Here is a 288,358-nt window from a genome sequence, read left to right on the forward strand (position 1 = left end):
TCAGTGCTGGTCGTGATGGAAAATCCAGAGTCTGGCCAATCCGAGACCGAGACAAGACCAGGTAAAAATGCTCTTGAGTCCGAGGCAAGACCAAGACATTCAAAATGTGGTTTTAGACTGGTCTTAAGTGTTTGTACCTCCACCATCTCTGCAGGTAAATTAAGGCATACGATTTGGCTCGAAGCATCATATACAAGTTTTACTTAAATCTAAATGTAAATATCACTAAAATTATGGATTCATTTTAAATTGAACACATTTTAAGAATTTCTTTTTCACAAAAAATTGATGAAATATATCACTTTGAGTCATTGAAATTTCTCCACAATTTTTGTTGATTTATTTTTTGGAAAGCATCCCCACCCTCTTTGAGGACCTCTGCTGTTGGCAACCACCTATACTTGATGGTACAGTTGTACATTTAGCTGATATCTAAGGCCAATACACAGTTATGTGAATATGCTTTAGGCATATAGGGCACTAAGGAGTCAGTACAGAGCCAGATGTGCCACCACAAACTTGGGAAGGGCACGGTTAAGCTTGACACATGTCGTTTGGCAGCCAAGGCCAAGCTTGATAGCATACCTTTTGTCGTAGCCTTTTTTGAAACATGGTAGTTTTGGGTTTTGGGTCATCCACAGCACAACCAGGGGCTGATGGCAACCCTGCTATAGGAGCTTCAATAGGTTTCCACCACCAAGGCTGCATGCAGCCTCACATCACCATGTCCAATGCCAAGTGTCAGATGGAGTGATATAGAGCACACTGACACTGGACTGAAGAGCAGTGGAAACCTGCTCTGCTTACCTTACCTGCCTGACTGCACTGTGCCAACTGTGAAGTTTGATGGAGGAGGGGTAAGGGTTTAGGCTAGACCCCTTATCTCCAGTGAAGGCCAATCTTAATCAGCATACCAAGACATTTTGGACGATGCTATGCTTCCAACTTTGTGGAAACAGTTTGGAGAAGGCCCTTTTCTATTCCAACATGACTGTTACTCAGTGCACAAAGATAGGACTATGAAGACATGGTTTTATGGAAGAACTTCACCGGCCCGCACAGAGCTCTGACCTCAACCCAATCAAGCACCTTTTGGATGAAATGGAGTAGAGATTGCTGGCCAGTTCAAGTGTTCTGCCTTTTGCACGTCTTTCATCCCTCTTTTTAAATTTCAGAGGAACAATCTCTGCAGACGATGCCTTGTTCACAAAGGTCGGAGTCTAATTATTTACTCATTAACATTATTTTTGTGAGGGTTTTTTTTAGTCTGACTTCTGCCCTCAGGCTGCTGAATAAAGTTTTGGTAAGAAGCATTCCTCTAACACAAAAACAGTGCTCAAAAAAGAAGGAAACATGAAGCAAGCTGCTGATTGACTTTTGGCTGTTTTAAAAGTTTTACAAGCAGAGGGCCTGAATGCCACACATTTGTAACTCGCCTTTGTCAGTCATAACTGAAGTTAAGTCGACTGTCAGTGATATCAGCCCGACCGGGGGGTCCCAAACGCCGCTCCCATTAGCTGTATGTCAGTTCATAGTTTGCAGTAACAGCTGCTCCGTCTACAGCCACTCCCTCCTCATTGTTGCCTGCTAAGACAGAGATCTCATTGAAGTTAAATGTGCTTGAAAAGGCTTGTCTGGCAGAGAGCTGGTACCCACAGACACATGCTCTAACAGATCTAACCGCCAATGACCTTTTAGGCGCGTCACACACTTACACTTTTCCCCGTTAGCCAATCAATTTAGCGACAACAAGGAAAGACGATCGCAGCTTCATTACTGTCAGTGCTGAACATAATCCTCTAATGCTTCATGTCACTTCCATATGAGGAGAACAGGAAAACTCTAATTAGAGGACGCCATGGCAACAGTGAGTGTGTTTAGGTTAGGTACACCAAGGGGAAACAGACAGACTCCAATTTACGGAGACGTCTCACATTAACTGAGCAGTCAGAGCTTTGTTAAGACACTTAACATGTTTGTTAAGAGACAGCATGACAAACAGAGAGGATGTACGAGTATTAGCATGTCTGCCGGGCTTCTTTTCTAAAATTTATGTCTAAAAGAGAGTTTAAATCCAACAACTCACTTCAAAAAAGCTTAAATGATTATGGTGGAGTCGTTACAGCCTGTTTCATTGTGGAGCACCTACATGAAGTTTGAACTACAACCCAATTTCCAAAAAAGTTGGGGCACTGTGTAGAATATAAATAAAAACAGAATGCAATGCTTGTGAAGTAGCATAAACCTATATAAACCTATATATTCCAGTTGAACACAATTAACATATCATGAAAATTATTGTCTCATTTTGAATTTGATGGCAGCATCACATCACAAAAAAAGCTGGGACAGGTCCATGTTAACCACTGTGTACCATCGCCTCCTCTTTTAACAAAAGTCTATAAAAGTCTGGGAAATGAGGAGACCAGTCACTGGAGTTTTGGGAGAATGTTGTCCCATTGATGGTGATTTATTGATATGAGAGCATGCGTGTTGGATCAATAGCATCGGTGCTAGCATCCTGGCTGAGAGTCGCTTCAAAATGATATATTGCCATTTCATTTTGAAAAAGTTTTCCATAAAGACGGGATCGTTTCAGGAAATATCCACGTAAGCACAGAACCACTAAAAACACTGTGGTGTATATGCCAAGCCTGTGGGTGGCGCTGTAACGCTGCCACGGAAATGCACCAAAAGAGAGAAGAAGACCACAGAAAACTGGCACAAACTTTCTTCTAGTTGCCCTTCTGGTTGTTCTCTGCGTTGGATTTAAGAATATATGGTGTGTGCGTTTAGCGGTGGTGGTAAAGGAGCATCAGATTTTGCTGTAAAAGCCATAACAAGCTCAGTAGCTTCTGCAGCACGAACACAACCCTGTAATCCACCATTGTTGTTTTGGCCGGACTCACGCAGGCGTCTTAAGAGAGCTTTGCTATGTGTGACGTAATCGCTTCAGGAAAGATGCAGTTGGCCGTCCACCTGAAATGGTAGTCATTTATGAATTTGTGCACTCTGGGACACTCGGTTTCAAAAATTATCGTTTACAGTCACCCAAAACACCTTTTCCGTGTGGCTGAAATGTCGATACCACAAAAAACTTTTGCGTATACTCCTGAATTCGTCTCCGTGTGGAAGGGGCCTGAGATTGATGAGTAAACCAGGGATTCGTCCCAGTTGCTGACTCAATTGCATTTCACTGCGAACCATGAGGCCCAGGGTTTGATTGAAATTGGGCCACTGAGCGACTTCAGCTCACTTGTTTTTTGATCGGCACATTTGCTCATCATGTTCACAAACGTCCAAATGTCAAAGACTTAACATACCGTAGTAGAGAAACTTCTTCAACGCTCCAGGTGTGAAGCACCCCTCATGTTTGTCAGAGGAGGTGACGCCAGCTGAGAGGAGAAATCACAAACTGATGAATACTGGGTAGATGTTGATTGAAAAGCAGTCTAAACATTTGAACCACCCTCTCCATTCTTCTGTCCCTCACTCTGACAGACAGCGGAGTGGTGACGGCGTCAGACAGACAGTTTATGATAAAGGTAACATTAATCCAGATTAATTCAACAGTCATCAGTTAGACACTACGCAGGACTCAACTGTGTATCAAGGGCAAAAAGGATTAGCTGCAATTTGCATAATAAACAGGCCAAACAAACAAACAGAACGAGAAAAAGCAGAGGTAAATAAACCTTGAAGTGAGTCCTTGTCTGGCTCTGTCCATTCTTATGTACACAGTTTATTAATCAATATTTGTCGGCCATAATTACTGCTGTTTTGCTTGTTGGGAGGTAATGGAGATTAATTAGTGACGTGCAACAAATGCGGCACGTATGAGGGGATAATGAGCTTCGCTTTGTGCTTAATTTTTAAGTGATATGCCAAGTCATCCAAGAAAGTGGGAAATTAACTTTATGCCTTTTAATTGTGTTATTTTCTATTTGTTTGTTGTTTGCAGACCCCCCGATGGTTCCATCTTTACATTAAGAGTCTCTGGAGCAGCCGAGCAATAATGCGTCAGATCTGTCGTGTCCGAGCTCGTCTCAGTGGGACTTTCCCTCACTTAAGGTGACCTTCCCCAGATTAAAAACACCATTTAATGTCTCGCCATCACATGCTATATTTGGCTCCGACATTAAAGACGCTGTCACAAATTAGATTCCAGGAGATGGATGGAAACACTCTGTCTGAAATGCTTTTACGGCCTCATTTGATTTTATCTTTGTGCTTTATTCCTTTAAAATATGTGGTTTCTTTTTGTTGGATTTCCATCTGCTCATTGTGTTACACCAGTCGATCTTGAACATTTGGATATGTGCAAAAGGAAGAGTCTAAATGTTACATTTAATCCTTTAGCCTGCAGTGTCTCTGCATGGTTTCACAGTGTCCTTAAACCTGGTATTATTGTGTATTTTGAGGCATAACTGTGACAGGGGTAATGTGAAATATTTGTTATTTTTACTCATGATGAACACACATAATGAAGCTCAGCATTGGTTCATGAGTTAGTCATACGCCCAGCCGTAATCAGCAGATGGCCAGCTGATCCTACAGCCCTGCCTTCCTGCTCCCACAGCCAATCACAGCTCTTTCTCTCAACACAGCGGTGTATTTAAATATGACATACTTCTCAATAACCCCTGCTTGCGTTTATACAGATGCACCACACTGCTGCTGCAGGCAAAGCTTAACCTCCTTCACCCCAGCCGCCTCCTTCATAGCATACGGCTTGTTGCACCCTCATATTGAGATTCATGCTACCATGGATTAATTGCTTTTCAACTAGTTTTAGTACGCATTGTCATAAATGTATCTATCTATGTGGAGGTTCCAGCCATGTGACAGATTACTTGAATCAAAAAACATAATCTGATTTGATCAAGTCCTATCACATTATACTCACATCAATGTACTGCATCATTATGTATCACATCTTATCATACGACTCATATCATATAGTATTGTACCCTATTGTTTAGTATTGTATTATGTTGTATCATTTAGTATTGTACCCTATTGTATTGTAATGTTTCATGCCATGTCATGTGCATATTGTATTGTTCATCATGTTCCACCATATGATATTGGATCATTTCATTTTCATATCAAACTGTTGAAACCAGAAGTTTACATACAGTGTATAAAAATTAGGGCTCTTAACATAAACGCTTTAGCGCTTGTGAGTGAGGAGACAGACCCAGGTCTGCTTAATGGCAGTTTTCTTTTAAAAAGCTGGAGAATGTTAGTTAAGATAAAACCAAAACCGTGGGTAAATGCTGCAGTGATGAACTGTCTCTAGACCAAAGAACAAGTCTTAAGTACCACCTTCAGTTAAATGTATTTTTGACGTCTTTGCTAATGTTAGCAAAGATGCTAACAACAACACGGGATCATACCACTCTCTTCAGACGACCATATTCTTTATGTTATGATGTATTTAAAGTCACATAAAAATGGGAAAAGTATTTTTTGATGAGAAACTTGAATAAATACAGTGTGAATATGTGTTTATATTTGAGGGATATACAATAGACTGAATCATTGCTTTTTCACTCACTGCACTGATCAGCTAAGACCACTTATAGTTTAAATATTTGCCCTTATTTTGTCTCTCCACCAAACTATAGAAAGTACCAATAGTCATATTGATTAGGACTCAGGTCAGCACTTTCAATGTGCTGTACATAGAATTAAAAGAATAAAAAATTAAACACTTGACAATAACAACCTTTAAAAATCTAAAAACATAATTTAAACTTTATTTTTAAAAAATGCTGTGATCAATCATGACCAATCAATCATGATTAATCACAGTGTAGTAGTGTGATTAACTTGATTAATTTTTTTAATCGAGTAACAGCAATACTTTGTACTTAATGTTCTTTCTTCATGATGCCATCTATTTTCTGAAATGCACTAATCCGTCCTGCCCCCACAACATGTTGCTGCCACAGTTGGGATGGTGTTCTCATTCTTGCAAGCCTCCCCCCTTTTTCCTCCAAACGTAGCCGTGGTCATTATGGCCTTTAGCTTCATCAGACCACAGGACATGTCTCCAAAAATTACATTTTTTTTCCCTGTGTACATTTGAAAACTGTAATCTGGCTTTTTCTGTGTTGCTTTTGGAGTAATGGCTTCATCCTCTCTGAGTGGCCCTTCCAGCCCATGTGGGTCTGGGACTGGTGGACTGTGGATAATGACACTCTCTCACCAGCATCAGCCAGCATCTTCACAAGGTCTCTACTTTTGTTCTGGGGTTGATATCCATATTTCACACCAAAGCATGCTTATCTCTGGGACACAGAACTGTCTCCTTCCTGAGCAGGAACACAGGAAAAGTTAAGTCTTTAACTTCTGGTTTAAAATGTATATCATAATAATCATGTATCATATCTTATTGTATCTTTTTGTAATTGTATCTGAAATATTGTATCCTGTTGTCATACTGTGTTGGCACTCTTTGGTATGAGGTCATATTCTGTCTATTGTGTTAAGTCATGTAATTTAGTCCTGTCATGTCATTCTATCACCCTGTTTGGGTCTTATTGTCTTGTGGCAAACTGTATTATTTCCACTCAGACACCCATGAAAATGGAGCTCTTTGCAAAGTAAACATTTATAATCCAGGAACAATGACAACAGGAAGTTTGTCATGTGTCTGAACTAATAAAACAAGAAAATACAGACCCTCAACATCATTAATCCTGGCTTTAGACAGGTGGAAGTGTTTTGATTGTGACTCCTTCAGGACCCTGCAGTGTGACGGTCAGATTCTGGTGACTGATACCGTCCAGGAGAAACACTTTTAGAGTGTGTGGGGCCCATCAGGACTTCAAACATCATGACTCAAAAACTGTTTGTTCACGGCTCCCATTAACTTCATCAATAAGACCCTGACCTGCCCTCCACCTCTCTGTGACACAAACTTTAGTAAAGTGATGCAATGTTCTTCTGCATTTAATGCAAACATAATTTATGAATCAAATTACGACTAAATCCACCATATAGCCTATTACCCATGTCCTCATGTGAATTATGTCCAAACTTTGAGTTTGAAGTCAAATACTGTTTAATTTTTCTGTCTCATCTAAAAATCCTCCAATACCATTATTTATGTTCATATACTTGACTAATTTATTAAAATGATTGAAAGCAAGATAAATGGTTTTTTTATGTCTTTTTCTTACATTTTTTTCTCTAAATTACTCTACATTAAAATAAAATTCCCTCTATTCAGATAGAAATTCTTGTCAAAAACAACCAAACAAAAACTGATTCTGATCTTAATGCCAGATATTCTCTACATCTGGGAGCCCTCAATGTCAAATGCAAAATTTTTGATAAAATTAACAACACACAAAACGTTTTAAGAAGTGTGAAAAAACGTTTTCTGCAAAAAATAAAATAGTGATAAAAATATAAATAGTTTGGGAAATACATCTTTTGTTTTTTATCTTTCAGGTGTTTTCTTTTTTTTTTTGGTCTTGTAGAAAATATTTTTGCATTAAGTAAAATATCTGTGCTCTCTTAGCTGTTTTATTTCCCATCATGAACTGCAGGTTTTCATAGGAGCCTACATGAGTCTGTGTAAAAACTTAGGTAGACATTTGCAGCATTGGTATATGTCGGTATATTTCATGATCATATCAGCATATCCACTTTGGTACTTTAAAATTAGGTCTACAATAGTGGTTATTATATTTATTTCTCAATAGGTAGTCGTTTATGCGGGGAAGAATGAATATATAAGCATTCGTTTTTTTCAAGAATGATTCAGTAAAATATTTTGTTTGCTCCTTATTGTATATATTTTTTTTGCAAAAACTTTTTTATTTTATTTTCCACTTTTCATTCTTTTATATTTGTAATTTTGTAATTATTTATCTATTTTATTCAATTACTAATTCTAATTTATTTCTTGTTTTTTTGTAACTAATTATTTATTGTATTTCTCATTGTTCTCTATGTCATTATTGTAGTGGTGCATCAATATATTTTATTTACAATTATAATGTTGCTCTTTGTGCTTTTTATTGATTTTTGGAATAAGTTAATTTTCTTCAATTTGTTTACGAATCGCTTTCCACTTTATATTTTACTGGTGTTTGAATGTGTTGGCAAAACATTATGTTTTATGCATGTTCCTGTACACTTTGTCTGTCAGATAAGTTTGATTAAAAAAAAAAAAACAAAAAAAAAAAAAACACCCAGTCAGTAATTTTCTATTCTAATTTGTATGGTTGCCCTGAAGGATAATTGCAAAAACCATTTAACTGAACACACAAATATTCTAGCACAACTCAATTTCATGAAATAAAATAGAATAAAGATAAAAGATGAAAAATAAGAAATAAAAAAAAAAAAAAGTGGTTCTGAAAAGCAAAAAAGTGACATGTCAGAGTTCTGACTTTAATCTCAGAATCTTGACTTTAATCTCATAATTCTGACTTAAAAGTCAAGAGCAGAAACAGTAACAATAAAAACAATGCTAATTATGAAATAAGCAGTGAAGGCAACAATAATAACAATGATAATAGCAATAGTAGCAGTAATAGTAACAATAATAACAATGATAATAGCAATAGCAGCAGTAATAGTAACAATAATAACAATGATAATAGCAATAGCAGCAGTAATAGTAACAATAATAACAATGATAATAACAATAGCAGCAGTAATAGTAACAATAATAAAAATGATAATAGCAATAGCAGCAGTAACAGTGACAATAATAACAATGATAATAGCAATAGCAGCAGTAATAGTAACAATAATAACAATGATAATAGCAATAGTAGCAGTAATAGTAACAATAATAACAATGATAATAACAATAGTAGCAGTAATAGTAACAATAATAACAATGATAATAGCAATAGTAGCAGTAATAGTAACAATAATAACAATGATAATAGCAATAGCAGCAGTAATAGTAACAATAATAACAATGATAATAGCAATAGTAGCAGTAATAGTAACAATAATAACAATGATAATAACAATAGCAGCAGTAATAGTAACAATAATAACAATGATAATAACAATAGCAGCAGTAATAGTAACAATAATAACAATGATAATAACAATAGTAGCAGTAATAGTGACAGTAATAACAATGATAATAACAATACCAGCAGTAATAGTAACAATAATAACAATGATAATAACAATAGTAGCAGTAATAGTAACAATAATAACAATGATAATAACAATAGTAGCAGTAATAGTGACAATAATAACAATGATAATAACAAGATAATAGCAATAGCAGCAGTAATAGTAACAATAATAACAATGATAATAGCAATAGTAGCAGTAATAGTAACAATAATAACAATGATAATAGCAATAGTAGCAGTAATAGTAACAATAATAACAATGATAATAGCAATAGTAGCAGTAATAGTAACAATAATAACAATGATAATAGCAATAGCAGCAGTAATAGTAACAATAATAACAATGATAATAGCAATAGTAGCAGTAATAGTAACAATAATAACAATGATAAAAGAAATAGCAGCAGTAATAGTAACAATAATAACAATGATAATAACAATAGCAGCAGTAATAGTAACAATAATAACAATGATAATAACAATAGTAGCAGTAATAGTGACAATAATAACAATGATAATAACAATACCAGCAGTAATAGTAACAATAATAACAATGATAATAACAATAGTAGCAGTAATAGTAACAATAATAACAATGATAATAACAATAGTAGCAGTAATAGTAAGAATAATAACAATAATAACGATGATAATAACAATAGCAGCAGTAATAGTAACAATAATAACAATGATAATAACAATAGTAGCAGTAACAGTAACAATAATAACTATGATAATAACAATAGCAGCAGTAATAGTAACAATAATAACAATGATAATAGCAATAGCAGCAGTAATAGTAACAAAAATAACAATGATAATAACAATAGTAGCAGTAATAGTGACAATAATAACAATGATAATAACAATAACAGCAGTAATAGTAACAATAATAACAATGATAATAGCAATAGCAGCAGTAATAGTAAGAATAATAACAATGATAATAGCAATAGAAGCTGTAATAGTAAGAATAATAACAATAATAACGATGATAATAACAATAGCAGCAGTAATAGTAACAATAATAACAATGATAATAACAATAGCAGCAGTAATAGTAACAATAATAACAATGATAATAGCAATAGCAGCAGTAACGGTAACAATAATAACAATGATAATAGCAATAGTAGCAGTAATAGTAAGAATAATAACAATAATAACGATGATAATAACAATAGCAGCAGTAATAGTAACAATAATAACAATGATAATAACAATAGCAGCAGTAATAGTAACAATAATAACAATGATAATAGCAATAGCAGCAGTAATAGTAACAATAATAACAATGATAATAGCAAAAGTAGCAGTAATAGTAACAATAATAACAATAATAACGATGATAATAACAATAGCAGCAGTAATAGTAACAATAATAACAATGATAATAACAATAGTAGCAGTAATATTAACAATAATAACAATGATAATATGCAATAGTAACAATAATAACAATGATAATAGCAAAAGTAGCAGTAATAGTAAGAATAATAACAATAATAACGATGATAATAACAATAGCAGCAGTAATAGTAACAATAATAACAATGATAATAACAATAGTAGCAGTAATAGTGACAATAATAACAATGATAATAACAATAGCAGCAGTAATAGTAACAAAAATAACAATGATAATAACAATAGTAGCAGTAATAGTAACAATAATAACAATGATAATAGCAATAGTAGCAGTAATAGTAACAATAATAACAATGATAATAGCAGTAGTAGCAGTAATAGTGACAATAATAACAATGATAATAGCAATAGCAGCAGTAATAGTAACAATAATAACAATGATAATAGCAATAGCAGCAGTAATAGTAACAATAATAACAATGATAATAGCAATAGCAGCAGTAATAGTGACAATAATAACAATGATAATAGCAATAGCAGCAGTAATAGTAACAAAAATAACAATTATAATAACAATAGTAGCAGTAATAGTGACAATAATAACAATGATAATAACAATAGCAGCAGTAATAGTAAGATTAATAACAATGATAATAACAATAGCAGCAGTAATAGTAACAATAATAACAATGATAATAACAATAGCAGCAGTAATAGTAACAATAATAACAATGATAATAGCAATAGTAGCAGTAATAGTAAGAATAATAACAATAATAACGATGATAATAACAATAGCAGCAGTAATAGTAACAATAATAACAATGATAATAACAATAGTAGCAGTAATAGTGACAATAATAACAATGATAATAACAATAGCAGCAGTAATAGTAACAAAAATAACAATGATAATAACAATAGTAGCAGTAATAGTAACAATAATAACAATGATAATAACAATAGCAGCAGTAATAGTGACAATAATAACAATGATAATAACAATAGTAGCAGTAATAGTAACAATAATAACAATGATAATAGCAATAGCAGCAGTAATAGTAACAATAACAATGATAATAGCAATAGTAGCAGTAATAGTGACAATTATAACAATGATAATAGCAATAGCAGCAGTAATAGTAACAAAAATAACAATGATAATAACAATAGTAGCAGTAATAGTGACAATAATAACAATGATAATAACAATAGCAGCAGTAATAGTAACAATAATAACAATGATAATAACAATAGCAGCAGTAATAGTAACAATAATAACAATGATAATAACAATAGCAGCAGTAAAAGTAACAATAATAACAATGATAATAGCAATAGCAGCAGTAATAGTAACAATAATAACAATGATAATAACAATAGTAGCAGTAATAGTGACAATAATAACAATGATAATAGCAATAGCAGCAGTAATAGTAACAATAATAACAATGATAATAACAATAGCAGCAGTAATAGTAACAAAAATAACAATGATAATAACAATAGCAGCAGTAATAGTGACAATAATAACAATGATAATAGCAATAGTAGCAGTAATAGTGACAATAATAACAATGATAATAGCAATAGTAGCAGTAATAGTGACAATAATAACAATGATAATAGCAATAGTAGCAGTAATAGTGACAATAATAACAATGATAATAGCAATAGCAGCAGTAATAGTAACAAAAATAACAATGATAATAACAATAGTAGCAGTAATAGTAACAATAATAACAATGATAATAGCAATAGCAGCAATAATAGTAACAATAATAACAATGATAATAGCAATAGCAGCAGTAATAGTAACAAAAATAACAATGATAATAACAATAGTAGCAGTAATAGTAACAATAATAACAATGATAATAACAATAGCAGCAGTAATAGTAACAATAATAACAATGATAATAGCAATAGTAGCAGTAATAGTGACAATAATAACAATGATAATAACAATAGCAGCAGTAATAGTAACAAAAATAACAATGATAATAACAATAGTAGCAGTAATAGTAACAATAATAACAATGATAATAACAATAGCAGCAGTAATAGTGACAATAATAACAATGATAATAGCAATAACAGCAGTAATAGTAACAATAATAACAATGATAATAACAATAGCAGCAGTAATAGTAACAATAATAACAATGATAATAACAATAGCAGCAGTAATAGTAACAATAATAACAATGATAATAACAATAGCAGCAGTAAAAGTAACAATAATAACAATGATAATAGCAATAGCAGCAGTAATAGTAACAATAATAACAATGATAATAACAATAGTAGCAGTAATAGTAACAATAATAACAATGATAATAGCAATAGCAGCAGTAATAGTAACAATAATAACAATGATAATAGCAATAGTAGCAGTAATAGTGACAATAATAACAATGATAATAGCAATAGCAGCAGTAATAGTAACAAAAATAACAATGATAATAACAATAGTAGCAGTAATAGTAACAATAATAACAATGATAATAGCAATAGCAGCAGTAATAGTAACAATAATAACAATGATAATAGCAATAGTAGCAGTAATAGTAACAATAATAACAATGATAAAAGAAATAGCAGCAGTAATAGTAACAATAATAACAATGATAATAACAATAGCAGCAGTAATAGTAACAATAATAACAATGATAATAACAATAGTAGCAGTAATAGTGACAATAATAACAATGATAATAACAATACCAGCAGTAATAGTAACAATAATAACAATGATAATAACAATAGTAGCAGTAATAGTAACAATAATAACAATGATAATAACAATAGTAGCAGTAATAGTGACAATAATAACAATGATAATAACAATAACAGCAGTAATAGTAACAATAATAACAATGATAATAGCAATAGCAGCAGTAATAGTAAGAATAATAAAAATGATAATAGCAATAGAAGCAGTAATAGTAAGAATAATAACAATAATAACGATGATAATAACAATAGCAGCAGTAATAGTAACAATAATAACAATGATAATAACAATAGCAGCAGTAATAGTAACAATAATAACAATGATAATAGCAATAGCAGCAGTAATAGTAACAATAATAACAATGATAATAGCAATAGTAGCAGTAATAGTAAGAATAATAACAATAATAACGATGATAATAACAATAGTAGCAGTAATAGTGACAATAATAACAATGATAATAGCAATAGCAGCAGTAATAGTAAGATTAATAACAATGATAATAACAATAGCAGCAGTAATAGTAACAATAATAACAATGATAATAACAATAGCAGCAGTAATAGTAACAATAATAACAATGATAATAACAATAGTAGCAGTAATAGTGACAATAATAACAATGATAATAACAATAGCAGCAGTAATAGTAACAAAAATAACAATGATAATAACAATAGTAGCAGTAATAGTAACAATAATAACAATGATAATAACAATAGCAGCAGTAATAGTGACAATAATAACAATGATAATAGCAATAACAGCAGTAATAGTAACAATAATAACAATGATAATAACAATAGCAGCAGTAATAGTAACAATAATAACAATGATAATAACAATAGCAGCAGTAATAGTAACAATAATAACAATGATAATAACAATAGCAGCAGTAAAAGTAACAATAATAACAATGATAATAGCAATAGCAGCAGTAATAGTAACAATAATAACAATGATAATAACAATAGTAGCAGTAATAGTAACAATAATAACAATGATAATAGCAATAGCAGCAGTAATAGTAACAATAACAATGATAATAGCAATAGTAGCAGTAATAGTGACAATTATAACAATGATAATAGCAATAGCAGCAGTAATAGTAACAAAAATAACAATGATAATAACAATAGTAGCAGTAATAGTGACAATAATAACAATGATAATAGCAATAGCAGCAGTAATAGTAACAATAATAACAATGATAATAGCAATAGCAGCAGTAATAGTAACAATAATAACAATGATAATAGCAATAGCAGCAGTAATAGTAACAATAATAACAATGATAATAACAATAGCAGCAGTAATAGTAACAATAATAACAATGATAATAGCAATAGCAGCAGTAATAGTAACAATAATAACAATGATAACAACAATAGCAGCAGTAATAGTAACAATAATAACAATGATAATAACAATAGTAGCAGTAATAGTGACAATAATAACAATGATAATAACAATAGCAGCAGTAATAGTAAGATTAATAACAATGATAATAACAATAGCAGCAGTAATAGTAACAATAATAACAATGATAATAGCAATAGCAGCAGTAATAGTAACAATAATAACAATGATAATAACAATAGCAGCAGTAATAGTAACAATAATAACAATGATAATAGCAATAGCAGCAGTAATAGTAACAATAATAACAATGATAATAACAATAGCAGCAGTAATAGTAACAATAATAACAATGATAATAACAATAGTAGCAGTAATAGTGACAATAATAACAATGATAATAACAATAGCAGCAGTAATAGCAAGATTAATAACAATGATAATAACAATAGCAGCAGTAATAGTAACAATAATAACAATGATAATAACAATAGCAGCAGTAATAGTAACAATAATAACAATGATAATAACAATAGCAGCAGTAATAGTAACAATAATAACAATGATAATAACAATAGTAGCAGTAATAGTGACAATAATAACAATGATAATAACAATACCAGCAGTAATAGTAACAATAATAACAATGATAATAACAATAGTAGCAGTAATAGTAACAATAATAACAATGATAATAACAATAGTAGCAGTAATAGTAAGAATAATAACAATAATAACGATGATAATAACAATAGCAGCAGTAATAGTAACAATAATAACAATGATAATAACAATAGTAACAGTAACAGTAACAATAATAACTATGATAATAACAATACCAGCAGTAATAGTAACAATAATAACAATGATAACAGCAATAGCAGCAGTAATAGTAACAAAAATAACAATGATAATAACAATAGTAGCAGTAATAGTGACAATAATAACAATGATAATAGCAATAGCAGCAGTAATAGTAAGAATAATAACAATGATAATAGCAATAGAAGCAGTAATATTAAGAATAATAACAATAATAACGATGATAATAACAATAGCAGCAGTAATAGTAACAATAATAACAATGATAATAACAATAGCAGCAGTAATAGTAACAATAATAACAATGATAATAGCAATAGCAGCAGTAATAGTAACAATAATAACAATGATAATAGCAATAGTAGCAGTAATAGTAAGAATAATAACAATAATAACGATGATAATAACAATAGCAGCAGTAATAGTAACAATAATAACAATGATAATAACAATAGCAGCAGTAATAGTAACAATAATAACAATGATAATAGCAATAGCAGCAGTAATAGTAACAATAATAACAATGATAATAGCAATAGTAGCAGTAATAGTAAGAATAATAACAATAATAACGATGATAATAACAATAGCAGCAGTAATAGTAACAATAATAACAATGATAATAGCAATAGCAGCAGTAATAGTAACAATAATAACAATGATAATAGCAATAGTAGCAGTAATAGTAAGAATAATAACAATAATAACGATGATAATAACAATAGCAGCAGTAATAGTAACAATAATAACAATGATAATAACAATAGCAGCAGTAATAGTAACAATAATAACAATGATAATAGCAATAGCAGCAGTAATAGTAACAATAATAACAATGATAATAACAATAGCAGCAGTAATAGTAACAATAATAACAATGATAATAACAATAGTAGCAGTAATAGTGACAATAATAACAATGATAATAACAATAGCAGCAGTAATAGTAAGATTAATAACAATGATAATAACAATAGCAGCAGTAATAGTAACAATAATAACAATGATAATAACAATAGCAGCAGTAATAGTAACAATAATAACAATGATAATAACAATAGCAGCAGTAATAGTAAGATTAATAACAATGATAATAACAATAGCAGCAGTAATAGTAACAATAATAACAATGATAATAACAATAGTAGCAGTAATAGTGACAATAATAACAATGATAATAGCAATAGCAGCAGTAATAGTAACAATAATAACAATGATAATAGCAATAGCAGCAGTAATAGTAACAATAATAACAATGATAATAGCAATAGCAGCAGTAATAGTAACAATAATAACAATGATAATAACAATAGCAGCAGTAATAGTGACAATAACAACAATGATAATAGCAATAGCAGCAGTAATAGTAACAATAATAACAATGATAATAGCAATAGCAGCAGTAATAGTAACAATAATAACAATGATAATAGCAATAGCAGCAGTAATAGTAACAATAATAACAATGATAATAACAATAGCAGCAGTAATAGTAACAATAATAACAATGATAATAACAATACCAGCAGTAATAGTAACAATAATAACAATGATAATAACAATAGCAGCAGTAATAGTAAGAATAATAACAATAATAACGATGATAATAACAATAGCAGCAGTAATAGTAACAATAATAACAATGATAATAACAATAGTAGCAGTAATAGTGACAATAATAACAATAATAATAACAATAGCAGCAGTAATAGTAACAAAAATAACAATGATAATAGCAATAACAGCAGTAATAGTAACAATAATAACAATGATAATAACAATAGCAGCAGTAATAGTAACAATAATAACAATGATAATAACAATAGCAGCAGTAATAGTAACAATAATAACAATGATAATAACAATAGCAGCAGTAAAAGTAACAATAATAACAATGATAATAGCAATAGCAGCAGTAATAGTAACAATAATAACAATGATAATAACAATAGTAGCAGTAATAGTGACAATAATAACAATGATAATAGCAATAGCAGCAGTAATAGTAACAATAATAACAATGATAATAACAATAGCAGCAGTAATAGTAACAAAAATAACAATGATAATAACAATAGTAGCAGTAATAGTAACAATAATAACAATGATAATAACAATAGCAGCAGTAATAGTAACAATAATAACAATGATAATAGCAATAGCAGCAGTAATAGTAACAATAATAACAATGATAATAACAATAGCAGCAGTAATAGTAACAATAATAAAAATTATAATAGCAATAGCAGCAGTAATAGTAACAATAATAACAATGATAATAGCAATAGCAGCAGTAATAGTAACAATAATAACAATGATAATAGCAATAGCAGCAGTAATAGTAACAATAATAACAATGATAATAACAATAGCAGCAGTAATAGTAACAATAATAACAATGATAATAACAATAGCAGCAGTAATAGTAACAATAATAACAATGATAATAACAATAGCAGCAGTAATAGTAACAATAATAACAATGATAATAGCAATAGCAGCAGTAATAGTAACAATAATAACAATGATAATAACAATAGCAGCAGTAATAGTAACAATAATAACAATGATAATAACAATAGCAGCAGTAATAGTAACAATAATAACAATGATAATAACAATAGCAGCAGTAATAGTAACAATAATAACAATGATAATAACAATAGCAGCAGTAATAGTAACAATAATAAAAATTATAATAGCAATAGCAGCAGTAATAGTAACAATAATAACAATGATAATAGCAATAGCCGCAGTAATAGTAACAATAATAACAGTAATAGTAACAATAATAACAATAATAGTAACAATAATAACAGTAATAGTAACAATAATAACAGTAATAGTAACAATAATAACAATGATAATAGCAATAGCAGCAGTAATAGTAACAATAATAACAGTAATAGTAACAATAATAACAATAATAGCAACAATAATAACAGTAATAGTTGTAATTGTTTTCAGATTTTTTTTCGTAATTTATTGATCATATTGATTAGATAGTGGTATCATAAAAGTCTGTATCAAATATGATACAACAGGCTTTAAGGGGTTAAAAGGATAAGAAGGAATAAGAAGAACTAAAAGCCTGTCTATGGGAATCTATGGGGCTAATTTGCCTGATCTAGACATGTGGAGGCTTTGACCTTGCTGTTGGGGCCAGGGTTCCTCCCCAGGGCCTTTTTTTTTTTTTGATAATCAGAATCTATTTTGATGCTGTTTGGGTCACCCCTGGCCCCTTATTAAATTTAAAATCCAATCATTGAAATCAATTCCAGAGGTCTTCTCATATTTGATGCTCATCTATGATGACTCTATCTGGAGGCCCCTTGGAGCACGAGGCCCCAGGCAGCTGTCTACCCCAGCCTGGTTTTAAAACCTCCTGTGAGTGTGACACTGTAGTAGACAGAACTAAATTTAAAGATTGTTTGGCGGTCTTTTCATCACCCAGAATCCTCTCGGGCTCACACACACACATTTGTGGTGTGTTCGTGGAGCATCCCTTACCCTTTTCCTGAAAAAGACCAAAAATATCTAAAACCAAGTTGTGACAACATTTCCTCCGCCGAGCATTCCCCAAAAACCTTCATCCACCTCCGCGCTCCCATTGGCTCTATCTTTCCTGGATGCGTCCCCGTCTGCGTCAGGACTGGACGCTGCCCCCGCCCGTCAGCCTGACTGGCATGCGCGCAGCCAGAGTCTCCTCCCAGCGGCAGCAGACGCTATTTGAGTGTTGGAGCAGCGGATTGTTGAACATAGAGCCGGTTTAGTGTCGTCAATGGGAAGCACGCGAGACGGTGGCAAAGCGAGTTACGGTCTACAGTGAATCTACGGCTGCTACCATGCTCTTCACGTCTCTCCCGTGTCTGTGGATTACATTTTGCCTTCATTTATGCTGTTTTGTAGACAGCGGGGAAGCACAGAATGCGAAGGAAGGTAAGTTCTTAAAGTTTGGACTGCTCCATCCCGTCGCATTTGGAAGACATCCTCTAGAATAAACGGAAAGGTGTCCAAACCCAGCGCGAAGACCGCGTCCTTTTCTACATTTTTCAGATTGAATTCCTTTTACTGAAAAGGTGGATTTCTTTGTATCCAGAGCGCCGTCACATGAGGCTGGCGTGCCGGGATGACAGCGCTGCTCCCGGGGCTGTTTGCGAGCGACCTCTCGGTGTTTTTACGCACGGCAGTTAACGCGGATTAGACGCAGGAGCTGTTGTTTTTATTTAACTCAGACACCAGTGCGCCATCCGAACCAGCTCGTTAAAAGACTAACAATCTGTCACGACAAAACTATCAGCGGATCGATCGTCCCAGCAGGCAGGCTCTCCTCGCTGGAAGTGCGAGAGCTCCGAGACCGTGTGCGTGGACGCGGTTTCGGAGCTTATTTCCTCCTCTGAGTGGTCTCTAACAGTCCCGTCTGGTGCTGGTTCTTTTGATGGAAAATACGACAGATTGATGCGGATGCGTAATCTGCATCAGATGCTCAAGTTGGCACCATCTAGCCAATAAAACCCCAAATTAGAAGAGATTTAAAATCTCCACAAGGCTGAAAATGACACTTTAAATTGATGAGATTCTACATTAATGCGTAAAATAGACAATCAGGCTGATTTCCTCGCATTTAAACTACATTGTAATAGCCTAACGGAGCGTGGTGCGTGTGTCAGAGCTGGTATGAAGTGTACATCCATGGTTTTAATAAGCAGGCTTTCACAGACCCCCATACGTGAAGGATATAACCTGAGAATATTTGATATTTTACGTCCTGGCTGCCTCCCTGGATGGAGCTGTCTGCTGATATGAAATAGGCCCCCACATTTGAAACAACTTCATTTTTATGAAAGCAGCCGCGGTGCCGCTTTGCGCTCTTTCCTCCAGAACATAAAAAGGCAGCTTTGACAAATCCTCCTCCCCAGATTTAATCTGCAAACAAGCCGTTTGCTACACGGATTCGCTGTTTGGGCAGAAATATTCCCGAGTTCAGCGCGTGTTGGTGCTGTACGTGCGTCGGGATGGAAGCAGCCGCTGCGTTGACCTTAACGCATCAACTTCCACTTTAGAAATAATAAACAAAGGTGAAGAATAACCCCGCATCCATGGCACAGATGCGCTTAAATCTTATGCGTAATAAAAGCTATGCGTATTTCCTCTCTGTGCGCACTGTCAGTGCCTCCATTCGTCTCCCTCAAAGTTCCCGCAGGCAGGCAGGAGGACCTGTCTGCTGCAGTGTGTATTTTCTTATTGAATGTTTTCTGCTTTTGCTGCTGCTGCTGCCTAGAAATTAGGTCACGGGTGTACGCGCTATAGATATCAATGTGTGGCCTATCAGAACCCGGTGAGATTTAACCACCTGCCTCTCCTCTCGGTTTCCTGTCACTAGTGATTCTGCTGGACTCCAAGGCACAGCAGACAGAACTGGAGTGGATCTCCTATCCTCCCAATGGGGTAAGTCTGCACTATCTCTGCATCGCCCTGCACGCAGATGTACTCCACATTTATTTCAATATGTGCTGCAGCTTTCTCTGCTCAGTCACGGGAATAACAGGATTTAACCCTTGCATAAAGCTAGGACCATGTTTAACCCATTTAGACTGTTCACGATAGTGAAACCCCCCTAGATGCCCTTGTCTTAGCCTGATCGGACTTTTCCAAAAAGTCATGAAAGTCACACAAGTCCCACATACACAAAATATTTAAAAATGTCATACTTTGGTCTAGGTGCAGCACATTTTTGTAGCCTCTTTGTGCCAAATTTGACCAGTTTTGAAACCTAACAGCAGTAAAACCACCATAAATCTTTAAAATACAAACTAAATTTTGACAATTAATACTAAAATGACCCAAATTATACAACAATGACATTTTATTTGAAGTTACACTTTCATGCAGGTGCTACAAATTTGCAGATTCAAAATGCACAGCACTGACTCAAATCTAAGCATGTATAACAGTGTTAAATCTAATGAAAAACTACATATTTTCACTTACATGAAGCCCAAATCTTCCCAAAGGTCCAAATGGATATTTTGTTTTAAGATAAATGCAATGATAAGGCTGAAATTGCAAGTAAGGACTTACAGTTTCTAAAAAGCTGCCCATTTGGCCTGCTGAGTGTCATGCATTGCATCGAATATCTTTTGACAAGATTAAAAAAATCTGTTTTGACCTGCAAGTAATGCAGGAGAACACAGAAGTCATGCTTAGGTCAAATTTGACCAGTTATGATGCCTAACAGCAGTAAAAACACTCTAACTGTGGGTCATTAAGTGTTATTTCCTCTTTAAAAGTACATATTTCAGCTTACTTGAAGCCATTTCTACCTAAAAGCCCGAATGAATGTTCTGTTTGGAGATATGAAGCCATAATAAGGCTGAAATTGCAAGCAATGACTTATTTTTTTCAAAGCTTCCTATTTGGCAAGGAAATGCTCATGCTGAGTGTCATGCAATGCAATGACTCAAATCTGAGCTTGTTTTTTTGTGGTTTTGCTACTAAAAGAGCGTATTTGTGCATGCTTGTAGCCATATTTGCCTCAAAGGTCTAACTTAATATCTTCAAGCAGGATATTAAAAAGCCAAAAGGGCTTGAACTGCAAGTAAAAAGTTAGAATAAACAAAAATGTCAGTCTGGCAAGAAAACACATTTTTTTTCAGTTGCATACTTCTGTGCAGGTGCTGCACATTTTCAACAATGCTTTGATGAAATCTAACCTGTTTTGACATCTTACAGCAGTAAAAGAACTGTAAATGCAACCTTTTAACTCAATATTTGACTTTTTATAAAGTGACCCATATTACAGAGAAGTTAAAATTTTCTTACAACTTTGGACTTTAGTGCAGGTGCTACAACTATGTCTACATTAAATCAAATTAAATGCACTACAGTGGCTCAAAACTAGTGTGTATTTGGTTATTTCCTTTAAATAAATAAATAAATAAATATATATATATATATATATATATATATAATTTTTTTTTTCTAATGAGAAGAGACACTTACCTAAAAGATCCAAACAAACATCTTTTTACAATATATTAAAGCCAAAGATGCAGGTAATAAATCAAAATAAAATAATGTACCAATTTTGCAAGGAAATGCACTTGCTGAGTAATGCAAATTCCAAAATGCACAAAAATGTCTTTAAATGTCATACTTCTGTGCATGTGTTACACATTTTTGTACAATGAGGCTATTTTGGATCAAATTTGACCCTTTTTTTTTTTTTTTTTTTTTTTTAACATGTAGCAGCAATTAAAACACCCCAAATACCTATGCCTTAGCCCAGAATTTCATTACTTTTCTTAAATGGACCCACTTTACACAACAGCTAAATTCTCTTTAAGGTTGTACTTTGGTGCATGTGCTCAAATTTATGTGCGTTGAGGCTAATTAGAATCAGATCAGACCTGTATGAAATCCTGGGAAATGCATCTCAGTACATATTTGTCCTTCTGTGAAGCTTGATTCACACGGAAAGTCCAATAAAATTCTAGTTTCAAGATTAAAAAAAAGGCAGAAAAATATGCCTGGAATTGCAAGTAATGACTTTAAATTGCATATATCTGCCAATTTAGCAAGAAAACTACTTTCTAATTTGGCTTTAGGAAAGATTTACAAATTAATTTTGATGATACAACTCTCAGTGTGCTCTGAGAGTTAATGAATGCTTATTTAGTTGTAACAGATGGTAGTTGTGAGGATTTTCTTGATGACAGAGCAATAAGAACAGTGTTTAACCCTACTGTATAACTCTGATCCTAACCCCTACATAATAACAACCATCACTTACTGTCAGCAAAGTTTTAAATAAACTATATTCAGTGGTGTAGTTGTGCCTGTAGGAGTGGCTGTACTCATCATTTATCTCCAGGCATGCAAGCCCATCCTGCATATTTGATTTGTCTTAAAGTGGTCCTTTAGTATTTGCACAATGTCACCTAACTTCTGCTGCTTTTGGGGGTGAGGATCACAATGAAACTAGGAGCCAAAGTGGAGCAGCTTTTACCATCACTACTGGCCCACATGTAACTACAGGATCATGCATTTTGAGCTAGCTATCCCACATTCACTTGCAGAGACACACTAGTGTGCTCTGTCTAGGTTTTTGCTGCCTTTGCCGCCATAGGAGAAGAGATTTGGAAGTCGGCGCTCTCCATTTAGACAAAAAAGAAGCCAATATACTTGCATAAAACCTGCAATACTCCTAAGGACTACGTATAAATCCTTATGGCTGATATGTTTTCATGTCTTGAATAAAACAGGGCATGATATTGTGAAGTTTGTCTGCAAAAATGACTGATATGACGACTGAACACTCTCTGCAAGCATCAAATAAGCATTAATCATGCATTTATTCACTCCAGATAGGCTGTTTATGCATTCTAAATAGATTTGTAGTGTAGACTTTGGCGTTGATGCTTGTTATGACAGGATTTCTGGCCAAAATCGACCCAGACTATGCTGTGAAGGTGTAGAATATGAAGGCAACATAAGGGTTAAATACACATTGCAGCTCTCTGTGCTCTGTAACAAGAATAGCATGATTTAAAGGAGGTAAAAAACATACATAAGGACACCAGCCTGTATCCCCGCTCATGATGAGAATAAAAGATTGTTAGAGGTTGTTTTCCTGCTGCTAAACTCCCCGAGCTTTTGACATTCAGAGCACAAAGGCCTTAAGCAAACCTCCTCCAAGTCGGAGCTGCTCTGATTAAAAAGCAGGCAAAACTTTTTAAATAAATAATGTGAGCAGATAAAGCCAGCACGATCTGCCTTTAAAGATTAGTGATAAAAATGCAAACGCTAATCTCCCTTCATTCACAGACTGTATTTCATATCGTTTTTGTCAGTGTAATCACCTCCGCTTTTATTACCAATCATTACATTTCACTGAGGTGTAAATCCAAGATGGTGCCGCTCTCTGACGGATGCTTTCTTTACTTTCAGTGGGAAGAGATCAGCGGCTTGGACGAGAACTACACGCCCATTCGCACGTACCAGGTTTGCCAAGTCATGGAGCCCAATCAGAATAACTGGCTTCGGACTAACTGGATAGAGAAAGGCAATGCCCAGAGAATTTTTGTGGAACTGAAGTTCACCCTGAGGGATTGTAACAGCCTACCTGGAGTAGTGGGCACGTGCAAGGAGACGTTCAACTTGTATTACCAGGAAACTGATTCAGAGGTGGGCAGGAGCTTACGGGAGAACCAGTATGTTAAAATAGACACAATAGCGGCGGATGAAAGCTTCACTCAGGGTGACTTGGGCGAAAGGAAGATGAAGCTGAACACAGAAGTGAGAATAATCGGCCCCCTGTCCAGGCGGGGCTTCTACCTGGCCTTCCAGGACGTCGGGGCGTGCATTGCACTCGTCTCTGTCAAAGTGTATTACAAGAAGTGCTGGTCTATCATCGAAAACCTGGCCACGTTCCCAGACACCGTGACGGGATCGGAGTTCTCTTCGCTGGTGGAGGTCGAGGGCATATGCGTGAGCGACGCGGAGGAGGAGGCCGACAACTCCCCGAAGATGCACTGCAGTGCCGAAGGGGAGTGGCTGGTGCCTATTGGGAAATGTATATGCAGAGCTGGATTCCATCAGAAAGGGGACGCGTGTGAACGTGAGTACCTTTTTTTGTGCATTTTTAGAAGCAATTCCCAGAGTCTTGTTGAATCAGGCCTCTAATAAATGCGACAAAAGGTGTTCCAGGAACAAAAAGAAGGCAGTAAACTGGGGACTAATTATGATTTGATCATGCAAAGTGGGTAAAAAGCAATTTAGGCATTGCTGGCTGGGTAGTTGTGTTAGTAAATGAGCTTAAAGCGGCTGATCTGACGGGAGTAAAGATGGATAAAATATTGAGGCCAAACATCCCTAGAGTAATAATTGGATTCAGTGTTAATTGATTACAAGGCTCTTAATTTATAGCCATGATTGTGTTGACACTGGGATTAAATAATAACTCTAGTTTAGCTCCCCGGCTCGATTTCTCCTCTCTTTCTTCATGGCAGTGAGCCAACACAATCAGCAGCAGAGGTTTAGAAAGAGTCCGAACCCCGTCTTCCAGTATCTCTCTCCCCCGGCCGAGTGACCCTGACGGGGAGGGAAAACAAAACGCCGCCGCGCTGTGGCATTTAGGCCTGGGGATATTTATGAAGCAGCCCTAACAGGAAGGGCAAACACACCCTCTCGCTGTGGCTGCTTTCTCAGTGCCGGATCGTGCCGCTACACTTAACAATAACCTGCTCTCTGTCACTGCGACAATCAGAGGATTACGTTCAGTGGCTGCCTGACTTGAAAGATAAAAATCAGTATGGATTAAAAGGGTTTGACTCAGGTCACAGAACTTAAGTGGCCGGCCCCGTCAGCCAAACCTTTTTTTTTTTTTTTTAAGTGGGGAGGGGGGTAACCTCAAAGTAAGCAGCTTATGAGGAGCAGCAGCAGTAATAACTGAAAGGAATGACTCTAAGAACAAATGCAGGCAGACGAGCCTTTATGCCGTGCTGCCATCCATTAGGGACTCTACAGAGGGAGGTGTGTTAATGAAATATATCAGGCTGTGTAATTTCAATTGTGCTACATTTGTAATGTTAGCAGGCGATTGCTAATTCAGCCCCGCTGAGCTCCTTTTTATTGTTCTTCTTGTTTTAATATGCAGAGATGTTGGATCCAGTCATGCCCTTTGGTGGAAAGATTTATTTCCACTGGGAGAGCGAAGCAGCACAACAACCTGCAGCTTTCCTCTCCTTATTATGTCTCTCACTAGGGCTGGGCAACATGGGCCGAAATATATACTTAGATATTTTTTAGTCAAATGACCATATGTGATGCATGTCTTGATATTTACTTAAGGAATAGAATAAAAGACACTGGTTGCAATACCAGAATAACAAACTTGTATTTAGTCAGAGATGTCAGTGCATGGCAGGCAATCAAGTTTGTACTTCAGTTATGATTTTGGCCATAAAATAACAGCAAATATGTTTGTTGGCTTCTTATCTATTTCCATTTTTGCTGTTTTTTAGTGCGGGTATCCACTTTTTGATTTTGCCATAATCAAGCAGCTCAACTCAACACCTAATATTGGGCAATTTTTATCTTCAGTGGTTAGAAAGTGCTAAAACTAAGGGAGTTTTTTTTTTTTTGCAATGTGGAGCGGAAATGTTGCAAAGGCTTTTTGCCAGATGAAGGCCTCGTACGTAATTGTTGCTAATTCTTGCTTCTTGGACAGAGTGAGGGAGTTAACTTTTAATTTCTTGTTGGCTACATTGCCCTCTGATCATCTCTCTTGGGATATATGGAGCAGTTTTTTCTTAGCTAATACATTGGCAACATTTAGAAAGTAATAGGAACTGGCAAAGATTGAGGGAAACTCTGATGACAAATGCATTGACAACATCTGGAAAGGCCTAGATTCTTAGAGTATCAAAATGTAGGACAGAAAGTGAAGACACTTAATGATTTAACAAAAAAATAGACAATTTTTGAATTGTGCAGATAGGTTGGCAACATTTGAGAAAATTTTCCTGAACTAGTAAGTAGCCTCGATTTATAGGGTTGCAAAAAGTACAGAAATCTTACAGTCTTAGCTTGTTGATGATTTTTAACCAACAGGGAGAGAGTGCTGTCTCAGTTGCACAAATACATTGGCAACATTTGGAAAGTTGAAGGAACTGGCGAAAATCAGGGTAAATCCTGGTGACAAATACATCGACAACATTTGGAAAAGTGGATGGATCTGGCCAGAAGCAAAAATGTTGAGAAGTTGAAGAATACAAAAACTTAAAGATTTCTAGTCATATGCTTTAACCAAAAGAGACACGGCACTGTCTGAATTGCACAAATGTGTTGGCAATGTTTGGAAAAGTAGAAGGAACTGTTGAGGAGCCTAGATTTTTAGGGTTTCAAAATGTACAGAAACCTGAAGCTTGTCGCCGATACTTCAAACCAAAATGGAGAGCAGTGTCGGAATTGTACAAATATGTTGGCAACATTTAGAAATTAATAGGCTATGATTGAGTGAAACCCTTGCAAACCCTGACCATGAATACAGTGCAGGATTCAGAAAAGTAGGTGAATCTGGCAGAGAGCAAGAAAAGTATAAATTAAAGCACTGTCATAATTGTACAAATATGTTGACAACATTTCTAAAATTAAGATTAACTGGTGAGGAACCTGGATTTTTAGGGTCTCAAAAGTTACAGAAACTTAATGCTCAGTAAAATGTTTTTAACCAAAAGAGAATGCATGGTCTAAATTGCACACCTATGTTGGCAACATTTGGAAATGTGGTAAGATCGAGGGGAAATCCCAGAATGGTTTCTCTCTTGCAGGAATGCATTGGTGACATTTGGGAAAGTGGGTGGAACTGGTGAGTGAGGGTTTAAAGGATTTCAAAAAGCAGACTTTGAGTTTATTTCTATTTCATATGGTTAGAATAATCTCAGCAAAAGAAAAACAACATAAAACGTCCCCATGGGAACAAAAGCAATCAGCTGGAGTAGCTAATCATGATGACCTTTAGTTGTATTTTTAACCAAAGAGAAAGGAAATATTTTGGAAAAGTGGTAGAAATTGGCAAAGAGTGAGGGAAAATCTTGGAAGAGTTTCCCTGTTACAGAATAATGTTGACAACTAACAGGGAGCTGGAGGTATTTAGGGATGTCAAAAGGTTCAGGGACTTTTAAACTGTAGTTCTATTTTTAACCAAATGAGAGCGAACACTGTATAAATTGCACAAATACATTGGTCGGAGAATTGGGTGGAGCTAGGGGTTTTTTAAGGGTACCAAACAAGTAGAGAAACTTAATGATATTCAAACATTTTTTTTTACCAAAAGAAAGAGAGTACTGCAGAAACTGCAGAATTGCATGGACAATATTTGCTTAGTAATGGGAACTGGTAAAGATTAAGGGATTCCCTGGCAGGATTTCGCTCTGGCAAAGGTATGTTGCAACATTAGAAAACTGGTTGGAACCGGCCAGCATCGAGGGTTTTAAATACAGTTACTTAAATGTCTTTAATCATATTTTTTAATCTAAATGCATAGACTTTTGTCTGAATTGTTCAAACACATTGGCAACATGTGGAAAAAGTGATGGAACTGGCAAGGAATAAGGGAAAGCCTGGCAGGATTTCCTACCACTATTAGAAAAAAGCTCCTAAATGAAGTGAAATGAACAAACTGATAAGTCCCCATTTGTACTAAACATTTCAAATCAAGTTTCTTGTAATCAATAAGCAGATATATGTGTATTTTACTATCTCGTTTTAGAGTATGCTGATGTGTCTTAAAAGCTCGATATACTCCCTATCCCTGTGTCGGACTGTTGCATTTCTGTCTTCATTAATCTCTTCACTGGTCAGCTAAAAAGCAGACAGAAGCAGCAGCATGCCGAGACGACCCTCAGGTTGTTTAAAGCCCGAGGTAGAGGCCTCCTTAATGCGTATGTGGATCAAACTCCAGCCCTGACACGGCACCTTTATGAGCTTTATCTCCACCGAGGCATGAGAAGCCTTTGTATTAAGGGGTAGTTAATCTAAATAAAATGAGAATCACGGTGCACCATCAGCACTTCTTCCAGCAGCTCCACTGACATTAAATTGTCCATTCAGTAGTTTCCCCTCAGCACAATCTAAAAGCTATTCAAAGTATTTCTATCAGCTGAACAGCAGAGCGATGAGTCCAAGCGGCTGTGACCAGCGGTAAATGTGAAGCTCTGCCATTTGGACCTCAGTGTACCCCGTCTCTGAGTAAAAGTGCATCTTTATGATCGTGTCTGCTGTTGTTGCTCTTGTTAAAAGGGCTCTTTACTCTACAAACAAACTGCTCCAAGTTTTCTCATCGCAAATCATCAAATACAGACGTTTTCCCACAGGGCAGTGTGAGTTCAGTCTCTTTTAAGGTCTGTTTTCTAAGTCCTTTTAAAGTGGTTAATGTGGAACAGCATTTTTTTTGTTGGTTTAAGCAGAGGAACTGCTTAGTTATGGTCATGGTGTTTTATAGTCATAACTTTAGTGACTTTGTGTGTCACGGGACTTTTACACAAGTCTTGTGCTGCTTGACTCTTGCACACCAAGTAGCTCAAAGCTTCTAATACAGCAGTGCCATCAGTCTTATTTTTTGTGGCCTTATAGGAGGACATTTGGTAAAAAGATTTGGATGTTATACTAGGTAGGGATGGGCAATATAGACCAAAGGTATTCATAGTCAAAATTGGCCGGAAGGTCTGCAGTTTGTCAGGGAACAAGGGTGCATACAGGAGGTGGCCAAAGCCAACCTAGAGATCTGATTGGCCACCTCAAAAACTCTAAACTAAGATTGGCTATGTGCTTTCTCAGAGACAAGACTTTAACCAAATGTTCAGCCTGTGTTGTAGCCCCCTTGTCATGGCAAATTTGCTTTTGTAAGTGCTTAAAATTGTGAATTCTGACATCTTATTTGGTAGACCTTAAAAATAAAGCTAAGAGAACTTACAATATGTGTGTTTACTACTGTGTTGCTTTTCAAAGTAAAATAAAAAGTGTAAATATACATGGGAATTCAACATCTTTCTGGATAGTTAAGCATTAATTGTTGAATCAGGCACTAGTGATGAAGCATATCAGCATGATAATGACGACCAATGTTTAGGCTAAAAAATCTGCCTGTATCAGCGGTAAATATTGGCAGTATGATCAAATATGTTAGTTTAATTCTAGGCTGGACCAACATCAGCTGAGGCCTTTCTTAATTCATCATTCTTTACACCCTAAAGTTTGCTATAAGGACTAGAAGTCGTTCACTCATTCATCCTCAAACTTTAAATTGTGTGTTTTAAAGACTGAAGTTTTATGTCTGAACTTTATTTAAATATTGATATCAATATCGGCCAAAAGTAATTTGTAGATAAAATCCAATTTCATGCATCCCAATGAGGGGAATAAATAATCAACAGTCTTGTACTTGGCTGCACATACTTCAGACTGCCATTGCATTAGTTTCTGCAACAGCTGGGCCACTGCAGTCCTAAAATGTCTGGCTACTCCACTGTCATAAAGGAGTGTCTATCACAGCTACAAATGAAGTGGTCTGTTTGATGCTAGTGGACTTGTGCTATCCCATTGGTTGACACTGATATAATCTGAGAGCGTCAGACTAAATGGCAGAGACTTGAGGTCATGGGACATGATTATACTGATGCACAATATCCTCAGCAAGATATCAGTATCAGGAGTAAGCTTGTGCAGAGAATGTGTTTTATGTTTTATTTGAAGCCCTTTGCCATGATTGGCCCAGGAGACCACCATGCAAACCTGCTGTTTGATCAGTAATGCTAACATCAGCTCAGTTCTTGTACAAGAGAGCCTGTTGTTCTTTGCAATGACACAATCTGGCTAAATTTGTGTGGCCTAGTCCGGCCTTAAAACGCATAATGTCAACATTGTACAAATTGTACTGATAAAAAGTTAGTTTTGGTTGTTTCACTTAAGATTTTGCCATATTTATCTGGTTAACTAGGGGTTTTTCTGCCAAATCAGGCCCCCCATAACTGCCTATATGGCCCCCAGAGCATTAGCAAAATCAGAAAATGTGCATAGGAAAAATATGTTGTATTATTGTTGTATTTTGGGTATGTTTTTTTAATAAACTACCCACAAATATTAAAGCAACTTTAAAAACATTCGAGACTGAAACAGTTTCATCAGGAAATATGATGCATACAAACACGTATTATTAGTCCATTCATGTTAAAAAACTTCGGTTTTCTATGTCAGCTTTAGGCTTCAGACATCTTTTGGTAGAGTGTTAGGGTTTTTCACGTCACTACTTGTGTTAAACCCTGTGATTGATAACATGACAACCTTAGAAATATTCCGCTAAATATCCCAATCGCGGGCGGCACGGCGGCGCAGTGGTTAGTCAGCAAGAAGGTTGCTGGTTTGCTTCCCAGTCAGGGCCTTTCTGTGCGGAGTTTGCATGTTCTCCCCTTGCACGCGTGGGTTCTCTCCGGGTACTCCGGCATCCTCCCACCACCAAAAACATGCTCATTAGGTTAATTGATCACTCTAAATTGCCTATAGGTATGAATGTGAGCGTGCCTGGTTGTCTGTCTCTATGTGTTGTCTATCTATATGTCAGCCCTGCGATTGACTGGCGACCAGTCCAGGGTGTACCCCGCCTCTCGCCTAATGACAGCTGGGATAGGTTCCAGCCCCCCCCCCCGACCCGGAATGGAATAAGGGGTATAGAAAATGGATGGATGATGGATATCTCAATCGCCCCCTTGTGGCTGGCTGTGATAAAGGGGCTGATCTCACAGTTTGAGCCTAAGAAGTATGCAAATTTGAAAGAACCTAAAATTTGTTAACAAAAATATGATTTTTTAAGTATTTCAAAAGTTTCTTTAGTTTATTTGAAAGTTTGGCCCCCAAAGGTCATGTCTAGGAAAAAGCTGGCCCCTGTTCAAATGCAGTTGATGACCCCTGGTCTATGGGGACTGGCACTGTTATCCCAAGATAGTGTAATAAATAAGTCAAGAAATGTAGTTATTACAGGAAAATTAGGTAAAATAAAATGTTTGTACATGTGTCTTTTAAGGGCTTTGGTAGTCAGGAATAAACCTGGGTTAGGATTAGAGATCCAGCACTATGTAGCAAAGGAATCTTGTACTTTTTCATTTTAGTAGTTTGAAGTAAAAAGATGTTTTAAATGCAGTCAGATAAGTTGCATCTGCTTTCATTTTGACCTCAGTGCATACTTTTTTCAATTTCTCAGCACTTCTTTATGAGCTGTCTAGGAGGGATGAAAGTCTGCTTTAGTAAGTAGAAATGGCTGATTTTTCAAGTAAGACTTGGTTGTAAAGTTGTAGTTTCTTTGAGAAATGAACCATATAAAAAGATGTAATACTACGATACTCAACTATGGAGAAGATGTTTAACTTAAACTGCTGAAACGGATTTTTATGAAGCTTTAGTCACATGTTTCTGTAGATTTAATCTCCCTGTGTGTGTTTAAATAGAAAAAAATGTCTCTGGTGGGACTCGCCGTCCTACATTCTGACATCTGAAAGCTGTGGAGTCGGAGGTTTCAGACTGTTGAATGATCAGACGGCCGCTTCTGTTGACGCATGTTGCTCCTTAACACGCTTCTTTACTGGCCTATTTTAGTATCTGCGGCGTGCTACGATTACAACATGGCCGCCGAGTTAAAACACACAGCCGGAGGGCGGGTGCAGGTGGAGCGAGTGAGCCGAGCTGTCAGTCATGTCATCTGAGGAGCCCCCTTCTCCTCGTCCCAAATGTGTTGTGATCCACTCATTCATCACCGTCAGCAAAGAGGGACCCCTTGTCTCTCACCCCGTCCTCCCCCCCTCCCTCCCCGTGTCTCTCTTTAACTCTTTGTGTGGCAATCTGTGGCAGTAAATGTCACTCTTCTTCTCCGCCCGCTGCGTTCTCTGCTCTCAGTGTAATGGGTGTTGAAAAAGGCCAGTTGAAGTGTCGCCGCAGCCTGCGCGGGCCTTCATTTTAGGGAGCGGTGCGTGTTGTGAAAATAGCGCCCATTCATCCACTGGTCTTGTTCGGCGCTGGCTGCTGGTTGCAGCGGAGCCACGGAGTCGTTTGGACAGAGAGAGGGCTCTTGTGGGAGGACACTGCCGTCTTTGTTTAGCTCAATCCAGGGAATGTATGTTGTCCGATTTTGACACATCGCATCATTGTGGTACTAAGTAACCAAGGCTGAGAAATGATTAACTGTTGACCCTGGCCCAGAGATGGAGGCGAGGCCCTTCTCTGCTGGATAAAAACGCCCGTATCTAGCTGCTATCTGTGCATGCTAACAAGAGAATTAATGAGAGGATACAGCATCCTGTAGACGCCCGCTCCATCCATCTCCACTGTCAGGGAGTTGGACAGAAGTTAGCTGGAGACTGATTGATGATTGAGGCCCCTGAGGGAGAAGGGGGCTGAGCAGTCGGGGTCTGACCACGACAGCTAATGTGTGTTGAAGCCACCAGGCGGCCCGAGCAGCCCAGGCCTGGAGGAAAACCTTCACTTAGCATTTCAAATGAATCCAGGAAGCCAGGAGTCAGGAGGTCCTGGTTCATCTTGATGCTCCCTTGATTGATAAGGTGTGGATTTAATACACCAAATGGCCGTCTTTACCACCACTGCAGAGCTTAATTATGCAAATGACAGGTGTGCGCTGAATCCACAGGAGACCCAAATGGACCTAAATCACTCAAGATTGAAATAAATTGGTGATGGATGGGAGCTCGAGCTGTCACCACCTCTGTCGGCTTCCTGTGAATGAATTCATTCTTTCACAGCTCGGGGCTCTTCCTGTTTGTTGTGTCAGCCTGGCAGGTAGCAGCACAAGCACAGATGTAGCTCTCTCTGCTCACAGTGTTTCACCAACACAGTTGGCAGTGTCCTTAAATGGATCACCGAGGGCAGGATTAATAATTTATGGCATATATTGTGAAAAATGGCAAACTTTCTCCAGTTCAGGGTGCTGTTATGGGGAGATTAGTTGCTTTTCCCTCAATAAAGTGTACATTTTGTACAAAAGTGTAGCATTTTAAGATGCTTGCTTTAACCTTGGACATTCTTTTTTATAAATAAACCATAAGTTATTAATGTATTCTGGTGATTTATGATGCTTTGCTCTATAAAATGTTAGGAACCATGGAACATATCCTGTCAGATGTTCCCATAATGTCACTGAGGAAAAGTGCACACAAAACATGGCCTATTAAAGTGGACTAAAATGCATTTGCACCAAATTCAGAAGGATGCACGGATGCTTCAGTTAAACATCGGCATTGCCTGGTATTTGTCCCATTAAAAATATTGACCACTGACTAGATTATGTGGCATGAATGGATATATCTGTTGTGTCCAATCATATTAAGCTGACATTTGGTGTATATATAGCTGCTAAATCAAACAGGAGACTTTGACAGGGCAGAAGAAGTCGCCTGTAGGACAAACTCTGATCTGATTAAACAGTCAAATGTGACAAAAATGTTTTATGTTTTAATTATTTTAAAAAACATTGGTATCAGCTAAATTGTTCATTCAGATATTGGTATCTACAGCAACATAAGGATTAGAGGTTTCAAAACACATAGCTTCAACTGCTCTTATTGAAAAGAAAACCAAGGGATGCATGAGGTCCGTTTATCAGCAGATACACAAGGCTTTCCACAGGTGAACTGTCAGCCAAGCAGCAGACAGTTTACTTAACTACAGCCAGCTGCTTTGACTTTATAAAAAAAGTTAAAATTAGTGGGTCACTTTTCCTGTACAAGTTTTGATTCATTTTAATGATCTGTCAACTTGAAATTAAGTAAGCACCAACCTCCATTGACGGGGACGCTATTGTAAGTGTTGGCGTCATTTTTCTATCAGAAGATTTGTTAATTTGGGGGTTTTATCATGTCCAAAAACATGAGATAGGGGACGTTAATGAAAGTTGGTACACATATGTATTATGATAAGATGAAAAAAAAGTCTCTTGGGATCATCTTCTAAAATGTATGGGAAGCACACTACAAACAGCTAAATGTCAAATTGTGCCATTTTTTTGGCAATTCACTAGTTTCATATTTAAACCAACTTGACCAAGGGTTTTATTTTGATTGACCCCAGATTTTTTCTGCTCATACTAGACAACCTGAAGATCTTAAGTTGTGCTTACTGTGTGTTTTCGCCATATGGTGGGGCTGTGACAGGAGCCCAAACTTAAACTACTTTTTTGTATATTTTTTGCAGTGAAGATGCACCAGCTATACCTTATAACTTTTTAATTATAATATCAACCATCTCCAAACCTCACAGGGATGCTCACACATTGATCCTAACTTCGTTCATGTATCCATATCATTACTTTGTCACAGTGCCTCCTTCTGGCAATTAAACATGAACGCCCCTGATTTTTTAAAATTTTCCCTTTAAATAGTCAACACACGCACATTATTCCGCTTAAGCTTATGATTTCTGGTATGCATACTGGTCATCACAAGACCTACAAAAAAGCCTCTTGGAGCCATGCCCATATCCCAACAGGAAGTTCATTAGCTTCATCTCATTTTCAAAAAAAGGCATTTTTAATGGGTCCAAATTACTTTAACCTTTTATAACTTTAGTATACAATATTCTGTGATCTTCTGCTCTCTCTTGCAAAAAAACTGTATCACACTGACCTGCTGTAGCAGAAGATGACACTCACAGTACTTCACTCAGCCACAGACCAGAGTTCTAGCATTAAAACTTCTACAGATCACTTGTTACTGAAAACCAGTAAAAATGTATTGCTGATCAGCTGGGGCCTGCTCAGGTATAGGGTATGTTATTTCATAGAAAATGTGTGGGAATGACTCAAAGCTGCATCAGAGAATAAGGGTGATTTCCCAGAACCAATGAATGTACGTGACCCATAACTCTGACAGAAAGAATGATTTTAGAATAGACACAAACTCGTCTCTTTATTTGGTTTTTCTATTTAGCCCTTAAAATCATGTGTAAAAGCCAGGTTCATGATACACATGAACCTGGTGGAGCTATTCTGCAATGTTTTTGAATTTTTTGTAGTTGAAGATTGCAGAATAGTGACTCATTTGTATGATTTAAGCAGATTTTCCCTTTAAACATCTCTTAAAATAGCCCCTCTTCTCTTTATATGCAGTAGTAGGTGGATAAAACAAAGACATAGTGATTTCATAGTAGGTTTTTTTCAGACAAAGGAACAATGGTTGTTCAAATTATCCAAAAAAAGCCAACAGAGAGGGTGTTACATTTCAGTGGAAGCTGTCCTCATGAACAAAAGAGATCCCCGTTTACTTCTGCAGTGCTTTTGCTCTAATTCCCTCTCATTTGTAGAGACTAAACCGCTGTCACGTCCTCAGAGGATAAAAAGACAGCAGAACGTTGGAAATTTGGCACGCTGTAACAAAGACTATTTATTTTTCCTCTACTTCCAGTACCCTCTTGTTAAATATACAAGTGTAAATGAGACGTTAAAGTAAAAGAGAATATAAAGGCGAGTCGTAGTTTCCTGGGTTACACTCTCTGGAGCTGGTGCAGCAGCTCTTTCTATGGGATCCAGCTGCCCTGTCAACACGTCAAATTAGATACAAATGCCTCTTTTAAGAGACAAAAACCATCCACCGGGGGGCTCATTCACCAGGGTAAATATTTGTCTCAAAGTTACATTCATATAAACTGCACCAGAAACAAAAGAAGGGCTGCACAAAAGCTCTGTTGTGACTTATTTTCTGCCGAGGATTCATTGATAACGGCGAGGTAAAGACGGATGTAAAACAGACAATTTCAGCTCTGTGCACTGAGCTTAAAGAAGGACACGAGGCTGAGAGCGAACGGTCTCTGGTAATGGGTTTGTCTCTCACCTCTGCTGATAAGCTTCACGCATACATGAATATCAAACAGCTGGTGGGAAAAGTCCGTCCACTCCGCTGTTGTGGGCGCACAAACACAATTAGGAGCATCAAACACAGAAGTCAGTGGAGATATTTTACAATTACTCGTAACAGCAGATTATTTTCCTTTTAAATCATGAACCCTGCTCTGATTTGGCTCCATTTGTTCTCTCTGACCTGGAATCCCATTGTTTTATTTCCACAGCCATTTAGACAGCTCTATTTACTCACTAACAAAGGTTTAGTCAAGGTTTTCATCCAGGGAAATCATTGTTAACCTGTGATGCTTAAACTGCTGCTCGCTCAGGGCTCTTTTATGACTAGTTGCAGCTTTATTTTTTTAGAAAATAGATGAATATTTTAAAAGGAAACATTATCAGCAGAGATAATTCACTTCAAGTCCCTCCTTTATCTGTGGGGTGCAGATGGCCTATGGGTAAGGTTGGGGTTTCTGGGCAATTGACAAGTTTCGTATTTAAACAAACTTTACCAAGGGATTAAATCTGAGTGACCCCAGATTTTTTCTGCTCATACTAGACAACCTGAAGATCAAGACTTGTGCTTACTGGGAGTTTTCATCATAGGGCGGGGCTGTGACAGGAGCCCAAACTTAAACTACTTTTTTGTACAGTTTTTGCAGTGAAGATGCACCAATAATGACTTGTAACTTTTTAATGCTTAAGCCAGTCATCACCAAACTTTACAGGGATCCTGAATACATTCATTTATCTTTATTTGTATCTTTATATTTATCTGTGGGGGGGGCAGGTGGCCTATGGGTAAGGTTGCCACTCATGAAAGCAAGTCCTCTAATCAGGTTTGACCCCAACGTGTGCCCCCTCTGCACATGTCATCCCCACTCTCTCTCCCTTATTTCTTACACTATCCACTGTCCTGTCTTCTCAGGTCACATGCCCTGTTTGCTAATCCTAATCTTTTACAAACCTGAAAATCAATAATGTTATTCTTACTGATACTGATAAGGAGTCAGGATGTCAGTTTGAGTCATTGAAATCAAATCACTGGTGCCCAAATATGCATTGGTTCTTGTAAGGGGGGGGCACAACCTCAAAGCTTTGTGCATCAAATAAAACCAAAGTGCAGCAGGACCGTTTGAGTGTCCTCAGGCTAAAATAAAACCTTTGTAAATTCCAGCTGCTGCTTTAAGTAGCATGCAAACACACTATTGTTAACTTATGCTGCTGTGGGTCAGTCATCCTCCATCACTAAAAGCAAGCTTCACCCAAACTTCATTGCAAGACCCATTTATTAAAATAAAGTAAGCAAACCGAAGAGTCGGCACTCAGATATGTCGTGCTGAGTAATTTTGTTTCTGGGTCATGCAGTACGCAAGATACAACAGGCAACTAATGATCTTCTTTAGTGTTTTTTTTTTTTTTTTTAACTTAGAGAGAAATTGAAAAGGTTGCATAACTATCAGTTTTCGTCAGCATTTACAAACTACCAGTCAAAACATGCTTTATGTATTTGGTATACTGCATGACTCAGAAATAAAATAACCCCAAAGAACATATCTGAATGCTGACTCTGCAGTTTTTTAAGAAGCCATTTGCGGTTGTGCACCTTAAGAAGCTTGATTGTTCAAGCGAGCTCTTTTCTGTGCTCTGTTTTAAGAAATAATGTTGAAACTGGCAGGATTAAAGCGAGTTAGCTTGCTCAAAAAGGACATTGTGCTACATCATGATGTGATCAAGGTCAGCAAGGGCACACCTACACCAGGCCAGGCCCACCCTTGCGGATTATCTGGAAACCTTTTCATAATTTACTTTCAATAATTTTCTCATAATTTCATAGAGAGTAAGAATGACATGATTGAGAAGAAACTTGTTCACTCCACCCATTTTGATCATCTTCAACACCTAAACCTTGTTTGGGGTTTTACATAATCTTTTTTTCTCTTATGACCTTAACATTGTGTTTGAGACTTTTCAACCTCTATACTTCTTTTACCACTTATTTTGGTTATAAAATGAGCAACAGTGACATCTACAATTACATAACTATGCAGCAATGACGTGGAAACACTTTCAGTTTCAACTCTTTTGGCTCTTCACTCGATTATCTTGTTGCAGTTTGACCCATATGATAAACATATTTGGGGACTGTGCACTAGGCAATGCAAAGTCCAGTTGGTTTGACCAGTGTGAGTGAGCTGTACTTGGCCCCAGCATGGACAGAAGTGACAAGCTTCAGCTCTGAATGATTGCTAATGCACACACGCAATATGTAATGTGTATCTGGTGTGTAATCGATACATTTTCTCTTGACAATCATTTTACTGATGGATGACGGAGTGTTACAGAGCCGTATCTGATCAAAACAATTCACAATAAGCCACAAGATCAGTAAAGTTGCAGCCATGTTGTCTGTGTATTTCTTCATGTATTATGAGGCAGTTACATATCCATGGTCAGGTCTGATTGGATTTAGAGCTGACTAACTGCAATCATGATATCAGGCTGCACAATTACGTAACAGCATAAAAGGCGACAGTTATTTTTGCTTTAAGTAGTGCTTGAAAGATTTTTTAAAAATCCATGCCACAAGGCTTTTAAGTTTACAACAGTGCAGCTAATGCACTTTTTAGAAATACCTTTATATTCAAAAATGGAAAATGCTTTTATCTTTTGGAAAATATTAACTTGTTTTGACATAAAATCATATTTTCTTTGCATTTTCATAAATATCCAAGCAAGTAGATGCATGATGCCATTTATGTTTAACCACTATTGCAAATCACAGTATTGTCCAGAATCATTGCTGTCGCACATTATTACCAAATTGTGCAGGATGTCTTGGCGCAATGTGAGAGTAGGCCAGTGGGTCCTGTGGTGAGGGGCGAACTGTGCCTCAGCACGGTACAGTGCAAGTGACCCTTGTGTGAGTGCGCCAACAAGGCTCAAAACAAACTCTACTGCGCTGATAGGCTGCCAGCTCTGTTACAGATAAACTTCTGTCTTGTCTGTCCACATAATAGCGGGAAATTTTTGTTTATTTCAGTTATTTTTAACATACAAGCTCAATCACACTGCTTGAATGGCACATGAATTTTTGTCAGCTTTCTTCAAATTTATACGAAGCAGTAAAGAAAGTTAAAAAAAGCGTCAATAGTGGTATGTCAGTAGAGAGTTGGATCGTTAAGCAGTATCGATAAGGTTATCAATACCAATAGAAATTAACAATCCTCTTCTCTAATTGGGCTATTTATCATGCTTTTAAGTAAAGTGTTATATCTTTATTCAGAGTAAATTTGTTTTCATGAAAGAAAGAGACAATTTTGAGTTGTGGCTCTTGCAAAATAATTTTCTGAGTCTGCAGAGGTTGAGCACCACTTGTCTAAATTGTGCCGTCGCTTAACAAAAAGGCTTACAAATTAAAGCACACAAAGTTCATTTGACATGCTCTTACTCTGCCTCTTACCTTGTAGAATTATTTGCTGTGTGCCTTTTATTTCCTGCATGATTGTTCCAGCAGATTTACGACCAATGATAGCAGTATTTCTCAGGAGAGCACTCCTGTTGTGTTGCAGCATTACTGACTTGTTGGATTTTTGCTTTGGTTAAAGTCTGAGGAGAAAGGTTTCAATTTTAGATGCAAATTGAACAGAGCTTTTTTTTCAAGTCAGCAGGATAAAACCTCAAGGAGTGATGACTTATCAGTATCCAGGTCCTGGAATTTGACCTGACAGTCCAAATTTGAGACCCTACGTTGCATCACATGAATAGACGGAGTCAGAGTAAACATCATTCTCATGCAAACAAAGACATATGGTCCCTCATACCGGGGAGAGAGTCCTTTAAAGGGAGACCTCCATGACTCTGCGTCAGATAGTGTTACTTCCAAGGTGATACCAGGGTACGTATTTGGCTGTGCACGAGGTCAGTGAATATTAACTTCATTTACACATGGCTGCAGAGCGGCACAGCACCACAATGGAAGCCTGCCTGTTGTGTTTAGTAACATGAGCGACCCGGCTGACAGGACACTGTCAAGACAGAAGATGGATGATCGCAGCAGTTGACCCCTGATCGCCAGCAGAGTCACCTCTCCGGCCCCCTCTCACTGCATGACAAAAGAGCCCTCCCTGTGGTGCAGCGGCCCTCATCTCCACTTGCACTAACAGGTTCAGACATCTCCATCGATCCCCCACTTCCATACCGTTTGCAGCTCGAAGCTTTTGGCCTTTTTAGCAATCTAAACTGTGGCACAGATGTCTTTTTTTGTAATTGCTGGCCTGCTGACTGCGTGAGAGGGATGTGATCAGACAGGCGAACTCCATGTCAGAAGACAATGTCTTTGGTGTTCAGCGTTGTGTCCCTGTGGCAGCAGGGGTAAAAGTGATATGTGACTGAGCCTGGGGTCTCTGGCCCTGTTGACAGAGAAGCGATTCCTCCGGGAGGCTTCAGACCACTGACTCTGCTCCTCAATCTTTCCTTTAAGAGAAGAATCAATAACTTATTACATAACTTCACACTTTTTCTCAGCAGAGCAGAGGAAGAAGAGTCCAAATGTGCTTAGGATAGTTTTGTAAGAGGAAATTCTGCATTTGCTTTCTGGTTAGATGTGTTGAAATCAAGACAGCTTTGCAAAACAGAAAGCTTTATTATAGCCTTTATTTAGTGCTGGGATGGCGTTGAAGGACCTTAGATACAGTCAGCATTGCATCATAGTTGGGGAAGGGGTGTCTTGTTGGGGGAAAATCCTTTCTCACAGCCTGTGACGCTGTAAACTATCGGATTTTAGACTCCAGTGTGAGTGCTAACATGCTGCAATATCCCACATAGTAGTTACAGGAGAGTTGAGATGTATTTGCTGCTTGAACACTGTAAGAATCACCCAGTATTTGCTGTTGATATGATAAATTAACATTCATGGTACCCCTTAACTAATCCAACACTGCTTGAATGAGGTGAACAGAGTATTAACCTCTTGAGACCCTGCCTGTACTTACGAGAACATTACATTTTCGCTTTCCTACAGAATAGTAATAAATTCTGAAATTTGAATTTTTGAGATAATGTCCAGAATTTCAACAGAATCTGAAGTAAATGTTTTGGGAATTTACTTTGAAAATGTTTGGAACTTTCAAGGAAATTTTTGGGAATATATTTGCATATTTTGGAGTGTTAAATTTTGAAGTTTTGGAGGGAATTGCTGTGGATTGATTTGGTACTTTTGGTACAGCTCAGTGGTTAAAAAAGATGTTAACACTGTTTCTTCTCTTTGCTGCGTCTGTAACATAAAGTCACCACCACTTCAGATTCTCTACTGTTAGAGACACAATTCCAGACAACAAACTTGAACACCTGTTTTCTCTTTCTGCTCTCCTGCTGATTTACTGCGTAGACTTGGAGGGCTGAGATGACAGGCATTTTAAGATTAATTCCATTACATGAGTGAATTTACAGCCTCTGACTCTGCCTGAGCAGGAGCTGGATGTGGAGTGTGCACACGGCTGTCCGCAGAGCTCCCTGCTTCTTTAAGCTATCATGGGGAGTGGGCTTTTTGAAATGGATTCTCAGTGACATGGAAAATGTCCCTACCTAATCGCCTTTTGTTTAGTTCATTTAACTCACATGGAAACAGGAGAGAAGGCCCTTAAGGCCAGCCAGGCGGCTACCTTTAATGGTTGAAGTGGTCAGCTCTAAATGCGGGCTGTCGCTGAAAGAGGCAGCAGACGAGGGGAGGACTCTGAAAGCACGGGGTCCAAAGGTCTGAGCGACCCAAAGCCCCCTGCAGCCTGAGCAAAATCAGCACTGAAAATGTCCCCAGTCAGCAACACAGCATTATCTCTGAATTGTGCCAATGCCTGCCAACCTTCCTGACCTAGCCCAGCCCCCGCCCGGCTCAGTCCGACCCCCGCCAAACAGTCCCATGGCAGAACAGAGAGAAAAGGAACAATGTGAAACCAGCCGCTGTGCACCGGCCTCCCCGAGCACACAAACACACCGGCTTTACCCCAAATGGCCATGAGTGACTGTGCAGATTTAGACTGTGCTCTAAAACAGCCCATTCTTTCACACTTAAAATCCACACAGTGTTGTCAGTTAGACAGACAATGACTCATTTGTTTCATAGGAAATCTGCAGTTTTCTGTTCTTCACTTACTTTAATACTTGGCTTAGACATGCTTGTTTAATGTTTAAACCATCATGCATTTGTACAAAACTCAAACATATAAACACCTTGAAAATAGTGCATATTTTTCATTACTTTTAGCTGCTCCTGCCTACTACTTAAAGGTGGCTATAAGCCATTTAAATGCTGTTTGCTAGCCTCCATTAAATCACAAAAGAGGAGAAGAGATACTAAGATACTAATCGAGAATGTTCTCACTTCATTAACAATCTATTTTGCTTAACATTGTTAAGGAAATGGCCAGTTCAGTTTCCTATTTTCTTACCTATTGTTGAGGGAAATATACCTCCTCTTCAGTCCATGCTAAATCTGTTAAGGATTTACATTTCATTATGTTTATCTGCTCAATCACAGCATCATTTCAATTTTAGTTGACTGCAAATTCCAAATGCATGTAGTCTCAATGTCTAATGTCAAGAAAACACTCAAAATAAGAGTCAAATTAAGCACAATTTACGTAAAACAGGATTACGGTGGCAGTAGGTAAATGATTTGAAGATGTTTACTGGATGTGGCTAACATTAGCAGTGCTAGCTGCTAACTTCCAATCATTATCAGGTTAATGTCAGCATTCCTGTGCTTAATATTGTCCCTAAATGCTTCTGTTATATGTGAGTATAAGCTGGCAGCCTCTGGACAACATTATCACTTTTTTCTAGATCAGAATACTGCTAATGCTACCAATGCTATCAGTTCAGTGTTGTTTACATTTGGGTTAAAAGGCTTTTTGGCAGCATGACAGTAGCCATTCACTGGAGCTACAGTGGCCACTAGTGGCGTGTGGCTGCGTTGCAGTTCAGACAGAACAATTGACCTGAAATGATCAAAAATGTTCAGAATTGGGGTGCGCAGATGTTCCAGTGGTTTAAGGCGCTACCCATGTATGCGGGCGGCCCAGGTTCGAATCCAACCATTTACCGCATGTCTCTCCCCACTCTCCTCCCTGTTTCTGAGTCTATCCACTGTCCTTCTCCTATCCAAGAAAGGCCCAAAAAGACCCAAAAACAAATCTTTAAAAAAAGAAACATGTTTAGAATTAAGTTTACTTTCTAGTTATTCTGGTGCCAACCAAGCGACTGGGCTAGAACAGTTCATCCAAGCCTTGTTTTTACACCCTCAAGTAATAATGATTTGTTGCTGTCAAAGATTTATGTCAATATTAATTGTTTTAAGTGTTGAGATTAAAGCTGAATGATTTGCAAATATAATAATTGAAACCCCCTTAGGTTCCTCATCTGTATTATAATCAGCAACGTATTAGATAAATTAAAAAAAAGGGATGAAAAGTTTTGAAATGTATCTAATTGTGATTTTGGCTCATATGGCGAATTTGATATCAATTGATTTACTCAAGGGGGAATAATATTTCATGTTATTCTCATTTTTATTGAGAAAAACATATAAATGAGTAGGAAAAGTAGGACTTTTGAAAACTATTCAAAAAAAGACTCTTGAATTTTTGCATAATGTGTAGAGCATAACATCTTTGCTGCACAAAAGTTGTATCAGGCTGGTATTTTGACACATTTCAGGTAAAGAAAATATTGCAATCCCATGCAGTTTGAAAATTGCAGTGGGCCATATTGTGATTTAATCTAATTTGTGATTAATTGCCTAGCCCTAGTTGAAATCCCAATAAAACAGGCCTGCACACAAGTGTTGCTACCAAAAGACCTTTTACTTAACCATCCAATGAGTGTGTTACAGACTTCATTGGTGCGTCTGCTATGGGTCCTGGACCCCAGGGTGGGAATCTGCTTTAGAGCACTGTGCACTATTGTGTTGGTGTGCCCATATCACCCTGCAACTCTTTACCCAAATGCTACTCAGGTGTGCAATTGTTATCCCAGTTCCTGTTTCAGAGGCATATTTTCTTCCTTTTTTCAGTATTGATTTTTTGGTTTTTCTGCCTTTGTTGGAGAGACAGTACAGTGTATATAGAGTCAGAAACACCAATGAGAGAGTGGAGAAAGAGCCACAGGCTGGACTAAGCTCGGGCTGCATGCATATACGGGTCGCAACCAGACACTAGGCCGTCTGCGCCCCCGGTGGATCATTTTCCTGCTTGTTTATGTTCAGGAAACAATTGCTAGTGAAGCTGAGTATAATGCAGTTGGAGCTAATGAGGGAGGGAGAAGAAACATAGATGAGGAAATGATATTAATGGATGCTGGCAAGAAGAATTGACTTGTTGCATTGCCATTTGCAGCCATTTTTCCCACTCTGCAGAATGCACAATATACCTAAAGACTTAAGTTAGTGAGTGGCAGTCACCAGTGCTACCCAGCAGACCAATCACGGTGCTAACGGTCTGTGTCCAGTTTTTGTCGAGGTGCATGCCGGCCACATATGTAGGCCTCTGTGTAGCGTTCAGGGCTACAAAGAGGCCCACCGCTTTAGCTGCAGTGTAGCTTCAATGCAGAAGCTACACTGCAGCAGAAGTTTTCCCCCATCACCTCACGTAAGTGCATTTAACTTTCTCTCTGTGCTGCATCTATTATCTAATGTTTTTAATGGCTAATGAAGCTGAATCAGGCCCTGTGTTTATTTGCATTTGAAGCAAGAAGGGGAAGAGAGGGAGGTTTGTGGTAATTTGAACTGAATTTGTGGAATCTGTCATGATTTTAGATCAATAATTGCTTTGAATAACATTCATATCCCAACATATTAACCTGTCAAGGCAGTGGTAGACCAGAAGCACATTTATTTGCATGGTGGCAACTGTTTTTGTTGCTGGCTTTAAAAAGAGAGCAGTGTCATAGTGTTTCCTGGTTTGAAAAGCATATTTCTGCATCAATGTCTGACATGCAAAACTAAAAATCTGAGGCTTTCAGCGAGGAAAGAAAGAGTTTTATTGACTTTATTTGACTGTTCCTGTTTGCTGTTAAAGATAAGGAGATGCACATGGCTGTGGATAAAATCATGGTCTGCACCACCTTTAACTCATGCCTGATAAGTGTTTATTAGTTTGCAGTTAAATTCCAACCCGTCCCACTTTAAAGTTGAACTTTTTGGTTTGGCTGCATCCTCTGTTTCTGCACTGCAGTAAGAGCGTTAGCTTAAATTTTAGTATAACTTAATCAGCGTCTGGCTTTGATCTTTGCTGTGAACAACCGAGCAGGCACTTCCTTTGGGTTTCTCTCTGCTCAGAGGGCAAAGCAGCGTGCCCTCCAACACAGTGTAAGGGAATGCTAATCTTCTCTTTGTTTCTGCTGGAAAGCTACTTATCTCCCGCTAAGCACAGGTACCTCGGATGAATGGCTCGGTTGTCTGCATGTGTGGAGTTCAGCAGCAGCCAGACTGAGCCCTTCGGAGTATGTGTGGGGTGAAGGGAGGATCGGGCACAGTTTGACATCAGCTTCTTTAACTGTTTTAAACTTTGGGATCAGTAGCTTATTTTAAACTTGCAGCTATGTCCTACAGTCTCTGTCTTTTAAAGCCCCTGGGAAGTGTTGGACCTTCAAAATGAACTTGTTTGAAAGAGAATTTGACATTGAAACTCTATCTCTGTCCCACGAAGAGATTTTCAGCACTTCTTTTTCCTTTTCTTTGTGTGATCTGCCACCGTTTCCCGGAGCTGGTTAGGCGCCTCGCCTCTCATAGCTGGTAGATTAACATGTCTGCAGGCAAAAAACACAGCTGCTGAGCATCTCTTTCTTTATTGAAGGAAGAAAAAGATTCAGAGCGCTGCAACGGACTCCGAGGGGGGAAAAAATCGAAAAACACCTGCTGCTTTCTTTGTTGCTGCTGTGATCAGATAACAAAACATGTTTAGGTCCAAACAAAAGAAGAAACCATAAGAAATATTTTGCATTACATTAAGATAGAGGAGGGAAAGCAATGAGCCATATGTTAGGAAAGGCTGCAACAAGCCCTAAGGGTAACAATCCCTGGAAAGGTTTCACGATTGGCAAGTTCAGCTCGGTTATTGAGCCATGAACTGCAATTCAAGAAGAGACAATGACACTTTTCATACTGAAATATGGTCTGAGGTAAAGGACTCTTCTCCTCTACTGTCTCCTGTAGGCCACAGCCATGGCAGTTAGATCCACTGGCACAGGCAATGAGTGCTGAGATAGTCAATTCAGAGGACATAGAGCTCAACAGGATGGTTCTGAAAGTAAAAATCCTATTTATTTCTCCCTATTTTATTTGATTTTAAATCAGAGGCTTAGCCCCATTCCTAATTTTAACCCCTTCCTCCTATTTCCAAGTGCCCCCCTTGCTTCTTGTCCCAACAGTGTCCCAAGGGGTAGCGGTGAATCTTCCCCTACAAAATCTGACGGCCCCTTTAGTCGCCAAGCTTTGTTACTGATTCCCAAGACATTCTTGGAAATTTCCCATGACACTCGGTTTGGAGTGTGCCTCTGGAAAATCTCACTTTGAAGGGCCATGCAGCCCTAACTCTTCACCCTACCCCTCCACTCCTACGAGAATCAGGACATCCTATGCTTAGACATGGGGAAAGGGGCAAAATGGGAGGGGCAAATAGGATATTTGGGCTGAGCCTTAATGTCATAACCATCAAAGGTAGAACTGATCACAAGCTATCAAAATACCAACTTAGAATATGTCTTCAATCCATACACATAGAGTTAGGTGTCCAAACCATGGCCCAGCGGCCAAATCAGGCCAAAGGTCCAATTTTGATTGGCCTACAGCAGATCCTTGAAATAAAATGAAATATGGCTGACATTTGAACATTAAGCTTGTGCCTGCCTGTATTGCTAATTCTGTAAACAAACATTTTGACAAGAAGAATTTATTGATGTGATTTTTGTGACTCAATTGAGATAACACTGTTCATGGTAAACATATTGACAACCAAAAAAATAACAATATCTTGATCTCTAACCCCCTGATTGGCTATGGCAGCAAAAAGCAGTAGCAATAATATTCCAGTGCTGGTAGTAGCTTGGGCCAAACAGGGCCCCCTGAAATCTGATTGGTATCCCCAAAAACCTTGAAATGATTCTCTACTTGCCTTGTCAGCCATTCAATCAAGTATATGGCAGTGATTCAGGCAGTTCAGGAGCTGCCATATTTAAGATCAGCTGATCTCACGCAAGCCCTTATCAGCTGACGGGCAGCTGATTTGCTCTAAGCATGCTGTTGGCTAATTGCTCTCATTGCTACCTCACTTAATTTGCTCTTGGCTTGCCAAGTTCTGCTGCTCTCTCTGCAAGCTCCTCTTGCAACCCTCCTCCACCCCAGCTCCTCCATTATTCTGCTTCTGACTTAATCAATGTCATTTACCTCGCCTGTCATATACCTCTGGCCCCACATCTGGATGAGGGGACAAGATATTAAAGTGGGCCCATCATCCTTACATATTTCTGTATGTGGCCCTCAGTGGAAGAACTTTGGACACCCCTGCCCAACATAGAGCGGCCCTTCTATGGAATCCACTATCTTTGATTTCTGTATTTTGCATTTTGCTCCATTTTCCCATGCAGTCCTTTGTCTTTTTCTCTGTTTTCTGTTTTATACTCATGTTTATTCAGGCAAGGGTTAAATGTTTTGCAAAAATAATCTCTTTGCAACTCCTCGATTAAAGATATTATTATTTGGCACTGGTTTAGCTCAGTTGTTGGAGCAGATGCCTGTATACAGGGACTGGAATCCTAGATGCACTGGTCTTGGGCAGGGATGGGGATCAAAACCCCTTAAATACCCGGTTCTGTATTTTTACAAAACCTGAAAATCGATGACGTTTAAGCTTACTGATACTGCTATTGAGCCTTATAGGTTCTGTGACATAACGTCATATTATGTGACTGGTGTAAAGACACACATCAGCCCCTACGCAAACTGAAGTTTAGGAAAGGCAGGAAAAAGATATTTGTCAACGAAGGAAATTTCTTTTTTAAACCATAGCACCCAAAAAAGTGAGCAGTTTTGCTGAGCTCTGTTGTGATGAAGGTTGGTCCCATATGCTTGTGATCAGTCTACCTTTGATGGTTATGACATGAAGGCTCAGTCCAGATACCCTACTTGCCCCTCCCACTTGGCCTCTTTCCCCATGTTTTGTTACAACTGCCATCAGATGAGCCAATGAAAAAAATCAACAGCAGTAGCTGGATTTTGATGTGTATGATCTATAGATGGCAGTCACTGCTTATTTCTTATGCAATATGCATAAATTAAATCGTGTGTAGATTTGGACCTGAATCAATCAACAACAGTACTTAACACCTTTAAACATCAGTGAGTTTTCAGCTGAAAAATGTGGTGCGAGAGTTCTGTTACTGATTCAACACCTCGTCTTTCTTGGAGCTGCTCCTGATATCTATAAACCCTTTGTAGCTACTAAAGTCCACACATCACCTGTGAGATCAATTGAGCTGTCCTTTGGCTTCTCAAGTCTGAGAAATACACCGGGCCCTGATTTTTTCCCAGCCTGCGCTGCTCTGAAATAACTCACAAGATGTACAGCCTGGTATATTGCAGAGGAAAACACCACAGGCTCTAGTCCATAAAAGAGATGCAGCCACAGTTCAGTATGCATAAAATGCCGGTAAACAGAGCCTGATGAATGTCCACACCCAGGCCAACTATTTATTGAGGCAAAGAACATAAGTCACATCTAATCAGAGCAGCACACAGAGGCTCCAGGCTACATTAATGCATAAGAAATAAGCTCTACGGGAGCTATTGACATCCTTCTCTACAGTCGTAACGCACGGTCATGGTCCTAATCGTATGCCCTGGAAGTAAAACCCAAACACACAAAGCAGGAGTTGGGGTTTTAAACGGCGTTTCATGGTTGTCTGAGCATCCAGCTCGACACGAAGCATTTCTGAAACAGCTGACAGAGACTGTTAATGGCAGTTTCAACAACGGATTGCTGTGTAACAGAAACGCTGAGAGGGATCTAAGGAAGACATTGCATTTGATTTCAAAGGTAGAGCTGGTTTGGCATTATAAGTCATATATTCATAGTGCAAAGATAGTCTGAAAACTGGCTTCTTTTTTAAGGCTTTTTTAAATGTGATGCATAAGTGTAAAGGATGTCTGTGCAATGGTTGAAATCATATGTGTGATATATGTGAAAGCGCACAGACAAAGGTAAAAGGTCTTAATGTTGACATTGAGCCTGAGTGATAAACTCCATTTAGTTGTTTTTTGTCCATCCATCCATTTTTGATACCACTTATCATGGGGGGCTTGAGCCTATCCCAGCTGCCCAGCTCACTGGGCAGGAGGCGGGGTTCACCTTGGTGTGGTCGCCAGTCAATCGCAGGGATGACATATAGAGCCAGACAACCAGGCACGCTCACACTCACACCTATGGGCAATTTAGAGACACCAATTAACCTCAAAAGCATGTCTTTGGTGGTGTCTGGCCCATGTATTTGAAACACAAGAACATCAACCCCTCTTAACTTGCTAGCCAAGCAACAAGTGTTGCATCATTTTTTACAAATGTATTTTAATGCATTTTTGAAGCATAATTTTCCCATTTATTAACAATATTTTTACTATGGTTAAACTGAATTTACTTGCATTATTTGGCAGTGCTGGACTATACCATTTGGACATTTTTAAGGGAGTGGCGCAGGCCCCCAGTATTTGTTTTACTTTATTTGATACACATTTCAGTCTGTTGACCCATTCATTGTGTTTGTGTTGCTTTTGATTCAATAATGAATGAAAAATAGATAAAAACGTGCTTTTCATTGCAGGCTCCTCAAATGCCCCTCCCTACTGTGGGCCTGGGTAATCAGTACCCTTTTCCCCCCTGTGCTACGCCCCTGCACCCATGCATGGGGAGAACATGCAAACTCCACACAGAAAGGCCCTGACTGGGAAGTGAACCAGGGACCTTCTTGCTGTGAGGCAACAATGCTAACCCCTTTGCCACCGCCGTGCAGCCTCAGTAAAATATATCCAATTTAATTCAGCACAGGTGTGCTGGATGTGTCAAAGTGACTGAATACAACAGCTAAGCAAAGCATTGGCTACTGATATCAAATTATTTACCAATAGATCATGTTTTCCAACAGGGAATTGGTGTGTCCCTGATGCTGACTTCTGCCTAAAAACACCAAAAGCTGCCATTGATCTTCTGATCATGATATTCAGTCTTTATAATGAAATTCTGTGTTTATGAATCACTTAAGAGGCTGCACACAGATCCTCATTTGAAATCACATTTCTTATTTAGCTGCTTGCACTCTGACGCTATTGTAATTTTAAGCATGGTCAGACTTGCAGTGAAATAAATGAGCTAGCATGCATCTCAAAAAGCTGTGTTTTTGGTGTTGGTTCAGAGATCAGGTTTAATGTCTGTACTGAAAACCTTCTAATGATACCCTGTGCTGGAGAAAAGTGGAGCCTGTGCTTCCTTTCTTGTTTACAACCCACAAATTCAATCAAGGTTACAATCCTTATTACTACTGAGCACGGACCACTGTAGCTGGTCCAGGCAGGGCAGCTGGGATATTGAGTTTCTCCCCATCTGTCTCAATACTGCTGCAGACAGCGCTCAAAGTGAGCTGCAGTGTGGGAATGTGGGAGATTCCCTGTTTTTTTGCAGACTAGCAGAGGCAGAGTGAGAGTGACTAGTGTGGGCCTTTCTGTCTCCACGGCCTTAGCATGATGAGTCCTGTCAGGGCCGGTCCCCCCTCCCTCTCTGACCGCCCTCCCGTCCGGCCTGATTATGTGTTAAATCCGCCCGTGTGTCGGGATGGATGTGGAAAGAATGCATGCTGAGCGGAGCCGAGCGGGGCTGCCGAGACCCGGAGAGAGCAGCCTGGAGATAGCACCCCATTAGAGTGATAAAAGAGGCGGAGGGAGGAGAGCAGCCGACAGCACCAACATGCAGGCCTGGCCGCTGATGAATGCCAGGTGGAACGGGTCAAGCGAGATAAAGGAAACAGTTTATTTTCTTATTTCAAAAAAACACCATTGCTTTCTGTAAAACGCTGGCCGTGGTCCGGCCTCTCTGATAGGGAAATGTCTTTATAAATATCAGCTGTAAACACAGGCCTGGTACAATGGGAAGCCTGTCGCCTGTGGTTTATAAGAGCGCCCTTCCTCCAAGTGTCTTCCCCTTTGTCTGCATGCATCTCACTCCCAATCCTGACCTGATCTCCAGCCTCAGAAATCATCCTTCATCTATACTTTCATTTACACAGAGATTACAGAGTGCTCTGCTTTGCTACACAAACATGTTTTTGCCACGGCGCGATCTCCATTTCCTGAAGAGGCCCGTGTTAAGCGGTCAGAAGCTGCAGACAAAAGCCGGCTGCTGAACCTTGACTTCAGAATATTTTATCTCTGATGTTTTCCACAAATGTTTTTTGTCATTTCACAAAAAAGAGGGCAAACTCCTCCAATGTGGGGCTGGATTATCAACCATGCAGAGCGGGGCCCCTAGGAATGAGGGCCTCAAAAACTGCAGGCTTTAATGCTTGTTTGGTGATCTGCACTACAAAGACTTAAGATAGAACATTTTATTAGTTCGGAAGATTGTTGGACAAAAATAAGGATCATCTGACCACTGTCTTCCTGCTTATCCATCATCTAATTTAACTTCCGCTTGTTTTGGACTGCTGCTTATTCTTTGTGTGAAGCTTTTATGCTGCTGTCTTGGTCAAAACTCCCTTGTAAAGCAGATTTCCATAAAAATCTCAAAGTAGAAGACCAAAGTACATCTGCTTTTTCTTGCCATCATTTCTTTTTGTTCAGTCTGTCATGGTAGTCTCTTGACAACTCATCATATAGGCAGGGATGTTTTTCTCAGAGAATGACAGACATTTCCTTTATCTTTGAGCAAACCCACATTAGGGCCAGTTGCCCCATAACATGCAGAAACACTATTGTCCCTCTAGAGATCTGAAATGACCTAAAATTTATATCACAGTATATTTTTTCCCTTTACCCTGGCGGTATAGCACTACTTCTCTCCCTAAAACAAACCTGAGATGGCATACTGAACTCATGTCTGAGCATGAGATCACAGCAAAAGGATTTTAAAACTCTCTCTGGGTGTTCACCTTGCAATGGCAGCTGTTGTAAGTTTTATTTCTCTCCTGCTAAGTAAGATTAAGTATTGAAATCAGGTACCAACATGGTATGGGTACCAACACGTGTGATACCTGCTGCACCAGATTACAAGACAGATTTTGGTGCTTCATTTTGATACCCACTCTAATGGAAAGGCATGAAATACATTTTGTGTGTATGTTCAAACTTATTTTCTCTGAAAAAGAATTGATTCAGGCACTGAACAGCTATGGACTATTATGATGAGGAATGAGTGCATGGAGCAACCGTGTTTACAGCCGCTTCTCTGATTTTGAATCATCATGGACTTAACGCAAGCAAGTCATGAGTTAAACCACCTTTATAAAGTTTTTTAGACTGTTAAAAGATGATTCACTGCAGTGTTTGGCTCAAGACGAACCGAGTTAATCCAGTGCAGCACACAGCATGTTAAAGCCCCAGACAAGCAGATAGAGACGCTATGCAAAGTGAGCACACTCACTATATTGCTGTCTCTACAAACATACAACTTGCAGAGAATGCATGTTTTTCTTGTGCACTGTGGTGCATTTCAATACACTGACACGAGTGGAGGACAATTGGCTTGCTACCTGGCTGCTCTCAATGCTAGCATGAAACATGCTGATGACTGGAGCCCGACTAAGCTGTTGTCCGCCTGTCCAGATCACTCTGCTACTCTAATTGTAATATTAGTGAGCAGTGCATGTATTTAAACCTGTGATGACAGTGTTGCAAAAATGCATGCCAGTATCAGTATTGATACCGAATTACCGCTCACCACTGGTCCCCCTTCTCAATCCAAAACTGGCCTGTACTCATCTTGTTCTAAGCCTAATCTAAGCGCTGAAACGTCACTACTCTGCACTATGACCCTCACAGTTTAAAAGAGACATGGTCTCATTGAGTCAGCACAGTGACAGATTACACAGATAACATGCAGTAACTTTACTATTATTGTTATTTTGAGTAGTTTTGGTCAGATAAGCTCTCCAACAATGTAAAATTTGTTGTAGCAACAACAAACCTTCAGATCCAGATTATGATGCTGACTTCTTGTGGTAACTGTTGCAACCAGTGTAATTTAAAAACATTGTTTGTTATTTGCTCCCTTTTGTGGTATTATAGAAACATGCCAAAGGCAAAAATCCAAGATGGCGGTCTCTATAGATATAAAGCTTATGCTAGGTTAATGAAAATCAAGCAATTTTATAAATTCAGGTGTTTAAATGGTGACTCATTTAGATGTGTCTATTTCTGTATATGATGTTTCTTTTTGATCAATTCTGTTTGACTTAATGCTACCATGCTAAAGATTGCACACTGCACCTGTGAAATGATTGCTGAGAGGACGGTCATTGCAAGTATATATCATGTCCATATGCACACCTGTGCTTGTGCTTTTGAAAGAGGAAACATAATGTAGAGAAGCTGGTCTCTCTTATCTGTGCCTGTCCTCTCTCAAGGAAGTGTACTGTGCCTGAACACAGTCCAGCGCACTCACACTGGTTAGACAAAGCGGACTTTAGGGGCAAGTATGCTTGGGCACAATGCAGATTGCTGCACCCTTAGCACCAATTTCATTACTTTTCTTCCTTTTATGTTTGCTTCTTTTGCAAATCAAGCTTTTGGTGCTCTCATTGGTTAACATCACAGACTTGAAGGAAGATTTTGTCATCCATCGATTGAAAATCAAACTTGCTAAACTTTCTTTTTGGAGGTTGTGAGGTGTTCTGGATGTGGCCTTGACTGTTGATCTCTCGGAACCATAACACAGGTTAAAGTTATAGTTGCACAGTAAATTGACTTCTAATTGCCACAATCACCACAATCAGAAACATGATTTTTACATGACTATATGAGCCTATAGTATTATTTTAAGTGAAAGATAATATTCTCCTTTCTAACTAATGCAATGTTTTCTTTTGGATAGGAAAGTTGGCTATTGCAAATATTGTAAATTAATTTAGCTTTGAGTCATATTTTGTGAAATAATAGTGTAATTCCAACATGAATGAACCCTATCTTTATGTTCAGCTCTCTGTCAGTTATTCCTCTGCCTATTCGTGACCCAATATTTATATCCTAGAGCCATGATAGCTGATGTAGTTTGCTTTGCATTTCTTTAGAACCATTTAAGGGAATGCAAAGTGCAGTAGCTATATGTCAGCGATTAAAGGTTAAATCAGCAGTCTACATCTTGGGAATTGAATCCAACTCATAAATGATGAACATTTGGTGCATTACACTTGCATATGTGGCACATTTGTTGGTCTTTCTTCATCCATATTTTCTCGGTTCACTCTCTGTTATCGAGTCTGTCTTTTAGGACACGTTTTAATTCTTCAGGCCGTGGATGTTCTTTCCTAAGTAGCCCCAGAAACCGAACAGAGACCCAGAAAAGTACACAGAGAACTTAAAGGGCAAACTTGGAATCCGATCTGTCAGCAAAGGCGCAAGATTAACTGAGAAAAAAAAAAAAAAAAAAACATGAAGTGCCACGGCGTCACCCCCAGACAGGGGAAATAATTATTTTCTATTTTGGCCGGGAAGGGATATGTCAGGCTGTGGCGTAAGGAGTCATCATCGCTCTCCCAGCCCTCACCCCAAGTGTCATGACACTGCCAGAGCGTGTGAGAAACTGGATGTAATTCAAGAATGTTAAGAAGCTCAACTCGGAGGAAAAAGAAATAAACCAAGATCTTAGAAAAACACAGAAATCCGTTTCCCCCGTTTTTTTGTATATGTGTGTCTGCATAAGATAAGGACACTTTGTTTTATTCTGTGGGACAGTGTTAGAGTTTGATTATCTCTATCCCCACACTCTGCGGACTGCTCCTTTCTCAGGCTCCTCTTCTTCTTTCTGTATAAAACTGCTGACTGCAGCGTGCCCCCCTCCTCCATACGTCACCGAATGAAAGTGCTTGACCACTGAAGGGAAATTACAGATGCTGGCTCTGTACGCTGCATGCCGAGGAGCAGGCTGGAATGTAAGACTTGTATTTTTCTTCTCTTTCTGCTTAACCTCAGCCTGTTTCTCTGAGGACCGACTCATTTCTCAGTGTTGTAAATAAGCCCGCTGTTGTTGTGTGTCGCAGAGCTTTTTTAATGGGTCCGTATCAACAAAAACAAGCCATTAGTCCGTGGTTTTCTGTGCCAAAAGAAGACTCACAGAAATGGCCCCTTTACTCAAGGACACTTTTTATCCTTACAAATGTAATTACATGTTGAACTGTTAGCCCTCTGGTGAAAGAGGATATTAGAGAGTCTGGACATTTGTACCATGTTTGAACCATTCAGTGATGTTCTGTGAAGTTTTATCAAAGATAAAAGGCACAACAGCTGAATAGACCTCTGTTATTACCATCCTCTGGTGCTTTTTCCTACCAGTTCAAGGGCGTTTTCATTTTTATAGTTGTTTTCTCTGGTCTGAAACAAGGACCTGCTCATTACTGTGTTGCACAGTTTCCTCAAGTTTGGTCTGTGTTCACAACCTGAATTTCCCTTAAGACTATAGTATGAGTATCAATCTGATCATCCATCTATCCACCTGCCGGTGGTTAAGCAGGTTGACCCAGATATCGTTCAACAAGCAAGGGTTTCTAGCTCCTCTTTGGAGATCTCTAGGTGTTCCCTGGCCAAAATTTAATTCATTCAGTGAGTTCTGGGTCTACCCCGGGGTCTGTCCTCAATTGGACATGCCTGGAAGACCTTCAAAGGAAGGCCCACATGGTGACTTGGAGGGATCTTGATCAGATGCCTGAACCACCTACACAGGCTCCTTTTTGTCCATCCGTTTGTCCATCCATCCATCCATTCATCCATCCATCCATCCATCCATCCATACACCCACCCATCCATCCATTCATCCATCCATCCATCCATCCATCCATACACCCACCCATCCATCCATTCATCCATCCATCCATCCATCCATCCATACACCCACCCATCCAACCATTCATCCATCCATCCATCTATCCATCCATTCATCCATCCATCCATCCACCCATCCATCCATCCATCCACCCACCCATCCATCCATTCATCCATCCAACCATCCATCCATCCATCCATCCATCCTTGCACTTGTCAATTTGTCCATCTGTCTGCCTGTCTATCCCTCTTTTCATCCATCCTTCCATCCATCCATTTCCCAGTGGACCAATATGTATAATGCATGAGAAAAATGCCCTCTGATTGGCTAGAATTTCTTAAGGGAATATCCTTAAAATAAGCAAACATTTGTTGACTCCTGCTTGGCTTAGTTAGACTTATTACGAGTTACTTGAGTGTGAACTGATGGTAAAAGCTCATGCAGAAGACAAAATTTTGCAAGATATCAACCTCTTAAAGTAAAAACATGTTTTTTCACAATCTGCAAAAGATACTACAGGACCAACAATCATTAAAGATGTAAACACTTCAATGCAGATTCATTTAGAAAATAGGTTTATATATGATATGAGAGTTTGAAAACCCATCTTTAACAAGGCATAAGATGAATGCATAATTCTACTGTCCTCATTATGAAATATGTGGCCTTGCACCTTTGCCTTTTTCTCAGTTTTTGAATGCCATTTTCATGCAGAGTATTCAGGTATCTGGTTAGTTTAGTTTATGCATTTAAGGTATTGTAATAAGAATAAGAAATTGCAGATTGTCTATGGGGGATTTGAATGGCATATTTTAATTCCAGAACCAGATCTGCCAAAAAAGCTCTGTTGTAGGCAAATGATACAGTTTAAAGAAGAAGTGTAACAAAAATAGCATGCTAATGTACTGGAGCTGATGAAGCTGCTTATCAAGACAGTTTAGGAGAAATCCTACCATAGTCTTTCTGAACAAAGACCTGCTCATCCACCAGGCTGTTTCCAAAGAAATGTCAGGGATACATGTTGAACTGGATATGGGAGCTGGTTCAATCCAAAGATGGCACAATGCTTCCTGCAGTTGGCTCAGATTTAGGTTGGCTTGTGTTCTTAGTTTGAATTAAATCAGACCTAGAACCACCTCTTCCAGCAGTCTCAGTTTGGTTGTTTTAGTCCACACCAGGGTTTGATTAACAGCTTTCATGCCAGCTCAGATGAACCACACTAACTTGGCAAAGATTGATTAAACTGGCCCATTTAGGTAAAACACCCCTAATGGAATGTGAAACCACTGCCCTGGGACACCAGTATCACATCACTGTTAATGCAGTTTGCAGGTACAAAGTATGGACATATAATTAGCTGGATGAAGTCTGAGTGACATTTGTTACTAATGCAGTCTTTTTAGGCTGATTCATAGTGGCTGCCATATTGTAAACTCTGTCTGAAATCACTTTTACATCAATCTAGAAGCAGATAAGGTGGAGATTAGGCAGGCCAGAACCTCATGGGGAACAACTACACTGTGCTGGTTGGCAGTCATATCAGCCATGCCCTTAATTTTACTAAACTAGCATCCTGTGTCACAGTTCTGTTGTAGAATTGAAATCAGTAAATGATATTTGATGTCCTTTAAGACCTTGACGAATATAAAGATACCCCAAAACACTTGTGTTGTCACTGGCGGACTTATAGAGCGTTACATTGGAGTTAAAAGTGTTGACATGTTTGCGTATCAGTACTGTGTCAGTCACTGTGTCAGTCCAGAAAGCTCCTCAGTGAACAGACCCTTGTAATGACTTTGTAGATGTTTCCACTCAGAAGGACAGTGTAGCTGCAGGGACACTCGACAAAGAAGCTCTCACTCACTATCATCCCGTCTCTGTGTCTCTCCGACTAAGAGAGTGTCTCTTCAGCAGCCGGTGCCAGGAACGGAAACTCGCCAGCATCGAGTCAGCGTGAGCCGTGCTGCTTCTGCTGCTGCTGGGACAGGAATGCCGGGCTGGGACGCCTGTGTTTGTACTTGTCACTCAATGAGCTGCCAGTGGTGGGGCAGAGCTGCAGAAACACTTAGCTGCTTGTGTCATGCAGGCATTCGATTTTTGAGGCCTCGTTTGCCGCCTTGTTGCTTCTGTAAACATTTCCGGGTGCCAAACTCAGCGGATGCACTGACAAAAGCAGAGGCTGTTCCTGGAAAATACAAAGAAATACCATGAACGAGCTTTACCTTGAGTCAGCCCACAGCTACACTTCATAATTTATGCTTTGGTCTATAATTTAAGGCAGTATAATGGTACTGAACCAAGCAATTTATATGAACAATGATATTCCAAATGGATTACTGATTTATTTGTGATGCTTTTACTGTCGAAATAGAGAAACATTTGTGACATATTAAGTATTTCTTTTCAAGGCCATGAAGTTACTTTTACCTTTCTACCGTTTAAACTCTTTATGAGGTCAAAAGTTTACCATTTAATGCACAGAAGAGACTGCTGATAAACAGCAAAATGCCAGTACTGAAAGTGAAGTGATTAAAACTGTTTCAGAACAAGCAGTAAGAAGACTAAATACTTTATTTCAGTGCATTATCGCCACATCTGGGACCTCCAAACATTAGCCTGTGTGTTGCGTCCCTTAAGTTAGCAGTTGAATACTGTAGCAACCTTGCATTTAAAATGCACACTATACACAAGAACATGAGATCATTTGGACACTTTGCTTGTCTTTCCTGCAGTTTAACATCCCATGATAAGCGTGGCATTCATTGCATCCATTGTACATCCTTGTGTTTTTCTTTGTTCATTCGCAAGAATGACTTACTTTCAAAAAAAAAAAAAACTCACCAGACTAGATTTATTAAACACATTTCCTACAAGGACGCCATTGTTGAAGGGAAAGGCTTGGCCTGTAACGGTACAGACACTCAGTAAACAGATAAACTGATAGCAGACAGGGTGCAGCCTTGTAGACTTGGGGATGTGGGTACAATGAAGTCTAAAAGGGCAAACACAGCCAGTGTAGCGATCAGACGGGTTGTAAACGCAGAGGTTAGATTAGTATGAGTCTGTCCATTAACTGCAGAGCGACAAACTGACTGCTGATATGACTTTACTACTGCTTTCCTGAACTTTGCTAAAAAAAAAAAAAAAAAAAAACATTCATGGATATGATCAATTTGCAAAGGCAGGTTAACACTGCTGCTGGTGTTAGATTGGTGATAGCAAAGATTGCATACTGTTTTTGCAAATATAAGAAGTATGTAGGAATTTGCTTTGGTGGACTTCATCAAAGATCTCTGAGTTCAACTGCAATGTTGTAAAACACACAATGTTGTCACCCTTTACCTCAAATATAAGTGTGGACAGTCTGGCCCTGACACTGCGAGAAGCCAAAGAACCATATCACCTCTCAAGGTAGAGTAATTTGTGCAAACATGACTTAAAGCCCGTTGCTTTATAACTATATACTTGTATTTACGTAGACAATTTACCCGTTCACCAGCTCTGTATCAGACTTGCAGCTTAGTCTTTAGAGTAAGCCCTCACCAGCACACAAGTAAGCCTATCTAATAAGCCCTTTTCACATGCACCTGTTTCATCATGATATGATACAATATTGATTTTTGGACACCCAATCTGCCATGATATGATTTAGATCTGATTCAATATTGGAGCCTATAATTAATATCAGTGACAGAAAAAATAATTTTCTGCAGTTTACAGTAATTACTGGCAAATCTCTGTATTTAATGAAAAAATCCCTTTTAACAACAAAAAAAAAAAAAAAAAAAAAAAATACAAAAACCTGCATTTCACTACAGCCACATTTTTCAAAGTTGTTAACGTTGTCTGATAAATCAAAATTGAGGACCCTTTAAATTTAGAACATAATATGCACATTTGTGTTAAAGTGTTGATTTTATAACAGCAAACATTTACAACTTTTTTAGTTCATTTCATGGACTCTGATCACTCTAAAGCACCAAAATGTTCTTTCTCTAAAGCCTTTAATAATTACCATCTACATTTTTGGCCTGTTTTCCTGCTTTTTCCTTGAACTTAATTACACATGTGGACTTGAACAGATTTTTCTGCTCTATCTGAGCTCTTCATACTTAACATAGGAGCCTTTTAATGTGGCAGATAGTCACATCACAGTATATTTTAACCATTAATCTAAATAAAACATACCCTTAGAATTAGTTATTTCTAAAATTTAACTGTAGGGGGTTTTGGCCTAAAAAGTTTGGGACTCTCATTCAACTAGAATCTCACTGGGGCGTAATCAAGCTAAAGAGAGGGAAAGAAACAAAGCAGTGACGCAAATTTTTTTCTGATTGTTTCAAGAATTTAGAAATAATACATCCTTAACTGGACACAGAGGCCCTGCTATTGCACTGCTCCACTCTCTTTCATGGCATCATGGCTTAGCATCTACCCCCGATGTCTGTTTTATTCACCGTCAGCAAATATGTTGTATTAAGTCCCTTTATCATCTAAATTGAAATACATACAACAACTTTAATATCTGTTAGATACAGTGCTGAGGAGAGACAGTGATGGTCCCTAAAGTTTTTCTTTACATTCCAACCTGCACACTTACTTCCAGATCACCTTACTAAACATGGTTTCATGCTGTCTGGACTGAATTTATTTTTGGAAATTATGATGTGTAGGCTGATACAGTGGGATCCTGTTAATTATTTTTCTATAAAATAAGGCAAACTGTATCAGAAGTTATTTTGCATTTAGAATTACAGTTCTTAATGCCTTCCAATGTCGTAGAGACTGGTGATAATGCAGTAGTAGAAATAAAGCAGGATTAAATCTTTTCACCAGGTTGAAAGTTACTTTTCTGCTCAATCGACTTTCAAACTTCTGTTTCAAGTGGGGGGCAGTTATATAATGTTCCTCTAAAACCAGTATAAGTACAGCAAAAAGACAAAACCATGACCAACAAAATAACTGTGAAAGCTGTAAAAATAAAAGCGAAGCCACAATAAATTGCAGTTTTCCAGCAGACTTGTGCTTCTTCCCCCCGCAGGCTCTTTCTCTCATCCTAATCTGAGTCTTGGATCCTCTTGTCTGCTGGAGTGGTGGTCTCGATGGGAGATAGCCTCGGTCCCTGCCGAGCTCTCCCCCTCCGCACACTGGCCACCCAGCAGACGAGCTCTGAGAAAGCCAAAGGCAAACAGACGCGCTGGCTTATCAGAATGTTTAAACAGCACGGCGTGGTGGGAGAAAGCGGCGTCTTAGACGGGATCTAGCCAATCTTTAACCTGCGGGAGAAAGCCCTTCAGTGTCATTATCAACAACCACGGGGGAGTGTTTACACTCTGTATCAGATACCGCAACCAGAGATGGTTTCTTTCTGGAGTGTTATCGCTCATCAGAGCTCCATAGAAAGTGAAAAGCAGCTAAGTATGATGAGTAGGCACTTGTTCACTCTGGATATGTGTGTTTTGCCTGGTCAGCAGTCATGACCCAACGCTTTAGTCTCCTCTTGGCTCTGTTTTCAATTACCGTCCTGAAAAGGTAAAGAAAGATTAGAGATAAAATCATGTCTTTTTCCTCTTGGAAAAAAAAGCTCTTGTTTCATAAGGCTGTGGCAGAGCGATAAATGGAGACTGACAGGGCTTTCATGTAGCTGAAATGGGGATACCCCGCGCCCCGGCCCTCTCTTCAGGCTGCTCTAGAAGTGTTGAAACAAGAAAACTCAGATGCCTCTATCCTTTTTATCCTGGCCCTGTCACAGGAGGTGGTGGCCAATATTTCCACCCCTAAAACTGAAATAAAGAAGAAGCAGAAGAGAGATCTGAGACGGCAGGTGCCCAGTATGAGAATCATTGCTCATTTCCACCCAGTGGCTCATGAAATATGCATTTTGGGTGTAATTTCATAGTTTGTATGCAGAGATATTCTCAGAGGTATATATATTTTTCAGATTGTTAAAGAAAGATTGAAGTTTTTCTACAGGCTTAGCTTGTTTGGCACATGGCTGCTTGCGGAGAATTTGGCGTCTTTGAGGCTAAAATAGACACAGCCTGCTACCTTAATCCCAGTCTCATGAAACCTGGGGTTTGTTTTTATATATTTTGGGTTATAAATAAGTCAAAGGTACTAATATTTGCTGTATCACTCCATTAGTTTTATAGAGCCAGCTGCCATAAGATGGGTTGTAACAACATTAGCTTGAACCAATTATCTCAATTAAAGGAGATTTTTCTTTCAAACGACTCAAATTATTATCAAAACTACCAGCGGCAAGGATTTCCTCCAAAGTTAGACTTTTTGTTAAAGAGCAACATGCTGTTTGTCATTCACAAAGCTACACAACTGCACTGACAAATGAAGCCTCGTGTTAGTTGACGGTAGTCATATGCCCAGCTGGATCAGCTGCTGGTCAGCTGAGCGTAATGATTGCCTCCCAGCTCCCACAGCCAATCACAGCTCTTTCTCTCAACACAGCAGCCCATGTAAATGTGACATATTTCTCACTGATCTCTGTTTACATTAATGCTGGTGCGCCACGCTGATGCTGCTGGCAAAGCCTTACCTCCTCCACCCCAGCCTCCTCCTTTAAAACACCCTCATATTCAGATTCATGAACTAATTTTATTGTATTCAGTATGCATTTTCATAAATATAGCTATCCATATGGGGGGTTTACCTTTTGCAATGTTGACGATTCTGGTCTTTATCTGCAATGATCGATTAGATTATTGTGTAATCACATAGATGTTGAAGGTACACTTCCTGCAACTTTTATGCGTTAAAATCTACTAAAGTCGTATCAAACCATGTGTCACTGGGATGCATCTCATCAGTATATGATGTAAAAACTTACTGATATGTAAGTTTATGCAGTTTGCCGTGCAGCAGACGCTAACAAAATAGTATTTTATGCAAAGACTGTGGGTTCCTCCTTCGCAGCCTCTTAAACCATCAAGCTTCACTTCTCTCCTGTACAGAGGAATCCACCATGAATAAGAAGACATGCCATGAGTTTTTCCTCCTTTAGAGTTCATATTGCCTTCAGCTCTTGCCAAAGTCAGACAGGTTTTTTTGATGGACATGACATTTTCTACACACGGCACCAGGTAATTTGTCACCCCTTACAATCACAGCATTGTGATCAAAAGTATATATTTTTTCAGATGAGATGGCATCTCTGACAGCATGTTAAGGCTGTGGGAGTCAGTCATGTGATTCAGCTGTCAGGTTGTGTCTGTTAACAGACTTTAGACTGCTTCATAAACTTCAGAGATTGACCTGAGAGATATACAGAGCAACAACAGGCATAGCAATTAAAGGCTTACATATGCTTTGACCCCGCCTCTCCGTCTGTATGGAAATGCTTTTTCTGTCTCACATGTATGCGCAGGGAGAGTGATCACATGATCACATCCATCTGATAACTGGAAATAATCTGGTATGGATAATAAGAAGTAGAAAATAGCCAATTACATTTACTCAGATGACTGTAACTGAGAAGCTTTTTTTGCACTTGTACTTTTTCTAGTTTTTATTATCAGTAGCTTTACTTTTACTAAAGTATATTTTCTGGGAAGTATTGAACCTAAGTACATTTTTTAAAGCATCAAATAATGAGTAGAGGTCCGAGCTCCTTCCAGCAACATGAAACTGACTAGTTGTTTGGCACATTGTCTGAGAATCCCATATTTCATCCCTAAACAACAGTAACATTTTACTTCAGGATAACAACCAACCTTGTTGGAAAAACTTGTCTATTTTCAACATGGCATTTATGTTGGTCAGAGCTTTGTAACCAGCTGTGTGGATATATGTTGTAAAGCATGAAAAGCATGCTTATGATACTCTTCTTCTTTGCAGCGTCTGTATGACTAGAAGACATCCACAAACTTCTACTCAACAAGCATCTTCAGTAGGTAGAGCTGGTTGTCTTGCACCAGGGAAGTTGTGGGTTTGATCCCCAGCTCCTTCAGTCTCACGATGATATGTCCTTGGGCAAGACACTTCACCCAATTTGCTCTGAATGCTGCATCAGTGGCGTGTAAATAGGAATGAATACATATGAGTGAGGCTATCCAGTACTGATGGCAGCCTTCACCAACAGTGTGTTAATGGGAAGGTGTGATCTGCAGTGTAGAATTACGTTGGGTAAACAGACAACTGGAAAAGTTCAAGTCCGTTTAACATTTTGGTCATGGTTCCTCCTCTCCTGAATGTCATGCTCTTTGGACGCACATTTGGAGCAAGAGTTATGCTTTAAGATTTTTCTGATCCAGAATGAGAGTTTCAGAATTAGGTAAAGTGATGTTCTGTGCTTTTAAAAACCCAACTTCTGACATTTCTATAGACAGGTTCTGGAGTATTTTGTTCTTTTTTGTGTTCGATCAATATAGATTTTTCAGGGCAGTTACCAACACCGATGATTCATAGTTCATGTGACCAATATGTGGAACAGATATGCATTTGTTATAGAAAATTTGCATGATCAAAAAATGGAGTAAAATAAAATATTTAGCCCCAGCCTTCAGCACTAAAAATGACAGAGCAGCACAGTAGCGGCAGGTAACAGGAAGTGATGTCATACGCTCACAATGCCAGTGGCACCCAGGCTTCAGTGTTGACTGACTGGTACTCATGTGACAGCTAGCCAATCAGATTGTGTGTTATACAGGACTTTAAGCCAGAGGGTAAGACTCACTTTGCAGAGGAAGTGGAGACTTTGGACTTAATAATTTTATTGATTATCATTAGAATAAAATTAACACATGTAAGTTGGCAAAATGCAAAATATAGATGGCCACGCCCTTAATCGGTTAACCCCTTATTTCTATGTTTTATCCCATCTTGGAGCAGGAGGATATCCTTCTCATTTTAATGAGCATTAAAATTAGGGCTGAACGGTTTGGGAAAATAATCTAACTGTGATTTGTCTACCCAATATTGCAGTTGCGATTTGAATTGATTACTACTCAAGTTCCTCATCTTATGTATTTTCCAACAAACACAAGCAATCAGTCATTTTATATTACAGTGAACAAAATATTAGACTAAACAAGGGCTGACAATTTTTGAAAATATACCTAAATCTGAAGATTTTGACTCGTAAACTGGAGATAAATTGTTGTATTGTCATTCTCATATTTAATGAGAAAAAAATATAAAAACGAAGAAAGTAGGATTATTTGTAGGCCATTCTAAAGAGGCTCTTGAATGATTGCATAATTATGTAATACATAACATCTCTGCTGCAAGAAAAAAGTTTTAAACTAGTATTTTGACATAAATTTGAGGTTAAAGAAAAATTGCACCTTCTGCGATTTGAAAATTGCAGCAGGCCATATTGCGATTTAATCTAATTTTCGATTAATTGCCCAGCCCTACATGAAATCCATCTCAACTTCACTCAAAGAAGGCTGCTACCCAATTTTTCTGCACACTGTTGTTGCTTCTTTTTCTTCTTTTTCTGGTTGCAAACTTTATTTACATGCAGACATAATAGAAGAATGGAAGAAGATGGATTAAAGTGTGTTAACCTGCACTTTATGATCAGATTATTGGGTAAAAAGCTGCTGTCAGCCTGAGTACTCGAGTAATGAGGGGACCCAAGAAATCAGATAATAGTTAGTCCAGTAGTTTGCATGTAAAAGCACTGTTTAAATATCTTAAATCATTTTTTATTACCCATATATTAGGGTTACAATGCATTTTTTTTACTAGAACCATAACAAAGTCTGTCATTTGGAATTGTGACAATCTTTATTTCTTTCTTTATTTCTTTGTCAAAAAATGAAAAAAAAAATTTTTTTGCATTGCCATTTTAGCCTAAAAATATTGACTTTTAGTCCACATTGCCCAACCTTGCATCAAAAAATGCCTGGATTAATAATGAATACATGTTATTCTCTGCTTGGTTATGAGTCATCATATTTTCTTTTCCATCTACCTTTGTCATTATTAGGTCATGGCTCTCCTGGGACTTTACTGGGTGAATAATTTAGGTTTACGGTAAATTCTTTAATGACTTTCTCAGGCAGTGCTGACTCTGTCCTGATTACACACATATCATCGTGAGGTTTGTTTACTGTCTTGGTCAAAGGTACGATGTTGAAATGATCTGTGTGCTTGTGCTCTCTTATCTCTGCGCTCTACTGAAGAATGTTTCCTCTCAGAGATAGGACCGGCTATAAACAAGCCGGACCCCTTTACTGACCTGAGGATCCGTCCAAATAAAAATAGCCTTGTTATTTTCCTTTCAAAGTGAGAGGCTCCTGGTTCATCCCAGGGCTGATGTTTGGACACGAGGTTTCTACGGCGCTGATGGAGCCTGAGGGGCAGGTTCATTCAGACGCCGGCTGCAGCTGAATATGTGCACACAGTGATTTGTTCTGTCATGCCTCAGTCATGGTGGGAATTCAGGTGTGAAGTGAAGAGTCTTTTCAGACCATGTTTGTACAGGACTAATGTCACCTGGAGACATTTAGTGATTTGTAATGATGGCTGAGATCATCAGTGAGTGTCTGTCTGTGTGAACCAGGCTTAGCTGGGGTTTACTAAATAAGAGCGCCTGTGAGAATCTCAGCTGTCAGTTGACTGGCTTATCGAGGGTGGGTGTATTTTGAATATTTTGGATACCAGCATGGCTGCAGGTCCTCTTTAGTGTCAGGACTGAGCTCTGCCAGCAAGACTAGTATTAAAACTTTGAAAATTTTAGATATTAAAACTAAAATAGCAATGCAGTTTGAGTCCCAGTCCTGTCTCTGGTGAACAAATCTTCCCTTTCGCTTAGTAAAAACTAACATTAAAAGTGCTAGAACCAAACAGCTGTTGTCCTGTATTTTTAGCCTTCGAATGCAAAAGAAAGCTTTAATTTTGTGGGGATTTCTTTTACCACTTACACACAGTATTTTTTGTAGAGGTACTTGGAAATAGAGGTTATAATAGCTACACGAGAATTCAGTCTGCATTTCTCCTCTATGAAGAGCATGCTAAGGGTAGACGAGTACAGCAACAGCAATTTAAAAAAGTGAGTCAAAACAGGGTGAAAATCAGTGTTGGCTTATATATATGCTACACAGAAAATGTTTTTGCAATCAATCCATTCATCCATGCATCCATCCATCCATTTTCTATACCACTTATCCTGTGTGGGGTTGAGGGGGGTTGGTGCCTATCCCAGCTGTCACTGGGTGAGAGGCAGGGTACACCCTGGACTGATCACCAGTCAACTACATGGCATATTTTTGGAGTGTTTTATTTTATTCTCCACAAAGCCTCTGTTTTTGGCATCATTTTGCAGTGCAACATAAAGGCTATACGTTCTTCTGCCTCAGCACTGGTCAGCTATTTGGGTCTGCAGAATTTGAAAGACATGCCCGTTTGCTAACCTTTTAAAGCACATGGATTGGCCAGTTTGCACATCTTCCATCAGACAGTTCCATCTTGTAAAGCTTAACCCTTTGATCCTGAATGTCATATATGACAAGAAGAAACTCATTATTCAAAGTGAAATAACTTTTGAACCAAAAATTGTAGCCACTTATTTGGTTTTCCTCTGAAAGCCTTCTGTTGTGCCATTCTAATGACGCTATCCATGCCGTAATAGCTCTTATTTTGAAGACTTTTTGTCACAGAAGGATTATTTTTTCACTTTTTGATCCCCAATTGATGGAAGGATAAGTTTGTGAAAAAAATCTTAGTCTTTATAGTTTACTGTGTGTCACACATAAAAATCTTTGAGTTTAATTTTTTTTTCTTATAGTCCTGTACCTTTTTTGAAATTCAAATGACATTGCAGCACATACTAGTAGCCCAGGTTGTCCTGATAAAAGGATGTTTAATACTTGACTGTGCACCACAGCACTGGTGTTTTACAAGCTTACAAGCTTACAAGCTTACGCACAGGGGGGACAACATCGTTAAAAAATTGGTTAGGCCTGGGGCTCAGGTGGCCTAGAAGTTTACGTACGTGAACAGCCCAGGTTCGAATCCGGCCTGAGGCCCTTTGCATGTCTCTCCCCAGCTGTGGTCCCTGTTTCCGACTCCATCCACTGTCTTCCTCTATCAAATAAAGGCACAAAAATGCCCAAAATAAATCTTCGAAAAAAAAAAAAAACATAGGTTAGGCCTCTGGGAGTAAAAAAAGTAAAATTGCCAAGTTAAAAAAAAAAAAAAAAAAAAAAAAAAAAGCAAATAAACAACTTAGCAACAGAGTAGAAGCACGAAAACAGGAAGTTATGCCTACACTCACTGTGTCAGTCGCACCCAGGCTTAAGTGTTAAGATTAAGATTGGCTGGTGCTCGTAACTTCCAGCCAATCAGATTGTGTTGCATTTAGATAGTGTTGTATTTTTTGAGACTGTGGCGGTTAAAAATAAAGCCGGAGGGAAATGCATTTTGCAGCAGAGCTGAAGTACTTTAATTGGTTTTATTGAAAATTGGCAAGATAAAATTCTGATACTGAAAATCAGCCAAATTCCAAATATTGGCTTCAATAGTCGGTCAGGCCTTTAACTGGTTGATCCCTAAAATCAGTTTCAGTATCTGGCCAATGAATTTGCAAATTTTAGCATATATCAGCAAAATCTAATAATATGCAACCCTGCGGAAAAGTGCTTGTTTCACAAGAAAAGAAAAAAAATAACAAGATATTCTTTACTGCAATTCAGATCTGCCTCATTTGACCAGCATTGATACAAGATTGTAAGGTGATGCTAATGCTTGTTAGCTCTCGTTGTTGGAATAGAAACTTCAGCATTTCATTATGCTAATGTCACCAGCAGTTTAATATTTATAAAGCTGCTTTTAAGTACTGTTTGTGATTGTTGATGGGTTGAATTACTGGTCTGGTCATCTAGGGTTGAATCCAAAGAAAGTTTTTTTCATAATTGACCTTTATTCTGAGAGATGGAGTGTCTGGCTGTGATGTAGACATCTTAAGTCACAAAGACGACCAATCAGAGAGTCAACTAAAGATCAAAATAGTAGGCTAGAAATTACAGTCAGATGTGGCAGACTGTTTTTCTTGCAGTCTTTAGGGTTAAAACTGCTGTATTTCTCTTTTTTTGGTTCCCAGTCCAGAGGATCACAAGATAGATCAGAAAAGATAAAATCAATGTCATTTCTTCTCCAGCAGAGAGGATATTTTGGCTGGCATGTTTCTCCAAACTTCGTTCTAAGTTGAAAGTTTTTGTAATTCCAACTGTAGCAGAGATTGAAAGTTTTACAGTCTTTCACCCTGGTTTTGTGTCTTGACACCGCTCTCTTTTTCTTTTTTGCAGCATGCGGTCGTGGTTTCTACAAGTCATCCTCCCAGGACCTTCAGTGCTCCCGTTGTCCGGCGCACAGCTTCAACGACCGTGAGGGCTCGTGGCGCTGCGACTGTGAGGACGGCTACTACCGGGCACTCTCTGACCCACCATCTGTGGCCTGCACGAGTAAGTGTGCCCCTCAGTTGCTATGTAAACAAAGAGCAGATCACTTCCCAGGATCTGAATTTAAAGAGCCAAGGCAAAAAAAAAAAAAAAGCGCTTGTGACCTGTTCAGCCGTCTGCCGCGGTCTCAGGAAAGCCCCACATGTGTTCCCATTGCTGCTGCTAGTATGTCATTATAATTATGTTTGCAGGCTCGCATGTCTGTTTTCTGTCTTAGCTGCTTGCTAATGATGAGAGGAGCAATTTGCCATTTCCTGTCTGAAAGATTGCAATTACAGTCAGCGGCGGCGGCAGGCCAGGCAGCACTCCACGTCTTCGTCTGTCCTGGCCAGTGTAACAGCGATGTGACAGCCATTGATGGCTTATTTACACAGGCCGGGGGATTCAGAGTGAAAGGTGGTTCTAGTTTGCTTCCAAATCCCTATTCAAACATGTTTACTTCAAGGTGGAGCTCTGTGGTTTACCTGCAGCTACCGTTCACAGAGAGGGCTAACACCAGCAGGGCTAAATTAGCTTTATGTTTCATCCGTGGAGCTAAACACCACTCCTATATGTAATCTAGGCACAACTATGTGTGCCTCATTTCACTAAAAGTGTCTCAAAGGACTCTTTGACAGACTGCAAAGTAGAATTATCGCAGATATTTAGGTGCATTTCTTCACTGTTGCAAATATCCAAGCCCTTCAAACAGTGCTCTACTCAACTTTGCTGCCCCAGCAGAATCGTTGTAGTGAAGGATGAACCAACACGTCAACACTGGGAGAAAGAGAGGTCAAGAATGCTCTGACCATGTTTCAGTGCAAAAACTGCACCACAACCTCTACAGTAACTCTAAAGGAGAGTTAATGTTAGCTGTGTCGACACCAGTTTGTTCACATTGTTAGTGACTAGAGTGGAGAAGATTAGCAAGCTAACAATGAAAGAGGGACAGGATATGGGCATAGGATGGGGGGGGGGGGGTACTGATTACCCAGGCCCACAGTAGGGAGGGGCCCTTGAGAAGCCTGCAGTGAAAAGTGCATTTTCCATTGTATTACTTAGTAATCAGTATCATTATTGAATCAAAAGCGACCAAATAAATCAGTCAACAGACTGAAACTTGTGTCAAATAGAGTAAAATACAATACTTGGGGTCCGCTGTGCCTCCCTTGAAAATGTCAAAATGGTGTAGTCCAGTGCTGCAAAATAATGAAAGTAAATTTAATTTAACCATAGTAAAAATGCTGCTCATAAATGGGGAAATTATAGTTCTAAAATGCATTAAAATCATAAATATTTGTAAATATGACACAAAATTTGTCGCCTGGCTAGCCAGTTTTGGGGGGGGTGCAAAATCCTTAGCTGCACCCCTGGGACAGCCTATATGTTTCCTATAATGGATGGAAAGGCCAGCACATTGACATGAAACTCATTATTTTTAACAGTAATAAGTAACACATGCTCGAGTGCTGACAGTACAGTTTTGCAAGTATTTAAGTAGTGAGACAACTGTGAATCTGTGATAGTAACATTATATATTTAAATCAAATGATAAAGATCAGTTTCTGGGATCTCTAAAAACAACATAGTTTGAACCTGAGAGGGAGCTAATTTAGATCCACTGTCACTAGGGTTTTTCCGAAACCCAGTGTCTGAAATACGTCTGATTCTGCCTAAGATGCAGGCATTGGTATCCGTGAGTACACAAGTTTATGCACCGACCCGATTGGTTTAGCTTTATATTTTGCTTCGTTTGGCTATGCTAAACATTAATGCTATACACCGGAAATCAACTCTTCTTCGCTGCTGGAAAACACAACATGCACTAGCTACCATTTTTTAGAGCAGCGAAGAAGAACCAAAGGACCCACTGCAGCAGCAAAGAATGGTGGCTACGTGACAGTTTTTCTCTGAATGTGATCGTTAACATGCCTTCTAGACTGGTGCCGTTGTACACAACAAGAAGCAACACAGTTTCAAAAGTTAAATATCTTTCCAATCATAAACCGTTGCCTCTTACTTGTTTTTCCTCTTGAAGCTAACCGTTGTGTCTTCCCATTGATGCTGCTGATGCCTTTGAATCCTTTGCTGCAGCGAGCCTGGAACTCGTGTGACTTTTGGGGACTTTAAAGATTAAATCCACACCAGTAAACTGAACACTGAACTTCTTCTTGTGCATTTTAATCGAATTACACTCATTTTTTACCACTAGCTTGAATAGTAACCATCATATTGTTTACCCTTTTTTAGGGTCTGTCAGCCAATGGCAGGCTGTTCTGTAATCACATCATGCTGCCTGAATAGAGCATAAAGAAGAGAGAGAGCCCGTGATGCAGCCTCCTATCTTATTGTTATTTTGATATTTAGGAGTAAAACTCAATAATCAGCAGAAAAACAACTTTAGGGTCACAGAGATGCTGGACATTATGATTCTATTTGTTGTTCTGAGTCAAATGTAGGTCTAAAATAATTTGCTAGTCTGAACAGTTAGTCCAGAAAGTTCACACTGGTATCGGATCAGTATCAGCCAATACCCAACACCTTGGTATTGGGAAGGAAAAATGGTATCAGAACATTCCTATCTGTCACCTGACTCAGCAGAAAATTAAACCTGAACAATAGATTTAATGAGGATTGTTAGTCTCTCAACTACCATTTCACCTCTAACAACTTTTGTGTCTGATATGAAGTACAGTGGATTGACATCTCAGATGTTTCATAACTTTCTGATCACAAACAACTTAAACAGATGAATAAATGCATGAAAACCAGCTCAGCTGCTGCACAAACACCCAAAGTAGGCCAAGTCAGAATCTCTGAAGAGTGTATGTGTGTGTGACGCTAAAAGTCTGATCATATACAGAAGCTCTGCATTGACTTGTCTTTGCATTACATTAGTGCCTCAAAGAGAGGATAATTTAGATTGGAGGTTGTATTTCTTGTCATAGATATCATATAAAATGATTGCTTGTCATTTACAGGAGTTTAAACGCGGCTCATCGAGCAACATCTCCGTCTCTACCTGCCTGATAACTGGCTCCGTTTATTTCAGCCTGCTGGAATTGCACTGATGTGTTTATTTATGTTGCCAGCAGTGATTTCATCGCTCATTAATTATTAGTTACAGCTCTGAAAACTTTTTCACCTTATCTCAGATTCTTTAGCTCCACTTCTGTGCAGACATTTCTGCTGTTTCTAGGTCTCTTATATAAGAGAAAATATATTATCAGGCAGCATTTTTAATTAAAACAGCTGGTGAGATAGAGGGCTGAAAAAAAAAAAACATTTAAAGTTGTAAAAGAAAGTTAGTCCTCTCATTATTTATGAGCTGATTTCCCAGAAGCATTAACCGTCCGTAAATATCAACCTTTTGGTTTTAGCTGCTGGGGGATGTTTTCTGGGTTAGTTTGAGGATATCCTGACTGAAGAGTTGACTGATTTCATTAATACAGGTGAAGCAGCCTAAACTAACCTCCCACCAGACTATAACCTTGTTATTTGGGCTAATCCAGCCTATACCCTGGGTTATACTGGGGTATAGACTTTAGAAACTGGAGAACAGTGTGACTCTGATGAGCATGATTGCAGAAGACTTAAAAAATGTAAATTTCATAGATTTAAAAATAGGCTTTGGAATAAAATGTGGTTCTTGGGGTTAATATCAGGTTAGGATTAGTTATTTTAAGCCCTTTTAGAGCAGAAGTACTGTAATGCAGCTCCGCCCTCATTATGCCTTTGTACATTCATATTGATCCCACAGTAGCGGCAAACTGGATCACTCCTGGATCATTTGATATTGACGATTCCAGATTAGAAACATGCAGGACCCGATGAGATCAAGAGGACGAGGAACTTCAAGGACTGGATGTTATGTTCTTTTATTGCTATGGAGCATAGCAGTGGATTTAAACACATCTTATTTCATGATAAAGCTGTTTCAGAATAAAGGGATGTTAACAGTCTAATTACTGCAAATTTCAAATTGCAAATTTAACACCCTCAGAGTTAAAATGAACACTCAGCCAGGGTTTATATAGGAACCACTGATAGTCTAAATTAACACTTTGTAAAGTGTTAAAATTTCAGCTCTAGCAAAGTGTTAACTAACAACTCTTACAGTGTAAAATATTAGCACTATCATAGCAAATCATCAGTGTTGTATTAACCCCCATGTTGTTAAATTTAAACTTTCCCAGAGTTTACATAAGTTCCCTGGAAAGTGTTAAATTAATATCTCTCATAGTGTTAGTTTTTAACACTCACAGTGTTGTTTTTTAACAGAGTGCAAAGTAATTTATGTTAATTATAAATTGCCTGCTCACATCAAACTTCTCAGGTAATTTGAGGTATCACAATGCAGGTACAGAGCAATAAGGTTGTCACAGCATCTGTGTTTGCCCTGAGTTAAATATTTGCACTGCCACTTTCAGTCAGCCATCCATCACCACATTCAGGATGTGACCAACTGAATAGACAAGTGTCTAACATACAAAAACAACAACAGTTCACCAGAAACATGAGCAAAGGAATTCCAACAGTAATAGCTGTACAACAGGCAACATCCAAACACAACTAAATACATCTAAAACATCTAAAACTTCTGAAATACATCTGAAATACATCTAAACACTCTACAATGAGGCATGATGGGAAAACTCTGCCCCCTCAGATTTGAAATAACAATGGGCAGGGCTTAAATCAGTTAAGTATCTTCAGAGTTAAATTAACACTGCACAGATCAACACTGCCAAATAACTCCAACACTGAAGGCCATTTAACTCTGAATGGAGTTACAATTACACTTTGAGTGTTACAATCAACACTGAAATTTTTAACACTGAGAATTCAACACTCCAGTTTTTGCTGTGTAGTATTTATGATCAAATCTGATCTTGAATAAAATTAGTGCAAAATAAGATGGAAAAAAAGAGTATATTTTTTTAGTGTTGTCTATATATGCTGCGGTTTTTGGACATGAACACCATGAGTGTAAAAATTGATATTGCACCATTTTAGGGTTGAAAATGCACAAAAAGGGGAGATTCATAATGATTAACAACAGACATTTTGAGATTAATCACAGTTATGAAGATTCTAACTGCCTGACAGCCCTAGTTTAAACACACCTCAGCAGGTAGAATAATATTGGATGCATGTTCTTCTGGCACATGGCAGGTGGTTAGTTGCAACCCTGGTAGACATACTACCATTTGTGACTGCCTTTTAGCCTCCACTCTGATGCATACTCCATTCAAATGCATGCCAAACCCTGGCATCCATGAAGCAACCCCAACCTCTAACACTGTTTAACACCTTTAGTCATTTTGTCCTTTAAATGTCTAACAGACACAGTTTGGGTTTACAGAAATTCCCTCAAACTACAACGTGAGGCCAACAAGGATGTGATAAAAGGATCTGAGGTCAACTAATGACCCCGAGCCACCAGACTGTGTGTGCAGCAGAGAGGCAGCCATAGAGATCCTGCCCTTAAAGACAGCTCCATTACTCACTTCTCCAGCCGTCCTAATCTGAAGTTAACGCTTCACTCTGACATCTCGTCCTGATCAAGGGCAGGAGAAAGTTCTCACTTCTTTGTCCTCTGGCCGTTCCCTTCTGGGTAATCACCTTGGCCAAGTAGCACAGTAATTACTGAAGTTGCCTAATGCACACTTTCCATTATTCATTTTCATTAACTTGGGGTCTACACTTGATGACCCCATACCATTATATGTAAATATGTATTTTTAACTTGTATGAATAGCTTCGTCCTCCTCCTCATTCACCCGACACAATTTCTGCTCGGCGCTCTGTACGTGCATTTCCTCATTCATCGCCGGATTAAGCCGGTGTGACCAATAGCGACTGTGATTTCCTTTTTCAGGCCTTATCCGGACCAGGAGTGAATAGTAATTGAAAATGAATTTGCACTGCCTGAACAAATAGCTTGATTGACAGATTTTTTTAAATAAGGGTTTGTAAAGCTACCATATCGTAGGCCTTAGCAAAACAGTGAGATGGATCTCTGGCACATAGAGATTAAGAACGTGTCTATGAGGATTTGAGGGGAAATGAGATGAAGATGTAATGTGGGGACATAAAAAAGCTAAATCCACGCTGAATAAAGATGAGGGAAGAAGTTCCATGAAAAACAACACGTAGCTCTAAATACATTGTTCCCCATCGTAAGAGTTGAGAGGGGGTGGAAGAGGATGGGAGAAATGCTTTTGTTTGTCGAATGTTTGTCCATTCATATGCAAAGTTGTGAACAAAATGAGACATATATGGACGGCATTTTTCTCCAAAGACGAGGCTGCTCGGAGAAGAGCTGCTGACAAGTCAGGGAGTGGGCATCAATCAAGCAACAGCTGTGAGCGGTGCGGGTGCAAGCTAGGGGCTGAAAAGGGCAGTTGTGAGAAGTCGTCTGCTCCTCCTAGCCCCCGCCACCGCCGCCGCTCCCCCACCCACTTTAAAAATGTGCCACCTCAACAAGTTGACATCCATCAGAGGCTCTGCCCTGCCTCGAGTTGCTAGGGGACTGTGAGAGGCCTGCAGACTGCAGAGGCTGCTGAGATTTTCAATCAATATCTGAACATATTACTCTGTATCTTCTGTTTCTACTGTCAGGAGAAGCTCCAGCCTCAGCAGGACTTCAAGTTTAATCCAGCTTTGTCTTATTTTCCAACTGCATTTACTTTTAGTTTCAGATATGTGGGATTTACTCTTGCCATATTTACAACCTGTCTAAAAAATGCGACAAATCAAGCCATTTTGGATGTACGACTTACTCTAGCAACTTCGGATTTAGCCTAGAGCTTAGGCAAAGTTGTCGTTTTGGTTACATTTTGATTAAAATGAATCTTTTGAAGAATATACTCCAAACAGGGATGCTTCAGTAACTTCACATTTTAAACTATTCTGATCCATGAGTTTGGGTTTATACCAGGCGAGATCAAATCCAACAACATTTAGTTACAGCACTCATTTACATGCACACTACACCCAAATTGGTTTGGATACAAAGTGACTCCACTTATTGGACACATGCCCATACCATGCAGTAGCAGAATTCCCTTAAAAGCAAGGCCTCTGGCAATACAAATGAATGGAGTAATATGATCTAAGCTACTAACTAAGAGGCTAGCGGTGCCTCTTTAACAGCTTTTCACCCTCAAGATGTCCTTAATATGCTTTTGTGGATGGGCCATGCTCTAAGAGCTGCCTCCTATGTGAAAGATGGGAGCCTATGGGATGTGGTTTGCTCTATTTCTAGTTTTGCTAAAAAGGTCAAAATGGTACCCATAGGAAAGCCATTTGGGAACTGACAGATTAGCTCTTGTTGTCAAAAAAATCCAGATCTCTGCAAAGGTAATTCCCATAATCCCAAGCCATGCTGAAACAACATAAAAAAGCAATGAAACAAGTGAGGTTGTAGTCCCAAACCAAGGTTACACCACTATAACTCCATAGAGAGTTGCATAATGCGAAACATGGTGACTTTAGACATATTGGTTCACCATTTTTGTCATTTTTGAAAAGAAAACAACTCAATGCTGTTTGTTCTTTTTTTAACGAAAGTATGTTGTCAGGTTCTGACAAAACTGGCACTTAGCAGCATCCATGCTAATCTCTTCTGCCATAATTGCACCGGCCTCTTATCGCTGCTTGTTTACGTCACGACTCTGCCGTGCCTGAAAGTACTGCCCCTCATCGCTGATTGGTCCTGTCACTTTCTATCCGGGCCCAAACGGTTCAGAGAGGAGCTTTGCAAGATGGCTTCACCAGTGAGAAACATGGAAACAGGCGAATCCATCTGCTTTGAAAGGTTAGGGCTAAATGGTTCTGAAAAAAACACTTCAATAAGGATTATTTTGATTCAATTTGTAAATTGTATTTTAATTATTGTATGAAAAGGGAAATATCATTTTCATGCCATTCTTATTTGGGTTAAGACAAAAAAAAACAAGGATTTGTTTTGCAAACTATTCTAAAAATTTGAAACTTGAATGGTCACCTGAAGTCTTGAGCATACGTCTTTACTGAAAAAAGTGTTAAACTGGTATTTTGATAAACATTTCAGGTTTCTAAGTTCTGTTGGTGCAGCTCGCTCCCATAAGACTAGTTTGATAATCCAGGATCAGTACAGGGTACCTTCACCTCATTGCATGTCCACACAAACGGTGAAGTTCTAGCCATTATCACATGGTTACCTTGCAGCTGTGCAAAAAGACAAGCATGAGGGCATGTGTATTGTTTCCTTAGAGATCACACTGGCACTACAGTTTTTTTGGGTTGTTTTTGCAGATCCATTTGCAGGGTAGATGTTATCAGGACTCTAAATCCATAGAAACATTTTTTTTTTTCTGTTTTGGTTGTGGCCTAAGCCCATCAGTGGAAAAAATAGATATTTTAGTAATTTGATGTAGTTTGATTGTTCCTAATGAATGTTGAAGTGGCTGTCAATTAAATACACATATATTTCTTTATACTCTTACATCTAAGGCCTCTAGGGCAGTTGCTTACTCTGCATGCATGTTGTAAAAAAGACGATGCTATTCACATATGGATAACGACCAGCTCCCTCACTGTTAGATCTGGAGATAAAGACAGCCCATTCACAGTTTGACCACTCACAAAAATCTCTCCCCTGTACTCCTCCTCCTCCTCCTCCTCTTCTGCATGGCTCTCCTCATAGGTTGTTTTTTTTTTTTTTGCTGCAGCCACATCATTAGAAGCTGGGTCACGGGGTCACAACACACATTTGTAGAGTGAGGATTACCTCATGGGTGATTTGAATACCACTCACCCCTGCCGCCCCTCTCCCCACTGCTCCCCAATTAGAGCCCAGTCAGCTAATAGGCTGTGGAGGGTTAAGACAGCCCCCGAGCACCTCTCAAGGCCGATAAGCGCCGGATTCTTCTCTCCTAAGCTCGGATTTACTCAGGTCTCACAACCATGCACGAAGAGGAGACAAGCTTTAGAACATGACCTAAAAATGATCAGCTGCTCATGGGGCTGGGTGATATATCAGCTTTTAAAATGAATTTTGAGACATTTCTGGTGTTGTTTACACTGATGTTGAACTGAAAAGAAAAAAAGATTCTACATGCAATGCTCAAGAGAAAGATTGTTTAGAGTACTAGAGACCTCTAACAGTGATAAGCTTTTTAGAAAATCTACTTGAAATATTTAGTCTAGATGAGGAACAATCATTCACAGATAAATGTTTTATTTAAAACATTTAGTCTGTAAGTCTGGTGGGAATAAACTTCACCTGGTCAGTTCGAGGTCCAAATGTTCTGGAGCTCCTGATAAAGGAGTTACTCTGTATACATGGCTGTAATTCCTAAATGGCAAATGCCATATTCATTAGAAACTCCTTAAATTAAAGATGAAAGTCTGCACTTTGCCGCGCCCGAAAGTACTGCCCCTTGATGCTGATTGGTCCTGTCACTTTCTAACTGGGCCCAAACGGTTCAGACAGGAGCTTTGCAAGATGAATTCGCCAGTAGGAAACACGGAAATGGACAAATCCATCTGCTTTGCAAGGTTACTGTGGCAGTACGTAGACGCAAACTGACAAAACCTTTGTCCATTTCCAAATACTTGTGTTTTTTAATTCATTTAGGAAAATTTGTTGGTTAAAATCAGATGATACTGATACCTGTTTGATACCATGGCAACCTCTGTCCATTTGCCGTTCTCCATGTCTGTCATCCGGCAAATCCATCAAGCTTTAATCGGCATTGTTTATGCTGAACCTAAAACAGTTTGGACTAATCAGCATCATCTGAGGAGAACAAGCCCCATTCACACTTGCAGAAAACTCCTGACAATCCCCTGAATTTACCTGGATGAGCTGCATGTATCAATGCAAGCAACAGCGTTTTTCACCCTGACTTTGTAATGCTTGCCCCCTGATATTTTTCCCCTCCTCATCCCTTCCATTGACCAACAGGCAAACTGCAACCCTAGTCAGACATTTTCAGAGTAGGTTCCCAAGAAATTATCCAGAAAATTTCAGGGTTTCATGAGTGACATGGTCTGAAAATTACAGGCAAACACCTAAATGCCTTCTATATTGCCCCAAAAAGTTGGCGATTTCAAAAAATATGGTAGAAAAGGAAAGGTCACAATTTCAAAATTTGGGAGGTTGACAGAGTTGTACATTTATGCTTTTAAAATGACAATTTTATCATAAAAATGCCCAATATTTGATGTCAAAGACTTCTGTTTTTGTTGCCATCATATCAATCAGGATTCAGTTTGATTTCCTTCTTACCAGCATCCTGTCGAAGTTCATAAATCTGGTACTGGGACAAGAATTTGCTATTTATTCATAGACAAATATATAGAGATGTATGCTGTGGATTAGTATCAGCTTAAACAGTTAAGATTTGACTTTCAGTACATGTCGCAGAGCCTTAGCTCCTACATTCACTCACCCTCCCTCCCTTCCTTCCTAAACCTTGGGGGTCTTTTTTATTCCACCACGTTCATGGCCACAGTTAGCAGCGCTGATAACATCTCATTCTCCTCCTGCCGCTCTCATTTTGGTCTCAGGTGCTGCAGATCAAAGCCGTGATTTCTCAAACAAAAGGAAATGAGATTAGACTGACTCTGGATCAGTGTGACCTTTGTCTTTGGTCTTGTTTTCAGTTGCATGCTACCCTGCAATCTCTGGCCTTCTTCCTCCAGAGACCTCAGCATGCTTCACACGGAGTGCATGTCGGATCGTATAACGTCGACACTCCCTTTCCTGGTGAAGGACTGGGGCTGAGTTTGACGAGTTTTCTAACTTTTCCTCACAGACAGTCCAGTGAGTGAAAAGCTGTAAAAGTAGTCAGGGTGTGTAAGTTGTCTGTCAGGCTGTCTGTATCGTTTATAGAACTTCTGCCTTGTGTGCAATAATAGAAAATGAAATTTCTCTCTTTGAAATCTGCAATTATTGTAGTTTGATCATGACCCAAAGACCCAAGACATACTGTAGCACCTATGTACCTACCTTTTATCATCTACAGATGCAAGCACTGGCTGGAGGTAAGGGGCAAAAGATGAATCAAAAAAGCCCAGTCTTACACTTCTTAAAAAGTTTTCATCTGTCTGGGGGGGACCTGACAAAAACGTTTGGGCATCACTGGACTAACTGATGGTTAGACAAGCCCAAGTGACAGAACTTCATGTGAGCTTATTAATGCAGATTAATGCTACTAGATGCTGCACTGTTCCTTAAGGTTATAGCAGTATAGAAGAAAAGTCTTCTTCTAATCCTGACAAAAAATACTGTTAACTTTTGTTGTTACTTCACGTTACGTCACATTCCTGGGCTAGGGCTCCTTCATTTGCATCCGTGCCGTGCCTAGGCCCACCTCGTCCTTCCGTGTCGAGGCCATGAAGCGTGCCGCGCCCAAGCACGGAACGATTGGACTCACACTGTCTAAACCTACTGGACTTTAGGCTAACAGGGGCCCAGGCATGGTATGGATGGCCAAGTGCACAGGCGTCAAACTTAAGGCCTGGGGGCCAAATCCGGCCCTTTGAACAGTTAAATCCGGCCCTCAAGATGATCTCATATATCTGTAATAACAGGCCCATCAGTCTGAGGTCTGCAGATTTCCTCAAGTATAAAAATGTAAACTCATGTTTGATTTCAAATTTTCTTGTTGAGTCACAAAATCTGAAAAAAGTAAAAAAAATATTTAGATAAGAAGTCAGGAATGTGGGACAAGAAATTAATTTGTGTTTTAATTTCACATTTTCAATTTATCATCTCACAATTTGGATTCAAACTTAGGATTTTGACTTTTAATTTTATACTTTGGGCATTTCAACTCATAATTTTGACTCTAATATTTTGATCTTTAAAATTCCTAGTTCTAATTTTTAGTTGATATTTTGACCTTTTTAATCCAATTATTTTGTATTTTACCTGGTATTTTTAACTCCAAACTTTGCATAATCCCATAGTTTGACCTTTTAGACTCCAGTTAAAATTTTTAATCATATTTTGACTTTTAATTTTATGATTACACATTTTATTTCATATTTTGACTTTTTAAACTCATGATTTTGACTTTCTTTCTAATATATTTGCCATTTAAAAACATTATTTTTTTTAATTCCAATTTCATGTTTTGAGCTTTTTGAACTAATAAATTTACTTTTCTCAGATTGTGAGCCTTTAAACTGAACTTTTTAACTTTTTAAATGTCAAAAATGCTTATCATCAGTGCTAATTTTTATTCCCATATTTCATTACCAGTGAAACAAAGTTGGCAGTTTATGGTTAAAAAGGTGACCCTGTTAGGCTCTCAGGTTAGACCTGAATCCAGAATCCAGCCCCTGCTGTGATTGAGTTTGACACCCCTGGCCTAGTGTGAGTGTGCCCTAAGACTGCCTTTAACTAACTTTTGTAGAATTTCATCCTTGTGGTGCTGTACAAGAAGGATTCTGCACCACAGCAGATGTACAGGTATGAAGTTGTGGCTGGAACTTTTTCAGTTCTGGTGCTGTATAAGTCTTTTTTTCTGCATATGTGAGGTTATGTAGGAATGCATTGTTTTGAAAAGATGGAGAATACAATGCTGCAGCACTGCATCATGTGCAATGTTAGCTGCTGCTGTTCCAAGCTCTTCATGCCCTCCAGGCCTATGCACAGGTCTGAAAGCCATAAATATATAAACATACTTCTGCTGTCATTGCAATGAACTGTGTGCTGTTGCCAGAAGGGAAAGTTAAGACCTGCTTCATCACCCAACCCAATTGAGAGAGTGGAACTCCTAAATATGCTCATAAATTCTCATTTGAACCTGAAGCATGAACTCTTTTCAAAACAAACCCAGCAGTTTTATGTCCTGTACTGCTGCTGTTTTGCAGCATTACTAAGCACTGACTTTTAAAAAGTCACAAACTGAGAAATGTAACAGCAGACTTTATGGCAAAGGTCAAACCAGATCTTTCAGTCATAGCTACCTAGGCTAATTTATTATGGAGTTACAGCTCCTATCAGAAGCATCTATCACTACCCTGACCATGCCACCAGGTGTTTGTGCATTCCAACCTGTCGTGGAGTTGGAGAAGAGAGCGTTTTAGTGTGATTGCTTTTGAGGAGAGACTTTCTGAAAATGAACGATGTGTCACTCTAAGACTACAATGACACAAAAGAGCAAGATTATGAAAACTTGAGGGGGTACCACAGGTACACAGACGTTTCATTTTCACACAGTAAGGGCTCATAATGTGACCCAGTTTGTTCGAAGCGTTCTTCTCTTTCTTCTCCTCATGTCTCGGCGTCACTGCGTGTCTCTGAATACGTCTGGACTCAGGAAAATGAAACTCGTCTGCCCCACTTCACCTGCAGCACAGATTTGCACCACATGAGCCCTCCTCTGTCTGTCTGTCTGCTCATCCTTATAGCTCAAGGGCTTGTCGCTCTGCCTCTTCTTCCGTCTCTTTTTTCTGTCTCTCACTCCCCCACTCTGTCTTATCTCTTCCTGCTCTCTCCTCTCACCCCTCCTCCCAGTCAAGTTTCATTTCACGGATTAGCCTGCCAGAGCCCCCACAGCCTGAAATGTCTCAATCACTTGCTAGCTTCCTTCCGAACGCTGCTACTGTGAAAAAGCATGGCGGAGCATGTGAATGTATGTTGTCGCTGTGCGTTTATTAGGAATGTGTGCATGCACGCTTCATGTTTTCCTGCTGCATCATTTGCATCCTAACATGGCGGGAGCAGATTTTAGAGCAGAAGCTGTGATTTTATGGATAAACAGAGAACTTCAGTGTGTGGAAAGTGGAGAGAAATGGCCTTGAACTCACAGAAGTGTTCACTTCAGATGACAGCTGACCATGTTAGCAGAAGCTGGGGCTGATGTTTTACACACTTTTCCAAAAGATTGCCAATGCATTTGTGCAATTCAGACATAGTTCAGGAGTTTGCTAGCGATTTTTGATAGTTGAAAGCAATAAATGACTTACTATTGGGAGTCTAGGACTTGTACATTTTGATGCTGCAGTATCAAGCATGTATGAACATTGGGGCTGAAGGATAATGCAGAAAAACAAACATTGACATATATTTCCATCTGTGATATATCTTGCTACTTTTGCATTAGAAAAGTGAAATTTAACCAGATAAATCTGTTTAATTTTATGTTCAAATATTTCTTCAATCCAACATTTATACGTCTTTCTTATATGGATCTTGGCCATTTTATAACTTCAGATCTGAACCCCTGCACACTTTCATCACACACAGTCATGCCCTTTTTGGAAGAAAGTCTAAGCTTTACAAAGGATTGTGCTGTTTGTTACTGAAGCATCATCAGCTGTTTGTAAAGTTGTTAAAAGTTGCATTTAGTCTACATTGGGGTCCAAATTAGTTTTCACTGAGGGCTACAAACCAGAAGAATATAACATGGTTTTTCCATTTCATTGAGCAGCTTGGCTCTACTTGGTTTGACCCCAGCGTGACTGGGCTTTACTTTTCTGCTACAACTGAGCTACCTGTTTGAGGGTGCATCTTGAGCTGATAACGCAGTGATTTGAGCCCTCCCCAATCTCGCCCACAGCCCCTAATACTGCACCTGCTGATTTCAGTCCTGGATTAATGTTTCTGTTTGAGGTGACTAAACTGCAGTCAGTCCGAGCAGAGGCAAGGGATGAAAATTTATCACCAGAGGAGGGATACCCTCCACCCTGCAAGCTAGGCCTGAACAATGAATCGCAAATTAAATTAAACTGCAATATGGCATGCTGCAATTTTCAAATCACAGACTGTGCAATATTTATTTTACCTGAAAGTGTCAAAATACCAGTTTGATACAATCATTTTTTTGTGCTTTACACTTTATGCAAATATCCAAGTGTCTTTGTTATCTTCATTTTTTTATGAAAATCTTTTCTTGTTCATGTATTTATTTTTTATTCATCAAAATAAGAATAATATGAGAAATGATAATCCCCTCCAATAAAGGAATTGATATCTAATTTGCTGTTCAAGCCAAAACCACAATAAGATTTTTTTTTTTCTAAATTGTTTATCCCTAGTTAAACTTACAATATCTAATATTGTGCTTGTTCTAATATAGGATGATTTCTTGCTTATGTTTATTGAACAGCACATAAACTGGGGATCCTAAATAATCACATATTAAATCGCAACATTGCGGGAAAAAAATTGCAGTTCGATTATTCACAAATCATTCAGCCATTCTGCAAACCGCTTTGATGTCAGCGCAGTGCATTTTTAGATGAGGCTGCCTTGCTTTGGCCAGGAGGACTATTCTGGGCGTGGCCTGGTGCAGCCAAGATGAGGATAAAAATGCAAATGAGCATGGCTTGGTTTGGCACAGCCAAAAGTCAAAGTAGTCTCCAATCATTTTCTACACAGCTTTTCCTGTTTGGGGGTTGTGGGGCTTATCTCAGCTATCAATGAGTGAGAGGTGGGGGTGCACACTGGACTTGTCGCCAGTCAAATACAGGACTGACATAGAGACAGACAGTGAGGCAGTCACAGAGAGTTAGAATAAGGCTTATGATGGGAGGAAACTCAGAGAGAACCCTAACATGGACAGGGTCAACATGCAAACTCTGCTCAGAACGGCCCTGATCAAGAACCTTCTATGAGGGAGGCAACAGTGCTAATCCCTGTGCCTCCATGCAGCTTGGCCTAAAATCCCCAAATCTATTTTTACCAGTTGACATAGGCTGATATTTACAGCTGATATCGGTTGCTGATTGCAGAAATATTTATCTCTACCTATGCAGATTTAATGTCGATAATATTGAGCATCCCTAACCCTAATCAATACCATTTTATTTTTACTGATTATATATGCTTCTTGATTAAAAAAAATACATACTTTTGTTGTTGGTTCCTTTTGTACAGATCTTTTAATTGAGCAATTGGCCTGACTTTTTTTTTCTTTCTTAAACATCAACATAAACAATTTTGATATGGAATAAAGATCAGCATTGGTTCATGCAGGACAAGGTAGTCATACGCCCAGCTGTGATCAGCTGATGGCCAGCTGATTTAAATATGATGTAATTCTCACTTATCCCTGCTTACATTAATGCTGATGAGCCACGCTACTGCTGGCAAAACTTCACCTCCTCCACCCCAGCCTCCTCCTTTATAGCATAAAGCTTTCCGCACCCTCCCATTGAAATTCATGCTCCTATGTATCAATTGCTTTTCAACTAATTTTATAGTACTCACATTGTCATAAATGTATCCATCCAAATGGGGGTTTCTAGCCATGTGCTCCCTGGCAAATCAAAGCTAGCTGCATGACTAACCCAGGAAGCATCTTTTGAGCAGAGCCTTCTCCTTCAAGTGCGTTTTTTAAACCATTTTAAAATGTAAAATGTCTGACTGAAATATTCCTGACTGAACTGTGTTATCTTGCCTTTCCTCCCTGAAAATATGCCATTTTATAAAACTTAAAAACAGCCCCAGCCCCAGTGTGAGCGTAGGCGTCTTGGTGCACACCTTCTTCCTTGCCCATGAAGAAGATTGAGAGCCGGGTCGAGTGTCAGCTCCAAGGCTGCTGTGGAGTGTCGCTATCAGCACTCCCTCGTCTCCACTTCACCTGCCACAGGTGGCTCTTTCATCTTCCCCGTCCACAGTGTGTCTCTTATCTCCCCCGATAATCATGAATATGGATGCTTCAGCCTGACGAGCCCTCACTCGTAATGGGTGGAACGGGCAAAAACAACCAAGTGCTGTGTTAATGAGCCTGAATATTGTCATAGCTGTTTTGGCACTTTACATATGCATGACCTGTTTTGTTGTGACAAATTAAATGATCTGAAGGGTTCCTCCCTGAGATTACCTGCAGAAATATTCCCTTTAAATCTCCTGGAGAACAAAATGAAGATGTTCATAAACAAAGAATACAAGTCATATAATCTTTACAGCGATTCAGTGATGTTATTTATTTTAACATCTGGACCATAAAAAGCAACAGTCTGGAATTTGAAAGATGAAAGCAGCAATTTGTTATTCATTGTTTTACGAGATGAGATAATCTCTTTGCCATTATAAGAACATTTACAGGCACATTATTTGTGGTGGTGACGCTGTGGAGCTCATTGTTACTGTGTGTCATGTGAAATAGTATATGGCAGTTACACAGCGGTGATAATCCACCTTTGAATCGAGTCCATAAATTCTGAGTGAGTCCGTCTTTGAGTCTTTTTTGGAAGACATTAACTTTAAGTGTCCTGCTGTCTGTTTGATATACGTTTGTGAGGAAACCCAGTAAAGTCTGTGTCTCCAGCTGGGATGGTCGTATATCTTCAGAGAACAGGGAGGCTCGCAGCGCGTCTGTGTGTCCGTCTGAGGCTCCTGATTGCCTGCTAAGCATTTGTCAGAGCGTGTAACCATGTCTCAATCATTTCCATAACAGCTGCAGATTTTATGCTGTTAACAATCTCTATGTAAACAAAGCCCTTAGACCATCTGGATGAATCATCAGCTATTTTTGCATACGAGAGTACACTGTAGAAAAGCATCAGGTTGGTTCACATTTAAAATATGAGGCTGCATTAAAGGGAAACTCCACCATTTTTAAACCTTGGCTTTGCTTTCGAATATTTTGGCATCAATTGTAACAATTGTAACTTCAATCTCAGAGTTCTGGGGAGACGGCCAACTTTTTGAAGTTTTTTTTTTGTTTGTTTGTTTCAGAATTCTGAGATTAAAGTCAGATTATTGACTCTTTTTTTCTCATAATTTTGGCTTTAGTCTCAAAATCTAGAATTTTCATCAGAGGTCTGACTTTAATCTTGGTATTCTGAAATCTTTGAATCATTTTCCTGGTTTATTCTCAGAACTCTGACTCTTTTTCTGAGAAGTTTTCTGTCTGAATCCTGCCTTTAATCTCATTGTGATGTTTCTTTTTCTCAAAATTCTGAGATAAAATTCATAAAGTGGACTTTTTTTTTTTTCCTCAGGATTGTGGCTTAAATCCCAGAATTCTGTTTTTTTCCACATATATCTGACTTTAACCAAGAACTCATTTTGTTTTCCTCATTCTGAGTTTCTTTTCAAAATGTTGATTTTTTTTTCAAAATTATTAAATGTTTGATTTTTTTTTATTTATTTTTTTGTTCATATTATCGTTTAATCTCAAAATATTGATTTTATTTAATTTTTAAATGTTTGATTTTTATTATTTTGATTTTGATTTTTTCATATTTTCGGTTTAATCTCAAAATTCTGAGGTTTTTCCTCATATTGTCAGTTTTATCATAACTTTTTTTGAGGTTTACATCTGTAATTCTTAGGTTTTTATTCACAGAAAAACTCAGTTTTTTTTCCTTCACGTGTTCTGAATTTGATCTTGAAATTTGTACTTTTATCCTCTTAATCTCTAAATTCTGACTTTTTTTTCTCATATTCTGAGTTTAATCCCAGAGCTCTCAGTCTTATATTTTCAGAATTTTTACTTTAACCTCAGAAGTCTGACTTTTTTTCCTCTTTATTCTATCTTTTGAATTTTTAGGGTTAAGGTTCAGTTTAAATTTTTTTTTAAGTTTTCTTCTTGTATCATGTCCTTTCTTTACATATTTGTATTGTTTTCTCTCATTTATATTAATTTATTACTAGTTTTTTTTTAAATGTTAAGTGTTGATGTTTGATAAATGTATACAGTGCAGATGATGTTTAATCAATCATGAATTATGTTTATTAATTGTGATCTTAGAATCAATCATGATGATGGTTTTCTGCCACAGTAAAGTGGCCTCTTTACTGTCCTTAATAAATGGTAGCTGGTATGCCTGGACTTATCTGGAAATGACTACCTGGGAAGAGTGGGTCTTTTTTTGCATTGTGATTTATGTAACGTTATTTTTTTGTCAGTGTGCCTTCTGAGTATGCAGAGGCTGAAAAACTGTGACAACCTTTGAAGAAGTTTGGTGAAGTTGTCGTGCTGCTGCTGTAAAAACAAAGACATGAAAAGCAGCATTGCATGAACTCTGACTGTGAAATTATTTTCCCTTTGAAACTCTGGGCTGCTCTCTTTGATTTCACAGCCCTCTAACACTGACCTTGGTGCCTGCCAGAGCTCACTTCCTCCCCATGTACCTGTACTCCTTTTTTCTGGGTCTTAGCCTTATTATAATTGAGTGTGAGACTTTGGCTCCAGGGCTGGAGCTGGCATGTCCTATACTGTTTTTTTTTTTTTTTTTTTTTTTTCTGAGAACAGTGAAAGCACAGATCCAGTCAATGCACATTCTTGGCTGTCACTTTCCCCGGCACCCAGTTATTTAATTCAGGCTTCCTCTGTGTCCACCTCTGACAGGACCTCCCTCAGCGCCACAGAACCTGGTCTACAACATCAACCAGACCACCGTCAGCCTGGAGTGGAGCCCGCCTGCCGACACCGGTGGCCGTAACGACGTCACCTACAGGGTTATTTGCCGGCGTTGCAGCTGGGAACCCGAGGAGTGTGTTCCATGTGGGCCCAATGTGGGATTCTCACCCGCTCAGTCAGGATTAGTGGACACTTATGTGACCATCATGGACCTGCTCGCCCACGCTAACTACACTTTTGAGGTGGAGGCTGTCAACGGGGTGTCAGACCTGAGCCGCACGCAGAGACTGTTCGCTGCTGTTAGCATCGCCACTGGACAAGCAGGTAAGAAGATGGAGCTGTTTTTTTCATGATGTTGCTTTGCATTAAGTAGTTCTTCTGTGGGTTAAAAGTGCTTATTAATTGTTTTAGTGCGTAAATAAACTTGGCATTTTTATGGAAACTGATGACCGTTTTGTTAAGATCAACAGCAGTCTCAAGTGTTCACATACTGTAGGGAGCTGAGGCCTGGAGGTTAACGGCCAAGCTTAAGCATCAAGAATACAAGCATAGGGAAACTATTAGCATCCTTATGTTATGTAAAGGATGCTACACCCCAACTTTTGTGCAGATATGGTTCTACTTGTTGAAATGGCAAATCATAATTTAGAGGAACTAAGCTCCTGGGGGGCACTTTGACCTAACGAAAAATTTAAAATATAGTTGTGTTCAGGCTGTGAGTCTCTTCATATCTGTCAAGTTTGGCGATGTTTGAAATAAGCACGTTAGAGTAACAACAATTTCTGTTTTTGGCACATTGCCAAAAATCTCATCCATCTTTGACCCCCTGCCATGGCTGTGTCCTTTGACCAAAGCTCAAGCATTTGATACATTTAAATCTTCAACATGTCTACAATCAACTAAAAATGATATGGAGTGAATCAGATGAAGCCCCTTGGTTGAGTTTGTAAAAATGTAAACCAAGTGAAAAAGGTACAAATCCCCAAAATATGACAGTTATTTGTATATATCAGGCTTCCCATTGATTTTTCACCTAGGTGGTAAGAGACTTTTTTGTAGGTCTGGACATGATACATGTGCACCCAAAATTTCATGCATGCAGGTGAAACCCATAGGAGGGGCTTTATTTTTGAAGGGCTCTGTTGAGCCTGCACAAGCAGTTTGACTCATAAATTTTCACTACTTTTGAGTATTATGCAAATTTCTGTGAGCTATAGTGCATGTTAAAGCCCCCAAGTTAGCAATTTCTCTGACAGGATAATAATAAGTCTTTGCTTTCCAGTATCCTCTGTACTATTTCGGTGCTTGGGCCCTGAAAATAGACATAAATCACATTTATTACCAACTGCCAATCTGTTTTTTACAATTTTGGCATCCTGTGACCCGGTGTCCTAGTACAGGGAGGTTGCATTTTTCATTTGCAGAACTTTAAATTTCATTCTGCCAAACTTGTTGACCTGTTGTACTCAGTTGTCAACATTTTTCGGTGCCAGTGGTGGTAGCAAAAGCACTTTACATAGTCATGGTCAACTCTGTCTGCCAAGTTCTTTTTATAGTGAAAGAGGAAAAGGCACAGATTTTGGTCAAGTTTCAGGATTTAAGTTTCAAGAAACAAAGTTGTTCTCAGCAACTTTGTAATTTGATATGGCAGACAAGTAGGGTGACTTCTGCTGTTTTTGCTACAAGCTACAATGCTGCTACTTTGGGAGTACTGTGATGTGATTTGTTTCTAAAACACTGGCCTCTATTCTAGCCTAATGTCCTCACTTTAATCTTATTCTTTGCACGTAGTCATGAGTTTTGTATTGATCTTCATCTCTGACCCTCACACACGAATTGAACAACCAGAGTGTTAATCTTTTAAGCTTGGGTTGCAAAATGTTCAACTCGTACCACTCTGTGCACACTTCACACTTTGCTCCTGCTGAGAGTTTAATAACACGACGATTGACAGTTTAATTTTGAAACCCTCTCATATGCAAACTACAGTAATGATTCCCCATTAGCATTAATGACCATAGTTTGATATGATCCATAATAAATCCAGATTAATTTCATGTGTATATCACTGCTGTGGCAAACATTATTAGCTTAGCAATGATGCAGACTCCCAGCGGTACATTAAGAGCAAGTTCTGTATTCGCAGCTCAGTCTCCAGGGAATCTAATGTAATTAAAATGCTGTATTTTGCAGTGACAAAGCCGTTTTTATTCATTATTTCTATGGATCCACCCAACAAGATTCCTCTTTCATGCTTGAGCATCCATGAAACACAGTTGGCCCGATAGACTGTTCTGACTATGGTGATTAAAAGCAAGAAAGTGCAAAGAGAGCACTGTTGCTTTTGCTTGATAAATAACCTAATTTTAGCGTTAAATAAAGCTGGTCACCTGCCACTTCTCTCATCAAAAACATACATCTCTAGAGGCTGTGGCTTGCTACCAAAAACAGTTTATTTAGAGTCATTATCTCCGTTGTATCTGCGAGGGGGAAAGAGGCGTTGAGTTGAATGGATGTGTGTGGGATGCAGCGTTGGGGGATGATGTATTTCGTGCCGCTCGGATCGTGACAGAGACACGCGCTGGAATGTGCCGAGGGGTTGCCTGGCCAAGGACACGAGGATGCTGAGAAGAGGATGACCTGCAGGAAAAAGGCAGAAAAAAAACAATTAACACATGGTCTTTTTGAGTCACTCATAATTATACGTGGCGTGTTGACAACAGACAATTACTCAGTTAACCCGAGTGGAATATTTAGCCATTAGCCATCGTGAGAGAGTGGCGTGCTTGGCCAAGATGGTGTCATGTTTATTATTTTGAGTAAGTGGCCACCATTAAAGCACTATAACACTATAATCAGTGTAATTGGCCAGGGAAGGTCAGGTTTCTGATCATTTTGTTTGTTTAGTTTGATCTCCAATCGTTATGAAATTAGCTCATTTTCATTTTCAAAATGACAAAAGATGCCTTGATTTCCCAGAGTCCTTCATGGTGGTGCTTTGGACTTATCTCTAAAACGCAATTTAGACCATGATGCAATACCAAACCCGGCTTTGAAACCCAGACTAATCAAATTCCTTCAGGGTTAGCAGCTCCTCAGTGCAGGGTGACCCACTCCATCTGTTCATGTGCCGGGACTGGGACATAATAATACCTCTAAATGAAGGCTGAAATTACAGAAGATAGCACTGAAAAGAATAAATCAAATGAGCAGAAGAATGGGCGCAAAGGTTTATTATAGTTGTTTCATGCATGGCATATGTGAGTTATATAAGGCTCTTTATTAGAGCGAGGCGTTTGGCTAAAAGCAATCTGTCCCTTGATAATTTTTCTTTTTATAGTGCAGAATGATTCATGGCACATTTCTGTCAAAGGAAATAAAATTTATAATTGCTATGACACAAACAAGATTACATATTTCTATTTCAAGGTTCACTAGTGAGCTCCAGGAGGTTCTAGATTATCTACTGTAAAGTAGATTGGTAAAGGACGCACTGTAACAACATGAGTGCATAGGTATGCTAAAATTCCCTTGTTTTTACTTAACTTTTCCCCTGATCTTTATAAAGACATTTATCAAAAGTTTGGCAGTCTAATTTTTGATGTGAGGCCAGATTATTAAGATCAATCAGTATTTTATGTAGGGGGATTGGAGTGTAGAGAAAAGGAAGGGGAATAGCCACTGGTGTACTGGTGCTTGCAGAAGTTGGTATACTCTTCAACAAAGGATAAATGGCCTATGTTAAAGACTGCTCTTGTATATTTAGTAAAGGGTCTTTTAAATTTGCACATTGGCACTCAACTTTTGTTCTTTGACTCCAGGTAGTAAGGATAATTTTGAAATGATGACAAATGGAACAAGATGAAAGAAAGCTGGACTGCCAAGTGCATTCAGAAAGTATTCAGACCCCCTTCATATTTCTCAGTTTTGCCACATGCAGCCTGATGCTACAGTCAACAAAAATCTCTCTAATCTACAGTTAGTACCCCATCATGTTAAAGTAAAAACAGAATTTTAAAATTTACAAATTTCTAAAAAGAAAATGCCTGCAGAGCTCATAGTCAGGATTGTTGCAAGAAGCAAATCTGGGGAAGGTTACAGAAACACAACTGATGCACAGAATGTTACCAAGAGTACAGTGACCTTCATAATTCTCAAATGGAAGAAGTTTGGGGGCTATACAGCGGCACAGGGGTTAGCGCTGTTGCCTCACAGCAAGAAGGTCCCTGGCCCTTCGCTTCCCAGTCAGGGCCTTTCTGTGTGGAGTTTGCCTGTTGTCGTGTGTGTGTGGGTTCTCTCTGGAGACTCTGGCTTCCTCCCACCACCAAAAACTTCCTCGTTAGGTTAATTGGTGACTCTAAATTGCCCGCAGGTGGGAGTGTGAGCATGCCTCGTTGTCTGTCTCTATATATCAGCCCTGCGATTGACTGGCGACCAGTCCAGGGTGTGCCCTGCCTCTCACCCAAAGACAGCTGGGCTAGGCTCTAGCCTTGATCAAACTGAGATCAGGGAGAAAAGATCCATAGTTAGAGATGTTCCCAAGAACCTGATGGTCACTCTGACTGAGCTCCAGAGATCCTGTGTGGAGATGGGACAAAGTTCCAGAAGGACAACCACCACTGCAGCCCTCAACTGATCCGGGCTTATGGCAGCATGGCTAGATAGGAGAGTCCCCTCTGTCCAAAACATGAAATGTGGCTTGGAGTTTGCAAATAAGGAAGGACTCTGACAGTCCTGAAGGACTCTCAGACTGTGAAAAACCATCAACCTGTCTTTAAGACCCAGCCCACAGTACCACAGTCTTTCAGTTCTACAAACAAAGATTGATTGATTGTAGATGCTCTGGTCTGATGAAGTCAAGTTTGAACTGTTTAGCCTCCAATCTAAATGTTATATCTGGAGGAAACCTGGTATCAATACCATCCCAGAAGTGAAGCATGGTGGTGGCAGCATCATGCTATGGGGATGTTTTTCAGCAGCAGGCACTGGGAGGCTGGTCAGAGTTGAGGGAAAGCTGAATGGAGCAGAGATATCCTCAATGAAAACCTGTTCCACTGCGATCAGGACCTAAGACTGGGCCGAAGGTTCACTTTCCAACGTGGCAGTGGCCCTAAGCACACAGCCAGGACATCACAGGGGTGGCCTAGGGATCTGTGAATGTTCTAGTGTGGCAAAGCAAGGCCCCTGACTTTCTGACCTGGACATCTCTGGACAGACCTGACTGAGCTTGAGAGGATGTGCAAAGAAGAATGGCACTGAATCCCCCCAGTCCAGGTGTTCAAATCTTCTTGAGCCATATTCAAAAAGACTCAAGGCTGTAATTGCTGCCAGAGGTGCTTCAACTAAGTTTTGAGTAAAGGCTCTGAATACTTAGGGCAATGTGATATCTTAGGTTTTCTTTTTAATAAGTTTGCTACATTTCTAGAATTCTGTTATTAGAGGCAGAGTAAGGTGGGTCATACCTTTGGCATCCTCCAAAAAAAAAGGCAGTATACTACTGAATGATGTCCAACAGAGAGGATTTAGAATTAAACGTACTCTATGGAGACAAAAAATGAGTGGGTATAGACTGCTAAGAAGAGAGCTTTGGCCTGGATATACATTATCAGTTGTCCAGACGTCCACTGGCTACACCAGAAGCAACAACATCACCCACAGAGGCTTTTTTGCCAACAGACAGAAGCTCCTCAAGGGCTTCTTAATTGCCCTTTTTTTGGATATAGAGGAACTGTTTGGTTAGACAGGGGGAGTTTAAAGTAAAAGTTGGCTTTTTGTTCTAGAAAGACCTTGGATAATGTGAAAAAAAAAGAAAAATCTCAGCCTTGATGTTGACTCTAAAGACTTCAAAGGTTGGGGTCCTGTTGGAAAGCAGTGCTGCTGATCTGGACGACATCAAGCTTGTGAGTCAATATTCAGCATTAGGTTGATTGGACGGCCATGTGATGGGTCTCTCTTGTTTCCCATCTGGTGCAGACATTAGCTTCATGCTGCAGGGCTCATTGTCCTGCTCACTGGACCCTCGCTGTGTCCGGAGCTCTTCGGGCAGTTAGGGAATGCTTGAGCGCTTTGTAATTGGAACATCGGAGCTTCCTAAAACAATCGGTCCTTCCTGAGCAAGCATGCAGGACCACTCATTAGAGAATGACTGCATTATTAAAGCTTTTATGGCTCATCATTCAGAATTGATTAACCTTTGCATGGCGAGGTGCCGGAGCCTGTAGCACTGAAAGAAATGTGTAAAAAAAGAGGCTCTCCTCCTCCTCTCCTCCATCTCTGCTCATCCTCACCCCCTGCATGATAATCAGCGTGAACATGGGCTCGTAGCTGGGGACTGGGGGAATGAACACGTTTTGTGTGAATGCAGATGGTGATCCATCTGATGAGGAATTCACACCTCCCCTAATTACACCAAAGGAAGTGTCTGGAGTGAGGCTGGAGCTGCACAAGGTGCTGAGTGCTTATTGTTCCCAGAAACCTAATTACCTCTTAGCTCTGTCTTAAATGAGTTTAAGTAGAAGCTGCTAGATCTTACGCTTGATTTCGATGTCTGCGCCGCTGTTGCAGCGCCTGAATAGAAATCCGTCATGTTCAGGATTTTCGCCGTCGCCATACGCTGGAAGTTAAGAGTGTGTTTCAATCAGCGCTCTATTGTGAGTCAATAGTAGCACAGAGACGCCCTCGGAGGCCCTCGGAGGCCCTCTATGCCTTCGCTTTCCTCAAGCGCACTTGTAAACAAGGCCTTTTGTTCTTCCAGCACACTCGTGAGTGGGCACTGCTCATAGAATAACCATTAATATTTATTCAAGCCGCTGTTCACATCTCTAAGCCAGAAAATAACACTTTCGGAGAAGGGCACCGAAATAGGATTTAAAATTAGTTATGGGAAAGGCAAAAGGACCGTGTGTTTTTGTGACTTTGTGTGTGCTCATTTTGCCCGGGACCGTCGGAATGGGTTTAGGTGCGATCAGCATGAGGTTTAGGGCACATAATGAGTGAAAGGAAAAGCCTGTGGAAATTGATTTTAATGTTGACTGCTTGTGTTAGCCAGCAGCACAAAGCCTGCTACGCTCAGATAGCAACTTTTACAATAGTTGAGTGGGGCTCTGACTTATTCAACAGCTCTACGAGTGAGTCAGAGCAGAAAACAGGAGGGACTCGATATTTAGAGCTGTAGGTCTGACGAGAGCCTGAGAGTCACCGTCCTCACTCAACAACTGATAAGATATAAACATGTTGGAAGCTATTTACAGACATTATACATTAAATATATTTGCTGTTATAAAATATTTGCCTGTTCTCATGCTCAGCTTGTCAAATCTGGCAGCTTGGCCAGTTGCCCGGCATGTAGAAATATAACCATCTTAGTACCATCTTTGGGCCTTTCTCTGAGCTGTGCTCTTTTTCTTAGTTTGAATGTGTAAAGTCAGCACAACTCAGAGCACAAAGTCTGCCTGAAAATACTCAGGAGCCATGAATCAAACAAACAGAACTTTGTTATAAAAATCCAGATTGGATTCCAGTGTGGGAGCAAGTTTATTTAGACTTAATTGTTGGTGTTACAATGCATTTATAATAGTATTTTATATAGAACAGGAAGTGGATTTTTTTGATGAGGGTTTGGGCTGACATACAGGTAAACATGGGTCCTTTCAGGGTTTTTAAAAATGTATTTATGCTGTCTTGGAAGTATATTAAGCCTCTTTAATCTGCCATCACATTTTTTACATCAGTGGTTCTCAAGTGGTCTAGCCCCAGGACCCGCTACCAACCTCTTAATGAGCAAACTGGACCCAAATTTCTATTTTTCTTTCAACCAGACTTGTTTAATGAGACAAAGTGCTGTTTAGACCTCAAAGAGTACTAAACATGAAAAACAAAGACTGAAGAAAAAATCCCAAACTTTCCAGAAAAGTATCATGGCAGATTCCCAAAAGTTTCTGACACATTCCAGATAAAGTTCCAGAAAATTTGCAGGAAGGTTCCTAAAAAATTGCTTGATTTTTGCAGTGAAAATTCCTGAAACATTCCTGGAAACCTCGGGCAAAATATTGCTGAAATGTTCTGAGAAATTTCCAGTTAATTACTGCTGAAAATTTCAAGGAGTTCCTGCTTCCATGGGATTTTAGATTTACAGGAAAAGTCCCCAAGAATACTCCCAAAAGTTCCTGGGGAAATGACTAAAGAAAACTCAGAAAAACTGACTAAGCTGAAGCCTTTATTTGGCTAGGACGGTGGATAGTCAGAAACTGAAGAGAGAGGGAGGAGTGACATGCAGGAGAAAGGCCAAAGGCTGGATTTGGAAGGACAACTAGCCTCTGTTCATAGCGCGTGCTAACTGCTAGGCTACCAGTGCATGGGGGTACGTAGCTTTAACCACTCGGTCAATCATTGCCCTAAATGGCAACCTCGTAGCAATGTTTACCACTGGGAGGTTGGTATCTGGACTGGATGTCGGTCGCCTTTGGGGGCCTTCAGTTGCACAGTTATTTTGGCTCATATGCCAAACCTGCATATGCTCCCATACCAGACCTAGCCTGACCATTGTGGAGGAATGGAAGACAAAAAATAGCTTAGAACAGTAGCAGCTACCATTCACAGTTGTTAAATTCCATGTTTACGTCACATGAAAACAGCAGAAAAACAGAGATATTTATTAAAACTGTTAGAACTGTATACAGCACCCACGTTACCATCTAAACCACTAAAATCAGAATAATTTCCAATCAAAACTTCACCTCCATGATGAAAGTCTGCAAAATGATGGGCAGTTTTGTATATTTTTAAAGTTCTTGGGTCAGTAATGCTGCTATTCGAGGAGTGAATGGCAAGAAATTCCTCACTATTAAAGAAAAGGAGAGTGTTTCATAGGACAATAGCTAGTTCACATTAATAAGCGATTTTTTCAGGATCACTGCCAGCTGCCAGTCAGTGTTCTTGCGCTGTATTTTAATGTTAAAGACAGTTATATTTTGATCAAAATATCCCAATTTTTAATGGCAGGATGGCAGCACACCATCAACTTCTGTGAAGAGTAAAGTAGGAAACCTGCCATGAAGTCAGTGCTATGAAAAGAAGCGTTAAAGAGAAACTTTACTCCAATTCTGGCTGCATGTTGCAACCTCTATTAAGTCGACAAATGCATGATTAGCATGTGTGACTGTACCTGATGTCTTGTGTTAAGTGAGAATGCTATTGGCCAAGGAAGTTCCCTTACAAAACTGATTAAACAGAGTCATAATGTTGAATTTCTAAAGAGGCTCTGTGTTGCATTTAATTCTCTAATTTTTATATCAAAGGATTGTGAAAACAGCCAGAAGTCGTCTGTTGTGTGTATTTTTAGCCGTTCTTGGTTTCATTTGTTGTGTAACACTCTGTGCATGTTGGATGATGTTAACGTCCTCCTCGGCCTGCTTAAACATTCAAAGGGAACAACGAGCCATTCCCTTTAGTACAATCTCTCAATGTAAGAGAGAATAAAGGCATCAAGGCGCACAAGAATGTGAGTTAAGCATTTTACTTTGATCTGAGAGCCTCTGTGCCCTTGCGTTGCGTGTGAAGCAAATATTTCAGTCATGTTTGCCTGCTCTAGTCGTCGCCTGCTTCTCTGTCCTGCAGCAGAATGCTGTGTGAGGACGGTGGGGCTGGGTGTGATGATTGTTTACCTCCAGGATCGTTGGCTTTTTAGATGTTTATATGTGCAAATTGATACCCCATCTCCTGGGTTGTAATCTATACGACCACTTTATTGACACTTTATCATCTCTAAATGGATATTGTTGAGTGCATTTGTGAAAGTAACACTTGGGGAACAATGAGTCCATTGATTTATCCCTTTTTGTGTTCTAATCTGCCATGGTGGCCTTAAACAGAAGGATTGATTGATTCTGAGCGCTCCCCAATGACCAGTGCCAGCCAGTGTAATTTTCTAGTTAAGCGGATCCTCCTTTGTAGCATTTGTCCCCGGTTTTACGTTACCTGGGAGCCCTTTCTTTTCACCACCACACCCCCCTCCCTCCCTCCCTCTGCTCCACATGCTCTCAGTAATTTGATGAGAGCTGGGCGAAGCAGTAAGATTCAACAGCTGCAATAAAACTGTGGTGGTCTCAGTGCAGCAGCTCGGAGCACTTAACCTGTAGCTTTTCTGTAAATGCCTCCTGATTTGTCTGTCACCCAATCCGTCAGCAATGAATAATTTTCATGGAAGGTGCACTTTAATTACTTTCCCATTTAAATGGCATTATCGTGGCCTATCTAGGTAATTAATCTCACCAAGTATCCTGTTTCAGCCTTTTATTGCTGGCAGACGAGCTCCCTAAATCCCCCCGAATCTGCCATGCTTGAGCGAGCCCTCCCTCATAGACGCTGGCGTCGCCTCTTTCCCCTTCACTCGGTCCCTATCGCGGCCGTTGGACGCCCCTTTCTCTCGGTGCAGGAAGCCTGTCAGAGCGGCGAGCTGTTTCAGAGCGTTGGAAAGGACACAGAGGGACACGTCCACGCAGGGCTGCAGAACAGAATAGACTCGATCCAGCTGGGCTAAAGCGCTGATAGGTGCAGATAGTTTCAGTAGAAGTTCAGCGACTGGGATTTCCTCTTATCTACAGACTGTATGTGTAGACTTAAGTCAATGATACTGTTCATGTGTGAGTACTGCAGCCTGCATATCTTGATGTCAAATATTTCCACTCTTTGAACACTCACATAGAAATGAGAATTGCTGAGGGACACAACAACATCTTTAAATTTTCAATGAATCACTAATTCATGAAAAGTTGAAGATTTCTTGCACCTTAAAATATATATGTTTGCAGTACTACCACTAGAGGGTGTTTTAGTGCATGGAAAGCTGTTTGTTAACAACAGAAGAAGAAAGTATTCACACCAGGTGACACAGGAAGCATAACGGACTGTCAGTATACTTGGAAACTAATTTAATTTCTCTGCATTCAATAAAGTATCTCTTTTATTGAAAATTGCTGAGAAAACTGATTGATTGTTAAGTTCAAAATAGCCCAATTCAATAGTAAATTTGTTAATCTGTAACAGAATTTTCCATTATGTGTTAGCATTGAGGCTGTCAATTGATTAACATCTTTAATTGCACTTATACTTAGTCTAATTAAGATTAATTGCATCCTTTTCAACCCATTTCAATATTCTAATTTTGTTGCATTCTAAACTGTTTTGTGTCATTTTTGTATCTGTCATAAACTAAGGGTAAACGTGACTTCCTGTTTGCATACAGATCTGCTTTTATAGGTAAATGGAAGATTATGGCATCAACTAAATCAAGAAAAAGGAACTTGTTATGGAATAAAAATCAAATAAGCATATACAAAAAAGGTAAATGTTTGATGATACAATGTGCACATCACTTTTGACTCGTCCTCTGAGCTTTCTGTGAGTCTTCTAAATCTGAAATGAGACATTAAGGGACAGTGGAGATCTTTTTTATATCACTGTGGCTGCAGGGAGATGCTGCTCAGCCAAAGTGTTCTGAAAGGGACAATAAAGCATGCAGTTACTCACAATTGATTAAAAATACACTATTTATTGGCCCTAATAAATTGTAATTAATGCCTTAATGCTGACAGTCATAGTAGCATCAATGCAAATGTACTCCTATATCGTACCTTACATTTCTAGTAAATTTGGGAATTTCTTACATTCATTAAATGCATACCAGATTTGAAGCATGCTACAAACTAGAGCTGAACGATTAAAAAAAAAAAAAAAAAAATCTAATTGCAATTTTTTTTTTTACCCAATATTGTGATTTAATAAGTGACTATTTCTTAGGTTCCTCATCTCACGCATTTTACAAAAAAAAACAACAACCAATAATTCATTCTATACTGTAAACAACACAATATTAGATTAAACTAAGACAGAACAGTTTAAAAAGTATCACATTTAGATTATTTTTTACTCATTTTGCACATTTGACATGAACTGTTGTATCAATGTAAATGATCATTTTTATATAATTCTAATATTTAATAAGAAAAACAAACAAAAATGAAGAAAATAGGACCTTTTGGACACTATTCTAAAAATATGGCTCTAGAATGATTGCATGATACAGTATGTAATGCATAACATCTCTGCTGCTGCTGCTGCTGCAAAAAAAAAAAAAAATAAATAAAAAAAAAGTTCTAAACTGGTATTTTGACACAAATTTCAGGTCAAAGAAATATTGCACCCGCAGCGATTATATTGCCATATATTGGTGTGGACACAACTTTAGCGTTCAATCTGTAAAGGTGAGATCCTGAGTAACATAGCATCAATGGAAAGCCTGTTGAGCATTCAGTATATTTGATATCAATGATATCAACTGATGTATATTTCTGTATTTACATTTTAAGCACTAGTACTCAATTTTTGCCAACTAGTATGCAACCAGGCCTCACTAGTGAGTAAAAAGTATAACTGGTATACAAGTCCAGATGATGGAGTTAAAGCCAAATCTTGCATCCTCATTGGTTGGCATTTCAAATTTTGAACAGAAGAGCTAATAGCAGCCCTGCACCTCCTCATTAGCAGAGTGCTCACTAGTAGTACTAGGAGATTTATTCTTCTACTAGTAGTAATAATTTACATTTCAACACTTATCAGTACTACTAGTAAGGCTAAAAAGTCTACTAGTGGTACTAATGGATGATTTTTCTCCCTTGCAAGTAGACATTTTTAACTCTAGCACTACGAGTAGACTCAAAAACAGTCTGCTAGCCTTTATGTTTTGTTTCTGATGTTGCATTATAGCACATTTAGGCTTTGTAGCTGTAGCTTTCAGTTTGTGCTCTGCTTTTATTTCCACGATATTTCTGCATATTTATTTGATCTTAGATACAAGCCAAATGTTGCAATACCTTCAGCAATCATAGGGGCAGTATTGAGCACATTTGCATGCCTGCAGTTCAAGCCAGAGCAGCCAGACACAATGAAGGAGAATAATTTGTGAAAATCATCAAAGTGTGCTCACTGTTTTGTACTAAAACAAATATATGACGCTGGCTCACCTGGGCAGGAGGACCGCTACAACAGATGAACTGAGGACTGATGAAGCAGCAATACAGGAACTGTAGAAGTCTGTGTGACTTCTTGTGGATTAATTTTATTTGCAGTTTCAAAGGGACACATGCATGTTAGCATGTGGGCAGTGAAGGTTGTTTTGTTGCAATGCATGGATCTATTTTTGTAAAAGAAGCATAAATGAGCCTAAATATGGATGAGTCTTAATCACATGGATCATCATCACTTTAGTCTGTATCGTCAGCTAAAATGAGTGCACATTTGTGCATTCCTCCTTCTCTCTGTGCTCTGTGGTGGCCTTTATCATCATGTGTTTTTATGTTGGCTAACATTGATGACAGGGGCTCTATGTTCAGTCATTTGTAGATAAGTTGAGTGGTTAGTTGATCTGTATTCAAAGGATTGTCAGTGGCTTTTGAATTAAATTCCCTCTTGAAAATGTCTACCCCTAATGTTGTTTATTTTGCTGATTGCCATGCCATTGCTCCACGTCCATAGCATTGACACATCCCACTGTTTGAGAAGTAGATTAACTGTAACAAATTGTTAAAAAGCATGCAAAGGATTGCAAAATCCCAAATATTTCTGGTTGAACAAACATGATCAAATATTGACTAAAGCACATTGAGTGATCTGAACTTTTTCATGCATGCTTACTCTCTGTCTGCACATTTGAGGATGTCTGCTGTCAGTCCTGCTGTCTATCTGATCCATTTTTGAAGACAATCTCCCACTGAGGTTAACTCTAGGGAACAGATGATGTAGATCTGCAGGAGCTCTGTGCTGCAAACTGCAACATGCAATGACATATTTCAGAAAATAAAGGGAAAAGGGGAGTCAGCATCTGGAATAAAACAGATAACTGAGAGAAAAAACATCCTGAATGGCATTTGAGGGTCTTTTGTTTTCTTTTAATTGTCCGCATGGTTGACTATTGTAGGAGCTGTATTGAAAATCCTCCCTCCAAACTTAACATCAATTAGATAAATCCACAGTGCACCTAAGCAGACAGATTCTCCCTTTTTTGTGAGTCGGTTTTTAACTGCAGCTCCAGTTTTCTTAATTTCCTGTTTTTCTTCAGCTCTTCCTGCATGTTCTCCATTATTTATTTTTGTTTATTTTCACGTTACGGCTGTCTCCAGCCCGGTTTGTTTGTGTTTGGATGCAGAGTTATTAATTTGGAACATTTGCAGAGAGAGATATGATTTCATTCTGAAAGCTGTGTGAGAAGTTGCAACAGTCTGATGTTTGGGGCTCAGCTGGGAATGTGTGGAAGTTAAAAAGAGAGCGCTGATTCACATTCAGCTTCATCCTATAGGCTGTGTTCCCCCGCAGCAGACACAGACATGCCTTTAATTATTCAGACCTCTGCGCGCCAGCAGAAAGAGATTGAGGCAACATTTTTCTTTTTTTCTGGCAGTCAATCTGCTGCTTACCTTCCACATAGAGACTTGGACAGACCCTCACCTTTCTGGAATCACTTCTCAGCTGCTCTCATTTATCAGCCCAGACTTTTGACAACTTACTTTTTGCAGAGGTTGGCCACTGAACAACTTTCCTCAAGCTTTGTTGCCTTATCACTGTTTTGGGGATATTAAATGTGTGTTTATTCGTTGATATTCCTCAAACAAATAAGGATATCTCTGCAGGCATTAAGCAGGAAGTTGAGACGTTAAGATGTTTGCCCAGACGCTGCAGCGTGTTTACACGCTGGCGACAGAAAGCCTGAGTGGTAGGATTGACAGACGACTAGTTCACCTCAGAGAAGTCTGTTAAAGGGAAGACAAATAACTGGTAATCTGCTGCAAGGCTCCGTGGATGAAATGATCGGATAAGTGCCTTAAATGTGCAAACTTATCAAAGTATCATCGTGTCATGGATTATTCTGATCCCTCTATCATCAAATCTTTCCTTATAAGGAAGGAAACAAAGTCATACAGTTCAAGCAGGAGGCTACAGCTGAGCTTAGACCAGCTACACGTGGTAATACCTTAATGAAATAGTGATGAAAGTAGCAAGATGGTTTCATACACTGCTGCACTTCCTCTGTGTTACTTATAAAATCAGCAACATTTAAACTCCAAAAATAAGAAAGATCTTAGTCCATGCATGCAAAGTACAAAAAAATACAATGCATGGTCTCCTGATCCTAAATTGTCCCTATATCTGCATCATGTCTCATCCTCTAGCACGAGCAAAAGGTCATCAGTAGGTCACAGAGCTACTATTGCACCATTGATGAGGAACAGTTGAACTTTTGATGCAGAACAACCACAGAATTTTACATGAAACCACCTTCACCCATGACAGAAGCAATAAAACCATAGAATCATACCCAAATGAATGGTCGATAATAATAATTCACTACTCTTGTATAAAGCCATGGTTCTTCTTCTTTCAAGCTGCTCAGGCGCAGCATTCTAGAAAAGCTTCCAGTACGCAAGGTCGCTCGCTTTTGAGGCAAAACTGCGGCGCTGTATGTGGAAATTACAGGTGAGATTAATCTCTGAATTTCTGTGGCTAATCCAGAATAATCTCACCTTTTAGTCACACTGTAAAATTGCATTATTCTGCATTTAAAGCTGTTTTTGTTTCATTTTACATTTTTGTTCCATCATGAACAAAGGGTAATTGACTGCCTTGCATATCATTCTGCTTTTATTTTGGAAAATTCTAACTAAATTAACTACAGATAAAGGAACTTGCTATGGATTTTTAAGGAAATAAGAGGACAGTAAAAAGGTACATTTTTAAGATCACAAGGTTCATGTGACTGTTAAAGTGTGCACTGAGCTGTCTGTGAGTTTTTAAAGTGAGATGAGCAGTGGTGGATTTAAAATACATCACTGACAATGCGACTCCACTGAATACAGGAATCTGACAGAGCATCATGCTTCATCTTCCGTTGTTGCCTGCTGTCTTTTTTATATCGAGGCATCTTTTCAGTAAAAACTGACCTCCAAAAGTTGTAGGCACTGAACAGTAAAGCATCGTTTCATTTTCATGAATGGATTTCACATATTAAGACAGAAAAAGATACTTGAAAGCATCCAAAATGCATCCACTGCAGGTCCTAACCCAAAAGCATCGGCACTCTCTCCAAAACTTTACTCCATCAATATAAGAAATTTATTTATTGATTACTTACAAGTAAATACTCATAATCAAGTGCACTTTTTTATTGAAAAGACTCCTCTTTTTCTATCCAGACAAGTAAGCACCACGGGAGGACAGGGCATGATGCTATAGCGTTGGACGTATTCAGTGGGGCTGTACCATAGGGCTGCAGGGAGACGTTGCAATGGTTTAACCAAAATGTGCTGAAAGAGACACTAATGCATAAAATCAGTGGGATTAGAAAAGAATGAATGCTCCAATTATGGACTTTAATTGCATCATGATTAATGAATTAATGCTGACAGCCCTAATTTTAACACAATGAAAATTTAAATACATTCTCATAATAGTCATTTGACTGAGCTGACCTTGAACTCATCAAAATGTAAGAGTCTGTCAGCTAATTAGCATGTATTCTGTCTATTTAGATGCTGATTTTGTCTTTTTTTTTTTAAGTATTTGAGTTTTTTCTTAAGCTGACAGTCAAAGGTTCTACATTTAGGCTGAATTGGTTGCACAACGTTGACATGCAATGAGTTTATGTCCCCCTTGCAAAATGTATCGTATGTTTTTGAACCAGGTTCAATCTCCATCCATGCATGTGCAGGAAATGTTTGGTTTCTCCATGTTGGAATTCATGCATAGTTTGTGGGATGGCTGTGGCTCAGTGGTAAGACACTGAGCCCCAAATTTGCTTTGTATGCCAGGTTATCTAAACTGTAATGCAGCTTCTGGGTCTCTAGTGATTGGACAGCATCAGTAGCATGCCATAGGAGTGGTATTCAGGTGGTGTTTTGGCAGTATTTAACATATAAAATGTAAATAACCACTTGACTGAAGCCCACTGTTGTTAATGTTAACCAGCGTTGCTTGCACTGTTAGTGATCCATTTTATTTTATTCACCCACTGACGCTGTGATCCCTTTTTAACAAAATCTGCTCTCTTCTGACTGTTTTCTAGATGCTTTTTTAAACCTTAACCTTGTAAATAAATCACAGTTTAAAGTGTGTTTGATCAGATTTACAGTAGTTCCCTGGGAAACATCCTGAAAAACGTTTCTGTCAACATTTCTGCTCTGAAATCTTTATTCTGTGTATTTGTGCTTGTGACTTAAATATTTATGCATGCTCTGTCTCACTTCTGATCACATTATTCCATGAACATGTGAAAGAATCTGAGCATATTTAGGTACGAACGCCCCGCTCCTCTCCGTGCTGCCACCACAGGCTGACGGATCGCGAGCAGAGACCATTCACTCAGTGAAATTACAGACCTGAGGGGTAGTTGATGAGAAATGTCACTGTCGACCAAAATGGAACTCTAATATATTCCATCTCAGGTTTGTTGGACACTTATTAATGCCTCTTGGAGAGTGCTGCTAATTAAGGTAGTCAGTCTGCGGCGGCGGCGGTGGCAGATGAGGCGTGGGACAAATAACAGTGTGACCTGAGAACAAAAGAGCGGTCATGAGAAAATACACATTTAGTGGTGAAATGAAGCTCTCAGAGTGCGCAGTGTTCTCCAGGTGAACAACAATGACTTCACTGTAGCACAGAAAAACACCTGATACTTCATTATCCCTTTAGCTGACTGTTGGAAACTTTCACATCTCTAAACTTTCAGCTGAAACTGCATTGATGTATGTATTAACAGAGTTTTAAAGGTGGTTGATGAGCTCTGAGCATTGTTTTATTTAGGTATGAGGAATTAAAGAATACCTTGAGGAAAAACGTTTATATCAGAGGTAACAAAATGCTCCTTTGCTCAACAAATTTACTTTGGGATTGAAAATTTTCAAGTCTGAGCATGAAAGTTGAATTTCATAACTTTGTCTTTGAACAGAAGCCAGCCTTTGCAGCCTTGTTGTGGCATTTTCATACCGCCTGCATTCAAAATGTGCTCAGTTTTAATCACATAAAGATTTCTGATCAGAAATGTGCTCCTGCTGGAGGAAAATATTAGAAAGTATGATAAGAAAGAAAAAAAAATGTTAAGGATCTACACAGTGTTACAGCAGCGAAATGCAAACAAAGCCAGAAACAGGCACAAATAAGTGGTTGAAGAGCAGTGAGGAAGCTGCAGTTGTTGCACATGTTTTACAAGATCATGAATGCTCCCTCAGGGTTTAGTTAAGTGTTTCTATCAGTGGTGATAGTGATGGAAGTTGCAGCAAAGAATTCTGGCTCTTTTTAGTGGTTATTTCTGGCCCTACCTATCTAACATGGCCCATGTCCCTAAAATTCCGGTAACCAATCTTGGTGTAAAAATCAACTGATTTTTAACTGGACTCACAGGTATATTCTGCTGATGGATCCAGTTTTTATCATCTAAGGCTTTTATCCAAGATTACATCTTTTAATTAGTGACTCTGGGCGAGTGATCAGAGCTTTTGTTAAACATGTTTTGACTACTGCATGTCTGAGTTAACCAAGTCTCCATCGTAGTAGTAGTCCAAAATACCACTGATATTCCAAAAGGTGGACATATTTTATATTGCAAGAGCATCATGACAAAATTAGTGCAATAACAACTGCAGAATGTGAATAGCCCTGTGTGGATGGTTCTTATGTGTTCTAGCAGTGTACCAGGGCAATAATTATATTCTATTGAAACCCAGATTATTATTCATGAAGCTGACTAGTTGTAGAAAACTGTTCAAATTGAGCAGCATTTATTTATTTATCTATTTTCAACAGGACCACTGATAAGGTAAACAACATAACTAAAGATAGCAACGCAAGCATCACTGGCCCTCTATCCTCTTTGTTAAAGTGAAGTTGTCCATGCTTAATATCATCACCAAATGCGTCAATTTGTAGACTTACTTCATTCAAATATATCCTCATTTTTTGATTCCAATAGTGCAAAATCGCACTGTTCCTGTGAGGTGCTATCGATGCTATCAGTTCTTCCATTGTTTACAATGACTTAAACATGTTTTTGCAGAACCGCAGTAGGGATTACATGGAACTACAGCAGCTGCTAGTCGCAGGTTAGCTGCCTAGAAAATACTCAGGGGTTAGTAGGGAAATTTGGAAAATTTCACTCAGAAGATTTTCAGGAGTTCTCTAAAAGTGTAACTGGATCTTTAGTTATATTTGGTCTGCTGCTCTGTATACATATGTACTGGATGTTTATGATTATTGGTCGTTTTGCTTTGTGTGATGGGAGTTAAACCCGTAAAGTAATCAGCAGGTTGCTGTAAAAGATGTTTTAGCTGCAGTGCTGCAGAGAAAACCCTCTCACCATGTCTGTGCCTGAAAACTCAGCTGGTCCGTATTTAAAGCTGCCCTGTGTGTTGTGAAGCGTCGGCCGGTCGTTGAAGGCAGCTGGCTCTGGCTCTGGAATGCAGCAGCTCTACGTTTACTGCCCACGGGTTACTGTAAGGCCTCAGTAAACACCAAAATACTTTCTTTCCTTCTCTCGCTTTATCTGCTCTCCCTCTCTGCTCTCATATACATTCAATCTCCCTCACATACCACACACACACCCCGCCAGCATGCACCTGTGACTCGCAGAGCCTCTCTTTATATGGAACACATGCTCGGGAATGTCACGGCCCCGGCTGCAAATGGCTGCGGCACTTTGCAATAGAGCCATTGGAGTGTTTCATTTCCTGCTGAAGGAGTTAAAAGGACTTCCAAGGGTAATAAAAAGCCAAGCAGGGCTGGATGCCGTAGGTGCCCAATAGCTGAGAATTCCCCCTACTGGACAAAAGACACAGCCACAAACACTCACACAGAGCAGCAGCAGCAATCCCCGGTCAATAGCTAAACTCTGATGGTTGTTTCCTGAAGGCGATGGTGTTTTGTCTGCTGCTGCACAGGAATTGTTTGGAGCCCGCGGAGCGTTAGCATGTTAGCCGGAGAGGAATCGTTTCATCTATCACACACGGGAAAACGCTGACATCTGTCTGAACCGGCATCTATCAGGATGAAACATTAATAGAAAGCCAAAGCTGAGAGAGAGCTGGCCTGCTAAACACTTGTTGTTGAGTCAGAGAAAATAATCCATTTAATGCTCAGTTTACTGAGTTAGAATGGTTTTACAGACCACAAACTCTCCTGTTAACATTGTTTCATGTCTAAAATATGCATTTTCAGCACTAAATATCAAAAAGAAATCCATAAAACCACTTTACCCTGCATGTTCAGCTACAAAAAGCAATGTAAGGTGCAGGCTAAAAGGAAAATACGGAACAATAGCTGCAAAACTGAGCAGCTTTCCAAAAAAGATGGTGCAAATCACATCAAAAATATTGAATATTCTTCCTTAATTTACCATGTAACAAAAAACTTTTATTTGCTAACACCATAGCTGTGTTAACTTTAAATGGACTGGTAAATTGACTTGAGCTTTTATATTGCTTTTATGTCCTCTGACTATTGTAAGTGCTTCTTAATGTCTGTGCACACTGCTGCTGTTTTCGGAGTGCTTCTCTCCAAGGCTACACATAAGGGGGACACACATGAAATCTCTCTGAGGCCCAGCTTAGTAGAAGGGCCTGTGGAGGTTTGCAAAGTCTTGGTCAGACCTTGAAATTGTTCAATGAAAGCTTTTATTTCAAACCTGAATAGCTGCCCTTACTTAGAAGCAATGTAAATGCAGATTTTAACCAAAGTTGCCCATTTCAAAATGTTTCAAACTGAGTTTAACTCTTAGGATGGTAGTGTCTGTATGGTCATGCTAGAATCTGCAGCAAAAGTTTTTCTGTCTGCTTTAAAGCTGGTCAGAGCCAGGACTTGAAGGCAATTATCCATGCATACACAGTGGACCAGTAGGATTACAAAATGTGACTTCTGCCTTCCATAACATCTTTTTGCATCGCTCTAGGTGCTTAATAGTTTCTTGAGTTCAAGGGAATATCACCAAGAAGATGTGTAAACAATGTAAAGGAATTCTTTGCTGGCATTAGCAGCAGCTACAAAGCTACAGCCTATCCCAGCTGTCTTGGGCGAGAGGCGAAGTACACCCTGGACTGGTCGCCAGCCAATCACGGGCACGCTCACATTCACACCTGCAACCAATTTAGAGTCACCATTTAACCTAACGAGCATGTTTTTGGTGGTGGGAGGAAGCCAGAGTACCTGGAGACCCCATGCATGCATGAAGAGAACATGCAAACTCCATACAGAAAGGCCCTGACTGGAAAAACCAGGGGGCTTCTTGCTGTGAGGCAACAGCGCTAAGCCCTGCGCCACCGTCAAACTGCACCCTGTCCCATTTACTTGTATGTAAATGAGGAGCAGGAGGAGTATGTAAAATTCAGTGCAAAATTGCTCTGCTTAGATGCAAATGGGCCTCACTACAAGTAGCATCTAATCCACATAGGTCAGCTCTAACCGCCACCAAAGTGCATGCATGCATTTTGATGTTTAACTCTCCTTTCTCAAGATAAAGCTGAAATTTGGGCGATTTCTTATGATGTAACTTCCTTATCTTGTGAAAATTAGCTTTGTCATCTAAGTAAGGAAGAAAAGAAGGGGGATTCTTGAGAAAAAGACTGAAATGTATTTGTTATCACAGGAAAACTCAGCAAAGTTAAAGAGTATGGATTTGTGTCTGCCAAGTCACACGTCATAGGTTTTTTGCAATATGGATTTTTCTAGAAAAACATTTGAGACTAACTGGAAATAGCTCTGCAACCCCCTTTTGGGTCCTGACCCACCAGTTGAGAACCACTGCTTCAGATCACACTTACCCATTCACTCACTGATGGCAACGGCTGCTGCCCAGTGCCCATAGCTGTGTCCACATAGGCACACCTAAAACTTTCTAGAAAACTAAAGGTGGGGACCTCCCTAAGTTTGCCGTTTGCCTTTGCACCGTACAGCAGGAGACTTTCTCTGTCTGACAGGACAGGGGTCGGCGATGTGAGGAAGCAGCACAAAACAGGGGCGCAAGATGGATAAGAGGTTAGGACGCAACCTCTGTATGAAAGCTAGTCTTGCAAGTGGGCGGTGCAGGTTTGAGTCTGGCTTCTGGTTCCTTTCCTGCATGTCATTTCCCATTCTCTCTCCCATAACGCCTACATCATCCACCGTCTTGTACTCTCCAAACAAAGGTACAAAGGACATACTGGTAAGCAGGAAACATAATAAGATAACATAATAAAGCTGTGTGAAGAGATCATTCTGGTCCAGTGTTAAAGGCCTACATTCTTGTGCTGGTTGCATGAAATTAACATCGTCACTCCCGCCTCCTTGCCTTCAGGGAATTTCCCTGAATATTTCCTGCTGTGTTCACACATCAACCCTACTTCAAGTGGAAAATACACTAAGGGGTTTGCAGGAAAAGTCTTGGTGAAAATTCTGCTGAAAATGCAGCTCACCTTGGTAAAGTTCAGGAAAATGTCCAGTGTTTAGTGCACAGGTTTATCGGCTTTAACCAATTCCATTTATACACTTTGACAAGCCACTGATGCAGCAGCTGTTAGAATTTATGGCTAAGAGTCTAGACCAAGGACACTTCAACATGTGACTGCATGAGCTGGGGATTGAACCCCTGACCTTTAGGGGCAACAGACTCTCCCAATGATCCACAGCAGCCCTGCTTTAGTAGGTGATAACATGTCAAATGTTTTGTAGCTTGTCCCAGTGGCCTAAAATGTCTCTAAAACTATTTATCAGGCTTAGTATAGAGGTGTAATTATAGACAGCAGGGGTCATGGATGGCAGATCCAAAGGGGCAAAAGCTGTGAGCATCAAGGTGGTGCTGTTGAAGATGCATTGTCAGGTTAGGCTGGGGAAATGATACTTGGTGATAGCACTGTTTTAAATGATGCTATCTCTCTTATTTCAATTTTTTAAATCTTTTAAAAAAAGCAAACAGGAGCAGAAAAGAGAAAGCACCTCCAGCTCAGCTGTGCAACCGAGGCAGTGAGCCTGAGTTTTCTGGCAATTCTTGGCAATTCAGTAGAAGAAATTCCCTGATAGTGAGTGCCTGGGAATTCCCTTTTTGCTGCAGTAGTATTAAAATAGTAGTGTTAGACTAATGTTGAAATTCCTGATATTGCAACACCCCTTATACCTGCTTAAATCACATTATCATTTCAGTTTATCTTCCTTTAACTAAACAAATTTGCAGTTTAGATGTAAAGATGTTTGATTTATTTTCCTCCTTCTGTTTTTTATATCCATCCAAAGAACCATTTTATGGCACATCATTAGGACTTCAAACCTTTTAACATGAGGTGATTTGTAAGTTTCAGCTGTGCGTATGTTACCCACTTCTTAAGTGTTTCACATATTGTTAGATTAACTTCATGAGGAAACACAAATGCAACAAACAAGAGCTAAATCATGATCATTTAGAAGCTCTTCTTGAAGGTTTCTCCTCTAAGTGCTGTCTGAGAACCCGTTAATGTGTCTGATTCACTTTGCTTTGTAAAGTCAGTAAGTTTGCCTTCAAATCATCCTTTAAGAACTTAACATCACAGCCATTAAATAAATGGACTAATTGCTGCAGCATAATCTTTACGGGGAATTGCACCAATTAAACTTTGTCCACCAACATTACTGTCTGCTGCTAACAGGCTCAAATTGTTTTTCTAGGTACCTGACAACATAATAGCGAGTAATTTTCTAGACACAGAACTTTTAGTAAAGGTACAGAACTTTTTAACCAGCAAGCACCTGAAATCTTTTCAGATACGATGATGTACGCATGAGTTAGGACAGCTCAGATTTTAATGCTGAGACATCATGGTGACGTTTGTCACCTTACCACCTCTGAAGATCAGCCTCAGCTCTCAGATTTTATTGAAATAAGATTGTGATAAGTTAGCTTGAAACAGTTACGTAAACCAGGGATTCTCAACGTTGGGGTCAGCACCCCATTAGGGGTCGCCAGACACTGAGAGGGGGTCTCCAGATCCAATCCAATTTCACCACCTTTCCCACCATCTCCTGCCATTATTACCCAATTTAAGCTATTTTTAATTCATTTTAGTTCTGTTTTCAAATGAAAAATTTACAGTTTTTAAAAAGGGCTACTTACTAGACAAATGAATTAAAATTTGTTCCTTTTATTAAGAGTGATTAGTATTAAGGTTAAATATAAAATACCACACCTTAACTTTACAATGGACCATGGTTTTGCTGGCCCCCAGTTTGGCTGAGCCCCAGAAAGGGCTGCAGTACCCACTTCTGGGTAATAAAAGGGCTTAAATTTGCAATTTTACAAGAAAAAGAAGAAGAGATGCTTAGTCCCTAATACTGCTTGCTTCAAAGCCATCAGACTTGAATTGTAGTAATTAAACAGTATAGAAAATGGGAATTGGAAGTCTGCTGCTGCCTCAGTGGGTCAGTTTTTATTTTTACTTGGGTAAAAAAATGTTGAAATTGCCCTTTTTTCTCTATTTACTTCCACCTCTTTAGCTAAACCTGGCCTGGAGGATGATTTTCAGAGATCACTGTGTGTTAAGTGTTTGTTTCTCCTTCCTCGCTGTGGTCGCTGAAATGGCCGTTGGTCGTTGAGCTGGCAGAGGTCTGCGTTGCGTAACCGAGTCGTGCTCGGCGGTTTTCAGGGTGCGTGGGGATTTTTGGGGTCTGTGAGCATTACTCACTGGTGCTTTGTGAGATGAAAGAATCAGGGAGATTGACAGCTCGGCTTTCATTGTCTCATCAGCATACTGTCTCCTGCAGTGAGGAAAACTAATTATGTCTTCAACCCCCCGCTTCACCCCCCTCCCCTTTTATTCAGATCATCACACTTGGAAATCATAATGAGTTTGTGGCAGACCACTTTGCCTTTGGAGAAAGGAAGGGAAAAAAAAATTCAGAAAGTCCATTTGCCTACTCTCAAACAGGCCGCTGGCAATTACACACGACCTTTTGACCCCGGAAAGCTGTCGCCTCGGATTCTTTCAGGGCCGGACCACGACTCAGTTTAGTCCTGCACACCTGCTAGCCTCCTCAGCTGTAGTGCTGCCGCTTTAAACCTTTTTGTTATCAAAGCAAGAGGGAGTGTGTGACAGCCATCTGGTAGGCTGCGTTTAATTATTTGGTATAAAAAAAAAGCGGCACAAAGATTACAGCAGCCGAGGATCTGAAAGGACGTTGGTTTTGGCTGCAGAGCAGATGGGCTCCACATCTGGCCTGGATGAAGTTAGCGAGGGCGAGAGCGATGCTGTGACAAGGTAACACAGCCAAGAGCTTCTGCACAGTCTCACAGTCCCTTTCAATCAGCTGATTTCATTCAGTGAGACGGCCTCTGTTCTCACTCTGCTGCATCCTCAGACAGCTGGAACAAAGAGTTAGTGGAGAGTGTTGTGCCGCTCAGACGGAAAGAAAATGATTACTCGTTTAACCTTATTTAACTCTGCGATCTCAGAGGTTTTTGACAAAAACCAAGAGTACGGCACATTATACACTGAAAATAATGGGTTACCTTTGACAGGAGCACTTTTACACCAAGTAGCAGCAGAGAAAAAGCAGTTTATTGGAAAACAGATCAGTGTAATGAAATACTTAGTGGGCAAAAATGGACACTTTCAACATTATGTGTCTGTAGTTTGTAACGTTTTGATGCTTTTTGACAGCACATGCGTTAAACAGTATAACCTCACTGTTTTAATGATCTTATGTCAGGTTATTCAGTCAGTGGCTCCGTAGCCAAACCCGACTCAAAAGACAACCTGTAAGTGATCCCAACCCGACCAGCATACATGAAATAGTGTTGGGTGTTTAATGGGTATCGGTAATGTCACTGGTAACATTTCTGCCATGGTATGGACTTTCACAACACGTCATCACCTATTTGCATGAGGCATAAACAATGCCGCTGTGCAGGCATCAGCTCAGAGTCCAGTCATGAGCATGTTTAACTCCGATCAGCCAGATTAAAACAAACCTGTTTGTGTCCGTGCAGTTAATGTTATTAGGTAAAAGGTGTGTCCTCTCCTTCTGGAGTTTGTTGTCTGTAATAGCAGCAACATGAAGCAAGTGCTCCCTTTGCACATCTGATGACCTAGGGCTTTAATATGAGCTCAGAGCTGCAGCGACTCGTATTACAACAGCTTAAACTGTGTGTTTCACAGGCTGAGGTGATAAATGAGGTCAGAGAAGTAGCTGTAGCCTCTGTAGTAGCATAACCATGCCAGTACCGATGCTAAGCTAAGCTAAATCAATGCTAAACATATCATCTCAGACACGTCCTTCACAATTCATAGCATAGCATCGATACATATACATGCCATGTTTTTTTTTTTTAAAGAAAGGATAAAATACAGCTTTCACAGCACCATGTTGTTTCATTGGTAGCTGCTACCATTCAAAGCACCCCCCTCCCCATTGGCTGAAAGCTATGAATGGCTCATAAAAGAATCAGCTGTATTAAATAAAATGGGGCCATTATAATTATGCTTATTCTTAAGGACTATAAAGGCATATAATTTTCCATATTATTCGACAGGTTTGCAGGGTGGCTCACTGAGATAATCTATGTGCTTCAGATTACACAAGAACTCACTTTTCTCAAGAGCTAAATCTGAATTGGCTGTTCAGAGCTTAAACTTTACACTAGATGAGCATCAGAGACAAAATCAGCCTGATTACTTTGATTCCTATAATAGTATTGCAACAGCATGGAAGACATGCCGCGCCATGCGGCAAGCATGTTATGGTGCAATTCACAAACAGAACTGTTTTAATGGCTGTTTAAATCATAGTTGTTTAACACCATTACTCACGCTCAAGCTCAAATTAAATTAACACCCGAGGAATTTTCCAACGTTATGATGCATTGAGACATGCAATTTCCCCCCCCTTTGTCCCCCTTATCCTATTTTTTCTCTCAGTTGCTCAAGTTCACACGGCCAGGAACAAGGAAAAAGGGAGGCACCAGGAGTTTCTGTCTTTAGCTTCTTTCACTTTCCTCATTCAACAGACTGGAGATGAATGTGCATCAATAATATCCATATTCATGTTGGAGATGTTGACTTGCATCAGCATGGAGGAAAAACTGTTCAGCTTTTAGCAAAACCTTTCAAAGTAAAAGCACTATACAATTTGCATGGGCAGCCTTAAATTCACAGAGCGGAGAATTAGATATTTACTGGATCAGACTGGTTGGCAAATATGCAGTACTGTGCAATTGTGTATATTTTTACATTCTACCTATATGGGCAGTCAATATATATGCTGTAAATAGTACAAATGTTCATAGCTGATAAATTACATGTTAAGCTAATGTCTGCCACTACCAGTATATGGCTGAACAATTAGGTAAAATAATCTAATTGTGATTTTTGTCACCAGTATTGCAATTGTAATTTGATAAGTAGATGATGTTTTTTTTTTTTTTTTTTTTCTCCAACAAACACAAGCAATACATCATTCTATATAATAAACAACACAATATGAGATGGAACAATTGAAAAGAAATATCTAATTGTGATGATTTTGTCTTGTAGTGCAAATTGGTTATGAGTTGTTGTATTGAATGGTTATAATTGTTATGTAATTCTCTTATTTGATAAGAAAAGTTGGATCTTTGTAGACTATTCTGAAAAATGCACATGGATGATTACATGACACCTTTGTAACATCTCTGCAGAAAAAAAAAAAAAAAAAGTTTTACCCTTGTATTTTGACACCAATTTCAGCTTAAAGAAATATTGCTCCTCCTGCAATTTGTAAATTTGCAGCAGGCCATATTGGATTTAATGTAATTTTAGAATAATTTCCCAGCCTTATACCAATATCAGTTATCCAGTACTGGGTGCCTTGGTGTTTCTGTTGCTGCAGTGTCAGCAGTTACATCTATATATCATCTTATATGTCTTCATTCTTACTTGTCACCACTAGTATTGAAGTTTTCAGTTCCGTTATTGTGACACCCTCAGTTTGCTAAGTTGTTTGATTTCTATGATAACCACATTACTGTGTGTAGTTAATTTGCCACATGGAAATGGCTTTCCCAGTAAATTGCAGCAGCACTTGAGGCTCAAACTGCTGGCACGTCTCTGGAAACTCAAACTGTCAAACACGCTTAAACGTTTTGTCACAGCATCATCCAAATGTGTCTTTTAGAGACCACACAGCACCACAATGTGCATCAAATAAACAAGCTGCAGATGTCAGGAATTACTCACTGGGTTAGCTGCTCTTTTGGGGAGGAAAAATATCTCCAGAGATGCTTGAAACAGTGACTCCAAAATGTGAATTTATACACCATTACACCTGTAATTAATTCACATTTTTGTGTCTTTCCATCTTGGGTGTGTTGTTGTGCTCTTATGAACTGAGTAGTCAGAGTCTGCTGCGTTTTGAGAGTGATTCTTCTGTGAGCCGTGTGCTGTAATGTATTCTCTGAAGAAAGATTACATCTAAATGAAAGTTGGAAGAGCTTGCATCCTTAGAGACTCAGCTAATTAAATTTGTAAATTCCTCCCAAATCATCTCCTCATCACGCGGGTGAGTCGCCGTCGACTGCTGCCAAGAAGTATGTCACAACGCGTTAAGACCAGTATGCTTTGGCTGAAGATGTCTGCATGAGAGCTGAGAGGAGCGGCCTGCAGAGACCTCTGTGTGTTTTGTAAAAGTGCTCCTCCAGCGCTCAGGAAGAGAGATAATCACTTATTAATATGGTGACGTTATTTGATTTTGTCTACTATGCAAAATTAAATTTCATCTCTCTTGCAAGGCTTGGTGAGTAAATGCATTGACTGGGTGTATTTCAGTTGTTAATCTGACATATTGCTGATAACATCCTCAGCTTTTTCTGGCTGAAATTAAATCGCACTTGATAACAGAAGATGAATTCTTGGTGTGTGAGTGTGCAGCGTGTGACAGCTGCTGCAGAAGAGTGCATGAAGTCACTGAAAGCTTGTTGAGCTGCAGGAGGAGAGGACTTCTCCCCCGCACTGCTGGAGCCAGCATCATTTTTTACTGTGTCACCTGAAGGTAGCTCACTTTAAATTGTGTGTGCATGCATTTGCATTAGAATAAATCACCGCTCTCCAATTAACTGGTGACAAAGTGGATTGCAGATACGCTAAGTAAACATACCGGACGTCTGACACAAAGAGGCAAAAGCCACTGTCTGTCATTGTTCCCGGGGTAATTGGGACGGGGTTTGGGAGAAGCACAGCACCCTGAAAAGCAAACTCTCACCCAGCCCTCCCACTAAGTCTTAAGCCTCGTCTCCCTCGCCGCCTATCAGACAGAAATCACCAATTACAGTAATGGCAAATCCCGCAGCCAATACACAACGGCTGACAATGATGTGGCACCTCGCCTGCCTTAATCAGGATGTCGGGCTTCATCTCTCAATTTGTGGAGCCGCTGTCACTCGCTTTGGAACGCAACTTTAAGCTGCTTTGGCCCGATTTCACATGCTGCCGTTCCCCTGTTTGCACTTTGTTAGCAGGAAAAATGCTTGGGAGGAAGTTTGCCGCTTTCTGCTCGCACTTTCACATAAAAAATACAACTTTTCACACGTTTCTGCTTCGGTTTAGTGACAGCAGAACTACAGCAACTCTACCGAGGCTTAAAGTGAAACTTTTTCTTTTTTAAACCTGATTAAAGCACAGCTACCGAAAGTTTTTGTTTCAGAACTGACAGTGTCAAAGTCCATTTAAAGTGTCTGATAGGAAGAACAAACACAAACCTTTTGTGAGCAGTTTTCTTCCAAAAAATCATTTTCTAAAGAGCCACCAGACTCCACAGACAGAAACGTTCATTCAACCTTTCACAGCAGCAGTTCCTGGCCTTGGCCAGTACGTTTTTGTCTTTTGTGTGCTGCACAAATATTTCATGTGATCAAAACTAAGTGCTGCAAACACTGAAGTCAGCAAAGAAGCAGGCAAACATTGAAAAGAAGGAAGATTCAGATTCTGGGTCCTGTGAGGTAAAATTGTGGGTCTTCTAAATGGGGTCTGGTGTAGAGACAAAACAGCCAATTCTGGTTGAAAAAACACCAAATTACTCACAATGAAGAAGTCTGCCTTAGTAGGAGTTTATTCTGTAAAGATGGCCTTTAAAACCTGTCTATGGTTAAACAAAGTTTTTAAAAATATCAAACTTTTAACTGATGTAGGTGTAAGGAAGACCAGGGTTGGTCTAGGTGCCGGTTTCATCATGTTCATATGAAATATTTGATGGGACTCAGACAGAAGACACTTAGAGAGACAATATTTTGTGGCTACCATAAATCAGCTCTTCTTTTTTATTTAAATGTTGCCCGGGTCGTTTAAAATTTCAGTACAGAAGGAAAGTCCTGGAGGCTTGCCCTGCATATATCAGCAGGATTATTTTCAAATGTGCCTGTTGGGGATAGAGATGGAAACCTGGGTATTCAAAAACCCAGTTTTGCATTTTTCAAAACCCAGGAATCAATAATGTTTTTGCTTATCGATACTTGTACTACCATTGTCTCACTGGTTCTGTGATGTAGCATTATTCTATCTTTTCACTAGTGCAAATCAGTTCTTGCAGGTGGAGAATGAGCTCTAAGCACATCAGCATTTAGCATCAAATTAAACCAAAATGTGGTACTTTTAACTGTCAGCAAGAGAGAAATAAAGACGCCAGCTGCGCGGGGAGTTGCAGTCAGGTATAGCTCTAGATTCAGCTGGTTTAAGAATATTTTCATCCTCATCTGCTCAGATCAGCACTGAAGGGATCTCCCAAAGTTTGTAGCAATACCTTCAGTCAAAAATATTATTGTACTGTTGAAATCTGTTTGAAAATTAGTAGAAAAAAGTCAATTAGCAGACTTAATAAGTGGACGGACAGTTATATTATGATGTGTTTAAGGTCAGTTCTGTAAAAATGACTATTAGGCAGATGTCAATGAAATGTTATGATGTGTTCAAAGTCACATCAAGATAACAAACATTCTGTCTTTTATGAGACACTTGAATAAATCCAGCTGTGAAGTTGAGGAATGTGTCCTTCTTCACAACAAAAGAAAACTATTAATAATGGTACTGATAGGGACTTTATAAGGAATATCAATAAGGGTATCGATATCAGAAGAAAGATATTGATCCCCATCTTTTCAGCTGGTATAAACAATGTATGAATTTGTTTGGATCCCTAAGGTTTCTTTGGTACTAGAGTATTTGTAAGACATTAAATCTGGCTTTCACCTACTCAACCAGGTTGGTCTAATGTAGTGGTTTCCAACCTGGGGTCCAGGCACCCCTTGAGTATTGGTCTTATTTAGGAAGGATCTCTGTCAGTATAGTGATCATGAGTGAAAGTTAAAAGAGTGACAGTGTACCTTGGCCTGGTATGGTTTGGTGCATTTTCACCCAGAATTGCAGCTTTTAAACTAGTAAGTAATGCTGAAACAGCTTGTAGCTGTAAGTTATTTAGTCCCTGTAGTGCTTAACAGAGTTCATGTTTATTAAACTGTACTTGCTCTTCAATATGGTCTCAGTTCTGTCACCAGAGTCGTCATGCAGATTGAGACGTCTGCAGAGAAATCCTCACCCTCCTCCCATCCCATCAGCAGGGAATGCCACAGAAACATGACTTCTACCAGGAGGCTGGGCTCAGGCTGATAAACTAACAACACTGACACACTGTATGTGAGCGTCTGTGCTCTACTCTCTGCTGGTGGTCCTCTACTCGTAGGGGGATCTGCATCACAAACAGTCAGACTCCCCCCTCGTAGACCCCCTGCTGCTGCTTTCTGTAGCTGAATCCACACAGCTCCACTGGGCTGCAGCGAGGAGCGGCCATCTATATAGATATGAATGGTCCCAGCGACTCCTCTGCAGTTTAATAGTGAAGGATTAAGGCAATTCAGACTGATTTACAAAGGACAGACTGGGGCAGCTTTTTAATTGTCCCTCTGTGACTAATGGCAGTTGCATTTCAGGCGAAAACACAATGAGTGTGAGGCCCTGACAGCTGATTATTTCCATGTGGAGGCTGAGAATTATTCCAGCAGCAAGGAAAGATTAACAAATGGCTCCTTTTTATACTTAAGAACCACTCTGACAGCAGCTCAGTGCACCGTACCTGCTCCTGCTCCTCCAAGAGAAAACAGAAATATGATTCACAGCAAAGAAAAAGGGGTTTAAGGACATATTTTTCTTTCTGTCTGGCCGATCTCCAAACTTTAATCAGACTTTGAGGAGCTTTCCACAGACTTCTCTCTTTACCAGCATGGAGTGTGATTCATCTGCTCAGCCCGCAGTTTTATGTGACTGTTCCTCGCTCCTGTCGTTTTAAGCAGCTCTCCATAAGCTCGCCACAAAGGCGTGAAACAGCCAGAATGAGAAAACATTATACAGCTAATAGAGCTGTTACAAAAACTACCTCTCTGGATTGCTTAATGCCACAAGGTGCCACCTTGAGCGCGCCGGGTGTATTATGTTGCTCGGCTCGTGGTAGTCCTTCTCAATATCACCGTTATTTTCTCCCCAGCTCCGCTGATGATCTCTGACATCTCATTAGAGGGTCTCTTATTCGTATTACCCGCACCAAGGCAAAGTGATCATGCTGGATATTGTGGAGTAAATTTCTGTAAGCAGCCAAAAGAAGAAAAGAGTCATTATCAAGTCCAATATCGAGTTGGCAGCTAAACAGAGACACTTTGCTGGATGGAGAAAGTACAAGCTATGAGATTGTTTCCCGAGATACATTTTCAAGGCTAATTATCTCGCAATAATGACATCATTATAATGATAGTGATCCAGGACGCAGGCTGTTAGGAATGAAGCTTTATTCTCACACACTGTGCAGGAAATCACTAAAACATCCAACAACACTGCAGGTGTTTAATAATAAACTTTCTGGTCAAAGTTTCCATCAAAACATGAGATTTGAAAGAGAATGCATGGGCGGGTCGAGAGTAAGAACTTTATTAGTTTAGCTGTAGTCACAAAACTCTCACTGTTTGGTTTTATTTGCAGAATCACACTAAATTCTGTTTCAAAATCCATGGAATTTTTATTTGCGCTCCACATGGCGTAGCTTAAGATAAGCACCAGGTGCATTTTCAGCACTGCATCCATCAATCCATGTAGAGCACATCGAACAATGGGGGCAAGGAATGGGGTCAGCTTAAAAATACAAGACAATGCATGGACTCCTGATTGTAAATCAACATTATGTCACTTCCTGTGGAACAAGCTACAGGTTGTCTATCAGTCAGTGGGTCACAGAGCCACTAGTGCGCCATTGACAAAGATAACTTACGAGGTGTCAGACCACAGAATTTGCGTGAAACCACACATCCTTTCCAGCAAACAAAAACCTTTTAACTTCCTATTGTATTCACCCATGGCAGAGGCAAAAAATATTGAGTAATATAGAATCAAATGGCAAATCCACCCCAGAAAGGCAAAATAATCTGCTGCAGGTGGAGTATGTGGAATTCGAGGGGTTAGGGTTATCGGTGGCCTGGTGGCTTTGAGCATGTGCTGAGGCTGTAGTCCTCCAAACTGGTGGGACATTAGCACCTGCCACCAACCAAATATTTTTAAGCAGTGTCAGGTGAATTGGCTCAGCCAACCAGCCATTGGGGCAGGTGATTTAATGCAATGTAATTGAATGATTTTGTGTCAGGAAATGGCATATAGTATGTAGTACTTTTTTTCAGAACCAAGCAGACCTACATGCTCACTGACCAAAGAACCGTGCCACCTCCTCCTCCCTTAAGTCCAAGGTAGTTAAGCAGAGCCATACCCATTAATTTCATCCTGTGATTGCAGGAACTGTGCAAAAAATATGACATTTTCATCAATCTGACACTCATAATGCAGAAAAATGCAATTGAACCATTTCACTTTCTTGAATAGCCTATTATTTGAATGCTGCCTTGATTATAATATCATACCTCATCACATAATATCAGTTACTAAAATAAAGTGGTTTGCAGAAGTGGGGTTGGGAACCACTTGCGTATGCCATAGGTCTTCATAGCCATGATCTTTACACTTAGGCCTAAACACATGGCATACATCTAAATAATGTCTACAGGTGTATTGTGTGTGCTCTAGAGCTTTGATTCTCCACTGGTGGGTTGGAACCCAAAACCATTTCAGTGGGTTGCAGATCTATGCCTGTAAAAAAAAAACAAAAAAAAAAACGTCTTGATTTGTCATTAACGAGTGTGTGGTGGAACTTCAAGCTATACCAGCTGAGAACCATTGCACTAAAGTGAAATTAATGGCTGCACATGACAACACAGCTAGTTGAATCTACTTGCCAGCATGTGGAAATATCAGACGTGCATTCCCTCATCCATGCCTCTCAGAGTGGCTGAACATGTGCAAAAATTTTCCATCCTCTACCTCAGCTGACTTAGAGGTAGTACCGTCCATCCCATCCAATGTCTTCTCTCTTTTCTAATTTTCTAAATGAAATTGGCAGCAGATTAATTGCCCAGTACCACCCCCAACACCAACATAAAATGCTCAACATTGTTTCCTGTTTACACACAAAAAAAGGCAACTTGGTGTTGAGACCAGGAACTGATAAAATAATTCACTGCCTAGTGGCATTCAGGGGGAGTATTGCAGATTGGCACACCAAGGCATTTGTATGTAGAGCTCACAGTGGCGTAGGTCAATCCTGCAGAAGTATAAACCAGGCTTTAGCCTCCTTTGACTCTTTTATAAGTTGCACATGTGCATTTTACATAAAGACAAGTAAGAGCAGCAGACAGGACAAGCATAATCACTCAGCAGTCTTTTAAGTTAATTTCCACAGAGTCTAGGGATGATACATCTGAAAGTATGAGCACATATTTGATTGCTTGTCCAGTATGTTCAGTTATAATAGTTAATTTCTCAGTTATTATTACCATGCTAATTTGGTTGGCTTGTTTAGAATGTCAAGCTGACAAACTTAGATATTGCATCTGTGAGAAAATGCATCATCTGCCATTGATATGAGACATATTTTTAACATGAAACTTTTAAATCAATGTTTCACTTTTCCAAACACGGGGTTTGTTTGTTTGTTCCAGAGATGAGGCCTCTGTGCATCATTCAGATCCAGGCTTTGACCTCAGGAACAGTCAGAACTGCAGCATTATTTTGAGACTCTGCTGGTAAAGTTTGCAGCGTGTTGCTCCTGCATTGCTCTGTGTACTATGATGCTGCCAAAAAAACAAAAGTTCATAAGAGTCAACCCATAAAAAGCAAGTCAACATTTTATCACCTTCATGTTGGTGGCCCATGAAAACATCTCACCCTGATGCTCTCTTTCACTCCTGTATTGCCCTGCTGTTGTGTCCAGTATAAACTTCTTCTGTGACAAAATGTTGAAAGTCTTATTTTTTGACTTTTTACTTTTCTCCCAAGCCTGTGCTGTGAGTTTTTCCCAGACTTTTGACAGCCCTCTGAGAGCTTCTGTGAACTTGTTGCTGTCAGCTCTGAGTTTTCTGCTCAGGTGGAGAGAAAAACACTGAGGGAAAAGTAAAAGTCATGACCAGTGCTGAGATAGGTTTTAAGGCAGAGAAGGGGAGCTTGTCTTCTTCTAGGGCTGGTGGAGCTGGTACCGCTGTCTTATGTTTCTGCTACTTTAAATGCACAGTGGGCCTCTCAGTCCAAACATTTAGGTGTTTTCACAGTGCATTTCTGCAACAGAGCTGCAACAATTACACGACAAAGTGAAATCTGCTGTCCTTTTCTGTTAATCCATAACGCCTGTCTGTGCTGAAGGAGCGTGAGGTTGCACGGCACAGCAAGAGCACCATAAAAACACAGTCAGACATGCACATAAAGCACAGTGCTCCCACATCCTCTATGACATTCATAGAGAGGGTGAAACATCACAGGAGTGCATATATCATCCTTTGAAATGGCACCAGGAATGAGTCTAATAATAAGAGATGATGACGAAGATTGCAGGCAATCAAGGGAGTGATTCCCTGCGATTCCGGCCCTCTATCTCTGATGAAAACAACCTCTAAATGGGCCATAGTCAAGACAAACTGGGAGCTATGGCAGCAGAACATGCAACTGATGTCACACGTAAGCCAGACATGGGGTACAGCAACAGGGCGGCAGCATGCAGTGGCAGTTAATACATCTGCTATGGTGGACAAGACATGTTCAGGTATAATGTCCAAAATATCTGCAAGTAAAGGCACATTTCTGCTGATATTTTCAGCTCATATATCTGCCAGACATATTGGTAGTAAGGGCACATGCATTTAGGAGAATTACTCAAAAGTAACTTCGAACAAAATTCAAAGATTGGCAAGGATGTACATCTGATTTTAAAGTAGCTTGATGCGGTCAGATAGCTTGAACACATAATAGAAATTGTCGTAACGGATTTAGTATTGCTTTGTGCAAATTTAATCAAACCCTCAGACCATTTTTTCAGACGTAAGGCTCAGTATGTATGCAGATTTAGAATAAATGTTGATCAGTTTGGATCCAAATCTTAAAATTTGAATTCTACATTGTGTGTGCACAGCTACAGGTTGAAACTAGTTGCTGCAACAGATACTTAGAAAAATTTGTAGGCATGCATGTGATGAGCCAGCTAAATTTGGACTCCTTTGTCTTAGGCACTATGATTTCAAAATGGTTAAAGTTATAATCAACATTTTATCAGTTCAGGCCCACAAGCATGCGCAACTGCTTGATCTAGACCAGTGGTTCTCAAATAGTGTGGCAAGGCACGCTAGAGTGCCTTAAGGCAAGTCTAGGTTTGCCGGGAGTATTTATAAAACCATGCGTGATTATTTTAACTCTCCAACTATTGAAAATGGACAACCTCATACAACTCTAAACATTTCAGAAGTATTTCTGTTTTTTCTTACTGTGCCTTAGTTTCATGTGCACATTTTTGCAATAATATGGTGTAAAAATGACTGATAACAGGTGCAAAAAGTTTTGGATTTGCTACTGCAGATTGCATTAATCATCAACTCTGAATAAGGCTGATAGATCTGAAATGTACACTGCAAAAATATCAATTTTAGCAGCAACTATGCATTATTATTACAATTATACATAGATTAAATATACTTTAAAAAAAATTAAAGAGGAGATTTTGCATGGATATGAAGATGGTTTGCCTTGAGATATTGGCATGACCTTGGCTGTGCTGTGGGCAAAGAATGTTTGAAAATCACTGGTCTAAACTATAACACAGCTAGTCACTATGAGAAGCCACTATAGTTGTTCTTCATTGCCACACTGCAACAATGCTTTTCAATCAGTTATAAATGCTAATGGAAAGCATCGATTGCATATCATTGGAACAGCGCGTCTAAAACTAGAAAATTGGGACAACAGTCTGCACAGTAATGTTGACGTAAACCTGCAAAGAGGACTAAAGGTCTGTGGAGTTCGCACCGCTAAAATTAGCCACACTTGGGAAACCACCTTTGCATGATTGTGAGGTGGTTGTACAGAAATTGTTTACTTGACTTTAGGCTAGCTGGCTAAATGCAATCAGTTTGCATTTAATTGGAAGGGGAATTAGTCCCATAGGTACATCACTAAAGGTTTCTATTGGATCTTTTGGGAAGTAACTCATACAATCGTTTCCATGACCATTTACATCACTTGTAGCAGCTTAAAGGTAAAATTTGTGGCTCCACCAATCCATGACGTTGCTGTCACCCTTCAGGATTGTGGGTAATGCAGTGTTGTTGCCAGAAATTGCAAATAAACCTTGTTTTTCTTGAGACAAGGCAGATAATATTTAAACATGCGTCTTCTACATCATTGGTTCAACCTGGGGTCTGGGACCCCACGGGGGGGCGCCAAAGATCTTAGGGGGGGTGTGAGGCTTTGTCTGCTCACAGGCTGCCAAAATTAGATTTCTGACTGAAACCATGAGAGAGAGCAGTTATTAAGTAGTTTATACAAATGTCTTTTGATAAGAAAAGCAGGCATAGGCCTTATTTAGGGTTTTATCAGTCAAACAATTTAAACCTATGTTGATTTTTGGCTGCAGTGTGTCACTTTCTCTTCCCTCTTGGGTCCTTGGGTGGGGCTCCACTTTTCTTAGGTACATGTGGGGAGGGCTACAAGGAAAAATGGTTGGAAAACACCGTTCTACATGATCATTTATCTTCGTCAACCCTTTAAACTGTCATTAAAAAAGTACTGCAATTCACTAGTAGTGGAAAACACAGATGTTTTGTGGGCAAAGGTGAGATCAGCAAATCAGAGACAACGTTGTGACTCTCTAAATTTGATTTGAAATATTATATTCTGCTTTCAGCCTATCTATAAAATACTATGGTTTGAGTGTTTTGTGCTCTTCTGTGCTGTTCTTATGCTAGTTTTGAAAGAGCCCTAGTGAGTGCACTTGGCCGACCTTATATGCTTGAATGTGGCAATAGTGGGGGTCCCTATTCACTGATACTATTATTTGGGGGTTCCTAGGTTATAAAGTTTGGAGCCAATATTCTACATGATCATGTATCATCATGTTGAAGTCACCAGTAGTATTAAACATGGAGGTTTCATAGGCAAAGGCAGGGTCAACATATCAGAGACGAGGCTGTCATGACTGTTAGAATATTTGATAATCTCCTGCTCATTGTATAAGAGGAACATTAGGGTTTTTTGAGTATTAAGCAGATTGTTTTGATTTAAGTTTCAACAAAAAATCCAATATTGCACATCCAAGTACTCAACTAAACCAAAAAGAGCAACCAGAGCTTTAGCCATTGTTTTTTTTAGAATGAATAAGGCCATTTCAGTATTAGAATTAATTGCATTGTACCTTAAATCTACATTTTTCTTTCATGATAAGAAAGTTAAACCATATATTGATGTTTTAGTTCACTGTTTCAGCATCCCTCGTCTTTGTCCTGGTTTAAAAGTCGTTCCTAAATCCTGCCATCCCTGGATCGTCGTTCTCCAGAAAACAAAAGTGTGGAGGATTTGTGTCCTACTTTCTGTGGGAGCCCTCTTGTTTTCCCAGCAGCTGTGACAGCCTCGCCGGGCGTCTCTCCATGCTCTGAATATGACTCTGTGCCCGCTGATATGGGCCGGTCACTCTACCCCGCTGCCTGCCGGAGCGGGGGCACAGGTGAGACAAAGGACAGTGGACGCGCTTTTGTAGGGCGCAGTGAGCAGAGCCAATCTGTGCCGAGTTCAGCCGGGGAACCTGAGAGCTGGCTTTGTCTCCATAAGCCTCCGATCACTCAGCGCAGGTTGGGCTGAGAACGGCGCGGAGGCTTAGAGGGCGGGCAGAACCGTCTGAGTCTGGGAATAATCAGCTCCTGTTAGACTCTGCTGCTTTTTAGCACCGCAAACAGCCTCCACACGACACCCGCTCATAAATCATACTTATGAATTTGATCTGAGCAGATTGTTACAAGCACTGAGTTGTGGCAAACCGACTCAAAGCAAAGCGTGAGATATTTTCCTTTAATCACACATGTCCATAAGCACCACACTGTAAAAAGTCACCTCTCAGAAATGGAGGGGGGACATGATAAAGGGGGGAAACCATCTGATGCCAGGACTCAAGGTGGTTCAACGAAATGATATCAGAGCAAATAGCAAAGCATAAGAATATCTTTGTCTGGAGAATTACAAAGTAAAGTACTGAATAGCTCCAAGTGAGAAGGATATCTCAGATGTACAGAACTGTAAGTGCATGCATCCATCCATTCATTTTACCCCTTTTACCCCCATTAAAAAGAGAATTTCAGTTGTTTTATCTCGATTTTGAGTATTCAAAGGAACACTAGACTTGCTCTCTTAAGATACGGAGATAAACAAGTCAAGATCTCAAGAACAGAACCAACACCTACTAATTATTTTGTCCAATTGGGGCTTTAGTACAAAATACTACCACAAAGATTATCTGTGCATCACTCCTGTACATATTAGTGAATGAAATCTGCATTATTTAACTTGGGCTATGCACTGCAGGGTCAGGAGATATCTACCAGATTACTTGATATGGAAAAACACTAGGATAATGCTATAGATGAGGGGCAGTTTAACCAGGGATTCCTTGAGTCTCTTCAATATTGCTAGTCAGAAATTCAACTAGTCAAATTTATGCTGTGAATATGTACATTTCCAGGTTTCACAGATCAATATTGAATTATATTTATCTGTTATTGGGTTTAGAAAGACATCAGTCAGTCAGCAAGTCAACCCAGACGTCCACTCTAGCTCCAAGGTGTTCCCAAATTTTACAAAATCTTCAGGACAGTTTGACATGCTGAAATGGCCTCAAAGGGAGGCTACTAGGATCTTAATCAGATACCCGATCACCTCAACGTTTAGGGTGGTGTCCCAATAGGGACCAAGGCCTAAATCCAAGTTCAGTTGAACTCCAAATGTGGTTCATTTGATCAGTGTGAACCCCAGCTCAAAACCACCTAGACTTTTATTGTTTTGGCAGTGTAAGGAGAAAGATTCTCCACAACAGCAGATATGTCCGTATGTACACACCACCAAAGCAGAATCATAGCCCATCCATCCATCCATGCATCTTCTTCTGCTTATCCTGGGCAGTTGCAGTGGCAGCAGGCCAAGTAAGTTATCCGAGTCGTCCCTCTCCCCAGTTCTTCCTGAGGGTCCCCCAGGGTCTCCTTCCAGTTTTATTTGCCTGGAAGACTTCTTTGATTCTAAATTATTCATTTGAATAGTTTCCTTGGTTCTGTAAAAGGGTCCAAACTGACAAAAATGTAGTTTTGATGAATGTCTCAGCTTTTCTGTGGTTGACAGGTTATGTAAATGTGTTTGATTTTGAAGAAATATATTATCTTGTCTCCCTCATGTAGTTGGCATTTTATTCACCATTCAGTTTATTTGCCGAATAGGCATGATCAGAAGTTTGAACATCTTGCAACCACGCTATCAATGCTCATTGGCTTGCATGTTCTGGAAAAATACCTTGCAAGAGATTGTATGTATTTTAATCCGAATTTTGTATCCTTTTTTGTTGTATTTCTTGTTTTATGTAATAATTATTGTCTTTATATTAAGAGCAAAGTTAACTAGAGTCAAAGTCTTTTTTGCATCAGCAAACTTTGCAAAAAAGCTGATTCTGATTCTGAGAAAATGGAGATCAGAGTTAGGGGGTAGGCTGATGATCGGTCTGGTCGATTATTGGTGCTGAAATTTAGCCTTTGGCAGATTATCAGTGTTTTAATTCCCTGATTATTGATCAAATCAATTGATACAAAAGTATGCTACTATGGCTCCACTGCAAGGCATGCCGTCCTCTCTGGCTATTCGCTACAGTACAGTCTCAAGTTATAACCTGCCTACAAAACTATCTGACCGACTGATATCACACAACCACCAGCCAATCACAACTGAGGCCTGAGTGACATATTACAAGAGCTGATTGCAAATTGTTTAATTTCCTTATTTTAGCATGCAGTTTTACCTTTGTCACATTAAGCACATTTTGTTTGGTTTGCTTGTTATCAGTCCCATGCACTACTAATAATCAGTCTTGATATCTACCCTGAATAACTGATATTGGCTACCCTTAATTGATATTCACAGTGCTGCAGTGCCACGTATTCTTTAATGGTAGCTGCCACTGCTCTGAGCTTTTTTTGCCCTCCAATCCTCTGCACGGTCATGATACTGACAACCACAAACAACAGATTCCAACATGGCTGGTTTAGTTGGGCTACTTGTGCACAGCAGTTGACTGGAACCATAATAATAGCCGTGTGTCTCCATTATCAAATGGGCTGTGAGTGAATTTGACAGTGGAAATGGTGCTGTTGAGGAAAAGTCTGAACTTTGCAGGACATCTTAAACTCCCTGCAATTTCAGGCACTTTAAACACACAATCAAAAGGCAACAAAAGAATACTATTTCTGATAAGATTGTTGTAATTTTATCAGGGCCTTGGATTACTTTGAACAACAAAAGCTTGAAACAAGTTGATATTTTGTACTTGATTTTTCAATTACAGCAAAAGAAGAGTCTTTGTCAAATTTTGGATAAATAATGGGTGGAAACATCAAAAAGACAAAAATGAACAAACAACAAAAGGATACGTAGATGAAAAAAGGAGGCTTAGCAGAAATGCAACCTCTACAATTGATACCAAATTTGAGTTTTTACATTAAAACAGTAGAACAATAGAACATTAGACCCATAAAGATCCATTCCTACTCTTTGATACACATATGTTAGCACATTTACTCATAGACATTCATGTATGTATACTCTTAAATGTACAATTCCTACATATAGATAACTACAAACCTTTACTTTACTCTAAATCTGATGTGAAATCAGTCTGCAAAGTAGAAATGCCTCCCTAGACAAAGACATGCTCATCTTAAATTGCAGATATTTGTTCCTTGTGTTACTTTTTGCAGTGTTTGTGTCCGTGCTTAACGGCCATTAATCATAATCAGTCAGCTGCCTCCATAAATGAACAGAACACAAAGAAGAAAAGATGTTCAGGCTCAGGAGGTCAATCATTTAAAGGATCAACACTTTCCACACAGAAACACACACCAGCTCTAAACTATTCTTCTGGGAAAAATCGGCTCTATGTGTGTGTTTGTGCGTTCAGCGGCACACCAGAGTGTTGGTGCGCTGGCTGCCGTCTGGTTCCCATCACGTCCTGTCATTTGCTTTTTGTCCTGCACATAAAGAAGACATCAAGTGAGCTCATAGCAGACAGATGAGTGATAGAAGAGCTCAGCGTTGATGACAGACACAAAAAAGAGCCAATCCCCAAAACTACAGTCAGCCACTAAATGGGCTTTTGTGCAATCTGTCTTCTCTCGCTCTCCCTCTCTCTCGCTCTCTCATGCCGTCTGGCTGGAGGCCTGTCTGGAGTGTCTGGCCTGGGGGGTTGCTCATCACGAGCGCGGCTGCCAGCATCAGGTCGTCCCCTTGATTACAGGGCTGCTGCTGAGTCGGCCGGGCCTTCCAGTCTTATATGTCTTATCACCAGGTGCTTTTTCTCCGGCGATGCAGCGCTCCATTTCCTGCAGATGCTCCCTGTTGACTCAAACTGAGCGTGCACTCAGATTAGGTCTATGCTTTTTGTTTAAGGTCATTATGACCAGATAGCTCAGCTTTTCCCTCAGAATAAGCCTAGAAGGGGGGTGTTTATGGCTCTTCGTTGGCTGCAGAGAAAGCGTGAGCATGCACCTTTGTGTGAATGTGACCGGAGCATTAATACCTTTCTGCATGAGGTGTTTTTAATATCCAAATGTCAGAATCGCAAGGGCATCCAGAGTCGCTGCCTCATTAGAGACGTTCTTTCTCCTAATTCTTCATCATTTAAAATCCGCTTTATCGCCCCTTTTAGTGTCTCTAAGGCTGTAAAAATAATCTTATTCAACACACTGACAGTATCGTATATACATTTTGGAACAGCCTGTGCAGGGAGCCTCTGGGTGTCTGTTTTCATGGCTGGATAGAACAGCTAAAGGGCCCTGGGGTGAAGAAGAGCTCCTAAGGGCCTCCTATTGGCTCTTTTTGTCTCTTGAGCACTAAGAAAGTAGCAGTATACATAATGTTAAGTGTACAGAATTCATTAAATCTGTGCACATGGGGTAGATATGCTTATAGCAATTTCAGTGTTATATTTACAACATATGACATGAAGTATGTTGCTTTTAAAAACTAGACTGCTTCCTCACTAATTAAGATGGTTATGGCTTTAACTCGTCTGGCCAATCTGATATTTTTGAGGGCAGTACATCATCTGAATGGCAGCAAGTAGAGTTGACCAGTTGTACCATCATCTGTGGTCATTTACACTCACTGGCCACTTTATTAGGTACGCCTTGCGAGTATTGGGTTGGACCCACTTTTTGCTATCAGCATAGTTTTGACAAGTTGTTGGAGATTTTTTTTTTCCATATTGACATGATGGCACCACTCAGTTGCTGCAGATTTGTCGGCTACACATCCATGATGCAAATCTCCTGTTCCACCACATCCCAAAGGTGCTCCGCTTGGTGACTGTGGAGGCCATTGGAGTACAGTTGACTAATTTCCATGTTGAAGAAACCAGTCTGAGATGATGTGAGCTTTGTGACATGGTGCATTATCCTGCTGGAAGTAGGCATCAGAAGATGGGTACACTGAGGTCATAAAGGGATGGACATGGTCAGCAACAATACTTAGGTAGGCTGGGCCGTTGGTACTAAGGGGCCAGTGAGTGTGACAGTGAGTCTGTTTGACAGTCACTTGATGTTTTCCCTTTTTCAGACCATTCTCATGAAAATCCCAGTAGATTAGCAGTTTCTGAAATACTCAGACTAGCCCATCTGGCACCAACAACCATGTCACGTTCAGTCACTTTATTCCTGTTTCTTCCCTGTTCTGATGCTCAGTAGGGATGAGTATCGTAATCTGGTATTAACACAACTGATAGCTACAACACAGATATCAACACTTAATTTCAATACCCCGCAACCCCAATGGGACTCCCTGTCACCCCAATTGGAAGGCACACTCACCACTTTTCTTATCCCATGTTCCAATGGCATCTTTTAAAGATACTCCTGCAGATCATAGCCTTTATTTTTCCCACCAACTTTCAACACACTTTTATTCTCTCAAAAGTATCGAATGAGGCACTGATTAGGCACCGGCACCAGATATAAGGTATCCATTTAACACCGGTATCAGAAAAAAACCCAAACATACCCCAGCCTAATCCTCAGTTTGAGCTTCAACTAGTCGCCTTGACCATGTCTACATTCCTAAATGCATTGAGTTGCTGCCATGTGATTGGCTGATAGGCAATTCATGTTAACAAGCAATTAAACAGGTGTACCTAATAAACTGGTCAGTGAGTGTATTTCATACCAGATTACACAGAATATGCCAGTAGACATTTCTTCTTTTCTGCTGCTGACCAGGTGACAAATCACAGGGCTTGTGTTCTGTGTTGCTTTGCTGGCCAGTCTCATATTTAAGGAGACAACTTAGATCTGACACAGAAGCATAAGTCAGGGTTGTTAAGAGAGAAATAAAATGTTTTTTGCTACTGTTTTATTGCAGTGATTCTCTAAAGCTGTGGTTTTCAACCTTTTTTGCCCAAGGCAAGGTACAGACAACTATTTCTACATAAAATGATCTAATTGGTTGATTTTTTTTCTTTAATTTTTTTTATTTGGTTCCTGATTTTTATGAAGGAGATGGTGGTGTGTCTTTAGGCTTGAGCAGTTAAGAACCTTTCGATTTCATACCTTACCAAAAACTGATTGCATTTATTTTGACTCATGTTGCATTTAAGCAAAGTAGATATTTTGCAAGATAATGTTGCTGTCACATCATGCAAATATTTGCATGATTTATACAGCAGAACATTTCTGGTGCAAAAAATGTCGTAAACAGGCAATTTAGCACATTATAGGTTAAACAAATATTGCAATATGTCTTACTGCAATTTGAAAATTGCAGTAAGACATATTGCAATTCTATTCAAATTGCCATTAATTGCTCAGCATTAGTATGCATATTGTTTGAATGTAACCAATGTCAAAGAGGTATTGCAACAACTTTAGCACTATAGAAATGACAGTTATGGTAATTTAAAGATATCTTGTGATTTAAGGAGTACTTACTCCTGAGAGTCTTTTTTTTATTCCACCCAAACATGCAATTTGTTATGTTTCTAGCTTTCTTCCTTTTGATTTTCAGTCACAGAAAAGCTTTCAAAATGCTCAGTTTTATTATCATTTTTGCTCTAAATGGGAACATCCTGCCCAAAGAGAACCTGGGCTTTAGTAGCACACATGAAAATAAATCAGGCACTTAACAGACTATCACAAATATCACTGGGAGTTTTTGTTGCTTATTGAACAGTTGCCCATTTTGCCTGGTTGGTAATCTATCTTTTGTTGCCAGCTATCATGAATAGAAATCTTTCTCAGTGTTTGGTACAATCAGCCTGGATTATGAAGTTTCTGTGTAATGTTGGTGTCTGCACTAGTTTTAAAAATAGAGGTTTGAACAAAGTTTGACCACAGAGCTTGAGGTTGCTCTGAGGAAACATTTTTTCTTCACTCCTGAGAGTACCGTGATCCCTCCTGTATGAGGTGTGTTTGCACTATTTCAGATTTGTCCCACTTCCTGCGCCGTGGATGTTTTCTGTCTTCCTGAAAATGAGAGTATAAAAACCCCAGGCCTGTGCTGAAGTAACCAAACTTGAAATGTTGTGGCTGTCACTCGCTGCAGCAGAGGACTGCTGGGATTTGTAGACAGATGCTCCAAGTGCTCAGCAGTCAGAGGAGCGCGTTCGGCGCCTCACACAACAGTCCGCAGCAGCGGGAGCGGGGTCACTCTCGGTGCTTGTCGGACGTGTCTGGGGCTCTGATCTGATTTTACCGTGTGGTGTTTTGGAGAGCTGCAGCCTGGCCTAGATCTGCTGGCAATCAGCAGCGTGTTGGACTAGACCGCTTCTTGCAAAAATTACAGAGGCGGCTGGAGGATGGAGCCAATCCAAGAGTGTGATTAAAGAGCATATGAATACTGATTAATATGATCATTCTCCTCATGACAGAAGTATTTTAATAATAAATAGATGTTTATGATGCCAGCTCTTGGCCGTCATATGTCCACACATCCTGGTTTTGATTTAAATATTCCTCACGCCTGATGCCAAACATTAGATTTATTCACTGATAATAAGGGAATGAGAGCAGCTGCCGTGGTGTGAAGCTGCAGATAAGTGTGACTACGGGGTTGAAACCTCAAAATAATAGCAGTGCCTCAGGATTCTGACCCGGCGTGCACCATCAGTCTGCAGCACAGTGCATTTCATGAATTATCTCACTTATCAATCCCCGTGGAGCTCAGATGTCCAATCAGGGTTTCAGATTGAAGCCCAGGGCCCTCAGGCTGCGCTTTGACATTTAAAGGGAAGCAGAGAGGTGGAAGGCTGCCTGGCTGCTTAGCGGCTCCTGTAAATATCCACAGCCACCACGCCGTAATCTGCTCTGTGCCTCTTTCGCTCCGCACTCTTTGTTTTATTAAGATAAATGATAAAGCCACCGCCTATGCAAACGCGTATCACTGCTTAGACCCGGTCATGGATTTGAAAAGACGTGCCTCGCAGCTGCTTGCAGTAGAAAGGTCAGCGGAGGCAGCGGATAAGCAAAGCCAAGCGTGTACATTATAACAAGTACCAGCGCTTTCATTTCTCATCTGGCTCGTGCCTGTTTGTTTCACAGCTTGTTCTCTCTGACAGTGGAGTGAGATAGCATCATTAGAACACAGCTCAGCGGAAGAGGGGTACAGACAAGGATGGCATATTTTTATGACTTCTTCAGGATGTCTAGTAGGGCTGGACACATGGACCAAACACTTATCTCAATATCTTTTAGCTTAATGGTGAAACAAAAGATATATATCAGTATTTCTTCTACAGAGATTACTTTTATGATTTCAATTGCAACCCCAATTCCAAAAAGTTTTGGCACTATGTAAACCATGTATAGGGACAGGGCCATGTTTACTATATCCTTTTGACAACAGTCTGTAAACGTCTAAGAAGTCAGGAGATCAGTTGCTGGAATTTTTGGTGAGGAATGTTGTCGCATTCATGTCTGATGTAGGATTCTAGCAGCTCAACATTCCTGGGTCTTTTTTGCCAGATTTTCCATTTTGATGATGCACCAAAAGGAAAGTCTCTATCTTCTTTAGTCCACAGGACACGACATCTGTGTTTTCCAAAATCAATTTCAAATTTTGATTTATTTGACCACAGAACAGTTTTCCATTCATCTGACCACAGAATAGATTGCCATTAATACGACCACAGAACAGTTTTCTATTCCTCTGACCACAGAACAGTTTTCCATTCATCTGACCACAGAATAGATTGCCATTAATACGACCACAGAACAGTTTTCTATTCCTCTGACCACAGAACAGTTTGCCATTGCTCTGACCACAGAACAGTTTTCCATTTTCCTCTGACCACAGAACAGTTCTTCATTCCTCTGACCACAGAACAGTTTTCCATTTTCCTCTGACCACAGAACGGTTTTCCATTTTCCCCAGTCCATTTTAAATGAGCTTCAGCCAAGAGACGACGATGGCATTACAGGATTACGTGGATGTCATGGTTAACTCTGTTGACAGACAGTGACTTTTGGAAGTGTTTCTGAGCCCATGCAGTGATTTACAGTACAAAATTAAGCCTGTTTTAACATAGTGGTCCTTGAGGGCCCAAAGATAAAGGGCATCCAAGCCTCGTCCCATGCGCACAGATGTTTCTTGAAATTCTCTGACTGTTTTGATGATATTATGGTCTTTAACTGGTGGGATATTCAGTCTTCACAATTCAACATTGAAGAACATTTTCTGAAATTGTTCCACAATTTGTAGACAGTTTTGTTGGCTGCCTATTAAAATAGTTGCAATCAGAAGAAATAAGATAAAAGATTGTGGGTCCATGGGCAGACTATTGGACTTTATTAAGATTTTAACCTCAGTAATGTCCAAATGGAAAAAAGGTTCCCAGAGATAAATTTTGGATTTGCCTGAGCATTAGGCCTTGTATCTATCTTTCTGTTCTTATTAAAATCATAGTAACTTCATTGATTGACCAATACTGTCTTATGCTATACCTCATGTACAAATATATTGATATATCTTGAAAACTCCATTCGTATCCCAGCCTAAGTCTGGATCTAGATAGCATCATTATAACACAGCTCAACAGAAATGTTGTGTACCATATTTCTTTGCCATCATCTGGTTTTCTAGGCGATGAATTCTGCAGATCTCAGGATATTCAGCAGTTAGGAGAGAGGATATCAGGCTGTACATTACGCCGTTGAGCACTTCTGGAGGATTTTCTCTGATTAAGTGGCTTCAGATGGAACCTTTCTGTGAGAGAGACCAAAGTTTATTTACAAACGCTCTGAGTTTCCTCTGTCTTTGACCCTGTCATTTGTTTCCTGCGACCTCCCTGAAACCAGCTCACCTCATGTTACATCCAGCGCACACATGCTGGCCTGCTGTGTGTTGTCACTATAATCACGATTGCCAGGAGGAGTCAACAAACGTTCGTGTTTGGCAGCCTGGGACGTTTATCACAAACAACTGGGGTCCATGAGCGGTTAAGGATTTTAAATCAAGAGGCTGAGTTTAACGTCTGCGGTAAATATGAGGCTTTGGCACAATCAAGCTGCAGAACACATTTAGTTTATGTTCCATGTCATCGTCCTTTGAGTCATATTGCTGCTTCCCATCTGTCCTGCTATTCATTACGACCTTCTAAAACATGACCTGCTTTCTAAGACAGATGAGGAAATGCAGTTCACACCTGGTGTCACTGAAGTACATCTAGGCTGATTTTCTTCACTGTGCATGCATTTATTTTATCTGTGAACCCAAAAGAGGAAATAAGCTGTGTTAGTGTGAGGCACTGATAGAGAGCAGTGATGGCGTGAATTTATGAAGTGCTCACATGTGAAAACATATTCTGGAGCTGTTAAATATGATGATCCATGACTTGAAAATAAAGAAGTCACCTTGTAAAATAAGCCTTTAAATTCAGAAGTAGTTTCCCTCTTGAATTCCCTATCTATCTGTAATGAAAGGTCTGTCTGACCCATCGACTGTTCTTTTCATACAGACTCTTCAAGACATTCTGTCTCTCCAAGGAAAGGCAAAGCATCTTTAAGAACCTTAACCGAGTCCATTTGTCTTTAGGTTCAAGCCTAATGATTTGAACTGAGTGACTGAGAGCCTTGAAAGACTTTTTATACCAAGACATCAAACTTCAAAAATTTCAATATGGTATAGTTAATAGGCCACACATTAGTAATGAACTCCCCTTACCATTTAAATGACATGGCACACTGAACCAGGAAGTCCTCTCCATCATGATCAGTAGACCAGCTATTGTATGTTATAGTTGTGCCTTACAAACAGGATTTCTCTAACTGAGTCAGTAACTTCACTCATGGTGCAAAAGTTTCTAATGCCCAAAGGCATTCTGGGAACAATGACAAAACACTTAAAATGATTGACTACAGTTTACTTCAAACTAAAAATGTGTTCAATCGACTTTTTAACAACCTTAAACTGTCTGGTCTTACAGAGTAGCTCTAGTTAATTAGCAGTTGGCTACACACTCTTCATATTAACAACCAATTAGGAGGGGTTCACATAAGGCATCTGGGCCTAGTTTCAAGCACACTTCACCTTAGTATTTGTTTTTTTTGATCAGTGAACTCAAGTGTACCCCAAGTCTACTTAAAAAGATGGTCTCCAGTACAGTCCACAAGAGATGTGAATTCAGCCCTGCTCAAGCCAGGATCTGGGCTTTGATTAAACATTACACAGCGCCCGCATATATCTCCTGTCTCTTCAGACAACATATCTGCATTGAATAGGCACGTTTCAACGACTCTGAGCCATCCTGGGCCCACAGGCGAAAAAAGAGTGTTATTTTTGGTGTTTTCCATTGTAGCAGGTTGGAAACATCAATGGTGGCAAGATTAGACTCTAGTGTCAACATGGAACATTACCTTCCTCTCCAAGTCCTTGATGCAAGTGGTAGCCATAGTTGCATCATTGTCGGTCTTTGTCTTTGCAAACTAACTAGGTACATGCCTACTGCCATGTGCTTTATCAGACTGAGTACATATGGAAGTATGCTAGGGCACAGATCTGTGTTGAGAATGTGAAAACAACCCAACCAGGAAGTAGGGAGGAAGTGGCAATCAAGGTGGGGTATGGTATGAAAATGGACCATAGTTCCTCATTCTTTTTCTGGTTATTTATAAGATATAAGCTAAATTATGTGATGGACTTTAATGTCTCTTCAGAGAAATTTGTCTTGGACTGTATCCCACAGTTACAAAATCATTAAACTACAAAAATAACGGTCATGCAAGCATATACCCTGTAACAGCAGCTATTTAATCTAACAAGTCCCACATTTATATACACACTGGCAGAAGTGACATGCTGGCATATTGCAAAGACCCTTGGCACATATATATATATATATAATGTTGCTTAGAAATGTAGTGTGGACATTGGTGCAAATGAATGTCTGTTTTGCTTTTTGTAGGTAGAGGTTACCGCATACTCACACTAGAGTCAGTTGTCCTGTGCCATGATCAAGCCCCTTGTCCCTTCTCCCCCAGTCCTGCACTGGCCAGCACTCACATCGCTCCAAGCCTTTTCGAGCCTGAGCACAGATGGGTCATCATGTTGTAATATGGTGCACAGTTTACAAGACGCAGGGCCACAAAGTCCACACAGTAACTTTCCTGACTTTGTGGCTGGTTTTGAGTTGGTTTAGGTCAGATACATTCTCTAACAGTCCACCATTGCTTGAAAAGATTGTCAACAGGAATGGTAGCATAAATCAAATGTCATATAAATGTTGTATACCCATGATAATGCCATGCACAGAAGGATTTCCGTGCTTCACCACAGTTCAGAGCACAGTATGGATTCCACTATTGAGAAGTGTTACCCTAACTACAGCACAGCTACACAGTAAGCAGGGAGACACAACTGAGTATTACAGGGAGGGATACCAAGGTAGTGGCATTTTGAAAGTTGGGAGCTGTTGAATACTTTGCTGAGGATTTGTGTAAAAATATGTAAATGCCACAGCTTGACAACCCTAAATCCTGTCACTGTGCTCTGGATCCACTCCTGCCTAAATATAACCCTGTCCATTTGTGAGAGGTGCACCCCCAGAAGCATTTCAGTGCCCGGTGTGAACAGGGCCATCATTTCACCATTACTGCTATGTGATTATGTAAATTCTGGTTACCGTACCATTGAATTGAGATGACTCTATTCTTGCTCGACATGGGGGAGAATAAATATGGCGATTGCAGAGCCTGTTCTCGCTGACTTGAAGGATTCAGGGAGTGTGCTAAGAGCTGCTGATGATAGGCTGCCAGCCTTGCTCCCTAATTTGGACACTGACACAGGAAAGCTGAGTGCTCCTGCAGTAAGACGGGTCCCTGCTGGCTTAACAATTATGTAATAAAGCTGACCAATGATTTTTGCATCTTTTACACCACTGAATGACATTCTGATAATATACGAGAGCGTGCAGTGTGCAGCAGGTTAAAATGAACTCCCTGTCAGGAGGCATTTGAGGGGCAATCATGCACAGTGTGCCTCATGTGTGCATGTCAGTGTAGCATGAATGCAATTTCCCCTGCTGACCTTCCACTGTGATTCTGATTCAGGGCTTCACAGCGGCTCACAGGGCTGTACTTAAGTTGTTAGGTATGGGTGATGCACTCAGCGAATCACACTCCCAAAAAAAAAAAAAAACATTTACTTGCTTGAGTGCTGGGAGAACTCAAGGGGGGATTCTATTAACTGAAGACATTGACATCTAATGTGCTGCCTTTATGGCCAAACACATCCCAGCATCTCTGGATAAGCACGTCTCTGTCAGACCTCACTGCAGGGCCGGGGATAAAATGATCTCAAAACTGGATTGTGCTCAAACTTGTGTCATAAACAATAAAAAACTCAGACATTCAGGATAGATCAAACAACCATAACACAAGAGAGAAGTAGCAACAACAGTACTGCTTTTCTTTTACTTACATTTGAGGTACACATCTGATTCATGCCAACTTCCAACTGTGAAGCAATAGTTTATTTATTGTCTACTTTGTGGTTCCACACAAAAGAAAAGGCAGACATAGCAAAAAGACTAAAAAAAAAAAGATTCATTCTTGACATATCACAGGAATATCTGTCCAGATAATCTTTGGACCCACTGATAAACAGGCCTTTGCTAACCTGATGCACAAGATTCCTTTGGAAAAAACTCTGAGGCTGTTTGGATGAACGTTCTGTCCGTCATATATTTACAGGCCAATCAGAGCAACAAAACAAGTGACGTTGTAGCCACTACCAACAAGTAAACTCCATAGAGATCTGCATAACGCGAACCATGACGACCGTAGACATGTCAGTACACAACTTTTGTCGTTTTTGAAAATAAAACAACTCAATGCTGTTTTTTTTTTCTCTTTCAACGAGGAAATGTCATCAAGTTCTAATAAAACTGAAACTTTAGCAGCATCCACGTTAATCTCTTCCGCCATAATTGCGCCAGCCTCTTGTTGCTGCTTGCTTACGTCACAACTCTGTCATGCCCAAAAGTACTGCCCCTTGACGCTGATTGGTCCTGTCACTTTCTAACCAGGCCCAAACTGTTCAGATTGGAGTTTTGCAAGACTTATTCACCAGTGAGAAAACATGGAAATGAGCGAATCCATCTACTTTGCAAGGTTAGGCCTTTGCTGGCTTTGGCCAGAAGGGGGTAATCAGGTTGGAAATCGACTCTATTATCTACCGTAGTTTTGCGGGGCTTTGGCTAACTAAAAAAAAAACATGTTATGTTATCAAAGGCCTGTTAGGTAATATTTTGAGTTGTTCTAAATCCGAAACCAGTATTGGAAATACTTCTGATACTGCCTAAGATGCAAGTATTGGTATCGGCGAGTACACAAGTTTACGCACCCACCCGCTTACGTTTGGTTTACTTAATTTTGCTTTGTTTAGCCATGCTAACTATTAGTGCTAAACCAGCAAACAGTTCTTCTTCGCTGCTGGAAAGCACTGCATGCACAAGCTACTGTTTTTAGATCAACAAAGATGAAACGAAGGACCCACTGCAGCAGTAAAGAACGGTGACTGCGTGTCGGACGACTTTTGTGCTCCTTTTATCGGGTTATGCTGCCACCTATAGGAGGATCCAGTACACTTCAAAGCTACATGATCAGCCGGTATCACTCACGGATGATCCGTATCTCTATCAGTAGAAAAGAAAACGTGATCAGGACATCCCTCATATTGATCCCTTTCCCTCAATGCTGACTGTCTGAGATTATTGAAGAAGCTCTGAGACAAAGAGAATCAGGTTTGATGCCTCTCTGTTGATCCAGTGGCTGTATGATCTCAGGGTCCTTGAACTGGGAAATAATGAGGTGAGGTGTGATGGCTGTGTTGAGCTGTCAGTGGTGAAAGCATCAGATATGTATTAATAATCATCTCATCACCTCTGGAGCTGTCAGCCCTATAGAACATGAAAGACCCAGCCCAGGTCTCCTTCAAATCAGGCCCAGCTAATTGCTTTCAAACGGAGCCGCCTTTGACCTCCCTGCATGGTCACTAAAGGTGTCCCTGCCTCGAACCGGCATTGTTATTCAGCCAGCACTCCGTCCTCTGCCCGGCTCTTTAAAACTCTATTTTCAAACACTCCTGGTTCAAGGGTATTTCATGCACCTGCACCTGAAGTGTTCACAGTGAATAGGAATCATCGAGCTATCAGGATGTTCCAGGGATGATACCGTCACACTTTGAAGGGAGGACATGTTTTTTTGGCTGCTGGCTGAAGGATCTACTCCAGCTATTTTCAAACCTTTTGTACCTATTTGTTATTTACAACCCAAAATATTAAAAAAGAGAGGCCAGGTTTATAACACTGTTTTTATCCAGCTATGTCATTGTAAGTCAGCCAGGCTTTCAGCTTATAATTCCAGCCCCGAAGGCGCAGAACCCTATTGTTTTTGTTTTGTTTGTTTTTTTTTCCACCATAAAAGATAAAAATCCTCTGAGGTGGAATGTACTAGAAACATCAAACTTGGCAGTATAACTAGAAACATTGTGCTTTACCTTCCCAACTATTATGAACCCAATCAGTGGGCTGGCGTCTCTGTAATAAAGGAAAGAATAACCATCTTTTAAAAGGCCGTATTCTTAACACTGTAAGTCAGATTGATTTGGAATCCAGCCCTCAAGTACAGCTCAATGTCGGCAACAAAAACCCTCTTGGACCATTATACTCCAACATGATGGATTTGGACTATAATGAATTATTAGTAAACCATAGCTTTGGCGTTTACTCCAGAACTGTTGGCCTGATTTTAACCAAATTTGCTGGATACTCACCTGTTGAAGCTGAAGTTGTTTACTAATGCTGATTGTTAAATGTTCCATCTCGACATGACCTGACTGATCCCACACATACAGCCTCAGCCTAACTATAACTACCTGTTATTGATTGCTCTGAAGCTAAAAGTGGTTTATGATATTTGCCTGTGATTTTTGAACAGCCTTTGATTATTAGCATTGTGTTTGAGCTTAGACCAACCATCTGACAATGTATGCTGTAAATGAGAACAAGTATGTTCAAGTGATTGTTCTTATGGTATTACAGGGCTCTGTCCTCATAAATCTAGACACATTATGCAGAGGTTGTGTCTGGGAATAAATCTACCTAATCTTCTATATCCTGACCTATAGGACGTGCAAAAAGTACTTGTCATGTGCACCTCAATTTGAAGTGGACAGAGTTTCAGAAAATGCTTGGTGCATTGCTGATGCATTGGTTTAACATCAACATTTGTATGTTTATATTTGTCTCCAATCAATTTAGTGCTTGCACATGGGTCAGCGAACTGATGAATCAGTACAAGTTTTCATACTGAGGAGAAGAAGTCTGCTGAACAAACTCTGATCTGTTTCTGTGGTGTAATGGGAGTGGTTGCGTATTAACTGGTGTCTGTATTGGCCGTAATATCAGTGCATCTCTAATAGGCATGGTTCTGGAGCAAGAATTTATCAACACCTGTCATTATTTGTGACAGTGGATGTGACCTATCATGTATTTGCTCATTTCTCAAACTGCCTTTCAATCAACTCTGATAAAACTCACTGGAGACACCCTAAGATGTCTTTTAAACATGCTCACCACATTTGTTCGATTCTGATAAACTTACTTTGTTTAAAGTATAACATACTAAGTTGACTATAGGGCTCTGCATTAGATAACAGTAAATAGCAGGCACGTAGTCAATGGAAATTACATCCATATACCAACAAGTGACACTGCACACCATCGCTCAGTTTTAACCTGATTATGTTGTACTGAAATAACCTCTGTTTAGAACTGACCAGCATGCACCGGCCTATATTTATAGGATTTCTAGTCTAGTTTTCTAGTATTTAGCGATGTCAAAGCAGCATTTGATAAATGATGTGAAGTTGGTTTGCAGACTGTGGTGATCGTAACAGTGCCGGCCTTCAAGTCTCTCTGTAGGTTGACATCCTGTGCTGAGTGTCATCACTCAGTGCTTTGATTATAACCTGACTTAACTTACAGATAAAATAATTCCTATTTTCTTGATCAAAAAGTGCCAAACCTGGCCGTTCCTACAAGATGCTATCGCTGTTGTAAGTTCACCATTGTTTACACCAGGCTGTACAGCATTATGGCAGTGGCTACCAGTGGCAGGCAGCTGCGTTGTAGATTATACAGAGCATTTGACCAGGATTGTGCTCCTGAAATGATTAAATATATTGACAAAAACTTAAACCGCACAGTAACTCTGGTGCTGACCAACAAGGTATCTCACTGTAACTAATAAGCTCGGTAACTGGGTGCAGAAAGGGGCATTTTCTGCTTTGTGGATTCTGAAACCTGCTTGATGATGTTTGTGATGGAACCCACAAATGGCCACGTGTGCCTACATTCATTGAATGAGTCTTGAGTGAAACTGACTTTGAAATATGTAGGTTGGTTAACAAAAGCTTGTATATTTTCTTTATTTAGAGAGGAGTGACATTGAGATATTTTGGGCCTAATATAATAGGGTTAAAAATGCAATGATTGTGGAAATTAGGACTGATACCAGTATGGTGTTTGACCATGCCACATATGAAAGTTAGTCCAACTGTTAACTTCTTCTGCTATGTTAAAATCTCTTACTCAGCAGTTAGATCTGCCAGATTTAAATAACTGGACACCACTGCTGCTGATATCTGTTCATGCTTGATTATTTGCAAATAGTTGATGTCTGTCAATGGAACTGATATCAGCCGATACTGGCGTTTAAGGGATTAACCAGTGCATCCCTAATTGGGATATCTAGTAAGGCAGAAATACATGGAAAAGGGCTAATATGCACACTCAACATATGCTTGCTAATGCATCCCAAGCACTGTTGTCCATGCCTGTGTTAATAATCTGAAGAAAATTGTCAAGTTTGTCATGATAAGGCTCCTAAAGAGCCCCAGAAAACTAGTTAACCAACTTTTCTGTGTGACACTGGTGGATTACAATGCCCAGGCTTGACAGTCGTGTTAAGTTTTACCCGCTGTTAAATGAAAAACCACTTTGTCTGAGAATAAAATCGTCACTCAGGCTCTGAAACATTTCTTGCATGAGCTGAGAATGGTATATGGGTCGCTGAATTCAAAGGCAAACGTAGCGGAGCAGTCAGAACCCGTCTGACCTCCACACCCTCGCTTTCCACCGCTCTGTTTCACCGTCAAACTGCTGCCTGCTTCCATCAGCTCATCCCCATGTTAACCTCGGCTGCGGGGGCCGTTTGTCTCTTGCTATTTAAAGGATGCATTTGTATTTAAGACAGCTCGATCATTTCACCAAATTTCATGCAACCACAGCTGTCTTTTATAGCGTTGGGTTGTTTGCGCGTGGGTGTTAGGTTTCCTGTGTGAACCTGTCAGAGAGTGCGTGTGGGTGGGCGGATGTTTTCTCCCCCAGCTCCTATCCACCTGTCCACGAAGCAGGTTGGACTGAAATGAGCTCATAGCTAAACTCTGAAGGCCGTTTTTTCCAGCGGTGCCATGAGGAGTCTTGAATTAAAAGCACATTAAAGAGAGTGTGTGAACTTGGAGCGTGCTCAGTAAGTCAGGGAGTTAAAAAGGTGGAGGGTGTTGATAGACTCGGGCTCTGATGGATGTGAGGGGAACTGTCAGAGTTGGCCTGACATGTTTCTGGCTCCAGGGCTAAAGAGCCATCGCGTTGCCGTCGGCATTGAGACTCTGTGCGTTTCACAAGCTGCCTGTTGACATGTAACCTTTATTTAACCCCAGAAACCCAGAAACTGACGAAGTTGAGGTGTATTGAGACAATTTTCCTAGAATTTAACATGCATGTGAACAGCAGCTGACAAATGCATGCTTGTATGAATTTCAAAATCTCATCCAGAGAAAAAGTTGGAGCTTTCCCTTTCAGCATTTGTCAGTCAAATCAGATTTTGAATATGCTTTTGAATATTCTTTTCCCTGGTTTTATTTCATGGATGCCCCGATAACCTGAAGCCATATGAGTCTTGCGTTTGAATATAGTACTCAAGTTTCTGGTTTTCCATAACCACTCACTGTTTGAGGGATGTTTGAACATTCCCAGCACAGTATTCACTTGCATTCATACCATACCACAGCTGATTTTAGGTTAACTATTCCATCAAAAGAGTTTTAACTTAACCAACAGTCCAAAATCTTTGACTTAGAGTACAAAAAAACCATCACACTTCTTGTCAAGGAACTTCAGAGTCTCCCCGCAGCCATAGTGATGTAAAATAAGATGATCTATGATCTTAATGTTGTCAAAGCTTTGTTATAACCCCATTTTAACATTTGTCCAGGGCAAATTTGGGCTAGGACCTCCCATATTTTAGACTGAAATAGATTTTTGTCAATGGAATCTTGGAAAAAGTGATGCAGTGGCTTCTTTAGATGACGGGAAGTTCTTACTGTCACACAAAAAGTCAAAGGAAGTGATGGAGATCTACGTACACATGCAGAGAAAATCCCCATAAGTATCCACTATTTCCGAAATGCCAACATTTAACAGCAGCCCCCTCTGCTCTGCTCTGGTAGTCACAACATCAAGTAGCGGTTATCGAGATTATGTCATATCCTGTTAGTATCAACCAAACGTTGGTCCGAGCTGGTGCCAAGCTTTTGTCTCACACTCTGCAGGAGATGACGTGTAAAAAGCACGCTTCAGGCCAACAAGCAGACTCTCATGAACTGTAAATATTTAGCTCTGCAGTGAAAAAAGGGACCAGAAAATGTAAAATACATCCATGGCAGCCAGTGTGTGAAATATTTGATCTGAAGGAGATGAAAGCCAGCTGGCAGAGCAGAAGCTTAAATATGTTAACATGGATTATTGAAAGAAACGCTGCAGCCCAAAGAGTATGAATGGACTTTTATCAGTGCTAAGATTCAATGAAGTTAAACTCCATGAAGAGAAAAAGCAAAAATAGCAGACGGCTGCATTTGCATGGCTTTGGTTTTCTTCATCATCACGGTCTTCTTTCATTTATGTCAACATTATCTAAAGTTAGGTGTGTTTAGAACAGGCAGGTAGGCACAAACAGACTTGGTCAGGTTGGTTGAGATGCAGTGTTTCCTCCACAATGTATAGGTGTGGCCGTTTTTGTCTCTGACAGTTGAAGTTAAAGCTGAGCCTTTAACCCGAGGAAGTTATGTTTCCTGTTCTTATCACAGATCCTGTTGCATTCTTTTAAAGATAATTCTTAGAAACATGTATGATACCAAGACAGCTTTTCTTCACCTGCCAACTTTAACATCTGAATTGACACAGGCAAATAAAGCATGCGTTATACACTAAGAGCTCTTTGAGCTTGCCTTTGCTCAAAACTCTGACATATTAATCAAGGTTTAAAAGAATGCAATTATTCACTGATTTCTGGTAGTTAATCACAGTTAATCTCATTTTAATTGCATGTCCAAAACTAAGTTATTTTGCATAAGAAAGGGAATTTTAAGGTCTATGTTGAAAAATTTAAGCCAATTTCCTCCAAGTTTGTTGGAAAGTGAATCAAATGAAGTCAAAGACATATTTTATAATAATGACCTTCAGATTGATTTTTTAAACCAGCTAGTAGCAAATGGAATGCCTTCAGCTTTGGTGTGACCTCATTCTTGGCTCCGATGTCTGACATCCGATGTACATGAAACTCATCAGAAGTCCCCAGCGGATGACTCGGCGCAACTTTTTGGGTGTTTATTGAAAATCTGCACATGGCACCAGATTCAAACCAGCACACACAAGAGGTCTTTTGAGAGGTTCTAAGGAAATTTGGAGCAATGGTGTGGTGTGCAAATCAACACAGACACACAGACATGCCGCCAATTGTAGTAGTAAGATGACGGCTACAGAGTGCATGTACAAAATGACAAAATGATTCACTAATGATACCTAATGTGGCAGCATTTTTCAGGAATTCATGTTTAATTGCTCCCTTGAAGCAAGTTTTCTTGTTTAGGCTGAGAGATTTCTCCAACAAACTGTTCTTTGTTGTGCTTTTACTTTGTAATTTGTAGCTAAGGGTACTTTACTTCCTGTTTGGATGAATGCAGCTTTTATTTTGATAGAAAATAAGGCCCTTCTGGTGGATCAAAAGAACCAATACTTGTAAATAAAAATGTCTTAAAAGAACAGTAAATGTTTGATATCACAAGGCACAGATGGTATTTTGCCCTCCCTGAATGTTCCGGTTTAGTTTGGCAGATGGATAAACAGTTCTTTGTGAAATGAGGGACCGTTTCTTCTTTGGCCGTTTATTGAAACCTTTGTAAAACCATAAAAGCAACAGGGAACTTAGTCGCCATTATACAAAGTTAAAATAACATTTTCGCTGTAACCAAACTGTGTAATGTGTCCTTACATGATGCTCTGTATAGCTTGCACACCATCTGCATTCATCTTAAACAAAGTCAAAAAACATAGCTTGATGCTAACACATAATGGAAAATCCCATTGACGGGCTAACGGAAATTAGCGTTGCAAATGTGGTTATTTTTTTAACTATTAAATAAGAAATTTAAATGACACATTCTCAACACACAACATCATGGGTAGTCTAAAATAAACATACTTACTGGCGTGTTTCCAAAACCCTTAAAAAAGTGAACTTAAGACTGCTAGCATTAGCTGGCATTAGCTGACTCCAGTTTGCCAGTTTGCTGCTTCTTGCTGGACTGAACTGCAGGAGCCATGGAAGTCCAAGAAAGTCAAAACTCACACAGCTTTACCAAAAACAGAACTGATATGATATTTAATGCCTTAAAATGTCAGCACATTTGGCATTGGGCTCGTCCACTGAGCTGTCTGTGAGGTTACCTTATCTATAAATAGACACCAGCGGACATGCTGCACGGTTAATTTCTGACCTTAACTGCATCGCTGGCAGCCCTAATATTAGCTTGATTCTAACTTAGATTTCTTGCATAGTGATTTTTGAAAAGATTCTAAGAAATGATAGCTTAATTAGCCCATATATTACTGCAGGCAGTGGTGAGTTTTAGGGTGTCAGACGTGTTTCTATCCAGAATACGGTGTCAGAAAATCTCAGTCTCCAAAAGAGAAACACTCTGGTGCATTTATTCTTTGGCACTGTTTGATTTTATTTCATTTCCCCATGTTTGAAGTGTAAAGAAGAAGTGCTTTATGTTTGTTTATGAGCTCATATTGGGCCCAAAGGATCTTTCTTTTTGATTATATTCTCAAGGAGTTATTGTAATCTCCTGTTCAAATTAAAAAGCTCTTACAAGCCTTAAAACACTCTTAAATGGCAGCAATCTTCCACAAAGATGGGACCCTAGGCGTGAAGAAACACAAGCACATCTTGGAAAACAGCAGCAAATTAAAATATGAGCATTGGTACGGTCCATGAGGCGAGCATGGAGGCAGAGAAAGATGCTTATGTAATGAACTACCTCCGCTCTGCTTCTCCGCCTCGCAGTGGAAATGAGCCGGCTGAGTGAAAGAAGAGGATATTAAAACACAGCGTCTAATGTATTCATAAGATATTCAAATGCAGAGCACGGCAGTGACTTGCTTCTGGATCAGTTAGCTTTACAGGAGAAGGTGTCCGGGGTCACTAACACATTTTCTAATATTGCAAAATGAATGCACAAACGCCTGCCCAAACAGTCTCTTTAAAGAGCGGCATGGCTATTATACAATTTTCTGCCATGCTGAGCCCCACAGGTCTGTAAAAGTGTGAGAGAGGCCGAGTGCTTCTGGTCTGAGTGATATCAGGTCACTTATTAATGCCTGTCACAAAGAGAGAGGGTCATTTTTCTTATTTTAACCCTGATTTTCTCTCACAACCCAGAGAGAAATCAGGAATGACACTTTAAGAAAAAAAACACTTCCTGGATTATCACCTTGTAGCTGGATGAACAGCACGTCTCTTAATAGTACTGCTGGCTGATCTCCTGATCTATGTAGGTTCCCCCAGCTCTCTGACACCTTGTGGAAGGATAGCATGAGGGTGGGGCTCGGCCTGACCAGGCTGAGTCATTGCTGCTACAGCTGGGGGCCAAATGAGGGATATAAGGGGCAGATATGACTACTGAGCGTGCGTCACACTCTTGGGGGGAGTCGCTGTGAGGGAGAACAGCTCATGACGCTGGGGAAATAATCTGCTGCCACTTTAGAAGCATGTATGTCAAACAGCTGTCATCCCTTAGCACGCATCTATTTGTTTTGAAGATTTAGAAGGATTGCTCCCTCGTTTTTAGGTGATGAAACTCCTTCACATGGCATTTTAAGCTTTTTTATTGAATTTATTGATGTGTCAAGAGGGGAATCATCGAGAGAGAAAGTGAGCTAGACATGGAAGAGAGCTACAGGTCAGACACAATCCTGGGCCGCCCACTTGAGGAGGACAATTGAGGCTATATATGGCGACCAGACACCATATAAAGCTCCTGCAGTCACAAGTTAAGGGGTCCTTGGGCAAAACACTTACCCTCAAATTGCTGCTATTACTGCGTCATTGGCATTTAAAAGCGTATGGATCCATATGAATATGATTAGCTAATGCTGATTGACATAGAGCAGCCTTCACCATTAGCATGTGACAGGGTTAGTGTTGTTTGACTTGTCAAGCAAAAACCAATTCCTTCTTTAGTGCTTTCTGAAATTTTTCAGAACCCCTTCTTTTTTTTTCCAAGTTTATTTGCAGCCTGATGCTATGGGGGATATCTCTGTCCTTCGCACCAGTGTAGAGCTGCATTGATAGTTGTCCTTCTGGAACTGTGTCCCATCTCCAGACAGGATCTCTGGAGCTCAGTCAGAGTGACCATCGAGTTTTGGTCACCTCTCTTACTAAGGCCCTTCTACCCTGATCAGTTTGGCCAGGCTACCAGCGCTTAAAAGAGTCCTGCTTGTGCCAAACTTCCTCCATTTGAGAATTACAGAGGCCATTGTGCTGGCTTAGTTGCAATCCAAAACAACAGCACTTCATTACACAAAATCCTGGAGTGTCACAGCAACATCTCTGATTGGTTGATCCCACGAGCCAAACTTCCATGCTCAAGCTGGTACTACTGCTTGAAGTGAATTGAACCGTTGTTTTTCAGTTAAAGACAGTTTAAATCAGGAAATGAAGATATACAGTCATGTAGACTGAACAGTGGTTCCCAAAGTGGGGGTCAGGACCAATCTGGGGGGTAACAGCTCTTAGAGGGGGTCATAAGATACCTTCCAACAAGCAAAGAAGAGGCAGCTACTGATTTGTAGGAACCTTTTCTTTTATGGAGCCAGACCTGGAATATGCAAAGAAATAGCCTTCAACAGGACTGCTAATTGTCCCGGCACAAATAGTATCCCATAGGAACAGCCAGATTAAGAACTATTTTGAGTTAGGATATAGGGATAAAGTTGTACAAAGGCTCTGTCAGGATTTGCTCTCATAATAGCGAAAAATTGAGCGATGAAGCACAGCTTAGGGATGTCGACTTAACCCTGCAAAGAGGATAGAAGGCCAGCAGTGCCTGGCACTGCTAAAGTTAGCCTTATTCTAAAGACTAACTTTGCAATGTTACAGTGTGACGTGGTTTACTGTTGCAATATGAAATTGCTGTACCACTTTAGACTAAAAGCAAGTATATTTTGAGTTTATTTGGGTGAGAGATTATAAATTCATTAATTAATTAGAAACATCACTAATTAGGGCTTGTAATGCATGTATCTTGATATCATTAAGGCTGGGAATTAGTTCTTTTTTTTTTTTTTTTAATTGCAATAAACTTATGCTTTGCTGTCCCTCACTATGCTTTGGTAAAGCCACTGCAGTGTCTCCCTGCAGCTACATCAATGTAAAGTCTGCCACTCATTTCACTTTAAAAACGTATTTACAGCTCATTGGATGAGTGATAACCTTGCAAAGAAGATTGATTTGCCCGTTTCTGTGTTTCTAACTGGAGAATTCATCTTCGTCTGAACAGTTTGGGCCTGGTTAGAAAGTGACAGGACCAAGCAGCTACGAGGGGCAGTACTTTGGGGCGCGGCAGATTCGTGACGTAAGCAAGCAGCAACAAGAGGCCGGTGCAATAATGAAGGAAGACATTAGCGTAGATGCTGCTATAGCGTCATTTTTATCAGAACTTAACATTTCCTTGTTAAAAGAAGAACAAAGAATAGCAGTGAGTTGTTTTCTTTTCAAAGATGAAAAAGGTCGCCTACTGACGTGTCTACAGTCGCCATGGTTGGCATTATGCAGCTCTCTACGGGGTTTACTCCTCAGTAGCGGCGCACCTCGGCAAGGGCTACAACATCACGTTTTGTTGCTCTGATTGGCCCGTAAAGATGTGACACACAGAACATTCATCCAATCACACTCAGAGTTTTTCTTTCAAAGGCTCTGCCCTTTCCCAAACACTGGCTATGGAAGGTTTTCCAGATGGATGTGTGAAACAAATCCATCTGGCGTGTCAGGTTAGATGAGTGAACCTTGTGATATTGAACATTTCCTTTTTTTTTTTTTTCTTCTGTTATATCCTTTGCAATCCATTACAAGTTCCTTTTTCCATTGCTGAGTTCATATCCTCATCGTTGATCTACCTGAAAGTTTTTATTTTCTTTCAAAATAAAAGCAGGTCTGTGTGGAAACAGGAAGTCGAGATTGAAAATTGAACAGAACAGTTTCATAAGCAAATTGTGGACTTTCAAAATGCAACCAAAAGAAGGGAGGTTAGTAGGGAGAAGCTATAGAAATTCTTAGATTAATTGCAGTTGAATCAGTTTTTTGGAGGTTTTTCTATTTTGTTTATATGATTGCTACTATTGGCTTGAATTTGTAATATTAGCATGGATCTTAGAAATATCCAACATCTTGCATCACTAATACTTTTTTTATCCAAATACATATTTTTTTGAATACTTATTAAAAACATCCCGTCCATTCATTTCGCCAGTCAATCACAAGGCTGACATACAGAGATAGACAACCAGGCACATTTACATTCACACCTACGGCCAATTTTAGAGTCACCAATTAACCTAACTAGCATGTCTTTGGGGGTGGGAGGAAGCTGGAGTACCCGGAGAGAACCCACGCGTGCAAACATGCAAACCCTGCACAGAAAGGCCCTGGGAAGTGAAGCGGACCTTTTTGCTGTGAGGCAACAGCGCTAACCCCTACAGCCCTTTTGAAAACACCACTAAAGTTGTTGTTGTCAAAGGCATCAACTCTGTTTTTGCAGTATTTTTTGGCAGATCTTCTCATGAAGTGTTCAGTCACCTTGAGTTCAAGAGATGTCACCATTTTAAAGCTGAGGTTTTCGAGAGCAGTAGCCATGCTGTTAAGATTGTCCTTGGTCCTTACGATGAATATGCTTGAAAGCGCTCAATGAGGACTGTATCGTGAGACTATCAATGCTTATTTTTATATGACTTTCTTTCAAACAGCATGTGGTTTTGTTTTTGTATTGATTTTGATTTTCAAAAGAAAAGTGGAGAAAATCTCAAAAAGCCTGCCACGCAGAGAGCAAAACAGCCAGATTGGCGTTACCTGGAGGAAGACTCATCTTTGATGCTGTTTGTTATATAACCTTCAGCCACAGGCATCTCAGATTTCATTCAAACAGCTTTTTCAGTCCTTATGTCACATTTAAAACCTATTGACAGAGGTCAACGTAAAAACATGAGGTTCTCTTAGTTGAAGATACTGTTAAATAGGTCTAAGAGTTTTTAACAGTCTAAATGGATATCCTAAAGGAGGGTTTCTCTGCTGGTTAGAAAAGACAGCTGCAGGGGCTGCCAGCGAAAGTCAGATTAAAGCAGTAAACACAGACATAAGCATCATTTAGTACCCATAAACCCGCAGCAGATTTAGACTGGAGAAGAGAAAGGTCCATATTTCAAGGACGCTGTCTGGATGTGGGCCGAGAAAGCAGCCAAATTGGATGAAGTTAAGCTGCACTAACTGCTTGTTTTGACTCTGGAGAGAAAACTCAATCGTCCCTTTGACCGGCTGACTGCGCTGAGAATGGAAACATTGTTCCTGTGTTTTGGGTGGATTATGAAGGGACATGTCACAACAGCGGGTTTTTGACAAGGTCTTGGGTGTCCGCTGTCGTGAGCATTACTGTCAGGAATGCCGATGAGGCCTAATGAGGTTTTAATCCAGTCCGAGTCATTAGCGGCAGGTCATCTTAAAACAATCTGGGGTCAGGCTGCATTAAGAGCTACAGAGGTCCGCTCCCACCGGGTCACTGAGCATGACACAGACACTTCAGCACCTCAGCAGCTTCTGAAAGGCCGGGGAACAAGGGTTTGTCTCTGTTTGGATGGTTTTACACTGTGGAAAAAATGGAGCATAATTCTCAGCAGTACGCACAGGAGCAGTGCCAGTGCACATGTAGGACGCCTTTATCTTCTAGGCTCCCATGAGCACACATGTGATGACAGTGAGTGAGCGAGCTAGAGAGACAGAGGCAGGACGCTGACGCCACCAAAACATCCCTAAACCTGTAATATTACTACTATTAAAGCTACACTAGAGGAATGTGAGGTAAAGGTTGAGTTTGAGCTTGCATCTAGTGATAAAGGTTTAAAAATTGTTTTAAAAGACACCAGGCAGACTGGTTCAAATATCCATTGCAGAGGGTATGTTTCATAGTCGTCTTGAAAACCTCCCATACAAAGAGTTTGGGAAGGGCAGGGCTCTAAAAAAAAGATCTCTGAAAGTGATTGGATGAACATCCATGACTGGCCAATCAGAGAGAAACAAGACAAAACGAGGTAGTAGGCATGCACAGCTTCTGTAGTAACCTGAGTTCAGCAGGCAGGCGCTGCCATAGTCCATGAACACCGGAGCTTCTTGGTGGGTAAAACTCAAGCCGAGGTCAGTCAGGAGAAGTGCAAATACATTTTCTCCGGCAAGAAAAGCTTTCAGTTTGGCTAAAGCTACAGTACATCCAAGCTAATGGCTACACAACCAACCTTACTTGCTGTAGCTCTTTTTGGTTTTAGTTTTGGCTCTTTTTGGTCCTATTCATGGCTGAAGATGGAAGTCTTTGGGCTTCACCATGTCTGAAGATGTAATCAAACCAGAAATAACTCAATGCTTTCAGAAAACTTGGAACATCGAGTATAATCTGAAGGGGGCATTTATAAGGTCTCTTTTAAACACCACATACAGGATACTATTTGAAGGCACCATTGGCTATTACAGATATTAATGATGAAATGGGTGCTTTGCTGCTTGATTCTCATAATACAAAAATACACATCATATGTCATCAATGGAAGAACATCAACAACCTCTGTTCTAATGACCACTGTCACACTTGGTTAAAAAGCCACAAGTCAACACGTTCTCCCATAAAACCGTAACACCTGTAAGCTGTTTTTAAGCTCATTAGGCTTTATAAAGCCTAGCGAAGCTGTCGTAGCACGAGCTATGGTCATTTTCTGCTGTGTGGGGGAAATATCCACATCTTCTGAAAACAGTCACTGATGGGGATCTCTTCCATCTTAGATCGCTTCCAGACTTAATCATGGGCTAGCTGGCTACTTACTGCTTCCTGTTGTACCATGAATGCGTAGAAGACTGTTTGCTAGTATAACATGGCTCAAGCTTGACCATATGGTTGTGTTTATTTTGAAATACATCAAAAATCGTTTGCATTTTTGTGCTACTGACATTCTTACTGACAGATAACACGCTTGAATCAACATAGCTTACACCAGTGGTTTTCAACTTTTTTTGCCCAAGGCACTCTGAGGTTAAGCCACAATCTCAAGGCACACCATGTTCATTTAAATAAAAAATAGACTTTTTGAATAATGTAACAGTCAAGTTGGCCCATAAGGGGGGATAAAGGGGAGAGGTTTCTGGGGCCCAGACATCTGGGGGTGGCAAAAGTGGGCAAAAGGTGGCAAAAATTGGTGAAATATGATGAAAAAAAATGGCAAAATTGGGCAAAAAGTAGCAATACAAAGTCAAAAAATGTATAACAATTGGCATAAGGTGCAAACAATGGTGCCAAACATGTTGAAAGTATCAAAAAGGTGGCAAAAATGGGTTAGAAGTAGCCAAATTAAGTTTAATGTTGTAAAAAGATGGTAAATGTGTCAAAGGTGATTAAAAAATGGGTAAAATTGGCCAAAAAGTGGCCAAACAAAGGCAAAGTGAGTGAAAATAGGCAAGAAGGTGCCAAAACAGATTACAAGTGGCAGACAAGTGGCAAAAAGGGTTAAATTTGCTAAAAGGTGGTAAAAAAAAAAAGGTTAAAGGTGATCAAAAAAATTGGTAAAAAATATCCAAATAATAACAAAAGCAGGCAAAACCCGGTAAAAAGGTATCAAAAATTGTGAGCAAAAATGTAGCTAAAAGTTCCAAAAAAAGTTGCAAAAATGGGTAAACAGTATTTTTTTTTAAAAAGTTGCAAAATTGCACAAAAAAAAGCAGCAAAAATGGTTTAAGTTGTCCAAATAAGTGGCAAAACGGGTAGAAAAATTGGTTATATTGGTGAAAAGTAGCATGAATTAATAATTTTCTCACCAATTTCAACTTAATAATAGCTTGCCAAATGAAGTAACTGTTAGCCAGGATGCTAGCACCAATGCTACTGATCCAACACACATACACTGATATCATCGATAAATCACATCTATGGAGGACCCATTCTGTGGGATTTTTTCAGGGGCCCCGCCAGATCTCCAAGGCACACCTAGACTTGCATCAAGGCACACTTATGTGCCTTGCCACACCATTTGAGAACCACTGGCTCATAGTTCAACAGCAAAATGTTAAGATATCAGACCCCTTGACTATTGCCGTTACAGGTTAGGTGACACGACTCATTTGCACGCTGATTTGCAGTTTCCTGAACATACTGCACCTCCAAAAAAGCGTGGGAAACGATCTGTATAAAGTTCTGTTCCATCACTTGTAAATTGCTCACAAAGAGATGATGATGTTTATTTGTGTCATCACGCTGCCATTGAAAAAAAGTCACGTCCTCTTTGGTGTAAATTCCTCATTTAAAAGCTTTGCTGTCACTTGAAAAGCACTTCTCTGATCCGTGAAAGACCCAGGAAACCAAAATCAAAGCACGGCTTCTGACAAGTGGCTTTTTACTCTGAGAGAGAGTTCATGATGTCCCCAGGAAGCCTTTTCAAACTTGCTAAGACGTGTTAATTAATAAGTTTTGCCCCCAGAGCAACGCGATTCATCAAAATTTCACGGTATGTTTACAAAAAGGATTTTTAAGGCTGTTTGGAGTGCAGATTTGCAGTGAGCGTATATTCTGAAAGCATCATCACCTCAGGGAACCGCAGAGATTGGCCTTTTGTTGTCTCACCAGGGTTTAAAGAAAGTGCTGTAAATATGACGGTGATTATAATCAACATGATTATGAGAGGGATGTAAAGGTAATGGAAGCTGTTAAACACAGAGGGCACAGCTGCGGAGCTTGGAGTTATGGAAAACTGTCAAATTATTCTGTCTATAACTTTGTTTGAAAATCCCTGCGCTGAGGTCTGAGAGAGTACCTCAAAGTTTCCCAGTCCTTGGAGAGGTTTTTGCAAAGGAAACACCACTACAGTCCTTGTTTTTTACAGTAGCAGTAATAGTTATTACAGCAGTAGTATAAGTCACGGTTAAAGTAAAAGACCAAGCTTTATGCTGAGACATTACACAGCCCTGATGCAGGATAAAGCTCCTTCTGCGGGAGGTTTTTAAGTTCACTAACATCATTTACCTCCGGCTTTTGACAACTAGAAATATCACCGTGTATGTGCACTGTTTTGCAAATCTAGAGGCACTTAATCCAGGCAGCCAGACACTTCGGATGAGTCATGCAAAGAGCCGGAGATAATTTGTGTGCATAAGACTGATGTCAGGAGGTTACAGGTACAGCCTCTCTCTTTAAGAGGCTTTCTCAATACTTCTGTCATCAGGGAGACCAAGTGGCTGCTCGTTCCGCTGGAAATGTTGGAATTAATTGAACTGAATTGTCATTCATAATCTACATATGGCTGTTTTTTTTTTCCCTGGCTGAGGTAATGCCGTCTTCGGCTGTTTGCACTGTAATTGAAATTTGGATCATGAGCTGTAAACATTTAGAGGCACCCCTGTGGATATCCGTCAGCTCGACAGGGCCGCTGTGGGGGAGTGACTGCAGCTGATTAGTGGCTGGCTGTATGCATGGGCGTGCATCGAGGGTTTGCCCTCCACTTATCGATGTCTTCTTGTCTAAACAGCTCCGTCCCAGGTCAGCGAGGTCATCAAGGAGAAAGTGCAGCAGCGCAGCATCCAGCTCTCCTGGCAGGAGCCGCACCAGCCCAACGGGGTCATCACCGAATATGAGATCAAATACTATGAAAAGGTGAGTCTGGAAAACTGTTAACATCTCATAACTCTTTTATTTGTTGTCTCTTTTCCACTTCACTGCCCACTGGAAGGATTTTTTTCCCCTAAATGCAGTTTAGGCAGCTTACAGTGCCCACATCCTCAGTGTCAGAGCACTTCTCACCAGCACCTTTTGTTTCTCAGGTTATAAAAGCTTTTAGTTTTATAAGTTACTTATTCTGCCTTCTCCAATGACTGTTTGGTCTGTCACATAAAGCTCCATTGGCTTATTATTTCCCTGTATTAGAGGAAATTTCACCAAGAAAGCAAAAACAGTTTAAAGGTATTGTGCCAGACATTGGCAGCATTTTTAGATATGGAAACCGTTCACTTAAGGCGATGAGTCAGATCAGATTCCCTTCCACCATTGTTGTCAAAGCTGATGTGAGAAGCCCCCTTCCTTCTTCTTTTCTATTGGTGGCTGTACTCAAAAAGAGAAACTATTTTCAACTCAGGGCTGTGAATGCATAAACAATAAAGCTGCACTTACTGTAGGTGTGCTGAGTATGCTGAGCTGCAAAGGTTTTTTATCAAAAATATGATACAGTTCTGTATTATACAATAAATGTAATAAAATTTGATAAGAAATTATATGAAATGATATGATGCAATATGATACGATTCATTATGATGGGATACAAAACAATAAGATAAGCTTTAAGATACTATATGATAGGATACGATACAATATGATGCAATACGATATGATAGGATGCTATATGATATGATACAATGCAATATAATACAATTCAATGCGATTTAATACGATGCGATATGATAGGATACAATACGGTATGATATGATGTGATATGATATGATATGATATGATATGATATAATTTGATACGCTATATTACGATACGATACGATTCAGTACAATATGATATGACGCAACTTGATACACTATGATGTGATACAATGTGGCACGACATGATTTGATATGGTTTGATGAGATATGATGCAATACAGTGCAATACGGTATGATACAATATCATTCGATATGATATGATACACTTTATTGCCCCTTTTGGGAAATTTTCTTGGACTCCATGTGCTGCACACATTCAGCTTCCATAGAAATATTAATATTTATAATTTTGAAGTATAAAGCATGACAGTCCAGCTAGACACAAAATATGCAAATACTCATATTAAAACATGCCAGTAAAGATGCACATATTAATGAGGACCAACAGCCCGTCAAGTCACAATAAAGTTAAATCAATATAATAAAAAGATAAAATATGTGTTGTATTTGGCATGCACTGTCATGAATATGTCTATTAATATGGGGATTTCTAGCTATGAGCTTTCTGAGCAGTCAAAGCATCCTAACACAAGGAGCATCTTTTGAGCAGAGCCTACATGGCGAAGTAAAACTGTATTTTCATGCATGATATTGGATTTTTGCCAAAATACGATACGCCACTTTTAACCAATACAGATATCGATACCAAAATCTAAATGCAATTCAGACCTACAGCTTCAGTCCTTAAAACACACAGTTTAAGTTTGAAGATGATCAAATTCTCACATTTCAGTCCTTAAAGCAGTCTTTACAGTTTACAGAATGATAATGAATTGAACTTAAGTACTTATTTATTCATACAGCTGATATTTACAGCTGATTTAGGCAGGCTTTTATAGCCACACTGATGTAAATATCAACAAAATACTGATAATTCACTTTTCAATCTGACAAGTTAAACTTATATCATGGCATTCATACTGTGTAATGCATCCCAATTAGAAAAAAGTTTAACATCAAAGCAAGTTTTGAGACTTTCCAGCTTACTTTTAACAACACTAAAAGCTTGTTTCAGTTCTTACCAGAAAAAGAAACAATTCCATATCATATGCAAATGTTAAACCTTTTTTCTAAGTAACATTGCTAATATGTTTTTTTTAATTGAATATAAACTGTATGGGACCAATCAGTGACCCCTGTGGTTCTCCATAGATAACACACTGTCATTAAGCATTAGTATAATCAGTTGGTTTGCTCAGGTCTGAATTATGGTCCAGTTTTTTGCATTGTGCATGACTGCATCAAGTTTGGACCGTGTTCATGTGAAGATGTTAAAGGTAATAAAAGCCACCTGAAAAGTCTGCTACTAAGGAATGCCCTTTAAAGTATTTATTCCAGGCTGTGGCAGCTTATAAATCTTTGTGGAGATATTTCAACATACAGTTTTCCTCAGCATTGTAGACAGCATCACTCCTACCTGTTGTGCTGAATATGTAGCTGCTTCTAGTCCTCATTTACTAAGTATGGCACATGTAAAAAATATAATGCATTTCTAGTTTTGAAGGATTTCTCAATCGGTTGTAAAACTAACATTTAAATGATTAAAACACACGAACTTGTATTGTTTCCACATGTTGGTTATTGACCTCATTAAGCACTGCTGGACTCAGAGGTGCCAAAGTGCTCTTTTGGGTATCTTTTCAGTAAATAAAAATGATGAGGTGCCTTCTCTGTTGTCTTCTGAGTGGGCATAACTTGACAAAATGCCCAATTTGGTGCCTTGTAAGGGCCCTCTTTGGAACGTGTGTAATAGTGGAGAAATAAAATAATGTGCCATAAGTTCCTCTATATGAAGTTTGCATAATAACAACAACTGTATTCATAATCATAATGCCAGAGGCTCCTGTTGTACCTGGGTTGTTCTTGGACAATTGTTTTCACCTGTTTTTGTTTCATAAACACAGCAGAGAGAAAAATGGAGCTTGGATTTGAATCAAAAGATGTACTTATTTCTCATTTACCTGTCAGAGCTCCTGTATTTTGTCCTGTTTTGGTTAAACAACAGCTAAATATGTTCTAAAGTGAGTTTGAAGGAGACTTGTTTGTGTCCTTGTCTCTGTTTTAGAACCCCTCCCCCTCCATCTCTCACATCACTTTCACTTTTGCCGACTCTTCATTTTGTATTCTATCTGCACGCTGCTGTGAGTGGAATTCACAAGATTCTGCAAGTACCGTCTTTGTCTCATAATTGCAATAATGAATGAGATGCTCATAAGATTTTAATCAGGCTGTAGTCCTTCACAGCCGCCCCCATGCACATGTTAGCACACATACACACATTCGGAGGCTGCTGCACTGCCAGAATTAGCAATCTGTTACTGTTATCTCCTTTCCCCTTCCACATAAATTCCTCCCTGTGTTTCAAGTCGGAACACATCAGCTCTTTACAGCCAGGTTTAATGGAGGGAATTTAACCCAGCAAATCAAAGAGCTGTGATGCCCGTCCCGCTGGCCGCAGTCTCCCACAAACACTGACAAATCAGTCTCTGCTGTCACGTACTGTGGCTGTGCTCTGCCCAGCTGTAAAAGTGGAAAATTGGAAACAACAACTGCACCCCTAACAGACCCTGGCATTCCATTTGGGCTTCTGCCGAGGAAAACATTTACAGATCAACAACAAAGTACACAATAAAAGCAGTCTGTGCATTTCAATGGTTTCTATCATTGAGGAGATATTTTCATCTGTGATTATGTGGCCAACATGCCAGGCTGTCTCATGTAGGGATGTGCCTAGACGACTAAATTCCTAGTCAGTTAAACCATAGTTTAAATTTAGACTTAGAGACTCATCTAAAGGCAGAGAAACATTCAAGAAAGTAGTCACATTTCCACCCAGTTCTGTGGGTGAATGATGTTCTTTGGTTTGCTAACTTTAGCTGTGCTTGCTAGGGATGGAGATGAACAGGTTTTCCAGTTGATATTGGTAAAAATAGTCCATAAAACACAAAAAAGACAATGAGAGGATTTCTTCTGGAATCAAACCACCTGTGCTCATGAAAGAAAAAAATTTTAAAAAGAGGGCTTATCTTAAAATCTGTACAAATGATCCATTAGACATTGAACTGGACCATCATGGGAAACAGAGCTGAACCAGCAGACAAAGCTTTGTATTTACTGGTAGATCGTTGTTCATACCCTTGCCTATGTCTTTGTGCTTTTGTACTGACCAAAAGAATGAGATCACGGATAAAAGAGTCCCAAATTTGATTACTCTAGAGAGAGTGGCTGAAATCAGCTTAAGAGACGGTTTGAGGAATTTTGGGAAGCTTGGAGTAGGCACTGTTCCTTTGCATTGAAAAGACTCAGTTGTGGGGATTTTTGCATCTGATCTTCTGAGCATGTCCAACTGGAAGGAGACCTAAGAAAATAGATGGATGGATGGTCAAAATGATGGATGAATGCATGGATGGATGGTTGGATGGATGGTCTAAATAACAGACATATGGATGGATGAATTGATACATCAATAGATGGATGGACTGCATGGATGAATGGGTGGATGGATTGATGGAGTAATGGATCAATGGATGGATAAGCTACTGATGGATGGATGGATGGATGGATGGATGGATGGATGGATGATCATGGCCTGATGCATCAGTGCCTCTCTAGTTTATTTTATTTCTAAAAGCATCTTTTCAACTGTGAGCACCCACTGTGTGGCCACTTGCCTTCATTTAAGACATATTTCTGCACTCATCTCAGCCAGTGAACTTTTCTTTGTGGCTTTTTTTACACAGTTTTAAAGGTTTGCAGGTATCTCCTCTGAAATTTTCTTGTGAAATGAAACAAATGTCCACTCTGACTTAAAGGTAAACTGAACACAGTTTGGTACAAGGTCACTCTCCTGAGCACAGTATTCGATGTATTTGCATACTTTATGCATCCATTGCTCCTATACACTTAACTAACTCTGTAATTCAAAGTTAATCACAACCATGCTTGTAAACCATCAAACGGATAAGATTTCTATGATGCAATTGTTCTGTACAAATTTACTTTATCCATCAGGACAGTAGATAAATAGACAAACCAAAAAAACAGTAGTCAAGTCAGGGAAGATTTTAAATATTCAAAGCTTTTATTGATGTCTTGTCTGAGGTGAGACTTTGTTCTCGCCAAAGCTGAGAAAAATGAACATAACTTATAATTTTGAAGTGTTTCATCTTAAATGTCCACACTGTGTATGTGGTTGGATGAATCACTGTTATATCACATTCATTCCATTTACAAAGAGCAGGTAATTACATCTTCTGAAGCCCATCTGCACCGTTTTCAAAGACGTTCAGACAGAAATACTTCAAGGAGAGTCACAGAGGAACCAGACTGTCCTTTCTGCCAGTGTGATGAAGGTAGTTTTTGACTTAAAGATGATTTATTCCTGTACAGGATCAGAAGGACCGGATCTATTCCACGGTGAGGTCCAAGTCCACGTCGGCCACAGTGAACAACCTGAAGCCCAGCACAGCCTACGTGTTCCAGATCAGAGCCTTCACGGAGGCCGGGTATGGCACCTATGGGCCCAGACTGGAGATAACCACCAAGGAGGAGACCACAGGTACGATTAATATTCTGGCTAACAGCGTGCAATCACTCTTTTTCAATCAGAGCTGCTTTTGTTGTGTAAAATCTGTTTGTCACTACTCTTTGTTTGCACCTGGCTCATGATCTTTTGAATACAAAGCTTGCCGAGGGCATTAGTATGTCTCCACATGCTGCGCTGCCAGGCAGCTAACAGAGCAAGAGCTTGACCACAGCGGCATATCTGCACATCATTTTAAACACCAGCTTTCAGCTCCAGATTTATGCACAACCTGTTCATGTTTCCAACTCCTGTAGTAATAGCCCAGGGAAATTATTTGCTTTCAAGCAAAGCAAACAGAAATTGCTTTGACTTTTATGCTGACAACACGTCATGGGAAAAATGAATAAGCACAAGGACAAGCAAGTGTAGCGTCATGAGGATGAACTCATTTAAATCCAATCACTTACATTAGCTTTGCCTTGAGTGCTGCAGTGTGGTATTGTGAGTTAGAAGGAGTCTCTCTGTGGGCTGTTTGTGTGGATCATAATGCCAAGAAAGTAACAAAAGAAACCTGAATGCACCCAGGCTTTGGAAAACTTTAGACCTCCACAAATACATCAAAATTGCAAGGCTTCAACGTAGATGTCAAGTTTTGGTGTCAATAATCCTTTATAAGTGACTATTTCTTAAAAGTTATCTGCACCCAAAATGTGCAAATTGCACCATAACTCAGAATATGATGTGTAGCAGGATAATGCAGTAAAGAAATGATCCTTAATACTTTTATTGTAATCTTAACTTTTTCTATAAAGGGTTCAGGGAAAGGGATTTAACAGACAGAAATTACTTTAGATTCATAATCACTCTGACTACTCTCTGAAAGAGGAGATGCAGACTGAGATCCCTGAGTGGCATGCATGCAAAGAAAGGCTTGGCACCATTATCTGATAGTAGTCGATGTCTGGATCTTGAGGACATCCCCCCTTCATTTGTAAAATAAAACAAACAAATAAACGAAAAAAAAAAACCTTTTAAACCATTAATCATAGACACTTTTTTCCTCTGAAAGCCCACAATTGTGCCATTCTAGTGACGCTCTCCACACCTCTGTAGCTTTTACAAACACTTTTTTTTAGCAGGCGTAGAACTTGGATAACATCCTTGGGTCTATAAAGATCAGATCCACACCAGTAGTTCCAATATTGACCGTCTTTTTGTAAACTTGAATCAAATTTTCTGCTGCTAGCTTAGTGTTAGCCACCATACTCTTTCCTACAATGGTTGTCACATGGGCTGTCCCATCGCCGCATCCTGATTTGTCAAACTGCTCATGTCTACATTCAGATAATGCAGAAAACAGCTCATAATGGAGAGAGAGAGAGACAGAGAGTCCATGATGTGGCCCTCTGCGTCACTGCAGACAGGGACTGCTTCTGGAAACGGCACAAATAGAGCCAAAACAAAGATGGGCAAGGACTATTTTGCAAATCTGCTGAAATTCTGAAGACTTTTTGTCACAGAATGATTATTTTGTCACTTTCAATCCCTTAAAAAAAGGGACAACTAGTTTTTGCAACAAAAGTCTTAGCCATCATTGTTTACTGTGTATAAAAGACTTTGAGTTATATTTTCCATTTAGGTTTCTTTGTTTTGTCTTTATTGCCCCAAAATATTTTTTTAAAATTTAAGCAACATTACTGCAGCACACATGTCCTTAAAGCCCAGGTTGAAAAGGATGAAGAAAGGATTTTTAGAGCTTGACTGTACATTAACAGAGGTTAATTTTATACACTTTTATGGTTTAGAAAAACACAAAGCAGTTCAACATAACCAAGACAGAGTTATTTTTATGGACGAAATCTTAAGTTTGACTAATTTTCAGCCATAAATCTCTATCAGTTAGCAGTAGGAGAGGGTATGCACATTGATCAGCTATAGATAAAATGCCCACTAGTGCCTATATATATATATATATATATATATATATATATATATATATATATATATATATATATACAGTGCTTAACAAATTTATTAGACCGCCTGTCATATTTGTCTCAAAGACCATCCAGCATCATGAAGTGCTTTAATGCAGACTCTTTCATTTTCAGTGAGCTCTCCATGTTTTACCATTTTGAACAGGAATGAGGGATTTCAAACTGAATTCACCCAAATTTGAGCTGGCTCACTGGGCTTCTCTGAGAAGTCAGAAATTAATCAAGCATAACATTCAACCACTAAAACTCATTTTTCTGTTCAGGAATGCAAGTAAATAACTATAATTTGACATATCAATCAAGAAATATTAATGTGCTTTACTATTTTTTCATTTTTTCTGTAAATCAGTAAATTTGATAATTCATGGATAACAATAATAATTATATTTTAGCATTAAAAATATCATTTGGGTTAAAGAGCTTCTACATATTGGTGTATTAACCATTGCAGAAACATAAAAAATGATTTTGGTAATTACTAATGCTCTTAATTTAGGGCAGCTGTGGCATAAACTTTACTTTGGTTAGGGTTAGGGTGGTCTAATAAATTTGTTAAGCTCTGTATACATATATTTTATCTAAGACCGACTTATTGCACTCCAAAAGTTTTCTTTAGCAATACACATTTTGGCGACAAGAGGCTGTAGTGTTTTAATACGACTCAAAACATGTTTTCATGTTATCTTCCATAGGAATAGCAGACGGTGCAGGAATATTTTGTACACTTGAAACATTTTTCTCTATCTGTGTCAAAGAATAAGGGAACTTGCAGCTTTGCGAAACATGCATATGTAATCTTGCAAAACGTGTCTGTTTTTGCATTGTTTTACAGAAAAGAAAAAAATTATCTTTGCAAACTGCTGCAAGAAATTACTATATAAATGAGTTAGAAAATGGATAGGTCTTGTTCTTTTTAACATTTTTAGACCCCCCTGGGTTTCCATATTTTGTTGCATTGTCTAAACAATCAGCATTAAATGTGTAAATTATGAAATTTCTACCTGGCATTTGTTAAAAATGTGTATCTCCTAATTTTTATTTTTATTTCATTTTTTTTTCAAGGTCAAAGCAGATTCAGTTTGTGGAGAAAAGCCCACCAGCCAGTGTGGCATACATTTTTGGATTCAGACCCCACATTTACCCACCCACCCACAGTGACCCTCCTTACATGCAGCATTTCTGCATTAAAGGACACATTAATTACTCAAACCACATGCAGAGCGCGTCCTAAAAACAAGGTTACAAGTTTACAGTCCAGTCAAATTGTCCTTGACCAAAACGGTGAACCACGAACCTCGTCCGTGACGGCCTCAAGAGGGAAAATCATCGATGTATATTAAGTCAGTGGAGTCCTCTTATTCGTCGCACAATAAAAAGACAACTGTTGAGATATTTAGATATCTAATGTTGCACATTTTTCAGCCTCCTCTTCCTCCTCAGACAGACCACAAGAAAAAAAATCACTCTTCCATTTATGCAGAGTGGATCCACTTGATTTAAAATGCATGAATTTCCCCCTCATACACGGCTCACGTTGACTTTATAGGATGCTACCAGAAGTCATTCTTCGAAGCAATCGGCAGTTTGTCAACGCAAACAGTTTGAGCAGCGAGAGAGCTCCGAATTGGAAACAATCCAACCTGAATGTGTCTTTGTTTGAGATGAAGGGCATCGCCGTCGCCGTCTGGGACTATTAAGCCCACTTTCTGAAAGAGTAGAGCCGTGTGTATGAGGACGGCTCAAAAATAGAAGCGGCCCTCCTCAGCTCCCTCGGAGAGACAGAGAGGAGGGGGGTTATCAATCTCCACGCCTCTCATTGGGCTCAATTATGTCCTGCAGATTGTTCTCATTGATGTTCACTCTTCTGTCTCTCTATGTGTCCGTCTGTCTCTATGTTTGTTCGTCCCATCAGCTGCCATCGTGTCCAGCGAGCAGAACCCGGTCATCATCATCGCGGTGGTGGCCGTGGCGGGGACCATCATCCTGGTCTTCATGGTGTTCGGCTTCATCATCGGGAGAAGGTACGCTCTCGCGGGCCCCATTGACTCTCCGCTCCTGTGAGTCTGCGCTTGTCAATTAGCCTTTCTGTCACTCACAGGCCCTCCACTTCTGTCTGTGGACCCGTCACACGCGCACACACGTGCACCCATCATCTCGTGGCATGCTGTGCTAATGCGTTGTGATGCATCATTATTATTATTTTTTTTTTTCTCCAGCCCCAACAAAATTTTTAAGCTATTTTTGCGGAGCCATTATGAGACGAGCACCCCAGAGCGAGACAGCTCCGGCTCTGCATTCCTCTGTGTGTATGAGAGTGAGTGAGTGTGTGAAATCCTGAGGGCAGGATGAAGTATGGCACACAAAGCACCCCGCGCATCGTCATTATCACCGTTTCCTCACATACTTCATCTGTGTTTTCATCTGCACGAATGGCATTTCACCAGAGCTTGTTTTTTATTGTGGATTCATCAGCAGCCCCCCACCCCACCCCCCTCATACCTTCTTAAAAATGCCCTCCGTCTTCTCTGAGTCATATTTTAAAGAGGAATTTCTGGTATTTTAAACCCAGGGCCTCCTGGAAATAGTTTGGGGTCTTAAAAAAATAGCCCAAAAATGTTGGAAAAATGCTCAGACAGATCATTCAGCCTGCAGCTACTAAACTGACTGTAATGTCTGCAACTAAATCCCTGCAAGAAAAACACCCAATTAAAGTAAATCCATCAAAGAGTCTTATTTTCCCACTGAGAGTCTCAGATTGTTGCTTTAAGTGTCTGACAACATCACCGAAAGGATTCCTGCAGAGAGAGAGAGAGCATTTTATTTATGTTAAGATCCTTTATTGGCCTCCAAAGTCCACTTTTACAGCAGTCACTGATCTATGCCTGCTTCAGCTGTTCATTTTGATAGTGCTCTGGAGGATTCTTAAGACCAAAAAGGTTCGCATGGATCCAAAATCCTATTTGTGTACGACTTGATCGAACAAGGAAGCACCAAACCCAGTAACTCCACTCTGGCCACGGGCCCCTAAGAGCCGGGTCAGCAGGCCATCCCCAGATGCGATTTTTTTTAGCCACACTGGATCCAAAGTGTTGAAGCAACCCTCATGACTAACATTTACCTCTTTAGGTGTTGAAAAGTGTGTTATGAAGCAGGGCTGGGCAAATAATGTAAAATTAGTTTAAGTTGCAACATGGCAGACTGCGATTTTTCAAATCCCAGGAGGTGCAATATTTCTTTAACCTGACATCTGTATTAAAATACCCACTTTCAAAACTGTTTTTTGCAGCAGAGATGTTATGTATTACATATCATGCAATCATTAAAGTGCCTTTTTTAGAAGAGTTAAAAAAAAATACAACTTTCTTTTTTTTGGTATTTTTTTCTTATTAAATATGAAAAATGACATAAAAATGACCAATTCACCATACAAGGCAAAATTCTCACAATTAGATTTTTTTTTAATTGTTCAGCCCCAGTTTTGTCTAATATTTTGTTGATTCCATCCATTTTCTATACCGCTTACCCCGTTAGGGGTCGCGGGGGGGGGGGGACTGGAGCCTATCCGAGCTGTCATTGGGCGAGAGGCGGGGTACACCCTGGACTTGTCGCCAGTCAATCGCAGGGCTATTTTTCTGATTATATTATAGAATGATGAAATGCTTTTGTTAGTTGGAAAATACTTAAGAAATATTCGCAAATCAAATCGCAATTTCTGGTAAAAACTTGAAAAACTGTAGTTAGATTATTTTCCCAAATAGTTCAGTCCTATTTTTGTTCCCTAGAAAGTTTCCCCTTTTTTTCTGATGTCATGTCTTTAGTGCACGTCACAGCTAAGCCATGAAGTCTGACTTTAACCACCAGCACTACAGTAGCCCTAGCCCTAGCCCCTTAATATTCGAATAGGCTAAACATTTACTGAAGGAACAATGAACAAAAAATACATTATTGTTGCTTGATAAAGACTGATATTTTTTGGTTAAAAATAACATACTCTACGAGTCACCTCATGAGGCTGGACCCCTGTTAGCTCTTCCATTTTTCTCGTTATGGGCAGCCTTGACTCCCGTTTGCTTCAATGCCAAAGGAAAGCTTTTGTGATGGAGTCTAGTGGCTAAAATATCTTACATAATTGTTTTTCACCTCTTTAAAAGTATTTCAGAACTTAAAGACAGTGTCTGCTTTTTAAGGATCCTCTCCGGGATGCAGTCAGGCACTAAGACACCCCTACTCTTCAATTTTAAGTGCTCTTGTCCCTTGAAATAGAGCTGCAAAGGGTAGTGGTAGAATCTTTCCAATTGAAAATACACTTTTCTGTCCGACAGAATGAGAAATAAGTCTTGGGCTCTTCACCCAGGCTTTAGCCATAGACAACCTCCAACAACATCCATCCATCCATTTTCTATACTGCTTATCCTGTTCGGGGTCGCGGGACCTCCAACAACATATGCATTTCAAATGATGTAAGACAATGAGTATCAATTAATAATCCCGCTCCCCTCAAAGAGAAATCCCAGTCCATCACCAATCCGACCTTAGTTGGTACTATTAAACAGCTTTAAAGGAAACAGGAATAAATTGATTGATCTCTCATTTACATCATCTACTGCAGATGCAAAAACAATACTGGACATTTCTACTGTGACTGATTTTTTAAAAATGCCTGGACTGCAATGCATAGGATGAATCTCATATTATAGTAATATTATATTTTGTAGTTTTCAAACCCTGCAGATGATAAGCTAGGTATTCTGGGAGATTTACTCTGTCTGTAGCGTGCTTTGAAACATCTCTGTTTGAAGGCATATGCAGCCCTGACACTCCCAACAAGAATCCAGGCCTGGGATTGAGCCGAGCTCTTAAAGCTCAAAGGATGCTTAAGTGCCAGGAAGCGTTGGTGATGGTGTTTTGCTCCATCTGACAATGTGCACCCCTGATGCCTGTTGGGTGTTTTTGTGAAACAGAGCATCACACGGTCCAGAGTAGCTGGACTTAACAAGTTCATACAGATATAAAAAACAACACACAGACAACAGGTTACTCTGCCTGTCTAAGGTAAAATCTGCCGTCCATTCTCTTCCTTTGTGGGTGTAATGTTAATCTAGTGACAGACAGTCATAGTCTTTGATTGTGAAATTGGCTGGACATTCTGTGCATTTCACTTGTGACTTCCTGTTTGGGTCAGTAAACTTGACCCGGGCTGGAAGCAGCTCAGTCAAACATACTCTCAGTTTAAATCTTGAGCAGATAGGAGTGAAATGGCGCCTCTGGCACATGCAGAAGATGATATATGCTGTTTGAACGCATGCATGTTCATGGTGCAGACAGGACACAGCGCAGACAGATTATGTGAAAAATATGGGTACTGAATTAATCTACATCTACATGTAGTGAGAAAAAGTTGCTATATTGTTAGTGCCACTAAAACTGGACTTCACATATTTATTCATATGTTAATCAATTTTTACTTTCAGAAATAGCAGCTATCAATTTTGTGGTTTCTCAGTAGATTGATTTGTCGCCTGTGCTTACTAGTATAAAAACATTAGCTCAGTTAAGTCGCTTAAAAGTAGCTCAACTTAACTGTGCATGGGAAAGCAGCACTTTTTGTGGATTTTCTACACTTGACTGGAGTTTTGGCTGCAGACTGAAGGAATCCCCAAAACTATTTCAGAGCTTTTGGCTACTTGGACCCCGAAATATGTTCTAAAAAGATAAGACCCAGGTGCAAAAACATGGAATTCCTCTTAAATTCAGAGTCTTCTTACCAGCGTTTATTCACTCTCAAAAACACTCAAAACAGATGAAGGGACAAATCCACTAAGTTGCATGGAAATAAAAGACCAAACTGCTCCACATGCTTATTTTCACATACAGTAAGTGCATGTCCATCATTTGTGTTTTTTCACCTTTTAATGTTTGATTTTTCCAATTTGTGCTCAAAGACAAACTTTGTGCTACAAATGCTGAGTGTCTGGAACCTTCAACACGTTAATATTACAGACTAATATTACAGACATGTTGAACCGTCCTCTGAAGTGCATGTATGATCTGATCTGTTACTCTCTCAGCCTGAAGGCTGGTGGGTTCACAGCGCCTGCTGCTCAGCTGGGTTCAGAAGAGATTTGTCACGCGCTGCATTAGCTGCCGCATTAGAATTCTTGTAATTTAGGGAATTTATTTCCTGCATACAATCAGTTGATTCTGCCGTTCTCTTCCTCTCCCCCCGTGCAGACACTGTGGGTACAGCAAAGCCGATCAGGAAGGAGACGAGGAGCTCTACTTTCAGTGTAAGTGCCTGAATACACACATGGAGAGGGATTATTTATTTATTTATTATGGCTTTATTTAGACTTGGAAATCACTGAAGGTGAGCCCTCTTTTTCAGTGATGTCAGGGCAGGTGAGATAATAAAATGAAAGATAAAGAAATGATGAAACATTTGTTAAATGAGGAAAAGTGACCAATATGTTAACATCAAAATTAACCGAGCTTTTGCATGATCCCCCCTCCTTTGTTTCTGTTAGTAGGTTGTTGGGCTTTATACCATTTGAAAAAGATGGAAATACCCTGTGATTTGACTCACTTTTATTCATGTTAAATTTATTTAATCCTTTTACAAACTTAGCCTCAAGAAAACATTAAAGACAAAGGTCCAGAAGGGTGTGTTTATTTTCATGGCATGGTCATGTAGACCTTAAAAACACATGACCAGGTGCCAGTTTGGATCACTTGTTGGAGCAGGATCTCACTTGACTTGCAAGTTCCAGTGGCGGGACACAATCCAGGGGCTGTTTGGTGCATTCTTACCCCCTCCCTTTCCCATGTTTCTTGACTCTCTGCAGGTATCCTATCAAAGCAAAGTTCTTTTAATGTCATCTGCCATATAAGAATGCAATACCAAAGAAAACCACAGGCATAATCTTTGAAAGAGTCCATGAAGCACTCTTCTGCATATTTTAACCTAATTTTTATTACCAACAGGCTACTTGATGCTAGGGATGTTGGGTAATATCAGCTGTCCTCCCACGGTGCATCAGCAGAATTCTTGTTTTGCAAAAATGACATTCACATTAATATAAGTTTGCTGATGTTAAAGAATAGCAACATCAATGCTACATTTTGTTGACATCACTAGAATCAGCTTTCTTGACCAAGTATGCTAATGCACCAAGGAATTTGACATTGGTCATTTTTGCTCTCAATGTACAGGCAAATGTGCAAATGAGGTGAGGCATTTTACCACAGTGAGTTTTCTTACAGTATTTAAGTTACAGTAAAGCAGTAATGAGACCCTGCAGGATATACACAGGTGAGGTTTATATGAGATAAGAGTTATATTTTCTGACAGTCTTTGACTGTTCAGCATTTATTAGAGTGACAGCCTGCAACCCAGTGTTTCTGTTAAGTTATGTTATACCTACTAAACATAAGCCAGACATCACATATAGTCAGTATGAACCTGTCATGGGTAGAGGCGCAACATGCTGCAAAGGACAGAATACAACAGAGAAAGCTCATTAAAGCCATGTGTCCCATAGGGGATGAATAGGAGTGAGTACGTTTATTCAGACTCTGCCATCTTGCACTGCCAGACTTCTACAGTACCACAGAACGGACCTAATATCAGTTAGTAGTCTTTTAAAACTGCAGGTTACCACTAGAACTCGAGTGTTGCTATCCACAATCTGACCGGTGCGTCACATCAAATAACGCAACTCAGTTGCCGCACCTGGTGGACACTGGCAGCAGTGCGTCAACAGTCAAACCCCCCCATCAGCCACTGCTAGGCGAGGCGACTGATACTGGTGAAGGCCTGCTCATTGCTTGCCCTGCCACCCCACCAGTTAAGCTAACAGACAATAGACAGAGCAGTGGTATTTCACCGGGGGTGAGTTTTACCACTTAACCTACACCTTGAATGGAACATGGCGGGAGATGTACAAAACAACTGTTCTCTGAGGAAAACACTTCACCTACTGCACCTAGTGACACTGGGAATAGAGCAGTGCCACGCTGCATCAAGGTGTGTTTGGGCACTGCAGGTTTGGGCTTGTACAATGAAAACAATGGGGACAATCATTTCAACACATGTTGCATTGGAACCATGTGTTTTGGGCTCTAGATGTTGCTGATATTCCCAGTTTTATGCACTCTGTCTTTAAATTATTTCCTCTCACCCTTGAGAATAATGTAGGTATTCTCTGTGATAGTCCATGGGTGGAATCACCAGTGAAGTCATTCAGAGTTTTATCCTAAGAAGGCATTTTCACCATTAATGTTAGAAATGGGATGAAAATTTCCTCTTGGAATTGGATGGGGATATTGTTGGTTACTCTTGCAGATACTCTATGCACCTTTTGACCATGTTGAAGAATAAAGGTCAAATTTCATTGCAATGCACTGCAAAAACTTGGGGCAGGTGGAAATTTGCCTAAATGAGAATAGTCCAGCTATAGTCGCTAACCCACCAATGACAGAGAGGGGACACTGGACCAATCAGAGAGCCAGCAAAGTGTGAACTGGATGACACACAATTGAAATAAAGTTCCCAACTGACAACAGTCATCTTTCTGCTTGATCGTCATTGTTGGGTTGGTGACGGGTCAAGTGGTAAAGTCGGTAGTTGGGGTGCAATGATGCATTGATCTGGATCAATGTGTTAATTGCATTGGTAAAGATCCAAGCAAATCTATCCAAAAAGATTGCAATTTCACCACAATGCACTAAAAAGACATGGCTTAGGTAAAAGTTTGTGTAACTGGAAGTAGTCATGCTGTGTTTGCAGTGAGTCGGGGCTCTCTGGTTGGTGGGCCAGTGGGTCAGTCAGAGAGTTAACAAAGGGCCATTTTCAAGTAATACTGAAGGATTTTGCAAAAATATCTAATTGGGATTATTTTAACCAAATGCAAATTCAATCTGCATAGTTTTGTTTCGAGGAATGTAGGATTATTTTGCAAAGTTTCCAAGAAAGAATAACCCTTAAATGTTTGCATGATGCGTAGAGCCTAACTCTCCTGCAAAAATAAGTATTAAACGGGTATTTTGACACACATTTCAGGTTGAATAACTATTGCACCTGCTGAGATTTAATCCAAATTTTGATCAATTGCTCATTCTTGATTGCAAAAACTCTCGCTATCATTTCCTGCTGCTGGACTCTGCAGCCTACACTTGACAGCTTCATGTACCAGTTGCAAGCATTTGTATCAAATCTACTATTTTCTAGCTTAACTTGAAAGCATAGCATGATTAAGTGAGTCAAAAGCCTTGGAAAGGTCAAGAACAAGAGCTGCATAGTGTTTTCTGTCATCCAAGGTTGAAATTTACTCACTTGAAAAGATATAGCACACACAAACACAGACAGAAAACATCACATACCAAACAGGAAGTGTTGCACTGAAACGTCTTAGCACCCACAGGCACGACTGTTTGATCCCAGCTCATTTGATTTGAGTCAAAGCAGGGAACAATCAGGCTAACATCTGCCGGCGATTGGCTAACTCTGAGAGAGTGATGAAGTTAGGAAGCTGCAGATGCATGAATGTGACAGCTGTCGGGGAGAGGGAGCAGAGGTTGACCCCAGGGGAAGGAGTGTTTTCTAAAAACCTGTTTAAGAGAGTGTACACACAGTCTGCTCCGTCGTAGGAGCCACATCTTTCAGTCAGAGGCTTTTTTTTCTTTACACTACCCCCTAATGATGCCCCTGGAGATCCAGCTGCAGACAGCTTCCCCAAGTGGAGCCATAATGATCTGCGCTGTAGGCAAACTGCTGATTTGGAAACAAAGGGTCAGGGGTGTCGCAGAGTGCAGCGCAGCGAGCACAGGTCAGCTACTGCTAAGTATCTGACAAACCACCCTCAGCAGAAGAAGAAAACACAGCCAGAAAACACAAACAAGGCCACTGTCGGACGTAATGGAAGGATCTGCCGAGCAATATCAAATGACGAAAAGGCTGCCAGGGCGACAGAAGCCAGATAGCGCGAGAATTCAACATGTAGAGCCAATTTGTCTGCCATGTAGCAGCGAGGAAGTGGTGATAAGACATCTCCTATCAGATCTGCTGACATCTCGGATGGACGAAGCAATTATGGGAGCAAGTGGAGGGAAATCTGTGCTGCCGGCGTCCCCTCACTGGAGCACAATGCATTTGTTGTATTTACACTGTCGGATTGGCCACTGGGCTGTTTCCTCCATGTGGGGAATAAGTGTCTCTCCAGCTGGATGAGCTCGCACTTCTGCACTGTTGTTGTGTTTATCCAGCGTATTAGAGCTGAACTATCTCATTAAATTTTAAACTTGACAGGTTATATTGTTATCAGCCCAATTTAAAATGCATATAATGGCCCCCGTGAGTGGTGTGTTCCCTTAATAGAGCATCATATAGTAATTTGCGGTTAATTTGGAGCTCTGTGCGATACAGTTACCCCCTACCCCATCGCTGGCCTTCCTTTAACCTTGTTTGTTTTCTTTATTTTCTACAAACTGCTTCCCCCGCCTCTCGATTCATTGATATTCATGAACTTTTCTTTTATCGCTGGCTTATGAAAACACCGGGACTTTGTTTTAAGAAATGTCTAGCTTGAGGCATCAGTCAAAAAAAAGAAGAATTAATTTCGCACTTCATTTTCTTCATGGTGACTCAAAGGCAGAAAGTGTTTGCATGTACATGTGTATGGATCTTATCTTTAAAGGTACACCATGGGGGTTTGGCACTGAAATGTTGCTTTTTAAAGCGAGGGAAATCTGGAAATTTCAGTCCGAACAGGGCATGACATGTTTACCACGGCAGATGTGAGGTCAAAGAGCTATGACTGGAAGCTGCCACTGTGTTGCTGTACCTTATTCATGTTGTGCTGCTTATTTGTGATGGACTACCATTAGGGCTGCAAAAAGATTTACATTTTCAAGTACCCTCAAATTATTTTTTTTGTGTTTTTTTTCTACTGTCTTAAAGGATAACTGACTTCCTGTTTGGATACAGACCTGATTTTATAGGTAGATCAAATATATCATGAACGTAACCATGGAGAAAGAAAGTTGTTATGGAATTCATAAGCAAATAAGGGAACAAAAAAGATAAATGTTTAATAACAGAAAGTTCAGATGACTTTTGACCTGCCCACTGAGCTTAAGGTGAAATGAGACATTAAGGAGCAGTGGTGGACTTATTTTAAGTCATGGTGGCTGCAGGGAGACGCTGATGTGTCCCGTAAGACCCAACAGTGTAGAAGAGTTTAAAAAAATGAGTTGTGTCAACTCAAAAATCCAAAATAGCTATTTCAGCTCTATTTTTGACTCGATTTAACAGTGCTCAGTCCCTTTGAGTAATTGTTCTCAAATGTTGACAATCATCCTTTTAACCTGCAGAGTTTTCCCAGAATGCCTTTGGGCACCATGAGTGAAGTTACTCACTCAGTTAGACAAGGTCCCACCTGTGTGGAACAATCCAGTGATGGGAATCAGCAAAAAGAGTCGACTCTTTTGGCTCCCAAACGCCTCTTCATTTGGGTACCCGTTGCAGCGTTATAACATATGGTTGATATTTCGGTGGGTCTTTACCCCAACTATACTCAATTTTTAAAATTGATGAAAATATAATTTCATTATCTTTTAAAATGTACCATCTCCCCAAAACACCTCGTGGGTCAGATGAAATCTGACCACTAATTAAGATGTATGGCCCACCTGACGTAAAACATGAATGTTACACCATCAGACATGAGTCCTTAATGCAAGGTGTGCCTGTGGTAGGGAATCAGAGATCATTTCTACTAATCAATCAAATAAGACACACACAGTCTATTTACAATGATAATGATAGTAACAATAGTTATAAAATATAAAAACAGCTCTCTAACAAGATCCTGCTCTTATCGTTTGCGTAAAAGAGCCGGGTCTTTGAACCTGCTTGTTCACGAACTACCCATCATTAGAGCAATCACAATCCTAAATGGATGGTGTAGTTAACATGATGGAAGAGGACTTCCTGCTTCAGTGTGCACCTTTATGTAACTGTTACTTGTCACTTGCGTTGGCCTACCTGGAGAGGTTTAAATGTTTAAGATTAGAGTGTGTAAATAAAAAATAAGGGGGGACATTGCAGTGGATGAGGAATATTAAGCTTTAAGAAAAACATTTAAACATGTTGTTTCAAGTTGGATTTGGAGATATTTTTAAATGTAGGAAAGTTTCAACAGTGTAGTTTAACTTAAAATGTTTAGTTAACTAAATATAAATGCACAAGTAACACTGAGTTGATAAAAATGTAAAAGGCTAAGTACCTGCTACTAAACAAACACTGTTTTTTCAGTTGCTTAATTTTCATACATGAGCAGTTGCCTCTAATTTTTTGAGTTTTATTAACTCAACAGTGTTAACTGGAGTCTACTCAAGAATGATTATTCCCACTTCTTAAAACCTTTACGTTCAGTTTCAAATCAATTTCTGAGTATTTTCAACTTACATCTTACAGTGTGGCTTGACCAGTGTGTTGAAAGGAACAATAATGCATCGATTAATCATGATTTTAAAAAATAGTGCACTTATTAAGTCCTTGTTTAATCAGGATTAATGCGATCAATACCGACAGCCCTAACTATAAGTATCTTCTGTCTGTGATATTGAATACTCTAATTTTTCCAAACTAGTACTGCTTGCATTAATGCAGTAATCCTATTGCAATTAAGGCCAGATACTCCATATTGTCTTATTATTTCTCAATTTGTAGATAATAACGTAATAGATAACAACAAAGCGGCAGATTTTGATTTTTTAAATTATTTTGTGCTTTTTTTGCTTTTATTTTGAAAGGTCTGCTGAAGAAAGACAGAAGATATGGGGCACGAGAGCAGGGGAAATCATGCACTTAACAGAAAAATGTTTAAATCAAGTTGCAATGTCCACAAATAAGCCAAAAATGTTTGAAAAGAGCCAAAATTGCAATTTGGGCTCATGTACATTCTTTGCTCAGAATAATAAGGTACCTTGAGGATCACATCGGGTGAAGAAATTCACTTTCCCGTGTTAGATTCAGAGCAGCTAAAATTAAATAAAGCTTCTTATTAAAATTTCAACATTAGTGCATTTAGAAAAGATCAGTGAAATAATGAGAGAAAGAGGGGAAATGCATTAAATTCCTATTCAAAAAATTACTGAAGGTCAAAAAAATAATTTATACCACATCATTTTGAAGTGAACTCAAGGCTTTTAGTTTGAATAAGTGTTTCAATATTAAGTTTAAGAAATTAACTTTTCATGTGCATGCCTGCTAATGAAATAATGTTTGATAAAAGCTATTAGTGCTTGAACCTGGCCGTCTTAATGATTCTCCTGTGAGGCATGCAGAACTGCAGGCAGGTGAAAGGTAGCCGACAGCTCAATAAAAGCATTATGTGCACAGGTTACTCAGATCTTTGCTGCTCATTTGTGTTGAATTTTCTTCTCTGACACCAGGTGCTGACTGTTGAGCTATTTCCTCTGAATCACTGCTCTTTGTAATCGTCTTGCCTGTCAAGCGGCCGCCGCCGCTGCGCTGTGTGCATATTTAATCGTAACAGTAATCCTCTTACCTTTCTACAGTTAAATTTCCAGGCACCAAAACCTACATCGACCCCGAAACCTACGAGGACCCGAACAGAGCCGTCCATCAATTTGCCAAGGAGCTGGACGCCTCTTGCATTAAAATCGAGCGGGTTATCGGAGCAGGTGAGCCCATCTTGTGTCTCTTTAGCGACTCCAGGTATCATATATCACACTGACAGGCAAATGTTTACACCTTGTACAGGGACACAGCTCCACGCGCTGTTTATTGATGGTGCAATTGCAAAGAGGGGAAAAAGTTCATTGCAATTAATGTGTGGGCTTCGTCTGAAGAGGCAGCCGCTGAGATTCCTGCAGCTGAAAAATTGCTGCCACATGGGTTTTACACAGGCGGTCAATGACAGTATCTATGCATCTCCAGCATGTCTTATTATAGGGCTCGGTTACACTCCCCCGAGTATAACAAGATGTCGCACTCCAATTTGTATTCCACTCTGCACAGCTGCTTTGTCTCAAAATACACTAATAAATTTGTCATTGTGAAGTGGCTTGATTTTTTTTCTCCCATCACCACCGCCCCTCACTCATGATTGCTTTTACATCCCACCTCAGGAGAGTTCGGGGAGGTGTGCAGCGGTCGCCTCAAGCTGCCCGGGAAGAGGGATGTGTCGGTCGCCATTAAGACGTTAAAGGTGGGCTACACAGAGAAGCAGAGGCGGGACTTCCTGTGCGAGGCCAGCATCATGGGGCAGTTCGACCACCCCAATGTGGTTCATCTGGAGGGAGTGGTGACGAGAGGTAAGGACACTTCAGGAAAATATAAATATGAGGGAACACACCAGTCCAGTATTTTATCATTTAAGAATGATGAACATACTCTGCATTTTTTTCAGTTTTGAAAGACAAAACTCCATGCAGTTGCATTTATTCACATTGCTCTTCCACCACTAGCATGGTCACTCTGCAGAGTGGGACGGGGCACTGGATTGCTCTTATAATTTGGGGTTGAGGCTAGGATTATGAGTAGTGTAGTTCAGCCCAATATTAAAAAATACCTTTCTCTTCCCCCAAAAAAGACTGGCACCATACAAGCTTCTACAGCACTGGTTCCCAACTTGAGGTCTGGGACCCCCCAGGGTGGGGCGCCAAAGATCTTAGGGGGCGTGTGTGGCTTTATCTGTTCTGAGGCTGCCAAAATTAGATTTGCAAGTATTGACTAAAACCATGAAAAAGCAGTTATTAAGAAGTTTGTACAAAGTTATTTTGATAAGAAGAGCATGCATAGGCCTTTTTAGGGTTTTATCAGTGTTACAGTTAAAAACTATGTTGGTTTTTGGTGGCAGTGTGTCACTTTTTCTTCTCTCTTGGCTCCTGGGGGGGCTCCGCTTTTCTTAGGTCCATTTAGAAAAGGCTCCAAGGCAATGGTTGGGAAACACTGTTCTACAGCAGCAAACACCAGTGTTAATTTCGTCGACTACAACTATGACTTACAATGTTCTTTGACAGCCTTTTTTCCATGACTATGACTAGACTAAGATTAGCCTAAGATATATCTTTGATGACTAAAACTGACTAAAAGTAAGTTTAGTTTTCGCCAAGATGACTACTAAAATGTAATGTAGCTTTTGTCAGACACTCAAGATCCATGATATTTCTCTATTGTGGGTAAATCTTTTAAAAAACAAAGCATCTGTAGCTATTCTGCCTCTCAGCTGTAGAAAGCAGGGACCCCAGGTTTGGCAGGGTGCAGAGAACACACTACCATGATTTGGTACCAGATTCGGGCAAAAGAATAAATGCTTGGACTAAAAGTAAAGACTAAAATGTGAGGACTTTTTGTAGACTAATGCCGGCTCAGACTACACGAATTCAGCCAGATTCAAGCCCGACTGCAACGTCGCAGCTCATTGTCAAAACTCAGACCCGAATTCGGGAGTCGGGAATGAAAAATGGTCTTGTAGTGTGACATAATTAACAACGCTTCCAAGACCACAATTCAACAAGACCAGCATGTCAGAATTTTTCTTACAGTGTCGTCTGATTTGACAGCCTGACCTGAGGTTAACCACGTGATTATGGACGTCTACCGACAGGAGAGCTTTTGCTCCCTATTTTTGCATCATCATTTACCCCGTTGATTCCCTTTTATTCCCTAAAACTAATGAGTAAATTTAATTTTATTTATTCACGTTATTATATGCTTACCTTAAGTCCTATCTGAAGGAAAGCTAGTCCATATTGTCCTCCTCTTGACAAATCCAAACTGTGATCTATAATCCAATCCATAATTGTTTCTTATTTTTTTTTTTTTTTATGAGCAAAAGACCGCTACAATCACATACAGTGACTTAAACTCTTTGACCCGCCTCCCAAAGATCTGTGAACTCGCATTCAGTTGTGGAGACAGAGGCAATATCAGCATACGGTAAGCAGTCGGGATCACTCTTACAGTGTGGCAAGGCTGTCGACCAGGACAGGACAAGATTTTTGTTGCATCGTCTGACATGGTGCCATCATGAACGACCAATAAATCATGTAGTCTGAGCCGGCCTTAAAACTAGACTAAAATGTTTTGAGTTTTCGTTGACTAAAACTAGACTAAAACTGAAAAGGATAGAAATGACTAAAATTTGACTAAAACTAAAATTTATTTCATTTAAAGACTAATAGCTGCCAAAATTAACACTGGCAAACACCGTGCTTTCACACTCTTGTTGTGCTCTACCTCCATTGGTTATGGCTTTATGTCTAATTATCAGATCTTCTACGGGGATGTTTGCTTCCAGAGCTGCACTGTTGAGCTCCGTTGTCTACAAGAGGAGCTGTATCTTTGTAAACAGTGAAACATAAACCAGGTGTGTTTTTTTAGCTGTATGAAAACAGACCTCACAAGTGGAGCAGCAGCAGAGATTGTTTAGAGCATCCTCCTCTTTAAATAGACCTAAAACAAAGAGTCAACTGTAAGAGCGAGAGATTTTTTTTGTTTTTGATGTGGGGAAAGCAAAGCTTCTGTTTTTATGTCATCGGCTTGTGTGTTTGTTGATGACAATGTTTCATAAAGCTGTGTGTGGTCCAAAAGAACAGCAGGGGGCAGCCCCAAGGAGCGTTTTTTTGTTTATGCATTCTCATAAGAGCCAAAATAAAAGCATAATAGGAAGAGGATGATGACAACAAATGACAAAGCTTTAGAGATTATACTTATATAAAGCTTTTAATGATATAAAACACAGAAGACAGTCAAAGGTACAAATGTGCATGCTTAATGTCGTTAGCTCATATAAAACCACAAAACAACCATACACTGTGCAGGAAGGAGCATTTAAAAAGTGTACAGACTTCAAAAATGCATCAGATTTGAAGAGGAGGTTTGTACATTTTTACGTTTTTTTTTCCTTATTGCCAAGGTGTCTTCAAACAGGACACTGACCCGTGAACTGTTCAGGATGCCTGCCCCCCTGCAGACTCCTCTCTCTGGGTGTTTCCAGTGTGCATTTCCATGATAGCACTGTAGCAAAGCTCCACCATCAATACACCTTGATACATATGCACTGATAGTGTGACGGCATGATTTTATGAGTCCTTGTCTGTCAATCTCTGGTACATTTTGACATTGCAGGGTGGTGCAGCATGGCACAGCAGGAGCTCCATGTACGTACACAGTCAGACATGCATTTACACATGCACAGTGCCCCCCTGCTGGCTCTGTTGATCCCATCTTTGCCTCTTTTAAGCCTCTGTTACTAACTCCGAAGAAGGTGCATAGAGGAATCACCATGTTTTCCTTTACGCCTCTGCAACGTTCACAAAAGAGCCACCAAAAGTAGAACTTTTGCACTAACAGAGGTCTGACATTACTTCAAATATTACTAACAGTTTTTAGCAGCCAGAGAAATTCCTTATTAACATGATTGTAAAGGGATGTGTTCCTAGTTCATGTTGCAAGTGAACCCAGAATGAGCTGAAAGTAGCTAGCAGCTGCCAGGATGGACTCTTTTAACAGCTTTTCTTCCTCATTATGAGAAAAAGGTATTCATGAAATTAAAACGGGGGTTTACTCTTTAGTAATTACACAGTTTAAGGTTTTGTTTTGTTTTTTTTTTTTTAACAGAGACACAATATTAAACAAGAATTAGGTGGTAGACATGGGCAAAGCTGAGCAGAATGTAACCACTCATTTTTGTTAATGTTTTGACTGAGAGCCCCCCGGCAGTGGGATTCATCTACTGTGTGATGATGGCAATATGAGATGGTAATATCATGGCTTTCAAAGGCACTATCGACTGGGCTTTTGATGCAGTCTTGCGTTAAAAGTGGAAAAAAGAAGTGGCAAAAATAGGCTGCATGTGGCTAAAATGAGGTTAAAGGGCAATAAAAAAATGGGCAAAATGGCAAATATGCATTGGATTGGAAAAAATGAAATGCCAAAAGTGGGTGTGAAGTGGCAAAAATAGGCAACGAGTGGCTTAAACTTGGCAAAATGGAAGGCAAAAATGTGGTAGAAGTGGCAAAATAAATACATTGAAGGGAAAAATGGTTAAAAGTCTCAAAAAGAAGTGGCAAGAATAGGCAACAAGTGGCTAAAACAAGGTCCATAATGGCAAAAATGGGTTAACTTGGTAAAATGAAATGCCAAAAATGGGTGAGAAGTGGAAAAATAGGCAACAAGTGGTTTAAAAATAATAGGCAAAAAATAGGCAAAATGACAAAAATGGGTTCAAGTGGCAAAATGGAGTGCCCAAAATGTATAAGAAATGGCAACATAAGCAAATTGGAGGGAAAAATGGTTAAAAGTGGCAAAAGAAGTGGCAGAAATAGGCCACAAGTGGCTAGAAAACAAGGTTAAAGGGCAATAAAAAAACGGTCCAAAATGGTAAAGTTGGGTTAAATTGGGAAAGTGAAATGTCAAAAACGGGATAGAAGTGGCAAATATATGTGAAAAGTGGCTAAAACAAGGTTAAAGGGCAATAAAAAATGGTCCAAAATGGCAAAAATTGGTTACATTGACAAAATCGAGTTCCAAAAATGGCTTAGAAGTAACAAACAGATTGGAAGGAAAAATGGTTAAAAGTGGCAAAAACAAGTGATAAAATGGGTTCTATAAAAAGGATTACAAGTGGCAAGAATGGATAAAAGCAGCAGACATGGGCCACCAACTGCTAAAATGTGGATGACATTGCAGAAAGAGGTGGATTAAAGTGGCCTTTCCCAAATGCTTTCCAAGATGAATGTGAGATATATCAATGCAATGAATATGAAACATACTATCTGGTGTGTCGGGTTATTTTTGATGCCTACTAGTGCATATCTATAGGAATCTTTTTGTGTGTGTTTGTTGCCCATGTATTCAGCATGGGAATAAAAACCCTTAACTTGTCAGATTCTATGACTGCTACCATTACAGATACTCAAAGAATTTCCAAAATGTCCCACTGTGGAGATCTAGGGGCCACTACAACATATGATGAAGTTTGATGGTACAAAAGGAGACATAAGAAAAGGCTTAAAATAATCAGTGTTGCAATAAAGCATGGGTTAGGGTTATTTTAGTGCCATCATGAATATAACATGAATGGCCTTCCAATTGCAGGATAAGGAAGAAATGTGAGATCTGTAATAAGAACTTTTGTTCTGGGTTTCTAACAAACTGTAGAATAGTTCAACCAGCAGAGAGTCGATTAAAGCACCAATAAAATCCATTCAATATGCCTCTCAATTAGAAGGCTATGCAGTGAGATGGTTTAAATATCGTGCATGATGGGTTTCATCAGAGTACATTTGGCTTTGGGAGGTAAAAGTAGTTGGAGTGACATTATATCTGATTAAATTAGCCAAACTCCCTGTTTAACATTTCCTCATTTAGACGCTGTAATAAAAGCAGCAGATGGTAACTTTTAATTAAAAGCCAATGAAACACAGCTAAAAATAACCTGGAAGTATTGTTGTTCATTATGCAGGCAAACAAAATTAAGGTATCAATGAATCATGGTCTTTATTTCATGTTCATCTCTTTCTTTTGTGCAGGAAAGCCGGTGATGATCGTCATCGAGTACATGGAGAACGGCTCATTAGACGCTTTCCTCAGGGTGAGTATCACCTTTGAAAGCACAGGAGGCTCAAAGCGGCTTCATTTCAAACTTTTCTTGTGCATTTGCTGGCTAGAGTCCCAGACAGCAGGCAGTCTGCAGCAGGATCTGTGCATCGCATAAATATCATAAATCTTTGTGCTGGAGCTGCTGCAGTGCTCTGACCTACATTTCCCTCCTGGTCAGTGAAGATGGCTGACCTGCCTGTGTTTTCTCTGTGCCGTGCAGAAACACGACGGTCAGTTCACAGTCATTCAGCTGGTGGGCATGCTGCGGGGAATCGCAGCGGGGATGAGATATCTCTCCGATATGGGATACGTCCATCGAGATCTGGCTGCGCGGAACATCCTTGTCAACAGCAATCTCGTATGTAAAGTGTCTGACTTCGGCCTGTCAAGGGTGATAGACGACGATCCCGAGGCTGTCTACACAACAACTGTGAGTCAATTAAAGCACCTCCCTCCCTCTCTCTTCACCCAGAGCCCTGTCTGAATTCTCTAATCAAGTCTCAGCCGGTGCATGAAAATAGAGCAGGAGCAGCGGTGCACGCCCAAGTAGTCTGCAGCATTTTAACATGCAAAACAAGCTTTGTTTGAGTTCAACTCCCCAATAAGACACCCTTTAAAGAGGGCTCTTAAGTTGTAACTAAATCTAATTTACTAATCCTCCATGCTGCTGTTGTTAACCATTCAGAAGAACAGTTACTGAGGTGCTAACTTGAAAATGATCTTAAACTCTCTTATGAACCAAACACACCAGATACAAATAGCATGTCCTCAATGGAAACCTGATTTTTGACACCGACGAGACTTTTTGGGGAACGTTTTCTTAACTGTGCATGTCAGCATCATGACTATTTCCTAACTCAATGACAAAAAAGCTCTTTCTATGAATGTTGTTTGCTAATGCTTTATGAATCCTTTAAGCAAGGGGTGTCCAAACTTTTTTTAACTGAGGGCCACATACCCAAAAATATAAGAGTAACTGGGCCGCTATGGAGACTTTTGCATAAAACTCCTGTCCACAGATTTACCATGGTGATCTGTGTAGTGCACATTTTGTATATGGAAAGCTTAAAAAGTTTGAAATGTCGGTATTAGATGCCTGCAGATCATTTTCCGAAAATAGCATTTTCCATAGTGTCTTATTTGTAACAGAAACACTATATGGACCATGCTAGCAAAAGCCAGCGGTGTTACGGTTTCACATGCAACCCCTTTTCACTAATGTGTCATATCCAAATGAAGAATAGTACTGTTGAATTTCTAATGAGCATATTTTGACATTTTCCTAAAACTAAACAACTAGATATTGAAATGAACAGTTGTGTGGATATCAAAGTTTTTAATGCTTTATCTGAATCAGTGATTTTTAATCTTTTTTTTTTCTTTTTTTTGCCCATGCAAGGCACACCTAAGATCAAGCCAAAATTTCAAGGCACACCAAAACCAAATCTATACAAAATAGCCTCTTAAATGTTACAGTGAATCAAGTGTACAGCATTAGTTCAGGCAGGCCGCAGTCAAGCGCTGCCATACAACTGAGATCTGCTTATTTCCAGCCGTCCTCCACCCCAGCTCCTCCTTTATTCTGCCTCTGACTATATCAGTGTCATTACTGCAAATAAAAAAAAAAAAAATAGTTACTGTACCTGCATTACTGAGTGTCAAAAGTAAGCAGTGCAGTCACACACAAGATTAAAGCTCTAATACTGGTGATGCTTCCTTTTACTTTCTGAATTAGCTGGCCAATTTAAAATGGTTTGGACATCCCTGGTTTGAAGCATTAAAAGCATAATTGCACATACATGTTTAGTATTAAGATAGTTTAATAACTGCCTGTTTTATTGTATGTTGCATGCAGGATTCCTCTTTAGAAAGTGCTGCCAGTGTTTCTGCTCTACCTGTGATAAATGCATTGATTCATATGTGTGACCCTGTGTGTAACACTCTGTGTTTTAGGGGAAGATGCAGGATGTAATGAATTTGATCTTTACCCCAGCCACTGACCTGCATTTTACTGAACAGGGTGGAAAAATACCTGTCAGATGGACCGCACCAGAAGCCATACAGTATCGTAAATTCACCTCTGCAAGCGACGTGTGGAGTTATGGCATCGTCATGTGGGAGGTCATGTCGTACGGGGAGCGGCCTTACTGGGACATGTCCAATCAAGATGTAAGTTATTACCCAGCGTAAAGATATTATTGTCTGACTCTTTCACACCATGCTCATGAAAAAGGGAACATAAATCTTGTGAGGCATGCATGATTTTAAAGCTTGAGACGGCGTCTAAACTAGAGCGTTGGTTTTGAGGCTAAATATTTCCCCTAGATTCATCTCTAATTACCCGTGATGAAGTCATCTCACTAAAACAGAAATTGACATACAAAAATCTCAGTTTGTGCTTCTTCAAAGCTTTCTTGGAGGGCTCTCGTGAGGAAACTCGGTGGGGAAGGGTAACCTTGGGCTTAATTAGTTCAAGAAGTCTCGCTGTATTCATAGAGTTTGAATACATTTGAAGGAGAAACAGTCCTGAAATGGGGCACGCATAAAAATGAAGGCCTGAGAACGTGGATTTGACGCTAGCATGAATATGAATAACGGCAGTGGAAAACAGTCGTCATGGAGAATGCTTTCGCCTCAAATGTCTTTAAAAGTTTATAATGACTTATGCTAATGGAAACTATTGTGAGTAGCAGTGTTGAACCAATTACACAGAAGTAAATCATGCATATTTTACAGTTTGTATTTCACTTGCTATGTTATACAAGTCGAGGATTTAATGACACAGATATGCTTTAGTTTTAAAGGGGCACTTCAACTTTTTACACACTACAGTTGGTTCACTTTTTAACCTGAAAGGGAGGGTAGGGACTTAATGTGACCTTTGCTGACACATAAGCCTGATTTTTGGCATTTTGACAGGTTTAATGTACGAGAATCAGACAGCACGGCACATACCTTAGAAATTTGGAGACGAGAGCACATGAAATCTGTTCAAGCATGTTCATATAGGGGTGCAAGAAAGGTTTGAGCACGAGAGGGCAAATGAAAGTGCAAGCCAGGACTTTTTAGTGTGAGGAAAAGGGAAAAGGAGCTGGAGTGAATTAAATCTATGCTTCTGCAAATGTGCAGGTACACAAGTTCAGCCAAGGCGGAGACGGTCAACTGCAAAATTGGGAGGAAAAGTAAGGGATAAGCCACAAAGAATCAGTAACATTTGAGTGCAGGTGTACAATTTGAGTATCATTAGAGCAAATAGACCCTATTCCCATAGTGCCCAGAGAGAGATTGAGCCATATATCATGTCAGTGTTCATATTCATTAGCCCATTGGCCATCATCAGATCATCACAAACATTAGCATACAGCCAGCTCCTTGTTATAATTTATGTTAGAAATTGCAGAAATGTTTTAAAAGCTCGTATTGATAAAATATATCAACATTCATTTTTGTCATCTTTAAACTTGAGGTAGAACTTACTTGGGTGCATGTTTGCTGCGTAACGTCTGTGGTGCATGTTGGCTTCAGCTTGCACCATCACAGCTTCTATTTATAAGTGCTGCATGTTGGCTGTATCCCCATGATGTCACAGCTCTGTCTTTCTTTACAAGTTCTACCCCAATAAGCCTCCCTACAAATGATCTATTGTGCAGCTGAACCAGAAATATTAGAAGTATTCTGCATGGAAACGCTGTTTCCCCAGGCTTTTATAATGAAAAGCACAAACCAGAAATATAATTGTACTTCGTTTATTTTCCCTGTGACATATTCAGTGTGGTCTTTTCTTCAGTTGATGCTGTCAATTTTATTCTCCACCGTACTGATTTAGGATCATTATGCACTAACAATAACCCTCCTCAGCTGTTCTAGCCTTATAGCTGAATGCTGAACATAAATCAAAACATAGATTGTGTTATGCATGAAATGTACAGCTAAATAAATCTGATGTAGGATTAGGCTCAGGTAAAGCAAAGCTGTAGAAGGCAGAGCAGAAGCACTGTGTGTATTAAGAGAGTCGCGGTGCACACGTGCGTTCAGGTAGTACAGCTTAAATAATAAATAAATCAAGCGAAATAGCAAAATAAGAAATGAAAAGAAAGAAAAGTCTCTATTATCTTTTGTCAATCAGAAAAAGGAGCAGAGAAAGCTGCACAGACAGACAGACACAGACAAATTACAGACTTGGTTGGTTCAGATGGGGTTAAACGCACAGACATCCCACACAGTCATTACAAATTACCATTTAATTTATACCAAATTTAATTGTCAATCTCTATTTTTTGTCTCTATATTTTCATGCTTTTTTACAATTTTCTGCCCCTCTTTTTCCTTTTTTGTCACTTTTTGCTTATTTAAGGTGCCTCTTGCCATTACATTTCACTTTTCCCATTTTCCCTCACCTTTTTGCCAACTGTAGTCACTTTTCAGTCATTTTCCCCAACCTTTTTGCTGTTTTTTTTTTGCCAATTTTAGTTATTTTTCACTCATTTCCCCCCAACCTGTTGCTGCTTTTTGCCAACTTCAGTTATTTTTCACTAATTCCCCCCCACCTTTTTGCTGCTTTTTGCCAATTTTAGTTATTTTTCACTTATTTCCCCCCATCTTTTTGCTGCTTTTTGCAAATTTTAGTTATTTTTCACTTATTTCCCCCTACCTTTTTGCTGCTTTTTGCCAATTTTAGTTATTTTTCACTCATCTCCCCCCAGCTTTTTGCTGCTTTTTGCCAATTTTAGTTATTTTTCACTCATTTCTCTAACCTTATTGCTGCTTTTGCCCATTTTAGTCATTTTTCATTCATTTTCCTCCACCTTTTTGCTGCTATTTGCCAATTTTAGTTATTTTTCACTCATTTCCCCACTTTTTTGCTGCTTTTTAGCCAATTTTAGTCACTTTTCACTCATTTTTTGGCCACATATTTGCCACTTTTTTACTATTATTGCCACCCTTAAGCCATTTTTTTTGTCACGTCTCACCCATTTCTGCCACTTTTTCACTTTTCACTCAAGTCTCTGCCATTTTCTGCCTATTTTACCCCTGTTCACCCATTTTGGCCACTTTTTTTTGTGCAGCTTTTTCACATATTTTGTCAGCTTCAACTTATTTTTATTGCCACCCCACCCACTTTTCACCACTTACATTGTCATTGGCTCTTGCAAATGTATTTTTCAAGAATTTGGCTGCGAGGTTGAGTAACACTGGTCTACACTCTCATTGCTTGATCTTCGGTGTCAGGCCTGTGTGACGCATCACTCATGCAAGCAGCCTAAAAGCCCTGACTTGTTAACATGCATGCAATGATGCAGCAGTTATGCAGCTGCCAGCACCCAGTCTGAATCAGCTGTTACAATGCAACATTAATTAAGCAGCTCGGTCCTCAAGCTGTTATTTTCACATTAATAATGATGCCATTTAATGTCCATTTCCCATCCACAGATGGTCTGATGGATTTGCCAGGACTCCAAAAAGGATTAAGAATTAGAACAGCAAGTGCTTTCAGCCTTTTATCCACAATGGTCAAGTTAAGATCGTTGCTCTGTATCCCAGACTGTAAATATTTAACGCTTGAGGAGCTAATGTGAAGCTAAAATGTACAGTTGCCTCAAAAATAAGTTATTAAGTAAATCACAATGTTTAAACAGAATCATAATCAGACACAAAAGACAAGAACTGAGTTACATGAAGGCTTGTCAGGTTAGATTTTAAAAGCTTTTTGGAGCATTCCAACAGTTCTGCAGATGCAATGGATTGTTGGAGTTTATTCCTGAGGGTTCAGACTTAATGGGATGAATAAACATGTTCAAAATGAATGGTAATAAATTGAATAAAGACTTACATTCTCTGTTAAGTCAGTGTTTATCAAACATAGAGTAGAAAGTGGCTGAATGCTAACATTAGCTGTGATGTGACATGTGATCTGATAACTCTACATTTATCAGTATTTGAATATCTCTGCTGTTACTTTGCAGTCAAACTGAGAAAAAACAGTCGCAGGAATCTCAATAGATTCCGGCCTGCAGGCTACTTCAAGCTACACTAATTTTACACTTGAAATGCTTCATCATCCAATCACCTGACAAACATTTTCCAGTTTTGGCTGCAAGATCCCAAGCTTTGCCCCGCACCAGGACGTCATTTCTGCTTTTGATCCTCAAGCCCCCCAATAAGCAAGCTCAAAAATACACAATATGGACAAATGTATTTTGCCACACCTGTTAGTTATTGAATTTATGTGACCACAGATGTAAAAATCGAGGAAATTAGGATGCTAGTTTTATATTTTCTAGACTTAAAATTTAAAAAAAAAACAGGCATCCTACCATCTCCATCTGACTGCAGATGTTTCAAGCTGGAAGAAGACAGTTAAAAAATCTGCTGTAACTGAATCTTTGAGTTAATCCTCATTGTAGAGAAGGTTGAAGCTCATTTAGTCCTGATGCTCCGATGGATAATCTTGATTTATGATGAAGATTATAGGTTTGCACCATTCATACTTCTCCATCAAGTAAATTGTGAGAGCTGACTCCAGACATAGCCCCCACTTTTCATCTTCAAAGAACACATTTACCCGCACTTCTTCTCACAAATGTCACAAATTGCTATAATGATTGACTCTCCTGCAGTTCTCTGAGTGCTGCTGCCTGCTTTTCTGCCAACTCCCACTGAGAGAGTCCAACCGTGCCAGACCACTTCAAGCCGTTCCTTATTGTCGGACACTTGACACATTTTGATTGATGGTAGATTCGCCTGAGCTCTGGCCTCGAGATTCCTATATGGCGCCCGATGTTTAGCATCCGCAGCATCAGGCCTAAACGTGATTAAGATTCTCCAGCGGCTTGAGGCAGAGGCCTGCTGATTGAACAATCCGCTGTTGGAAATGCTAAACAAGCTACCAGAGTATTAAAGCTGTGTATGCGGTGTTTGCTACTTGACAGACATCAATGTCAGATATTTTGCGCTTTGTCAAGATGTCAGCAAACATCCTCTGGGGATGGAGGGAGAACATTATCTGCATTTTTCCCAGCGGTTCCATTGTTTTGACACCTTTTCCCTCCATGACTCAGTCTTGTCTGAGTGGTGCTGACAGGAATAGAGATGAACGTAGACGGGGATGTACACAGCTCCTTATCCACGTAATAAAAGACGAGGAACCAGGGGACTGAATCAAAGCGCCCTCTGCACCCACTGATGTCACAGCGCTGACTTTTAATGAACTTTTAATGCTGAACTGCATGCATGATGGAGTGACAAGAGAGCAAGTTTAAAAGCTCAGAGCAGGAATCTCCTGTATTATTTAAGGCAGAGCAGTATAAATATAGTTCTTTGTTCAGAAACATCAACAATGTGAAGCATGAATGTCAGGACAACAACTCAAGTTGACCTTAAAACCAAATAACTCCTTTTTTTTTGCATATTTTCTTTTGAAAGATTTATTTTGGGCCTTTATTAGATAGAGGAGGGCAGTGGATAGACTCAGAGGTGAGGGGAGAGACATGCGGCAAGGGGCCTTAGACCAGATTCAAACAATGCCTGCATACATGGTGCATGCCTTAACCACTCAACTACCAGTGCGCCCCAGTTTAGGCATATTTTCACTCCTACATATTTCAGATGATTAAACATCCACCCAGACCTACCTGGCCCTACGTGAAAAAGTAATTGCCCCCAAACCTAACAACTGGTTGTTCCACCCTCGGCAGCAACAACTGCAAGCATTTGCAATAATTGGCAATGAGTCTCTCACTCCCTGTGGAGGAATTTTGGCCCACTTTTCTTTGCAGAATTGTTTTAATTCAGCCACATTGGAGGTCATCCCACAGGATCTCAATCAGATTTAAGTCCAGACTTTGACCAGGCCACTCCAAAACCTTAATTTATTTTTTTACACCATTCAGACCTGGACTTGCTGCAGAATATTGCATGTAGCCCTGACTGCAGTGTGCAGATCGGGTTGGAGCTCAACGCTTAACGTTGGCATTCCATTGGCTGAGTTGAGTTCGAGGGGCGGAGCTCAACGCCATTCCGTTGGCTGAGTTGGAGCTCAACATCGTTAGCGGTATTTAGAAAGGTATTTACTGACTTGGAGTTTATGTCGATGAGTGGGAGAGAAATTTAAGCAATTTTTAGCTGATTAGGAGTTTTATACATATATTATTTTTTTGGGAAGAGTAGGGGAAAGACAGGGAGAGAGATAGAAACAAGCTTCCAGCTGTTTGGGGATGAGGGGAGGGAGGAGGAAGACAGCTGGATATGGTCTGGAGTAGATGATTGTAGACAAGACACTTTTTATAAAAGTCGGTCGAGATAGTAACAGTCAGCCTGCTTACTTTAAAGATTCACACAGCTCTAAACTCTCCTTATGAATATTAGAGGATGCTACGTTAAAAAACATGGGCTAAACCACAGGATGAATAAACTCTTCAACCAACCAGTGTAACTCATTACATATCGTAACACGTTTTTAAAAAAGAGCTGATGCTCTAATAAGCTCTTCAGCAGCAAGTGACACACGTTTCTGTGTAACCTGCAGAGAGGATCGCATGCAGTGTCTTTGGATCAAACCAACTACGGGGAGAGGGGTGGATGTTTTTGAGGTTTGGATATAAAGCACAAGTAGAGGACTTGCTTTGACTTGAAAAATATTAGAGATGACAGGGCCATACTGAAAAATAGGGGGACAATCGGCAGAAATTACAAGTTGGGAGTTGAGCGGGAGACAGGGTAAAAAAGCGGTTGCACAATGAAGTAAAGTTGTTTGTAACAAGACTGAATGCGATTGGTTTATGGAATGTTGAGATGGGTGGAGTCAAACGCCGAACTTTGAGCACCGCCCGAACTGCACACTGCAGTCAGGGGCTTCTCGATTATTGTCCAGCTGTGAAACCCAAATGTGCTTGAGCTTGTTATGGTGGATAGGCTATTGTCCTTCAGGATTTTCAACACAGGATGCAAGGGAAGCTAACATTCATACAGCAGTGAAATCAAAATTAAACACATGCATTGTAGACAGGGAGTGTCCAGTGCTGGTCTGTGTACTGCCAGCTAATATCTGCATTAGTCTGCATCCTGTCATACCACCAGGAAATCTACTCTCTAACCTTGGCTTGCATTTAAGCTACATCCTGCAGTCAAAGACTATCATGAAAATCATAAAAACCCACTCTAACAGCTTAAAGTCCTCCAGAAACAGAGACGAGGATGAATGAATAATGAGGCAGTCTTTCAAAGAGTTGGTTAAAAGCCTCTCTGCAGCGTTTTGCACTTACTGGCAGAAGGTGATGACACCGATCAAACCGAGGCTAAATAAAAACACTCAGAATCAGTTAATGTGAGATGATTCCAGTGAGATAATGTGCCTGATTTGAATGAGCTGAAAACCTTACAGCACTGACAGGGGGGTTAGGATGGTGCTAATTCTTGATACTAATGACTAAATGTGTTTGGAATTGTCCAGGTCATCAAGGCGATAGAGGAGGGCTACCGTCTTCCTGCCCCGATGGACTGTCCTCCAGGCCTGCATCAGCTCATGCTGGACTGCTGGCAGAAAGACAGAGCCGAGCGGCCCAAATTTGATCAGATAGTCGGCATCCTGGACAAGATGATCCGCAACCCTAACACTTTGAAAACCCCAGTGGGAACGTGTACAAGGTGAGGAAATAAAAACCCCACATGAGTGGTTTTGAATGTGGCTTCATACAATACAGAACTTCAACTTTTACTTGAGCCCATTAGTGGATGATTTAGCCTTTGTAGTTCACAGATGAGAGATAAATCCCAGGGGATCGATACCCCAAAGCAGCTTCCATGGCTTTATGGTCAATCGCAGGGCTTTTAAATCAATCTCTGTAATGAGTTCCTGGTACTTTAAAGTGCAGAGGGAACTCCAGCCCTCACTCCAGCGTTTGTCAGATGAATTCTATTTGCAGTCGGAACAGACTTTCCCGAGGTGAGATGGAGACTCAGAGGTTACAGCTGGTTAAAAAGCACTTTATTACACACAGCCTGCATGGGGCGGATGCATTCAGATTGTAAAGATATTGACAAAAATATTTTTCAGAAGCAGAAAGCTGACATGCTGCATCTGTTTGTGAAATTTCTTATTGATTGAAGCCTCCAATCAGACGCTCTTTCTCCTCTTCTCGCAATTTACCGCTCCACTGGAAGCCTTTGGTCGTCGCTTTGTCTCCTCTCCTGCTTGATTGTGTTTTGAGCTGAATGTTTCCTTTTCACATAAGACATAAACATCTTTCTGTGCTCATCCGCAGACCAATTAGTCCGCTGTTAGATCAGAGCACACCAGACTTCACCGCTTTCCGCTCAGTGGGAGAGTGGCTGGAAGCCATCAAGATGGAGCGATACAGAGACAACTTCACAGCAGCTGGCTACAGTTCCCTGGAATCTGTGGCCAGGATGTCAATCGAGTAAGTAGATATAAAGTGGCTCAGCATCAGTGGAGAACGTTAGCAGCAGCAACTTTCAGGCTCTGAGCTCCACTGCACTTCAAAATCTTCTGTTGGAACTTGAGTAAACATGCTAGAGGATTTACACCGATCAGCCACAGCATTATGATGAATAGTCGATAAAGAGTTTTTCACAACCAGCATTAACTCTTTCAGCAGCTTCGCCAGCCTTTACTCTCCTGGAGCATCAGTAAGCCTTTGTTACAAGAATACTAATTTTGCTTCTTTGGCCTACTTATGATATGTTCTGGCCACTGCAGACCTCAGTAAGATCTACTGCAGGGGTCATCAAGTACATTTGCATAAGGGCTGGATTTAGTTTTGACAAAGACTCTGGGGGCCGGACTTTCAAATAAACATTAAAAAAAAGAATTTAAAAAATTGGCCTAATCAACATATAATTATTTTAGCATTTTCTTTCAGAAGAAAGAGAATGGACCCCTGAAAAACCCAGGAAAAAGACCCTCCTGAGTTGTGATTTAGCACAAATATTTATAATTTTTTTTACTTTTAACCGCTTTTCACTGCTTCATTTGGCCATTTCTGCAACATTTTTTGCCACTTTTAACCCATTTTGGTATTTTTGCCACTTTTAAACTGTTTTTTGCCACCTTTCATCTATTTTGCCACTCTTTAACCCATCTTCACTGCTTCGCTAGGCTATTTTTACTATTTTTTTTTCCACCTTTAACTCATTTTTTATACTTTTGCCCCTTTTTGTCTCTCTATCCCAACTTTTGCCACTCTTTAATGACTTTTCACCACCTTTCCTTCATGTTTAACCCCCTTTGTGAGACTCTTTTTATCCACTTTGGCCACTTTTTATCTATTTTGCCACCTTGTATCCACTTTTGTTACTTTTTGTGCACAATTTTTCCCCTTTTAACCTTTTTTTTTCAACTTTTTAACAACTCTTCAATGCCATCCTGCCATTTTTTTGTCCCTTTGTGCCACTCCACAACCCATTTTCACACATCACCAATTTTTGCCACTCTCTAACCCTTTTTCACCACTTTATCTGGACATTTTTGCAATATTTCCACCAGTCTCAACCCATTTTTTAAAGATATATTTTAAAATATCGTCTAATAATGGCTGACAGGTGTTTTTTTTTGTTTTTTTTTTTTTTTTTTGTTAAAAAGACAGATCAAATAGTGAGAGGACCAAGGGCTGTACTGGGACTGAGCCTTTATCCCCTTTACCTTGGTTTAACCACTCGTTTCCCCTGAACAGTCTAGTCATAAGGTCCCAGCAGAAACTCAGAAGTAATTGCATTTTTGTGTGCAACCAGCTGCCCCACACCTGCTCTGCTGTCTTAAATGTGCTTTACAAATACATTTGACACGACTCGACTCATCCCCTTTACCTGTCAGGGGTCTTCATGTTTTGGCTGATTGGTGTAAAGGTTTGTCAGTTTCAATTTTTGTGTGAAACTGCACAGTTGAACCGTTCATTTCGTCCAACTCTATTACTTTGATTGGCAGAGCGTTAAACCAGAATGGAAATGTTGTTCCTAGTTTGTCTCTTAATCACAAATACTGTAAATGACCATAAGGTGCTTCTATAGCTATCAAAGTTGTGCTCTGCTAGCTAAAATCAGATACTTGTTTGTTCTATCAAATGTCTTTGACAGTTTTGGTAATCTTCTGTCTATGGACGAGGGGGTTGCTAGTTTAGCTTTGCCTCAAACTGTTACGGTTTTTGTAATAATGTCAAGCTGACCCACACACAGCTGACAACACATTTTAAAAAAACCTCAGACAATCGAAGCACACCAGTTGTCCTGAATAAATGAATGTTTGTCAACGGAGTGTGATGGCTTTGAAAAGTGCAATACAGCGGCTGTTCTGGTGAAAAAGAAGCATGCATGCTTTTAAACAATGAGTAGGGATGCCAAGGGTAAGCCCTGTAATAATGTTTAAGACACTGAGCTCAATTCTTTGCTGCAAACCCCTAAAGTACACAAACATTAGGCCAAGATTTAGCTGCAGCTTCTCTGCAAGTCTCAACATGATATAACAGATGTGATGATCTGTTTTCATTCATTCTGTCTACAAGAAACACAAGACATGAATGATTCTGTAATCCATCCATTCCATCCTAAACAGTTCCCCATTTCTATCGTGCTGAACCTGCATGAACTCTCCTCTCTTTATTGCATTCCTAGCAGTTTAGAGCGGCAGAACATGAACATCTGCCCAGACTGTGGTTTGCCCTGAAGTTGCAGCTAAGAACTTCCAATGGTCAAAAATGTCAACATCCTTCCCCACATTCCCATAAAAAAGATAGAGTTTCAAATAATACTTCCGAACCAACTTCTTAAAAACTGTCATTAAACTTAAGCCAGTTTAGATCAAGTTCATCGGAAATATTAGAGGGAATTTCCATCTTTTTTAAACCCATCAGTGCTTCAAAATTCAGGGTTCTAAGTGACTTAATTGTACAACAAAGTTTTGGGATTACTGCAGTGGACTGAGTTAGTCATCTACTAAAAATGTTAAGTGACAGATGAATGCAAACTGTTGTCAAATCTGGCAGGCCACCGTAAGTCTGCTCAGGATTCTTCTTTTTTCTATAAATTTATTTGAATTTCCTAATCAGAACTAAATGTTAATTTCTCTTTGAAACCACCACAGCCATCAATTAGAAAGCTTTTTGATTCTGTTAAGAACTCAGTGATGTTTTATTCTTTTTTTTCAGTCTGTATTGACAGCTTGAGTACTTGTTTTACGTCACTGTGAGAACAGGTGGTTGCTAGTATCCAGCTGTTGCACAACTGTAATGACAGAATAGCAAACAGTTAATGCAGTTAAGTAAATTTAATGCAACAAGACAGGCCTAGTTTTTATTTGACTTTGTTGTCTGAAATTGTTTTGATCGAGCGCATTATTTGTGTCACACAGGATTACAATAAAGCAGAAATATTCGGGGCAGTAGAGAATTACATTGTGGTGCTGCAGGGTTAAATTACTGTCTGTCAATGGAAGCTGGTGGCTTTGAAGAGAGTTATGCAACAGCTGTTTGTGGTTTCAAAAAACATCTTACCCTTTAACCAAAAAGTCTGTCTCTGTAGGGATTCCGATGATTCATGACAAGACTCATAAACAACTCTGCTGTGTTTATCTGCCTTCTTTTTGTAGCTCTTTTACTCCCAAAAACATGAGAAATCTGTAGCTGTAAATCTCTTGTTGTCTCTCACTGTGGTCCAGTGCATTGATTGATGTGTTGTCCTCTCCTGCAGGGATGTGATGAGTTTGGGGATCACGCTGGTGGGCCATCAGAAGAAGATCATGAGCAGCATACAGACTATGAGAGCGCAGATGCTGCACCTCCACGGCACGGGTGTCCAGGTGTGACGGACCGCCGCCATCCGCGCCGCATGGGGCGGAAAACAAAACGCAGAACTTAACCTGGAGCAGACGTAACCGGGATAATCGTTAACGGACATGTGTCATGTCTGACTCTTCCGGCCGTGTCTGGAGTGAAATCATTCCTTTGTTCCTCAGTGAAAGACTGTGGGCCTCCTCTGCAAAGGGCACTACAGAGAGGAGAAGGGCAAAAAACTGCTACAAAATGGAGAAACTACCTGGATGAGAAGACTTCCTTTTGGGTTTCTTTTCCCTCTGAAGCGCTTATGAACTCTACCACATATCAAAAGGCACAGGAGAGGGAGTTTGATGATCATTTCTTTAACTTAGCGCACACCATGGCTTTGGATTTCCTTTTACAGGAACAAAAACTCTTCTAGCTGTGGTTTCACCCCTTCTTTTTTCTAATTTGTACGTTTCCTGGATGTGCTGTGGCCCAAACAGCAGTTTTTATCTCTTCTCTTTTGACTTGACAACAGGGTAAACTCTTATCCAAACACGGAGGAACTTTAAAGGTACAAACACATGCTGGACCGTTTGCAGTGACTTGTGTTCTTGTGCTGTTGAAGTGGTGACCTCACATGCTCGTTTTACGCCTACAAGAGTGGGTTTTCAAAAAGTGGTTTCTCATTTTTTATCGACGAAATTTCCGAAGAGTGCAACACAGAGGAGACACAGGAGTGCGAACCGTTCTTCGAATCACCAGACTTTTCTATAAGAGTAGCAATATCCTTTGTCTTGTGTTCACTACAGGAGAAGCAGAGTGGAATGTTGCAGCACTGTCGAACGATTGTATTGAAAATCGATGCTACCGCAAATTGTTTTGCCATCATTTTTGCCTAAAATGTTGCACACAGTGTATGTTTTTTAGCTGCAAAAACAATTCCTAAGGGTGGATCTGAGAAAACTTTAGACGTTCTACTGCCTTAAATGTGTTAGATTAAGTATTGCCTCTATTTTAGGCACTTCTATGGCAATGCTTTCTGCGGTCCATTTAACGGGTGGACGAGCTCCCTATTTTTTCTTGTAGTGTGATGTCTTTTTATCTGGAACTTGAACTGGTGTGATCCAATGCACGGACACGGTTTAATGCCACGAGTGACACAGTCGGCGAGGAAGAGGTGGACTTATCAGAGCAATAATTACCAGGTAGGAGTGGCCCTCATGTGAGGTTTTTAAGGTGCTAGGTTCTATCGTATGCGTGTGCTGTACTGAGACAAAATCTTTGGAAAAGGAAAGCAAAAGGAAATGTACCTCTCTGACCTAAAAAGTGCTCAGAAAACTGCCGTGCAAAGTCATCAAATGAAATAATCATGTCGTGTTTTGCCGCTATGATATGCTAAGTCTGATGGAAATCTGACACGGCATGGAGGTGTTGAATTGAGTGGCTGCAGAGATGAAAGAGGCACCTACAAAGGTGCCAATTAGCCATGCTGACATCATCTTCTGACATTGCTGTGCCGCCCTGAAATCAAAGAACCCCTTCAGGGTCCGGGGTCCGGACCAAAACGACAGAGCCCAAGTCAGACGTGCCGTGCGCCCCGGCTTTGCTGCTTGCCTTGTTTATTCATGCAACTCCGCCGCTCATCCCTCACAGGCGTAGATGTGACTGAACATGCATTAAAGTGTCTCTTAAGATTGCTCCTCTTTTCTCCGTGCGGCTTTGTATGGAGAGCCGAGATGAGAGGGGCTTTGCAGAAGATGTGCTAAAAGCCAATCAACCTATTCAGTGCCATCTGTCTCCACCTCAAACGCAACAACAACAACAACAAAACAGAGAAAGTTTCCAGGTTGAATAGTGCAGAATGCATTGATAAGGAGATTCAGCTGTCATATATTGAGGAGTGCTCTGCACAAAGAACACCACTATAATCTCTGCTGCTAAAACCTGGGTAATAATCTATGTGTTTGAAGTCATTTCTTTCAACTTTTTCATCTTGGATGCACAAGAAAACATCTCCACTGATGAGCACTGAAACCATTAGTAGCTCTGTTTACTCTCTGCATTTACATTAAGCCTGCTTCATATAAAAACATGTTTTTCTCTCCATTTTGGCCTCCACTCTGCACCTGTGTAGAAACCATCTCCAGCAGGATCCTTCTTATAGAAAGGCAAATAAGGAAGATACAAGCCTGCCTCGACATTTTGAGTAAAATCCGTCCCCTCAGATGGGTTGCCTTAGCCTTGGATGGCAAACCTGCACGGCTGCAGAGACAGATATGTTTCTGTATGATTATAATACGTACAGAAATGACATCCTGTTACATTGTGGGGGCACTTAATGAGTCAAAATTATGTAAGGGCACTTTACAGATTTTTTTTTTTTTTTTTCTGCCCTTCCAGCTGAAGAGACACGCGAAGCATAGGAAGAGAGAGTGCAGGCAGGCATGCACCAAACAGCTCCAGGATCAGAACATCCTGGGACCACTGCATCTCTGTTTATGGGCGCCTGCTTCACCATATGAGCTTAAGCTGCGGGATTTGGGTGCTTAAGACATGTCAGAAACATTGCCACTGCAAAATCAACAACAATGCATTTTTGGAGTGGACTCACAAGTCATCTTTAAAGCAGAAAAAGTCCATTTATAGGGGAATTTAGAGGAAGAGGTTAACTTTTTAATATTCTCAATTCATTCATAAAATTCCTTACATCATGTATATAACAAAGCATAATGTCTACACATTTTTCACTGCCTTAAGTATTTACTTAAATGCTTGATTTATCGCATAATATCAAAAGTTAATCGTGATTATTTACTTTTTCAATTGCATGTTTAAAATCGACTTGTTTTGCATTTTAAAATGATATTTTAGCCTCATGTGCGATGGCTGAAATGCAAACTTTGTGGGCAAATCTGCAAGGTCAGGGTACGTCCTATTAAAGTGCTCTTGTTTTCAACAAACAGACAGTATTTAGTGTGAAAGGACATTAAGAAGAGTTAAGATGCTTTTAAAACCTTGCAGTTACATAATCATTTTCAAACCTAATAGAGTTCACTGGAAAAAAAAACACCTCATTGGAGGTTTTACTTTACTGTGAGTTTTTTAAAATAAAATCATCAGTAGTGCCTGAATTTTGTTTGAAGAATAATGGCTCATATTTTTAATTCAGTCATTTTAAATTTCATTTTTAAATCCATATTGACAGTACAAATCAATTCTTTACAGTTACACATTCTTTTGCTGGGCATATGCAGGAGTGCATGTACAAAATGACTCACTAATGCCTAGTGAACCCTGGTGAATGTGACAGCATTTACTATTTTCAGGAATTTACTTTTATTTATGTTCTCTCGGTAGGTAACCTGGTTAGGTTAACAATTAATCCGAGAGATTTTCTCGACAAACTGTTCTTTTTAATGCTTATACTTTGAAAATTGCCCTGTCTCATGCTTTACTTCAACTTTGGGGAAAAACCTGCTTTTGATTTGAAAGGAAATGAGGAACTTCTGGTTGATTAAAAGCAACACCAGCTTAATCAAAAAGCTAAAATGACTGGACAGTGATAGAAAAGTGAATAAAATAGCTAAAGAAAACAGTTAAAAACTGAAATGTTTGACAACTCATAGTATAGATGTCTTTTGACTTGTTCTCTGAGCTGTCTGAGGGTTTTTTTTTGAGTGAAATGAGACTTTAAAGAGCAGTGGTCTGTTTGTGTTACACCACTGTGGGAGCAGGAAGATGCTACAGTGAGAAGTTTATGTTTCCCGCTACAGTAGCTGAGCTACAGTAGGCCTTAAAGGAGAAATATACATTAAATAGCTATTAAAAAGATCAGTGACCTTACTATGGACCTTAAATGCATTGCAATTGATGCATGCTGACAGCCCTAGCTAGAGTACAAGGCTTAAGATTGAAATGAAGTATTTTCATCATCTATTACAAAAAGTTATTACACTAATTCAAGTGTAAAGTAATTTCATGTGTGTGGGAAGCTGGTAAAGATTAGGCATCCAAAGTGGTCCTAAATAACTGCACCCAATTTGTTTTATCATACTAATCATATGCTCTTTTGTTGAAGCATATCATTAGTTTCATAGCAGCATTCATCCATTAATTGCAATGCAATTAAGGTCCATAATAAGGACATTGTTTTTTAATAGGAATTTATTGCATATTCCATTTCAGATCAATGTGGACTTATTCTAAAGTGACTTAAATAAGTTCACCACTGCTCCTTAATGTCTCATTTCACATTCAGCTCAGTGGAAAAGTCATAATACATCTGAACCATGTCTTATCAAAATTTTGTGTTTTTACCGTTCTTTTAATTCCCTTTCAATCCATAACAAGTTCCTTTTTTTATGGTTAAATCCATGCCACATTTAATCTGCAGTTTCTAATTTTCTGTCAGGTCTATATACAAACAGGAAGTCCATTAGACTAAGTTTAACAAAAAAAAAAAAAAAAAAAAAAATGAAGCAAAAATGGTGGAATTTAAAAATGACACTAAAAGCAGATTAATCACGATTAACTACAGAAGTTCTGAGATTAATTGATGTTAAAAGTCATTATGGTTTGGCAGCCCCACTTTTAACCTAACCAAGTGGTTGGGTGCCAAATCCAAGCATTTTTCCATTAGGTAGATGCTGTAAAGTGTTATTTTACCGACAGTATTTTCATCCAAACAGCCTTCTTTTTCTGAATGTCACCTGTAGTTTTAGTGCCTAAACAACCACACAGGTCTATCGCATTCAATCTTCATCTGCTGTATTTATGTAACTTTACAGACTCTTTTAACACAAGTTTTCACACTTAGCCTATCAGTTTTTGTGCCTAAACATGACCAGGTAGTTTTTTTTCATTATGTACATATGTAACATAGTTAAAGTTCACATGGGTTTGTGAGTTCACCAGGCTGCAGCTTAAAGACGATGCTGACCTCGAGCTCCTTTTCTCCCTCCTGGATTTTGCAGTGGTCTTGTTTCTTTGGACTTTGGAGGTAGTTTTCACTCGTTATGTGCCACCCGGTGTAATGTGGTCTAACATTTCTGTGGGCTGTTGTTCTGCTGTCCAGGAGATTAGTAAAGACAAAGATCTTGATGAAGAATTACCTTGAGCAGATCATTAAGATGAATGTCTTACAGTGTGTCAGGTTTATCCAGCTTAGCGTGGCCGTGGATCCATTTTCGCTGTGGGACTCACCTTTGTGAGGAGACACCAGGAATCAGTCCTGGCCAGCTTTGAGCCCCCATGTCACCCCCCCACCCCCACCCCTCCCTTTATCCATACAGCAGAGCTCAGCAGTTGGGCCTTGGCCAGACCTTTGAATTGAATACCGGCATAAAGTCATTCAGTCAGCACAAAACTCCCCCTGTTCACAAGCAGCGCACTCCCTCCCTGCTCTGATTTTAAAACCGGGCCCCTGGAGGCCCCTCACAACCCGGGGCAGAGAGCCTCTGTCCTGCTTTCTTCCCTTTTTTTTTTTCCTGCGCTGGAGAAACAGCAGTTTGAGCCAAATTGAGATTAAGGCCAGGATACAATCGATTCCACGTCCGAATCACCTCTAACCTTCACCGAGAAAAAGTCACTTTACCGTCTGTCTCATCCACATTTTGAACTTCAGGTTGCTCAACTCTGGAAATAAAACTTTTGTTGTGACTATTTCAGCAAAAACACAAAAAAGAATAAAAAATACAAAAAGACAAAAAAAAAGAAACCAACAGGATGTATAGGGTCAGTTGGAATCAGGATTAGCAGATAGAGTCAGAAGTTATTTTTCAAATCTTGGTTCAGCGGTTGGAAATTGGCGTCACCGCTTTGGCGAGGTGGTGGATGATTCCAAAGAGCGCAGCACTGTTGATTGTGTCAGAACGAGCCGAGATTTGAGGGAATCTTTGTATATGTTTAATTGTAAAACTTGTACATTTTATTTATATTGTTTTTTACACATATTACTCAGTAGAGCTCTGAATACATTGAAAATGCACTATATTTTTCTATCTCGCAGATGAATTATTGTCACCCACCAGATTTCAGTTGTACATAATTTTTCATTTAGGACCAAAGACGGCTGATAGGATTTCCATCTTTACTCTGACCTTGTTTGGATTTTTGCCTTTTAGTTGGTTGTACAGTGAAACAAATTGTCGATTTATTATTTATTTTTCTGTGATGAAAGTATTGAGATTCACTGGTATTTTCCCCAACAGCAGAACTGTAAGATCATTTACTTAGACGATTTCTTGTTACATAGACAATTCTTTTTGCTTTGTAACCTTTGTAATAGACTGTACATATATTTTTGGAAATATAATACAATCTCTATAGAAGTTTGGCTTGTCCTTGGCATTGTTTTTTCTCATTTCATTCACAGGTCGCCTGCATTTCTCAGCCACTATGCTAATACATATGCCTCTCATAAATCCATTAGAGGTGCATTTTAGAGCAGAGTTCAATATAAAAACTACAATATTCTTGGTGCATTTCGGCGCTATTTAGGCAAAAAGAAAAAGACACAATAGAACTGGTCATCTTAAAATAAATGACAGTGCCTCTGGCAAATTAACCATTTAATGGGCAATCATTTAAGTACTTGGAAATTCATAGTTCATAGTTAATTCATAGTTAATTCACACCTAAGGTTAAGCCAAAATGTCAAGGCACACCACATTCATATCAATACAAAATAGACTCTTTAAATGATGTTACTGGCAAGGCTACCCATAAGGGGAAAACAGGGAGAGCTTTCTGCACCGATAAAAATATTCAGCCCAATTTACTTAGAAAAACCTAGGCGACTTTTTGCATCAATGCTTTTTGTAGATTAGCCAGATTAATCTTTGTAAAAACTTCTACTCTGTTTTAGTTCAAGAACAAAACAATCAATTTACTTACATTTTCAGGTACCTTGAATAAGACTTTGTTTTAACTTTACTTTGTCTTTGAAATACATGTAATTAGGGGTGTAACGGTATTTGTCCCGTCCCGTCACTGTACGGCCATCACTGTTCGGTGCACGCAGTAATACGTGTATATAGTATACGTCAGAGTGAGTATTAAAAAAAAGTCGAGTCCTCACTTCAGTCCAGGTGGCGGCAATGAGGCTAAAAGCTGCCAGCAACCGTCATTACAGAAGAAGGAGCAGTTACAAAAACAAACGAAGAATGATGGAGCGTGTGGAGTTAGAAGAGCTGCCGGCTTCGTTCAAATCACCCGTATAGCCATGGTGCTCTGGCTCTGTGAATCAAAGTAACTTTACCTCTGAGGAGTGAGAGAGGGACTCTGCAGCTATGTCATAGGTAAAGTTATCCTCAGATTTCACACGGCTTTAACCTCTTTATCCTCCAAGATGGGCTGGGAAAAGTTCTTCCAAACTTTGTAGTAGGTCCCAGTGGTTAAAGAAGTAATCCAGTGCTGAAGTCCCGAGTTGAAATCGGCAAAAAAGATGCTAATTTGCATACTTAGCAAGCTAACTTGCGGTTGTGTGAGGATGGGTTTAAGTTGGCTGATACAATTTAAGTAAAAAATTAAGATTAAATTTTATTTATCTACTTCAATCACCGTACCGAAAACATACTGAACCGTGACTTCAAAACCGGAGATACATACCAAACCGATATTTTTCTGTACCGTTACACCCCTCCATGCAATGTCAATTAAATTCAGCTTGTAAAAATGACTCATGGTTTCAATGCAGTCTAACTCAATAATTTAAATCATATAATTTATGAAACCTGTAAAAATGCTGCAAAGGAAGTGCATATTTTCCAACTGACTTGTAACTGTGGTTCAAAGTGGCTAAAATGTGAAAAAAAAAAATGGGTTCAAGGTGATGAAAAAGATAGCAAGATTGGGATGAAGGTGGTAAAAGTTGGTTAAAAGTGAAAAAAGACTGCAATCTTGCTTCTAACCAGAAATATACATACATATGACAGGAATGGTTGCTTTGATTTACGTAGAAGTCATCAGCTAGGATAAAAAAATATACCACCACTACAGATGCCTTCTCTTTTAACAATGGTAACTCTAACCTGAAACATCCATCCATCAGACCGTTTCCTATACTGCCACGTACAGAAATATATTAGGGTGGTGGGACCACTTTCATATTCCCCGCCATAAGGAATTTAAAGTTAGAAAGACTAATCCAATGTAAGTTAAAACATGCTTAGCAACTGAGTATGCCTAAATGGCCAATTAATGGATTTTGGGGAGCCAATCAGATTTCAGGGGGCCCTGTTTAGCCCTGGCTACCACTGGCTCTGCCTCTGAAGGTATTTGTGTTGCTGTTTTCTGTGATAATCCATCAGGATGTTTTTAATCAATTTTGTCAAAATGTTTGTTTACAGATTTAACATGGTAGCACCGCCTTGTGCTGGAAACAAGAAGTACAATACAGTTAATTACAAGCTTCATGTTTTATTGTGGGACATATTCTATTTTATCTCTGGAATTTACTGCCAGCCAATCAAAAATGGGCCGCAGGCCAGAGTTTGGACACCCCTGCCCTAGGACGATAATATCTACTTTATAAATCATATATAATTTCGAATGAATATTGTGTTTTTTTTAATCAACTTTTCTGAGTTAATCTTTAAATCAACTTCTGTCCTTATAAAAACTACCAAATTTTATACATTTTCAAGATTTTAACCCTTTAAATGCCAGTGTGCTTACATGACGTCACTGAAATACGCTAACTTTCACCTGTTTTCTCCAAGAGTCGATCATGACATTATAGATTATTCTTTTGTTGTGGTTGAAGAATTAAAATGTGGCTATCATGGAATAAAAGGAGCATTGTCTTTGGCATGTCGCAATGCTTGCTAGGCTAACATCATATATCTCTCTTTTTGTGTGTTTCCATATTATACAATCAAACTGGCATTTAAGGGGTTAAAACCCTAGAACTGACTTTTTGGTGTAGTTTTGATCATGACTGAAATGGATCAAACCATTTCACTAAAAATAGAAAAGGAAAACTATAGACTGTTGTTTTAATGGTACTTTTTGGAAGTGGCCTTTATTTTCCTCAACAGTTTCAACTTTGTAAATGTGATGTGCTACCAGTGGCATGGCAGAAAGCAGGTTCAGGTAAAACAGCCATTAAAATGCATGCTTGTAAAAATAGATTTACCAACAGAAGGACACCCAGAGTGTGTAAACTGTCTTTAAAACCATCGTCATTTATCAGAAGGACTTTTACTCTGAATCCCTGTCATCAATGATTCCTTTCGCCCTCGTTCACTGAGGTTTGTGAGAGTATGAGCTTGTAAGACTTTCCAGCTTGTTTGTACACGCAGACATGATAAGTCAGCCAGAACTGTCCAAACAGTCGTCCAAACTCCTCCAGTTTTGTACTTTAATCTTCCTGAAACTGGGATTCTCTGATGGAGCTCGAGCACATTTCTCCCGATCACATCTTTCAGCAGTTGCAATATTTATTTTGGTAAGTCCGGCGGTGGCTCAACATGCTGTCTCTGTGCCTGCTGCTGAGACCGTCTCTGTGAAACTCATATTTGGTTTTCCCATGGATCGGGCTTCCTTTCATTTGTTTCTCTGTGGCTTTTCCTCAATTCCCATTAACGTAAGCTGCACAGTCTGATCCTGATGAGATGGTAAGATCGTTGGAACAGAATTCCAGAGAGAGTTTGAACATGCAGGAGGAAAAAGTGGTTTGGAGCGTTGTTTAAGGCCTGGCTTTTAAAACTTTAGAGGTATATTCAGCTTTATAGTCAGTTAAATATGGTACTCTGAATCTGCCACTGAATGTGACTCACTGCAGAACCTCTCTGACTTCTTTTCAGACGCTGCTGTCACAGAAAACTCAGAATAGATGTTAGGTGGCTTAGCCATGCTGCAGCTTAGGGACTGGTCTAACCTCAGGACCCACCATACCTCCTCAATGAGACACAGCAGCCCAGTGTTTTCCAGGGATTTTCAGATCTGAGCGGTGAAATTATAGCAGTTTGAAGATCAAAATTAAAGAACTGAAATGGATGTATTGGCATGCATTTGACCGACCCAACGGATATGACACATCAGATCATCCGACTCTGTGTGACTTTTATTCCCCTTTTTATGCTTTTATAGTTGACCCAGTGGCAATCTAACTTTCACTATAATTTTTTTAAAATCAGAGTTATGCGTATTTAACTAATTATTTGAGTCATCGTTGGATTAAATCCTCAAAGATCGTTTTTACCTGACTCCACGGCGCTCATTCCCACTGAGTTGCTTGCCAGTGGGTTGCCAGTTGTGCCCGCTCCGTGGTCGACAGACGCGGATCTGCCAGCACATGTGCACCTTGGCGGCTGGAGCTCAACAGGCCCAGACATTCATCTGACAAGCCCATATCCAGGATAGCTTGGCCGGTGGGTATTGTTGTGCTATCAGAAACATGGCTTACAAAATCTGTACAGGACAATGATATTTTAATTCATGGTTATAATGTCTTTCGTGCTGACCATCAAAGAAAAGGTGGCAGGGTGGCAATCTATATTAAGAGCCACTTTAGGGTACAACAAGTTCTTACAAAATCTGTCAGTAAAGAGCTGGAGCTGCTGGCTCTTGATTTGGAGGTGTCTAACAATCACCATGTCATGCTTGTTGGATGTTACAGGCCCCCGTCTGCTCCTAGCTGTTCTTTGAACACTCTTGTGCTTTCTCTGTCTCAGTTGAAATTTAATGAACTTGTGCTGGTTGGGGACTTGAATTGGGACTGGCTTTCACCAGCCTCTGAGGCTTTTAAAGCTCAGTGTGATGCTTTTAACCTCACACAGCTAATAAACTCACCAACTAGGCCAAACCTAAAATGTCCTCAAAAATCAACACTAATTGACTTAGTCCTGACAAATACGCCGTGTAAAAATGTTTCCTCTGGAGTTTTTCCGAATGATGTGAGTGATCACTGTGTTATTGCTGTTGTTTGGGATACGAGGATACCAAGGAGTGTGCCTCGTTTTATTGAAAAAACGCGCCATGAAAAACTTTGTTGAGCAGGCATTTATGCATGATTTGTGTAACTTTTGCTGGGACAGAGTCTCTCTTTTTGATGATGTTGAACTCGCTTGGAACTATTTTTCTGAAGGTTTTAGTGAAATTGTGAATAAACATGCGCCCATGCGTAGGTATAGAATCAAAGGGCGGAGTAACCCGTGGTTTTCTAGAGAGCTTTCAGACCTGCTGCATGAGCGGAACTCGGCTTGGGCCAGGGCACGCAATCCTGGAGGTGAATCTGATTGGCTCTGTTTAAGGCAGCTGAGAAATAAATTCACATCTGTTGTTCGTAAATCCAAAGCTGAATTCTATTTGTCTTTAACAACAGATAAGCTTAAAAACCCAAAAACCTTCTGGAGCATAATTAAGTCTCTTTCAAATAAGTCCAAATCTGCTAACCTTCCAACTAGCATTATCATGAACAGCCACAAGGTATCAAATAAAATTGACATGTTGAATTCTTTTAATAAACATTTTATTTCCTCAGGATTTATATTTAAATCTGATACACACCCCCAGATTTCTTCAGTTACTGAAGAACCCAGATGTGACACTCCTGTTTTTAACTTTGCTCCTTTTAGTGTATATGATGTATTGCTCTGAAAAATCTTAACACCAATAAACCAGCTGGCCCAGACAATTTGGAGCTCTTCTTTTTAAAGTGTGCTTCTGAATTCATTGCTGAACCACTTTGTCCCATTTTTAATTTATCTCTTAGTGAAAATAAAATCCCTGCAATATGGAAATCGGCTTTTGTTGTCCCTCTTTTCAAAGGAGGAGATAAAACTGTTTTAAATAATTATCGGCCAATATCAAAACTTTCTGTGCTGTCAAAAGTGCTGGAAACTCTGGTCAGTGATCAAGTGAAAGAATACCTGGCTACAAATTCTGTTCTTTCTAGCTTTCGGTCAGGATTTAGAAAGAACCACAGCACTACCACTGCTGCTTTGAAAGTTTTTAATGATATTCTGGAGGCCTTGGATAAGAAGCAGTGTTGTGTGTCTCTTTTTATAGATTTTTCTAAAGCCTTTGACACTGTGGACACAGAATTTTACTGGAACGTCTTAAAGCTTCTGGGTTCTCACAGCATGCCGTTGGGTGGTTTGCAGACTATCTTAGTGACAGAACCCAGGCTGTTCAATCAGAGGGTGTCACATCTGAGTTTTTACAGATCCACAAGGGGGTTCCTCAGGGTTCAGTGTTGGGACCGCTCTTATTCACTCTGTATATTAATTGTCTTGGACAGAATGCTCCAAACACTTATTTTCACTTTTATGCTGATGATACTGTCATCTATTACTGTGCACCTACGCCTGCACAAGCTTTTGTAAATCTTCAGCATGCTTTTGATTTGGTACAAGATCAGATTAACCAACTGCAACTTGTTCTAAATGCAGATAAAACTAAACTCATGTTCTTTACATCTTCAGGAGCAGCTAAAAGTTCTCCTCATTTAAATACCTGGTGATGTTTTGTACTAGGGTTCTCACTAGATGAAAACTTGTCTTTTAAGGATAGTGTTTATCATGGAGCTCTGAGATTTATCACTAACTGTGGATTTCTGACTCATCATTGTACTTTATATTCTAAAGTCAACTGGACTTCTTTATGTACACGTCGCCTTGGTCACTGGTACGTCTTCATTTATAAAGCTGTTCTTGGCAGCGTTCTGGACTACCTTTCCTCTTTGTTGATGTTGAAGGATGGACTGCACAACTCGCGTTCATTGGACTTTGTGCAGTTTGTTGATCCCAAAGTCTGAACTGAATTGGGAAAGAAGCTTTTAGGTTCTCTGCTCCTTTTGCATGGAACAATCTGCAGACTGAATTTAAACTGCAGAACTCGGTGACTCTGAATGTTTTTAAATCTTTAGTGAAAACTCTTAAATTCAAACTCTCTGAATGCCACTGTTTCAACTGATGATTATTTTATTATTGTTGTTTATATTTATTGTGAATTGTTGTGAGTTTGAGCGCATGTGCTGTTGAAACTATGCATTGCTGCCATTCTTGGTCAGGTCTCCTTTGAAAAAGAGATCTTTGATCTCAGTGGGACTTACCTGGCTAAATAAAGGTTAAATGAAAAATAAAAAATATGGATGTGCATAAGTTTAAGGCATGAAGGGTGCTAGGGATTCACCATGGGGCCTGACATGCAACAACCCAGGGCTTCAAGGTCAGCCAAGGTCAAGCTTGACAGCAGCTCTTTTGCCAGGGCCTTTTCACGCCCATGGACCAATGGTGGTTTTCAGGCCCTTTGGACATCCACAGCACAACCAGGGGCTCATCGAAACTTTACTATTGCCCAGATGATACCCCAGGCCTAGGAGTTCAAACATTTTCAATGAGTGCCACAGGCCAAAGATTCACATTAGAGTCAATAAAGATAATCTAATGTAGGTCAAGATTTGCTTAGTTACTGAATATTTTCAAATGGCTTGTAATTATTGACAAAACAAATGCCCAACCTAAGGATTTGTGGTGGATTCTGCCCGAGTCAGAATGAGAATGATGCAGGGAGGGAAGGATTTTATCCCCACATTAAGACACAAAACAAGAGCAAACTGCATGAAGCTGCCAAACTTTATAGGAGTGATGGTGCTCAAAGAGGATTAGAACAACACACCTGTAAATCAGTCCTTGAGACAGAGCAGATAGCAGAGCAGATCATCATGATTCATGCTGCTGTTAGCTGATTTAATCCTTGTCTTTATTCATCATGGTGTTACAAGATATCACTCTTAACTGAGTTATAAATTATGAATCACGACAAAAAAATGCATCAAATTTGTCTTGTCACAATGTTATTGTACAGAATTACCACTATAGCTCCACCCTGTCTCAAATTTATGAAATACAACCCCAAGAAGCACAACCTTTATAGTCTAATTTGGGCCAAATTTTTACGAGCCAAATAAAAATGGGCCGTGGACACCCCTGCCCTAGGCCATGCTTACTCGCTACATCAACCCCCTTACTCCACCCTAATGGTGTGGACTTTGTAATTTTTCGACAACTTATTCTCCCATGCCTTTAGTAATATGCAAGGACATCCAGAGCACAGCCAGGGTTGTGTAAATCCTCCTTCCATCCCAATGATGAGGCAGCTGACTTGCCATATCTACACCTCACTTCAGCCTCGATGTTTGGCCCAAACATGCTTAAAATTCTGCACAGTCACGTTTGTCTGTTTATGGCTTCTGTGCATCATTGACTATTTGCCACACTTTTTTCTTGGGTACCAATCTGCAACCCACTTTGACCCACATAGTCATGTGCAGAAAGGCTACCCATAAGGGGGGATGAAGGGGGGAGCATTCTTGGGCCCATTCAAACCGGGGGCCCCTGGAGGCCAATTAAATCATGGTCACTTGTAGAGTTAAGCTGTAATACCCATATTTTATATTTAACCTGGATAATAACAACTCCTATCAAATAAACAGATGTACTATATTTTTTATTCTTTTGTAGTAAATAACCTTCTCAAAATTGTAAATCACTTAGAAATAGAATTAAAATGGGTTTTAAATGGCTAAAATGGGGGTAAAGGTGCTGAAATGGGATTTTAAAAGTTGCAGAAATGGGTTAGAAGTGGCAAAAATTAGATTAAATCGGAAAAAACAAGGGTTTAAGTGGCAAAAATTGGCATAAAAAAGGGAAAAAGCATTAAAAACTGGCTGAAATTGGATTATACTGGCAAAAATGGATTAACTAAGGCAGAAAAATAGGCAGAATTTGGCAGAAATGGGTTAAACTGGCAAAAGCAGCCATGACAAATAATGAAATGTGGCAAAATGGGCTAAAATGGACATAGAAAGGGTATAAAAGTAGCAGTAATGTGTCAAAATAGGCAACATTGGGAGGAGAATTGGTTTAAAAATGGCAAAAATAGGTAGAAATAAGTGGTGAAAAGGGTTGAAAATCAACAAAAATGGGTTTTAAGAGTCTAAAATGTGTTCGATTTAGCAAAATTGGTAGAAATGTGATGAAAATGGGTTAGAACTTGGTGTAACGTGGCAAATGTGTAATTTAGAAAATATTCTTCATTTTTTCAAGGCATCTGGAGACCCCCCTCTCAGTGTCTCACAACCTCTAAGGGGGTCCCGACCCCCAGGTTTAGAACCACTGCCCTAAAGGAACAGTGGAGCATCTTGCAGCATTAGTCCTCTCTCTACTCCTCTCTGGGTTTGATTTCTCACAGGGGTGTCTGTAGAAGAACCAGTGCGTGTCTTGTCATAATTCAGTTTATCCAGTTTAAGAATAACTTTTCATTGAAGAAGATGAAATTTGAACTAGCAGAAACACCTTCACAGCAACAAAAACCGTCTCAGAGGAATCCATCGAAGACAATAAAACTAAAAACTGTCAAAGAAATTTCATTTCAAACCACACTAACATGATGAAAATGGGACATGTAATTCTGGGGAAACAACAAAACAGCTCTGAAGAGTTCACAAAGGGAAGATTATTTCTAATGAACCCTTCATTTTCTTTCTTTTTTAATTTACTAAACTCAGACACTCAAGACGCTTTGGAAGTCTTTCAATTTAATGTCTTAATTTCCCGATGATGATCACATGATGTGGTCGATGGTGCCAGAACAGATATTAAAGTGAATCTAGTGGAAAGATTATTAACTCAATTCTCTGTAAATTTACACGTTTCCATCCAGTTTTAATTAAACCAAATCTCCAGATGTTCATTATTGAAAAATAAATTCTGAATTCATGTTTTCCAATAAAGTGCTGCTCTGCCAATTGTAACAGTTGGTTCATTAATGGGGAAATGTATTGTCTAGACTAGTGCAGACGACAAGAGAGGGCACAGCTAGGATAAAAACATTCAAATCAAATCACATGAACCATAAATGTAAATTTGAGGGCTTTGCTGTACATATAAACTCCCTCTCTACACAAACTGAAGATGAAAACCTACAGGTGTCAACATGCAGGCCTCCTCAGACTAACAGCATGGATAACTTTTCAAACTCTAAAGGCTTTGTTTTCAGGAGATTCTGGGGTGGCGTTCCTTTCTCTAGGATGCATGCGGACTGGAAGAGATGGGACAAGAGGCACTGAACGTTCAAGAAAGTCAAATTTATAAACCCATCTGGGCTAAGAAAGGAAACAAAGCAAACACTCAGGAGAGGAAAATAAAATATCTGCTTCATTTAGAAAGAAGGAAAACTGACCTTAATGCCTTTTGTGATGCTTAGATAATCCTACTACACCATTTGTATTTGCAGACTTGAACACATCAGGCATTGGTTAGAGTAAGAGTAGGGACGCTCTGATTGGCCTGCTGACAACCAATCATGGAGCCCCAACTTACAGCAACATGGCTTGGCTACTTCCAGGTTGAGCAAATTTTCCTCCGTGCCAAGTCTTTCGAGAGTGTCATGGCGAGATGGGATGTCTATGTGTTGCTACTTCAGCATTTTTTAAAATTTGGCTGCAAGAATGACTCAGGATATCCACATCATTATCCAGGAAGTATTTTTCACCTGGTTTCAACAATAAAGCTACTTCGGGGTTCACTTTGGAAGCTCTTTTGGCTCTCAAATGTCTCCTCATTTTGAGTACCAGTTTGGCTTCGTTTGACCTGCCAAATCTAGCCGTATCATAACATATGATTAATATTTGTGCTGGTATTTTACTCAAACTGTGCACAACATTTTTTAAATAATGAAAAAATATATAATTTTTTTCAATATTTATTTATATCTCCTTTAAACACATTTTGAGTTAGAAGAAATCTGCTCGATGGCTGGACTGTGTGACAACCCTGATATAAAACATTTATGTTACACTATCAAGCGTGAGTCCTTAATGTGTGGTGTGTCTGTGGTAGTGTGGAGAAAAGATCATTACAACTAATCAATCACATAACACACGATAATAATAGAAATGATAATGATGATGTAAAACGGCTCTTGGATGGAATCTGGATCTTATCGTTCGTGAAAAAGAGTCGACTCTTTGAACCATCTCGTTCACGAAAAGCACATCACTTGTAACTTCTGTTCTATGAAAAATGAACACACAAACACTGCTGTAGAGTTTCATAGTTTCAAGGTCCCCCAAAACCAAAATTTTCCTTGATTTGACTCACACTGGCAGATCTAAAACCAATCTGAATAGATACAGCATGGGTCAAATTTGACCTGAAACGGCCTTGATGTACAGGGATCTGGATATTATTGTTCGTGAAAAAGAGTCGGCTCTTTGAACCGGCTCGTTCACCAACGACACACCACTACTCACTAATGTCCCATAAAAACCCACACAAACACGGCCTGTACAGTTTCACAGTTTCAAGATCCCCTTAAACCAACATTTTTATTGATTAGACCCATACTGGTAGATCCAAACCAATCTAAATAGATATGGTAAACCCTAAACAGCCTCAGTGCACAAAATTTGTGGCACATGGCAAAGAATTTAGAGTATTTTCATTTTTGTGTATTTTGGGTCATGGGGTAAAATTGGAGCCAACTTGATCTCAGTTAGCTACATTCTTTTTTCTATGATTGTTTTATGTGTGTTATGTATTTTTCTTATTACTACAAGAGTGGCTGTGAAAGACCTTAAATTATTCTGATGTTACAGAATCTAAAATATAGGAAGTTGATGCCAAAAGTGAAAGTTTTGACCTGGTTCATGACTCACAAGACAGACCACAACCATAATATCTGTGGGCCTGTATGTGCTGAGAGACAAGGTCAGAACCTGGATGTAATGCATCATGTCTGTATCTGCATATAAATAACAATGTTTTCCTCATGGCTGGCTTTATTGTACTGCAGACATTTAAAGAGAACTAGCATGTTCAAAGCTATTATCAGAGACAAAAGCCTTTTCTTCATTCAAGGCCAGAGCAGTTAAATGTTATCTCTGAGGTCTGAACACCTGCACGTCTTGGCACAGAGTATTGAGAAAGTTAAGTGAGCATCAATATTTTAACAAATTCAAAGCAGGTACGATACAAAGAGCCTTCTGTTCTCTGGCTCCTCTGTTTTCACACTGTCACGGTTTGATCTGTGACTGTGAGCGTGCAATAATTTAAAGTGGAGGCCCTCACTAAGAGCTGCAGGTTGAACATGCCACAACACGAAACTTACCTTCGGTGAGTGAAATGTAACCTCAGAGCTAGTGGTAGGACGTCTGCCAACAACTTACAGTGATATAGATAAGGAAAGACGAATGGGATACCTGGAGGAACGCTGCACAAATATCAATCTTATAACCAAGGTTTTTGTATGTCAGATATTAGAAAATGCAATGTTATGAGCTGTTTTAGGTTTAAATCATATTTGCATGCTTGGTCCAACAGTGTATGACAAGTGGAAACTCAGCAGTGTTTGGTTTACCATCTCTACAATTCACTGATAACTTTTGGATCTCCTCATTGACACTGGACTAGAAATCTACCACACCTACTCTATATATCTGGTTTGAGGGTGATGTGAGGGTTTGTAGTTGTTTCTTTCACCATGACAGAGCAGGGGTCACAGAGAATAAAAGGCTTGCGTTGGAGATGTCTTCACTAAATGTGTTCATGTTTCTGACAAAGACAAAACGCTGCTTTTTAAACCTTGCTCCATGTTGCTGTCACTGAACCTTCTGGCATCATAAACCTGTCAGAGATAACAAAAGAACCCCAGGCTGTCTGTGCAGATATGGCAACTTTAACCTGATTCAGTGTGGAAGACTGTTTTCATGATAGAGAGCAAATTACACCTGAGAGAAGGTAGACACATGGGAAATGGAGTTGAAACTGGAAGTGTAATAGTTGGTTTTAAAAATAAGGATCAATGTTATGGGACTTCCACCAAGCTTTATCATTGAAGGACGGTGAAAGGACAGCGGCTGGTCAAGAAAAAGGGTTGGGATGGTTTTGGGTAGTTTGATTTGTAAAAATATTATAAGCAAGGAACCTGGGGCCCAATGACCTTGAGTTCATGGTGGGCATTCATTAAAAGTTTGAAGAAAATCACTCCAAGCTTTCTTGAGATATCCCCTGTCACAAGGAGGGGATGAAAATATGGCCCAGTGACTTTTGGCTTTCAAAAACTTGTCCTTGAATCAGAGGAGACATCTGTGCAGTTTGACTAGATCTCTCAAACATTTATGTGGCATGAAAATGAGGCTCAACTACCTTGACTGTTGGCCTGTAGCCACCAAAATCTAATCAGTTCATCCATCAGTCAAAGTGTACATTTATGCAAAATTTGGAAAAGATCCTTTAAAGCAGTGATCATTAACTGGCAGCCCAAGGGCCACATCAGGCCCCCCACAGCTTTTTATCTGGCCCCCAGAAGTGTTATAAATTCAGAAAATATGAGGAGAAAAAATATGTTCTCCTATTTAATTTATTAATATAGCCATAGCTGTAAAAACAGCCCAAAACCAAATGAGATTGGAACAATTTTCTCACATATACATACAAATAAATATGAATACATACGAATCAGCCATTCTTGGCTACAGATGCCATTTTTTTTCTTCACAATTTTTTCTTTTTTTTTTTCTTATTTTTTATCTTTTTTTCAGCATTTTTTTGTCAATTAGTTTCTCTTTTTTTTTTTTTTTGGTCATTTTTATCATCATTTTTGTCTTTTTTAATTATTATTACTATTATTATTATTATTATTAATAATATTATTATTATTATCATTATATTTTTCCCTTTTTTTGTTTTTGTTTTGTTTTGTTTATTTAGAGGGTGCAAAAGAATGCAGAAGAATCAGCCTGAAAGATCTTTTTCATGTTTAGATTTCACACCAATCAAAACACAGCATTTTAGCATCGTTTTAGTAATGATCAGAAAATCAGCCCCAGAAAAATGTGGCAAAATGATCTCAATTGCCCCCTTGTGGCAGGCTGCAGTATAGGTGATCACAACACTAAAGGCTGAATTAACAAGAAAATAGAAATATTTTGATGATAATTTCTTAACTAGACTAAAATGTTCATATTCGTTTCTCTGATTCCGGCCCCTGAAGTGTCTACTAACAATAAAGCTGACCCTCGTGAATGAGTCATCGATGCGCTCTTGGAGTCATTTTGGTAGGCAGGCCACTTCTGAGAAGGTTCGCCAAGTTTTCTCCATTTGTGGATAATGGCTCTAACCGTGGTTTGCTGGAGTCCCAAAGCCTTGGAAATGGCTTTCTGGCCCTTTCCAGACCAATTTGGCAAACAGGGTTAAAGGACAAGAAGAAAATAATGGGCAGTAGTTCATGCAGAGCACAGCATACTTTGTCCACTGTGTTAGAGCAACACCGGCCCTGATAGGTTCTATAGCATGACTGTCAAGCTGGGGCGGGCTTTCCTGTTTCGTGAGATGTCATCCAATAACACTCCGAGAGAGACATACCAGACTGAAGCAGAGCAAGCCTTAGGCTCAGAAGCAACATGCTAGTATCACTCCAGCAGCAGACACCTGGAACCCTGGACAAATGAAACTGCTTCCTCAGGTTGTGTTTGCTGTAAGGGCTGACAAAATTAGTGATTCTTATCTCATAAAGCACAAAGCCAAAAAACCTAACTCTACGGTACTAGCTGCCAAAGAACGTAGTGCTGCAAACACTGGTTTCAGATGGGGCACTTGCTGGCTGGAAGCAGCTTTCATACCAGGCATATGTGTGCTGCATGTTTGCTGCATCACTCTGACTTTCAGCCTGATAGTGCATTGTTTGTCATACAGTGTACAGGGGGACACAATGACAATTCGGCCATGGCCTGGTTGAATGAATGCACGTATGTGTGGACAGCAGAACCACAAGCAAAATCCTTAACTTAAGGGCCTTCTATAGGACTTTTTTTTTGTTGTAAACTGTCAGATAGTATCTTTCTTCACATGAAACAGCAGGAATCCAGTTTGTCACAGCCTGTCCCAACTTTAATCTTACAGTGTGAGCATATAAATCATGCATCAAATGATCCTGTCGCACAGTGTAACCTGACAATCCACCACAACTGTTGTAAAGGGTTGGCTCGAAATTGCACAGTGCATACCTGGATTGACCGAGTCGTGAAATTTCAGAATAAAAAAAAATCCTGTACCATTGAGGCAAGTTCTCCAGATGCTAAATCAGGCCTTTACTTTGAAGGGCCACAATCCAATCCAATCCACTTTATTTATACAGCACATTTTAAAAACATTAAAGTTTACCAAGCATAAAAAAATACAGCAGAAATTAAAACATCAGGGCAAACCAGGAGTGTAACTGTACTGTGTTTACCTTTCCTGTAACATATTCCACCAGTGTGCACATACAGTGCTTAAGAAATTTATTAGACCACCACCCAAAGTAAGGTTTATGCCACAGCTATTATTATTGTTATCCATGAATTTTCAAATAACTGATTTACAAAAAAACTGAAAAAATAGTAAAGCAGATTAATATTTCTTGATTAATATGCCAAATGATAGTTATTTACTTGCATTTCTGAACAGAAAAAGTAGTTTTAGTGGTTGAATGTTATGCTTGATTCATTTCTGACTTCTCAGAGAAGCCCAGTGAGTCAGCTCAAATTTGGGTGAATTCAGTTTGAAATCCCTCATTCCTGTTCAAAATGGTAAAACGTGGAGAGCTCACTGAAAATGAGAGAGTCCACATTAAAGCACTTCATGATGCTGGATGGTCTCTGAGACAAATATGACAGGTGGTCTAATAAATTTGTTAAGCACTGTACATATCTACTAAAACAAGGCAAATACCCTCTTTTTATCTTTTTCCTGTCTATTTTTGTAAAGCACTATGAACAGCCTACCTCATTTTTATCAGTAATGAATTATGGAAAAATAACTTATTACTAATGAAAGAAGGTTTTGAGTTTTAAAGAAGTCAAAATCATAAGTTTAAGACTCAAATGCGATTAAAAAAATGAAACTAATCTGTTCAAAAGGTCAAAAATGAAATTAAATGTCATAAATACTGTTTTTTAAAGGCAAATAATTGAAATAGAAATTTGCAATCATGTTTCAAATGTCAAAATATGAGATAAAATTCGAAATCATGAGTTTTTAAAGGCAAAAAAAAAAAAAAAAAAGGAAGCAAAATTTTGAATTAAGTCTAAAATGTCAAAATATGGTGTTAAAAGTCAAAGTTAGGGGTTGAAAATGTCAAAAGATGAGATAATATTAAAAAGAACGAGTTAAAAAAAACTCAAAATATGAGATAAAATTCTTAATCATGCATTTAAAAGGCCAAATTATGAGACAAAATTTTTAATTGTGAGTCTTAAATGTTAAAATATGGGAATAAAAGTCAAAGTTAGCAGTTCAAAAGGTCCAAATATGACCTAGAATTTAAAAGTTGGAACCATGAAGATCAAAACAGGAGATGAAAAGTCAAAATCATAAGGGTAATTCATAATTGTGATATGCAAAATCGAAATATGAAAACACAAATTAATTTACTTTTTACATCCTAACATTTTATCTTATTCATTTTACACTTTATCAAAATCTTTATTATGTAAGGATATTTTAAATCAAAGCTTAAGTTTACATTTTAATACCGGAGGAAATCTGCAGACCTCATTCTGGTGGGCCAGCTATGATAAAAATACGATATGATCTTGCAGGCCAATGGTAATGTATCACGGGCCGGATTTGGCGCCGGGCCTTGAGTTTGGCACCCCTGATCTAGATCCTCAGTGCATGAGACACAGTACTCATAAAAGTAGTCTGATAGCCCTAAATTGCTGACACACATGCTGAAATGAAAATCAATCTGTTTACTCTTACAATGGGGCGTAAGAATCTAATGTTTATTTCATATTTGGGATTACCATGTTGCATTCATAGCCCGATAAAAGGACGGTTAGAAGAAACACAAACAACGCTGTGAATACAGATGAAAACTATTGAAATGTGAAGTAATTTTAAAGAAAATATTCCAAATTGACATTGTCAGAGAGGGAACGTGATTGCATGTTTCCAGTTGCTTTAAAAATCCCATTCTACTTCAGATGAAGATGCCAAATGATCTCTGATATGCTGTCAGTAAAAGCAATGTATTCACAGAGCAAAATTCCAATTGCTTCTATTAGATTTGTAAGCTAATCAGCATCCTGTAATGGATGACATATTGGATCTTTGTACATCAGACTACAAAATGTCTTCATCTGCATGCCTCTAATACACTGATGGAGTGCCACGGAAAATCAGAGAGGCCTGGCAGACTGCCAGAGGAAGATAAGAGGAAAGAAATCATTTGTGTTTGACGATTCTGCAATAATCCTGAGCGCAGCTTCAACGTTATTACACCATCTGACATTTTGCATCTAATACAGAAGTCAAACCCGGATATGGAGATGAATGGTTTTAAACGGTGTAAATTGATTTGGAGGAACGTGCCGGCTTGACTAATGGTTTTACCTGTTGGACTCCAGCAGAGAAAACAGATCATGACCCATTTAGAAAACAAAGACTCGGCTTTTTCACACTTCAGGTGGATCCTCTGGGAAATATAATGTGGTATTTACAGATGCAACAAAGTAGACTTTAATCTGTTGCTCTTGTCTTGATGAAGAATAGCGGTGATTTCTGGGGAAAGTGGCCCTGTTTGGAGGAAGAAGAGGAGGTGCTTCATCAAAAGTTCAGACATTGACTTGTCTGTGGAAAGAGAACATCAATCCATTCTCATTATGTCAGGGATCTTGTTGAAAGTTTTATACCAAAAGAGTTTCCATTCAGGTCAAAACAACGTCTTACTTTAAGCATATTTTAAATGTAATAAAGGCAGCCCTCCCTCCTCTGCTTGTTGGCCATGAAAGGTCACATATTTTACCCCTTTAAGATAAGTTCATATCAGTCTCAGAGGTCCCCAAAACATGTCTGTGAAATTTGTTGCTGGAAAAACACCCCAGTATTGGATTTTTGCATGTCTAAAAACCACTCTGTTTCTGTGGCTTTAAATTTTAATGAGCTGTATCACTCCACCCCTGAGAAGCTCCAAGGAAATGGATGTGGCTCTCCTGATCCTCCTCTCAGCTGGAGAGGAGGATGGAACTTTCTTCTAAGCAGGGAGGACCAACTGAACCTGGGGGCGGTGCCACATGACATCATGAGGGGGAAATCTGAGAACATCTCGTTTCAGCACAAATTTTCTGAAAGCTGTGGGGGGGGGGATTGTGGACACATATTTTTTCTAGAAAAGCCTGAAAAAGTGTATTTCGCATAATATGTGACCTTAAAGGACCTCATGGGACTGAATTCACACCAGGATGCTCTTATTTACTGTTTATATCTTACCTGCAAAACCCTCCACCATTATCCTGCACATCAGATCATTAGTCATTCCTTTTCTCCATTCTTTTACTGTCCTTGAGTTGCAGTATTGGGCTTCACTTCTCAGTGCCATGACAAGTAAAGACACACGTGTGGTGTAATGTAAGGTCATTGGCAGTAGTTGTGACATTAGCCTGTAACAGGGCTAGGCAAACCTGAGCAACATAGCCTACTGCATGGCACCCCATTATGAAATACCTTGCTCAAGCTTGCCTACATACTTCTACTGGCTATATTTGGTGAACCTGGGAATATTTTTGAGCACATGCACATCAACTTGGCTAAGCAGTGATTGCACATTAAAAGGGTTTCTTCAAGGCCCACATGCACTGCAAGTCAAGCCACTCTATGTCCCCATGAGCAATTGTGTTTTCCAACTTCCCCCTGCACCCAAACCAGCCTATGAATCATCAGTTTTACACATGGAGTCACCCCTCTTTTGCAGCTAAAACTATAGCTATGCAGAGATGAGGGGCTTAGTCCAAGCCTTGAAAAACAGCCCATTTCCATTACCCCTGCTACACCAAACTTTACAGTTGACACGATGCTGTCAGGCAGGTAACGTTTCCCAGCGTTTGCCAAACCCGCATTCATCCATCTGACTGCCAAACAGAGAAGTGTGATTCATCACTGCTCCACAGTCTCGTGTCGGTGCGCTTAACACCACACCATCCAATGCTTGGCATTGGACTTGATGATATGAGGCTTTCATGAAGCTGCTCAGCCATGGATTCCCATTCATGAAGCTCCCAGTGTTGCCAACTTAGCGAGTTTTCAGACTCTTTTTCAAAAAAGCAACTGGCGACAGATCTAGCGACTTTTGGAGACTCTGGCGTGACAGCATGTATCATTGTTGCTCCTCTCAGTGAGTAGCGGGTGCTACTGTGGGCCCCTTCCTGTCCCAAAGCACTCAGAGCAGCCCAGTCCTCACACAGCAGTCCGTCTCAACTGCAGTCAGAGCAGGAGATGTTCACCCCTCCGTGTCCAGACTGCAAATTAACCGCGCTGTGAAGGCACCTTGACAGTTTTTCTATTGTCTCCTTTTGGTTCATTAAGATTGTTAATGTAGGTTGTATACGAAACAATATAATAATAATAAACTTTATTTGTATAGCACCTTTAAAAACAAAGGTTAACAAAGTGCTTTGACAATAAGCAGAATCAATACATATCTGTTATAAATGTTATGGTTAAAAATGTCCATGTTTCACTGTTATTTGTTGTCGCCACTTAAGTGAACTGTAAGGTTTAAAACCAAACTAAACTTAAGAAAACTAAACCTTTGAAAAATAGAATAATACTTTTTAAAAAACCCTAAAAAACATTTGAAGTAACTCTGCCAAGGCAGCCTATCTCTTAAGTCAGTTTTGCTGGTACCCAGCCCAGATAAAGGAGGAGTGTTGGAATTGTGACTATTGTGAATATTATTATTACTATGAATATTGTGAATATTTAGGGTCTTTTTTATTCAGTTTTAGTCTCTCTCATGATATTATTCCTCTATCCTTCAGCATCCATTACAACTAAATGCATGCAGACAATTATGTGAATTAGACGATGGCGTCATTTAGCGACTTCTGGTGACTTTTAGGACAGCCAATAGCGACTTCCCTTATTGAGAGTTGGCAACACTGGAAACTCCCATCACACAGTTTCTGTGCTTACATTAAGGCCAGTAGAGGTTCAGAACTCTTCAGCTATGAAATGGTGACTTTTACCCACCATGCACATCAACAGTCATTGACCCCATGCTGTGATTTTACGTGGTCTTCTGCCTTTTGGCTGAGTTGCTGCTGACTACAACCACAGAAAACAACTTTAAAAAGACCTTTAATTATGCTGACAAGGCTTTCAGATCCCAGGTTTACCCCTCCCACTCCCACGGTGAGTTACCTTCCTTCAGGAGTGTTCAGATTCACAGTGAAGATGAAGAGCTGCGCTCCCATTCAACAAACAGCACAACGTTGCCTTGATTTTCTCTTTCATGTTGTGTGTAATCCTGAGCAAAAGAGCCACTCAGGCTCCATATGTCAGATGTCAACAAAATAATCTGAAAATCAAACATGGTCTCTGGGCTTAATCTTCTCTCTGGTTTCATCATTAGGAGGGTAAACATCATATTTTCCACACAATGTACTCCCACTCGTCTGAAGCCCGTCCTGATCAACAAATACGTTAAAACGATTATGGGAGAGGTAATTAGAAATCCTGAGTGGCAGGTACAAGGACGTCTGAAAAGACACTCTGAGTTACAAGAAATAATTAACAGCTAGCATTAGCATAACGCCCTTGCTTTAGCTATGAAATGTAATTATTCACAACGAAGTCATTCTGAAATAGATCATTCAAAACCACTGATGAATAGAATCATCTTTCAAAAGTAACTGTTGAATTAATTCTCAAAATCACAGCAAGTCTTACCTTGAAATAAAAGACCAAAAAGAGGTGCTAAAACAGCTGATTAACAGCACCCTCACAAAATACGAAGCTATCCTGAAAACATAAGAAAGGGATGTGAGGCGCCTGAACCCATCATGGTTCCTAATTTATTTGAGCACCGCTCATTCTGTAGACTGAATACGGCCGGCAAAGATGTATTACACATCAAGAGCATCCGTCAGCATGCATCCTGCATCGCAACATCTGCAGAAAACTAAATATGAACCCGAAATGGGGGGACTTAAGAAGTTGTTTTAATTTATTTATTTTTCTCAGTACTTGGTGTCATTGTTGAATCACAAGTGACTAAATTAATCGGTCAATGGACTGAAATTTGCATCAATTAGAGTAAAATAAAATACTGGGGGCCCCTGCTCCTCACTTGGTGGTATAGTCCACCCCTAGCGATGCACAACCTAGTGATTAGCTCAGGGCATTTTAATCAGTCTTTGACCAAACTTCTCCATTAAAACAAGAGCAAAGAGCCACACTGTAGACTCCTCTTGGTGGAGTAGACGTGTGCCTGTTCATTGATACGACAGCATTTACCTGTCCAGCAAACTCTCCGTGGAGCTGCCCATGTCTACTATCTCATGTTGTCTTCTCGCTCTGATTGGCCCGCTATAAATGTGATGGAAAGAACAAGGTCCTAAACACTTTCTATGGGAAGTTTCCCAGATAAATGTGAAATATTTCCATGCAATGGAGGTATGAAACAGTCTGTCAGGTGTGTCAAGTTACCAGAATGGTCTTGGAAGCATGTTTTTAATATGGGGGTTAGAAAGCTAAAATGGTTCATGGTGTCTCATATTTGGGAAAAGGCTCATAAATACATAAACTAATATAATAGAAATAATACAAGGATATTGCTCATTTGCTTTTAGCCATTTTTCCCACTTTTTATACCTTATTTACTTCTTTATCCACCAATTTTTGCCCCTTATTACCAGTTTTAAAATTTTTGCAACCTTTAAACCGCTTTTCACAATTTTTCTGCCAATTTTTGCCTCTTAACCCATATCAACTGCTTTATCCCTTTTTTTTCCTTTGCCTTTATTTTTCAATCATTTATTTTTCCCTTAAAGTTATTTCACCTCCTTCTACTTTATTTCTGGTATCCTGATGTTTGTGCACATCATGGCTCTCCTATGAAGGCTGATAAAACTTTCCTAAGGGTTTATCTGCCTATCCCAGTTGTTAATAAAACCATAAAAGTTAATTCTGTTTGAAGAAAAGGGTTTACATTTTAAAAATGCTTTATTGTGCTACAGCATGAATAAATAAAATTCATTTTCTGTTGCTTCAATGAGTGGATGTTATTCATGTTAAATATGAAATATGGTCAGCAAATTATTTTTACAACAGACTGTGATTTTCCTGACCGCCACGAGGCCCCAACTGGCTGGGCCCCAGAAGGTGCTCCCTTTATCCCCATTATGGGCACCCTTGACTAAAGGCTTTTTTTCTTTTATCATTGTGTATTTACTCATTGACTTGGACACACATGCCATTTACAGTGACCAATTAAATTGAAGGTTTGTTTGTTTGACTGTGAGGGAAATCCAGATTTCTTAGACAAAATGCACTCGTGCTAACTCCTCACAGAAAAAGGTCCATGTCCAACCTGGAAATCAGACTAGGAACCTTCTTGCTATAAAGAATCAGCTTGAACTCCTACCCTGGTTAGCAGAAGTGGGATTTGACAATCTGTTCAAACCCCATGATTCTCCTGAACCAGCCGGCGTTCTCTACTGGCTTTTCGGGTTCCCTCTTCTATCTGCACCTTTTTCTCAGTCTGGTGTCTTTTATTTCTGCGCTCTTCCAGCAGCACCTCCACAATGTCCTCTTCAAATACAATACAGCCACTGGCATGGTCATCCTGAAGGAGGCTCTCGCTGATATGAGGGCTTTGAAGAACCTCAGGGGATATGGTGGACTGGTCTGAACCCAACTGATGTTTTTTGGAATCCTTCCTCTTCACAGGAAGCAGGACCAGAAGGTCTCTGAAATCCACGTCATCAGGCGATTGAATCGGCCCATGAATCCTCTGTTCCCAGGCAGCATCTCTTCTGATCCATGCTGTTCTTCTGATCCTACATCTAGGATGACGTGGGATGGTTCTCCAGTCTCATTTGATTGGGTACTGCTGTCAGCCAAGAAGGGATGCTGCAAGATCTCCAGAGCTGTGATGCGCTGCTCTGGATCCAAATGCAGCATCCGCTTTATAAGGTCCACCAACTGACCATGCTCCTTGTTGAGTCCTCTATAATACCCCAATAAGACCTCCAGATCCTCAAGAATTTCCGGCCAGAAGTATCTTGAGTCCTGGTATTTATAGCCGAACTCATCCTCAACCTCTTCTGTTGTCTTGAGCTGCCAGCGTGTTAGGCCGTCACTCTGGTGATGGAAAAGGATGGGTGTGTACCTTTCATGGTCTAGCACAGAGTCTGGGGGCTGTCCTTGAGCCTCCATGATATGCTTCAGCACATCATAGTCCATTATGCCTGGGTACAGAGGGTGTCCCATTGCCACTTCTGCAGCTACCACGCCCAGAGACCATATGTCGACGGCCTCATTGAACTGGCAGTCCAGAGATACCTCAGGTGCCATGTACTTGGTGGTCCCAACACACAGGCCAGATGGACAGTCAGAATCTAGACATGTCAGACCAAAGTTGAAGGGTTTTACCCCGAGCGGCTTATCGTGGCAGTCCACAACCGTCACATTGTCCGTCTTAATGTCTGCATGTACGAGACCTTCAGCACTGAGGTAAGACAGAGCCGTGGCAAACTGATTTAAAACGCTCTGGATCTCCATCATAGGCATGTTTTCACCACGCCTTTCCCTTATGTAATCCTTTAAACTTTGATCCAGCTGCTCAAACTTGATGCAGATACTGAGCCCATCAAAGAAATAGCCATTATATTTTACAATGTGGCTTTCCTCTGGGTCCAATGATTGCAGCTGCTTCAGGATGGAAATTTCTCTTCTTGCCTGCCATAATCTGTCACGGCCTTTTTTGATCACCTTGATTGCTGCGTAATATTATTATTATTATTATTATTATTATTATTATTATTATTATTATGCACATTTAATAGCAATAACCTTATTGTCTCTATCATCCTCAGTAAATGTTTCATTTTTAAGCCAAATAAAAGAATCCAGTCTTTTTAAAATTCTGCAAAATTGCTTGAAAGCACATGAGCTTTGTTAAATTTTTTTCTGTGACAGGACACCCAGACCCCCCTAAAAATGTCCCAACCGCTAGTTTAATGCTTCTGACTGCCATGCACTTGCTCACTGGATGTATGACTGACAGGACTGCCAAAGGAGTTGGACAGACATTTACACATATCTGAAAGAAAAACAAGTGTAAAGATGAATGTACTATTAACATGGGATTATTATTATGAATACCCTCTGGCAACAGTGTTTGTTACGGCATCACACAGGACAAGTTCAGACCGTAATAAACTGTCATTTCTGACAACATGGATGTGCAGAATGACAGCGATCAGTAAGCTGGATTGGGAAGAAACTTTTGCCCTGGCATTTTTGGCTCAAACTGGCCCCTCACAACTGGTCAAATGCAACATAATCATACACCATACCACTGTTCCACTTTTAATAGCTTACCAAATGGTTTCCCAAAACCATTACCAAGAATTTTATACTGTATGACTTTGTGCTCACTCTGCTCTTGATGACTCCCTTGTGGTCAGTGGTGATTACAGAGGATGAAATATCCAATTAAAGACACATAAAATGTAAGCACTTTCCTTAAAAGTGCACATTACAAGTGAAAAGTACATTCATGGATCATGTTTGGTGTTATTAAGCCAATTTGCTGGATTGCAGAAGTAACTGCCCTTTAAATATTTACATTCATGGTTCTTTGAATTCCTACTTTACTACTTTTCAATGGTAGGAACTTTTTAGGATAAGGTGTTTTTCTAAATTTATGATCACAAAACCTGAAACTACAAGAGCTGTGTATGAGCAGTGATTAGGCCTGCTAACTGCCATTATAAAGAAAAAAAAAAAAAAAAAAAATCAATACTGGCCCCAAAGTGCGGAAAAATGCCAGTTTTTGTGATTATGATTATGTTTTTTTTAAATTATTATTATTATTATTATTATTATTATTATTATTATTTTCATTATTATTATTTTCATTATTATTATTATTATTATTATTATTATTTGTTTTGAAATAATTTGCTTTGGCAACAAAGGTCCTAACCATTCGTGCCATTAAAGCATTTTTTAACCTTTGAACCAATCCTGTCCTTGTGGTAACCATGGACTCTAAAACACTGCGTCTTCTGTTTCTGGCTTTCTCTATGAAAATGTACACCTAACTTTATTTCTCACTAACCTAACTTTACCACCTGTTGTGTTGCTGCTTTGCCAGAATTTCCCCTCTGGAGATCAATAAAATCTTATCTTATCTTATCTTATCTTATCTTATTTCTTTGTGTTTAAACGCTGCATGGACAAAAAAGAGAGCAAGAGAGACAACAAAGGCAGAAACGTAGATGTTGTATTTTAGAATCCTCAATGCTAGAAACTCATACTGTGAACTTGGCTCATAATTTAAAATAGAGAGCTATTATATAATTTAACTCAGTTTAATCTGTGTGAACTGACCTTTGAGTTAAATCTCCCTGTGTGAACTTGCACATCAATAATGAAGTGTATCCTCTACAAGATGACTACCAAGCTGAGTGTATGATAGATGGTTAAAACAGACACTAAACAGGTACTAAATGGTACCTAAAAACAGCTGCTAAAGGGTTCCCTGAAAGGAACCCAAGGGCTCTTTAAAACACATGCTAAAGGGTTCCTCGAAATAGACATAAAACAGATGTGAAAGGCCTTTTAACAGATGCTGCAAGAGATTTTTTAGAGCATCATCATTCAAGTAAAAGCAGCAGTTAAAGTCAAATTCTTAAGTTGGTGTTTGTATCTGAGAATCTCTATCCTTCTGTCTGTTATAATGGGAACTTACTCTTTTCAAGGAGGAAGTTTGCCTGCAGTAGATGATGTTATTGAAAAGGGATTCTACAGATCTGTTTCCTACATGAAGATTAGACTCATTTGTTCCTATTAAATCTGAGGATAATGAGTATTTAATGCACGTCTGACCGCCTTACCTTACAGAGGTCTACATTCACAGATCTGCTCTTCTTCATGAGACTAAATTTCCTCCTGATGAAGTGTCGCAGCCACAGTCAGATTCATCACATGTCTGCATTCAGAGTGTCTCCGGACGCTCTGGGCTGATTAAGAGCGACCCGGCCGTCCTGGATTCATGGGGTCCTTTTTATGGCGGGGCCCGTGGCACCTTCCTGCATTAAGAATTTAAGGGGGCAGTAAAATATGGTTCCTCCCGCTATGGTCTGCAATCCCCAAGGTAGATGATCAGTTTCACAGGCTGGCAAATGCCTCTGTGGGGAAGGTTGATGGATTTGGCAGATACAATGGTTTCTTCAAAGACACGGTGCAGCAGGATGAGTGATGGTGCTGCTGCCATTAGCCTGCTGAGAGCTGAGAGCTGGGCTCTGTTTCCAGCTCAGGAGAGACTTCTTATAAAATACACCACAACACTACACAGAAATCTTCATGCAGTGTGAAGACTGAGCAAAGCTGAACATAGAAATAAATGTCATGTTTAACCCTCAGGCATAATTTAATTTACTACCCTTTAAAGCCATTAAGGACAAAAATGTCCACTTCCAAAACACTGCTATAAAAACTTAACAGAATGATATTTTCTGCTTTTTTCTTTTTTTTTTTTTTTTGCATAATCTCTTAAAACACCCCAACTGTGCTCAAAACTACCAAACATTCGATCATTTTGAGGATTTTAACCCTTTAAATGGCAATTTGATTACTTAAAGATCAAAAATTGTGGTTTGAATGGGAGTCAACGGGACATTTTTGTCCACAAGTGACTCGGAATGATAGTAAATTTTAAATCAGATGCTACACGAAAACTAAAAACGCGTCAAAGTCAATATTTTGGCAAATGTTTGACATACCCAGGACTGATTAAAAAAACACCCCCTACCCTCCCAACATTGGTTATTTGGAAAATAATCACTGTTCTGTGTTTTTTTTTTCTTAGAAAAATATGATCATCCTGTAATCAAAATGGTATTTAAAGGGTTAAAATCCTTAAAATTATTCAATAATCGATTGTTTTGATTAGAACAGAAGTCGATCAAAAGATCTGACCAAAAAAGCAGAAAAAATAATTAACATATACTATTTTTATTGCCGTTTTTGGAAGTGGACGTTTATGTCCTTAATGACTAAATTTTAAATCAAATGCAACACAAAAACTAAAAATGCATCAAAGTCAATGTTTTGGATCATCATTGACACATCCAAGCTGGATTCAGAAATAACGCCCCAGCCATCGAACATTTGGTTTAAGGAAGATATCACTTTTTTTTTTTTTAACTTTTTCTCATAAAAAGCAACATTGACTTTATGTGAGTAAGTAATCAAACTGGCATTTAAAGGGTTAAAATCCTCAAAATGATGTTTGGTAGTTTTGAGCACAGCTGAAGTTGTTTAAGATATTTACGCAACAGAAAGTAGAAAAAATATTAATCTGTTAAGTTTTTTATAGCAGTTTTTTGGAAGTGGACATTTTTGTCCTTAATGGTTTTAAAGGGTAGTAAATTTGTTTCACAGTGTTCCCCTGACCTATTAGAGCAATTGAAATTTGAATTGAAAAAAAATTGCCTAAAGAGAAACTTTGTTACAAAAAATTAGACCATATGCATCAACAATGGTGAGCAGAGAAAGAGAAAAAATTTGACCAAATGGACAAAAATGTCCCTAGAGATGCCCGAAGGTTAAGTTTTATGCATACTTCAGTTATTTTATTGTCACAGCATTACCTCCCATTGTGGCTCAAACTCAATAATTTAAACGTTTTTGTTAACAAGCATTCAACATATGCACAGCTCCAGTTCCAAAAAAGTTGGGGTGCTGTATAAATTGAAAACAAAGAAAGTATGCAATGACGATAAATCTTATTAACACTTTTTATTCCCAATAGAACATAAATAACATATCAGACTCAGAAACTGAGATGTTTGACCACTTTTTTAAAATATAAGCTCATTTGAATTTGATGGCAGAAACACATCTCTAAAAGGTAGGGACAGCCTTGTTTACCATCTCCTGATATTTTAATAACAGTCTGTAACCATCTGGGAAGTGAGGAGATGAGTTTTGGGAGAGGAATGTTGTCCCATTCTTGTCTGATGTAATATTCGAGCTGCTCAACAGTCCTGGATTTTCTTTGCTGGAGTTTTTGTTTTATGATGCTCTAAATGTTTTCAACTGGGAAAAGGTCTGGACTGCAGGCAGGTCAGTTCAACATCTAACCTTGCAAAGCAGATGGATACGCCTGTTTCCTTGTTTTTGACTGGCGAATCCATCTTGCAAAGCTCCCATCTGAACAATTTGGCACCAGTTAGAAAGTGACAGGACCAATCAGCAACGAGGGGCAGTACTTTCAGGCACAGCAGAGTCGAGACATAAACAAGCAGCAGCAAGAGCTGGTGCAGTTATGGAGGAAGAGATTAGCGTGGATGTTGCTAAAGCTCCAGTTTTATCAGAACTTGACAACATCTCTTTGTTAAAAGAAGAACAAAGAACAGCAGTGAGCTGTTTTCTTTTCAAAAACCACAAAGGTTGAGTGTTAACATTTCTATAGTCGCCATGTTTCGCGTTATTCGTCAGCAGCTGTGCACTCACAGCTTGCTAGTGGCTACGTCACATGTTTTGTTGCTCTGATTGGCCCATAGAGATGTGACAGACAGAATGTTTACCCAGTCATACTCCGAGTTCTTTTCAAATCCTCTGCCTTTTCTCAAACGTTTCCTACTGAAGCTTTTTATGGGGTTGCATTAGTGCCGATGGTGAGGGCAGCTTATACCTGGAAAGACACTATCAATGCTGAAAAGAAGATAGCGTTTTTAAGCAAACCTGCTCCCATTGTGTGGATGTGTGGAACACATCCATCTGGCATGTCAGGTTATTCAACATCTGGATTCCTCACTTGTAAAGCCATGCTGTTGTGAAGGGTGTGGTATGTGGTTTAGCATTTAATTACTGAAACATGTAAGACCTTCCCTGAAAGAGATGTTGTCTGAATGGGAGCAGATTTGCTTTAAAAACGCTATCTTCTTTTCAGCATTGATAGTGTCTTTCCAGGTATAAGCTGCCCTCGCCATCGGCACTAATGCAACCCCATACCATCAGAGATGCAGGCTTTTGAACTGGGCACTGTTAACAAGCTGGTTAGTCCTTCTCCTATTTAGTTTTCAGGACAAAGCATCTATGTTTCCCGAAAGAAAATTCACATTTTGATTCATGTGACCACAGAACAGTTTTCCAATTTGCCTCAGTCCATTTTAAATGAGCTTTGGCCTAGGCAAGATAACAGCTTCTTTGCATGATACAGCTGTAACCCTCTGAGACTGACGTGGTCATACATGGCAGAAAGAAACATAGGTTATAAAGTTAAATAACTGTTGAGTCATTTATTGTAGCCACTTATTTTTTCCTCTCTTAAAGTCCATTCTAATGATGCTATCCATGCCTTTGTAGCCCTAACCTTAGCTTTTCTACTAAGCCTGGAACTTGAGTGACTTTCTGTGTTCTTTAAAGATGAAATCTACACCAGTAACTTTGATATCAAATGTTTTTCTATCTATTTTTAATTGATTTGTGTCTGTCCTGCTAGCTTAGCTTAAGCTTCTCAGTTTTTTCCCAAAACAGATGTCACATGGCTATGATAACCAATGGCAGGGTGTCACATCATGCACTGTCAGCCAGCGCATGTGGAAACACTTAGAAACCAGAGGAAACAGCCTAAACCAGGCCGGAATTGCTTATAATGGAGAGAAAAAGTGACAGACAGCCTGTGATGGGGCCCGCTGTGTCTCTGCAGACAGGAATTGCTTTGAATCATGACTCATAATCAGTCAATGTAAAAAACACAAGGACTTCCTATTAATATGTAATTATTTTGAAGAAGTTCTTCAACTGACTCCCATAACTTCCCAAACGTTTACAGACTGTTGTTAAAAGAAGATGTGAGCATTGCTCTGTCCCTACTTTTTTGAGATGTGTTGCTGGCATCACTTTCAAAATGAGCTTATATCTTTAATTGAATGGTAAAATGTCTCGGTTTAAACATATATACTGATTATGTTCGATTGTAAAAAAATATAATGATTAACATCTGGCAGAGCATCCTAACAATTTTGGAATTGAAGTTGATTAGACAAAGCCAAAACAATTATTCTTATTTTTAGAGGCAGAATCCAGTACTGTGTTGGAAATGATGATATTATTCTATCATTTTTGGGTTTAAAAACATAGTGTCAAGGTTATTTGAATAATATATAAAACAAGAAAAGGTAAAAACAATTTAGTATTGAAGCAAAAACAAAACAATGTGCTGGCTGAGGTCCTTAGTTTTGCTTCTTTAGGCTTAGACTGTCATCATTATGGCAGACTGAACTTTTCTCTCTCTTCTGTAGGCAATTATTTCGTACTTCTGCATGAAAAAGAGTGCGGATGAGCATTATTGTTGGCTAAGGTTTGATAAATGCAGCACTTATGCAGGATATCAACCAGCACGATAAAGCAGTGATACTCAACGTGTGGCTCATTTGTGGTGATTTGTGGCTCTTTTATGTCTTAATTTGAAACATAATTACCCATGAAAACCTTAAAAAGGAAAATTTTACCTCAGGAATCCATTGCAAGTAAAAAAATCAGTTTGTTTCCCCACACGTAGGCTTTAACTGTCAACCTCTGTTTTGTCTACATGTTTCCATTGCCCTTATTTGCAATTTTTTGCTACTTTATTTCCATTTTTACTGCTTTTAGCCCATTTTTTGTCACTTTTCACCCATTTAAGCTGCCCTTTGCAATTAAATGCCACTAATTTTCCATTTTGCCACTCTTTCATGCTTTTTGTAACCTGACACACCAGATGGATGTATTTCACACATAGTATTGTGTTTCACACATCCATCTGGGAAAGCTTCAGTAGGAAATGTTTGAGAAAGGCAGAGGATTTGAAAAAAAAAATCGGAGTATAATTGGGTAAACGTTCTGTCTGTCACATCTCAACAGGCCAATCAGAGCAACAAAACATGTGACGTAGCCACTATCAAGTGCAGCTACTGAGGAATAACGTGAATCATGTAAGTGAAGACATGTAAGTACACGACTTTTGTGGTTTTTGAAAAGAAAACAACTCACTGCTGTTCTTTGTTCTTCTTTTAACAAAGAAATGTTGTCAAGTTCTGATAAAACTGGTACTTTAGCAACATCCACGCTAATCTCTTCCTCCATAACTGCACCAACTCTTGTTTACGTTACAACTCTGCTACACCTGAAAGTACTGCCCCTCATCACTGATTGGTCCTGTCACTTTCTAACTGGGCCCAAACGGTTCAGATGGGAGTTTTGCAAGATGAATTCACCAATGAAAAACAAGGAAATGGGTGTATCCATCTACTTTGCAAGGTTATGCTTTTTGCCCATTTTTCCCATCTTTCTTTCTGATTTTTGCCCATTTTAGTCGATTTTCACTCATTTTTCTCCATGTTTTTGCCACTTTTGGACCACTGTTGCCACCTCTAACTCACTTTTTGCCACTCTTCACCAATTTTTGCCGTCTCAAGCCCATTTTTGCCACTTCATTTTGTCACTTTACTCCTCTTTTTGCCACTTTTATCCTTTCTGCAATTTTTTTGCCCCTTTTTGCCACTTCTCACCCATTTAAGCTGCCTTTAGCAATTAAATGCCACTTTTTGCCCATTTATCCCACCTTCTTTCTTATTTTTGCCCATTTTAGTCACTTTTCACTTATTTTTTGCAACACTCGTGCCACTTTTAACTCATTAGTTGGCCACTTCCCACCAATTTGTGCCACTTTCTGCCCTTTTTTGCCACTTTTCTCCCAGTGTTTGCCACTTTGAGCCCATTTAGCCACTTCTTTTAGTCACTTTTCTCCTCTTTTAGACACCTTTATCCTTTATGCAATTTTTTCCCCCTTTTGCCACTTGTCATACATTTAAGCTGCCTTTTGCAAATAAATGCCACTTTTTGCCCATTTTAGTCACTTTTCACTCATTTCTTGCAACGTTTGCCACTTTTAACTCATTATTTGGTCACTTCCTGCTCATTTTTGCCACTTTTCTCCCAGTGTTTGCTGTTTTAACCCCATTTTTGCCACTTCTTTTTGCCACTTTTGGACCCTTTTTGACACTTTTATCCTTTTTGCATTTTTTTCACCCTATCTGCCACTTCTTGCCTATTTAAGCTTCCTTTTGCATTTAAATGTCTGTTTTGCCTGTTTTTCCCACCTTTTTTCAGGTTTTGCCCGTTTTAGTCACTTTTCACTGATTTTTTGCATTGTTTTCATGACTTGTAACTCATTATTTGGTCACTTCCCACCCATTTTTGCCACTTTTCTCCCAGTGTTTTTTCACTTTTTAACCATTTTTGCCACCTTAAACTTATTTTAATTGCCACTTTTCAACACTTGGATCTCTCACCTCATCCTCCCTGTGTTACTAAGAATACCTACATTAGTTAAATTCTGTGTTTTCACTCTCCAGGATGTAATTTAACAATGCAAAATGCTGTGTCCAGGTAGTGTCCAGGAAACAAACTGTTCAGAGAGTGGGAGAAATGGGGGAGCTGATAAAAGCTCAGCAGCTCATTTTGCCCGAGGATAACAAGGAGGTTAATGGTCATGTAGGTAGCAGTGTAAGCAGAAATACAGTCGCTCCATGTTGCAGAAAAACAAAAGCATATGAAACCGTGGATTTGTCTCATTTATTTTTGAAAGAGTGCTGCTGTAGCCTGACACACAAGAGAGATTGTTCCGCATATCCATAGTATGGAGGATATATTTCACCCTATAGCTACAGTTGCAGCTAAGCTAATCTTTTTACTGGCTGCCATGGTTTAAAGGCTTGCAGATGCTTTGGCTAAACCACACCTGTAGCTACTGTCTCTTTCTCAGATTGAAGCTTTGCAACATGGATGCATCTGATGACTGACATGGAGTCTGGCCAGTCTTTCCTTAGCTTTGCAAGAACAGTGTTACTGTTGATATGAGTGTAAACAGATCTAAAGCAGTATCCGCCTCCATCTGCAGCACCTCTAACAGCTGGCAGAGCAGCCTGTGTTGTTGATCAGGCTCAATGACTTTTGTAATACCACAGAGTTATTTTTCGAAAAGTTCAACAGATTCACTTGGGTGGTAATAATGCAGTGACATTTGGAAAGACTGAATAGTTTATGTGTTGATATTCACTCTAATTACAAGAGCTGTGTGTTTGGTTTAATTCAAACTTAAAGTGGACTGAACGAGCTCTGCAGAACACCTCTTCATCTGTAACAACAGCAGGAGCTCTCTGTGGTACGGGGTGAGATGCATGGTGCAGACAGAAACAAACAAGTTTGAATGATATTGCCCTGGGGAGAGAATGCAGCCTTGACACATGGGGCATCTCTACTTAAACTATGCTGACTCTGCAGATAATTGCAAATTTGACTAATTACAAGTTTGCCTTAAAGGTGTTGGGCATCATCAAAGTGGCAGAGATACTGACAGGGTTTCAATGGAGCGAGGACCCATGAGTGGCGATCTTAGTGGGCTCAGTGGTAATTTCCTGCCATGTTTGTGAGCTGTTAAAATATGTAACATCCTTTTAGTGATGCATTGGAAAAGCTGTTTTACATTTACTGTGGGCAGAAGCAGGCAGTCAGAAAAATAACAGCAGGTGCTGGATGGTCCAGGATAGGTCGTGTTCACAGTGATGGAATATAAAATTATATATATATATATATGGATAAATAAAGAATAATATTTATCTGTACAACACAAAGACAGCAATATAAGGCTGACATTTAGACAGAACTTCTCATCTACAAATGAGGAAGTAACTGACAATGATGGATAAGAAACAGACTTTTTAATACTGTAGCAAATGCGGAAAAGTTCTGAGAAACATGAATATTTGGAATGAGACAAAACACATACTCCGTTTTCCTTTAAAGAGGAAAATGGAGCACCAACATAGCACTTATGATGCAGACATTATAGAGAAATGTGTCACACTTTGCTGTTAGAGACATTTACTGATACATCAGGGTTTTAAAGTTCTAAACATTTGTCCCTCATAAGTCCAAATTCTGTGCAAACTATACTGTTGTTTGTTGAGTGTCCGTCAGCAGCAACCGGCAGCCAGTTATTACGCCAATGTTATGTTTACCTCAGTATGATCACGACCAGGAGGTTTCTCTTTAACAGGTTGCTCCAGAAGTATGGAAGACTCAGAAAGATAACAAGCCAAATGCAAAGTTCTTTTGAAAGTTTGTTATGTGGCCCTGCACTTCAAACAAGCGAGTGGTAATTGTAAAGGCTATAACAGAGTTTACACTAGAGTTATTTGTCTTTGGCCAAGTGGCCGGCAGTCCTCAAAAATGCCGGCCATTGATCAAAGTCAAACACAGTAGACACAGAGCCAGAGTTCTTGTTAACCTCTTATTACAGCTGGCTTGACACATTTTACACATGACCAGACCTTGGAAAGACCTGTGAAAAGACATTCTTTTATTTATCTTTGTGTAAGCGGTCTAAACAAACATAACGGAATAATGAGCTTTTACTTACACACATAAGTTGCACAATATACGCCTACATTTAACACATAAACAACAGCAGTTAGCCTCACGTTAGCACCATTAGCTCTAAGTTAGCTTGTCAGCACATTAGCTGCTAGCATAGCTTAGCAGTTTGACATCCTCCAAGACAAACAAACCTGTTTTCTGTTAACTAGTCAACATGATAAAACTCTGCATTACATATTGAAACTTAGTCTTACCATTGTCCCATATTAGTTCTCATTAACTGATGATCTCAACTGTAACCTCTGTGTAAATAGTAAAAGCCAACCATCCTGGTTTTTCCAAAGAAAAGAGTCCACTGTGGATAGTTCTGGTCCAGGCCTGTCCTCGTCCTGGCTTCTGCATCAGTGTTTGTGTTGCCTAGCTATCTATAGTTCCCGTTGTTTCAGCGTCTTTATTACCTGCATCAATAACAAACTCAAAATCTTACCATGCCATTAAATTCCCTGCATAGTTTCCGGAAGTTCTACGGGAGGTAGGCTTTGTCGAACGTCATCCACATTGATCAGAGGAATATAAAACCCCTAAATTAGCCATGTGCTGCCGACATAGATAAATTACCTCAGCACCGCAAAGGATTTAGATCCAAGCTAAATTTGAGGTTATATTAAAGGATTCTTGACAACATATCTTCTACGTAGCACAACATGTAATAGTTATTCACTTATTTGGTAATTATCATATTTTATTTTGGGACATTTTGGCCATTAGTGTCTTTATATTCCAGACATCCACTTGTGAAATCAGAGACTAGTAAATACTGGTTAACAGAAACTCTGGTTTGTAAGTTAAGATTAGAAGGCTGGAGAAAACATCCACTCTTTTCTTAGGCATATAGAAATATTTTGGACATTGACTACACCAGGGCAGGACTACATTTTCATTCATTCATCATATACACCATATTCATTCACTGGCGGCAGTGTAGGATAACCCCATGTGGAGTCTGGACACTAGTGGTGGTGATAGAAGGGTGAAGGATAAGGACTTCTGAGGAGCTTGACCTGGGCATAGATGAGATGGTTTTGAGGTGGGGGTGAAGGGATGCAGGATGGCACAGAGAAGCTGGAGCTGGACACTGATGAGAAATGAAGTGGAGGTGGCTTGGGTGGAGGAAGACTGCAACAGTTTCACTGAAACAATGGACTGACTACAGAGGTGAACGGATTTAAAATGTGACAGCAGCAGGATGATTGGATCGAGAAAGGTCGTGGCTGAATGGGACTGGCTCAGAACGTATGTGAGGAGACGCCCAGTCGATAACAAAAGCAGGAAAACAGCGTAAATGGGAGACATAACTGGGTAAATATTATGAAACACTGTTCTGTTAAAGACACTGAGATGTTGCCATAGAAATTATAGCTGCAAATATATGTTTGTATATTGAATGTCTGTCGGCAGCCATATAGAATTGCTGGCTATGTTTACTTCAAAGGTGGACATATCTATTTATTTTAATAGATAACTAGATCAAAATTGCAATTTCAGCTGAAATTGTGTGGGGATGCTGAGAGCTGAATTGTGGAAGAACTGCTGAAAATAGCCAAAAGCACAAAAATAGCTGAAAATAGCATAAAAATAGCATATAATAGCATAAAATTGCATAAAAGTAACTGAAAATGGCATTCAAAAAGGGATAAAAATAGCTGAAAGTAGCCTAAAAAAGCTGAATATAGCATAAACATAGGTGAAAGTAGTCTTAAAATAGCTGAAAATAGCATAAAAATAGCTGATTTTGGCCTAGAGGTATTGCTGAAAATTGCATTCAGTGGCTGAAAAAGCATAGAAATAGCTGAAAGTAGCATGAAAATAGCTATATTTTAAAAATTATAAAAGCTAGAAATGAAAAATGTCTTAGCAGTCGAATGATGAGGAAACTGAATTTCTTCAAGTTGAAATGGTGTCAATACAACAAAGTATGAGGGAGGAGGTAGCCAGCAAAAATAGAAGAAGAACTGCTGAATATAGCCAAAAGCACAAAAATAGCTGAAAACAGCATAAAAATAGCATAAAATAGCATAAAATTGCATTTGATACCTCCATAAAGGATAAAAATCACTGAAAGTAGCTTAAAAACACTGAAATAGCCTAAAAATAGCTGAAAGTAGACTAACAGTAGCTGAAAATAGCATAAAAATAGCTATATTTTAAAAATTATAAAAGTTAGACATGAAAAAAGTCATAGCAGTCAAATGACGAAGAAACTGAATTTTTAAAAGTTGAAACGGTGTTGATACGACAAAGTATGGAGGAGGAGGTAGCCGGCGAAGAAGAAGAAGAAGAAAAATAAAACAAAATGGCTGACGCAAATATCAATAGTGTGGATGCTCAGCACCCCACTAAATTACTGACTTTATATCTGGACCTATGACAGGGATTCTTCCAGACCTTCAATGCGCATGCCCCTGGCTATGGGACTGCACACACTGGGCTGAAAGCCAATGAGAACCCTCCATGTTGTGGACTTTAAACACTTGGAGGGCATAGTTACATTTTATGTTGACTTTAGTACAACAGCGGCCAGGACGGTGCTTCAAAGCTATTGTACAGAGCCAATTGCCAAGTCCAGAACAAGTAATAAAGAGCAGTTTATTGATGCTGTTTGTGGTAATCAGCCATTGATTCTCATTGAGGGCATCAGCATAATGTCAGCAGAACCTCAGGAAGTGAACAAAGCAGTGCAATCAGACCTCATCAGTAGCATCCAGCAGTCAGAGGTCAACAAGAGTAATTTGTGTGGGTGTGAATTCATGACATGCTTCCCTGCAAATCTGCGTCTCTCTCTGGGCAGCAATGTGAGGCATGAAGTGGCTGGAAATCACCGAGTGGCCTGTTGTAAATTGTGCTGAGCGGGAGATGTGAGGCCGGCATTGTGACACTATTATCTTTCCATCTGACATGAGATGTGCCGAATTATTCATGGTGGATGAATAGACGGAGCATCCCAAAGGCTTGGGTGAGAGGAGACGGGCAAACAAAACAATAGATGAGTATTTATGCAGCGCCTGTAGGAGAAGCTCTGCCTGGAGATTACTTACAAACTGATATATAACGTGCATGATATGCCTTCCCTTTAGGCATGATTAGACTGTGCAGATTTGCAGATTCTCATAAAAATGAACAGCAATTGTTAACATCTGTCCCTTCCTTGCTTTATTTTGCACAAACACATTTGCAGATAATATTGAGACGCCTCTGAAATCAGCCACAATTCATTGCATCTCTTACACTGAATGTATAATGGTAAGTCCTACTGGCAAACAGCTGCTTGGCTGTCCTCTCACAGGAAGCTTGATTTGGATAAACACAGCTGATAAACGCGCCCCGAACACTATCCAGTAATCGCTGTAATAATAATCATGCTCAGCCAGAATGCATGAGAGGCTGCTAATGTGCACGCTGCACCTTTAGGAAGCTGCAGCTCAATGGAGAGGGATGGACGAGTGCCGCAGCAGCTGCTCTGGCCTGTAGGGTCTCTTCACAGGGCGAGGTGGGTGGGTCGATGCTCAGAAGCAAGACCCAATAGGGGTCCTTAATGGGGCCAGTATTGATCCTTGTATGGTGTTCACCCCACGAGTCTAATGGAAAAGACCGCACAAGGAAGGAAAAAGTGGTCGCCACTCGCAGATTCTGGATCACACCTACGGCAGGAAGTGTTTGCTTTGTCTCGCCCTTCAGATGGACAAAACGGACGTGGAGGATGTTCCAATGAGAATCTTGGAGTGCAGCTGGGATAAACCAACCACAAATAACAAATGCTTGCCACAAACTTTGATACACTGGCAGAAAAAAAAAACAGATCTAAGAACCCAATATTGGTCATATTTACAGTTTTGATTCCTAAATATTGCAGTCAAACTCATACATGCCGTCTAAACTTTAAAAATAATTGGAAAAAATTGTGGAACTTGCCGGGAGCCCAGTTCCACCAACTTTTTTAGATGTTGCCAATGTGCTTGTATAAATAAGACATTGCTCTCTCTCTCTGTTTTTTGGTTCAACGATGATTGATGAAGATCAATAGTTAGATACTGACATCAAATCTATGTCTGTGGATGGTGAGAGGTTGTGGAGAAGTTCACCTACCACGGCAGCGTAATCCATCAATGCACCGACAGACTTGGCCTCGTGCACAGAGCAATGGGTTCATTTGGCAGGCAGTGTGGCACTCATGGGATCTGACCAAAATTCAGAGTCTTTCAGTCCTTGTTCCTCCTGGTCTTACTATACTCTTGTTAGGCTTGTCTATTTTGTGACGACTTCCTTTCAGCACATTTTTGGGTATCGTTGGCAAGACCATGTCACCTGGCATGCTTTCCCAGGCCTGATCTAACTCATTGTGTACTGGGACCAGGTGGGTTGAACCAAGTCTTGGGCGTTGCTGCATTCAATATGGAGGTGTCAGCTTGGAGGATACCTGGAGAGATGAAGCATGGCCCTGGCATAGGCATGGATGATGGCTATCAGGAAGCCAAAAGAGTACAGAACCAGGGTTGATCCAAGAGCATATCCCATACCTAGGGTGACCAGGTGTCCCACTTTGTGTGGGATGGTCCCTCATTTTCATTCCTTTTCATATGTCCTACATTGTGATTGACAGTCTCCAGGTTTCGAGAGTGCGTTTTAAAATCTGGCATTCATTTTAAAGGCTGTGTGGAGAAAACAGTGAGGGCTGCTGGTCATCAGGGGGGTGGGTGCATCAATCGACAGGTTAAGGGTGCATCCACCACCAACAACAAACAGTGCGAAGAACCATGGAGGAAAGGGAGGAAAGTACAACAGCAAAGAAATGGAAATGCAGTTATGATAAGGACTGGGAAACTATTTATCCTAGGGTGAGACCAGTGCAAGGCGATCCAGAGGGAGTTTTTTGTGACGTTTGTCTGAGTCATTTTTCCATTTTATATGGAGTAGCTCAAAAGGAGGCTTCCCAGTTTATGGATAGGTTCTTAGCCTACATCAGTACATGTTCAACTTTAATATCTGGTTCAATATATCGTTGCATAGAAAAGTCTAAGTAACTCAAATGTTATGTTTGGAGTTCTGCAAGGGTTGTGTTATTGCTATCTGTTGATATGATGCAGGCAAGCCGAAACTTTTTAAAAGCACTGAAGAGAAGAGTTGCTCCGAATCTGATATCAGAATTGGAAATACTTCTGATACTGCTTAAAATGCAGGTATTGGTATCTGCTAGTGCACGAGTTTATGCTCCAATCCGATACTGTTCGGTTTAACTTTTGCTTCTTTAGCCATGCTAAATGTGAGTTCTATAAACCAGAAATGAATTATTCTTCACTGCTGGAAAACACTGCATCCACGAGGTACCGTTTTTAGAGCAGCGAAGAAGAACCAAAGGACTGCAGCAGCAAAGAATGGTGGCTGGGTGACAGTTTTTCTCTGAATGTGATCGTTAAAATCCCTTCCAGTTTATCAAAAGTTAAATAACTTTTGAATCATAAATTGTTGCCTTTTACTTGTTTTTCTTCATGAAGCGAGCCTTCGTACCTTCAATTATGTATTGATGCCTTTAAATCTCTTGTGGCAGCATTTTCACCAAGCCTGGTGCTGGTTTTAAATGAATAAAGCATAATGGAGAAAAAGATAGAGAGCCTGTGATGCAGCCCGCTGTATTATTTTTATTTTAATATTTAGCCATAAAACTCAATAATCATCAGAAAAACAACTTTAGGGTCACAGAGATGCTGGATGGTATGATACTATTTGTTGAGCCATGTTCTGAGTCAAATATAGGTCCTAAAATAATTTTTTAGTCTGCACAGTCATTTTTCAGTATTTTTTGTCATCACATATAAAAACAACACCTGTATTAACAACAGATAATTAATCTAACACTCAAAACAAGAGACTAAAGCCTGGTATACACTGTGCGATTTCAAGCCGACCACACGAGTCATGGTAGAATGTCATCTCATACTGTGCAACTGAACCGTGCACCAGAAAGTGATTCCAGCCGTTGTCATGGTAATTTAGGATGCTGTCTGACTGTTTACAAAGGAAAACAATCCCCTAAACTTGTGTATTCTACTCGCGTTTTTGCTCTCTCTGTGAAGTGTCAGGGGTCGTACGACCTCCTGACCAGTCGGGAGCAGGTCATCAGGTCGTAGTCGGGCCGTGGTCGGCCATCGTACCGCCTGTACACAGCACGACAAACAATGCACGATCCGGCTGAAAGTCAGCCCAACTTCAAAGTGAGTTGTGTGAGTCTAAATTCATGGCTTAATTGCAGGAAAATACCACAGTGTACACCAGGCTTAACTGGTTTAATTAAACATTGATTTGATGATTTAATAATAATATTTCCAAGTATCATAAACAAAATACTCATAGACATATAATTTGGAGGTGGAACCAGTGAGTTTGGGTGTGAGTTTTCTGATAATTCAGCTGTGCTGTTTCATACTGCCATCGATTTTACCAGTATTTCCACCCTGACAGCACAGAGACATTTGCTCTTATTTTTGTAAATAAGATGTTCATATGACAAATTAATCCAGAAAAAATAAGTTTCACTAAATCAGAGCTTCAGCAGGAAAAATGTCACAAAGTTGAGTTGAGTGAGTTCAGAGTCTGGTCAGCTATCTGCAGTTTGTTATAGTGGGGGTGTAACGGATCATAGAGGTCATGGTTTGGTTCAGACTCTGGTTTTGGGGTCACACTTTGGTTCGATTCAACTGAAAGAAAGAGACCAGAAGTCCCAGACAAATATTTCCACATTCCTCTTATTATTGTGAACTTGTAGTTGTGAGAGTTATTGTTTGTTCCATCTTGTGTTGTTTAAAACTAAGATTTCACATAGATTAACTTTTGATCAACAAGCTTATTAGTACATGTGGTTCTCTTTTACTGAGCATCAGACCTAGCAACCTTTTTCTTGTCATACAATCATATTGACAAAAACAATATCATGTTTAACTATATCCATCTGTTTAACATACTGCCCAGCTGTAGAGCTCACTAGTCTCCTGTGCACCTTTAGCTACAAGTCTTCACTTTGTTACGCCCTTCAGACTGACTAAACAGTCCTGGAAGATGTTTCTGTGAGCAGCTGGGAGCTGAGTTTCCCTCTGAGGTGAGCTAATATAGTAAAAAAAGCAGCTGAGAAAGCTCATGCAGGAGAACCAGACTGCCCTGGAGTACTTCAGTCCCCCTTTGAATAAGTGCTCCCCGCCACCAGCAGTGATGTATAGCCTACATGTCCCCTAATGACCTTGATGTGGTACGCTGAATGTAAACGAGCTCTCTGAGTGTGTTTGCTCATAAAGTCTGCTACGTAGATCTCAGGGGTCTTTGTCACTCCGCGGTCCGGATAAACAGGCAGACCTGATGTGATTTGCATCAGACCTGGGAGGTGGAGATGCAGGATGGTGTGATGTGGATCTGCTGGTGTTTGGCACATACTAGTGCAGGTTATCTGAAGGTTTTAGGAGCTTTTTTCTGCTATATAATTAATGGTTATGATATTACAAAATTGTGCAACATAAGCACATATGGTGCAGAAAATTGCCTTAAAAAGGTTAATATTTCAGGTGTTAGTTCTTTGTGTTCAGCGTTGTTTTAATATTGTAAAGGAAGGAAGGTATTTATTATTGATACTGTTTACAAAGAACAGAATGCTCCAAACTAGAATCTCAGTTCCTGTTTTAATTCTGAACTTTTCCCAGAGAAGATACACTTTATATTCACATGTTTTTGTTGTTTCCCTTTTAAAACATTAAGTTCCTGGAAGAAAATATAAAAGTTGATGTTTTTATTTTGGATCAACAGTTTTGCCAAGTTTTGCATGTGTAGATCTACTTAGTAGAAAGAAAAAACAGTTATGTTGTAGGCATCAGTGCTTTGATTTTGGACATCTTATGCAAAGTTACAACTGTGCAAGTTTATGCAACTATGATTGCTCAAAAACCAAACTGTGCATGCTTTATCACAATACAAACCAGTGAAGGAGGAACTTAATGTGAACATTGCTGCTGAGCAGTTTTTCCTAACCTTGCAAAGTCAGTGGATTGGCCAGATTTGATGGCTGTCTTCTTGTGGATCCATCTTACAAAGCTTCAAGATGATTGGCTTGTTCACAGTCAGAGATTGACCGGACCAATCAGAATCATTTTAGGAGAAAGTTGCAGTTTAGTTTAGGGACTGCAAGCCTGTAAACAATGGTGGATGTAGCTATAGAGGCAGTTTGATCAATGCTGCACAACATGTCTGTATTAAAAGAAGAAAAAACCACACTGAATCATGCTTTCATCATCTCCTGACTGACTGAAAAGATTTTTATTCACCAGCTGGCTTCACTGATAGCGTTTTGTAGGTAGCACATTCCTACCAGGTCATATGTTTTATTAGTCTGACTGGTCAGTAATAACTGAAGGTTCTGCCCTTTGCTGAAACCATCAATGGGGTGTTACCCAAATGGATGTGGAGTAAATCTGAAGGATAAAGGAAACAGGCTATCTGGCTAGACAGTAGCTATGCTACTCCAAGTAAGAAATGAGACTTTTGTCAATGTATTTTGGATTACATGGCTGCCTCCCATCCATATATCTGTCAATTTTCTACACCGCGTATGTGGTTGGGGGTCATGGGGGGGCTGGAGTCTATCCCAGCTGTCATCAGGCGTGAGGCGGGGAATACCCTGGACTGTTTCGCCAGTCAGCCGCAGGGCTGACATAGAAACAGACAACCAGGCACACTCACACCGACGGGCAATTTAGAGCCACCAATTAACCTAACAAGCATGTCTTTGCTGGTGGGAGGAAGCTGGAGTCCCGGAGAGAACCCATGCATTCATGGGGAGAAGAAGAAACAAAAAAATTCACGTCACAAGCGATACTGTGAACATACATTATAGGTTCTAACGGCTGGACTGTCCACCTCTTCTGTTGCACTTGTATCAAAGGTTCATTATTGCCACCCATACATGACGCCAGTGCTGCTTCTGGGAATTTTGCGCCATCGCACCAAACTCTACAGCCCATGCAGTCAGCTCAACTAGGATCTCCATCTTTCTTCTGCACCTCTTAAAGCAGGGGTGTCAAACTCAAGGCCCAGGGGCCAAATCCGGCCTGTGGAACTATTATATCCGGCTCGCAAGATCATGTCATATTTGTATTGTAACTGGCCCACCAGTATGAGGTCTGCAGAATTCCTCCAGTATAATAATGTAAACTTCAACATGATTATTTAAAATATCCTTGTTAAGCCATAAAAGCTTGAAAAAGTAAAGAGTAAGAAAGAGTTTCTTAAAGTCAAGAATGTGAGGAAAGAAATAAGTGTTTTTATTTCATATTTCTATTTTTGCATTTTAAGATTAAGACTCAAACTTATGATTTTAACTCTTCATTTCATTCTTTGACCTTTTAAACTCACAATTTAGACTTTATATATCACATTTTCATCTTTTAAGTCATATTTTTAACTTTTTAACTCTTTACTTTGGCTTTTAATCCCATATTTTAACTTTTAAACTCATGATTTCAATTTTTTTTTCATATTTTGACATTTTAAATCAAGACTCACAATTTATAATCTTAAATAATATTTTAACCTTTTAAACTAATATTTTCAAATTTGATCTCATATTTTGACCTTTCAAACTTATGATTTTATCTTTATCCTCATATACTTGCTCTTTTAAAACATTCTTCTTCTTTTTTTAATATCATGGTCTGATCTTTTGAACTAATACATTGGAATTTTATCTCAGATTTGAGCCTTTAAACTAATCATTTTTACTTTTTTAAATTTCCAAATGATTCATCATCAGTGCTGTGTTTTTAATATAAAATACAACAGTTATACAATATAGTATAACTGGTGAAAATGAGGTTGACAGTTATAGTTAAATGTTGACCCTGTCAGACTCTCAGGTTAGACCTAAATCCAGAATCCAGCCCCTGATTGAGTTTGACAGCCCTGTCTTAAAACACATTACAGCTATAAAAAATGTCAATCTTCTGATGCTTCATAAAACTGCACAATTTAAAATGGCATTTTATTTATATCTGCACCTCAACATTACAATCATGTTTTTAAATGTTTACTTTTAGATGAATTAAGAAGTTTTTTGTGTGCACAGAAAGTCTTAAAACTTTTATTTGTACTTATGAAGAACTGGAGCAAGAGAAAAAGTGTTGAGCTTGTGTTTTGTTAGTTATATTTATATATCATATCTTTGAGAGCAAACATCCCAAAGGATAAAACGGAAGACATTAAATAGAACACAATATATAAGGGCAAAATAAATAACAGTACAGAAAAGTGGCTAAGTCAAGTGCTTTATCTGGCATTTTATGGCCATCATTTTAAGTTCTTTATGGTTTTTGAAGGCTTAAGTTTGATATCAGATCATCTTCCTTCTCTTTTGATTCAAATGTCTCCATCATCACCATCCACTGCAGCTATCATTACTGCACATTCACTGATTACTAAATTAACCCTCAGATCACTATTCAACAGTAATTGTTACAACAAGAAATGTTGGCCTGAAATTGCTCGTTCCATTACAGAGCGTAACACAGCTGTCAGCTGCAGAGCACATCTGCAGGAGAAGTAAAAGCATGACAGGAAACACAACAGCAGAAGAAGAGAGAGGATTTTAACACACAAAAAGAGAAACTGTGGACTATAACACAAAGTTTTCTGCTTCCTACGGAGGCTGATCGGATCACTCAGCTGGGATTCATGGAGAAGGTCTAAAAATGAGTCTTTAACTGATTGTCTGGGGGTGGAAGTGGTAAGTTTTACTCTCTTTATAAATAAGACAAGAACATTCCAAGTTTAACTTGGTTAAAGTTAACTTTCCTTGTGATCCAAAATAAAGAGTGCAAACATGGGACGGTATCATCTGAAGACAAAATATTATAATAATGTATACCAGGGGTCATAAAATACCTTTGCACAAGGGCCAGATTTAGTCTCGACAAAAGCTCTGGGGGCCAGACTTTCAAATACACAAAAATTAAATAAATTTTGGTCTGGTTAACATATTATTGTAGTAGTAGTATCTATCATGCAACAGGCCACAAGGAGACAGGCCTGACAACAGATTTGGCTGGGCCCCTGAAAATCCCAAAGAATGGGCTCTCCACAATTGTGATTTAAAATCAGTATTATCTAATTTTAACCCCTTTAAACAGCTTTTCCTACATGTTTTACCCCGTTTGTGCCAATCTTATCCATTTTTGCCACTTTTAAACCTCTTCTCATTACATTTTTTCAACAGAAGTTGCAACTTATATCTAATTTTTGCCACTTTTCACCCATTTTTTGACACTTTTTAACCTCTTTTTGCAACTTTCCTGCCAATTACTTACACACAAGTTCCTGTGTGTAGGGAATCCATTATATATGACACATTTGCCAAGGTATGTGTGTGTGTGTGTGTCTGTGTGGGTACTTTCTTTGATTTTTTTGTTGTGTGTAAAGCACTTTGTGCTACATTGCATTGTATGAAAAGTGCTTTATAAATAAATATTGAATGATTGATTGATTGATATTGTGTGCCACTCTTGAACACCTTGGGCTCTATATTCGTAGACCAGGCGCAGGCGTGGCGCACCTGCCCTGCGCTGCGCCAACGGGGTGTGTCCAGGGCATTTTGCAATTTTCGTGCACCGCGGCGCGGCGCACCCATGCCTCCGTCCCTCCCACCAGCACAAGTGGCAAAGAGGGAGGAGAGAAGGCGTGAGTGGGTTTAACACAGCCGAGAGTAATCTTCACCAATCAAATGAACGCCTCTCCTCGCCTTTAAATGCGCTGCGAGCAAGGCGCAGTGCCAATGTCACTTCATTGGCCTCAGACAGCAGCAGACAGACAGCAGCAGCAGACAGCAGCAGCAGCTCTAGGCGGCCAAACTTCTCCCAGGAGGAAATTGATGTGCTGTCCGGGAGGTCCAAGCTCGCAGTACCAGAATATATAGTAATGCTAACAGACCTCCACGGGCTGATGATGCAAAAACTGCCTGGGAGGAAGTTACTAATATTGTCAATCAAGTTTGCCCAGATATTCTGAGAACCACTGCCCAATGTAAAAAACGGTTCAATGATGTAAGGAGAAGGGCCAAAAAAAGCTGTCAGGCCAAAGAAGACACACAGTGGCCACCGGGCTGTGCATCAGAGGCCACGATGCGCGTCACCGTGTGGACCACCTCACGGGACAGATGTAATCTGTTCCTGTGTCATGAATAGGAGTACAAAATGAAGTGACAATTACATTAAACACAGCAGCAGGCTAATCCAGGCATCACGCTTGTGATCCACCTGCATTCCTGCTCTGTCATCACCAAATAGGAGAACCTTTGTTGATATATTCTCTCCCGGTATCTCCTCCTCATCCTCCTTGCAATAATGTACTCCATCTTTTTAGATCACGTCAAGAATAAATATTAAAACAGAGAAATGTGGGCAATCACAGGTAAATCCTTAAGACATCGACTGACTTACATTTATTCAGCGAGCGTCTCTCTTTTTTCTTTTCTTTTGAATTTCATGAGATGAGAGAAGCCGAATATATACTCCGTATCGGATGCCGTGGCTGTTTGTGATTGGCTGAGAGATGTGAACTCTTAGTTTTTATCACTCCCAGCTGCCATCAGGTTGAGTTTCAATTACGTGTGACAAACATCTTTGATCTGACATCAGATGTGACGGGACAATTTATATAGATACAAATGTATTTGCTGGTTCAGACGGTTACATTAAATAGTGGTTGCTGTGATTGTTTATTGCATTGAAATGTGCCTGACACTCTGGACACCTGCCTGTGAGGTTTTGGTGACGTGTGCGCACTGCGCGCCTGTCACCCAAATTACCACTACACCGGGCACGCTTCGCCTGCGCCAAGAATAGACCAGGTTGGAGCTGGCGGGCTTTCAGCACACCTTCCACGAAGTGTTTTGGCACGAAATTGTCACTGCGCCAAGCTGAATCTGTCGACACCTCCCCCTGGTGCGCTGCCATACCCATCTCGGCACAGCCCTGTCTACCAAATTGCCAAATTGGATGCACACGGTGGTGCGCTGGACGAAATTACCACTGCGCGAGGTGCACCACGCTCCGCCACCCTGCGCCACCTTGCACTGCACCACGAAATTAGAGCCCCTTGTCACTAATTTGCCAGTAATTTTGCTGTATTTTGCCTCATTTAACCCATTTTTGATACTCTATGCCCCTTTTTGCTTCCTTAACCCAATTTTTGCCATTCTTTAACCCCTTTAAACCACTTTTTTGCATGTTTTATCCTCTTTATGCCACTGTTTTATCCATTTTTGCCACTTTTCTCCTATTTTTGCCTATTTTTTAACCCGCTTTCATTACTTTTATAACTGTTTTTGTCATTTGTAACCAATTTATGATACTTTGTGGCCCCTTTCCCCTCTTTAACCAGTTTTTGCCACATTTAAACCTCTTTTCATCATTTTATTTGATCATATTTGCAGCACTTCTGCTGACCTTAACTCTTTTTTTAAATATCTACTAATTATGAGAGTAAATTTCTGTAAAACAGATCAAATGTTAAGTTATTCTCAAACTTTTTCAATATTCATTGTTTAATTGCTGGATTTAATACCTGCAGACATTTAAAAAAACTAAAACAAATAAACTAAACTAAATCTAAAGGATACTCTTAAAACCACAAAATTTTCTTTTCCTCTTTTTCTGAATTTAATTATTTTTCGGGGGCCGGACAGGAAGCTGTGGGGGGCCTGATGTGGCCCTCGGGCTGGCAGTTGATGATCAGTGATGTATTCTCTTCGCTTGTCCCATGTCTGATCACACCCAGAGGTGGCAAACACCTCAGATAGAAAGCAGGGAACAGTGAGAGTTATTTCACCAGTTTATTTTTCATGATGAGCTACAGATTAAATTAACGAAACCATAAAAAATCTGTGCTGCTTTTGAGCTCATGTCTTTTGTAAACTCCTGTAAATGGCATGCGCAAGCTCCAAATCCCAGTTCCAAAAAGGTTGGGACGTGTAATTTCTGAATGAAACAGAATACAGTGATTTGCAAATCCTGTCAACCATCTGAACACAACACAAATACAAGATATTTATTATTCAAATGAATAAAATGTGTTTTTTGAGGATCAATACATATTTTGAATTCCACGCCTTCAACATATTTAAAAAAAGTTGGGACAGTAGCATGTTCACTGCCTTGTTACATCATCTTTTCTTCTAACAGCACTGCATGCAGTCCAGTCAAGTACCCTCACTCTTTCACTGTGAAGCCATGCTATTGTAACTCATGCAGAATGTATCTTGGTGTTGCCTTTCTGCGTAAGCAAGTATGTCTCTGAAAAGGAGTCGTCTGGGTTGAGGCATACAGGGCTTTGAAAATTATTTGCTCCTTTTCTGATTTCTTTTTTCAAATATTTTTCACCTATAATGTTTCAGATCATCAAAAAGTAATCGCCCCCTAAGCCTTATTACTGGTTGTGCCACCCTTTGCAACAAGTGTTTCAAAAACCAGCAATGAATCTTTCACTGGCAACTTTGACTAGGCTTCAAAACCTGCATTGTCCAAGCCATTCAGAGGTGGACTTGGTGGTCTGTTTTGGATCATTCTTCTGCTGGATAACCCAAGTACGCTTGGCATGAACTGATGACATTCTCCTTCAGGATTTCTGGTAGAGGACAGAATTTATGGTACATCATTTACAGCAAGAGGTCCGCCTTCTGAAGCAGAAAAGCAGAACCAGACCATCACACTACCACCACCATGTTTGACTGTTGGTATGGTGTTCTTTTTATGAAATATTGTTAGTTTTACTTCAGGATGTTTTTGTCAAATGTGAGATGAGCCGTTGTGTTCTTTCTGTTAGCATTGGTTTTGTCCTTGGAACTCTCCCATGGGTGCCATTTTTGCCTGACCTCTTTCCTATTGTTGAATCATGAACACATCTTTACAGAGTCCAGTGAGGCCTGTAGGTCTTCAGATGTTGTTCTGGGTTCTTCTGTGACCTCCTGGATGAGTCGTTGAGGTGCTCTTGGAGTCATTTTGGCCAGCCGATTACTCCTGGAAAGATTCATCAGGGTTCAGAGTTTTCTCCCTTTGTGGATAATGGCTCTTGCGTGGTTCTCTGGAGTCCCAAAACCTTAGAAACGGCTTTATAACCCTTTCCAGTCTCTTTTTCTAATCTGTTCTTGAATTTCTTTAGATGGCACCATGATGTGGTGCTTTTCGAGATTGTTGACTCCAGGCTTCTGTGCTGATCATGTGACTACTAGCTGTGGGTTATCAGGGCTGATGTAACCTTTGTTCTATGTCCTGTTTAATGTCCTAAGTGAAACTTATCATGCTGCTGTCTTGGCCAAAAAGAGATAAAAGAGATTTTTGTGTCTCAATGGGGATAAATCCTGGTTAAATAAAGGTTAGATAAAAATAAATAAAATAAATCAGTGGTCACCATGAATAGAGTTTTAGACCAGTTTTGGGTGCACATAAATCACTTAACTTTTTCACATCAATGTTTGTTTTAACTCAGCCATGATTATTTTTATTTCCATTTTGTTTATTTATTTATTTTCTTTCCAAATCAACTGATTCTTCTTGCTCCTTACCGCTTTTTTCTAACCAACACAAATGTGTCTGGTGAATAATGGTTCAATTTAAACTCAATCTGTGCTGTTTGTATCCAACAACCAAACAGAAGTCACATTACTCACGAGCATCTAAACAGAGACTGTAGAGAGGTATAAACATCTGAAATAATGCCCCGTAAATGTAACATCCACCCAGCACAAAGGAAATATGATGATGGATCGGGCGTGTGGAGCGGTTAGAGGAAACCGGCTTCCTCCTGATCCGCGTGTCAGACCATCAGAGGAGGTGAGGAATGGATGCAATTAACACGGTGTCATTGGCTGTATTATCATAAATATTGCAAGGTGAGGGGTAATTTGTGTGATTGATAGAAGGGGATTCTGACCCAAAGACTCCAAATATTACAACTCGAATGGATTTGCTGCTGAGGGCTGATGAAAAACAAACACCATAAAAAAGCAGTTCATAATATCTCAAAGAGTGAAATCATGACCTACCATATTCATAAATTTAACCATAAAGGGCTGGCCACACTGATAATAAGAACTATAATGATGTGAGTATCAATAATAACAGACAATAATGCTCTGTAAGCAGTGAGGCCATGCTGTGTTGGTAACCCAGGATATTAAAATTGATGGCCTGTAAATGTTGTAAATTTTACTCTGAAAGAGAAAAGAAACCTGGAGGAAATGGGATCAGGAAATTACTCAAGAGCTGGTATGAGGATCCACTTTTCATGCCGTGTTTGAGGGAAGACTGTATTTTCATATGAGTTAATGTCTACCTTTAAGCTATTAAAGTGAATATTAATGACCAAACAAGCTTCAGAGATCCCAACGGTAATGAACATTTTCCGTGCTTATTTAAACAGGGTAAGACATAAAATCAACAGACTGTAAAATATCTCTCTGTAACAAGAAATCAACCCCACAGAGTAAAGTACAAGAGGAGTTTGGATATCTGTGGCTTTGGGACTCCAGAGAGCCATGGTAAGAGCCATTATCCACAAATGGAGAAAACTTGAAACAGTGGCGTACATTCCCAGGAGTATCCGGCTGACCAAATTGACTCCATGAGCGCCTCAATGACTTATCCAGGAGGTCAGAAAAGGACCCAGAACAACATTTACAGACCTGCAGGCCTCACTGGACTCAGTGTTCATGAAGAGACTGGGCAAAAATGGCACCCAAAACCACTGCTGACCAAAAGGAACACAAAGACTTGTCTCATATTTGCCAAAAACGTCTTGATGATCCCCAAGACTTTTGGGAAAACATTCGTTGGACTGATGAGACAGAAGTTGAACTTTTTTAAAGGTGTGCGTCCAGTCACGTTCTGGAAAACGAACACAACATTTCATCAGAAGAACATCATAGCAACAGTCAACATCCCGGACCATTTGCTGTAATTGATAAATCCACCTCTGAATGGATCAGATAAAACAAAATGAAGGCTTAGAGTGACAATGTTTAGACAAATCCCACTGGGATGCTGTGGCATGACCTTCAACAGGATATTCATACTGGAAAAACCTTCAATGCTGCTGAATAAAACACTTCTGCAAAGAGGAGAGGGCCAAAATTCCTCCAGCGATGTGAAAGACTCGTGGTCAGTCATTGCAAATGCTTGCTTGCAGTTGCTGCCCCCATGAGTGGAACAACCAGTTATTAGGTGTAGAGGGCAATGACTTTTTCACACAAGGCTAGGAAGGTTTGGATGTTTTTTCCCCTTATTAAATGAAATCATCATTTAAAAGCTCAGGTTATTTGCCCATCCTTCCATCTTCTTCCACTTATCTAAGGCTGGGTTGCCGTGGTGACTTAGCAAGTCAACCAGACATCTCTCTCTCACCAACTCTTTCCAAATCTTTCTGGGGGATCCTTAGGCGTTCTCAGACCAGACATGATATATAATCCCTGCAGCACATTATGGGTCTCCCCAAAGGTTTCTTCCAGGCGTATATTCCTAGAAGAACTCCAAAGTGAGGCACTCAGGAGGCATCCTAATCAGATGCCTGAACCATCTCAATTGGCTCCTTTCAATGAGAAGGAGCAACGGTTGTACTCTTAACCGAGGTCGAGTCTTGAGGAAACAGCCTAAGCAGGGAAGCCCAGACTTCCCTCTCCCCTGGCCACTTCGTCCAGCTCTTCCCGGGGGATCCCAAGGTGCTCCCAGGGCAGCCGGGAGACAAAGTCTCCCCAGCATGTCCTAGGTTTTCCCTGGGGCCTCCTCCCAGTGGGACCTGCCTGGAACACCTCACCAGGGAGGTGTCCAGGAGGCATCCGGAGCAGATGCCCGAGCCACCTCATCTGGCTCCAATCGATGCAGAGGAGCAGCGGCTCTTTCACATTGTTGAATCATGAACACTGACCTTAACTGAGTTAAGTGATGTTGTTGTTAAGGGTTTTTGTGACATCCTGGATGAGTTGCTGATACGCTCTTGGAGTCATTTTGGAAGGCTGGCCGGTCCTGGGTAGGACCTCATCTGGCTCCTCTCGATGCTGAGGAGCAGCAGCTCTACTCCGAGTCCCTTCAGGATGGCTGAGCTTCTCACCCTATCTCTAATAGTTGTACTCTTAGTTTCCCCCTGATGTCTGAACTCCTTACCTTAACTCTAAGGCTGAGCCCGACCACCCTCCTGAGAAACTAATTTCAGCCGCTTGTATCCACAATCTCATTCTTTCAGTCATTACCCAGAGCTCACGACCATAGACGAGGGTTGGGAGGTAGATTGACCAGTAAATCCAAGCTCTGTCTTTCACCTTAGCTCCTTCTTCACCACAATAGTTCGGCACAACACCCGCAGTACTACATACGCTGCACCAATCTGCCTGTCAATCGTGATACCCAAGATACTTGAACTCCTTCAAATGAGGCAGATGATCTTTCCCCACCTGGAGGGTTAGCCCTAACCCTAAACCTACCAAAAATGCTACCTTATCATGGTGGGGAGGTTTGCATGGTCCTGTGAATGTGGGAGCTGTGATGCTAGTGGCATTAGTTCCTGGTAGGACCTCCCAGGGAAAACTAGTACTGAAGGAGAGCCCAGACAGTGTGTGATTGCAAATTGGGAGATTCAAAACCTCGTCCGGATGTGGGATGAGGCATCCCCCCTGGAGCCAGACCTGGGGGGTGAGCTTGTAAACGAGCGCCAGGTGGCTGGGCTTGTCTCCATGGGGCGCGGCCAGGGTCAGGGTCCTTGGTGGTGCCGACTGAGTGTAGGTTCTCTTTTTCTAATATTAAAATGTTGTTTGATGATGTGAAATACTTAAGCTTAAAAAATATACAAAAAAATGAATACATTTAGAAAGCACTGTACTTGTTTTCTGCCCAATTTCCACCTAACTTGTTTCTTTCCACTGCAGCACATCGCTAAAGATTCCTCTTTCCAGTTCACCCTTCATGCCACTTGTGAAATCTATGCTGAACTGTAAACAGAGTCCTTTTTTGTCTGTCAGCAGAAATATGAAATCTTAATGGAAACGTGGTCCATCAGGAATCTAAATTGAAGAAGTGACTTTTGAAATAACATTTATTAAGGGAAGAAAAATGTATCTGCCTGATGGTATTTGACATGAAATTTTTACCTGTCACAGTGAATGTTCTCCCTGTATTTGGCAGGTGTTCATTTCTTTTTCTGCACAGAGGTGATGGTGTCTTTATGTGAGAGCTCCACGCTGTGTAATTATCTACCTGTGGAGTTCAAGGCAGGCTAAAGACTTTCTTCCCCTAAAACTCCTGCAATAATGGCATTTTAGTCTGCCCTAAGGTGAATGTGCATACTGGTTTTCAATTTAAACGACAGTTTTATTGACTTAAAGTTATCATCATAACTCCAAATATCTACTCTGTTCACACACGTATATGAACTATGATCCTGTATCTTTTTGTGACTGCAGTTCTGTCTACTGATGCCACAAAGGCACACAAAAATGGAATTGTTACTAGGGAATGAATGAGATGCTAACCATAAGTTAGAATATAGATATTGAATCATTCCTCCTTATATTGGTTTCTTAATGATTACTTAATAGATAATGACAGTTAGGTAATGGTGATTAGCAAGTATATGAGGACCTAAGTGCTAGTTAACCTTTTAGATAATGTTAGTGAGTAATTACCTAACAATCAATCACTTATTATGAGCCTCATATGAGCTAAACATTACCTGACTACAGTTGGAAACTTCCAGGACCATCTAAGCCACTTTAAAGACCCCAAGTGTTTTTCATAAATAGAATGTTTGAAATGATATACACTTCATAGACAAAAGTATTCACCCACCTGACCAACAGGGGCTGTAATGACATTGTATTCAAATACATGTACTTTTTCAGCTATAACAGCCTCTGCTCTCCCTCGTTTGAAGCGTTTCTGTTTGAATTTGTGCCCATTCATTCTGTAGAGCGTTTATAAGGTCAGGCACTGATGTTGGGCTAACTTGCAATCTCTGTTCCAGTTCATCCCAAAGGGGCTTGATGGGGTTTAGGTCAGGGCGCCATGTGGGCCAGTCAAGTTCATCCACACTGAACTCATCAAACCATGTCTTCATAGTCTTCCCTTTGTGCACCTGGGCACAGTCATGCTGGAGCAGAAAAGGGATTTTCTCAAACTGTTGAAACAAAGTTGGAAGCATAGCATTTTCCAAAATGTCTTGGTATGCTGAAGCATTGAGGTTGACCTCCACTGGAGATAAGGGGCCTTGCCCAGACCCTGGAAAACAGCCCTGTACCGTCCTCCCTCCTCCACCTAACAGTGCGGTGACAGGTAACATTCTCCTTGCACTTGCCCATCTGACAGAGAAGTGAGATTCGTCACTCCACAGAACATGTCACCACCGCTCCACAGTCCAGTGTCCGTGCACTTTACACCACTCCACCTGACACTTGGCATTGGACTTGGTGATATGTGGATTGCATGCAGCTGCTCAGTCCATTCCATGGTGTTCCCATTGCACTATTTTGTGCATGCATTAAGGCCATCTGAGGTTCAGAAGTCTTCAGCACCTTTTATGCACCATGCACCTTTGCAGTCATAGACTCCACTCTGTGATTTTACCTGGTCTTCCTCTTCATGGCTGATTTGTTGTTGTTCCTAAATGCTTCCAAGTTCTAAAAGTATCACTCACAGTTCACTGGAATATCCAGCCAGGATGTAATTTATTGTAAAGCTGGCATCCATTACAGTACCATGCTTGAAGTCACTGAGATCTTCAGAATGTCCGGTTTAGGATCAGAAATGTTAGTAAATGGAGACTGCATAGCGAAGAGATTGATTTTATACACCTGTGGCAATGTTTCTGATTGAAACACCTGAACGAAATTATTAACAAGTGTTGCCAAATATTTTTGTCCATAGAGTGCATGTCATCTACCACCATGCCAGCCAACAGAAAAATTCACTGCAATAACAGGATTTCAACCTGTAGAAGGCAGTCGTCATGCAGTTTTTAACACAAACTGTGGAATTTAAATACTCCAGTGTTGAGATTTTGACCCCAACTGATCAACAGTCCTAGTAAATCCACATATACTTGGGTTTTTATCTGAGAAAAGCATCAACAGACTTTTAAAGTTCTTTCATTGTTTAAACTCCCATTTCAATCATTGTTTTATTCCTCATTTGTCAATGTAAAACTTTTCCTTCTCTTTGCCAATATAAAGACCTTTTAATTCCCTCTGTGTTTGAGATCCTCTCTATAAATAAAGCTGCCTGTCTTTGCCTACAGCCAGTTTTGAAGGGATGATGAAGAGCCAACCTGTGAGACGAGCCTGCTCGATGTAAACATCGTCTTGATCTCCATCTGTACTTCAGATAATCGTGACATCTCTCCCGGCACGTGTTCCCGCTGCAATTAATCCTCCGACTGCTTTCTAAGTTTATTGGAGTATTTGCATAAGTGATTACGTTAGTCTGCAGCATCCATATGTTACACCTGTGATAACTGCTTAATGGTAGTACAAGGGGATCTGAGACGTGCACAGACACTTCCTCTTTTTCTATGCTTTAAATGTGTGCAGAGTTAAGATTGCCATTGTTAGTCAAAACTCTGTTTCTGACTAAAATTCTGAGGCGGACTGCAGGAACACCCCTCTCTAGGAGAATCTGTTGACCCTTTTGTCAGACTTTATATACAAGGTCGCTCCAGCAGCAGAGACCAGATCAGTCGTATTCGTGTCATTTCTGCTGACGCTGCTGTCTCATAGTGGGTCAGTCCACTCACTCCAGCTGTCAGCATACACTGCCTCAGCCTCATGGAGGATCCTTTTAAGTCCTCACACACTCACACAGGTCATTCCTCCTGTATGTTTCTCATCTGTTTAACATAGGACTTGTATTTTTCTGCTGAAATGTAAAAGGATAAGCCTCTTCACAATTTAAAATGAGGTTAGAGAGAAAATCAGTTTCTAAGATTAACTGTAAAGGAAAGACTCGAGCCACAACATTTCAGCAGACCTAGGAGGAAATCTGCTTTTGTTGTTGCAGCAACATTTTTATTTATTATTTTGGATTTGAAGGATAATTTTCCAAAAGACAAATCATAAGTTCAAACTGTCTCCTGTCCTTTGGTGGAAAATAAGTACACTTCACACAGGGCATAGCCAGTTTATGGCTGACCGCTGAGGTCAGCCCTATACCAGAAACCAGCAGCAACTAAAAGTAAACAGACTGGAAACCAGCAGTAACTGAAGGCAGAGAGACTGGAAACCAACAACAACTGAAGGCAAGAGTCTGGAAACCAGCAGCAACTGAAGGCAAAGAGACTGGAACCCAACAGCAACTGAAGGCAAAGAGACTGGAAACCAACAACAACTGAAGGCAAAGAGACTGGAAACCAACAGCAACTGAAGGCAAAGAGACTGGAAACCAACAGCAACTGAAGGCAAAGAGACTGGAAACCAACAACAACTGAAGGCAAAGAGACTGGAAACCAACAGCAACTGAAGGCAAAGAGACTGGAAACCAACAGCAACTGAAGGCAAAGAGACTGGAAACCAACAGCAACTGAAGGCAAAGAGACTGGAAACCAGCAGCAACTGAAGGCAAAGAGACTGGAAACCAACAGCAACTGAAGGCAAAGAGACTGGAAACCAGGCGCAACTGAAGGCAAAGAGACTGGAAACCAATGCAACTGGAAACCAGCAGCAACTGAAGGCAAAGAGACTGGAAACCAGTCGCAACTGAAGGCGAAGAGACTGGAAACCAGCAGAAACAAAAGGTAAAGAGACCAGAAACCAAAGAGACTTTCAAACCAGCAGAGACTGGAAACCAACCACCAAATGAAAGTGAACAGACCAGCAAACAAGTCACAGCCGAAGGCAAAGAGACTGGCAAACAAGTCACAACTGATGGTAAACAGACCAGCCAACAAGCACACAACTGAAAGCACAAAGACCTACTACAAAACAAAACTGCAGATGGAAAGACCCACAAACAAGCAGTAACTGAGGGCAGCAAAGAAGGACAGTAAGACTCCTTAACAAAGCACCAAGTCCCACAAACATGGATCCACTGAGGACAAAAGAACCCAAAAACAAGCAGCAACTATGGGCAGGAACAACTGTAAAAAGAAGCTGAAGACATTAAAACCCACTGTGTTAAATAGATAAAAACTATTTAAAACTGCACCACAGTTGTACAGTAGTGTGTTCATTTTTGCATGAAAAGCTCTCTATTTTTCTCTTTTTTCCATTATATTCTTCTGTCTGTAGACTCCTCTGTATTTCTCTGTCTACACACAAGCCTAGCTTGAAGGTAAAGGATCTGATTGGCTGAGTAGCATCATATATGGCAATCACTATTGTAAGGTGAAAAAGCATGGGAAGCTGTGCTATTAAATATCCTCAAACTCTGAAAATACCCTGGCTTATGAAGGGATCGGGGGTAGGGCGCAGCCTTTTTTTCTTTACGGCCTCAACCCAGACCTTAATAGGGGGCCTGGCCACTAATTGGCAGCTGGTCTTTATGTGAGGATCCAGGGTAGTTTTGATATTTTAAGGCAGCCTGTGTTCACCAGCTCACACAAATTTCAGCCCTGAATCTTCATAAAGGTCATGAGCTGAGTCATGTCTTTAACTGTGACCCATAAAGCTGTTTAGTAAGAGTCATTTCTTTTCTAATGGTGGAGATCTCATTTAGGGATGATACGCTCCATTTTTATGGAATGATGAGTTCATCTGCTATCGGAGGGGCCACATGTGCTCTCTGCAGTTCAGAGGGGCAGAACAAATTAGTGAGGTTTAGCATCTTTATCCTGCACACAATCAGTAAATGAGGGTCAAACTGTGCTTTCTAGTATTTCCCTCGAATCTTTACTTTCAATTTTTCATCAATAGTTGGGAATTTGTAGCCTTTTTCTTTTAGATATTTAAAAGTTATTGAAGGAGCTGTCAGAAACAATATTGCTCTATGATGATATTATAGTTTTTATATAAAAAGGGACTTGAATTATTTTTTCTATCGCATAGAGCTGCAAGATTTGACCTGCCTGTCAGAAGAAAATGGACAAATCAGTTGATTTCAGTTGTAAGTTAACCTGTTAGGGTCTTAACTGAGATGCTGCAGATTGGATGAAGGGTGTAAGCATGTAGAGAAGAAGACCATGCACAGAGAGCATGGCTCAGTGTGCAGCTCAGATTATGGCATGGATGTCAAGCACAGTAAGTCAACCAGAAGAAAGTCTTTGCCCATAGGTTGTTTGAGGTCACATGACCCTGATGACTCATGAAAGTGAGTTGGGGATCTAGGAAGTGATCATACTTGTATGAAATAGATGGGAATGGGAGAAAGTTAGTTTGTTAAAGCTCAAGGTGGGCCTGCAAGCTACATGTCTACATAGATTAGATATGACATATGTCATCCACAAATTAGATATTCCCATGAGCCAGCTCATTTAGCCTGGAGATATACCTGCTGTTTCCCCTTGCATATGCATCTGGCTGCATCATGTGCAATCTTGTTAATATACTTACCCATAAACATCATGTGTTACTAAGGGATACGTCTGAAGCAGTGGTTCTTAACCTGGGATCTGGGCACCCCTGGGGAGGGTGCCAAAGATGTCAGGAGCAGCGCGGGACCCTTTCTGGTCCGATGTTGTCAAAATTACATGTACATATCTGTGTTTTAAAACAATGATAAGAAACATAATGTGTTAGGGCCAACCTAAAAGATGAAAAAATGAAGAGAATCCATTATTTTTGTGCAAAGAAAGAACAACTTGGTGAAAAAAAACATCTTTTGAGTTTTAATAGATGTACGTTTACAAGCAATCAAACTCAGAATTTCCAAGATTAAAAAGTCCTAAATTTTGACACTAGAAACTTAAAATTTTATTTTTTTTAAATCATAACTTTTACAACAGCGTTAAATACATTTTTTTTTTTTTTTACAAGAAACAACCTGAAAACAGTGGTTAAATTTTTGAATTTATAGTCTCAAAAATTCTGCATTTTGGTTCACGTACATTGACAACTCTCAAAGTATATATATATATATATATATATATATATATATATATTTTTTTTTTTTTTTTTTTTTTTTTTCTTAAGTAACTGATTTTTTGAAGTTGAAAATTTTGATTTTTGTGTTGTGTTCATGTTCAAACTTTTTACACTTGACTTGGTTGTCACAGCCCAGTCAAAATGCATTCTGGGATACAAGAAGACAGTATGGTGGTGGGTGTTCTTGCCAACTGCAGAAATGATTGAAAAATGGATTTTGAATGGATACAAAGACGTACAATATTGGAGTTACTGGTGTGGATTTAATCTTTATAGAGCATGCAAGGTCAGCCAAGGTCCAGGCTCACTAGAAAAGGTTCTGCAAGAGCTATGAGGGCTGGATAACATCATTAGAACGGCACACCGAATTACTTTCACAGGAAAAAAACAAGTAAATGGTTACGATTTATGGTTCAAAAGTTATTTAACTTTGAATAACCTGTGTGTCTTCTTGTCATATACGACAATGCCAGTTTCATTTTAAACAGCTGAGTGCTAGCACACTGTGCAATTTCATCCTATCTAGACTGGATTTTTGAGTTGCACGACTCACTTGGAAGTCATGGCATCTTTCAGTTGGATCAGGCGTCATTTGTCATGCAGTATGGGGGACAGATGGCCGACCACCACCTGATCACAGCTCAACCGGATGCTTCTGACTGGTCAGATGGATTTCTTATATGTTTGAACCACAAGCAGAATCCTCAACTATGGGGCATTTCCCCTTAATTGTCACACATCTCAAAATCACCATGAAAGCAGCAGTAATGACTTCCTAATGCACCCCTTCCCAATAATAAAGGAAAAAATGAGCAGAAGCTTCCAGCTGCAAGGATGATCATGCTATTTATATGTGTGATAGAGAGATATGTCAGACTTTTTCAGCAGAAACTCCACAGATTTCTGTCGCAGTTCATCCTGACTTCCCTCGTGCATTGTGAGCACTCAGGTTGTGCACGAGATCGGATCGTGTAGTGTGAGCACCTAAATCATGTGCACTGGTCATGCAGTTTAAGTGGTTCAGTCACACTGTATGAGCAAACATCCAGCGGAGAGCCGGCTTAAAATCACTCAGTGTATGCCTACTGGAGAGCCATAAACTGACCAAAATGACTCAAATGAGCCACATTTTGGGTGTGGTTGCTGCCATGCTGTCTGTATGATACTATTACGTTGACTCTGAGCTGTGTGTCATACTACACTGTGACAAAGATGCTATGCCCAGGCCTGTTTGTGTTAGGAGTAATGTGAGTGCAGGCCAGTGGGGGACTGGGGAAGGAGGGCATCTGTGCTTCATTACATTATGAGCTAACTGGCCTTGTGTGAGTGCACCCTAACTTGCTGAGATATCAAAGCTGTACCAACAGGTCCATAAAACTGCACTTTAACCAGAGAGAAGAAGACAGTGTGTCTGCTGGTCTGTGTAAAGCCAATCCATATTTGATGAGAATACAATGGCAGCTCAATCAGCATGCAGCACAGCATGCAGGAACACAAGCTGCTGATCTCGCTGCTATTTCTGCCTTTTTTGGGGTCTAAAGCTGACGTTCTAATGCATGCTGTCTGCTGCCGTGCTGTGTAGGTCAGCATCAGTACTGGCTGAGAGGGTATATGGGGTGATACAGTGCAGTTCAGAGCTCAGTGGTCAGGGAGGATTCTACATGCACTTCTAAATATGTCATTATGTGTTTCTGAATCAGTTTTCATGTGAAAAAGGCCTAACTTGGACATGTTTTGTGGTAGGGATGCTCTGTCTGACTAAAATAACTAGAACTGATAAGCAGATTGATGTGGACAATCCTTTAGGGCTAATGAAGCTCGGTTCTATGCTATCCTTTGTTTACAGCATACATGTGTATGTGCTACATCAATGCTAGCCCTGTGCCTAGCATGTAACCAGCACAGAGGTATTTCATACTTGTTGCCAGGTCTGCCCACAGAATTGACTGGACCCCTGAGAAACCCAGAGAACGGGCCCCCCTCCAGTTTTGATGTATTGATAATATCAGTCTTTATTGGATCAGTAGCATTGGTGCTAGCATCCTAGCTAACAGCTACATCAGTGTGAAGCTGAAAGTATTTCAAGCTAGTATTGGGTTCTGATGTTGGAATGATTAATTTGTGTTACTTTTACCAGTGATGAAATGAAAGTGACAATAATTGGGAATTATGGAATTTCTGAAGCCACAATCCTGTTCACACTGCATGTAAAGTTTATCATTAGAATGATTTTTCTGAGAAAATCCATCCATAATGATCCTGTGTTTAATTCTTTTTTCCACTAATCCCTTTTTTTCTGTCTTTAGGTTGCAATCTCTGGCTGCCTCACTCACCAGCATCATAATGCTAATACATTTGAGGGCAGTTGTGGACTTTGGATGTTTTAGGAGCAGGAGAGAAATTATAAAAAGGGTACTGGCTGTGCAGGGTGGGGCAACCTTTATCTGTTCTTGCACAATGTTGGTCTCAGAGGGTTGAGGTCAGTTCAATCAGGAGAGACTTCCAAGTTCAACAGTGATTCATTTCACAAGTTTGGAAATGTTCAGCAGTGTTTGAAATTGTGAAATATTTTTGGCAAATAGGCTGACGTCTTCAGGAACTTGAAGGGGTAGTGAGGCTGGCAGCAGGATAGCACACCCCCTCAGGAAGTCTAGACCAGTGGTTCTCAACCTTTTCAGCCCACGACCCCAAAATAAAGGAGACAGAGACTGGGGACCCCCACTGTACCTGAAGGCATTTGAACAGCCTTGCACATTCAAGAATAGTCAATAGACAATGCTGTCCATAAAGGGGTATAAGGGGGGAGCTTTCTGGTAACCAGCCAACTGGGGGCCCATTAAGGTCAGCAAAACCATGGTCCATTGTAAAGTTAAGCTGTGATATCTATATTTCATATTTAACTTTAAAAAAAAAAACAAAACACTTTTATCAAAGAAACAAAGACCTTTTTTTAATCATTTGTGTACTAAATCTTCTTCTTAAAAATCCCATTTGTTAGAGAAAGAAGTAAAATGGTCGAAAAAATTGCTACAATAGATTAATAATGGCAGAAAATGGTGGAAAAGGTGTTGAAGTTAGATTTTAAAAGTAGCAGAAATGGGTTAGAAGTGGAAAAATTGGATTAAAATGGCAAAAAAGGCAAAAAATGAGTTAAAGTGGCAAAAATGGGCACAAATAGTGATAAAAGGGAGTTAAAAAGTGTCTGGAATGTCTTTAAATTGGCAACAACCTGTGGAATTTTGGTGAAATGGGATGAACAATTGTTATTAACTGACCCAAAAAAGGGTTAACAGAGAAAAAAAAAAATTGGCAGATACTGGCATAAATTGGTTAAACTAGCAAAAATGGGCACATCGAATGGTGAAATGTGGTTAAAATGGGAAAAAAAAATTGAGTCAAAAGTGGTAAAAAGGGGTTAAAAGTGGCAATAATGGGTCAAAAGCGGCATCATTAGGCTTAAGTGGCAAGAAATGGTTCAGAAGTGGCAAAAACAGGCAGAAAAAACTGGTGAAGATAGTTTAAAGCTAAGGAAAAATAGGTAATAAATGTTGAAAATGTGTTAAAATTGGTGGGAAAAAATGATGAAAATTGGTTAAAAAAAGACAAAATTGGTGTAAAATGGCAAGATTGTAATTTTAAAAATATTCTTAGTTTTTTGAGGGCAACTGGAGACCCCCTGTCAGTGTCTCATGACCCCCAAGGGGGTCCTGACCCCAAGGCTGAGAACCACTGGTCTAGACAACAGTGGTGGTGACTGAAGGATAAGATTAGTAAGAGACTTCTGAGGAGCAGATTTCCAAGGAGCTTGACCCAGACCCTGACCAGATGCTTGGACGTAGCGGTGAAGGAATGCTGGATTCATGAAAGGAGCTTGGCCCAGACACCAATGAGATGGTATGGAGGTAGCTGGGTTGGAGGAGGGTTGCAGCATCTGCACTGAAACAGACTTGCTGTGGAGGAAAGAGAACAGATTTTAAAATATGACAGCTGCAGGATCATTGGTTCAAGAGATGTCGTGGCTGAAAGGACCGACTCAGACGCCCATACCAGCTGATGCCAGAGTAGGAAACAGCGCGGCGGACCCTTTGATTCAGGTGTCCCTAATGCACTGGTGCTTATCACTGCACTGTTACTGCAGAGGGTGAGAGATGCAATGCAGAAGGTGCACAGATTGTGGGGCAGATTTTGTTGACCATCTGACATTTACTTGCACATAAATGATTCCCGGTCTCTTGTTACAGTAAGGAATATGGGCTTTTATTTAACTCTGGCATCAGATTGGTATTTGTGCTGAAAAACCTGGATCCCTACTTTCACAGTTTGTGTCTTTTTTTCACAGATCTTTGGCTGTAAAGTACTTCACAGAAGAACAACAAAGAAATGGAGTAATGTTGGCCAAGTTAATCAGACTTGATTTCTTTTTAGGTTGCACTCTTAAGTTCCTCTAATCTAAAGAACTTCTCTCTGCAGTACTGTTAAAGAAGTCAATATATGTGCCTTTAATAGACTCCCATTAAAGGCAGAGCTGTTTCATCTAAAGTAAGAGGTAAAATACTGCAAGGCCAGCGTGCCAAAGAGCTGGTTGTGGATGTAGTGAAAGGGGGTGGATGTCATTTTTTTCCTGTAAAAGTCCTTCATTGGATGCACACAGTTTGTTCTGCATACAGATGCTAATTGCATTTTAATGTGTCATTAAAAATAAACCCATAAATCAAATGGTAGCTCAGTAATTGGGGTTTAGAGACTTAGCGGCCCCTCAGGAGAAATAATCCCACTTTCTGAGGAGAGGAGGGATTCTCACTGCTGCTGCATTCAGGGCAAACGCAGATAAACGGCCGGCCTCTCCGTCTGACCACAGTGTGTTCGAGGGGGTGCTTTTCAGCTCTGAGGCCCTGCTTATGAAGGCAGGGCATGATGGGAACTTTGGAGAGGATCCAGGATGCAGGATCCCCCGTGACTGAAGACAGACAATGAAAACTCTTCCATCGAGGGAGACGAGCTGAGTGCCAGCGGCTTTGAATGGAAATATGAATGCAATCTGTTAAACCAACAGGGCACATGCAGGTTAAGCTGTGCTGATTTCATAACGGCTGCACAGGCAGGTAGAAGTGAGTCTGTTTGTGTGTGTGTGTGTTTAAGTAACCATGGAGACGGTGAGGCTGCAGAGCCAGGTTCACTAAATGATCATTGCCTCAACAAGTCCTGGCCCGCCGTCTCAAATTTGACTAATTCAGAGGACATTAAAGAGTACATTTAATATTTTTTGAAATGTCAAACTGGTAAGACTAAAAACGAAATGATTTATGTTTTAAAGACCAAATAGAACATCCAAGCTCCAAAACATACATCAGACAGACGCTGTTGTAATTTTCAAAAATGATCACACCAAAGGAGAACCAGAACAGATTGCTGTAAGAGTTATGTAGCTAGCAACCATTAAAGAGAAATGAAAGTTCTTCCATTATATCACCATTATTTTGTCGACTAGACATTCGAGGAAATGAGTTTGGCCTTCCTGCCCTCTTGTTTTTAGAGACAACATTTGGAAAACTATTTATAAATACAGTATACTTCATATTCATCCAGACTCCATGGTAATAAGTTGACCATTCTCTAAAAAGACAAAAAAAATATGACTCACTATAGCAGTGAGCAGAGCTCCCCATTAACAGTACTTAAACAGCTTCTATGATACCAACCCTTTAATGCAGAGGTTCCCAAACTTTTCAACCTGTGACCCCCAAAATAACAGCGTCAGAGATTGGGGACCCCCACCTTCCCATTGGGGGTGATAAAGCATGTGATGTTGCACAGCTATAATGTATAAACATGCAGTTTTACTTACCTTTAAGCACTTGAAAACTATGTGTTTTATTTCAAATTGGACTAATTTTAACTTTTTTTTTTTAACAATAGCATTCTGCAGCCCCCCTTCACTGTCTCACAACCCCCCTGGGGGTCCCGACCCCAACTTTGGGAACCAATATTTTAATGGACAAACTAAAGGCAGGAGCATAAATATCAAACAAAAATTAAGCAGTTTTAATGAGCTGCTTGTCAACATTCAAGGCTAGCCATGCTTTTAGGGATTTTTGAAGTTGGGTCGTATGAGATACTTGGCAATGGTAGTGGCATTGGCCTCCAGTGTTTTCTGTGAAAGTTGCTCCTGTGGTTATTACGAGCTCAGAGAGATCCGTGGCATAATATATAGATATATAGATGAAAACGTATTATCAGTGTAGTTTTACCAGTTTTGGGCCAAGAAAATATGTTGGCTCAACTGTACCCTGTGTTGAAAACGTACAAAGCACTTCATTTCACCCAAAAAAAAAAAAAAAAAAAAAAAAAAACCTCTGTATAAGGCACCAATTTATGAATGCTTTCGGCATTTTGTCTCCTTCTGCCGCCCACTAATATCCTCTGATCAGCTGTGTGGGTCTGCGGGTATCTATAGGGATAATAACACCACACCAAGCTAGAACACAGATAACATGAGCAATTTTGCTTTGAGTGGTGATGATGTGCTGTTTACTGTGGATCTCTCGCAGATCTCTCTGAGCTCTTAACAATCACTGGAGCAACTTTCACAGAAATCACTGGAGGCTAATGCCACTACTATAGCCAAATACCTCAAACGACCCAACTTCAAAAATACTGAAATATCCCTTTAAGGGCCTTATTTTGAGCACAGCAGTGGTGCAAAGTAAAATGTGTTCTGTGGAGTGATGAATCATGCTTCTCAGAAGGGCGAGTCTGGGTTTGGTGGATACTGGAATAACATTACCTGTCTGGCTACACTGTGCCGACTGTGAAGTTTGGTAGAAGAGGGATAATGGTCTGGGGATGTTTTTCAGGGTTTTGTCTAGGCTCCTTATTTCCAATGAAGGCCAATTTTGGAAAATGCTATGCTTCTAAATTTATGGCAACAGTTTGAAGGCTGTTTTTAAGGACTATAAAGACATGGTTTGATGAGTTTGGTTTTGAAGAACTTGACTGGCCTGCACAGAGCCCTGACCTCCTCCCCATCAAGCACCTTTGGCATGAACTGGAACAGAGATTGCGAGACAGGCCTTCTTGTCCAACATCAGTGCCTGACTTCAGAAATGCCCTACAGAATGAATGGGCACAATTTCCAACAGAAACACTCACAAGCCTTCCAAGAAGAGTGGAGGCTGTTACAGCTGCAAAAGGACCATCTCCATATTAAAGTGCATGTATTTGAATACAACGTCATTACAGTCGCTGTTTGTAAAATGCTCAGCCTGAATACTTTTGCCCTAATATTGTATATTAGTCTAACTGTAAGAATTTTCATTATTTTCAGTTTGATTTACATGCTTGCAAGAACAAGTTTTGGTCAAACTGGTGCGATAAACTGACTTCATCCAATTGCATGTAAATATACTGACATATCTAAAAAGCTCTAGCTAAGGTTGATAAGCAACTCCCCTGTTCTGGATGCTTAAAAGCAGTTTTTTTTTCCTCTGAAGAGAGCTGTACCTGGTCAAAACAAGCATCTTTCTGATCAGCACTAAGGTCTTGGTTTCTAAAATATGTCAGAAATGAAGAGCAACAATCCAGGCTTGTTAGTGGCCAAACAATCTGCCAAAGACTATATACAGTACTGGTGTATTAATGCTGCTCCAAAACCTGTGTATTTAGACCATCGAATATCTAAGAATACACCAGAATCACCCTTTAGTGCCTCAGCCAAGACAACATCATGGACTTGTGAATCATCAAAGTAAATTGCACAGACTATGCCGACTCTATACATGAGCCTCCAAACACAGACATACATAATCAAACAATCGAGAAAGGAGGAGAATATATTTCATCTTTCACTGGAAAGGTGGAAGATAAGCTCCTGAAATCTCCCCGTCAGACGTGGCTGCCCTGATCTGTTGTTTTAACAGAATTAGGAGGATCTGAGGTGGATTATTGTTGGGGCTGAACCAACACTGTGTACGACTGCTGGGCTGTGCTTAGATGTTCCACGCATTTTACACTGTTGTCAGAGTGATGTGACGGGGAATGAAAGGCTTTTCTGTGCACACAGGCTGAGCCGTCGGGGGGAGGAATGTAGCATGCTATTGAACTCTGCTGGAGACACAATGATTAAGGAAAAGACATATTACTATTCGCCCTATGAATTGGGGATTAAATAAATTCCAAACTGATTACATTTTGGCAAGAGAAACTTTTTTAGCTGAAAACTCACAAAGCGGGTGCCGTGTCGAAATAACCTTGTCATGTAACTGTTGACTGATTTGTCATAGAGCCTTATTCTGCAGGCCTGAAATGGAATTACAGCTAATCTGACAACCAGCTCGGTTTTTCACACAGACACCTGCACAGAGCTGGAGTTAAAGGGAAATTCCGCCCCATAAAAGTATACTACCCTTACTAACAGCTGAAGGTATTTGATGTCTTTCTTTTTGAACCACACTTGCAGGCATTGTCCTCTCCTTTCTGACTTTGTTTAACTGATAAAAAAAAAGAAAAAAAGCTTTGCTTTTGTCTACACAGGATCAAAGAGAGCGCCCGTGGGTGCTGTCAGAAGTCATTGTGGGGCATGTAGGCCTCTGCTTCCTCAGGTCAGAGTACACAGTGCAAGTGTGGACACACCTAAAAGTAAATGTTTTATTAATAGCTGCATACTAAACTTTGATGTATGCATAATGTATTAAAGGAGCTGCTGTTCAGCCTCAGAAGCTATTATACCAGCAGTCAAAAGTCACAGCTGGAGTAGGACGCTTTAGCTACTTCAGTAAAATGTATCTAATTTGCATCAGTTGTTACACTCTCATTTATTAGGAGTAGTATTGTGACCCTGAACCTGGAGCAGTCGACATAAAGGAGTCAAGTATTCACACTTCAGTTGCAGTGCAATTAAGGTCTTAAGTTAACACTCTTAGTTTTGTAAATTTGTGCTACTGTCCTTTTAGCACACTCGTTCAGCTAGAGCTAGAGCTCTGCCGCTCCCTATCAGATCCTAGCATGGGTGTCCATCCTGTGCTTTCCTGGGTTCTGTCAAGGTACACTGGCTTCCTCTCAGTCCAAAGACATGCTCATCATAGGGCTAACTGGTGACTTTTATGTGCCTGTGAATTGAGTGTTCTCGTTTTTATTCTGATTGACTGGTGTCCAGAAATGTGTGAACCCCACCTCTCACGCAGTGGTGGCTGGGATCAGCTCCAGCCCCAACAACCAGAACAGGACAGGACAAACTGTATAGAGAGTGGCTAGACCGATGTATGGATAGAGTTAGGAATGGTAAGCAATGTAGAGTTCTTTTTCTCTTTCCTTTCTTGTTTGGACTGGTTTTCATGTGGGAAATGAACAATGGGTTAAGCTGTGTGAAACGTCACTCGATTGTTCAACAGTCTTGAATGCACCATGCCAGCAAACCTTTATACGTAGAGGTAGCGGGGGCTTTCACTGAGAGAATGAGTAGACGCCAACTTGGACTCTACAACAAACCCAACCTCAATGACTTGAATGAAACTAGTTATTAACCTGACACGGCAGATAGATTCGTTTGACATATCCATCTGGGAAACCTCCCATAGACAGCGTTAGAGAAAAGGCAGAGCCTTTAAAAAAAATCTCAGAGGGTGATTGGATGAACGATCTGTCTGTCACATGTTTATGGGCCAATCAGAGCAACAAAACTTCTGAATAAAGTCCATAGGTACCTGCATAACTGGAACCATGGAAACTGTAGACATATCAGTCCACAACTTTTGTTGATTTTGAAAAGAAAACAACTCAGTGCTGTTCTTTGTTGCTTTTTTAATGAAAAATGTTGTCAAGTTCTGATAAAACTTACGTTTTAGTGTCATCAATGCTAATGTCTTCTGCCATACTTGCACTGGCCTCTTGTTGCTGTTATTTATGTGATTTGAGCACATTGGAGCTGACCTTTTCTTGGGCTTTTGGGTCAGTAGTGGTGGAGTTCTGGCATGGAAACCATCTACGTTCAGTACCTGCCTTACTGTACTCAATAAAACCTCAGTCCTTGCTGCCACCAAGTTTTGCTGGAGGTCTTTTGCAGTCACTCGAGGGTTTTTCACACCCGGCCTTCTCAGATATGTGGTGGCAGCTTCCTTTTTCTGCCCCGTCCAGGTAGTGGAACCACTGTTCCTGCAACTTTAAACTTACTTTTGTTTGATTTGTGCATTGCAAAGCGCTGTTGCCTTGCAGCAAGGTTCCTGGTTCGCTTGCCGGTGAGGGCTTTTCTGTGCGGAGTGTGCATGTTCTCCCTATGCATGCAAAGGATCTCTCCAGGTACTCCAGCTTTTTCCGACCTCCAAAAAACATGCCCATTAGGTTAACTGGTAATTCTAAATTGGCCGCAGGTGTGAATGTGAGAGTGTCTGGTTGTCTGTCTCTATATGTCAGCCCTACGATTGACTGGCGACCAGTCCAGGGTATGCCCCGGCTCTTGCCCAATGACAGCTGGGATAGGGTCCAGCTCCCCCGCAACCCCCAGTGGGATAAGCAGTATAGAAAATGAATGGATTGATGGATCTTATTTGCAATAATTTTGATTGCAACTGTATATTTTTTGAAGCAACGGGAGTGAATCTTTGCATGTCTTTGAGTTTTTAAGAGTATAGTAGACCCCTTTGTTGGTACATGGTTGTTTCTTTGTTCTGTATTAGCAGAATTAGATGGTAATGTAATTGCATCAATGTTAAGTGTGCTGTCTTGAAATAGGCTAATACTTGATAGTGGCTGTAGAGTGTGTTAATATGCTTCACAATCAGGCCTGTAAATTAGACTTAAATGTTTCTCTAAGTGCATATCTCTGGATTTGGAACAAAAGTGATCCAACAGAAACAAAGGAATGAGACTGCACTGATTTCTCCGGTCTGTTCCATTACAGGGCATCAATGAAGCAGGTGTTCAGTGTTGTGTATCTGATGACACTGTGAGAGTAACCTTCCTAACCCTCCATACAGCCATGCAGCTAATGTGGCTCTTTTAATTTGTGATATTACTCTGCAGCTCTGTGGTGTTCAGATTATTTTTAACAATGGGATATAACCTTAATGAAACGCATTCTAGGGTAATGTAATGATCAATAATTGGAGAATTTATGGAGGGTGGATGAGTGAAAAGTAGTCATCCTTGAAAGAAAATCAGCCAAATAATGTCTGTGAGAGGAAATAAGGACGGGATAATTCACTCAGACAGGCTCTTAATGCCTGCCTCTCCATGTTATCTCCTCCCTCCTCCATTTATTTATGTGAAATTCAAGTAGGAGCAGAAATTACTCCAGGAATCCAGCAGGAGAGAGAGCAGAGAAGTGGAAAGAGACATTGTGTGTTTTAAAATTCTGCTCGTTTTTGTTGTCATCCCATAGCAATGTGTCACTGTCAGATGCTTTATCTGTCAGCTGCACTCTCGCCCACAGACAGCCCTGGGCCTCGTGGGAGACTTCACGGTGGCGTTTTTTCTCTGCTCCCTCATGTCAGCCCGTGGCAGGTGTGGAGTCATCACAACTCTATTAGCCTCAGCATGGCCATAAAAACGCATTAACCCGCCACTCTCAGGACCACGCTCATTATCTGGCCGGGACTCTGAGGAGCTTGGACGGGGCATCTGCTGAAACCGGCCAGAGGAGGACTTTGTTTACACGTGGAGTTGTCCAAAGCTCTGTGTAAACACCTGCATATGTAAACAGTCGATACAGTAGGCGGGGGGGTTGCATGGTTTGCAAATCCACCAAGAAGAAGACAGAAAAACAGGCAAACATGACAACCACTCAAGTGGAGGTTTGTTCATGCCCCATTCAAATCAGTGGAGTCCAGCCTGCTACTATGGACATTTTTATTATTTTGAGCTGCCAACAATGACCCTCTTCCTACTTCCACATCTATCCTGCTGCCCACACCACATCCTAACTAGAAGCAAGCACCAGCGACAAAAACAGGTTGATAACAATGAATCATATTGCAGAATCCTGACAGCAAGGGACATTTTCCCTCCTATTTTCCTCCCTGTTGCTCCTGTTAAGATGGATTGTTAAAAAGTAATAAAAAAGATCGAAATCACACATATGTCACTATTAATACCCCTTATTTTTCCTTATAATTTCATCCTAAAAAGCTAGAAAAAACAAAGATATTGAATTGCTGACTATTTGTAGCAGCAATAGCTGATTTATACCATATAATAAAACAGTTTTAGGGTTTTAAAAACTACTAAAATCAGACACATTTCAGTATTTAGGTGTTGAATTTTCCACTTAACCCCATCAGAAAACCTAAAAAAAAAAAAAAAAAAGTCACAAATATTGAATCACAAGATGATTTTTGGCAGTAATAAGGCTCACAGTAAAAATGAAAACTGTAATACCATATAAGTACCCCCATGGGACCTCAATGAGATCCCTGGCTTGAACCGTTAAATCTCCATGGAATCAATTTTGATAGGAATGTTTTGTCGATCTATGGATGGACTTTGGCTTTTATATTCCTTCCAGAACATTTTTTAATCCTGGCACAGAACACAGTGTTTATTCACAGCTTTGGTACTACAAATACACATCACTAAAGCTGTGACTCCGTTTTCCAGCATCATGGCAACTCCAAGTCTGAGGCCATGGTCCTCTCCCGGGAAACGGTGGATTGCTCCCTCAGAGTGGGGAGTGAGTTTAAGAATCTCAGGGTTTTGCTTACGAGCGATGGTAAAATGGACAGAGAGATTGACAGGCAGACTGGTGAAGCATTAGCAGTTTTGCAGGCGCTGTACCGTACCAGTGTGGTGAAGAAGGAGCTGAGCCAAAAGGCAAAGCTTTCAATTAACTGGTGGATCTATGTCCCAACCAGTGTTAATTTCATCGATTAAAACTATGATTAAAAATGTTCATCAACATCCTTTTTTCCATGACAAAAACTAGACTAAGACTAACAAAAATAGATCTGTGATGACTAAAACTGACAAAAACTAAGTTTAGTTTTTGTCAAGATGACTAAAACTAGACTAAAATGTAATTTAGTTTTTATCGGACATTCAAAATCCCTGATATTTCTCTACTGTGGGTAAATCCGTCAAAAAACACTGCATCTGTAGCTATTCTGCCTCTCAGCTGTAGAAAGCAGGGACCCCAGGTTTGGCAACATGCATAGAACACACTACCATGATTTGGTACCAGATTTAGGCAAGAAAATAAATGCTTGGACTAAAAATAAAGACTAAAATGTGAGGACTTCTTATAGACTAAAACTAGACTAACATATTTTAGAGTTTTCGTCGACTAAATTTAGACCAAAACTAGAAAGGATACAAATGACTAAAATGTGACTAAAACTAAAATGCATGTCATTTAACATTTTGGGCACCAGAGTTTTTTCAAGAAAATATTCAGTTTTGATATCAAGATTTCAAAAGGCTGTAGCTTGAAAGTGGTTAGAGATAAAGGCATACTGTAAATGAGAAAAAATCTTTAGTATGACCCAAAGTTTGTGATGGGAGTAAATTCACTCATATAATTTGCATATTCTGACATCATCAGGCGACCTCCACCGCCATTGGCTGTGCGTTTTCTCCCATGGCTTCTAACATGGCAGCCGCTACCTCCGTGGTGTTTTTTATTCCCTACCTCTGTCACTATTTGCGGTGTTTTGACCACCCCGATACCCCCACCATATCCCCTCCCTCCCATGGTGAGGCAAAGCATCAGCCTCGGTATGTGCTGCTTGTGGACTATCATGGTGACATGGACGTGCTGTTGCTGTCACAGACAAAGGGTTAAAGACTAAAATTGAAAATAGCTGCCGAAATTAACACTTGTCACAACCCTCGCCTATGGTCATGAACTCTGGGTAATGACTGACAGAATTATATCGCGGGTCCAGGCAGTCGGAATGAGATTACTTAAGAGGGTGTCTGGGCTCAGCCTTAGAGATAAGGTAAGGAGCTCAGACATCCGGAAGGATCTTGAAATAGAACCCCTGCACCTTCACGTCAAAAAGAGCCAGTTGAGGTGGTTGGGGCATCTGATCAGGACGCCTCCTGGGCACCTTCCCATAGAGGTCTCCTGGGCATGTCCTGCTGGGAGGAGACCCAGAGGCAGATCCAGAACTCGCTGGAGGAATTATATATCCCATCTGGCCAGGGAGTGCCCTTGGAATCCCCCAGTATCTCACTGGATCTCTCTGTAATATTTTACATACCTGTGGCAACATCTACACTACATCTACACTGAGTACTATTACTATGCATTATGATTAGTTATTTGGAAAGAAATACCCTTAGTACATCCTTGGTACAGGACTAAAAGAGAAATAAAATCTGCACTTTGAAGTTCTGGAGGAAACAGGAAGTTTGAGACGCTCTGGGCCACTGCTGATTGGTCAGATGCTGTGATGTCATTTCCATGATGGTGATGAGCTCCACTGAGCGGCTGAGAAAAATCATACTGTAGCATGAAGGGGCTACTGTAGAACCAGTATGGGTAGGGGGCTTGGGACTTTGGCAAATGAGAAGCTTTTTCTCATGGTTGACTTGTGATGCAAACTAATTTGCTTTGGTTGTCTCACATTTGCAATAGTTTGAACATTTACATCCTCTTCAGAGAAAATGCTGAGACACATAAGCTGTGATCACAGTGATCGCCAAGCTTACATTTCACACGAGCCCCTGATTGTTGCTGTCACGACGACAACTTCCCAGTGTGCACCTGTGCGAGGCGTAGAATCCCTGAGCTGCTCTGGTGGTTTTTATCGCCCTCTCCCATCTGAATTATATCACCTCTCCTTTACCTTCCTCCTCTCCATTCAATATGCTGTTATCTAGATGTATAAAAAGCATCCTCACCTCATTTCTCCACTCACGTTCCCCTTATCTCTCACTGAAGCACTTCTCATTGTGGTGGGAAGAAGGATGTAGTTGGGGTCTTAACGCTTTGACCTTTGTACCCTCTATAAAATGTCTGGGATAGAGATTAAAGATGGAGCTCTATCTGTCACCCTGTCTGTCAAATGGCATTGCCACTTGTCGGGTTTTGATGGACCTGGGGGATTGCTTTTATTATGTTCCTGCAATAAAAAATAGATTATGGAGTTAAGTGTTAAGTACTACTTCAGTGATTTAGTGTAGCACTTTCATAAGCTGGGGGACTCACAGGAGACTGACTCCAACAAGGAACGACCGACTGTAAAACAGCCGGGCAGAGAAATCCCAATTCTCTGTGACTAGAATGGCTCAGTGTCTGTATAGTAACCTCAGACTGTACATTTCCCATAATGCTCTGGAGCCACCCATTGGACCGCACCAATAAGGGCGGTTTCACAGGCTCCAGGCCTGGATCTGAGTACATTTGACTCCAGAGTCTGGTCTATTTCAACAATGTGATCCCAAGCGTACTGTACTGCACTGTGATCGAATCTGCTTGTAGAGTTGATCTCAGGCTTGATTTGTGGCGAATCAGTCAGATACCAGGAATGTGGCAGACTACAGGGTACTCGACAGCAAGCTGAGTTTAAGAGCAAAAAGCTGCACTGGCTGACATTGAACATCCCACCATCCACAGTCCATAATTTCATCAAAATTTTCAGAGAATCTGGAATAATGTCTGTGTGCCAGGGTCAGTGCTGAAGGTCAATACTGGATGCTCAACATCTCCGAGCCCTCAGGGACCATTGCATGAAAAACAGGCATGATTCTGTACTGGAAATCTCCGCATGGACTCAGGAACACTTCCAAAAAATACTGTCTGTCAACAGTTCTCCGTGCCATCTACAAATGACAGTTCAAGCTGTATAATGCATAGAGCAGTGATATTCAAAGTGTGGCTCTTTTGTGATTATTTGTGGCTCTTTTATGTCTTGATTTGAAATATTTTTCCCCCCGAAAACCTCAGAAAAGGGAAACTGACCTCAGAAATTAATCACAATAATCTGTTTCTTTCCCAGACTTATAGGCTTAAATTGTCAAACATAATAGTCCCATTTATCCCATTTTGCCCTTTTTCACCATTTTTGCCACTTTTCACCCAATTAAGCTACCTTTGCCATTAAATACCACTTTTTCCCTACTCTTTTGCGACGTCTATTTGACTTTTTTTTTTCCCATTTTTGCCCCTTTTCACCATTTTTTCACCATGTTTTGCCCATTTAAGCTACCCTTTCCAATTAAATACCACTTGTTTCCTTTTTTTTTGTCCTATTTTGCCACTTTTGGACCATTTTTGCCCTCTTTAACTTATTTTTTATTGCTACTTCAAACGGTTTTTGCCACTTTTCACCACTTAGATTGTGGCTCTTGTGAAGGTATTTTTCAACAATTTGGCTCTTTGGTTGAGCAGGGTTTAGTAAAACTGGCATAGAAGAAGCCATATGCCAACATAATCCAGAAATGTTGCTGTCTTCTCTCGGCCAAAATGAACTGAGGCAAAATGAAAAACTGTTCTGTGGTCACATGAATCAAAATTTGAAACTCTTTTTGAACACTGCAAATGACGTGCCCTGCAGATTTAAGAGGAGAGGAACCATCCAGCTTGTTATCGGCTCACAGTTCAAAAGCCTACTGTATGGTGGGGTTGCATTAGTGCCTATGGCATGGGCAGCAAATACATCTAGAAAGGCACTATCAATGCTGAAAAGTAGACAGAGGTATTAGAGCAACATCTAGCATATGGATATACATATCCCATCTAGACAACATCACTTTCAGGGTTGGCCTAGCATATTTCAGCAAGACAATGCTGAACCACATAGAACATCCATCACAACATCATGGCTTCACAGTATGAGGATCCAGGCCAGACTGTTGGTCTGCCTGCAGTCCATCAGGCACATCATCAAATGACAGCACTAACACAGGACTGTTTAGCAGCAAGAATCATGCATTAACCAAAAATGCAGCAACATTTCTCTCCTTAAACTCCAGCAACTGTTCTCCTTACTTCCCAGATGTTTACCGATTTTTGGTAGAAGAAGAAGGGATGCTATGCAATCATAAATATTGCCCTGCCCTCCCCTTTTAAGATGTGTTGCTGCAATCAAATTCAAGTGAGATGCTATTTTTCTATTGTGAATAAAATATGGGTTTATGAGATTTGCAGTTTCATTTTGCCAGTTGTTTTCAAGCATCCCAACTTTTTTAAAATTGGGATTGTACTTTATATGTCACTCAATTTTTAGTTTATCGCAATGAAGTGATTTATTACATTTTAAAGGAAAACTAGAGCAAAAATTACTAAAAGACAGAATGAGGTTGTTGAAAGATGAATTATCAAAAGTTCATGGAATCACTGAATTTTTAAATATTGATAATAAATTCATTTTTTTAATGTATATGTGAGATCTTTTCATATTGGACTTTAGAACATGTCCCTTAAAAATTTGGGTTTGTTTCATTGATCTGCTGGCTGCAGATCTGCTGTGGATCTGCGGGTCCCAGCATGTTCACTGCATGGGACCTGGTGGGTTGAATCTTCTGGATGCAGGGCTTCGTGAAGAGAGTGACGGGTTTTTCTGGGTGGGGAGGTGTGGCACTCATGTTGTCTTGGTGTGGGGGTAGGGTCTTTCAGTCTGTGGTCCTACCAAACTTGTGCTCTTTGTGATGCCTGGATGCTGAATGATGACTGGTTCCTTTGTGGTGACTTCCCCCTCAGCACATTTTGGACGTCGTTGGCATGACCAATTGTGTCTGGTGCTGGCAGGCCTGGTCCAAATTGCCATGTGCTGGGACTTCATGGGTTGGACCAAGCCTGTATGATGCATGAAAAGGTCAGCTAGAAGAATACCTGGAGAGGTGGGGCATGGGTCTGGCACAGACCTGGATGCTGGCCATCAGGGGGTCAGTGCAGTGCAGTGCAGATTTAAGCAAAGCAAGAAACCGGCATATGCTCCCATACCTGACCTGACCTTATTTCTACAAGCTGTTTCAGAAGATGAAGGTACGCTGCTCTCTTTACTTGATCCATAAATGCTGCCCAGCTTTCAGTGTGGACCTCCTGTTGCTGTCTTTAAAGAAATGCTGAGTTTGTTTGTGGTCTGATAGTTTCATAGCCCCACATTCAGCTCTGGTGCAGCAGAAAGCTGTGAGTGAGTAATGTAAATTCCAATTTCAGATGACAGGGAACAGCGAGCTGAATAATCCCACACTGAGAATTTCATGGATGACCTTTCCAGTGTTCAGTCTAAGCGTGGTAATGTAAAAGGCAGATGGGAGGGAGAGTGATAGGGGTTCAGGAGGGGGTGAACACTGCCCTGTGGCTCCTGCTCCTCTCAGGATGCCATGAATCTCCTCAACCTTTTTAATACATCACAAGAAATGTGCTTAATTTGATAATAATCGCATCAATATGTGACAGCCGGGCTATGATTGCTGAAATCCTCTGAATTGTCAAGCTCTGAAAAGGTCTGTCCTTCAGAGGCGGGTGGCTCGATGCGATCAGAATTGGAGGAAGGAGTTAAGCTTCTCCGCAGGACTCGAGACAGAGCGGGAGTTAATCTAGATAAATGCTTGACGTCAATATGAAAATCCAAAAGTGTTCTTAAGATAAGAGGCCATCCATAAGCCAGTCTAGGCCTCTCAGATTGTGACACTTTGTGGAATAGAAATACACTCTTGTTTTTACTTCTTTTTCAGAAGCTTTCCTTTCAAAGGTTTGTCTTTCTTTTCCACCTTAGACCTTGAAAATCTTCCCCTCCAGTGAGTGTGGAAAACAAAGACATGTCCGTACAGTAAAATAAGGCTGTCTGGCTTCAGAGACTTTGACAAGGTGACTCATAAAAGGGGTGTTACAGATAGAGAGCAAGCCACGCTGGGAGAGTCTGGAAACTCAATCCCCCTTAGCTCCGGCGCTGATGGATGTGCCGTGTTGGACCATCTGTCTGTGATGCAACCTCGTAAAGATGTCATTTACCCAAATCAAAGACAAAATAGACTCTGTTTTACTTACTGGTAGTCCGAGGGTCTCAGCGAGTGCACGTCTGTCAGGAAGGAAGCGGCAGATAGAGAGATCATGGGTGAAGTGAAAATCACTCACTCACCAGGAGGTGTTTTTGAACAACCGCTAAATGATGCCTTCCTGGGAGTTTTTTCCCCCGGCCCAAAGTCTCTCATTATGTCCTGTAGAGTCTTTTATGATCTCAGGCATGTTTCCCATGATGCCCCATCTGTCTGTCCTGCTGTGACAGAGGGCCCGGCCTCCTCTCATTCCTGTCGGACAGCTCCATCACTCACCTCCGCCTGCCGCTATCTCTACATCAAAACAATGCTGTGCCAGAGTGAATTAGTATGTCCTTCACCTTGGGTGGAACCCTGTCATTACTTTGCCCAGACTCCAGAGAAGATATGATTTAGCACATGTTACAGGAAGTGCAACATTGGAATGTCCTCAAAGGCTGCAGGCACCAGACCGTGTGAGCTCCAGACGTGGGAGGCTATTTTTCTTGGCTCTCAGTGTTTGAAGAGGACGATTCTTTAGGAAAACAGCAGCCGTTTACATGACGCTAGGGATGCATGCAGTGTTTAAAAGTTATTTAACTTCCAAAGCACCTGGGAAAGCCTGCCATTTCACTTATTTCCTGACATTAAACACCAAAAATGGAACAGGTGTGCATGGAACAATTGTTTTTCAATGCATTTCTTCACAGCCTTAAAGTACTGAGGAAAGGTGTTTGCCCCCTCTTTATTTCTTTTGCATATTTTCACACTTTAATGTTTCAGATTATCAAACAAATTAAAAGATGGGTTCAGTTTCACCAGTAAGACTGATTACCGCCAGACCTGCTGAATCTAGAAATCCCTTAAATAGAGCCTGTCTGACAAAATGAAATAGGCTAAATGATCTCAAACATCAGCACATCATGGCGCCATCTAAAGAAGTCACTTACATCTATCAGTCTGGAAAGGGTTACAGGCTTTGGGACTCCAGCGAATCACACTGAGAGCCACTGCCCACAATTAGAGAAAACTTGGAACAGTGGCGAACCTTCCCAGGAGTGGCCGTCCTACCAAAGTGACTTCAAGAGTGCATCAATGACTCATCCAGAAGCCACAAAAGAACCCAGAACAACATCTAAAGACTTGCAGGCCTCACTTGACTCAGTTAAGGTCACAGTTCATGATTCAACAGAAAGAGACTGGGCAAAAATGGCATCAGTGGGAGAGTCCTGCTGATCTCCAAGACTTTTGGGGAAAAGGTTTGTGGACCGACAAGGCAAAAGTTACTCCAATACATCTGGAGTAAAACTAACACAAAATTTCATTTAAAAAACCCATCATACTAACAGTCAAACATGCTGGCAGCATTAATTTCGTCGACTAAAACTATGACTAAAACTATTCGTTGACAGCCTTTTTTTCTGACAAAACCTAGACTAAGACTAACAAAAATAGATCTGTGATGACTAAAACTGACAAAAACTAAGTTTATTTTTCGTCAAGTAACTAAAACTTGACTAAAGTGTAATTTAGTTTTCATTGGACATTCATAATCTGTGATATTTCTCCACTGTAGGTGAATCTGTCAAAAAACAGTGCATCTGTATCTATTCTGCCTCTCAGCTGTAGAAAGCAGGGACCCCAGGTTTGGCAGAGTGTATAGAACACACCATGATTTAGTACCTGACTGAGGCAAGAGAACAAATGCTTGGACTAAAAGTAAAGACTAAAATGTGAGGACTTCTTATGGACTAAAACTAGACTACAATGTTCTGAGTTTTTGTCGACTAAAACTAGACCAAAACTAAAAAGGGCAGAATTGACTAAAATGTGACTTAAGCCAAAATGCATTTAATTTAAAGACTAAAACTAAGACTAAAATTGAAAACAGCTGCCAAAATTAACACTGCATGCTGGTGGTAGTGTGATGGTCTGCGACTGCTTTGCTGCTTCAGGACCTGGACCACTTCCTGTAATTAATGGATCCATGAATTCTGCTTTCTACCAGAAATCCTAAAGGAAGGGTTAGAGGGGCTGTGTGACTGACAAACAGGCAACTCTCACTAGTTGGGCAGACCTCCTCCTGAAGTGTGAGGAAGATCAGCCTGGTAACTCACTGAGTGTGAGTCAATCAGTGCAGTCTCAGTGTGTGTGTGGCTGTTTGCCACTGATTGGGGCCAGGTGTGGCGAACTTATGCATACTCCTGGGCTGCAGCGTTCTGAGCTGACTCATTATCTCACCATCAGAGGTAGTGAGAGCATCTTCCTTTGTTTCTTCTTGTCAGTGTGAAAGTTAAAGGTCACATAAGCTTTGTCTAATATATTTCTTGGTTACATTTTATGAGAATAACAAGTTGCCCCAGGGTTAAAGATTATTGGTGCTGGAAAGCATTAACCAGGGTTTTGGTTCTCCTTTTCACACCAGTCTGGTGATCTTTGTTTTTTTTATCTGAAGATACATTTCTCAGTCTCCCTAGAAGTTTGTGTTCATTTCAGCTGCACAGCATTTTCTCAGTATTGTCAAGAACGGGAGTTTTTTGGTTGTGGGCTAGTTTTCTTGTGCTTTTGTTTTCCCACCTTTTCCCATTTATCGCTTGTGATTTAGTGGTTATCCTTCTAGGATGACTTTTAGAAACCTGTTGTCTGCAGTTATGTCCCACTGCCCCTCTTACCTGACATCAAGGGTCTGGGGGTTGTCCACCCATGGAGAAAACTGGGACGGGGGGGACGGGGGCTGTTTTGAGATTATAGATGGAAAAAAAAGAAGAGAAATTCTGTGGCTCTCTGGGAGTGAGCTGGTTGGATTGATATGCCAACCACGCACTGACTTGGCGCTGCCACCACATGGCTGGGGGTCTGTGGGCCACTGCTGGCTGCTTCCCACCTCACCTAGGTGACATCATCCAGCCTTGGTCCATTCCTGGCAGAAAAATAATGTAAAAAGTTTAAATAAAAGTCAGAACAACTTTGTACAATATGATGCATGTATATAGTGGTGTGTGGATGCGTATGTAGATGTATGGTACATGTATGTGTGTATGTGTATTTATATAACTATTTATATGTGTATGTGGATGTGCACA

At 39.8% G+C, this 288,358-nt stretch overlaps 1 protein-coding gene across 3 annotated transcripts; it reads left to right on the forward strand.

Moving 5' to 3' along the window:
• The first annotated feature begins 19,186 nt into the window (after nt 1-19,186).
• Nucleotides 19,187-207,094, forward strand: epha7 (eph receptor A7). 3 transcript variants are annotated; one of them, XM_041805147.1, is made up of 17 exons: nt 19,187-19,347; nt 20,792-20,856; nt 24,358-25,027; nt 70,137-70,292; nt 89,576-89,911; nt 159,938-160,062; nt 165,282-165,450; nt 169,327-169,471; nt 173,646-173,701; nt 180,993-181,118; nt 181,566-181,751; nt 186,975-187,036; nt 187,265-187,474; nt 188,998-189,213; nt 196,493-196,686; nt 197,304-197,459; nt 200,740-207,094. In XM_041805147.1, the coding sequence occupies exons 1-17, from the start codon at nt 19,254-19,256 to the stop codon at nt 200,852-200,854; spliced, it is 3,081 nt and encodes a 1,026-aa protein (XP_041661081.1). In that variant the 5' UTR covers nt 19,187-19,253; the 3' UTR covers nt 200,855-207,094. The 3 variants fall into 3 exon arrangements, with proteins under 3 accessions (XP_041661081.1, XP_041661083.1, XP_041661084.1); XM_041805149.1 differs by having other exon boundaries at nt 189,064-189,213; XM_041805150.1 differs by having other exon boundaries at nt 169,327-169,435; nt 189,064-189,213.
• Nucleotides 207,095-288,358: the final 81,264 nt, after the last annotated feature.

This window comes from Cheilinus undulatus, linkage group 14 (assembly GCF_018320785.1).
Source record: "Cheilinus undulatus linkage group 14, ASM1832078v1, whole genome shotgun sequence".
Lineage (NCBI taxonomy): Eukaryota > Metazoa > Chordata > Actinopteri > Labriformes > Labridae > Cheilinus > Cheilinus undulatus.

What these genes read in the sequence shown, in the direction of transcription:
- epha7 (XM_041805147.1), top strand. Translation starts at nt 19,254, where the DNA reads ATGCTCTTCACGTCTCTCCCGTGTCTGTGGATTACATTTTGCCTTCAT. An exon ending in AGATCAAATACTATGAAAAG is followed by an intron (nt 160,063 to 165,281) that starts GTGAGTCTGGAA and finishes ATTCCTGTACAG; the next exon opens with GATCAGAAGGACCGGATCTA. An exon ending in CATTAGACGCTTTCCTCAGG is followed by an intron (nt 187,037 to 187,264) that starts GTGAGTATCACC and finishes TGTGCCGTGCAG; the next exon opens with AAACACGACGGTCAGTTCAC.